The 223,996-nt window shown below is 38.9% G+C and overlaps 3 protein-coding genes and 1 pseudogene across 3 annotated transcripts; 1 reads left to right on the forward strand and 3 right to left on the reverse strand.

Moving 5' to 3' along the window:
- Nucleotides 1-33,316: 33,316 nt before the first annotated feature.
- LOC129718972 (probable serine/threonine-protein kinase dyrk1) lies at nucleotides 33,317-181,689 on the reverse strand. The gene is made up of 2 exons (XM_055670259.1): nucleotides 181,609-181,689; nucleotides 33,317-42,767 (listed from the first exon to the last, which is right to left on the reverse strand). The coding sequence occupies exon 2, from the start codon at nucleotides 37,684-37,686 to the stop codon at nucleotides 36,520-36,522; it is 1,167 nt and encodes a 388-aa protein (XP_055526234.1). The 5' UTR covers nucleotides 37,687-42,767; nucleotides 181,609-181,689; the 3' UTR covers nucleotides 33,317-36,519.
- On the forward strand, nucleotides 47,977-49,518 carry LOC129717082 (uncharacterized; annotated as a pseudogene).
- On the reverse strand, nucleotides 96,392-98,817 carry LOC129718973 (uncharacterized). The gene is made up of 2 exons (XM_055670260.1): nucleotides 98,090-98,817; nucleotides 96,392-97,068 (listed from the first exon to the last, which is right to left on the reverse strand). Exons 1-2 carry the CDS (start codon nucleotides 98,789-98,791, stop codon nucleotides 97,051-97,053), a joined length of 720 nt encoding a protein of 239 aa, XP_055526235.1. The 5' UTR covers nucleotides 98,792-98,817; the 3' UTR covers nucleotides 96,392-97,050.
- LOC129718975 (ubiquitin-conjugating enzyme E2 L3-like) lies at nucleotides 109,053-110,109 on the reverse strand. The gene has a single exon (XM_055670261.1). It carries the CDS (start codon nucleotides 110,097-110,099, stop codon nucleotides 109,638-109,640), a length of 462 nt encoding a protein of 153 aa, XP_055526236.1. The 5' UTR covers nucleotides 110,100-110,109; the 3' UTR covers nucleotides 109,053-109,637.
- Nucleotides 181,690-223,996: the final 42,307 nt, after the last annotated feature.

The raw sequence follows: 223,996 nt of genomic DNA on the forward strand, positions 1-223,996 counted from the left end.
TCCATGTACCGTACATGGGCAAAATGTCATCTTAACAGTTGCCGGGTCTTGGTAAATTTTGCCGAGAATGGCACCACTGAGTGCTCGGTTAAAAACCTTCATTAATCCACCTAGTGGTGGGACTCTGCCTTTTTCACTCGAACTTATTATTTGTTTAAATAGATTTACACGAACACTTCAATTTACAGAAAAAATTATACCTTTTTAATTCATGCTGGATTTTAATATTCACTCTAAATAACGAATTTCTGGTTGCCAAAAGCACAACCTACCAAACATTTTACACATAACATTGACACATATGAACATAGTTTTTTTTATTACAGGTGGAGGGGAAATTTGCAACCAAACCCCTGAGGTGACCAACCTCAGGGAGTGTGGGGTTGGTTTGAATCGATGACCGGACCCACTTAAACCCCTCCTGTCTCCAGCCCATCATACTTCCCGGGACGACTGCTAAGTATTGCTTCGGGGAGCGGCTTTTATGCTTTGTGCAACTATAAGTCTCTTGACTAATTAGCTAACTAACCTGGAGACTGGCAGTTAGCTAAAACTGGCGTGTTGGTGGTCAACCTGTCGCCTGCTTTGCAACTCTAGGACTATTCGAGAAGCGGCTGCACAAACCGCCCTCCAGATGTTCGAGTTTTCACACATCCTCTGAACTAGGTTGTCCGCAGTAGTGTCTGGCCCGCTCATCACCATCATGTCGCTCCGCGCACGCGCAAAATGAGGACATACGAAGAAGACATGCTCAGCAGTCTCTCCCGCATCCAGGCCCTCGGGGCACATGGGGGACTCCGCAAGCCCGAATCTGTACTGCCTGCAACCATGACTTGACAAAATCTGTATCAGGTGGAAGTTCACTTCACCATGGCGTCTTCCGACCCACCTGGATACAACCGGAATAAATCGGTGCATCGATCTACCTTTCGTAAAGTTGGACCATTCCTGCAGCCATCTAATCATCGATAGTGATATTCTGGTACCTCGTATGCCCCTTGTGTCACGTTGGTCGAATCATTCTACGTCCTCCTTAATGGCTATGCTGATAGGCATCATGCCGGACAGGACACAGATTGCATCGTAAGACACTCTACGGAACGCACTCGCAACCCTCAGGCACATGAGCCTGTAGGTGTTTTCCAGTTTGCCACGATAAATGTTATACCTAGCGCTATGGACACCTCCATACCTAAGTATGGGCGAAACCACGCTGGCAAGAAGTTTACGCTTGCTGCAGCGGTGAATGGCTGAGCTATTCGACATCATTCGTTATAGTGCTGCAATAGCCGTTAAAGCCCACTAGCAAGCATAGTTGACGTGACTCTTATATGTGAGCTTATCGTCAACCATAACCCCCAAGAGGTTCAAAGATCGCTTTGATGTGATGGTGCAGTCGCGACTCTGACCACCGCTTGTTGCTCTGACTTGCGGTTATTCACAACCGCGACCTCCGTCTTATGGTGCGCTAACTCCAGTTTCCTGGAGTGCATCCAGTCTTCGACCTTGCGTATACAGTGCGCGGCCGTCAACTCGACCTTTTCGATCGACTCGCCGTAGACCTCTAGCGTCATGTCGTCTGCAAAGCCGACGATCACAACTCCTACAGGGAACTTGAGTTTCTACACCCCGTCATACATTCCACAACACCGGGCCCAGGATAGAACCTTGCGGAACTTCTGCGGTATTTGGGACGCATCTCTGACCCTCCTCCGTGTTGTAAACAAGTACTCGGTTCTAGAAGTAGTTTTCCAGCGACACCGTACAGCAGTACAGCGACACCGATACATGGATGCTTTTGAGCGCGAGCGCTATGGAGTCCCAACTGGCGATATTGGACGCATTCTTCACGTCAAGGGTGACGATTGCGCAAAAGCGTATGCCCCAACTCTTGCGCTGGAGTGCTACCTCTGCCGTCTTGGTGACTGAGTGGATAGCATCCAGCGTGGACTTGCCCTTCCGAAAACCGAACTGGTTACTTGCCAGACCGTTTACCTCGCCAGTCTGTTGAGGATAATCCTCTCAAGCACCTTGCCCGCAGTGTCCAGCAGGCAGATAGGCCTGTATGCCGATGGGTTTCTTGGCGGTTTACCGGCTTTCAGCAGTAAGACCAAACTCTGTCTTCCACCTGTCCGGGAAGAGGCAGTCATCCAGGCACCTCTGCATGACTGCCTGAAACAGCCTGGGGGTCGTTTTAATCGCCAGTCCGATTGCCAGGTTGAGGATTCCATCCGGTCCCGGTGCCTTGCTTACCTTTAGGGAGTTGGCGATCACGATGAGTTCCTCATTCGTAACCCTAACCTCTCCCTCAATCTAGACACGGCTGTCGTCGCTCACGGATTGGTTGTTCGGCAGGTTGGCCGATCATCCCTGGTATGTGTCTGAGATACTGGAACGTCGGACGTGAGACTCGACTGCCGGAGGCCAACGACTATGCTCGTCACGTGGAAAGTGGTCTTACGGCCCTATAGGCGTTACCCCACGGGTTCGTAATGGCACTCGCGCACAACCTATCGAATCAGGCCCTTTTGATTGCCTTAATCGCACTCTTTAGCGCCGATCTTGCAGAACCGAATGCTGCGCGGAGCTCAACCCTCTGTTCGTCTGTTCGCGCACGTTGCATCCTCCGTCTTGCACGGAGGCTCGCACTGCGGAGGTCCGCTATCGCATCGGTCCACCAGTAAGTTTGACGGGTCCTAGGCATGGTGGCGTCGCATAGCATAGATAGTACGGCAACTAGTTGGTCAGCAGTCGGGCGGAGCCAACTGCCTCTATTGCACTCTCTTCCTATTGTCTCTTCGAATACATCGGCTTCGAAATGCGATGTCTTCCAGCCGCGCACGGTGTGAGTGTTGGTTCAACCCGTCAATCGCCACCTCGTGTTGTTTTCTACACTATAGAAAAACGACTGGTGATCGCTATTGGTGTAGCCATTGTCTACCCTACAGTTCGTGATCAGTCCTGAGCTGGAGAACGTCACATCGACAATCGACTCCGCACCATTGCTGCTAAATGTACATATGGTCCCAACGTTGGCCAGAACCAAGTTGAGCTTTGCCTAAGCCTCCAACAGGATCTGACCCCTCTGGTTCGTAGTACGACTTCCCCAGCCCAAGCGCTGAAATCATCCATCACCACCAACGGCGTTAGGCCCGTTAGCTCCATGGATAGCTGGTCGACCAGCTGAGTGAACCTTTCGGTAGACCAACGCGGCAGAGCATGGACACTGCAGTAGAACACTCCGTTCACCTTGGCAACCGCGTACCCTTCGTTTAAGGTGGAAACAACCTCCTGAATCGGAAACCTGCTTGTCGTCCATACGGCCGCCATACCGGACTTATCAACAACCCAGTTACCGTTTCCGGGAGGAATGCGGTAGGGGTCCTATACGATGGCAATGTCCGACAGCGACTCAGTGACTGCTTGGTATAGTAGCTACTGAGCCGCATAGCAGTGGTTCAGGTTCAGTTGCGTTACCCTTATGCCCGTAGTTTCGCAGCCGGTTTACAAGCTGGGCACCTGGGGCCTCCCATAAAGTGTTTGGCGTCCCGTTTCCCGGAACACACCATGCACTTGGGAGATTCCCCGCAATCCTTCACTTTATGGCCTGCACCACCGCAACGTCCGCATAAGTGGCTCCTGTTGGGCCCCTTGCAGGTCCAGGACATATGTTCAGTCTCGAAGCACTGGAAGCAAACGTCCGGTTGTTGGAGTATACCCAGAGGTCATACTGACCAGCCAACCCCTAGCTTGCCTTCCTTAAGTGCCAGGTTTGCATCTGCCGATGCTATCCAGGAGGTGGCCGCCTGGGTCCCTGCTGGACCCTTTCGGAGGCGGATTGACGCAGTGGTCACCTCCACCCCACACTTCTCCTTGAGGACTTGTGCAACGTCACACCCCTCTGTGATTTCATCCAGGTCTTTAAGCTGGAGAGTCACCTCCGAGGTGAGTGCCCGAATCTGCACTTCTTTGCTAAGCACCTGCTCGGCTACCGCCTTGTAGGAAGTGCCCTTGTTCTTCGCATCCTTTCGGAGCTCAAGAATTATCTCGCCAGTGTGAGATCGACGGATGGTCCGCACATCCGCCCTCTAAATCCTTGAGCTGAGTTTTACTCCTCATTTTCTTCAAGACTTCTGCACACTTAGACTCATCAATCTTGAGTATGAGAGCGTCCCCCCTGCTCCGCGCTTTTTTGATATTTGGCGAACGTTTTGTCGCCGCTGGCGATTTTTACCCTCCTTGCGCCCTTTGCCTACTACGGTAACCCATGGATTTCACGCAGTCGCCGCTCCGGTCGATGTTCCGGTATTTGAGCCTATTGGTGTGCTAGATCGTGAGACTAGCTCCACCAACCGCTTCTTCACATTATCGGGGGCCGCTTCCCCCGGGGACTGCCTCGTTTGCTTACTGACCTGCCCCGTAGAGCAGACCGCGGCGAATGAGGGCATGAGGGCATCAGTCTGAACCTGCTTAGATTCAGCTGCCCTCCTGGTCCTCGCCCCCTTTACGGAGGCTTCAATCCGAGCCACAAGTTCGGCGTGCTCCGTTTGAGCTTCGTCGATGGTAGCCCGAAGCAGGAGGCGGCCTGCTTCTGATCCCTGGACATATTGCTTCTATTCGCCGCGAACTCGATAATAGCATCGAGCTGTTCGGAAAGCTCTGCCACCCTAGGCCGCTTGTCCCTGCTCTTTCGATGGCCTTGACTAGCAAGGGATCATCGACCGTTCTATCCGTCGTAGAAAGTGGCGTGTTAGCCTTTCCGCCACCGGGTTTCACTGCATCCGTCTCCGCCTTTTTCTGCGGAGACCGCTGTATGCCACCTCGCACGATGGGATTTTGTAGTCCCTCCACACTCGTCGCTTGTTTATTATTGGAACTCATTTTTGTTTATTGAGTCCTTCTTCCAGCCGCTATCCTTGTTCATAATGGAGTAGTCGCCTATGTGGTCCCATGGTGGGCTATGCCGAAGCAGTGAGGTCCTGGCTAAGGTAGGCCGCCTATAGCGCCTTATGAGCAATGCTCATGTCACGCCCGACCGGCGTTAGTCAGGAAAGGGAATCTTATCCTAACACCAATTCTCACCACCTGATCCTTCTCCTGCCTTATTCCCACCAGGCAATGGACGCGGAACGTACTGGAAGGTCTGCCATGTTTTACGGGACGGAGACCCCTGCACCGGTTTTAATCTCGCCGTTTCAAACCGTTGTCACATGACCTTACTAAGGGAGCTTAGCGCAGGTGTCAGCCCAGAATCGTGGTACGAAGAACGAGATCCGACTTAAATCTAGTTGCCGTAATTGAGAACTTACTGAAATCGGTCCCAATGGGCGAAGTAGCGCAGTTTGAATGGTGGGAGCGGCACTACTCGCTCCGTCGGAGATGCTTTTGCGAGTAGTCTACTGCCCAGTGTTCGACCCTCACCACCCCTAGGCAATCTACCGCTGCTGGTCCGGGACTGTCGGGTACTGTCAGTCGTCACGCACATATTGCATGACCTTGGCGGTTGCCACGCGCCTACCCGTGGTGGCATACAGCTCTGCCTATAAAAATAACTTTACTCATATATAGTTTCATTTTAGATTCCATCATTTATAGTAGGAAAATGTTTTTTATGAACAACAGCCTAAAAGGACCAAATATCATCCAATATGAGTGTTTGTGGAACGGTTCAAATTCAACTTCCGGCGCCATTCTGACATTTTTCTAATAGGTTTCTGGAAACAGCATAAAAAGGACAAACATTACTTATTGTGAGTTTTTCAGGAACCGGGATAATACAAAGAGGCCAGAAGTCTATGGAGTTGACTTTCATTTCAAATCCGATTTTCCGACTTTGTAAAATACAATCCAATAAAGGTATATGTACTTACTTTTTGGGTTCTGGAATATTGATGTTGTATTTGACGTATTAAATGTGAAATTTAACGTAATATTTGTGCTAAATAAATAGCCAAAATAAAAAATGACCCCAAATTTCGAACAGTTTGAACACGAGCAATACCGGGAACGTTCAAATAGTACTTTTTTTTGAGCGAATGACCACGTATCGGTATTTTTGTCGATACGTCACACAGTGCGTTGAATTTATGGGAACGAGAGACAAAAAGTAAAACATTCCGAGTTGTGCTCTCGTCGTGTTCGGTCGCAATTTTATTTTCATCTCGATAGTGCCGACCAGTAATTCGCCTTCAAGGTCACCGTGCATTGTATTGCGTGTGCACTGCTGCTCGTTGCCGTCGTCTATTGAAGACAAAGGAACGCATCATCGCCTTTTGCCACCGTACGCCACAGACTGTGCATTGTGTCGCTACTGCGAGAGATCCAGTACCCGGCGCACTGCTGTTTGGCTGTATTGGTGCTGCTGTGTGGCTGGAACGGCTGCAACTTTTGCTACCGGACTCTTGTGTGAAGTACTGGAGATTGGCATCGCCCGTGCGCTGATTGTGGTGGAGTGCGGCTGCAGAAGCTAAGTAGTTTTTTTTTCTTGGTTATTTTCTACAATATTGTTTACTGATTGGCATTTTGCGTGTGTGGCTCACGCGTCCAACCTGGACGACGAACGCGGGGATGAAAACCCGCTCGTTCCACCGCCTAGCCCTCCCGGATACAAAGTTCCAAGGGTTAAAACTGGAGCCCCGCAGGAAGCTACCCATCGGCTTAAGCAGTATCCGGAGGGCAAAGCTGGTATTGAGGCTGTATTTTTCCGGCCGAAAGTAAAAGCATTAAACACAATGCAAATCTGTAGAGATCTGGTACGGTTTACAGCCGTGACTGAAATTACCAAAGTACGCCCGCATAAGCTGCGTGTTTTGGTGTCCGACCTCAAGCAAGCAAACTAGATTGCTGCTTGTGAGCTCTTCACGCGGGAGTACCACGTGTACATTCCAGCTCGCGTAGTTGAGATTGACGGTGTGGTCAGCTAATCGAGTCTGACCGTCGAGGACCTGTTGAAGGCTGGAGAAGGCATCTTCAAGGATTCCAGCCTTAAACCAGTCAAGATACTTGAATGTAAGCAATAAGATTCAGTATCGCTCGACAAGGGTGTCAAAAACTTACACCCCATCACACTCTTTTCGCGTGACTTTCGCCGGGTCTGCTCTGCCGAGCTATGTGCTCGTGGACAAGGTGCGACTACCCGTGCGCTTGTTTGTACCGCGGGTAATGAATTGCCTAAAGTGCAAACAGTTGGGCCATACGGCCTCCCACTGTGGCAGTAAAGCACGTTGTGGCAAGTGCGGAGAGCAACATGCGGATGACGCCTGTATTTAAAAAGCTGAAAAAAGCCTTTATTGTGGGCAGACTCCGCATGACCTATCTGCATGTCCCGCGTACAAACAGCGCCAAGAGAAGATAAAGCGGTCTCTGAAAGAGCGCTTTAAGCGCACTTTCGCAGAAATGCTCAAAGAGGCCGCTGCCACCAAACCTTCTGAAGTTAATGATACTAAGCAACAAAAAAGTGCTGTAGAAAATCCGAAGCAAACTCCTCCGGGATTGGCAAAACTGAATTCAAGTAAGGAGTTTCTGGCATTGCCAGGAACATCAAAAAACCCAACTGTTCCTTCTTTCTCGTCCAAGATTCAGCCAGAATCTGGACTGCTGAAGTTTTCAGATATTGTGGACTGGATTTTTGAAAATTTCAACATAACTGATCCTCTTAAAAGTCTTCTGCTGGCATTTCTACCAACAGTTAAAACGTTTTTGAAGCAGTTGACTGCTAAATGGCCCCTCCTTGCAGCAATCGTATCCTTAGATGGCTAATTCATCGGCTGAGATGAAATATTCTATCTCTATTTTACAGTGGAATTGTAGAAGTATCATCCCCAAAATTGATTCATTTAAAGTTTTGATTAATAAGCAATAAGCATATATGCGATGCATTTTTCCTCTGTGAAACTTGGCTCACTTCAAATGTAGATCTTAACTTCCATGATTTTAATATAATTCGCCTTGACCGAGACACCCCTTACGTAGGGATTAAAAAGTGCTATTCTTTCTATCGTATTAACCTCCCCTCGGTCCCAGGCGTCGAAGCTGTCGCATGTCAAATGACAATGCAAGGTAACGAGCTTTGTATTGCCTCAATATATATTCCACCCAGAGCACAGGTTGGGCAACGGCTGCTCTTTGATTTAATAGAACTTCTTCCCTCGCCACGTTCGATTTTGGGAGACTTCAAATCTCATGGTGTGGCTTGGGGTTCCCCTTCTAATGATAACCGTTCCTCTTTGATCTATAACCTCTGCGACGACTTCGACATGACAATATTAAACAACGGGGACATGACACGCGTTCCGAAACCTCCAGCGCACCCCAGTCTTTATGTTCAACATCGCTACGGTTGGATTGCATATTGAAGGTAGTCCTTGATCCCTACGGTAGCGATAATTTGCCGATTAAAAATTCAATTGATAGTGGTTCAACTCGCACGCGATCAGTTGATATTCCGTATGACCTCACACGGAATATCGATTGGAAGTTATACGAGGAAATGATTTCAGAAGCTGTCGAGTCGATTCAACATCATCCACCACTTGAAGAATACAACCTCCTCGCGGGCTTGGTTCTCGACACCGCGTTGCAAGTCCAAACGATGAAATATCCCGGCGTGACGATCAAAGAACGGCCTCCCACTCCGTGGTGGTACAAAGAGTGCTCCGATGTCTACACGGAAAAATCCGACGCGTTTAAGGCCTTCTTTCGGGTGGAACGTAAACCCGACGACTTTAAGCGGTATTTGGAGCTTGAGACCTGGTTTAAAAGCTTGCTCGGACAAAGAAACGCGGATATTGGCGTCGGTTCGTGAACGAAACGACGAGGGAGACATCGATGAGCACTCTTTGGAACACAGCCCTAAGAATGCGAAATTGTATAACGGTCAACGAAAGCGAGGAGTCTCCAAGCCGGTGGATATTTGATTTTGCCAGGAAAGTATGTCCGGACTCTGTTCCTGCGCAAAACTTTGTTCGCGATACGTCTCCGCGCCACGACGCGATAGAATCACCTTATACGATGGCTGAATTTTCAGTTGCCCTCCTGTCCCGTAACAATAACGCACCTGGGTTAGATAGAATCAAATTCAACTTGTTGAAGAATCTACCCGGCACTGCCAAGAAGCGCTTATTGAATTTATTCAATAAGTTCCTGGAGCAGAATATTGTACCACAGGATTGGCGGCAAGTGAAGGTGATCGCCATCCCAAAACCGGGGAAACCAGCTTCTGATCACAACTCTTATAGGCCGATTGCAATGCTATCCTGTATCCGGAAATTGATGGAAAAAATGATACTCCGTCGTTTAGACCATTGGGTCGAATCAAATGGTCTACTATCAGATACTCAATTCGGCTTCCGCCGTGCCAAAGGAACGAATGATTGTCTTGCGTTTCTTTCTACAGATGTTCAGCTAGCATATGCTCGCAAAGAACAAATGGCATCTGTGTTCTTGGACATTAAATGGGCTTTCGATTCCGTTTCTATTGACATTCTATCGGGCAAACTACACCGACAAGGATTTTCTCCAATTTTAAACAACTTTTTGCATAATTTGTTGTCCGAAAAGCATATGCATTTTACGCATGGTGATTTGGCAACTATTCGCATTAGCTACATGGGTCTTCCCCAGGGCTCATGCTTAAGCCCCCTCCTTTACAATTTTTATGTGAATGACGCATGTCTGGCAAATTTATGCACGATACCTAGAAGTTGTCTTGCAGACGACAGCGTGGTTTCTGTTACAGGAGCCAAAGCTGCCGAATTGCAAGGACCATTGCAAGATACCGTGGACAATTTGTCTGCTTGGGCTTTACAGCTAGGTATCGAATTCTCTCCGGAGAAGACTGGGATAGTAGTTTTTTCTAGGAAGCGCGAGCCTGCTCAGCTCCACTTACAGGTAATGGGTGAAACGATTTCTCAGGTTTTGGTATATAAGAATTAGGGTGGGGAAAGATGATCGATTTTCCAGAACCAAGTTTTTTGGTTCCTTTTGGGATCCCGAACAACCCTAAACTTACCTGAAGTCGATTGGTCTTGTCTCCGCTTGGCGCATTGCATTTCAAATTTGTATGAAAATTTATATGGGAAAACCTACTTTTTTGCATTTACCTTTCTGGAGAGCTCAATAATGCTCTAATAATGCACTACATTATGTTAAAGTATAGTATTTTAGATGCCTAACAACTTTGTAGAAGACACAAAGGAGCTAGGATGTCCCTAACAAGAGCTATAGCTGTTCAAAGTTGAGTATGTCGATTTAAATGCAGAAAATCTTCTTTTCTGCCAACATTACCAATGTACCGGCGTCAGTAGGATTCCCATCAAAAGTAACCTGTCGTAACGAGTTTATACACTCAGCTGGATCAAGTAAACAAATTTAGGTCAATATTCTAGGCGTAGATATAATCTACAACGTGTTTCAGTGATAACTTCTGATGGAAATCTGACTGACGCCGGTATACTGGCAGTGTTGGCAGAAAAAATGGTTTGCAACATAAATTCCGACATACTCAACTTTGAACAGCTCTAGTATTTTTTTGGCTCACCCTAGCTCTTTAGTGTCTTCGGCCAAGTTGTTAGGCATCAAAAAACCTACCATTTGAAGTCATAAAAGCTGTGGTTTGGGCCATTTTGAGCCCTTTAGAATGGAAATTGCAAAAAAGTTGGTTTTTCCATACAAATCTCCATATAAATTTAAAATGCAATGCGCCAAGCGGAGACAAAACCAATCGACTTGCAATAAATTCAGGATTGTTTGGGGCCCCAAACAGAACAAAAAAAAATTGGTTCTGGCTTTCTGCTATCAAATTTCGTTTTTTCCAAATAACGATTCCCCACCCTAATAAATATCTTGGTGTCTGGTTCGATTCGAAAGGCACCTGGGGATGTCACGTTCGGTATTTGATGAGAAAATGTCAACAGCGAGTAAATTTTCTCCGGACAATTACTGGATCATGGTGGGGCGCCCACCCTGGAGACCTTATAAGGCTTTACCAAACAACCATATTGTCGGTGCTTGAGTACGGGTATTTCTGCTTCCGCTCCGCAACACCCATTCAATCAAACTGGAACGATTGCAGTATCGTTGTTTGCGTATTGCCTTAGGTTGCATGCATTCGATCCATACGATGAGTCTGGAAGTTTTGGCGGGCGTTCTCCTGTAACGGCCCCCACGCGTCCCGTAGATGCCTACAGGGTTCCGTCACATTAGCTGACATACTTAGAACCACGAAGAGAGGCCGGTTTTCTACCGCATTCTTTTCGACGTTGGCACGGTCAGAGCTTGCTTACTGTTGAAGCCAAGTCCTCAGCTTGGCTTGGGTGACGAAAACCGACACCCGTAAGCAAATTAAATTAAAACAAACAAAGCCCGCAGTTGGATACTTGATGGGTCGGTAACTCGTCGACGCGCGAGAAGTGAGTTACTGAAAATGTTTGTAAATAAGATAGAGTGACGAGAGCACGGCGCACCACTCTCAGTAGATTTAGATTAAGTGTTCTAAAATAGAGACAGGCCGAGAAAAGGCCATTAGGGTAGTAAGGATAGGTAGTGATTTCGCGAGGGGAAATTGTCTCTCGCGAAATACACTCTAGGGTTAGCCGTAAGTTCACATGTATGCCAAAAATCAATCTTAAAGTAAATGAGATTCCGTATGGTCCGCGCCGTGCGTACAGAAATTGCGCGTCGGTTTATCTTTTAACTTCCGAAGATATCACAATTCCTGGTAGGGTAACCCGGGGTTGCCCTACATATTGGTGACAGCGGTTCAGGAAACGAACCCGGCAAAGACATTAGTTAATCACAGTAATTTCGTCGCGGATTATGCTCGGGTGTGATATAGTTTTGCTTCGAGTGACTTGGTATTACTTTTATTAGTGGAAATACAGTCTTCCATCCACAGCAGCTTGCTGAAGTGGCAAAGAAACAATAACGAAACACGGAAATATCAGGCGGTGAACGAGTCAACGAAGAATTTAATGTTTAGTGCTTTGATTATAAAGAGAATAGGCAACAGCTGAAAGGACCGTTGCCTTGTTATCAGTTTGTGCACCAAAAAAATCGCTTACTGTTTTGCCCAAATGCGGCCGGTGATTGTTGCGAGTGTAAAGTGTTAGTGTAAAAAGCAGTTTTGTAAAAGCTACAGAGCCAGTGAATTATCACACTCTATGAGGAAAAAACGTCACCAGGTGAAGCCTGTTGCGTCCGGCGTGCTTTTCAAATAACCTTTAACGGATAACGGGGAGATTGTATGGACAGCAGCCTAGAAGAGGCACGAGTGTAGTGAAATATAAAGAAGTTGGGTAAGAAGGCATAAAAAAGAAAAAAAGGAAAAAAATCGTCTATGGTGTAATCCAAGCCTCGTAATTGGCTGTTTAATATAACTCAGCTGAGCTACGAATGAAGGAGACGAACTTTCAGGATGAGGACAATGATAGGGTGAGTAATCTTCATTTTTATTTATTTTGCCTCGTAATGATACTATAATTATCCATATATAACACAGAAGTTAGTTTTGCGGTGAGTTTAATCCGTCGCAAGAATTTACAGAAAATTTAAAACTTAGTATAACGATAAGTGCGCCCGATGGTGAAGGCTGTCGGGTCGTGTAGACAAAAATAAAATTAAAGGTCTGCCGATCGGAGGAAGTAATGCTATATGCTTGCGGAAGCATGGTTAATCGCGTAGTCAATCCTAAGTGTTTTCAGGAGGAACGGTCTGGATGTACAATGATCAACTAGAGAGTTTTCTTTTCGTTGTTTTACATTTCCTCTTATGATACAAAAAAAGAATAGGTAAAAAAAAGTTTGAAAAAGCCCAGAAAAAAGCAACGAAAACGAGTTATTGTAAAGAAAAAGAAAAAATATGAAAATAATGAAGTACTAAAAAAATAATAATAATAAATAAAAACCTAAATTAATCCACCTAGCGGTCAGACCCAGCCTTTCTCATTCAAACTTTTATTCGTTTAAATAGATTTACATGAACGCTTCAATCTAATAAATGTATATTCACTCTTTAGATTCTAAAATATTGATGTTGTAATCTATACATATAAATATGAAGTCCGGTCTGTCTGTCTGTCTGATCCATATAGGCTCGAAAACTACCGAACCGATCGACGTGAAAATTTGTATGTAGGAATTTTTGATGCCGATAAAGGTTCCTATGATAGTTTGAAACCCCTCCCTCTTCTGGAATAAAGGGGTCCTATACAAATGAAACATACATTTCTGCACAACTCAAGAGCAAACCAAGCAAATGAAACCGAATTTGGCATGTGGTAATAAAAATATCTATAATAGTTGAACGCCCCTCTCTTTTCTAGAAGGGAGGGGTTTCATACAAATGAAATACAAATTTCTGCACATCTCAAGAACTAATAAACTAAATTGAACCAAATTTGGCAGGTAAATGTTTTTAGTAGAAAAAAATATGTCCATAATATTTTGACACCCCTCCTTCTTTTGAAAGGAAGGGGTGCTATACAAATGAAACACAAATTTCTGCACATCTCGAGAACTAACCGAGTAAATGGACGTATTAAATCGTAAATTTGGCATGTGAATGTTTTTAGGGGTAACAAATTTGTTCCATAATCGACCTCAGGCAACATTTTGGATGGCAACTTCCGGTTTCTGGAAAACAGCCAAAAATGGCCAATTTCCACCCAATATAATAATATCCGGATCTAGAATGATACACAGGAGCGAAAATCGATCGAGATTGTCTTCAAATGCCATTATGAAATTCAAAATGGCGACTTCCGGTTTCGGAAAAACAGCGGCAAACGACCAAATACCACCCAATATGGGTATTTGGCAACTTCCGGTTTCTGGAAAACGGCCTGAAATGGACGATTCCCATTAAATATGAGTATCTCCGGAATCAGAAAGATGGACAGAAGCTAAAAATTGATCACAGACACAATCTTGAATTTTAACATGGTGACTTCCGGTGTCTGTCAAATAGCCGGAAATGACCAAATACCATTCAATATGAATGTTTACTGAACCAGAATTACGCCCAGATGACAGAAATTGATTTCACAGGCAAAATGACGACTTTCGGTTTCTAAAAAACAGCCCAAAGTGATCAAATACCACCCAATATGAAAATCTCCGGAGCCAGAATGTTGCAAGAAGCTAAAAATTGACCCCAGACACCATTATCAATTGTAGGATGGCAACTTCTGGTTTCTGGAAAACAGCCAAAGATGGCTGATTCCCGTCTATCATGAGTATCTCCGGATCTAGAATGATACACAGCAGCTGAAATCGACCAAAGACCCCATTTTGGATTCTAGGTTAACGACATCCGGTTCCAATATACGGTTGCAATATGGGTGTTTCTTCGACCAGAATGACGCTCAGAGGCCAGAAATTATCTTAAATACCATTTTGAAATCCATCGGTTTGTGAAAAACAGCTTAAAATAAACAAATACTATCCAATATGAGTATCTCTGGAACCAGAATGATGCAAGGAGCTAACAATTGACCTCAGGCATCATTTTGAATTGCTAAATGGCAACTCCTAGGAAACAGTAGCAAATGACCGAAAAATACTCAATATGAATATTTCCGTTATCGAGATAATGCATAGAAACCAAACATTGACCCTGGATACCATTTTGAATTTAAAGACGACCACTTTTGGTTTCTGGAAAACAACCAAAATAACTAAATACCTCCCGATATGGGTATTTCCGGTGTTAGATTGATGCCAGAAAATCTGCTGAAAATGGCCGAATACCACCCAATATGAATATATTCAGAATTAAGGCGATGTACAGAAGCCAAAAGTCGAGGATGTTGTCATTTTGATAAAACCGATCATTTTATACGATTTGTTATTCGACTTTGATTATATCTTATGATTGATTCGACGTGCATTTGCAGATTTAAAACACATAGCAAAGAATCAATGAATTTGGAAAGTTCAAATTGTAAGATACCACATTTAAATTATGTTGAGGCCACATATACTGATCAAAGCAGGTATAGTTTTCAATAGTCTTTGAATTTCTTTTCTTTCCATAACTTTTGAGCCACATATCAAATTGTTATGAAGTTTGTTTTTAGTAAGTTTGAGAGATGACTCGTTCGTATGGCACTAGTTATGTTCAAATAAGTCACGTAATTTTTGAGATAATAGACTTTCGTTGTTTTATTGACAGTTTAATACATAACGGTAGCTTAAGTTCGATTATAACCAAATGAAATGGGAACGTATAGGGCAGCCAAAATTTGAACCACGTGTTCAATCATAATTCATCAGTTAACCCTTAACTAGCCCGCTCATCTGATGATAATATTGATCAAATCGGTTTTGTAGTTTCTGAGATAATGAAGTTTCATGGTTTTCACATCTCGGTACATTACAGACGAAGTTACAGTTCGATTAAAGTAAAATTCAATAGGGTGTTATGCGGAGTGAGATCAAACAGTCTTCAAAACACGTTTTATTAAAAACTTTTGAACCACAATTTCAATCTTTTTGAAATTCAAAAGTTAGGGGTTTTTCAGGTAGCCCGTTCATTTGAAACCAATTCTGTTCAAATCGGTATTGTAGTTTTCGAGATAATGATGTTTCATGATTTTTACATTTTGATATATAACCTCTAAACTAAAAATCCGATCACAATGAAATCTAATAGGGTCTTATGGGACATCAAGACCTTTCATTTGCAATTGATTTCATGAAAATCGGTCCAGCCATCTCTGAAAAAAGTGAGTGAGAATAAAAATCTGCACATACACACACATACACACACACACATACATACAGAAAATGCTCAGCTCGTCGAGCTGAGTCGAGTGATATATGCCATTCGGCCCTTTGGAGCATTTTTATACTTTCGGTTTTGCAAGTGATTGCTATACCTACCTAGGAGAATAGCAAAAAGAGTATTTTTCCAAAAATAATATACGTTAAATAAAAAAAAAACCTAAATTAATCCACCTAGCGGTCAGACTCAGCCTTTCTCATTCAAACTTATTTTTTGTAAAAATAGATTTACTTGAATGCTTAAATCCAATAAAGGTATATTTACTCTTTGGGTTCTAAAATATTGACGTTTTAATTGAAGTATAAAATAAGAAATTTGACGTAATGTTAGTGCTTAAGAAATAGCGAAATAAAATGACTCCTAATTTCGAACAATTTCATCACGAGCGATACCGGGAACGTTCAAATAGTACGACACCACATTTAAATCATGTTGAGGCCATATATATTGTTCAAAGCAGGTATAGTGTTGAATAGTCTTTGAATTTCTTTTCTTTCCAAAACTTTTGAACAGCATATCAAATTGTTATGAAGTTTATTATTTGTAAGTTTGAGAGATGACTCGTTTGTATGACACTAGTTATGCTCAAATAAGTCGTGTAATACTTGAGATAATAGACTTTCGTTGTTTTAACAATTTAATACATAACGGTTGCTTAAGTTTGATTACAATCAAATGAAAAGGGAACGTATAGGACAGCCAAACTTTGACACCACGTGTTCAATCATAATTCATCAGTTAACCCTCAACTAGCCCGTCCATCTGATATCAATATTGTTCAAGTCGGTTGTGTAGTTTCTAAGATAATGAAATAAAATTCAATAGGGTGTTATGAGGCAACTAGACCTTTCATTTGACATTAATTTTGTGGAAATCGGTTCAACCATCTTTGAGGAAAGTGAGTGAGTTCAAGTAGTCTTCGGAATATGTTTCTTTTCATGGCTGGATTTCACATTTTTAAACATAACAGGCAAAATAATAATCCGTTTGCAAAAAAAATCAATAAGGTCTTATGGGGCAACAAGACGTTCCATATGACACTGATTTTATGAAAATCGGTCCAGCCATCTCTGAGAAACATAAGTGAGATTAAATAGTCTACAGAACATGTTTCTTTCCATAACTTCTGAACCACTTGTTCAATCTTCATAAAATTCAAAAGTTAAGGGTTTTTTAGGAAGCCCGTTAATTTGAAACCAATTTTGTTAAAATCGGTTGTGTAGTTCCTGAGATATTGATGTTTCGTGATTTTTTCATTTTGATACATAACCTCTAAACTAGAAATCAGATTACAATAAAATTCAATAGGGTCTTATAGGGCAACTAGACCTCTCATTAATTTCATTGAAATCAGTTCAGCCATCTCTGAGATAATCGAGTGAGATTGGGAGAGCGTTCACACACACACACACACACACACACACACACACACACACACACACACACACACACACACACAAACACACACACACACACACACACACACACACACAAACACACATATATATATATATATATATATATATATATATATATATATATATATATATATATATATATATATATATATATATATATATATATATATATATATATATATATATATATATACAGAAAATGCTCAGCTCGTCGAACTGAGTCGAGTGATATACGACATTCGGCCCTTTTGAGCACTTTTATACCTTTAGTTTTTGCAGTGATTGCTATATCTTTCTAGGAGAAAGGCAATAGGAGAAAGGCAAAAAGTGAAGCGATAGAAATGACTTTTTATTTCAACTTCAATCCTGAGCAAGGCCGCAAACATTGAAATAGTACAATATCAAATTTAAATGATGTTGAGGCCACATATTTTGATCGTAGCTATAGTTTTAAACAGTCTGCGGGTTACGTTTCTTTCTATTTATAACTTCCAAACCACATGTTCAAACTTTATAAAATTGATTGTTTAAGGGTTTGAAAGCCCATTAATTTGAATACAACTTTGTTCATAGCTTCTGAGATATTTTCACATTCTGACGCAGCGCCAAAACTAAAAGTTTGATTACAATGAAATTCAATAGCAACCTTAGCGGCAAATAGACCCTTCATTTGACACCAAGATAGAAAGAATCAGTCAGACCATCTCTGAGAAAAGTGAGTGCGAAAAAAAGGTGCACATACACACGTACACACCCACACACAAACATATACACCTATACATGCATATATGCAGAAAATGCTCGATTCGTCGAACTGAGTTGAGTAGTATAAGACATTTGGTCATTTGGATCACTTTTCTTCCTTTTAATTAGCCAGTGATCGTTAGGAGAAAGTCAATATGTTTTCTTTCATTATGTGATTTCACATTTTTATAAAAACCGACAAAATTACAATCCGATTACAATGAAATTCAATAGCAACCTATGGCGCAACTAGACCTTTCATTTGCAATTAATTTCATGAAAATCGGTCCAGCCATCTCTGAGAAAAGTGATTGAGAAAAAAAAGTTGCACATACACACACACACACACACACACACACACACACACACACACACACACATACACACACACACATACATACATACAGAAAATGCTCAGTTCGTCGAAAGGGGTCGAGTGGTATATGACATTCGGCCATTGGGACCACTTTTATACGTTTGGTTTTTCCAGTGATTGCTATACCTTTCTAGGAGAAAGGCAAAAAGAAAGGATAAATCGCTGGAATAAAAAAAAAATGAGAGAATAATAATGCAAAAAAAAGAGTATCGACATTGAAAGTTACACGGGCACTTTGAAAAAAAAAATATTAATATGTCACCTTGGTATCGAGGAATGGGACAAGAAGAAAAGTAGAAACAAATTACGAGGTTTGTTAAACGAGGCATGTAAGTAGTAAGTTTTTCTTTTCAGGAAGAGAAGATACAGTAAGTGTGCGCATCGGCGTTTTTTTTTCCCCGGCGGTTCTCCACTTTGGTTTGTCTAGAGTTCTACCTTGGTTGGATTTTTGTTGATTACATTGTTGTGGCGCTTCATAAAGCACAATTTTGCGTCACTAGGAGCGCTAGGTAATTTCGTCCGAACGAGTGCGCGCTAGCGCATTTAATTTAAACGATATTTCGCCCCGCGCTCAGTGGTATAATTTAAAGATCTACACACGGAAGGCAAAATTTAGCTACCACACACTGGCTGGCACACCGGAGGCATCGATCGAGTAGCATTCCAGAGAGTGAGTACTGATGTACGATCAGGTGTCGCAGTTTTCGGTTGCGCGAGAATTTTCGCGAGAACGTTAGCACGCGCCCGCAAATAACTTGAACGATTACGATTATGACTAATTCGTTTTTAATGTGCTCTCTTCCGCGTTTTAATGGCTGCGATTATGACGTATGCTAATTCGCAGTAGGGCATTTGTACGTGCATAGGTGTTAGTCACCTGTTGTACATATTATAACGCAGTGCACAGAAGATCGCCAGAACCCCGTATAAGAGCGGGAGAGCGAATAGCGCGCTCGTGAGATATCAATAAGTACGGGTTAACTTCAGACAGTTGTACTAATTTGGTTTTATTAAACTGTCTCTTTTCTTTCCACGGCTCGTTATTGTCTGGGGGATGACGGCACGTATGTACATTAAGGCAGGTTTTTAGGTATTGTGATCAGCTGTGCAAATTCACGGCCAAGGCTACGGCGCATGGCAAGCGGGTTGAATTTAAGCCTACGAGGTTAAAATATGATTTCATGAATAAGGAATGGCACCTTACGCCGTCTGATGTAAACATTTACAACTTTTGATTAGTTGTAAAATGGGTTCAATTACACTAAATAAAATTGATTATTTCTATAGTCATTTGATTACTATCAAAACCTAAAATTATTTATTTAATTAATAGAAATAAACGTTGAAGTGTCAGCGCCAAATGGTTCACACCTTGACATTCAAATTCTTGAATAGAGGTTCAATAAAATTGAACCCGATCGCTCTCGGGTATCACATCTGGTTAATAGAAGCGATAGTGATACATAGGAAAAAGAGAAAGAAGGCCACATGAGCCTTTACAGTTGTCTTTACGGACGTATATTTTTTACAGTGCTATTAGTTTCTTATAATATTTTAAAGCAATATAGAATCCTTATTAGTAATGCTTGGAAATAACTTACAATAATTGTAATTATTATTTGAAAGAAACTTTAGAATCTTTCTATCAGGAAGAGTAATATTTATTGTAAAATGGAGTACACGTTCCCAGAAAGAGATGCCATGCAGTTCATCCCAGAATATGATGGATCGGTAGACGAACTAGAAGCGTTCATTTACCATATTGAGCATTTTGCCTTGAAAATACCTGAGGGAGTGCCACACACTTCTCTGATTTATATAATTATATTGAAATTGAAAGGCAAAGCAGCTGCCGCGATATACAAAGTAAGAGCAGATACTTGGCAACAGGTCAAGCAGAATCTTTACAAGGAATTTGGAGAAAATATATCTATAGGAGCGGTAACTATTCAGGTAGAAACATTGAGGCAGGGAGTGTATGAGACCTTCCCTGAATACAAAAGAAGAGTAATTAAATTAAGAGACAAATCGACTCCTACGAGAACAAACGTGGGAAGTCTTGTATGATAGTGAGTCTCCGGTTACATTGCATAGCAGGGCTGCACGACAGCTTATTGAAAGAAGCCGCCGGAGGTCGAGAAATGCTGAATTTAGAAAAGCTGCTTGATTACTTAGAAGATTATGAACAGGAGATCAAACATATCCCCGATATTGAGAACCGGTGGCGTGGCTTAGAATTGCTCGAGAAAACAGCACGCCGCGCCCAAGCATTGTATCAGAAGCAGAAATATTTTCTCAATCAACAACACGGGTACGAGTTATAGAAAAAGGTGGTTCAAAAGAGTTGAGCATATTAGTCGCAGGACTAGAAATTATGAAAGATATAGCGGGAATCGGCCCAGTTATAACAATCACGACGCTCCTAGGAATTAGCGTAATCAGGAGAACTATGCCAGAAACAGGCAGCACAATTATTATGGTCAGAGCGGATCAATGCACGGACGGTCCGATCACTCGTGCGACCGCAGACACCGAAATATTTTGAGTATAAGACATACTGGAAGGGGGGATACAAATTACCCAAAACAAGTTATAAAAGATCCATTTGCACAAGAGTACTTCAGCGATGACTTCGCAGAATTGTGTCAGAACGTCGACTGGCGTATGTGCACTAAAATGCAAAGACTTAGCTTTGCCAGGGACTTGTGATAAGCACGAAGAGTCCCTGTAAGTGCAGGGAATTAAAACATCCGCACTGATTCTACTTTGGAAATCGAATGTTTTATTAATTAACTTCAAACTTAATTCTACCCTACCAAAAAGAGTCGGAGAGAAACAATTCTCTTGTCCGATTCTTCGTCCTGTCCTTGTTAATCCTAACACTTTTAATTAGTTAGTTATGCATTTGTATCTTCCGTCTCGCTCAATTTACTCGCGGACAGGCGTCACTTACTCAATCGAAAATCGTTCGGTATTCATTATTATTATTATTATTTTAGGTTATTTGCCATGTGGCCGTCATCGTTTCGTTCTCATCGGAAACGGAGCGTCGCATTTCGACTTCGAATGCTATAGAAAAAAAAAATAATAAAGTACCGTTCTCTTGAAATTAGTAGAATTGCTGAGTGCTTTAAGAAATGTCCGATTCTTCGTCCTGTCCTTGTTAATCCTAACACTTTTAATTAGTTAGTTATGCATTTGTATCTTCCGTCTCGCTCAATTTACTCGCGGACAGGCGTCACTTACTCAATCGAAAATCGTTCGGTATTCATTATTATTATTATTATTTTAGGTTATTTGCCATGTGGCCGTCATCGTTTCGTTCTCATCGGAAACGGAGCGTCGCATTTCGACTTCGAATGCTATAGAAAAAAAAAATAATAAAGTACCGTTCTCTTGAAATTAGTAGAATTGCTGAGTGCTTTAAGAAATGCTTATTAATCATACATGCGCGGCTATTATTTCAGAACCTGTCTGTGAGAACGTAATGTCGCGATTTATTCCTAATTCAAGAAACATGCATGGACAAGAATATTCCTGTCCATGGGAATGTAATGCAAGAGTTTATGAGGATCAAAAATGCTTATTATTTTTTGGAAGGCCTGTTCATCTCCTCCCACTCAAAGAGCCGTGAGTCATCTAGAAGAGATGACTTACGTCGGTCTGCTGCTGGCATATGTATAATACAAAATTTAAAAGGAATGAATTCGCCATCCTTCCTGGTTTCCCATCATATCGTCGTTTGTGGAGTTCGTGAAAATGCTTGCAGGGTCTCGTCGTCGAATCGATGCATCGAGCCGGGGTGCCGGAGAAATTAAACGGGAGGGGCGTGTCTGGCCTACAAGGTTCTCATCAGCTGGTGGTAGAATCGTCTTATTGCTCCTGGTGGTGAAATCGTCTTATTGCGCCTGGTAGTGGAGTCGTCTTATTTGCGCCTGGTAGTGGAGTCGTCTTATTTGCTCCTTATATCGTCAAAACCGCACGTCACCGTGTTTCGTCGAATGATCTTCACGAGTGCACTCTTGTCCTCGTATGTTATGAACTTTGTTGGCTGGCGGACTTCTCTCCAAAGTGTATTGGCTATATAATCGTATTACGCCCGCCGAAAAAACATTCTCCTAAACCAAGTGGCAGAAATCGTTTCTTGATTGCCACAGGTTTCGTTATATGGTGATAGTCAGCTGGTTTGACGTGGCCGGGGTTGCAAATAACTTGCTTGTAGAATAACTAGCTTCCATTCATGCGCGCATCTTGATTAGCAGCGCGAAAGGAAAAAACATTGTCGTTAAAACGATGCTAAACTGTGTAACGATGTTTTGCATCGTTGGGTTTTTAGTGATTGCGGCCCATGTTTTGATAGGTATGTGCTCGCATTTCACTCATTAGGATTTGCCTCAAAATTTGGTGTATATCTAGCCCGACCGTGGGCTGTGTTAATTTTGGCCATGTCGTGGTTGACTTCCTTCTCGTCACAATTCGCTTCCTCGATGTGCGTCATCCATCTCGGTATTGGCCATCCTTCTCTTCTCGTCATGCTGTTTAAACCGTTCAGCCGTCGACACCCGACCGTCCAACAACCCGTACCCGACTCCTCGTTCTTTGTGATATATGAGAGTTTTATAGGGAACCCTCTCGGCTGCTTCCTGGATAACTCGCTCCGTCTCGATTATTGAATTCAGAATGGTATCACTTCTTAATTTCTACTCCTACTAAGCAAGCGGTTATATTTTTTTTTTGTGTTAATTCTTTTTTTTTGTTGTGGACCAACTTGCTGTTTAATATTAATTGCACTCGCGAACGGGCTTTTACGTTCTATTATTTCTCTTAATCTTCTACTTAAACACTATGCCCGTTTTTCTTTTTCTTCGATTAACATAATTTTCCATTTCCTACTAAAGTGTACATTTTTTCTATTATATCGGATGCTATTGGTTAATTAACGTTTACATTATTCATTCTCAACGAATTTTTACTTCACAATTCATTTTTTTTCTTTTTTTTTATACTCGAACTCAATCCGATTTACAAACAATTCTTTTTCTAATTCTCGTGCGGAGTACATTCCGCTATCAAAAAAACTTATCTTATCTCTTTTTCTTTGTTAATTTTTGTTGCCCATCGTGGCTCTTTCCTTTTTATTTAAACATTTCTTTTTTCCTCATTGCGATTATTCTTTTCTGTTATCGGATTCACAACTATTTTATCCGATTTACAAACAATTCTTTAGGCCACTTCAATTATGTCAAACTCCTTTACTGGATGATTTGCAAATTCTCTTTAGTTATACTGCTGTCTCGGTCCGTGTGTATGCTTGTCATACTTACATTCTACTTACACATCTCTCATTATGCAGTTTGCTGCATATACCTCTCCCCCTTCCGTTCGAAGGTATGACCACCTGTCCTAGGGATTCTGAAAGATAAGAAGGTTAGATATAGAAGGAAAGTCTCACACACTTAATCATCCTGGGTCGGTTATCCCCTGTTATTCTTACACTCAGTTTGCATTCTCGTCAATCATTCAGGGTAACCATCCCGTTGTAACCAAACACACAATCCTAACTATTAATAGAATGGTAGAATCTACTAGCGTTAGTCGTCCTCTCGTCCAGGAAGTTCAACATTTTTTTCCAAAACGTCTTTCTTAGTTAGATTTGGCGCTAGTCATCTTATATCTTTATTTAATCAGTCCCCGTGCTTATGAGACCTTCTGTTCACTGTATGTTTTTCCCATATTCAAACTTGCTTTTTAAATTTTATTAAAAAAAATTTATGCTTGAATTTCCCGCACCCCTTTTTTGCAAAAACTTTTTTATTCTAATAAATGTCACTCCTATTGTCATTCGTCAACACGTTTTTTCTTCATTTTTAATAAGCCCACAATTGTCTTTTTCTTTCTTTCGTTTCCCTTATTGAGCCCTCTTGATTTTTTTCTTCTATTATTTACCACCCGTTTAGTTAGCTCAATAAAGGCTGCATTTTTTTCATTCATGGCAACTTTCTCGTCTTTCCGCACGCTATTCCATTTTTTACTCAACTTTCCGTCGAATTTATGCCTTTCGACTCTTGTCAATAAACGTTTATTCATCTTTTTCGGCGACTTTTTTGTATTTCTTCACGCCTTCATATTTTATGTCTTCGTTCAATAACCTTCGATTTTGGTCCAAAGCTTGCTTAGTTATCGATCGGCTCTGTCAAATAATTCCTATTTTTTTCGTTAATTTTACCGTCAGTCGTTATTTTTTTCTTTTGCTAAATGTCTATTTTTCTTTTCTAACGTCTCAGGAAATTTGCTTTAAAAACGAAAGTTTTTCCAGTCGCAATATCGTCGTAGCGATGTCAACTCATTCCAATATGTTTATTTTTATTTTCACTTTGTTATGATACCGAGCCGTATGGGCCTTTTCGGAGCTTTGTTACTTTCCTTGCTGTTACTTATTATTTTGTGTAATGAAAAGTGTCGTCCTTTTTCCGCTGCGATGGTGGCTTTTGCTCTAGTCGTCTTGGAGTCTTTAATATTTTCATTTTCCCAAATCACCTTACTAACTGGTGTATTTATTTCCTGGGACATTCCCAATTTTTCCATCACTATTTTGTGAGGCTCTGTTTCCCTTTTAACGCTTTTTCCCCGCTTACTGTGATCGCTACCCTCAAGGTCTTGTTTGTTCATTTTAAATATGTCCTGTTTAGTTGTACTTGCACGGTCATTAATTCTTGGCCGTGATACTTTTTCTCTCTCTTCCGTTCGTTCATTTGTTTAATTTTCTATCGTTGTTCTGCGTGCGCAGCATGAAATTCTCGCTTTGTATAGGCACAGGATTATAATCAAAGTTGTAGTGATCCCTATCACTACCGGTATACTTGTCCACGGATTTTCCAATGTGGCATAAATCAGATTCTTTAAACCGTAGCCTTTGGTTTTAATGTCTTTTACATCAACCCCGAGGTCAAATAAGGTTTTTTGATTTATATAGGAATATACTTTTTCAATTCCATTCCAAATTGGGACTTCTCTTAAGTCCACTGAAGCGGAATACGTACCGAGTGGTTAGACACTATTACTGCTGGATGTGATATGTCCTTTGATTAACTGCACTACATCTGCTCGATTTTAATTACTTTTAATCTATCAGTTAAGTTGAAAAAATATTAAATCACTTAAACACTAAACCGAAACTTAAACAACGGGCATCACTTCTGCCTCGCGGAATAAAACTTAAGCGTTAACACCTAAACGAACCGCGGACTATCTATAACGACGTAGGCACCTGCCTCACGAGGGGTATCACTATAACGACCTCGGACTTCCTTGAAGTCCCAGCTTAAGTCTTCGCCGCTACTCCGGTCACTCCGAATTTTTCCCGCGGCGTCGTCTTCTCACGAGAGCGGGCCGCTCTTCCGTCTCTTTCCTCGCGAACGTGCCCGTGCACGGCTGATGCAATCGTTGTTGACTTTTTCGTAAATCCGCTCGGTTGCATGTTTTGATTAAACATCCGCGAATTGGAGTTTTTTGCTGTAAATATAAACTTAAAACATTCGAACTTGCGTTCGATTTAATAACTGAGGTATTGTTTTTGCCTCCATAATCAAAACAATACCTTCTTTGATTATGATCCACTTTTCATATTTTCATAACATGAGTGGTGGATGGAATTTCAAGTTTCAACACTTGCGATGTTGAAACAAATTGACAAGAGAAATGATTTCATCATCTTGTCCATGCATATTAATGACAAGTTTTTCCAAAGATGTTTTTTCCATTTAGGATTTTTCTTAATCCTTCTTTGGAAGAGAATGGAAATTAATTGTAACCGCCTAAAATCAGGTCGGCTCATAAAACCCCCACTGATCGAGTTTTTAATTAATGCAATTCATTAAAAACATGATGAAAGTATTTGGCATGGGTTACAAAAAAAAAAAATTTGAAGGAACCTGATTTTTGGATAATTTGGAAATGAAAGATCTTTTGCCTCTGTACCCTACTACTCTATTCCCTAGCTACTACTGTTCTATCCATACTATTCCGTACTCCTTCTCCTTCTCCTTTCCTGAGAGCCGTCCGCCCCCTTTCGTTCGCTCCTCTATCCACTCCTGTCTATCCTCCTTCCTTGGTATTATCCGTCCCATTAACACGAAGAATATTTGTTGTTTCAGGATCTTTCTTGGTTGACCTAAGTCCTGAATTCTGTTGAGATATATCCTAGATGTTACAGCTTTTAATCTTTATGCTCGGATATAACACCGATCATTTGTTGCACGTAGTCCTAAGACTTGATCTGGTGTTTCTCTACACTTATAATCCTGCCGATAAATTTGGGATTCTTCCTGTTCCCTGAAGACATAAACCCGTTTTCATCGATCCTGCTCTTCAGGTCTATCCCATTGCAAGTGGTGTAAAGTGTGTGTATATAATGACTTATCCGGCTTCTCCTAGCTGATAGAATAGTCTTATCTCCTTAAACATCTTTCTTGATTGATGATGAAAGACTGCTTTTCTCTTCCGTTTTATTCAACTGCTATATTAATTTCTGATTCAGTCAAATATATATTTACTGAATCCGTTCTAGATTCATCTCTCTCCATCCGTCTTTTATCTCCGCCGTCCGTTCGGTGAGTACTGATCCTTTTATCGTTCTCCTACTGTCTGACCCTAGTCTTAGTTCCTAACTTTATATCCCTATCTTTACGCTCTGAATATTTTAAATTGTATGTTACTTTACTTTTAATTTTAGTGTATTTTATTTATATTATAATAATTTTTTTTTTTTTTTTTTTTTTTTTTTTTTTTTTTTTTTTTTTTTTTTTTTTTCAAATGATTAATTAATGTAATAAACTTTAAATAAAATTTTTTTTTTTTTTTTTTCTATTCTCTACTCTCTCCTATTGTCAACTTCTTCCCAATTTGATACCTTTTTCATGTTTTCCCATTTAAGCATATATGTCTTTAATATTTATTAATAATGAAAACAATTTTAATTTTAATATTTCCATTTTCTTACTCAAAATATAGAGTCAAGAAAAATATTTTTCTCACAAATATATAATTTTGAGAATTCATGATAATTCACCCCTCTTGTCAATAATTAAGCCAAAAAATCTTATACCAAATTAAAAGTAAAAATATTGGAAATATGAAAAAAAAAAAAAAAAAAAAGGTCTACAGCAATGCAAGTATTTAATACCGAAAAGGATAACCCAAAATTACACTTGCATTACCGTATAGCAGCAATCTACACTCACCATACCATCATTCTGTTTTACCTTCCTTCTATTCACCATTCTGGTTTATCTTCCTTCTCGTCTTCTGTGGATCGCCTGGTAAATTGCTGTTGACCTAAAACCCCCCCTGATTTGAGGTTTTAGGCAGGATTAATCTGTAAATATACTCATTTTGTTTTCTATTAAATAATTGTATAATAAAATGTAGAATAATCCCAAAAATAATTATGTACTATTAAAATTAAACTCTATCATACTACATAGTTATATATCTAAAAAAAAATATGCTGACAGATGTGTGTAAATCCATAATTTTTTTTTTTTTTCACACGTCTTTTACTCGGAGCCCAATCGTGTTATTTGTGACACAATAATTTGTGCATTCATGTTTTCTGTCTGTGTTCAGACTCCTTTTCCAAAAGTCCTTTCCTTGAAGGCACAAATAGTTCTCTATTGACTTTGGTAATTGGAAAAGTTTGACATTTTCTTTGAAATGTATTGAACACATTCCTTTACAGATTGTGTATTTGCACAATTCCTGTAAGGTAATTGGTTTAGACTCTAAACCACCTAAATATTCCATTTTTACCTCACTTCTGCCCCAAACTGTTGAAATTATTGGGTATAGTGTCTTATTTTGGAGACCCTCGAAGGCTTCTCCAAAGTATTGGCCATTGGCTAAAAAGCTCAGTGTGCCTTTATCCATATCCAGTATCACTTTAATAGTCTCGAACTTTATTTTGAATTTTTCAAAAGATTTTCGTTCTCTACCATTTTGTTTTTTCGGGTACGTGTCAATGATTGAATCATGAAGCGTCATGCCCCTGTTTATGTCAAAGCCCCAAGAATTGCTATCTAGTCCTAATAGACTTTGATAACCCATGCATTGTAAGGTTGCATCAGACGTTGCTATTCCAACGTATGCATGTGTCCCCCTCTGTTCACTAGGCCATGTTATTTCCCATACATGGAGACCTTTTGTGAACCCAACTTTACCTCTTATGCAATCAGTATTGTTTCTTGCATAAGTTCGATGGGCTGTGAGACCATTAGTTTCTACAAATATGTTTTCAGAACAGTCTTCCTTATTCCAGGAATGTCTTATCTGTTCTTCCAGAGATACTGTTGGTCTTTCCAACAAAATTTTTAATCTTTGTGGTATCTCATAATTTTCGTGTCTTTTCGGTCTTTCCATATTTGTAATTTGAGGCGTTACCCTATGTTTTAGTCCTCTTCGTTTGTTTAAATGTTTCTTGGCATACATTTTACGTAGTGTCAAAAGTATTTGTTGACTACTACAAACAGGATTTAAATTCTTATTTTTTTTTTTTCTATATATATTTACCTCAATTTCCTAGGCTATAGGCCTGTTCGTATCTCATTTGCTCTGTCTGCAAAAAGAAATGAGTAAAATAAATTCTTAATACATTGCTGTATATAATATAATTAACAATTCGTATACTCAATAACTACCATTCTGGGTCACTACTCCCTTGTTATTTCATTCAAATCACAGTCATTCTAGGTAGTGTTCCCTTGTCCAATAATTCACTATCCATTCAAACATAAAAAATCGTAAAAAAAAAATTCAGTTTATCGACAATGTTCAATTTTACTATTGTCGAACGGTAAGTACGATCTCATTTAACATTTCCCATGGGATACTGATTGTAACGAGGGAAACTTTTATCCGCTCTAGGTCAATATTTCATTTCTTCTATTTTCATTTGAAAGGCCCTTCTTTCAAATAATGTGGGGTCTCTTCCGATTTAATTAATCAAAGTTTTACTCTTTCGCGTTATTTATGGGAGGTATGTTTCCTCTTCCCCTTTTAATTCTTTTATAGTGCTCATCTATTTGACATTATTACGTGCAGACATTTTTGACAATCTTTGACAAGACATTTACTTATCCTGGATTTCCAGCTCTTCGGTTCATTCAAATGCTTTTTTGTTGCTATTGGCGAACGCATTATGTTATAATTAGCTGTAGGTTGTCGCTCTGTATCAACTTTTTCTACCACCGAATTCTGACTGGTGGTCTTCTAGTTTGTGTTTTTATAATTGTCTTATTTTCTGATATCCCCTGGATATCGCTTTCATTTGTTATTCCTGTTGAGGTTTGAAATATATCTGGTTCCATATATTCTTCTTCTAATTTTTGAATTGCTGGTAAATTCGCTTGTGGATTTAATTCACGCATGAGCATGATTTCTCCATTATGTTCTAAATTTGGATTGGTGAAAATATCTTTCCTCCTTTTAAGCATCTCAGCGTCTGAATTCGGTTCCCGTGGGTCGATCAATGGCCCTAAATGGGTAATCTTTTGTCCTCTCAACGGTATCTTTGGAGGTGATGAACGAGGTTTTTTCAGAATTGAAACCTTTGGATTCCTTTGTTTAAAAGGTTTCGACTTCCTTTCCTTGGAATATGAAGAGACGTACTTTTTGTTTTGTGGGCAAGAAATCTGCCCTTTAAAGCAACAAATAAAAAGTACTATCAACGTTGCCAACATAATTATTGCTCCAGTCCCTATACTAGCTATAGTCCAGCCTGATGAAAGTGGAGAATAAATTAAATTTTCTAGGAAGGGTCTTTGCTTTTTGAGAACTTCAACATCGATTCCTAAATCAAAAAGCTTCTTTCGATCATAGAATGAAACTTTAGAGAAATTTCCACTCAATGTTGGGATCAAATGCATTGTACTTTCTTCCCACGTAAAATTCATTATTTTGTAGTTCATTGTGTTTACTAATGCTTTGTTATCCGATACTGTAGTATCTGAATACCAAATTTTTGTGTTATTTGTTTGAATCCTCATGTTTGGGGTTAGCCTCATTCGACCTGTACCCCTAACAATCAATTTTGTTTTATTTTCTCCATGGAAAATATTTACTTCAACTTCTTGTGGGGTTACATACTCCCAAACATTTGACTCCTCGGTTTCAAACCAAGCGTCGTGATTGACTCTCAGAAGTTTAATCTTACAATTTTCTGTTGAATTTCTGAATCTGAGATTCAATAGGCACTCGTTTTCTGAAGTTAAATTTTCCTCCTTCAGTTTTAATTCACAAATTCTAAAATTCATGTATATTTTGCAGTTTTCGTATTGAGTTTCCGTTAATAGGAATCCCCAATAGTTATCAATTTCCTCAATTATTATATTCCGATCCAAATTAATGGTCATGATAATAGTTCCATTTATTTGTGGAATAAAACTTCCCTTAAATGCTTTGAATTTCCTCTTTGAAACTAACGGTATCTTCAGGTCAATTGACAACATTTGGTTGTTCTCCGTTTTAAAGGATACATCCGTTATTCTCAAAATCTCTGACAATATTCCGCTATTTTGTCTTCTTGGAAATTCGAGGCCCCCTTTGATCTTACTTTCAGCCTCTTTTAATATTTGCAACAAAATTGCTGGCTCTAGTAATTGAATAAACCATGTTATACTATTGTCTTTATTAAGCAAGACTTGTAGTATAATATTCTGTTGTTTATTTAAGTCATTTATTAAAGATTGAATTCTAAATCCAATTTCAATTAATTCCGACTCAAGTTGTAGTGCCTTTTTATATGTACTAGCGAAACTTAAGTCGTCTTGGACCAGTTTCCCTAATGTGTTGAACGTATTCATCACGTTTTTCATCTTATCATCTATATGCAACATTGAGCTGTCTACAAATTTGTACATAGCATCAATTGTCGCAGTTTGATGATCTAGTGATAAGACCAAGGATTCCTCGTTCCTTCTTAATTTGTCCAGATTTATATCCACCCGAATTCTATCATCAGAATCCATACCTCCAATGGCTGTTATAAAACCACGAGTTCTTCGGGATGGAAAAAATTCTTTTATGAACTTATTCATATCCATGCTTTTGTTGAATGCCATTTCTAAATCACTCAGCATGACATTACAATGTGTATTTTTTATTATTTTTTGTAATAATACACAAGTATAATTATAATCTGCCTTAGATTTTAATAAGGCCTTCCCTCCTTCTTCTAATCCTAATACCGGGAATCTTACCTTCAACACGTATGTGCCCATTCTTATCAACGGCTCGTGTTGTTCCTCTAAAATGAATCCACCATTCGTTAACCAGAATAGGTTAACGAGAAGAAAAATGCTCCTGTAATCGAGGAGAAAAGAAAATATTTTGATATTGGCTGATTTTTTTTTTTTTTTTTTTTTTTTTTTTTTTTTTTTGTTTGCAAAAAGCCTGACCAATTCTGGTCAGGGATCATAGGCCATTAGACGTAGACATTTATTCATTGAGAGACATTTTTATGTAATAGACTTAAATATTATGTACGTAATAATAATTTTTTTTTTTTTTTTTGATAATATACTAATATTTTTGTAAAACTTTCTTTGTTAATCTTTATGTTAACAAATGTAATATCACATCCTTTATTGATTAATAATTCGTCTTTCGTTGTGGGTTTTACCCCTTTTTTTTTTTTTTTTTCTGTGTTTGTTATTTCCACTTCGTTCGCAAAAATCAGTAGGGCTGACGATCAGTCGCCGAGCTGTACCGTGATGAATCACAATCCGGACGGTACCAATATCCGGACACCTTCATCAATACTTCTCAATTAGATGGTAATTTATGCAATTTATGAGATGCAATGTTATACAGGAGCTTTTTTTTATATGTGAAAGATCGTTCAAACATCATAAATACCATAGTAAGCCGTGAGATAAAATTTAGATAAATCGAAACATAAACGCACTGTCAAACGGCGTCCTTTTCCTATTTGCACTGTCCGGATTTACAACCAAAATGTTGATGTGTTTTAAATCCGGACACCCCAAAAATAAAACGAAGAGGTAGTGAACTTTGAGTGTTTTTATGCTTCATTCAATGTTTTTTTTTTTTTTTTTTTTTTTTTTTTTTTTTTTTTCATTTCATTCTTTTAATTATGGTATTTTCTTAGGCGATTATTGTGGATCTTCTCTAGTTTGTTGCCGTTTTTGATTACCGTGGTTTGCTCACTGGGCAAATCTACGATTTCATAAGGGCCTCTCCAATAGCTCTGGAGTTTCTGCCCTACTCCCATGGGGTTGGCATGTACTAAGACCAGATCTCCCCACATAGGTTGCCAATCGTTTGCTTTTCTGTCATAGAGCTCTTTGCGCTTTTCTTTTGACAGAATTAGGTTTTCTTTAGCTTTTGAGTGAATGTTTTTGAAAACAGACCTCATCTCTTTTGAGTAGCTTTCGTAATTTAGACCATTTTCCCTTTGGTTATATATGGATGCTGGTAATCTAGCTAATCGTCCATATACAAGTTCGAACGGAGAGTACTTTGTCGAAGAGTTAATCGTCGTGTTGTACTCGAACGTAAAGTATGGCAGATGTTGGTCCCATACATGTGGGTTGCCTACTACGTACTGACGCAGGTATGTTTTTAATTCACGATTTGATCTCTCAACTAAATTGGCTTGAGGATGATACGCGCTTGTGTTGATTTTCTTTATTTTCAAAATTTTACAAATATGTTTGAACACCTCACTCATAAAATTTGAACCTTGATCTGATACTAATTCAGCAGGTGTTCCAAATTTACAAATGTAATGTTCTATAAATGTCCTGGCGACTGTTTCTGATTCTTGATTCTCCATTGGTGCTACTACCAAGAATCTGGTTAGGTCGTCTTGCATGACAAGTCCATATTTATTACCAAAATCGGATTCTGGTAAGACAACTATGTCTATAAAAACCTTCTCAAATGGTTCTGATGACGTAGTTGTTATCTTCATTGGGATTTTGTTATGGCTCCAAATCTTGTTCTTCTGACATGAGTCACATTGTTTTACATAATTCTCAATGTCTCTTCTCATGTTAGGCCATACAAAAAGTGTGCCTATTCGTTGATGCATTCGTTTTGCTCCTACGTGTCCACCAAGAGGCGCATCGTGGAATTCATGCAAAACTGTTTGAATTTCGTCCTTGTTTACTATAGTTCGTTCACTGTCTGCGTTGTATAAAATGATGTTGATATCCAATTTCCACGCAATATATTTTACTATTTGTAAAATCTGATATTGCTTTATCTTTCTAAACGAGATCATGTGAATTGTCTTTGCGTTTAGAATGAAATCCGGGCAGTTATTGAAATATGTTAACATTAAATCAATAAAATTGTCAAAATTCATTAGGGAGTTGTTCTTCCCTTCGAGTAATATTCCTGCTACCTTATTTGAAGGATGTGTCAAAAGGTTATCTTTGACCCAATCTTTGATACCGTGAGGGTAATCATATAAAGATGTTAACTCATTGAAAGCAGTTTTGCTATTTAGGATGACAAATCTTGCGTCGCATGATTTTTCATCTTTAATAGTTTTTGTAATAACCACTTTTGATTCATCAATCAATTCCTGTTTCAGAGCGATTTTGAAGTCCTCCGCTGATAGATATGTTGCGTCTTTTAAGGCGTCATTTGTGTCGTTTAAGGTAACTTTTTCGTTGTCCGAAATGTCAGAGTTTAATATCTTGGAGATTTCATCTTCAGGGACATCATCGGAATTCTCATCATCATTTATGAGTAAATCCTGTTGTCGTTTTTGTTGACGAGTCAACACAGCGACCGTATTTTCGTTAGTGTCGTTGGCCTTTTCAACATTTTCATGTTGAAGTCTTGACAAAAAGTCGGCTACTATATTTTCTCGTCCTTGTTTATATCGTATGTCCATTTCCAGACCTTGCAATTTCAATCTCAACCTAGTTAAGGTGTGAGATGTTTCTTTCAGATTCCACAGAGAAACTAAAGGTCTGTGATCTGTATAAACGATGAATTTTTGATTATATATATAGTGCTTGAATCGATTTACTGCCCAAACAATGGCAAGTAATTCCTTCTCGATTACGTGATACCTTATTTCGGCCCCTACTAAGCCTCTACTAGCGTAGGCTATGGGTCGATTTGGTGTTTTTTCATTTGAGAGGACTGCTCCAATTGCGTAGTCACTCGCATCCGTAGTTAACACAAAGGTATCGTTATACTTTGGTCTTACCAAAAGAGTATCCGATGTTAGAAAATTTCTCAATTTCTCAAATGCACTTTGGCATTCGTCTGACCATTTGAAACGAACATTTTTCTTTAATAAATCATTCAAAGGTTTTCGAGTTTCCGCTATTTTTGGGATGAATTTTCCATAAAAATTCACTGTTCCCAAGAATGAGCGCACTCCTTTTACTGTCTTTGGAACTGGCATATCCCTTACAGCTTCAATATTATCTTTCATAGGACGTATACCGTGTTCGTCAATAGTGTGTCCTAAATAATTTATCTTTGTTTTTAATATTTGACATTTTGAGGTTTCCACTTTCAAGTTATGTCTTCTCAGAGCTCTCAACACTCTGATCAGATTTTCGTTGTGTTCTTTTATGCTTCTTCCGTATATTAAAATGTCGTCAAGATAGACCCGAGCCCTTATGTCTGGCAATTCATATAGCACTGAGTTCATTAATTTTTGAAAAGTTGATGGGCTATTTCTTAGTCCCATGGGCATTCTCGTATATTCATAATGTCCATTCGGGGTTGAGAATGCTGTTTTCGCCGCATCTCTTGGATCAATCGGAACTTGATAAAATCCTGATTTCAAATCCAATGTAGAAAAATATTTACTATCCCCTATAGTATCTAACATCTCATCTATTAGGGGAATGGGGTAAACAAATGGTTTAGTAACCAAATTGAGAGCTCTAAAGTCTACTACAATTCTGTACTTTTTGTTCCCTTCCGCATCTAAATCCTTCTTAGGTATGCACAAAACTGGTGCATTCCATGGACTTTTGCTAGGCCTTATTATGCCTTGGCGATGCATTTCGTCTATTTCTTCATTAATTTGTTTTTTTGTAGATTCTGGGAATCTATACTGCCTCTTATTTATAGGGACATTGGTTGTTGTCTCTATCTCGTGCATTGCTGCATCTGTGATAGTCAACTTATCCCCTTTCAGGAAGAATATATCACTATATTCTGCCATTATATTTTCCATTTCAAAAAATGTATTTTTTTCGAGATGTTGGAGTTTCAGGCTATCCAAAACCTTTTTCACTCTTTCTCCTCCTCTTGCTTGTGTAATTCCTTTGTTCTCCAATAAGCTATAATCTTGATTGGAATCCAAATCTTCCATTTTAAATTCGTTATCGGGTTCTGTAATTGGTTCCTCTTCGTCCGCGGAAGATATTTCGAAGTAATCTTCATCTCCATTGTCGGCAGAGCCTATTTCAGGTTTTAAACTATTAAAGTAGCTTGAATTATTTTCTCCATGATCATCTGAACTTTCTAAATATTCACTGGTGTAATCATCTTCGAAGTATTCATCTTCAGATTCACTGTTAGATAATATAGCTTCATCCTGATAATTTGCTATGAATATTTGTTCGGGTTTTCTAGAATTATTATTGGTAATCTTCGATACTTTAATATCAACCTTGTCTTTATCTTCAATTGATTTCTTTGGAATGTTCAATTTGAAGATAACATATTTAAAGTTACCTCCAATCGAATCAATATGGCTTTTCATGAATTTTGCTCCAAGTATTGCTGGAATTGATAATTCGTCAATCACGTAGAATTTTGTCGGGATTACATGTTCTAATATCTTTAGGTTTATCCAAGTAGAGCCAATGGAATTCAATGCTTCACTATTGGTCACTCCCTTGATTTCTGATCTGTCGGATTTATCTATATATACAGCACCGACTTTTCTAGCTCTTCTTAATGATATTATATTTGGTTGAGCACCTGTATCTAGTAGATAATCAGTATACTCATTCGATCTTTCGAGTGTATTTAGTATTAGACTAAACCTCTGATCGTGGGTCTCTTTTATTGGAAACTTAATTTCTGTTGTTTTATTTATAGTCTCTTTGTTTTTTAGTTTTTGTGTTCTTGGTTTTGATGATGTAAAAAGGCAGCTTTTAAATTGGGATTCCGTCAACCTTTGGTTTATTGAATCCCTCCTTTTTAGTTTTTTGACCCATCTCTTCTGTAATCCCTGTTATTACCATATTGGCCTTGGTGGTTCCTAGGTTGGTTTCCCTGAAAGGGTCTTCCTTCGTAGGAATTTCTACCATTGTTTCTGTTGTTATTATTGGTATCATTGTTTCGGTCATTATTCCTATAATTTGAATTATGACCGTTTTGATAATTACCGCGGTTATCATTTCTGTTAAAGCCATTATTTTGGCCATTTCCTCGGTAATCGTTATTCTGTGGTCTAAAATCGGTATTGTTCCCCCGGAAACTATTACTGTTCCTGTAATTGGAATGGTTATTATCATTTCTTTGATAATTATTATTATTCCTGTTTCCGTGGTAATTACTACCATTATTTTGGTAGTTTGTATTATTACCATTATTTCTGTAATTATTGCTACTACCATTGTTTTGGTAGTTGTTCTGGTAACTTTGATTTTGATTATTTGCCTGAGGATTGTGTCCTCTGTTCTGGTAATTGTTATTATTGTTTCTTCTGAAGTTGTTATTTAAATAAGCAACTCCTTGAGTGTTATTGTTCATGTTGTTATAATTTTTTCTGTGAGGAGAATTTGGTGAGTTCTCCGGTTTCGTCCTTCTGTGGATATCCTGGAGTTCTTCTTCCTCCTCACATTCTTTTTGTAGCCATTCGAGCAAGTCCATAAAGGATTTATCTCGTTGAGACTTTCCTGCCGAAATCAAAGTGTGATTTCTCAGGCCCCCTAGGAAGTGTTTCCTTAGGTGTGTTGACACATATGAATCATTTCCCTCCTGTCCTGGGATATCTCTCACACTTTCGTAAATTTTTGTGGCTCGTGTTTTATACTCCTCAAATGATTCTGAATAACCCTGGTGTAGGGTTTCGATTTCTTTGAAGATTGCCCCGATGTTCTTTTCAGGCTGGAAAAGTTTTTCCATTTTTAATCTAACTTCGGGCCATTTCTCGGCCCTTATATCATTGAGCCGTTTGAGTGCATCCCCTCTGAGCTTTGTGTACACCACATTCAATAATGGGGTGTGACTAGCTGCTGCCGGGATGTCTGTTGCAAAATAATCAACTTGTAGTAGGAAGGGATCTAGTTCTTCCGCCTTTCCACTGAATATTGGAATGATCGCAGCTGCATCGATCATCATTTTTGTTGTTTCTGCTGGCATTTTGGTTTTTTTCTTCTTTAGTAATCTATTGAAGAAAAAACTATCTTTGTAATATTTATTTTTAAGCCTCTCTAAAGTTTCAATGAAACTTGTGTTATCGAAATCAAAATCCTCTGTATGGTTTTTATTTTCCGGATTTGTTTCGCTTTCCAGACTAATATGATCTGGAAATTTGAAGCGGCTTGAAGCGTCTTCTTGTAATATAAATGAAGACGATATCGGATAGTCCTCTCCTGATGCCTTTTTTTCCCTCTCTATCTATCTGATTCTTGTCTTGTAGAAAGCTCTTTACTTCACCCGATATATTAAATGATGAAGTAAAGGGTAACGCTTCCCAAATTTGCGAATCCTCGAGGGATATCGAGTGGTTTAATCCTTGTGTAGGAATTACCACTTCGATATAATAGTCTGAGTTTCGTCTTTGCCTCTTATTTTCTTTTTCTGGGATTATCGAAGTTCCCTCTAATATTCTAATGGATTGCTCTACTTTGGTTTTTACAAACTCAAAGTCATCTGTGAGCTTGTTCCAATCTTTGTCCTTTAGTCTTTTATCATATTTAAGGACTAAAGATTCGAATTCTTCTAGGTGATCCCTCAGGAGTTCTTTTTTCGTTAGAATTCCTTGAAGTGATCTTGCCCTATTTTTGCTTTTGAGTAGATTTTTATATTCCCGTTCAACGTATTCCTTGATCTCCTCTAATCTGGTCATTGAATCCTGCTTCCAGCAGCATATTATTTGACCTTAAAAAGAGAAAGGAGATATTTGTAGGGATACCGAGAGTTTTTTCCAATTTTTAGATTGTTTGGGTCTTTTTGCTCTATTCTCCCCTTTTCATACTTATGGGATTAAGTAATTTTAATGTATTTGTGGTACTAAATTTAGTCCAGTATCGGCTGAACGTGCTAACTGCCTTCAATCGTGCATGTCTTTATATGTCTTGGTATTGGGTATAGAACCTTTTTGTTCTATGTGTAGTCTTTTCATACCACGGCTTTGTTTAAATTGTGTGCGACGTGCTTCGCTTCGTTCGAATTGTGTTCCCCTTGCGGCTCTGCGTGAATTGCTTAGTATGCAATTCTTAAGTCGTTTTGGTCGCTACTCCTGGAGTACCACTTTCATAGTGAGTGTTGCATGATGGGCTTTGCTCCGATGAGTATGTGTCAAATTTGTAATTTTATTGCTAATATTTTATTATCTTTTCTAGTGGAATTCCCCTATTATTATTATTTATAAACCCGTCGGGGCTCTAGACGAACTAAACAACACCAATAGTCTTGCAATTTCTTCTATCTGTTCTCAAATTATGCATTTGTGAAGAAACATTTCCCTTTAATATATAAAGATAATTATATTATTTTTTTTTTTTTTTTTTCTTTCCCTCTAAGCGTAGTTCCTAATTATGCCTTGACCACTCTTTATTGCCGTTTGTGTTTCAACCGTGAAAATTAATTTTGGACTTTTATTTTTTCATTACTGGCTCAATGTGCCATTTGTTTGACGGTCAAGGTCTCGCGTAGCTACTAAGCTTTGCAATTATTGACGTAGGTCATGATGAAGCTTTAGTTTTCTTCTTCCCACTTTTGTTCGCAATAATCGCATACTCATATGCGTTCCGCGATTATTGCTGTATCGGAGACGTGATTAATCCTATACAATTTGGCGATGCCTGTCATCAGTGGATTAATATTTGTGTCATCATCTATCTTGTCATCTTGTCACTTGTCATCTTTTGTGATATTTAGCTGTAAAAGTTAAATTCATGTAATGATGTGAAATAACAAAAATTTGATCATGTATTAGTAAACTAAAAGAGAGAGAGAAAAAAAAAACGTTCCTGTTTCGAACCTTAGATCCTCTGATCTTTGGTTTCGCTGTTTACTTTGAGTCCAGTTGTGAGGAACTCGAATGAAAAGGTATTTTATTGATGTTATTTTATGTGATCAACTCACGTGTTTGACCCACTGTGAGTTGATATATTTTTAGGTTTCCATTCCAATTGGAAAATTTTCGATGGACTTGATTCACTGGTATGTGTGAAACCGTGTCAATCGACTAATAAAAATGCAATTATGCATTATTGATTGTCGTCATTCTTAATTTGTTTCGGTATGGGCAGTACGGGTCGGTACCCCTGGTTTTTTTAGTTTGATTTGTTCATTAAATTAAAAAAAAATTCTGAGGTTATCTTAGTGGCGTGTGACTAGCCACGGATTAGAATGTAGTGTCGTAGTAGTGGAATATTCTGTGCCAGAAAGTGGAATATTCTGTGCCAGAATAGTGTGGTGAACAGTCCGCTATGGCGGTGAGGTTGGATGGGTAAGTAATTGTATTTTTCTATGATTGTGAACCAAGAATAGAATTAGGGTCTTCCAACTAGGGCCTTAAAGCGGGAGGTTAATTTATTTGTGCTGGTTACCACTTGGGTTGATCTTACCTTATTTTCATTTTTTTTGTAGGTTGAATCCTGTTGCTGGTTCCAGTGCCCTGTGAGCTGCTCCCTGTCCGTGGGATCTATTGCGATTGGATTTCGAAAACTTGAATTCGCGTAACACTGGTCAACAGTCGATCTCGGATTGTTATTATTGTTCCTCTAACACTTTCACTGTTTCTTCTTCTAATCCTTTTTATTTGTTCTTTTAGGTTTCGACCATCTTCGAGGAGGAGCCCTTAGAAATATTGGACTTGCACGTTTCGTGGCATTCACTTTCGTTGATTTGGGTCTGTTTTTCCGATACGTCAAAGTCACTTAAGCACGTAAGTTTTTTCTACTTTTTCACTACTGGCCCAGCCAGAAAACGGCGCACCTGAGCCTATCTTTTCAGGCTCTTTTGCGCTGTCACCAATGAAGCGGAATACGTACCGAGTGGTTAGACACTATTACTGCTGGATGTGATATGTCCTTTGATTAACTGCACTACATCTGCTCGATTTTAATTACTTTTAATCTATCAGTTAAGTTGAAAAAATATTAAATCACTTAAACACTAAACCGAAACTTAAACAACGGGCATCACTTCTGCCTCGCGGAATAAAACTTAAGCGTTAACACCTAAACGAACCGCGGACTATCTATAACGACGTAGGCACCTGCCTCACGAGGGGTATCACTATAACGACCTCGGACTTCCTTGAAGTCCCAGCTTAAGTCTTCGCCGCTACTCCGGTCACTCCGAATTTTTCCCGCGGCGTCGTCTTCTCACGAGAGCGGGCCGCTCTTCCGTCTCTTTCCTCGCGAACGTGCCCGTGCACGGCTGATGCAATCGTTGTTGACTTTTTCGTAAATCCGCTCGGTTGCATGTTTTGATTAAACATCCGCGAATTGGAGTTTTTTGCTGTAAATATAAACTTAAAACATTCGAACTTGCGTTCGATTTAATAACTGAGGTATTGTTTTTGCCTCCATAATCAAAACAATACCTTCTTTGATTATGATCCACTTTTCATATTTTCATAACATGAGTGGTGGATGGAATTTCAAGTTTCAACACTTGCGATGTTGAAACAAATTGACAAGAGAAATGATTTCATCATCTTGTCCATGCATATTAATGACAAGTTTTTCCAAAGATGTTTTTTCCATTTAGGATTTTTCTTAATCCTTCTTTGGAAGAGAATGGAAATTAATTGTAACCGCCTAAAATCAGGTCGGCTCACCACGTCCTGTGTTTCTATTCTGTTTATGTTGTCTGGTAGTAATGTAACGTTTGTGTCCCATTCATAATTTGTCTCGTAGTATTCTAGTCGTATAAAATCAGTGTGTACTACCATATGCGGGGTCAATCTTATAATGCCCGCACCGTCTACGGTTTGCTGTGTCATGTTTCCGTTTATTTCAATGGTAATGTTTGTTTTCATTGGTGCAAGGTATTTCCAATTATTTCTAGATCTTGTCGCGAACCACATAGTGTGGTTAGTCACCACTGCTTTTGCTTGGCACCGCACCGTATTTTTCTCTAAAATAATTCCAGTCGCACATTTTTGGGCCCTTTTCAAATTTTCCTGGGCCGTGCTAATGTCACATATTGTGACGCCTTTTAATTTAGTACATTTAGTGTATTCGTCGCTTGTTAGAGTGTACCCCCAATCACTCTCATATTTAAACATGACTATATTTTCCTCTATATGTCTAATGAGGACTGTAAAATTTGTCAATTGAGGCATAATTGCAACTCGGCGTGTTTCGAAATATTCTGTTCCTACAAGCGGTGCGTAGAACTTAAAATTTATTCGTTCTTTGTCTATAAGCTCATGCTCATAATTGATATTGTTCAGCATATCAATCGTAATTCGTCCGTCTTTGTCATGCGGAAATGATAATCCTCCGTCTATAGTGGTTTCTAATAATTTTAACTTGTCTATTAGAGCGCCCGGTGGAACTAGACCTCTCAAAATATTATTTGCTGATGTATGCTGTGTTAAAGCCGCAACGAGTGTATCTAACTTTTTCTCCTGCTTGCTGCTGAGACTATTTAACCATAAACCCATTTCTAATAGTCTGGTTTCTAGGTTGATAATATTTTCGGTATTTTGGGTGAAGTTTGCGTACTTGACCACTTCAAATTTTAATTTTTCAACTTTATTCTTCATGGCCATCAAATGTGTATCCATGTTCAAAACCGAAGTATTCACAAAATTATATGTGCTTTGCAGCACGTTTGCCTGGTGGATTAAACCGTTTTTTGATTTTTTTTCGTTGCCTTTAAGTTGGTCCATGTCATAGTCTAATCTAGTTCTGTCATTTGAGTCCATTGCTCCCAACGCCGACCATATGCTGCGTTTTCGCTCTCTAATATTAAAATATGTTTTTATAAAATTACCCTTATTGTAAATTTCTTCCAACGTTCCTCGGAGATGCTGGGTCGCTCGCATGCACTTAATAGAGGTTATTTTCTCCTCCAGTTCCTTGCACGTCGTACGGAACTTTTGTTCTGCATCTTTCAGGAAGCTTTCTTCTTTATTGATAGTGTTGAGAGATAAAGTTATCTCTATCGTGTATTTGCCTCTTACAATTAGGGTGTTGGGTAGTCTATCGATCTCGACTTCCAGATTGGCCATAATTGGTCCTATCAATACGAGCCCCCTGTAAATCAATTTGATAGAAAGAAAGGATTTTTCTATCGTAAATAGCTCTCGTTCATGTGCCTACATTTAGTTCATTTTTGTGTTTATGTAAGCGATATATTTGTGGTCTTTAAATTACTATCTTTTACTACTGACATAGTAAACAACTGTTACGTGCGCGTTTTGCAAGGTCGGATTGCATATATTTTCTTGAACAGAATCGCAAGGAAAAGTGAATAAAAAAAAATAGTGGCGTTATATTTCCGTGTGTCGTCGCTGTCGCGGAGTTCCAATTTAGTTTCCCTCTTTATCTTTTCTTCGCTCTAATTTCAATGCATGCATTTTTCATAGAATGCATGCTACTATTAACTACTACAACGAAACAAAGTTTTAAGTTTTAGCCGTGCAATTGTGGTCCGTTTAATTACTCGGTGCAAAATCTAATCATTCTGTTTTTTTAGCTTCAATCGGGTAAGCTCGACCACTTGTGGGTCAGATCTTTTATTTAATTGATGTTTTCTTAATTATTTTTTTTTTAATTACTGTTGTTTTTTTCTTCTTTATAGGAAAGATTTCTTGTGTTCCAACAATCATGTGCATTCCGGTAATCGAAGATGGTCTGCCGGCGCGTGTGCGTCCCGAATTTCTCGTGCGACCGGCTCCCTTAGTGGATCGTTTAGGTGTATTTGAAGAAGAACCGCTCCACATAAGCACTGAGGAAGACTGTACGTCACAGTCGAAATATATATTTGCGGACTGAATTTCAATATTTATTTCCAAAAAATTTAGTAGAGTATAACGGAAACCGATAACTATTTCTTTGATTGAAGAACCGCTCGCCGACGAAGAGTGGCAACCTTGGGGGATGTGGGAACGAGAACCGGAACTGGATGAAGACCGTCCGGAGTATGTTGAGCCCACGGTTTATGCCGTGGAGCTCATTCGCCCTATCCCACAACCGTTCCTGCCGATCTCGGAGTGGCTGCGGATGCAGCCGTATTTCTACCGCTTTCCGGAGGAGTGGATTTCGGAGCCAAACACCCCAACCGATCAATCGGGCATGACGGCCACCATCGGATTTCTCGGGCGGCTGGTGAGATACCTCTTTTCGGGGTATCTCGATTTTCGCCCGTTCCTTACGGAAATTCATCATTGGAGCCTCCGGCGGTGGGCTCTGACGGGAGTGTCCGGTCCCGTGACACGCGAGGACCTCCAGTTCCTGGACATCCGCCTAGGTTGGGAGGTTCGAATAACCAACCTGCGTGAGCCGCCTCGTGGTTTGCGCCGTGTATGGCGCTTCTTATTCCGAAACTGGATAAGCGATATCATTGCTGTGGAGGGGGGGTCTCTTTTTGAAGTGCGGCAAACACTCTATCGCCGCTAGTGTTTACAAGAAAATCATGTGTGCAGAAAGTTTCGAATGAAATGGTGACTCCCTTTTTTTGTTTGAATTCGTTTTCATCTGTGTAAATATACAAAAAAGAAAGAATCTTTCTTTTATTTTCGTCGTTTCTTCGATCGTGGCGATTTTTATTTTCATGCTTGCCAGCGGGTTTGTTGCAGATTTGTGTGGCGCTCCCGGGTGATAAAAATTGATTCATATTACCACTGTCACCGATAGTTAAGAACCTCTTTTTAATTAAATATGGAATTCAATTAAATTCATCTTGCCGGTTGGATTTTTTTTCCTATTGAAAATTTGTTAAAAGAGAATTTTCTTTACGATTAATGTAATTGTCATCATTGTCACATTTAAGTCAGTCGATTCGTCCACTTTATACATCGTTGACAAAATTCTTTGGTCAACGTCATATGAGTTGATTTTCGCGTTTGCGCTTGCAATAAAAAAAAAATAGTGTCAAGCGCCCTATGATACTCTGCTGATAGGCGCTCATCGCTTGCGTGTGCGCATCAAATTTCTGTCTTTGTTTTGTTCTCGGCAATGAACTCTAATGGAATCTAATCCTAAACGATGTAAATAAATTCAATGTTGCATCTCGAGTAACTTCAACTCGATATGCATGTTTGACCGACTAAGAATTAATATTATTTTGCAACGTCTGTTCGCGGGCCCGCGCATGATGATATTGCAACTTTTCACTTGCCAGCGGGTTTGCCGCTGAATTGTATGGCGCCCCCAGAGAGGCAAATTAAATTGCGCTCGCTTCTGCTTATCTTGTTCTATTTAAAATTAATGATTATACTTCGCTACAATTTATTCTTTACATAAAAAAAATCTATAAAATAATTCTTTATAAAATTATTATCTCTTTTTTTTTTAAAATCGTTCTTATAGAGTTAAGTCGTTTTTTTTCTTTTCAAACTTCTGTCGGCGTCGTTTATTTACTGTATATCGTATCACGCTGTGGTGCGTTTTTTTTAAACTCATGTCGTCCGACGAAACATGTTGTCAAATCTATAGTCGGCTGTTATTTCTCTAAAAAAAATACAAATGCAAATTCGTGAATTTAGTCATAGTAACGCTTTAATCGGTTATTATGAACTTTCTCAAGGCGATTGCCGTTTTTTATTACTGTGGTCATTTCGCTTGGAATTTCGACCACTTCATAAGGTCCTCTCCACATATTTTGGAGCTTTTGACCTGGACCAGTCGAAACATGTTTTACTAACACAAGATCTCCCCACATAGGTTTGAAGTCGTTGGAAGTCTTGTCGTAGATTAGCTTGCGACCTTCTTTACTTTTGATTAAATTGGCCTTCGCATTCGCATGCAGGTCATAAAAGATCTTTTCCATCTCTTCAGCATACGTTTTGTAGTTAATGTCATCTAGGTTTTTTCGTTTGTATATGGAGGTCGGTATGCGTGCCGCACGTCCATATAATAGGTGGAATGGAGTATAGCCCGTGGATGAATTCACGGTTGTGTTATACTCGAACATAAAAAATGGGAGAAATTGATCCCATGTGTTAGGCTTTCCGCCGACAAACTGTCTTAAATATGTTTTCAGTTCGCGATTTGATCTTTCTACTAAATTAGCCTGTGGGTGGTACGGACTAGTTGTAATCTTTTTAATCTTCAAAATTTTGCACACGTCTTTCATTAGTGCGCTTACAAAATTTGGGCCGTTGTCTGTAACTAGTTCTAACGGCGCACCAAATTTACATATATAATTTTTGACAAAAGTTTCCGCTACTGTATAGCTCTCTTGATTTTGCATTGGTGCAACAACTAAGTATCTAGTCAAGTCATCTTGCATGACTAGACCATATCGGTTTCCATTATCGGATTCGGGTAACACCACGATATCCATATATAATTTTTCAAATGGCTCTGACGCAGTCGTAGTGATCTGCATCGGAATCTTGTTTGCTCTGCAAATTTTATTCTTTTGGCAGGAGTCGCACTGCCGGACATAATTCTCAATATCGCGCCTCATATTAGGCCAAGTAAATAATGTGCCAATTCTTTGGCGCATACGCCGTGCTCCAATATGTCCTCCTAAAGGCGCGTCGTGAAATTCTGTCAAAATCGTTTCTACCTGATCCGGCGCTACTAGTGTACGCTCGCTATCAGCATTGTATATAATAATTTGCTTTTCTAGCTTACTTACCAGAAATTGAATCATTTGGAGAATCTCTTGTTGTTTTATTTTTCTAAAAGAAATTAAATGAATAACCCCGGCAGCTTTCACGGCCGTGGGGCTTTTGTTGAAGCTTTCCAAAAATAATGAAAAGAATTTTCGGCAGTCGATTAATGAATTTCCGCTACCGTCTAAAATGAAACCGCCTACATTCTTATCTTTTAAATTTAGTATCCCATCTTCTACATTTTCTTTCAGTCCATGTGACAGCTGATACAGTGTCTTAAGTTCTCTGTATGCTGTTCGACTGTTTAAAATGACGATGCGAGCTTCGATATTGCTCCCGTCCAATATTCTTTTCGAGACTTCCACTGTCTCGCTTGGTATCAGGTCATTGGATAATGCTTGTGAAAAATTCTCATATGAAATGTCAACGAGCCGTTGCTCATCCTCATCTTCTACGACATCTGCAATGTCTATGGCACTCAAATCTTTAATTGTGCCATTCAAATCATCTAATGTGGTTTTTTGCTGTTCTAATAGGCGCTTCTGTTGACGCGTAATCATAGCCAGTGGTTAAAATTATCAATTGAGTTTCATAACAATGAAACTCTGCAACTTTTGCGCGTAGTTGATACAGGTTGCCATGACCATCAGTTTCACTACCTGATATACGACATAAACAAAACTGTTCATCGTTACTCGGCGTCTTAAAGTGAACATACAATATGAGAGATAATAAAACGGAAGATTTTCGGATCGGTTCATCCATCAATTCAAACGTAGCAACCGGGAAAGTGAAACTCAAAGATAAAAAAATCAATTTCGCTTGGCGGTGCTGACTTTTTTCGAAGTGTTTTCAAAAAATATTTATTTCATTTCTAAAAAAAAACCTAAAATGAGTACCGATAGTGAAAGCTTTTCTTGTGATAATGGTGACATCAGAACACGGAAGCGTAGTGCAGGTGTGTTTACTGTTTGCAAGTTTGGAAAAGTGCTTTAACATCAAAACCCGTGTTTTAGGAAAGCGTACGTTACAGGACATTGCGTTACCGTTCATTGCACGTGATGGAAATGCTGGGCGATGTCAAATTGATGTCGAAAGCGGATGCAACCATTTCCAAGCGGTTTTGGACGTCGGGAATTTTATACGTCATTTCCGTACTAAGCATCCTTTCGAAGCGTTTAAACACGGCTTACTCAAGGAAGATAAAATTCCCCAAAAGAAACCACGAGTCATCACGAAGAGACAGGTCGCTGTAGATAAGCAGCTGTTTATGGAATCTATAATAAAGGTTGTGACTCTTCACCACTTACCATTGTCATGCGTGGAATGGGAGGGGTTCAAAGAGTTGTTTGACGCTTTGGCAGACGCGGTTGGAGCCAAAATTAATCGCAATAATTTAAAGCACCACATCAGCGACATCGCTAAGGAAATCCGCGCTGCTATAGCGAAAGAAATAGAAGGAAAACTCATCTCAGTAAAAGTGGATTCTGCATCTCGATATAACCGGAGCATTTTGGGAATAAACATTCAGTATGCTCTAGACGGCCGAGTGGTTATTCGGACTATTGGTAAGTACACCAAAAGAATACTTTTCCAACCAATGACGTGAGCTATGGGGTAGGAAGTTTGTGTTATACAGTTAATACATGGTGTACTAGTTAATAACGTATTTTGTAGGCATGATTGAAATCAAAGAGAGACAAACGGCTACATTTTTCAAAAAGACAATTTTAGAAGTTTTAACTTCATATAGCGTATCTATTGAGCAGATTTTTTCGGTTACGGTGGATAACGGTGCAAACATGATTGCAGCCGTGAAGCAACTGAAAATTGAACTCAATAGCATTATTTCTGAGACGGAAGCGGTCGGTTTTGAAATTCCCGATGACTACGAGGAGGAAGATCAAAATAATGAAATAGCAGAAAGTTTGACAGAAGAGTTGAAAGAACAATTGAATTTGATCCGTTGCTCGGTGCACACCTTACAATTGGCTATATTGGATGTGGTTAAAAAGACGAACAAATCAGTTGTAGAAATCACTGCGGTCGCGAAAAAATGCAGACATGCCAAATACAAAACGCACTTCGAATTCCACAACGTTACGATTCCACCAGTATGGTGTCAAACCCGATGGGGAGGCATATTCTAAATGATGGAAAACTTCCAACGGCAAAAGCAAGTTTTTCAGAAACTAGCCACTGAGTTTCCAGAATTAGGTGAATTGAAAATAAATATTGCTTTTGCATCATGGAATAAAACTCAATTAAATGTTTGGTAACTTCAGATGTCTCGGCCGCGAACTGGTTATTCATTGAAGATTATGTTCAAGCCTTCAAGCCTTTGTTTGTTTGCACTAAACGAATGCAAGATAAGCACGTATCGTTGTCGGATTTTTATTTGACTTAGTTGAAGACAATTAAAGAGCTCAAAAGCACTCCGTTCAACCCTTTCATACCAAAATTAATCGAATCGATTCAAAAGCGACTGGAAAGCTTGAAAAAGTCTCGTGCATTCCAAATGGCTTTATACTTGGATCCTCGTCTAAATTTCCTCCATTCGAAGCTATTTAACGACGAAGAGAAGTTACTTATACAGGTAAAAACGTTTCTCAGTTTGTAAAATATCTTATATCCAAGTAAGAGAATGATTACAAATAGTATTTCATATCACTTTTGTAGAACAGTATTATGGACACATGGAATCGAATTTGCAAACTCCGACCTTCTTTCAACTCTACTGAAACCGAAAAATGTGATACTAGCGACAACAATAATTTTCATGAGTTTCTAACAGATTTTTTGGGTAGTACATCCTACGATGATATATCACAGAAGCTTACTTTTATACAACAGCTCAAAGTTCAAGATGCAGAGCCTGGCTTGAACTATACTGAAGATGTTTGGGAGTATTGGATTAAGCAAAGAATAAGCCATCCTGAGTTGTTTGAAGTGGCGATGGTAATTTTGGCAACCCCGTCTAACCAAGTGTCTGTGGAACGAGCTTTCTCCGCTCTAGCATTAGTGCTTTCCTCTCACTCTTGGAAAAGAAACGCTAGAAAACATTCTTCTGGCGAAACTGAATCGGGAGGTGTTCGAACAGATCCTACAAACGCACGGTTGGAAAGACAATGTTGTAACTGAGTAAGTGCTAATAAACAATCTTAATTGTTTGAGAAATCACTAATTTTCTCCACTCTTCCTGTTTTTTATTTTTCAGATAATCTGTCCAAACCAGTCTACCGTTCCATGTTATGTTTGTTTCTATGAAAAAGAATTTCTAAATTATATAAAAATTTTGCAATGTCCTCTAGTGAATAGCACCACAAGTATATTTACACCTGACACACATTACTAAAATAATAATCAGAACGACTTCACTGATAAACAAAATGTTATTTGCTGTAAATATCGAAAGAAAATTGTCCAAGTCCAAATATTGAAAGGCAGCCTGAATATTTTTGAATACCAATGGTGTTCAATAAATTGAGTTACATTCAAACTTGTAATTGTAATATATGGTAAAACTAAAATAAGAAATATCATTTATAAAAACGTAATGACTTAGTTGATGAATTTCGATAAATATTATAAATTATAATGGTATGATCGCTGCTGTGCTTATATATGTTTAGATCTGAATGTTTATCTAGAAGTTGCCATTGCCTATTGCATCTGAGTTCAACGCAATTATTCAGTACAAGTAACGAACAGTAGTATTCAATTTCAGTTCCGTGAAGGTGAAAATGATTTTCAGTTTCGACATCATACAAACGACAATGAACTTTGACTAAGGAATGAATACCAACAAATGTGTTCATCGAAAATCAATAATATGATCTGTCTAGAGACCGTTGTCATGCAACAATTTATGTTTGTGTATAGAAGAGATATTTGACGTAAAGGTTGCCTTGATATCAGTCTGTTTGAGTTTCTAGGTGGTGATTTTTCTCAGCACTGATCATAGCTATTTGCCTCCGGGGTGCACTTTCTTGCCCCTGGCATGTCCCGTCAGACAGTCTTGATAGAAAATCCGCGACTATATTCTCGCTTCCTTGTTTGTATCTGATGCTGCATTGCAAACCTTGCAGCTTCAGTCTCAGTCTTGTTAGCGTTGGAGACGCCTCTTCAAGCCTCCAAATCGCTATAAGTGGTCGATGATCCGTGTAAACGATAAACTTTTGACCAAAAATGTAGTGTCTGAAATATTCTACAGCCCATACAATTGCCAGTAGTTCTTTTTCTATAATATGATACCTTGTTTCTGCACCTACAAGTGCCCGACTCGCGAATGCGATCGGCCGGTGCATGGATTTTTCATTCGACAAGACGGCACCAATAGCATAATCGCTAGCGTCCGTCGTAATAACAAAAGTGTCCTTATAATCTGGCCGGACTAAAACAGGTTCTGTTATCAGCGCGTTTCTTAGGAACTCGAACGCTTCCTGGCATTCCTTTCCCCACGCAAATTTAGCGTCTTTCTTCAACAAATCATTGAGCGGTTTGCGTTTTTCCGCGATGTTGGGGATAAATTTCCCGTAAAAATTTACTGTGCCCAAGAACGATCTTATACCTTTTACGTTAGTGGGCGGCTTAAGGCTCTGTATGGCCTGTATATTTGCATTTGTGGGCTTAATGCCGTTTTCACTAATGACATGACCCAAATATTCTATTTCTCTCTTTAGAAATTGGCATTTCGATGGTTCAATTTTCAAATTATGTTTACGCAATGCTTGCAGTATCTTACGCAGATTAACATTGTGATCGGCGATTGTGTCGCCAAAAACTATAATATCATCGAGGTAGACAAATGCTTTTACATCCCCGATCTCAAACAAAACAGTATTCATTAGCTTTTGAAAAGTTGAAGGACTGTTCTTCAACCCCATTGGCATTCGCGTAAATTCAAAATGGCCTTTTGGCGTAGAAAAAGCCGTTTTTGCCGCATCACGGCGGTCTATTGGGACTTGATAAAAGCCCGATTTTAAATCGATGGAAGAAAAATATTGCGCTTTCCCCACATTATCCAATATCTCGTTGATAAGCGGTATCGGATATACAAAAGGTTTAGTCACCTCATTCAAAGCTCTAAAATCAACCACGATGCGATACTTTTTGTTGCCGTCGGCATCTGGTTTTTTTGGTACGCATAGAACCGGTGCATTCCAAGGACTTGTGCTAGGTTTTATTATGCCTTGCGCCTTCATTTCTTCGATTTCTTTATTTATGTGCCTTTTCGTAGCCTCAGGAAATCGGTATTGCCGCTTATTAATTGGAATCTCAGATGATGTTTCAATCCTATGTGTCGCGGCGTCAGTAATAGTTAGCCCGTCGCCCTCAAAAAAGAAAACATTTGCATAATTTTCCACAATTGTTTTGATTATTTCGAATTCTGAGTCAGATAAATGGGCTAAGTCTAACACCTGTCGTAATTTTCTGATACGTTCCATGCCTCTTGACTCCAGTGTCAACTTGTGCTCCAATAGGTCACAATCGAGCCTTGAGTCTAGGTTTACTTCGCGCATTAGTATGTTCTCTGAATTTAATACATTGTCTTCTGGTATTTCGTCACGGCGGGTGAGGTGCTCTTCACAACTCATGTCGTTTGATTCAATTGATTTCTCTCCGTCTATAGTGAAAATGTCTCGCAATTCATTTTGTACTAGCACCCTATTTCGAGCTGCTAAATAAACATGCCGGCTAAGGACTTCTTCCTTTGGCACGCTCGATGGGCTCATATCGTCTGGACCTGTATTTCCATACTTTTTGAAAACGATGTAATCGAAATTATTTCCTACTTGTAGGGTATGCTTCTTCAAAAATTCAACGCCGATTATTCCGTCAGATGGCAAATCATTTAATATGTGAAATTCGGTCGGGATTAGAAAATCTCCGACGATTAAATCTAGGATGACGGTTCCTAAAGTCTTTACGACTTCACGTCCGATACCCTCAAAAGTATTAGTGTTTCGCGTGTTAATTGATACATTGAATCGTCTTACTACATGTGCACTTAACATATTCGCACATGCGCCCGTATCTAGGATAAAATTTAATGTTTGCTGCACATTTTGCCGTGCCAGCAATGTAATCATAAGGTGTCGGCTGACATCAAAATAAATTCGTTGACCCAAAAAGACACTATTGTCTCGTATGTGGTTACACGCTGTCTCCCAGTCGGAAATTTCTATGTTGCTGGGTTCATTGGTACATCTCCGCCAGTCAACATTTTCGCATATTTCTGCAAAATCATCATTAAAATATTCTTTCGCGAATGGATCCATGATACCATGACTTTGTAGTCCGGTGTCAATCTTATTAAAATTACTTATTCCTAATGCTCTTTGGAGCGCTCGGTTTGCATTGCTGACGAGGCCCCCACTATTTAGTTTTTTGGTTGCTGATGTTGATTATAATATTGGCCTGACTGATTATAACCGCCATTGTAGCCGTGACTGTTAGTATGGTAATTATTGCTACCAGATGTTCCTGCTCTGGGACCATTCACATTGTTGCTATTATTATGTTCCCGATTTGATGCGTACCCTGGCTCGTATCGCCAATCCTGTGACGCGCGATTGTTAACTATCCCGTTCTACGGTGGCGACCCGCGTGTGTTGCGGTTCCACCCATTATTTTGTCTTTGATTGTCTCGAGAATAGTTGTTGTTTCTCTGATTATTTTGGTCGTAATTGTCATACCTCGGGCTGTCTCTATTTTGATTTCTGTTATTTCTATTTGCCGGTGGCGGTCCTGGATAATTTTCTGAATTATGTCTCCAAGAACGCTCATTATTTTCAACATTTTGTCGCCCACCGTTATCGCGAGCATTTGTTGCGTAATTAGCCCCTTGATAATTTTCGCGGCGAAAATTATTGTCTCGCCGTTGATTGTTATTGTTCTGGCTATTGAAATTGTTTTGATAAGGTCTATTACCATTCGAATTTTCTCTTTGGCGAGCGTTATTGTTCGGCGGGCTAGATTGCAACCGTCTTCCTTGCGCGCCTTGCTGCCGCTCGAGTAAATCGAGACCACGCATTCTGTTTTCTATGTCAGCGAGCTGCTCACATTCCTCGCACTGTTCTTCTAAAAATTCCATAAGTCCATCCAAGCTCAAATTTCGCTTGCCACGGGCCATCTGTTTCAAGTGATTATTTCTTAAACCTCCTATGAAGTGCAATCGGAGACTTTTTTCCATGACGGAGTTACCTCCACCGTCTTCATATACATCTAATAATTCTATTATATCTGAAGCGCGTCTTTTGTATGAGTTAAATTCTTCGTTTGGCTCCTGTCGTAACGTCTCAATTTGCTTTATCACAACTTCTATCGCCTGCACAGTCCCGAATTCTTTTATCAGATTTCGCTTGACTGCTGGCCAGGTTACTGCCCTAATTCGTGGCAATGCTGCTGCAGCCTTGCCTTTTAATTTTAATAAAACTACATATATTAATGCAGTCTGAGGTTCATTCTCGGGAATCTCGTCTGCGAAATGTTGAACGTGGTAGAGGAACGCCTCTAGCTCGTCCTTAGACCCATTAAATTCGGGGATGCATTGCAATGCATCGGCTTTTGGAAATTCATAAGCCATATCGTCTGGGATGTTTTCGCCAAATTTGAGTTTTCTAAGTGTCTCCTCAAATTCTCGACTCGCTTCTAGAAAGCTTTGTTTTAGTACTTGTAATTGTTCCTGAGCTGCTGTCTCGTTTGGGTCCTCGTCACTGCTATCTGACCCGCTGTCAAAATTTCCTAAACTATTTCTTACGTAAATTAATCTTTGCTGTTCTCTAGAGATCTCTGCCTCCTCTGTCTCGCCAAATCGTGTTGACGATAGCACTTGGTTGGTGCGTGAACTGCTTACCGAACTTGGTGCTCTTAATTCTGCGTTAATGAAAGCTGACGGTACGGTTCTTTGAATCCGTGATTGATTAAGGGTGAGAAAATCAGTATCAGTGACTGAATTTGATCTCCTTTGCAATCCTTTGTAAAATCGGTTCCTACGCACGGCGTCAAATGCCGGTTCAGTAAACCTAATCTCACGTCCGCGCAATTGAATCACTCGGTCGGTCATTAATAATGTTATGGTTAATAGCGCATCTGTTTGCTATTATAGTTGTTATTGTAAAAAAAAAAGAAAATGAAACAAAATCACTCGGGAAAATTTCCTATGCCCCTTTGCCTTGCGGACCTGATTCACCAATATGAACGAAGTTCAATACACTCGAACGAGCGGAAACCCACTCAAAATGATATAGTATCCGTGCAATTAAAAGAAAATGCATATGAAAGCGAAATAACATTCGAACAAACGTTCTGGTATCCTTAAAAAAATTAAGAAAGAAAAACAAAATGCATCTAGAATTTAAAATTTTTTCCTCAATATTCAGGTTTTTGTTTAATTTGATTTATCGGTTATTTAGATTTGTTTTAGTATTCGCGCCTATCTGTGATATTTTAGCAGGTCGCTTACGGATGGTCCCGGCTTGCCGCTGTGCTATTAGTACGGTTTATAAGATTCGACACTAACTGCAAGCGGTGTCATTTTATTTTAAAAAAAGCAGTATAATATAATGTCAAAAAAAAGGGTTAGTACTAAATGCAAGCAATTAGTTTTTTAAAAGCAAGCTGAACAATCATGAAAAAAATGAAAACTGCCGAAAAATCAATACTGCTGCCGCTGGCCAACCGCTGTTAGCAAACCAAAAACCAAGAAAAATTGAATCTGCCGTGCGGTTTAAATAAAATTATTTAATATTAGTGTTTCAAATGTTCCATAAATAATCTGAAAATCATGAAAAACATTCACGGCCGTACAACGTTACAACAGCTGACACTGCATAAACGTAGGTACACTTGCACTTGCCGTACGGCGGGTGTTTTGTTGGTTTAGTTTATTCACCGCTACCGTTGGTGAAAAATAACACCTTCGCTCGCGGCGCTGGTACCGCGCTGCGAGGAATAATTCTACGAGATATGCCAACAAACACTCGTCGGAATGTTCGCGCGTAAGATTTCTCTTACATGCCACGGACAAGAAGGCTGCTAGTGATAAATTCAAGCCAAGAAAAAGCAAAACGTTTAAAGTACTCACCAAATTAGCTGCGTCATCTTTTTGTCACTTAGGAATGTCACTCAGTTTATAATTTTTTTATTTGTTTGTTCGTTAAGAAACCACTGATCACTATTATTCAAACACAGAACACTCAACGCGCACACATAATAACAATTGATTAAATAACTGATTGTTGATTGAATAATTGAAATAACTAATTGTTGAACAACTGATAATAAACGTAATTGGCTCCGTAAAACATTAATTTGTATTGTGCCGTGTCAAATAAATGTTATGTGAACTGAGATTAACTTCAGAGAGTGGTTACATCCCACTTCTGACACCATAAAATGCAAAGACTTAGCTTTGCCAGGGACTTGTGATAAGCACGAAGAGTCCCTGTAAGTGCAGGGAATTAAAACATCCGCACTGATTCTACTTTGGAAATCGAATGTTTTATTAATTAACTTCAAACTTAATTCTACCCTACCAAAAAGAGTCGGAGAGAAACAATTCTCTTGTCCGATTCTTTGTCCTGTCCTTGTTAATCCTAACACTTTTAATTAGTTAGTTATGGATTTGTATCTTCCGTCTCGCTCAATTTACTCGCGGACAGGCGTCACTTACTCAATCGAAAATCGTTCTGTATTCATTATTATTATTATTATTTTAGGTTATTTGCCATGTGGCCGTCATCGTTTCGTTCTCATCGGAAACGGAGCGTCGCATTTCGACTTCGAATGCTATAGAAAAAAAAAAAAAAATAAAGTATCGTTCTCTTGAAATTAGTAAAATTGCTGAGTGCTTTAAGAAATGCTTATTAATCATACATGCGCGGCTATTATTTCAGAACCTGTCTGTGAGAACGGAATGTCGCGATTTATTCCTAATTCAAGAAACATGCATGGACAAGAATATTCCTGTCCATGGGAATGTAATGCAAGAGTTTATGAGAATCAAAAATGCTTATTAATTTCTTGGAAGGCCTGTTCATGCACAGATGAACCCAGCAACATAGAAATAGCCGATTGGAGGACCGCATGCAATCACATAAGAGACAACAGTGCTTGTGTGGCTAAGCGCGTCTATTACGATGTCAGAGGGTACTTAATGGTAACGCTTCTGGCTAAGCAGAATGTCCAATTTACGTTAAACTTAATCTTAGATACAGGTGCATGTACGAATATAATTAATGCACGCATTGTAAACCTTTTGAATGTACCGGTAAATCCACAGAATGTAACTATTTTTGGAGGATCGGCCGCAACATTGTGCGAACCTCAGGTAAAATTACGTTGGATTTAATAGTCGGAAACTTCCTAATCCCGACACAATTTCATATATTAGAAAATTTGCCAAGTGACGGAATAATCGGAGCAGAGTTTTGAAAGAAGCATACGCTTCAAATTGGGAATAATTTTGATTACATCGTGTTCAAGAAACACGGCAATAGAAATCCGGACGACTTGAGTCCGTGGAGCATACCCAAAGAGGAAGTCCTTAGTCGACATGTTTATATGGCAGCCAGAAATAGAGTCATTGTGCAGAACGAGTTGCGAGATACTAGCAACACAGCTCGCAATGAGGCTGACGTAGACAAAAAACGAAATAAATAGGGAGCACCAAACATATCAGAATGAAGAGCCGGAGAACAATTTCCTTGACTCGTAAAATATTATTATGCCCGAGTTAGACATAGACTCGAGGCTTGACTATGACCTGTTGGAGCACAAGCTGACACCAGAGTCAAAAGGTATTGCAAGAATTGAAAAACTACGGCAAGTGTTAAATTTGGCCCACTTGCCTGATATGGAATTTAAGACAGTAAAGAATATAGTTGAAAGCTTTTCTGACATTTTCTTTTTCGAAGGCGACAGATTAACTATTACCGACGCCGCAGTACATACAATCGAGACGTCATCGGAAGTCCCGATCAACAAAAGACAGTATAGATTTCCCGAAGCTACAAAAAGGCAAATTAATAGAGAAATCGATGAAATAAGGGCGCAGGGTTTTATAAAACCCATTACGAGTCCCTGGAATGCGCCGGTATTATGTGTACCAAAGAAACCGGATAAAAGATACAGAATTGTGGTAGACTTCAGGTCGTTAAACGAAGTCACAAAACCGTTTGTATACCCAATAGCTCTTATAAATGAGATATTGGATAATGTAGGAGAGGCGAAATACTTCTTTTCAATTGATTTGAAATCAGGTTTTTATCAAGTTCCGATCGATCGCCGAGATGCGACTAAGACAGCATTTTCAACACCAAAAGGTCATTTCGAATTCACACGAATGCCAATGGGATTAAAAAACAGTCCTTCAACCTTTTAGAAATTGATGAATACCGTTTTGTTTGAGATCGGGGATGTGAAAGCATTTGTTTACCTCTATGATATTATAGTTTTCGGTGACACTATCGCCGACCACAATGACAACTTGCGCAAGGTAATACAAGCTTTGCGTAGACATAATCTAAAAATTGAACCAGCGAAATGCCTGCTTCTAAAGAGAGAGATAGAATATTTGGGACATGTCGTTAGTGAAAAGGGCATTAAGTCCACTAATGCAAATATGCAGGCCAAAAATCAAACAACGGGAGATTTTACAAATGATTCAATTTATAGCGGGTAAGCTAAAGAAGCAAATTATACTATATAATGCTGATAGCGAGCGTACGTTGGTTGCGCCGGATCAGATAGAAACAATTTTGAAAGAATTTCACGATGCACCCTTAGGAGGGCATGTTGGAGCGCTACGAATGCGCCAGAGGATTGGCACACTTTTTACGTGGGCCACTATGAAACGAGATATTGGGAATTATGTGCGGCAGTGTGAGTCCTGCCAGAAGAACAAAATTTGTAAGTCCAATAGGATTCCAATGCAGATTACGCCAACTGCTTCGGAACCATTTGATAAACTTTATATGGATATAGTTGTGTTACACGAGTCTGACAGCGGGAACAAATATGGATTAGTCATGCAAGATGATTTGACTAGATACTTGATCGCGGCACCAATGCCGAATCAAGAGAGCTACACAGTAGCTAAGACTTTTGTGGAAAACTATATATGCAAATTTGGGATACCGTTAGAATGAGTTACGGATAATGGTGCAAATTTTGTGAGCACACTCATGAAAGATGTGTGCAAGATTTTGAAGATCAAGAAAATTACCACTAGCCCATATCACCCACAGGCTAACTTGGTGGAGAGATCAAATCGTGAGCTAAAAAGTTATAGTAGCAAGCACCTAAAGCTGTATGAAAAAGTATACTGAAATAAAATGGCGTGAAGAAATATGAAAAGTCCCCGAAATTATGGAAAGCCTTTGATGGACAAGTGTCAAAAGGGCGTGACGTTTACTTGGGGAAAGACGTGGTTGGTTTTGTAGACAAAAAATGACCTATCGTGTGGGAACACGGAAAACAGAAGTAAATAATACACATGGAACGTTTTTATATAAAATGCGAATTTAGCATGGGATAAATGGACAGAGTACAGATGACCTCGTTAGTGCGAGACAGACGTACGAAAAAATGGCCAATGGCCCGATAAAAGACGAACGGGAAATAACAATGAGGACGATTGGAAGGAGTTAAAAGAATTTAGAACAGCATTTGTTTTTTTTGTAAAATGCAAATGTTACCATGAGAAAAATATATAGTGAATATGAGAACGGGGTTCGATTAATTAAAAATGGCTAATGGCCCAATGAGAGAAGAAAACCGATTAATGAAGTATTGGAGATGACCTAAATAACGAACGACAATAAAACTAGTAGAGACTTTGGACAAGAAGGCTAAACCTTCCAGACGAGGGGACTACTGGCGTTAAAAGATTCCACCTATCTATTGTTAGTTAAGATCGGGCGAGTGGAAACAACGGGAGTGACTACCCGGAACGATTGAGATGAATGCGTATCAGGTGAACAGACAAGGGAGTAGTCAACCCAGTATGAATGGAAGTGCGAAATTTTTCTTTTATTTCCTAACCGTCTTATCTTCCAGGAATCTCTAAAGCGGGCGGTCGCACCTTCGGTCGGAAGGGGGAGAGGATTATGCAGGCAACTGCATACCAAGGCGAAGTGTAAGTAATGTAAGTAGCAAGGGACGATTTAAGAATTGAAAGATTACAGATTTTAGAAGAGATACAAAAGATAAAAAAAAATAAAACAGACGAGAAAGTGAAAGAGACATTGTCATTGCAAATAGAAGATGATATGAGGTGTTAAGAAGACGCCATGAATTAGACGAACATTGTATATGAAGACAGAGAAAAAAATTTAAAGAAAAAAAAATAATAACGCGATTGTTCACAATGAAAAGATTTATTTATGAAGCGAAAGATAAAAGAGGAAAAAAAAAGACTTGACCGACGCAGTATATTCAACGAAAACATGATGAAACAAAGATGAAGCGATGAAAGAATGATCTATTATGTGGAAACAGACTTATTTTATGTAAATCGAAAAAGTTTCAAGGAAATGAAAGAAGATATTCAACAAAAAAAGAAATAATAGCAATGAGATTAAAAAAGTATGTAACCAGGGCAGAGTATTTTTGCGATTTTATAAAAGTTATTTGAAGAACGATTGTAAGAGAAAAAAAAGGTAATAAGGGGCCACAAGACAAGTTAAACTGATATTTAAACGTGGAAAGTATAAGGGCTGTTAAAGATAAATCGGATTGATATGCGTCAAAATGATTTTTTAATTTGGGAAAACATCATATATGAAAGTTAAAATAAATAATGAAATAAAAGAAAGAATGCACATTTGAATATTATTTTTGTAAAATCAGATAAATCAAATACACACAAAAATATTGTACACTTTAGTAGGGGAAGAGAATCGAAGGTATGTTAACCGAAAGAAAAAGAATACGGGCATATACTGTAAGTAGAAGCGTAGAACAGAAAATAAAATGTAAGAAGCCCGTACGCGAGTGAACCATAAGTTTAGACAGCAAGTGGAAAAAAGTAAGAAAACAAAAAAGGAATTGATGAATTATTAGCAAAAAAAATATATGCACCACTTGCTCAGCAGGGTTGGCATTTAAGATTTAAGATGAGCAATAACATACAACCCGAAGTAAGCAGCAAAACCGAGATAACGAAGACGTGTTCCAGATCGTTGAAGACGACTACGATGCAGCCCAAGAAGGACCTGGGAGGTAGCCGAGTGCGGGGAGTTGAACGGAGGGGTGTTTACGGCCGGCGGGTACCCAGGAGTGGCCACGAACAGATGATTACGAGGCTGGCAAAGAAACGGATGATTACGACACCAGCGAAGGAAGTTTTCGCTGTGAACTGAAAAAAGGATGGAGCAAGGCAAATCGATCCATGGATAATAAAATATGAGACAAGTAGTGGGGCAAGACACGCTCCCTACCCCAACAAAGAAAGAAATAAATATGGGCCAAGTCGAAGAAAGGCCACAATAGACCCAGGAGAACTTCGTTAGAATGGTTCTACCCAATGCATATGAATACAAATGCATATAGCGCAGTTCTACACAAGCGCATAGCAGTACGCGGTAAATTGACATCGTCGTAGAACAAAACAAAACTCAGTCAAAGCACACGAATCAGCTGTTGACGAGCAGTCCATTGGCACTCAAACTTATTGCCAACTGGATTAAAACTAATAACTACGATTACTCATAGCGCAGCAAGTGCTACCAGCAAGTGCTACAAATAATCCGGCGCGCAGAGGTGCGCCAAAGAAGAATGAGAACCGTCAAAGGTGTTAACTAAGGCGATGTGATGACGTCGTCGCGTGATCCAGATAGGCGTCCACTACCGGCCGAGGGGGTCTCCACCGACCGGACACACTTCACCCGTCTCACTCCACCCGCAAGATTTTCGCAACACAGTACGAGTAGCAGAGCAGCGGATATCTTCAAGGTGCAGCGCAGCAGGCGAGCGAACGTTTTGGTATTTTATTATGAACAATTGTGACGCCCGATAATGTTAATTCATGTGAAACCGAACACCACTCATATATGTATGTAAAAGTAGCCAACCCGCGATACTTACTGGTAGAGCTCGACGCTTCACGGGAGCTCTATCATCGGAGGCGGGGCAGATGTAACGGCCCCCACGCGTCCCGTAGATGCCTACAGGGTTCCTTCACATTAGGTGACATACTTAGAACCCCGAAGAGAGGCCGGTTTTCTACCGCATTTTTTTCGACGTTGGCACGGCCAACGAACTTTTCGAAAGTAGGTCAGAGCTTGCTTACTGTTGAAGCCAAGTCCTCAGCTTGGCTTGGGTGACGAAAACCGACACCCGCAAGCAAATTAAATTATAACAAACAAAGCCCGCGGTTGGATACATGATGGGTCGGTAACTCGTCGACGCGCGAGAAGTGAGTTACTGAAAATGTTTGTAAACAAGATAGAGTGACGAGCGTACGGCGCACCACTCTCAGTAGATTTAGATTAAGTGTTCTAAAATAGAGACAGGCCGAGAAAAGGCCATTAGGGTAATAAGGATAGGTAGTGATTTCGCGAGGGGAAATTGTCTCTCGCGCAATACACTCTAGGGTTAGCCGTAAGTTCACATGTAAGCCAAAAATCAATCTTGAAGTAATTGAGATTCCGTACGGTCCGCGCCGTGCGTACAGGAATTGCGCGTCGGTTTATCTTTTCCCGTAGATGCCTACAGGGTTCCGTCACCTTAGGTGACATACTTAGAACCCCGAAAAGAGGCCGGTTTCCTACCGCATTCTTTTCGACGTTGGCGCAGCCTTCAGCTGTGCGCGAAAGTAGGTCAGAGCTTGCTTACTGTTGAAGCCAAGTCTTTTGCTTGGCTTTGGTGACGAAAACCGATACCCGTAAGCAAATTATATTAAAACAAACCAAAGTCCGGGGTTGGTTACTTGATGGGTCGGTAACTCATCGACGCGCGAGAAGTGAGTTACCGAAAAATCTTTGTAAACAAGGTAGAGTGACGAGCGCACGGCGCACCACTCTCAGTAGAATTTAGATTAAGTGTTCTAAAATAGAGACAGGCCGAGAAAAGGCCATTAGGGTAATAAGGATAGGTAGTGATTTCGCGAGGGGAAATTGTCTCTCGCGGAATACTTCATCTTTACGGACAGTCTCAGTTCCATTGAGGCTCTCCGATCGATGAAGGATGTAAGGCACTCTCCGTATTTCCTGGGGAAAATACGGGAACATCTGAGTGCTTTATCCGAAAAATCTTCTCAGATTACCTTAGTGTGGGTCCCTTCTCATTGTTCCATTCCGAACTATGAGAAAGCGGACACTTCGGCTAAGGTGGGCGCAACAAACGATGATATTTTTAAAATTTTCTCGTCAGAATACGCTTGTCAACTGGCAGGCCTCGTGGGATAAGGGAGAGCTTGGGAGGTGGTTACACAGCATCATCCCCAAGGTTTCCACCAAACCTTGGTTTCGGGGGTTGGATGTAGGACGAGATTCGCATGATGTCTCGGATTATGTCCAACCACTACGGGTTAGATGCACATCTCCTGCGTATCGGGCTGGCGAGCAGTAATCATTGCGTTTGTGGATCGGGGAAACAAGACATTGAACAGTTGGTTTGGGTGTGTGCTGAATTCCGCGGTGCCAGATCTCTACTTTTGGATACCCTCAGGGCCCGAGGAATACAGCCCTATGTGCCAGTTCGTGATATCCTCGCTCAGCGAAACTTGCCATACATGCTACTTGTTTACAGCTATTTGAAGAGCATCAAGGTGCCCATTTAACAGCGAAACGAATCTCGGATAAAAAAAAACCATGTTAGTTTTAGTAATAGATTTAGTTCCAGCTCGTAGTCGGCAGCGAGGATAAAAAATTTGCCTTTAGCTTATAAGATATTTAGACCATTAGACTTAATTGGCTCCGTAAAACATTAATTTGTATTGTGCCGTGTCAAATAAATGTTGTGTGAACAAAAAAAAAGTAAAACAGTCATTCTAGTATTTGTTTTCAATTGGTGTGTCACAAAATGTGTTTACTATCGATGAGAGCTACTATTTGCGAAATTGGCGAATATCAAATACGTAATCGCATAAATGTCTCAAACGCCATTTTTTGTACAGAAACATGAAATGATAATTTTTCAAGAATATTATCCATTTCGAGATAAAAGGCTTGAAAATAATTCAAATAATTTCTGAGCGATAAAATAGTGAACTAAACGCCATCACATTCAGTATTCATTATTGTTTTCATTTATTTCCTTTTTAATAATGTTTATGTACGGTTTACTGCTGCAAAACATGTAGACATCGTTAATCTAGGAATCTTTCATGTGTTTTACGTATAAATAACGTGTTATACATGAAAATAAGGGACAGATGTACGATAAATGGCTTACTCTTGGTTTTAGAGGTATCATTCGAAAACGCGGATTCCGGTTGAAAGAGCAAACTTGAGCAATGACAATCACTTCCTAATAGCGAATTTCTTTAGTCAACGACGTCAGGGCAAATCTGCCGAGCAATAAATGAAATGGCATCGCAATTTACGAAGCAATTAAAAAAGAGATGCCAGATAATTGTTTACGAACTAAGCACTTGCGGTGGTGGGTTGAAGCTGACAAATTTTACAGTGCGCTTCGGGCAGCACGCCAGGTCAAAACTGGGTCAAAATTGAAAGTATCTTTTTTCTCTAAGCATAAAGAAGCATGACCAAGAAGCCTTTAACTACCAAATGCGCTACGTTATGTCTCAATAACGACATTTAGAATGTAGTAGTTACATGCCTCTACCGTTGCCATTTGGGTTTCAACTTGAAAAGATATAGAGTATATTGAAAAATTAATTTGAAAACTAAGAAGTTTTTTGAAAATATAACGTGTCTTTTGGATAGTTGAAACCACTCCACAGTAGATGCGTATCGTATGGGTGAACTTACGAGGTTGATAATATCATAACAGTATGTCTCAAACATATAAAAAACATATCAGCATATAGAGTTGGTTCAATAAGAAATCCACTTTTTTGATTTTTGTCTATGGTACGTTGCACTGTGCGTCATTTTTGGGCTTGATGCAGATTTTTGGAACTTGAAAAGTCATCGGAAAAACTTTTAAAGCACACGTTCAATCATTATAATATTCATTAGTTGGTAGGTAGGTGAACCAAGATTCACGAAAAAAAAATGTGACAGCTCTCATTATTTTTTTAACCGAGCACTCAGTGGTGCCGTTCTCGGCAAAAATTGCCGAGACCCGGCAATAAATTTTGAGTGTGTAACAAATCTCGAGCAGGTAATTATTCTTCATATAAAAATCGAAGGACAACGATAAACATTTTTTAAACATCACGTTTTGTTTTTAGCACAACTTCGCTTCATTTTTTCATTTAGTTTCTTTAGTTATTTGATTAATTCACCCATATAACACGATTTTTCAATGCGTAGATTCAGAGTAATCCCAAATGATCGACTTGCCCCGCTCTACCCTATCTTCTTCCCAACCCAAATACCACCTTAAGGCAAATAATTGTTCCGCGACATTAAGATTCACCTGATGTTATTCCACGCAGTACGCAAGTATTATTTGGATTCATCGGTACTGCGTGTTCGATGGTGCTTAGCTCTATTAACGAAATAGCTGCTCCTGAGTCTACTAGGACGAGCATGGTCGGTTTGACACACTCGTTCTTACGCTGATGAAATTTGCGGCAGCTACAATTATTGTGTATGCTGCCCTACTGCCTCTAAAAAAGTTTGACTTTGCGAAGACATTGCTTGTTGCCCTAGGTCTTGCGCATACTGTGCTGTATTGACCGAAGCATTTTGATTGCTTTCCTGATTGTCAGCAAAATAAATTCTGTTGACTTGTCGATTGTAGTGCAAGTGGTCGCGACTGCTTCATCGCGTGCCACGATAGTTACCGTTAACTGGTTGCTGTTTGTTAACCCGCATAAAGCGTTGATTACACAGTACAACGAAAAATGACTTTTTTTCTGCCTTGGTTTCTATATATAATTTTTTTGTGTATTTTGATGCAAAACCAAATATTCCCGAGTTTGAACATATTTCAACTTAAGGGGCAACAACAGCGCCATTTTGAAGTTTTGAGAAATCGAAAAATTTTCATGTTTTTGGACGCCATTTTGTTTTAAGACCAAATATCAAAATTCCATGAGTTTGTCCACATATTAGCATCTTCTTACCCATCTTTGAAAAAACAGATCTTAAATCGGACAAAAACTGAGCTCAAAACGGTGATTCTACGAAACCTGGTTTGGTATGGTTTTAATATATTTCACAGAGCAAAATAGTATCGATTATGTATGAGCATTGATGGTAATGCGCTAATATCTAGAAATGGTAGTCAAATTATATCTTATATTGAGTAAAAAAGTCTAAGAAATCGATTGGTAGGTGTCTGATCTACGTAAAATGTCAGCAACATGTCGATTTTACCCCAATTCCCCTACAATATTAAATTAGGTTTATCCCGACGTTAAATTAACTTATTTGAAATCTGTTTAATGTAATATCAAGAGTGTAAGCGATACTCAAAGATACAACAGCAATTTGGCATCACATGATCCTCCTTCTTTTGCGGGGAGGGGGTTGCATTTTTGGCCAGGACCGGTCAAAACACAAAAATGTCGCTTCGGCTACGAGGCAGAATCATCGCGTCCTTGATAAAGTCAAATGTGACCCCCTCCCCGGAAAAAGGCGAGGATCATGTGATGCCAAATTGTTATTGTATCTTTGAGTATCGCTTACACTCTTGATATTACATTGAACAGATTTCAAATAAGTTAATTTAACGTCGAGATTAGCCTAATTTAATATTGTAGGGGAATTGGTGTAAAATCGACATAAGTCCGTCTAAAAATTAACTTGGTTAATAGCATTTATCTTCGCGATCAGTTGGTCAGATGTGACTTTACTTTTATCAGTTCAATAATTTGGTCAATTTACCTGTCAAAATTATAGTTATGCAAGGCACTGCTATCACCGTCTTTAAAAATTTTTTTTCCGTCTACGAGACTGATAGCTTCTCTCTGTCCTCGTCGTAAGGTGTTAAAATTGACGCAGCCAGTTTGGCGTGGAATTGTAGTGCGGCAACCGCCATGACTACTTGTTTGTTTCTCGATTTTTCTTCGACGTTGTAGTCCTTAGTGATTTTCTTTTCTATTATTGTCTTTATGACATGAAAAGCATCTCGTGACGCTTTGATGAAAAAAATTAACTGCACCGGTTGATTTTCTGCTTCTGTCTGTATGAGTTTTTCTTCTAATTCTTGGAACAACTAAGTTGCGAAGTAAAGCTTTGCCAAAAGAGTATCCTTCTTGAACGTAACATTGACTTTGTGAGGTTTTGTGCGAGTTTTGCTAAGGTTGCAAAATTCTCCTCTATTCGTTTGCATCATTTGGCAATAAAAGTGTCGTGAGTTATATTTGTTTCAATTGAACATGAAGTTTGCTTTATTATACTCTTACTATACTATACTAGCTCTTCGGCTCACATATATCTTTGCTATTGGCATCTACACGATGCGAGAGTTTTTTTCTATTCAACGACTTGAAAGTTTGATAGTTAACCAACTAAAAAATGTCTTGTCTGAACGAAAATTATTCAAATTTTGGTATACAACATTTCCTGTTCTAATTTATTTACATTTGCTATATAATATTTGTTTTCAATTCACTATCTTATATCATAGCATGCATGTCTCACTTCCGTTCTCCGGGTTGATACGAGGGCTTCAGCGGTGTTCACAAGATGATTACGTCGATTCACTCCTGTTTTACTGGTTGATAGGAGGGCTTCGGCGGTGTTCACAAGATGATTTTTTTTTTCTTTATCTATAATGTATTTGACACAGCACAAAAACAAATTAATGTTTAACGGCGTCAATTATATATGGTAGCTTACTTTCTAAAGTATCTTAATAACTAAAAGCAACTTTTTTATCCTCGCTGCCGACTACGAGCTGAAACTAAATCTAACTTGAAGCTAGAATGTTTTGCATTAAAAGTACTGGTTTGTTGTTTGATGGTTTTCCATTGCCATAGGTAAGCAGCATATTATATAGGTTCCGCTGCTGGGCCAAGATATTACGTACTGGCATATTGGGTTGTCTCCCTCGGGCCCTGAGAGTATCGTGCGGGTCTGGTTGCTGTTTCCGGATCCGGGGTCTTAACGTGTTCTTGTCGTTTGGTTGGATGTAGGCGGAAGGGAATAGGACTAAACTGGGGCGTGGATGGATTTCAGGAAAACGTTTATATGGGACATGTAGGATAGGTCACGGCTTGCCAAGACATCACGAACAGGAACAGCTGGCTGTCTACCCTCGGCCTGAAGGGAAACTATTTATTTAGACCTGGCGTCACGGTGTACAGGGCATAACCAAACAACGTGCTCTATGTCATGATAACCTTCACCACAGGCACAGATACCACTTTCCCCGAGCCCAACACGACGGAGATGCGCGTCAAATCTATAGTGATTGGACATAAGCCGGGACATCACGCGAATGAAATCCCGGCCTACATCCAACCCCTTGAACCACGGGCTCGTCGATACCTTGGGGATAATGGAATGTAACCACATCCCCAATTCCCCTCTGGTCCAAGAACTTTGCCAACTGATGATCGTATTCTGACGTACAAATGCGAAAAATTCATTAAAGGCAATTGATCTTTCATAAATATCACCGTTTGTTGCGTCCACCTTAGCCAAAGAGTCCGCATTCTCATTGCCCGGTATCGAACAGTGAGAAGGGACCCACGCTAAGGTAATCTGAAATGATTTTTCTGATAAAGCACTCAGATGTTCCCGTATGTTCCCCAGGAAATACGGAGAGTGCTTAACCTCTTTCATCGATCGGAGAGCCTCAATGGAACTGAGACTATCCGTAAAGATGAAATAATGTTCCGTGGGCATTTTTTCAATAATCCCTAGGGTTTACTGAATTGCAGCCGATTCTGCGACGTAAACAGAAGCAGGATTATCGAGCTTATGGGAGACGGTTAAATTGTTGTTGAAGATACCAAAGCCAGTGGATCCATCGACAAGTGAGTCGTCAGTGTAGAACATATTGTCGCAGTTGATGTTTCGATATTTATTGGAAAAAAATTTGGGGATCTGCTGCACGCGTAAATGATCCGGGATTCCACGAGTTTTTTCTATCATGGATTCATCGAAAAACACAGTAGAATCAGAAGTATTTAATAAGTTTTTTTTTCTTCATCTATAGTTTATTTGACACGGCACAAATGCAACTCAATGTTTAACGGCGCCAATTATATCTGGTAGCTCACTTTCTAAAGTATCTTAATAACTAAAAGCAAATTTTTCATCCTCGCTGCCGGCTACGAGCTGAAACTAAATCTAACTTAAAGCTAGAATATTTTGCATTGAAAGCACAGGTTTGCTGTTTGATGATTTTCATTGCCATAGGTAAGCAGCATATTAAATTTGTTTCGCTGCTGGGCCAAGATATTACGGACTGGCATATTGGGTTGTTTCCATCGGGCCTTGAGAGTATCGTGCGGGTATGATTGCTGTTTCCGGATCCGGGGTCTCAACGTGTTCTTGTCGTTTGGTTGGATGTAGGCGGAAGGGGATAGGACTAAACTGGGGCGTGGATGGATTTCAGGAAAACGTATATTAGGGACATGTAGGATAGGTCACGGCTCGCCAAGACATCACGAACAGGAACAGCCGGCTGCCTACCTTCGGCCTGCAGGGAAGCTATTAATCTAGACCTGGCGTCACGGTGTACAGGGCATGACCAAACAACGTGCTCTATGTCGTGATAACCTTCACCACAGGCACAGATACCACTTTCCCCGAGCCCAACACGACGGAGATGCGCGTCAAATCTATAGTGATTGGACATAAGCCGGGACATCACGCAAATGAAATCCCGACCTACATCCAACCCCTTGAACCACGGGTTCGTCGACACCTTGGGGATTATGGAATGTAACCACCTTCCCAGTTCCCCCTTGGTCCAAGAATTTTGCAAACTGATGATCGTATTCTGACGTACAAATGCGAAAAATTCATTAAAGGCAATTGGTCTTTCATAAATATCACCGTTTGTTGCGCCCACCTTAGCCAAAGAGTCCGCTTCCTCATTACCCGGTATCGAGCAGTGAGAAGGGACCCACGCTAAGGTAATCTGAGTAGATTTTTCGGATAAAGCACTCAGATGTTCCCGTATGTTCCCCAGGAAATACGGAGAGTGCTTAACATCTTTCATCGATCGGAGAGCCTCAATGGAACTGAGACTGTCCGTAAAGATGAAATAATGGTCCGTGGGTATTTTTCCGATAATCCCTAGGGTGTACTGAATTGCAGCTAATTCTGCGACGTAAACAGAAGCAGGATTATCGAGCTTATGGGAGACGGTTAAATTGTTATTGAAGATACCGAAGCCAGTGGACCCATCAAGAAGTGATCCGTCAGTGTAGTACATATTGTCGCAGTTGATGTTTCGATATTTATTGGAAAATTTTTTAGGGATCTGCTGCACGCGTAAATGATCCGGGATTCCACGAGTTTCTTCTATCATGGATGTATCGAAAAACACAGTAGAATCAGAAGTATTTGATAAGTCGACACGATTTGGAATATTCGAAGAAGGGTTAATATTTTGTGACATGTGATTGAAATATAATGTCATAAAACGGGTTTGAGAATTAAGTTCGATTAACCTTTCAAAATTTTTAATCACGGGACGGTTCAAGACCTCACATTTGATTAGAATACGAGAAGACAAGCTCCAGAAGCGGTTTTTCAATGGTAGTACTCCATCTAAGATCTCCAAACTCATCGTATGGGTCGACTGCATGCAACCCAAGGCGATACGCAAACAACGATATTGTATTCGCTCCAGTTCGATCAAATGTGTGTTTGCTGCGGAGCGGAAGCAGAAACACCCGTACTCAATAACAGACAGTATCGTTGTTTGGTAAAGCCTTATAAGGTCTCCTGGGTGGGCTCCCCACCATTGTCCGGTTATTGTACGAAGAAAATTCACTCTTTGTTGACATTTTTTCATCAGATACCTCACGTGACAACCCCAGGTGCCTTTAGAGTCGAACCAGACACCAAGATATTTGTGTACCAAAACCTGAGAAATCGTTTTACCCATTAATTGTGTTTGAAGCTGAGCAGGTTCATGCTTCCTAGAAAAAACTACTATCTCAGTCTTCTCCGGAGAGAATTCGATACCTAGCTGTAAAGCCCAAGCAGACAAATTGTCCAAGGTATCTTGCAATGGTCCTTGCAAATCGGCAGCTTTGGCTCCTGTAACGAAGATTACACTGTCGTCTGCAAGTTGTCTTATCGTGCATGAATTTGCCAGACATTCGTCGATGTCATTTACATAAAAGTTGTAAAGAAGGGGGCTTAAACATGAGCCCTGGGGAAGACCCATGTAGCTAATGCGAAAAGTTGCCAAATCGCCGTGCGTAAAATGCATGTGCTTTTCGGACAACAAATTGTGCAAAAAATTGTTCAAAATTGGAGAAAATCCTTGTCGGTGAAGTTTACCCGGAAGAATGTCAATAGAAACGGAATCAAAAGCCCCCTTAATGTCCAAGAACGCAGACGCCATTTGTTCTTTGCGAGCATACGCCAGCTGAATATCTATTGAAAGCAACGAAAGACAATCATTCGTCCCTTTGGCGCGGCGGAAGCCAAATTGAGTATCTGATAGTAGACCATTTGATTCGACCCAATGGTCTAAACGACGGAGTATCATTTTTTCCATCAATTTCCGGATACAGGATAGCATTGCAGTTGTGATCAGAAGCTGGTTTCCCTGGTTTTTGGATGGCGATCACCTTCACTTGCCTCCAATCCTGCGGTACAATGTTTTGCTCCAGGAACTTATTGAACAAGTTCAACAAGCGCCTCTTGGCATTGCCGGGTAGATTCTTCAACAAGTTGAATTTGATTCTATCTAACCCAGGCGCGTTGTTGTTACAGGACAGGAGGGCAACTGAAAATTCTGCCATCGTAAAAGGTGATTCTATCGCGTCGTGACCCGGAGACGTCTCACGAACAAAGTTTTGCGCAGGAACAGAGTCCGGACATACTTTCCTGGCAAAATCAAATATCCACCGACTTGAAGACTCCTCGCTTTCGTTGACCGTTACGCGATTCCGTATTCTTCGGGCTGTGTTCCAAAGAGTGCTCATCGATGTCTCCCTCGACGTCTCGTTCACGAACCAACGCCAATATCCACGTTTCTTTGCTTTAGTCAGGCTTTAAGCTTGGTATTAAGCTCCGAATACCGTATATAGTCGTCGGGTATAAATCCCTTCTGGAAGGCCAAAAACGCGTCGGATCTTTGCGTGTAGACATCGGAGCACTCTTGGTCCCACCACGGAGTGGGAGGCCGTTCTTTGATCGTTACGCCGGGATATTTCTTCGTTTGGGCTTGCAACGCGACGTCGAGAATCAAGCCCGCGAGGAGGTTGTATTCTTCAAGTGGTGGATGATGTTGAATCGACTCGACCGCTTTTGAAATCATTTCCTCGTATAACTTCCAATCGACATTCCGTGTGAGGTCATACGGAATGTCAATTGGTCGCATGCGAGTTGACCCGTTTGTAATTGAAATAAGAATAGGCAGATGGTCGCTACCGTGAGGATCGAGGATTGCCTTCCATGTGCAATCCAACCGTAGCGACGTCGAACATAAGGATAGATCCAAAGCGCTTGGGCGCGCTGGAGGTTTCGGGATACGTGTCATTTCACCGTTGTTTAAAATAGTCATGTCGAAGTCATCGCAAAGGTTATAGATTAAAGAGGAGCGGTTATCATTGTAAAGGGAACCCCAAGCCACGCCATGAGAGTTGAAGTCTCCCAAAATCAAACGTGGCGAGGGAAGAAGTTCTATTAAATCAAAGAGCAGCCGTTGCCCAACCTGTGCTCTGGGAGGAATATATATTGAGGCAATACAAAGCTCTTTACCTTGTATTGTCATTTGACATGCGACAACTTCGATGCCTGGAATCGAGGGGAGGTTAATACGATAGAAAGAATAGCACTTTTTAATCCCTAAAAGTACTCCTCCATATGGGGTGTCTCGATCAAGGCGAATAATATTAAAATCATGGAAGTTGAGATCAATATTTGAAGTAAGCCAAGTTTCACAAAGGGAAAATGCATCGCATTTGTTTTTATTTATCAAAACTTTAAACGAATCAATTTTTGGTAAAATACTTCTACAATTCCACTATAAGACAGAGATAGAATCCTTCATATACGCAGTTGAATTAGGCATCGAAGGATACAATCGCTGCAAGGAGAGGCCATTGGGCAGTCAACTGCTTCAAAAATGATTTAACTGTTGGGAGGAATGCTGTAAGAAAAAAATTAATTGGATCGGGTACATTGAAATTTTCAAAAATCCAGTCCACAATGTCAGAAAATTTCACTAATCCAGAGTTTGTTTCATCAACTGGATGTGTAAAAGGAACAACTGGGGTTTTAGATGTTCCTGGCAGTGCTGGGAACTCCTTCTGGGACTTTAAATTTGCAAGCCCAGGAGGAGTTTGCTTCGGTTTTTCCGCAGCACTGTTTGGTTTGTTCGTACTTTTCATTACACTTTGGGAAATCTTAGGACCTTTACGGGGAAGTTTAGGAGAAGAAACATTTTTCCTCTTCCTAGACTCCCCAGGATTGGCATAAGATGTTCCCGCTGATGAATCGTCAGAATCGGTTTCATCAGAGGACAACAGATCAAAGGGGTTCGATGTTATGGTAGAAGTGGTCACGGTCTTCTTCAGCATCTCAGCATAAGAACGCTTTGAACGCTCCTTAAGTGACCGCTTGATTTTATCTCTGCGCTGCATGTACACCGGGCATGTGGAGAGCTCATGCTTGTTTTCCCAACAGTGAATACATTTTTCAGCATTAACACTGCAAGAATCTTCCATTCCTTACATCGTGCCTTATCGCAGCAGTAGGCGGCTGTGTGGCCTAACTGCCTTTTTTTTTCTTCATCTATAATTTATTTGACACGGCACAAATACAATTTACTGTTTAACGGCGCCAATTATATCTGGTAGCTTACTTTCTAAAGTATCTTAATAACTAAAAGCAAATTTTTTATCCTCGCTGCCGACTACGAGCTGAAACTAAATCTAACTTGAAGCTAGAATGTTTTGCATTAAAAGCACTGATTTGTTGTTTGATGGTTTTCCATCGCCATAGGTAAGCAGCATATTAAATTTGTTCCGCTGCTGGGCCAAGATATTACGGACTGGCATATTGGGTTGTCTCCCTCGGGACCTGAGAGTATCGTGCGGGTCTAGTTGCTGTTTCCGGATCCGGGGTCTTAACGTGTTCTTGTCGTTTGGTTGGATGTAGGCGGAAGGGAATAGGATTAAACTGGGGCATGAATGGATTTCAGTAAAACGTCTATAAGGGACATGTAGGATAGGTCACGGCTCGCCAAGACATCACGAACAGGTACAGCCGGCTGCCTACTTTCGGCCTGCAGGGAAGCTATTAATTTAGACCTGGCGTCACGGTGTACAGGGCATGACCAAACCACATGCTTTATGTCGTGATAACCCTCACCACAGGCACAGATACCACTACCCCCGAGCCCAACACGACGGAGATGCGCGTCAAATCTATAGTGATTGGACATAAGCCGGGACATCACGCAAATGAAATCCCGACCTACATCCAACCCCTTGAACCACGGGTTCATCGATACTTTGGGGATTATGGAATGTAACCACCTTCCCAATTCCCCTCTGGTCCAAGCATTTTGCCAACTGATGATCGTATTCTGACGTACAAATGCAAAAAATTCATTAAAGGCAATTGGTCTTTCATAAATATCACCATTTGTTGCGCCCACCTTAGCCAAAGAGTCCGCTTTCTCATTGCCCGGTATCGAGCAGTGAGAAGGGACCCACGCTAAGGTAATCTGAGTAGATTTTTCGGATAAAGCACTCAGATGTTCCCGTATTTTCCCCAGGAAATACGGAGAGTGCTTAACATCTTTCATCGATCGGAGAGCCTCAATGGAACTGAGACTGTCCGTAAAGATGAAATAATGTTCCGTGGGCATTTTTTCGATAATCCCTAGGGTGTACTTAATTGCAGCCAACTCTGCGACGTAAACAGAAGCAGGATTATCGAGCTTATGGGAGACGGTTAAATTGTTATTGAAAATACCGAAGCCAGTGGACCCATCAAGAAGTGATCCGTCAGTGTAGAACATATTGTTGCAGTTGATGTTTCGATATTTATTGGAAAAAATTTTGGGGATCTGCTGCACGCGTAAATGATCCGGGATTCCACGAGTTTCTTCTATCATGGATGTATCGAAAAACACATTAGAATCAGAAGTATTTGATAAGTCGACACGATTTGGAATATTCGAAGAAGGGTTAATATTTTGGGACATGTGATGGAAATACAATGTCATAAAACGGGTTTGAGAATTAAGTTCGATTAACCTTTCAAAATTTTCAATCACGGGACGGTTCAAGACCTCACATTTGATTAGAATACGAGAAGATAGGCTCCAGAAGCGGTTTTTCAATGGTAGTACTCCAGCTAAGATCTCCAAACTCATCGTATGGGTCGACTGCATGCAACCTAAGGCGATACGCAAACAACGATATTGTATTCGCTCCAGTTTGATCAGATGTGTGTTTGCTGCAGAGCGGAAGCAGAAACACCCGTACTCAATGACAGACAATATCGTTGTTTGGTAAAGCCTTATAAGGTCTCCTGGGTGGGCTCCCCACCATTGTCCGGTTATTGTACGAAGAAAATTCACTCTTTGTTGACATTTTTTCATCAGATACCTCACGTGACAACCCCAGGTGCCTTTAGAGTCGAACCAGACACCAAGATATTTGTGTACCAAAACCTGAGAAATCGTTTTACCCATTAATTGTGTTTGAAGCTGAGCAGGTTCATGCTTCCTAGAAAAAAAACTACTATCTCAGTCTTCTCCGGAGAGAATTCGATACCTAGCTGTAAAGCCCAAGCAGACAAATTGTCCAAGGTATCTTGCAATGGTCCTTGCAAATCGGCAGCTTTGGCTCCTGTAACAGAGATAACACTGTCGTCTGCAAGTTGTCTTATCGTGCATGAATTTGCCAGACAATCGTCGATGTCATTTACATAACAGTTGTAAAGAAGGGGGCTTAAACATGAGCCCTGGGGAAGACCCATGCAGCTAATGCGAAAAGTTGCCAAATCGCCGTGCGTAAAATGCATGTGCTTTTCGGACAACAAATTGTGCAAAAAATTGTTTAAAATTGGAGAAAATCCTTGTCGGTGAAGTTTGCCCGGAAGAATGTCAATAGAAACGGAATCAAAAGCCCCCTTAATGTCCAAGAACGCAGACGCCATTTGTTCTTTGCGAGCATACGCCAGCTGAATATCTGTTGAAAGCAGCGCAAGACAATCATTCGTCCCTATGACACGGCGGAAGCCAAATTGAGTATCCGATAGTAGGCCATTTGATTCGACCCAATGGTCTAAACGACGGAGTATCATTTTTTCCATCAATTTCCGGATACAGGATAGCATTGCAATCGGCCTATAAGAGTTGTGATCAGAAGCTGGTTTCCCTGGTTTTTGGATGGCGATCACCTTCACTTGCCTCCAATCCTGCGGTACAATGTTTTGCTCCAGGAACTTATTGAACAAGTTCAACAAGCGCCTCTTGGCATTGCCGGGTAGATTCTTCAGCAAGTTGAATTTGATTCTATCTAACCCAGGCGCGTTATTGTTACAGGACAGGAGGGCAACTGAAAATTCTGCCATCGTAAAAGGTGATTCTATCGCGTCGTGGCCCGGAGACGCATCACGAACAATATTTTGCTCAGGAACAGAGTCCGGACATACTTTCCTGGCAAAATCAAATATCCACCTACTTGAAGACTCCTCGCTTTCGTTGACCGTTACGCGATTCCGCATTCTTCGGGCTGTGTTCCAAAGAGTGCTCATCGATGTCTCCCTCGACGTCTCGTTCACGAACCGACGCCAATATCCACGTTTCTTTGCTTTAGCCAAGCTTTTAAGCTTGGTATCAAGCTCCGAATACCGTGAATAGTCGCCAGGTATACCTCCCTTCTGGTAGGCCAACAACGCGTCGGATCTTTGCGTGTAGACATCGGAGCACTCTTAGGATATTTCTTCGTTTGGGCTTGCAACGCGGCGTCGAGAATCAAGCCCGCGAGGAGGTTGTATTCTTCAAGTGGTGGATGATGTTGAATCGAATCGACCGCTTTTGAAATCATTTCCTCGTATAACTTCCAATCGACATTCCGTGTGAGGTCATACGGAATGTCAACTGGTCGCATGCGAGTTGCCCCGTTATTAATTGAAATAAGAATAGGCAAATGGTCGCTACCGTGAGGATCGAGGATTACCTTCCATGTGCAATCCAACCGTAGCGACGTCGAACATAAGGATAGATCCAAAGCGCTTGGGCGCGCTGGAGGTTTCGGGATACGTGTCATTTCGCCGTTGTTTAAAATAGTCATGTCGAAGTCATCGCAAAGATTATAGATTAAAGTGGAGCGGTTATCATTGTAAGGGGAACCCCAAGCCACGCCATGAGCGTTGAAGTCTCCCAAAATCAAACGTGGCGAGGGAAGAAGTTCTATTAAATCAAAGAGCAGCCGTTGCCCAACCTGTGCTCTGGGAGGAATATATATTGAGGCAATACAAAGCTCTTTACCTTTTATTGTCATTTGACATGCGACAACTTCGATGCCTGGAATCGAGGGGAGGTTAATACGATAGAAAGAATAGCACTTTTTAATCCCTAAAAGTACTCCTCCATATGGGGTGTCTCGATCAAGGCGAATAATATTAAAATCATGGAAGTTGAGATCAATATTTGAAGTAAGCCAAGTTTCACAAAGGGAAAATGCATCGCATTTGTTTTTATTTATCAAAACTTTAAACGAATCAATTTTTGGTAAAATACTTCTACAATTCCACTGTAAGACAGAGATAGAATCCTTCATATACGCAGTTGAATTAGGCATCGAAGGATACAATCGCTGCAAGGAGGGGCCATTGGGCAGTCAACTGCTTCAAAAATGATCTAACTGTTGGGAGGAATGCCGTAAGAAAAATTTTAATTGGATCGGATACATTGAAATTTTCAAAAATCCAGTCCACAATGTCAGAAAATTTCACTAATCCAGAGTTTGTTTCATCAACTGGATGTGTAAAAGGAACAACTGGGGTTTTAGATGTTCCTGGCAGTGCTGGGAACTCCTTCTGGGACTTTAAATTTGCAAGCCCAGGAGGAGTTTGCTTCGGTTTTTCCGCAGCACTGTTTGGTTTGTTCGTACTTTTCATTACACTTTGGGAAATCTTAGGACCTTTACGGGGAAGTTTAGGAGAAGAAACATTTTTCCTCTTCCTAGACTCCCCAGGATTGGCATAAGATGTTCCCGCTGATGAATCGTCAGAATCGGTTTCATCAGAGGACAACAGATCAAAGGGGTTCGATGTTATGGTAGAAGTGGTCACGGTCTTCTTCAGCATCTCAGCATAAGAACGCTTTGAACGCTCCTTAAGTGACCGCTTGATTTTATCTCTGCGCTGCATGTACACCGGGCATGTGGAGAGCTCATGCTTGTTTTCCCAACAGTGAATACATTTTTCAGCATTAACACTGCAAGAATCTTCCATTCCTTACATCGTGCCTTATCGCAGCAGTAGGCGGCTGTGTGGCCTAACTGCCTTTTTTTTTCTTCATCTATAATTTATTTGACACGGCACAAATACAATTTACTGTTTAACGGCGCCAATTATATCTGGTAGCTTACTTTCTAAAGTATCTTAATAACTAAAAGCAAATTTTTTATCCTCGCTGCCGACTACGAGCTGAAACTAAATCTAACTTGAAGCTAGAATGTTTTGCATTAAAAGCACTGATTTGTTGTTTGATGGTTTTCCATCGCCATAGGTAAGCAGCATATTAAATTTGTTCCGCTGCTGGGCCAAGATATTACGGACTGGCATATTGGGTTGTCTCCCTCGGGACCTGAGAGTATCGTGCGGGTCTAGTTGCTGTTTCCGGATCCGGGGTCTTAACGTGTTCTTGTCGTTTGGTTGGATGTAGGCGGAAGGGAATAGGATTAAACTGGGGCATGAATGGATTTCAGTAAAACGTCTATAAGGGACATGTAGGATAGGTCACGGCTCGCCAAGACATCACGAACAGGTACAGCCGGCTGCCTACTTTCGGCCTGCAGGGAAGCTATTAATTTAGACCTGGCGTCACGGTGTACAGGGCATGACCAAACCACATGCTTTATGTCGTGATAACCCTCACCACAGGCACAGATACCACTTTTCCCGAGCCCAACACGACGGAGATGCGCGTCAAATCTATAGTGATTGGACATAAGCCGGGACATCACGCAAATGAAATCCCGACCTACATCCAACCCCTTGAACCACGGGTTCGTCGATACTTTGGGGATTATGGAATGTAACCACCTTCCCAATTCCCCTCTGGTCCAAGCATTTTGCCAACTGATGATCGTATTCTGACGTACAAATGCAAAAAATTCATTAAAGGCAATTGGTCTTTCATAAATATCACCATTTGTTGCGCCCACCTTAGCCAAAGAGTCCGCTTTCTCATTGCCCGGTATCGAGCAGTGAGAAGGGACCCACGCTAAGGTAATCTGAGTAGATTTTTCGGATAAAGCACTCAGATGTTCCCGTATTTTCCCCAGGAAATACGGAGAGTGCTTAACATCTTTCATCGATCGGAGAGCCTCAATGGAACTGAGACTGTCCGTAAAGATGAAATAATGGTCCGTGGGCATTTTTTCGATAATCCCTAGGGTGTACTTAATTGCAGCCAATTCTGCGACGTAAACAGAAGCAGGATTATCGAGCTTATGGGAGACGGTTAAATTGTTATTGAAAATACCGAAGTTGATGTTTCGATATTTATTGGAAAAAATTTTGGGGATCTGCTGCACGCGTAAATGATCCGGGATTCCACGAGTTTCTTCTATCATGGATGTATCGAAAAACACAGTAGAATCAGAAGTATTTGATAAGTCGACACGATTTGGAATATTCGAAGAAGGGTTAATATTTTGGGACATGTGATGGAAATACAATGTCATAAAACGGGTTTGAGAATTAAGTTCGATTAACCTTTCAAAATTTTCAATCACGGGACGGTTCAAGACCTCACATTTGATTAGAATACGAGAAGATAGGCTCCAGAAGCGGTTTTTCAATGGTAGTACTCCAGCTAAGATCTCCAAACTCATCGTATGGGTCGACTGCATGCAACCTAAGGCGATACGCAAACAACGATATTGTATTCGCTCCAGTTTGATCAGATGTGTGTTTGCTGCAGAGCGGAAGCAGAAACACCCGTACTCAATGACAGACAATATCGTTGTTTGGTAAAGCCTTATAAGGTCTCCTGGGTGGGCTCCCCACCATTGTCCGGTTATTGTACGAAGAAAATTCACTCTTTGTTGACATTTTTTCATCAGATACCTCACGTGACAACCCCAGGTGCCTTTAGAGTCGAACCAGACACCAAGATATTTGTGTACCAAAACCTGAGAAATCGTTTTACCCATTAATTGTGTTTGAAGCTGAGCAGGTTCATGCTTCCTAGAAAAAAACTACTATCTCAGTCTTCTCCGGAGAGAATTCGATACCTAGCTGTAAAGCCCAAGCAGACAAATTGTCCAAGGTATCTTGCAATGGTCCTTGCAAATCGGCAGCTTTGGCTCCTGTAACAGAGATTACACTGTCGTCTGCAAGTTGTCTTATCGTGCATGAATTTGCCAGACAATCGTCGATGTCATTTACATAACAGTTGTAAAGAAGGGGGCTTAAACATGAGCCCTGGGGAAGACCCATGCAGCTAATGCGAAAAGTTGCCAAATCGCCGTGCGTAAAATGCATGTGCTTTTCGGATAACAAATTGTGCAAAAAATTGTTTAAAATTGGAGAAAATCCTTGTCGGTGAAGTTTGCCCGGAAGAATGTCAATAGAAACGGAATCAAAAGCCCCCTTAATGTCCAAGAACGCAGACGCCATTTGTTCTTTGCGAGCATACGCCAGCTGAATATCTGTTGAAAGCAGCGCAAGACAATCATTCGTCCCTTTGGCGCGGCGGAAGCCAAATTGAGTATCTGATAGTAGACCATTTGATTCGACCCAATGGTCTAAACGACGGAGTATCATTTTTTCCATCAATTTCCGGATACAGGATAGCATTGCAGTTGTGATCAGAAGCTGGTTTCCCTGGTTTTTGGATGGCGATCACCTTCACTTGCCTCCAATCCTGCGGTACAATGTTTTGCTCCAGGAACTTATTGAACAAGTTCAACAAGCGCCTCTTGGCATTGCCGGGTAGATTCTTCAGCAAGTTGAATTTGATTCTATCTAACCCAGGCGCGTTATTGTTACAGGACAGGAGGGCAACTGAAAATTCTGCCATCGTAAAAGGTGATTCTATCGCGTCGTGGCCCGGAGACGCATCACGAACAATATTTTGCTCAGGAACAGAGTCCGGACATACTTTCCTGGCAAAATCAAATATCCACCTACTTGAAGACTCCTCGCTTTCGTTGACCGTTACGCGATTCCGCATTCTTCGGGCTGTGTTCCAAAGAGTGCTCATCGATGTCTCCCTCGACGTCTCGTTCACGAACCGACGCCAATATCCACGTTTCTTTGCTTTAGCCAAGCTTTTAAGCTTGGTATCAAGCTCCGAATACCGTAAATAGTCGCCAGGTATACCTCCCTTCTGGTAGGCCAACAACGCGTCGGATCTTTGCGTGTAGACATCGGAGCACTCTTGGGATATTTCTTCGTTTGGGCTTGCAACGCGGCGTCGAGAATCAAGCCCGCGAGGAGGTTGTATTCTTCAAGTGGTGGATGATGTTGAATCGAATCGACCGCTTTTGAAATCATTTCCTCGTATAACTTCCTACGACATTCCGTGTGAGGTCATACGGAATGTCAACTGGTCGCATGCGAGTTGCCCCGTTATTAATTGAAATAAGAATAGGCAAATGGTCGCTACCGTGAGGATCGAGGATTACCTTCCATGTGCAATCCAACCGTAGCGACGTCGAACATAAGGATAGATCCAAAGCGCTTGGGCGCGCTGGAGGTTTCGGGATACGTGTCATTTCGCCGTTGTTTAAAATAGTCATGTCGAAGTCATCGCAAAGATTATAGATTAAAGAGGAGCGGTTATCATTGTAAGGGGAACCCCAAGCCACGCCATGAGCGTTGAAGTCTCCCAAAATCAAACGTGGCGAGGGAAGAAGTTCTATTAAATCAAAGAGCAGCCGTTGCCCAACCTGTGCTCTGGGAGGAATATATATTGAGGCAATACAAAGCTCTTTACCTTGTATTGTCATTTGACATGCGACAACTTCGATGCCTGGAATCGAGGGGAGGTTAATACGATAGAAAGAATAGCACTTTTTAATCCCTAAAAGTACTCCTCCATATGGGGTGTCTCGATCAAGGCGAATAATATTAAAATCATGGAAGTTGAGATCAATATTTGAAGTAAGCCAAGTTTCACAAAGGGAAAATGCATCGCATTTGTTTTTATTTATCAAAACTTTAAACGAATCAATTTTTGGTAAAATACTTCTACAATTCCACTGTAAGACAGAGATAGAATCCTTCATATACGCAGTTGAATTAGGCATCGAAGGATACAATCGCTGCAAGGAGGGGCCATTGGGCAGTCAACTGCTTCAAAAATGATCTAACTGTTGGGAGAAATGCTGTAAGAAAAATTTTAATTGGATCGGGTACATTGAAAGTTTCAAAAATCCAGTCCACAATGTCAGAAAATTTCACTAATCCAGAGTTTGTTTCATCAACTGGATGTGCAAAAGGAACAACTGGGGTTTTAGATGTTCCTGGCAGTGCTGGGAACTCCTTCTGGGACTTTGAATTTGCAAGCCCAGGAGGAGTTTGCTTCGGTTTTTCCGCAGCACTGTTTGGTTTGCTTGTAACTTTCATTTCACTTTAAGAAGTCTTAGGACCTTTTCTGGGAAGTTTAGGAGAGGAAATATTTTTCCTCTTTCTAGACTCCCCAGGATTGGCGTAAGATGTTCCCGCTGGTGAATCGTCAGAATCGGTTTCATCAGAGGACAACAGATCATAAGGGTTTGATGTGATGGGAGAAGTGGTAACGGTCTTCTTCAGCATCTCAGCGTAAGAACGCTTCGAACGCTCTTTGAGAGACCTCTTTATTTTATTCCTGCGCTGCATGTACACCGCACATGTCGAGAGCTTATGCTGACTCTCCCCACAGTAAATGCATTTTTCAGTATTTTTACTGCAGGAATCATCCGCATGATTCTCCCCACACTTGCCACAACGTGCCTTATTGCAGCAGTAGGCGGCGGTGTGGCCTAACTGCTTACAATTCAGGCAGCTCATGACGCGAGGCACATATAATCGCACAGGGAGACGAACCCGGTGGATCGAGACGTGGCTTGGTAGCGCTGACCTGGCGAACGTAACTCGAAACGAGTCTGACGGGGTGTATACTGTTTTGCCACCGATGATCGATGCTGACCGCAATTGCTTGCAGTCGAGCACCTTTACATCGGGACAGGGTTTGTTCCTAAAGCACCCTCTGGCACTTTTCTGTATACACTCGACGGACAGACTCGAATCGGTTATGACACCGTCGATCTCCACGTCTCGTGCGGGTATGTAAACGCGATACTCGCGTGTGAAGAGCTCAGAGCAAGCTATATCGTTGGCCTCTTTCAGGTTACTGACCACGACACGGAGCTTGTTAGGCCGGACCTTGGAAATTTCGGTCACGCCCTTGTACTCCTTCGTCAGGTCTTTTGAAATCTGCAAGAGGTTCAACTGTTTCGATTTCGGTCCCGCCTTTGGCCGAAAATAGACAGTATAGCTGCCCTGGGCTGGGTAAAGCCTGGGGCGAGGGGGGACTGAAGAATGAACAGGAGAGGGGGTAACAGAAGGGTCAGGGTCAGAGGGGTTCGGGGATTGTGGCGCGGGAGGCGAGGGATCTACATCCATCCCGCTAAGTCTAGCGCACTAGCGCCGACAAGAGCACGTACCTTTTTACTTCTCCCTTCCAGTAAGGTTGGTTGTCCGATCGTTCGAAGTTGCAGCCGTTACAGCCAGCAGCACCAATACAGCAGCACCAAACAGCCACCAGCAGCGAGCCAGGTGTGAGATCACTCCACACAGCGATACAACTCACTGTCAACTGATGGCTTCTTCTTTTTCCTCTTTTGTGTCTCGTCCACTGCTGTAGCACAATTCAGCCAGCAGCCAAATCGGCTTACGCACCAGCTGGTAGTCACGATGCGAAACAGTTGCACAAAGGCGCGACCTTGAACTCGGATTTATTTCACTCGACCAGGCAAACAATGCCAAAACTTGTTCACACGTCTTTTGTTTTATATTCTATCGGAGCGATCACCGATCACACGTCCGATACTGATGCGTGTTCGGCACAGAATGGCCTAACTGCTTGCAATTGGTGCAATTCATAACACGGGGTACATACAATCGCACAGGCAGACGAACCCGGTCGATCGAGACGTGGCTAGGGAGTGCAGATCCGGCAAACGTAACGCGAAACGAGTCTGACGGAGTGTAAACTTTTTTACCGCCGACGAGAGACATGGACCGCAATTGCTTACAATCCAAAATCTTCGCCTGTGTTTCGGTATTTTTGAAGCAACCGGTTGCGCTTTTTAGGATACACTCGACAGACAGACTCGAATCGTGCGGGTATGTAAACGCGATACTCGCGTGTGAAGAGCTCAGAGCAAGCGATAGCATTGGCCTGTGTCAGATCACTGACCACGACACGGAGCTTGTTAGGTCGGACCTTGGAAATTTCGGTCACGGCCTTGTACCCCTTCGTCAGGTCTTTAGAAATTTGCAGTATGTTTAATCGCTTTGAATTCACTCCTGCCTTTGGACGAAAATAAACAGTATAGCTGCCCTGTTGAGATCCGTCCGGGTATAGCCTGGGGCGAGGGGGGACTGGAAAATGAACAGGGGAGGGGGTAACAGAAGGGTCAGGGTCAGGGGGGCTCGGGGATGGTGGCATGGGAGGCGAGGGATCTATATCCCTTGATCACTGACATTGTTACAGACGAATCTCCCAAGGTTGCTGTGATCACTCTGCTAGAGAGCATTGCGTGTATCCAGCTCCTCGAAGTGTGGTCGATTCCCTTATTGGAGAGAGCCGTATTAATTGATGCAAAGGGCGTGTTATCGAAGGCCCCTTCAATATCAAGAAAGGCACATAGCGCCGTCTCCTGATAACTCAGGGATTTTTCAATCAACGTCACTAAGCTGTGAAGAGCAGTTTCTGTTGACTTGCCGCTTTGATAGTCATGTTGGTTCCTATTCAGCGGGGGACTTGAAGAAACTCATCACGGATATATTTATCCATTATTTTGAGGAGTGATGAAGTCAGACTTATGGGCTTATGGGTCTGAAAGTCTTAGGTAGGGTTTTATCCTTTCTTCCAACTTTGGGGATAAACAATACCTTCAACTTCAGCCAGTGATCCGGAATATGTCCCAGTATAAAGAGGCTCTGAAGAGGTTTATGAGTTTCGGACATGATAGCTAAGGCCGATTTTTGGACCTGGAGACTTCATAGGGTCGAGTGAGCTTAGAGCCCAACCTATTGAAGCCTCCGTGAACAGTCGGCGGGCCAGCAGGATGGACTCCCGAGACGCCATATGTCCCGTGAGTTGTCCCGCCGCGACCCATCATTATTCAGTTCTTCAGTCTCTGTCGATCCGGGAAAGTGGGTGTTCGTGAGAACCTTCAACGTTTCCTTGGTAGTGACAGTGAGTATGGTCTTTGGACATCGCCTTTTGGAGCCGCGTAGCTTCCGGCAGAGTTTGGATTCTTTCACAGAAACTAACTCTGGATTTTCGTTAAGCCTTGCGTAGCTCGGCGTTGTACTTAGTGAGGGACGCTCTGTAGTCGTCCCAGTTAGATGTGACTTTTGCCCTGTTGAACAACCGCCTAGTTTCCCGACGAAGGTCACTGAGTTGATCATTCTACCAGGGTATATCACGGCATACTGACCGCTGTGTTAGTGGACAGTTTGCATTAAAAGCATCCATGATTCTGTTTTGTAGATCATTTGCTGCCGAATTCAGGTCAACTGAATTTCGAATGTTGCTGTGACTGAAAGTGCGTGAATCGATTAGGTGTTCGTTAAAGGATTCCCAACCTGTATTCTTAGGATTTCTGAACAGCTCTCTTTTCAGAGGGCTCTATATTAAAAACAATGTGTCTGTGGTCCGACAAACTAGGTTCATCGGAGACATGCCAATTTTTAATCCTTCCAAAAATAGAGGCGCTACACAGAGTGAGATCAAGGACCTCCTGTCTGATAGCGTTGATGGAGGTGGGGTTATTCCCTACATTACATACATTGACATCGTTAGAAGTAAGGTGTTCAAGTAGGTACTCACCCCTGAAGTTGGTATCGGAGCTGCCCCAGATCGTGTGGTGGGTGTTGGCATCACAGCCGATCAGAAACGGCTTGTTGATGGCCTTGCAGTACCGCACGAGCGCAGCAACCTCGGGTGGCGGTATATCACCTTAGTCGCCCGGGAAGTAGGCCGACGCGACAACCATCTCCTGCTTCCCTCTGGTTGTCGGTACTTTACCCGTCACAGCAACGACATCGCGTTGGATAAATTCTGTAATAGGTAAATTTTAGTTCTCTATTTAACAGTCCTTGGTTTGGACTGCGTGTCGCAGTAGATTAACCTACCGTTAGGAGCGTTAAGTCCGAGAACTTTGGCTGATGGCTGCCAACAGCGGTTTGGCTGGTTGATGGAAGTTGCTCTTCCACACTGTTCAGCTTCGGTTGTAGCAGTCTATTGGCAACAGAAGGTCGTCGCGCACTCTGTGGCGGTTTTTGTCTCCGGGGGTGCGACTGTTCGGTGGTTGATGCTTCACACTCTTGCGAGTCTTAGGAACCGTCCGAGCAGCTGCGGGGTTGCGTTGTTTGGGTGGTGACAGGGCACTAACGGGGGAGCATCCTGCGCGTACCTTCCCAGCCGCAGGGTTGCGTTTGGGTGGTTGTGGGGCACTCCTGGAGGAGTTTCCCACGCGAACCTTTAGCCCATTCGCAGGATCGCTTTGCCTGGGTGGTGGCAGGGTACTCCCGGAGGAGTTACCTGCACGTACCTTCCCTGACATTGGGACGGAGTCTTTTCTGTCTGTGACGTTCGGCCTTCCGCTTACCTTTCGGAAGCGTGCTTTGCCGAAACCGTAGTGCAGTTCATGGTTTCCATTTTCTATGAGTTTTGCCGATTCTTCGTCGATATCCAGAACTAGCTCGACCAAGGTCTTTACCAATTTTTCCAAACCACATAGCAAATAGCTTTAAATTCACCTTTCCATTGATGGAAGAAAATGGTCCACACTTGAAAAAACTAAATAAGTGCATAGCCCGGTTCAAGAAAGCTATTCTGCATGTTGAAATTCAACACACTTACTTCAAAGTATCGTCACTGGAAAAACATAAAGCCGATTTAGAAACGAAGATCCACTCCTCGAATGTCACTGCACAAATATTAACTTCCTTCTTTGATAGCCAAAACAAGTTTTACGGAAGGAACGTCAGAGGAAAATGCAAAACAACAAAAAAGAAGTTTCAGAACATATTACAGAAAAAATTAAAAGCGTCTAACGTAACAACTTCAAAACCCAACTCGAAAGCACTACACAACGGTACACGGTGTGTCCGAAGTGCAGGATTATCATACTTTAATGTACCTCGGATTTTCTTTCACCAAACGTTAGTTTTGGTCCTAACCTTTCAAAATCAGCTGGTTTTAAAAAAATCCATCGGGGGAAATTTGAAAAAAAATTGATTTGAGTTTTTAGTGTTTTCAACCTAAATTTTTCGATTTGATTGGTGATCTATACAAATTTAACCGGATCGCTTGCAATAATTTATCATTATTACAGTCCCCCCACAATTATGGATCACTTAAAAAGATGTATGAATTCAAAAAAAAAATAAAAAAAATTCTGGCCAATTATATTGTGTATAAGTATTCTATAAATGTTTTCAGTCACAGAAATATGTAATCTTTCACTTGATTGAGTATTTGTTTCCAAGTTTTATAAATATTTCTCAGAAAATATATTTATTTTATTACAACTCATCAAATACAAAATTATGGATCACTTTTCAGAGCGGTCCCAATTATGAAACAATTTGCATCATATTAAATAATTTTCGGCAATGAATTTGTTTAGTGAACCTTATTCAAATTATGTAATATGAAGAATTGCCATATTTCATATCTCACATGGCCTGGTCACATTTTATGTGACTTTCGAGGTTGCAGTAAGAATGAGAGTCCAAGTATGTCGCTCCCGAAGGTAGCGATGAACCGTTCCGTATGGTACATCATAACTTTTTGCCGCTTCACGTAGCTTTCCCGTCCCACGTGCTTTGAGAACAGTATTTTCCAAAGACTCAACACTGTTTAGCTTCCGTTTAGAGCCCAATAGAAGTTAATAGGATGTTTTAACTGGTTAAAATCATATTTGAATCGAAGTGATTCATAACTGTGAGAAACTACCTTGTCTTGGTCCCTATCATGAAACATTTAGAAAATAACTTATTTTTATAGAAAAACCGCTATCAACTGTCAACATTTTGGTCAGTCGAAAAGAACTCACCATGATGTTTGTGTATTAGCTATTTTTGCTCAAGAATTAGCTATTATATCACATAGAAACCTTATGAATGAGGAGTGCGCTACTTACGCTGATTGAGAAAAACGATAAATATTTTGATAGATGGTAGATTACAATATTTTACGCTTATAAAAAACGTATCTATCTTGGGATAAAAACGATGTTTTCTGTGTTCAAAGGTAGCAAATATGGCGAATATGGTATGTTTAACTGCAAAAATGCGACATGCCTTCAAACAGTTTTTTTAACTGAGTCAAATAACATAGAACACAAAAGTGATCCGTAATTGTGGGAGATCCATAATTGTTGGGGGAGTGTATACATGATTAAATACGTTAAAGATTGTAAATTGTTTTTAATCTGTCTGATTTCATATTTTTGTTACAAAAGTTAGTAAAAACTCAAATGTTTTATTCCTGGTTTAATTTTTCTAGGTGGTTAAAACATACTATAGTATATAATATAGCAGCATCCGCAAAGAACTTTGGGATAGATTCCACTATCTTTGTCGCATTCGAGAATGAAGCACTGTTTATGTTTTTTTTCAGCGTATTATGTATCAATTTAGGTTGTTTCACTTTTTTGAAACACAAAAATTATATTTTAGGCCGATTTTGTTCATGTGTTTTCTGCATTTTGTACAATCTTCCGAAAACAACTAGACGAGCCGTCGTTTGTTTTAACATTGTCGAAATGATTTGTTAATATCACTGTTTTACATGTGTTGATTTACAATCACTGATTTTTTCACATGCACCTTAGCAACCAAAGTTACTTTGCAGTGAGTGAATAACAAATGCATATCAACCACTAGTATATAAATGTGTTCGGGTTTTTTCGTAATGTTTTTTCCAATACCTGTGTATATATCTCATTTTTTCTTCAACATGTAATCTAAAAATCTACTAGGAATGTTATTTTAAGTTTAAGATAGTGATAAAGTTTTTTATTTTGAACGTTATCAGTGTATTCAACTTATAAATTAGTATAATTCAAAAAAAAAAATACATAAAAAATTTAAATCAATTTTATTTAATTTTTCCCCGATGGATTTTTTTATAACCGGTTGATTTTGAAAGGTATGGACCCAAACTAACTTTTAGTGAAAGAAAATCCGAGGCACATTAAAGTATGATAATCCGGCATTTCGGACACACCGTGCGGTACAGACAAACAAATTCCGCCCGAAATGGAAATACTCCTTAGTTTAGGACCAAGTTTCGCCATCCCATCATCAACGATACAAAAAATATCATTTTTCCACCTCGTAGCAGAAATAGAAAACATAAATAGAAAAACACACTACAATGCACTGGACAAACTACTAGCAGAAAAGACAGCCACCACCACTGACACTGATTACACGGATACACAAATAGCCCCACTGAAGGAGAAAACCGCACTAATGAATCACAGCATAACGTTAAACCATCGTTTCGACTTAAACCACACCAAAATCCTAGATAGACACAAGAAACAACAGTCGCTACCGTACTTAGAAGTATGCCATATTATGACAACCGAAAACAGCATAAACAAATGCACAGACACACAGGGACTCAATTCGATATATGCAGGAGAAATACACACACTTCAAAACACAGCCAAATGAAACTGTTATACATTCACCTATAAAACGTCAAATCACCTAACATAGTTGCCAGACACCAACACAGTGTACAGATAGAAAAGCAAACGATAAACCAACGCTAAAAGAGAACGCTAAAACCAAATTTAACCGTACTGACTAGTGATGGGAAATATCGCCCAAAACAAACATCGATAACAATCGATAATTTCAGGGCTTTTATCGATTTTATCGATAAGTATCGATAATTTGACAGCTAACGTTTGCGGTAGAAAAAATGGACTTTTTTCAGATGGTGATGGTGATGTCTTAGAGATAATTGAGTTGGATAAATTTCCCATGAAAGGTAATCATGTTAGCTTTCTCGCAAAAAAAAATGAGATCTTGCGCTTCAAGTTTGCCCAGAAATTCTCGATGGGAAGCAGCTGGGGGACATTGGGCGAATTCGCCGACTTCGGTACCACATCGATATTCAGCCGCTCCATCTCTTCCAACGATCGCTTCGAGTAGTTGGCCGATGTCAAATCTGGCCAGAACACCGTGTCTTCGCGCTTATGGTATCTCTTGATGAACGACGCAACTTCTGTCAGGCACTTCGTACTATAAATTTCTCCGTTTACGGCCAGCCCGGAACGAAAGAAAAGCAACTTTGACATCCCTTTCTCGCTGATTGTCAACCACAGCCGCACCTTCTTGGGGAACTTGGTCTGTGAAAAAAACTTTACCTCGGTGCTCAGTTCCTTCGTGGGGGAGGTAAAATACGAAGAGCCCTGCTAGTCGTTGCCATCCAGGGTGAGATAGGTCTAGTCGTCCATCACCACTGCCACGTCGCGTTTCGCCGGGAAAATCGACTTGACTATCTTATTCAACCGCTGTCGCTGCGTCATCGCCTGCAGCTCCGAGACCAGTGGACGAGTGGACGAGACTGCCGCTTCCTGACATGTATGTCCATGTTCTCCAGATACTTTTTCACTGTTTCAGCGCATGCACCAACCTCCCGGCCAAGTGCACGTAGCAATTTAGCCGCTTTTCCCTCGGTCGTCCTCTTCAGCATCCTTTGAAGCTTCTTGTCGCTCAGGGTCGTTGACCGTCCGGAACCGGGCTTTCTTTCGATGCTCTGATCGTTGTCCAATAGTGTCAAGATGTTGTAGATGTCAGAATAGCATTCCCGGCGTCCACAAAGTGCCGCACGATGTCCGTTTTTGACGCGGCGGGGTACCGTTCTTTGAACGCGCACACTTCTGAACGAAGTAGCTTCACTTTTTTCACTATCACAGTTAAGTTTGACTGATAAATCTGTCAATTTTTTTTTAAGTCATGGGTTACTATGATTGATGATGCATGAGTAGTTTCGTCAGTGCGATTAAAGGTAAACCCATGAAAAAGCGGCAATTTTTATCCATTTTTTCATTGCAAACGTTATTTAACAAATGCAATTCTGCTATGTAAATCTGTTAATAACAGAGACAGTGATGGCCCAAACAGGATGGATACGTTTACGTTGCGTTGACGTTAATTTGACAGTAAATGTATGGGCTAACTGTCAAATTGCCGCAAACGCAGCCGCAACGTATCCATTGTGTTAAGACCTTGAATGACAAATCTTACGATACTGAGAATGAAAATTCAAACAACCGGACGAGTTTAGCAGTTTGTTTTGGAAAGTCTTCGGGTTTCACGCCGGGAGTGCTTTCTACGGAGTAGTTTCAAGCCGAAGTTCGTTTTGAAGGTTGTATAATCAGGGAAATAATCGAAGCAGGCAAAATTCTGTCAATTTTCAAATGGCCAAAACTTTACGAAAAATGAATCAATTTTGACAAAACAGGTTTCATTTTACTGGAAAACTGTCCTAGTTTTCTAGTATTACTTGAGAACTGGACGTGGCCAAGGGTCACTGGAAATGTTTCAGATTTCCGAAGTGCGTGCCAAAGTTTACATTTTTGCAACGCGTAGAACTTTTTCTGACATTCTGTTTCACTCAGGTTTATATGTTGTCAATAAATCAGAATTTATCTCGAGTTCAATGGTAGCCATAGATTGAAAATTAGCCAAGGAATCATCGAGGTATGAATTTATTAAGTATGGGTGTTGATTTTGGCGGTTTTTTCCCTGTTGGGTACTAATTTTCTTTGAGCTTGCAGCACTCTAGCAGAATTCAATCGAACATTGTGGGTGTGTAGGTCTTATTAAACCAAGCAACTTTGCAAACTTGCGTTTGAAAATTTATCTGGATTAACATTTAAAAAGGTCAGATTATTTTCACGCGGATTTTCTCTAAAAGGGTTATTTATGCAGTTTTTCAAATTAAAGTGGTTTTTTACACGAATTTTAGAATTAAAGCGGTTTATCAAGAGGATTTTTGATTTAACATGGTTATTTTCACGAGGCATGTATCCCCCGCGTAAGAAAACCTAACTGTATTTGAACCTTTTTCTTATGAATGAATTTATCTTAGTAAAAATTATCTGAACTTTCCTTCAAAAATATAAAAAATGATTTTAGGATCCTACTCTGAAAAAAATATAATTTAAAAAACGAAAAATGATTTTAGATAATATCGTTGATCTCAGATTCTTTTAAATGAAGTATTTTAGATGGACAATTTAGTTGCCTAAAACGTTCTATGCGTTGCTAAAATGTACACTTTGACACACACTCTTGAAATACGAAACATTTTCGGTGTAGGTTGGTCACGCCAAGTTCCCAAGTAATACTAGGAAACTAGGATAGTTTTCCAGTGAAATGAAACCGGTCATCAAAATTGATTCATTTTTCGCAAAGTTCTGGCAATTTAAAATTTGAGAGAGTTTTATTTATCTCAATTATTTTGTCTACCCGCTGTAAAAATCAGCACACTTTTTTTGGCGCAACAATTTTGTTGATTTGGATTTTTAGTGGAACTAAAAATTGTTTGTTGGCTAACAGATACTTTAAACTTAAACAGTTCCCAGTTAAACTAAACAATTACCAGAGAGTTACCAAAAGACTACCGCTATGCATGTCCATCATATTAAAAGAGTTGGCAAGCCAAAGAAAATGCATTTTATTACAATTTCGTATCATTGCTTTTTATGAGATGGTGCAAAAAGTTTAGATATTTTTTTGAAGTTCTCCAGTACTATGTTGTCGAGTTCATTTGTTCTTAGGAAACTAAAAACTATAAATACCTTTTTAGTTACCTTTTTTTCTCAGAAACTCAGTGAAACCCCGAGGCGAACCTTCACACCACCCCCAACAATGCTAAATCTTGTCGAATAGCAGCACCCAACAAATACCTAGCGGCAAAAGCAACTCCTGGGGTAGGGTAGGTGAGGTCTCCTTCTTTTGGGTCTCCTCCAGTAACCAGCCGCACTGACTTGTCCTCACCCTTATAATATCGATAATTATCGTTAACGTCAAAAAATTAACGATAATATCGATGTCCCGCATTTATCGATATTATCGATAAGTATCGATAAGTTTCCCATCACTAGTACTGACCCGTTTTTCCGCCCGGCAACAAATAAATAGTTAAAACAGACATAGTGAAAATATAGTTACAACCAACTAAAGTGAGTAGTGCTAAAATAACAATCCAAACAAGCTTGATTACGAATATATCTTGACAATAGTTAGAATTGACGCCATTTTAGTAAGGTAAAACAAATTAGGACAAATGATTACTACATGCAGTCATACATATAACAACAAACGATATAGCCTCTGTAAGTCAAACACAACATGCAATTTATGTATAGGAGATAACAAATATTTGATGTAAAACATTCCTGAATCCTTGAAAAAGATTAAATAAATCTTGGAAACGTCGGATAGTTGAAGCGAAACATCGTTTAGCTGCTCTAAATAGACTGCATAGCCGAAAATCTTCCCCTGAGTTGAACGTCACAGTCGATAAGCACCCACATAATGAAAAAAATATAGTTTTTTTTTTTAATAGGGGGGAGTTTGTTATGATTTATTTATGTACTAAAATATCTATTCAGAATTAATATTGTGTGTTCTACCACAAATGGTGACATTTCAACACTTTTATATATATTTGTACGCTTTTTTTAAGTTATTGAATGTTATCAGCTTTCGTAGTTATGTCAATGTAATTGTAGAAAAATTATTAAACCTACTTGTCAAGGAGAAGAAAAAAAAGGAAACTTAAAATAAACTTAAAACTATTTTACTGACTTAATTGAGGATTGCAACGATTTTTGTCGGAATTTGTTGATAATTTGGCTTGACATATTTTCTAATGTTTCTACATTAGTGAGCCTATGTAGCTCGTTCGTGCTTAACCAGGGAGGACGCTTCAAAATCATTTTCAAAAGTTTATTCTGAATCCTTCGAAGTGTCTTCTTCCTGGTTGCACAACAACTTGACCGGATGGGAACTGCATATAACATTGCTGGCCTAAAAATTTGTTTGTAATTTAACAGTTTATTCTTGTGACAAAGTCTAGAATTTCTGTTGATAAAAGGATACAAACATTTTATATATTTATTGCACTTTGCTTGGATATTCTCAATGTGCTCCTTGAAAGTAAGATTCTTATCATAAATTAGCCCTGATGATGATGATGATGATGGTCCCGCCACATACCCCTACAAAGGTTTGAGCTGGACGATTTATCTATAGATAATTAATGTGATCACATTTTAATCAGTTATACAAAACAAAAAAAAACGAACTGATTTTACCTCCAGATATAAACTTCTTCAAAAACTGTATACTTGATTCATAGAGCACACAAAACTAGTACAGGGTTTTCATGACTTTCAGCCAGACCAACCACAACTATTTCATGATTTTCTCTAAGCATTCAAATAACAATTTTAATTTGCTAAAAGAAATCATTTATATCTGAAAACCGCGCGCGAGGCTCAAGCGTTTGTAGTCTCTTTCTATTATTTTTAAAGCTACAACAACAATAATGAAAGAAAAAAAATCCATCATCAACACCGTGACGAACACAGTAGTTTTGTTGTTATAAATTTAGAAAAGTCCAATTTAATATAAACATATAAATAAAATTTTACAACACAATCAGATTCGTTCGTATAAAACTTCGTCATTTACAAGCTTCAATAAAACAATCAATATATGAATAGAAACCAAAACAAATAGTTCATCTAAAATAAATCCGTTTGTTAAAACTTCGTCATTTAAGATCCGGTGAACTCTACATCATTTTGAAAAACTTAGTATCGTTTTATACAATAGAAACTTTCACGTGTGAAATACATTGTCTCTTGAACTCCGCAAGTGTTGGTGCACGTTTAACATGTCTTGGCATCGAATTGAAAAAATTTATACCTTTATAAAACAATGAATTTTGTGAAGCTCTCGTTAGAAAGAAAGGTGTTCTTATTTCATCCGCGGTTCTAGTGTTATATCTATGAAAATCTCTTCCTCTTTCAATTCGATCACTCAAATATTGAGGTAGCAAACCATTAATTATTTTAAAAATGAACACCATAGACAAATAAACAACTCGCTGCTTCACAGATAGCCATTGCAAAGCGTCCAACATGAAAACAGAGGAAGTTAATCTATCACAATTTAAAATCAAACGCATTATTCTATTCTGCAAACGCTGTAACCTCAATAGTTGTGTGTTATTGGCTAAGTATAAAAAAGTAGGGCAAAAATCCAAATGTGGAGAGATGATTGACTTGTATAGCTGTATTTTACTACTAATCGTTAATTCGTTTTTCAGACGGCATAGAATTCCATACTTTTTGGCAATTTTCTTGATGACATTGTCAATGTGAGCGTTGAACTTTAGATTGTCATCAATAATCACGCCAAGATATTTAATCTCCCGAACGCGACCAATTGCCTCATCATCAATCAAAACAGAGACATCATCATTTACAACGGTGCGCGAGAAAATCATAAATTTAGTTTTATCAATATTCAATTTCAATTGCTTATACTTCAACCATCTGCTTAGAGAACGTAAATCTTCGTTCAAGTGTGAAACGGCTTCTTCTACGTTCTTAGCTGCAATGAATAATACGGTGTCATCGGCAAAAAGATTAATATCACAAAAACGTAAAACTCGTCGCATGTCATTTATATACATAATGAACAAAAGGGGCCCTAATACACTTCCCTGTGGAACTCCAAGATCATTCTCCACGGGACTAGAAACAGAATCATTAAAAACAGTCCGTTGAGTTCTGTCAGACAAGTAGCTTTCAAACCATCTGAATGCAGTACTCGAAATTCCAAAGCGCTTGATTGTGTTCAACAATAAGGGCCTAGAAATTGTCTCAAAAGCGCGTTTTAGATCCAAAAAAAAAACAGCAAATATTGTGTCTCTATTTTCTAAGTTATCTTTCCATTTTGCTAGTACTAAGTTTAACGCGGTTTCACATGAGTGGCCTTCCCGGTAGCCTGATTGTTCCGGAATTAGCAACGAGTTACTATTTAAATATTCTAGAAGCTGGCCCTTAACAACTAGTTCTAATATCTTTTCTAATGTGTGTAACATGTTGATGGGACGAAACTCTTCGGCTTTAATCGTTCCAGCAACCTTTTGAATCGGAACAACCAACGATTCTTTCCACACCAAAGGCACGTGCCCTGTTTGCAACGATTCATTAATGAGATCCAGCAAAGTGTGACCAATGACATTGAAGCAATCTTGAATAACTCTAGCATTTACATTATCTACTCCAGCCGTTTTACCTAATGAAAAACAAATTTTTCTCAGTTCTTCTAACGTGATTGAGTGAAAACCATCAAATGTACAACTACTGTTAATCGGCTGTTTTATTTCGTCGGGTTCCTCGACCAATTCAATGGATTGATTGATCAATGAAACACTATTGACAAAATAATCATTAAATCTAGATGCAATAATTTGTTCTGAATGTTCTAATGTGCCTTCAAAAGTTATGGACCGCGGTTTACAATTACTAGGTTTCAACAAAGATTTCAAAATTTTCCATAACTCTTTGCTGTTATTTTGATGTTGAACAATCTTTCTCTGGATATATTCACAACGCTTCTTTTTAATCGCTTGTGAATATTTATTACGCGCGAACGTGTACTCAATCCAATGATTCTGATTGTTTGATCTACAAAACTTTTTGTACAGTTTATCTCTCTTGCGCTTTAGGCGCAAAAGATCCAAACTATACCAGCTGTTCGAGTTTTTCAGCGAAACAAATTTATGTTCAACTAATTGATTCGTACACGTCTTCAAAATGTTAGTAAGAACAGCTGCAGATTCATCTAAACTACCGGTCGCGATTGGAAAACCCAAGCTTCTCTCAACAAGGTTCGAAACAGCCTGTTTCGAATATTTTCTCCAGCATTTCAATTTTATTGAATCATTATTATTATTCAAGTTTTCTAGAACATTAATTACTAATGTCTCATGATCGGTTATTTTCATATCAGAATTCGTAACTGAACGAATCGAATCAAAATTGCAATAAACATGGTCAATCAAAGTTCTACTCCGCTGGGAAATACGCGTTTATTCATCTACACTTTGTTTCAAATTGAAAGACTCAACTAAACGCTTCAAATGATTCGAATTTGCATCATCTCGCCAGTTAATATTAAAATCGCCCGTCACTATATTTATTTTACCCAAATCAAGAAATTCATCAAGCCAGTTTTCCAATATTTCAAGAAAACGGCGGTCACTAGCATTAGGAGAATGATACAAAACACCATAATTGCCCACCTTCATGCCACCAACTACTGTAATGCCCAAGAACCAGTTACCATCCTTAGCTTCGTTGTGACAAAGCTGGAATTGAACTGATTCTCTGACATAAATAGCAACACCGCCAGTTTGCCTAGAATGTGATAAACAAGCAGCAACATTGTATCCCGGAATACTATATTGTTCAAATGCTTCATCATCGACAATGTGAGTCTCTGATAAAAACACCAAAAGTGGACGTTTATCTTCAACAATCCGACGTAATGCATCGTAGTTTGTTGTCAACCCCGCAATATTAAAATACAAAAAATCAAACTTATTCACATTCTCGTTGGAAATTGTTTGCTATTTATTGAAACGCAAGCTGCTTTTCTTTTGCTCGAATAGTCTTTTATAAATTAAACACTCTGAACTAAAAGCGGCATGGTTGACGTCCAAATTAGTTTTACGCTCTTTATTCGTTTTTACACAATTGACGCATTTTAATACAGTAGATGTACACTCAGATGTCTTATGGTTTTGGCTACACCTAGAGCATGCATCACAATTTTTGCAATTCATGCTCTTGTGTCCAAATTCTCCACATTTGAAGCATCTTAGCACATTTATCGCGGGCAATACTAAGCACCGATCAAACTCTACATTTACTTGCTTAACAGATAACAAACTATTATACGTTTCTAAATCAACTTCTATTACCGCGCTATACTTGTTATAGGTGAAGCGTGGATTTTCGTACATATTAACTACTTTTACCTCATTGATTGTGATGCAATCATTTTGACTCTTTAAATAGTCAATGAAAACATCAGGAGAAAGATTCTCACTCATGCCCACTACTTTCAATCTAGGCACCGACGTGGGAACAACAGCACTGTATTTTTCACCCAGATTGCTTTGAATGCCATTTTTCACTAAATCAATATTTTCGCCAACGGCGCATTCGACAATAATGGAACCATCTTTACCGTTCCTGAAATTACTAACTTTGTGTGTTTTAGGATCTAAGTTAGTTTTCAAAAACTTCCGAGTTTCCTTGCAAGGTTGTTTGGACTCTTTCGGTTTAATCACAATAACCGGACGAGTCTTAGGTTTAACCGGTTTAAATCCGATATTAGTATTACTTTTGTTACTTGAGTTAGATTTATTGTTTTTACCGCGACTTTTAACAACTTGCGCAAAAGTTGCACCGTCGTCAAAAACATCGTCATTATTTTCGTATTCGATTCTACGCTTTTTGCCGATTTGGTCCGATTCAGAAGGAATCGTCCCAATCCGCGCGCGAGCATTATTAATAGCAGCTATATTCTGATTTGTATTCAATTGCAAAACCGAATGATTCAATTTTTCAAATTTCTCACATAATAATTTTTCAAGAGACTCCTTTACATTTGATCTCAACTGTTCCATACCGATATTTATCGCGCTGTTTATCTGGGTCGCAATTTGATCCCGCATTTGAATGACCGAGTCAGAGAGAGAAGATAATTTCTGCATCTCTCCTTCGATACGCTTCATGTCCGGAGTCAAATGTTGCCCACCACAACACTGGTTTGATAAACACTCATCACACTTGAAGCAAAGATTATCGTTGTCTGTAATCATCTTTGCCGTCGCCTTGGTGAGCCCGGTGCACTTGTAGTGAAACAAACGTGCACAGTTAAAGCCCACACATTTCAACGGCAAATCTGATAATACAATTGCCGAACTACAGCCGGAGCAAATCATGACACAATACAGGTTAAACGCGGGACGCTACACCAACAAGCATGCAGAGAAGAGAGACAGAGGCAAGGAAAAAAAACGATCGCCACCACCGCTGCTGTGAAAGCGCCGGGGGGGATTTTATTTTATCAAACTTTAACGCGAACTTGCTGCTTAAAGCAACTGTTCTTGTACTTAGCCTTGTGTAGATTCACTACCGAAACACGTTAGAATATATCTATCGTGAATCACTTCACTATTTCACTCGCAAATTAACAATTTTATATCACCACACAATAACACGACTACTGTGTTCGCCATCAAAAAGCTAGTGATGAGCAAGCCCTAAGTATCTAACTTGATCAGACCAATTTAAGACCACACCGTTCATCTTAATAACGTGTTTATTTAAAGAGTTTTCGGGAAGTCTTTTGATGAGAATATAGAAAATCCCATCATCTCCTGGTGCTTTCATGTTTTTGAATTTTTTGAGAATAGTTCGCACCTCATTCAAGTTTGTTTCCAATACCTCTTCAGAAAGAAATTCTTGGGTGATCTGATCATACTTTTGGTTTACTTCATTTTCAATAGGACTTACTACGTTCAAATTGGAGATATGAACACTCTCAAACTGCTGAGCTAGTTTTTGAGATTTTTGTTCATTCGTTAGAAAAATGCAATCACCATCTTTAAGGACTGGAATAAGCTTCGAAGGTTTCTTAAGGACCTTCGAAAGCTTCTAGAAAGGTTTTGAATAAGGTTTTAGTTGTTTAATTTCTCTCATGAAATTCTCATTTCGCAAGACAGTGAATCTATGTTTAATTTCCTTTTGTAATTCTTGAAAAATAATTTTCAAAGCAGGATCACGAAATCTTTGGTATTGACGTCTCCGTATGTTCTTCAAACGTATAAGAAGTTGAAGTTCACTGTCAGTAATTGGTGCATTAAATTTCACTCGAGCCTTAGGAACTGATAAATTCCGGGCATTGAGTATTAAGCTGCTAAAATTTTCTAATGCTCTGACAATGTCAGCACTATTTTGTAAAATAATATCATCATTCAAATTTTCTTCGATTGTAGAACGATATCCATCCCAATTAGTCTTGTGATAATTTAACACAGATCTAGTGGGATTCAAAACAGTTTCATGGGAAATAGAAAATGTTATGGGAAGATGATCAGAATCAAAGTCAGCAGTTAATAAATCACTGCATGAATGACTTTGATTTGTTAGTACCAAATCAATTGTAGATGGATTTCTAATAGAAGAATAACATGTAGGACCATTTGGAAATAAAACTGAATAAAATCCAGCCGAGCAATCATTAAACAATATTTTTCCATTGGAATTGCTTTGAGCATTATTCCAAGATCGATGTTTCGCATTAAAATCACCGATGATTAAAAATTTAGATGTATTCCTTGTGAGTTTTTGCAAATCTCCCTTGAAATAATATTTTCGCTCACCAGTGCATTGAAAAGGCAAATACACTGCGGCTATAAATAAAATGCCAATACTTGTTTAAATTTCAATTCCCAAACTCTCGATAACTTTGGTTTCAAGATGGGTTTTTTTTCCTGTATGGACTTCCTCACTGCGACCAGAATCGTAAATCTATTGTGAGATATGCCCGGGTGTCTGCTGTATCCCGCACTTCTGTTAATAGCAATACCTCTATTGAGAAGTGGCATGCTTATTATTATTGTTCATCAGTGCTTGCGTGTAATGTGCTACTCTTCCTTACACGCTCACTGTTCTACTCGTTCCTTTTGCCAAATATCACCATTTATAATTCCCTGGAGAAGTTTCGTCGTGCGTCCTTCTGGCCAGTTTTATTGATAAGAGGGACTTATTTTTTGTTAAGAGGAAGTCACGCAAAGGTATTTGTAGATTTCAGCGTAAAGGAAGGGTAACTGGTGGGGAGCCTGAGAATAAACCCATGCTTAAAGCCCTTTTTGACATCGGATGGCCTGGTTCTACTAAGATTCGAACCCACGACCATCCGCTTGACAAAGCGGACTCTGTATCCTTGCGGCTACGCAGCTCCCCTTGCCAACTTCAAGATGGGGTAAAACACGATGTTTTATTCGACGGTGGATAACTATTGCAACTCCACTACCGGCAACATCAATTCTATCAAACCTATGAACTATATAATTTGGGTTCTTTTTTAGTTTAATATTTGGCTTTAAAAGCGTTTCAGTCACAACTGCAATATGCACATCGTGGACTGTTAAAAAATTGAAAAATTCATCCTCTTTCGCTTTTAAAGAGCGAGCATTCCAATTTAGAAAATTTACTGCATAATTTGAAATCATTGCTGAATTTCAATTTCATAACAATATTAGTTGTAAATTTCATACCTACTTGAACAGCCTCATACATCGAGTTACAGTTCAACAAAGCGGACATTAACTGCAGCATGGATTGTTGTAGGTAATCAATCTTTTCGGGTGTTGGAATACCTAGATCAATACTGGCTGACTGAAAGGCCACTGGCATATGAACAGCCTGGTGTTGCCTGAACAGGATTGTTTTTCTGAAATTTGTTATCTGAATTTAAATTATTACCTACAGACACACCTGCTAATGAAAGTGCTGGTGGTGCTTGAACAGTATTGAAAGTCTTTTGATTACCCACATTGACAACAGGTTGTTTAGAATTCCTACGTTGTCAATTTACACATTTGAAACTATTAGTGGTCTCTTTCACGGGGCAGATATCTTTCGTGTGACTAGTGTCACCACAAATCATACATTTTGCAGCCATATGGCAGTTTCGAGTTCCATGACCATAGGCTTGACAATTCCGACATTGCGTAAGATTATGGATTCCTCCATGTCTCTTGAAATTTTCCCATTTTATTCGCTCGTTAAATAAAACACGTGCTTTTTCCAAACAATTCAAATTATGTACTTTGGTACGATCAAAATGTACCAAGTAATTTTCCTGGTGTATTCAAGTTTGATTAATTTTGGCATTTGCCTTTCGTTTCATCGAAATTACCTGGTTGGGGGCAAAACCAAGTGATTCTGACAAACAATCTTTAATTTCCTCAATAGTTTGGTCATTTGTAAGACCTTTCAAAACTGCCTTAAACGGTCTCTCGTTTTTGGCATCTAAAGAATAAAATTTATACATCTTTTCAGTCAAATACTGTAAAAGATGTTTATGGCCATCAGAAGATTCAGCCAAAATATGAATTTCGTCTTGGCGGCCAATTTGGAAATTAACTTTTACATCCGACAGAAATGATGGAAGTTCTGATCGAAATGCTTTAAGGGGTTATATACCTTTTTAGTTTTCAAAAAACCGAAAAATTTTTTATTGTATTACCTTCAAATACAGAACTTTATCTTCAAATACAGAACTCTTGAGAACATCTTCACAAATTTTCATAAAGATCTGAGCAATAGGAAGAAAGTTAGAGCGATTTGCAGCGCGCCTCGCCACGGCCGCATAAGCTTAACTTGAAACTTTACACGCGATTATCTCGGAATAGTGATTTCCGAAAAATGACTTTGCCGTGATCCTGATTGCGGGAAAACAACTGAACCGATTTCCTTCATCTTTTTTTTTAAATTTTCGTTGTTAAATTCGCCGGTCCTTGAACGATCGCTTTTCGAAACATACAGTTACATTTTGCCGCAAAAAAATTAATTTTTAATGCAATTTTTAGCGCTCAAAACGTGCATTTTTTGAAAAAAAAAATGTTCCCATTTGCACTGAAAACAAAATACTCATAAGAGCGATCGTTCAAGAACCCGGCACACTTCTAAACTAATGAAATAATATAAGTTTTTTGATTTCGGTTGACCCGCTGAGTCTCTATGAGGATCACCGCAAGCCTCTGCAAAAAAATAGCGTTTCGGGGAAACGGCCATTATTCCAGTAATAATTGGTATATCTCAAAATCAAACGTATTTTGTTGTTGTTGATAAACTGTACTTTCAGAAAAATACCCCTCTGATGCAATGAAAATGGTGCTATGCACTTAAAAATAGATTCAAACTTCCCTCATTTTTCTCGACCAAAAAGGTATATAACCCCTTAAAATTTGCTACAAAAACCACAATAGGTGGAACTTTAACCTTCTTCATAACGGCTTTATGCTCAGTATGAGAAGTTTGAACTGCTTGATCCCCAACGGAAGAAAGAATATCATACCTGTTAGTCGAAATTTCAGCGTCACTTGAAGGAGATGCCTCACGTTTCCTTGAAACCGCATCAAAGCGAGCTTTTTTATTTCTTCCAGGCATAACTGAAAAACTTCACTACACTTTCACTTCACTATAGAATTTAAGTAGAAATATCTCAAACCAAATTTACTCACTAAACACTCGTTAACGTTAAAAACAAATTTATTACTTTGCGTTTCAACAGGTAGTCTTTTAGAAAGATTGCCTGTTGAAAGCGAAAAACAAAATATAGTTAAAAAAAAATATACATCGCATGTGTCGAGAGCTCATGCTGATTTTCCCCACAGTGAATGCATTTTTCAGCATTTTTACTGCAGGAATCATCCGCATGATTCTCCCCACACTTGCCACAACGTGCTTTATTGCAGCAGTAGGCGACGGTGTGGCCTAGCTGCATACAATTCAGGCAGTTCATGACGCGGGGCACATAGAGCCGCACAGGGAGACGAACCCGGTGGATCGAGACGTGGCTAGGCAATGCAGACCCGGCGAACGTAACTCGAATCGAGTCTGACGGAGTGTACACTTTTGTGCCGCCGACGAGAGATACAGACCACAATTGCTTGCAGTCCAAAATCTTTATTTTTACATCGGTGCACAAAGAATTTTTTAAGCAGCCGAAGCCGCTTTGCAAAATACACTCGACGACCAGACTCGAATCGGTTATGACACCGTCGATCTTCACGTCTCGTGCGGGTATATACACGCGATACTCGCTTGTGAAAAGCTCAGAACAAGCTATAGCGTTGGCCTGTTCCAGGTTACTGACCACGACACGGAGCTTGTTAGGTCTGACCTTGGATATTTCGGTCACGGCCTTGTACCTTTTCGTCAGGTCTTTGGAAATCTGCATTATATTTAACGGCTTTGATTTCGCTCCTGCCTTTGGCCGAAAGAAAACAGTATAACTGCTCTGAGATCTGTCCGGGTAGAGCCTGGGGCGAGGGGTGGCTGCATCAGCAACCGAGAGGGATTGAGTGGGAAGGACATGATAGGGAGGGTTCGAAGAAGAGGATGAGGGATCTACATCCATTGCGCTAAGCTAGCGCGCTAGCTTTATAGACAAGAATCACGAACCTTCTTCTTTTTTTTAATAAACTTCGTTGAATTTGAAAGAATAACTAACCGGCGGAACGTAAAATAATAAACTTCGTTGAACTTGAAAGAATAACTAACCGGCGGAACGTTGGGGTTTCTTTTCGTAGCGGTGACGGAGTTGACGAATGTCAAAACCGTTCGCGATAGTAAAAACCTCTTTATGTTTAAAGCTATTCCGGTGAGAGGAACTGGAGTAGACCAGTCGCTGCGGAATGCTCATTGATTAATTCATTATCTTTATTAAAAATCATTTGCTTTTATAGGCAAATGCAATTGCCAAAATAATTAATTCTATGTGTGTATTTACATGTGTTGCTAGTTTAGGCCCCTACTGTAAAACAGCTGGAGAGACGAGCGTTAAAATTGCAACGCTGCATTTTGCCTGCTGTATGAATCAGGCACCCAGCGTTGCGGTACAAGGCCTGGTAGCGAGTGTGCTGTAACGCTTTGGCATAAGGCTTTCAGTAAGTAACGGAACTTACTTGCGCGGGTCAGTGGTTTGATTCGAATTTGTTTTGTTTATGGTTTACGGTGCCGTACCAAAGAGTTGGTATACGACACCATCCCTCTTTACGAGCGTAATTTTATGATAAATGAAATTGCTCTAAAAAATAATTTAGACGTCTGTCTCCAGTTGTTTCTCACAAACTTTGATAAGTTTGTTAAATGTTAATAATATTCTTTTTTTTGTAGTTTATGAAATAACATTTTTTTTTGTATAGTAATACTTCTTAATATGTATATTTTTTGGTTCTATTGAAACTATCTAAGGGGCCATCCACATACCATGTGGACAGATTTTCAACGATTTTGATTGATGTTCGTTGACAAATGATCTCAGATATTAGTTCTGTGATTTCTTTCCAATGAACCAATTGTCTGTGGATGATAAGCTGTGCTAAATTTTTGTCTGACTTTTAACATTTTGCATATTTGTTTCAAAGTTTCATTGTTGTATTCTGTTCCTTGATCTGATCGTAAGATTGAAAATGTTCCGAACGTAAGTAAAAAATCGTCAACTAAGGCTTTGGCTATTACGTTAGCTTCTTTTGTAGGTACAGGGATTAGTACGACATATTTAGTTAAGTCGCATCGTATGCTAACGGCATATCTTTTGTTATTATTGCTTTTTGGTAGTGGTCCAATGGTGTCTATTGAAATAATTTCGAGTGGGTGTGAAGGTGTGGTTGTTATTATTTCTTTTTCCTTAGTGTGTTCTATGACTTTGTTTCGTTTGCATAATTCGCAGGCCTTTACGAATTTTGCAATCGAACGTTTCATATTATTCCACGTGTATATTTCTCTTATTTTGAGGTACAGTCGGTGCTAACCGATGTGTCCTCCTGTAGGCGTATTATGAAAATCGTGTAAAATTTTCCGTATCATTTCTTGTTTTGTCACCTGTATTGGTGGCTTATATAAAATAATTTGAATCGAGCACACTTGTGTGTTCGCAATAATTTTAAAGTTTTCAATTGATATATTTTTGAATATTTCGTCGTTTGTCGACAGCGCTATATTATTTTGGTTGTACCCTTTTGCAATTTGTTCTGATTCTAGAAGAGCAGAGCCGAGTGACTGACTTCCATTCATATTTTGGAGCACTTGTGCTACTATTTTGTTATTTATTTTCAATGTAAATATTATTTCATCTTTGATTATTTTCGTTTCTAATTTAAATAAATTCTTTTTTTTTCCGACGGATTTTTTTTTTCTTCATCTATAGTTTATTTGACACGGCACAAATACAATTCAATGTTTAACGGCGCCAATTATATCTGGTAGCTTACTTTCTAAAGTATCTTAATAACTAAAAGCAAATTTTTTATCCTCGCTGCCGACTACGAGCTGAAACTAAATCTAACTTAAAGCTAGAATATTTTGCATTAAAAGCACAGGTTTGCTGTTTGATGGTTTTCATTGCCATAGGTAAGCAGCATATTAAATTTGTTCCGCTGCTGGGCCAAGATATTACGGACTGGCATATTGGGTTGTTTCCATCGGGCCTTGAGAGTATCGTGCCGGTCTGATTGCTGTTTCCGGATCCGGGGTCTTAACGTGTTCTTGTCGTTTGGTTGGATGTAGGCGGAAGGGGATAGGACTAAACTGGGGCGTGGAAGGATTTCAGGAAAACGTATATAAGGGACATGTAGGATAGGTCACGGCTCGCCAAGACATCACGAACAGGAACAGCCTTCTGCCTACCTTCGGCCTGCAGGGAAGCTATTAATCTAGACCTGGCGTCACGGTGTACAGGGCATGACCAAACAACGTGCTCTATGTCGTGATAACCTTCACCACAGGCACAGATACCACTCTCCCCGAGCCCAACACGACGGAGATGCGCGTCAAATCTATAGTGATTGGACATAAGCCGGGACATCACGCAAATGAAATCTCGACCTACATCCAACCCCTTGAACCACGGGTTCGTCGATACCTTGGGGATTATGGAATGTAACCACCTTCCCAGTTCCCCCTTGGTCCAAGAATTTTGCCAACTGATGATCGTATTCTGACGTACAAATGCGAAAAATTCATTAAAGGCAATTGGTCTTACATAAATATCACCGTTTGTTGCGCCCACCTTAGCCAAAGAGTCCGCTTTCTCATTACCCGGTATCGAGCAGTGAGAAGGGACCCACGCTAAGGTAATCTGAGTAGATTTTTCGGATAAAGCACTCAGATGTTCCCGTATTTTCCCCAGGAAATACGGAGAGTGCTTAACATCTTTCATCGATCGGAGAGCCTCAATGGAACTGAGACTGTCCGTAAAGATGAAATAATGGTCCGTGGGCATTTTTTCGATAATCCCTAGGGTGTACTGAATTGCAGCTAATTCTGCGACGTAAACAGAAGCAGGATTATCGAGCTTATGGGAGACGGTTAAATTGTTATTGAAGATACCGAAGCCAGTGGACCCATCAAGAAGTGATCCGTCAGTGTAGAACATATTGTCGCAGTTGATGTTTCGATATTTATTGGAAAAATTTTTGGGGATCTGCTGCACGCGTAAATGATCCGGGATTCCACGAGTTTCTTCTATCATGGATGTATCGAAAAACACAGTAGAATCAGAAGTATTTGATAAGTCGACACGATTTGGAATATTCGAAGAAGGGTTAATATTTTGGGACATGTGATTGAAATACAATGTCATAAAACGGGTTTGAGAATTAAGTTCGATTAACCTTTCAAAATTTTCAATCACGGGACGGCTCAAGACCTCACATTTGATTAGAATACAAGAAGACAGGCTCCAGAAGCGGTTTTTCAATGGTAGTACTCCAGCTAAGATCTCCAAACTCATCGTATGGGTCGACTGCATGCAACCCAAGGCGATACGCAAACAACGATATTGTATTCGCTCCAGTTCGATCAAATGTGTGTTTAATGCGGAGCGGAAGCAGAAACACCCGTACTCAATAACAGACAGTATCGTTGTTTGGTAAAGCCTTATAAGGTCTCCTGGGTGGGCTCCCCACCATTGTCCGGTTATTGTACGAAGAAAATTCACTCTTTGTTGACATTTTTTCATCAGATACCTAACGTGACAACCCCAGGTGCCTTTAGAGTCGAACCAGACACCAAGATATTTGTGTACCAAAACCTGAGAAATCGTTTTACCCATTAATTGTGTTTGAAGCTGAGCAGGTTCATGCTTCCTAGAAAAAACTACTATCTCAGTCTTCTCCGGAGAGAATTCGATACCTAGCTGTAAAGCGCAAGCAGACAAATTGTCCAAAGTATCTTGCAATGGTCCTTGCAAATCGGCAGCTTTGGCTCCTGTAACAGAGATTACACTGTCGTCTGCAAGTTGTCTTATCGTGCATGAATTTGCCAGACATTCGTCGATGTCATTTACATAAAAGTTGTAAAGAAGGGGGCATGAGCCCTGGGGAAGACCCATGTAGCTTATGCGAAAAGTTGCCAAATCGCCGTGCGTAAAATGCATGTGCTTTTCGGACAACAAATTGTGCAAAAAATTGTTCAAAATTGGAGAAAATCCTTGTCGATGAAGTTTACCCGAAAGAATGTCAATAGAAACGGAATCAAAAGCCCCCTTAATGTCCAAGAACGCAGACGCCATTTGTTCTTTGCGAGCATACGCCAGCTGAATATCTGTTGAAAGCAACGCAAGACAATCATTCGTCCCTTTGGCACGGCGGAAGCCAAATTGAGTATTTGATAGTAGACCATTTGATTCGACCCAATGGTCTCAACGACGGAGTATCATTTTTTTCATCAATTTCCGGATACAGGATAGCATTGCAATCGGCCTATAAGAGTTGTGATCAGAAGCTGGTTTCCCTGGTTTTTGGATGGCGATCACCTTCACTTGCCTCCAATCCTGCGGTACAATGTTTTGCTCCAGGAACTTATTGAACAAGTTCAACAAGCACCTCTTGGCATTGCCGGGTAGATTCTTCAACAAGTTGAATTTGATTCTATCTAACCCAGGCGCGTTATTGTTACAGGACAGGAGGGCAACTGAAAATTCTGCCATCGTAAAAGGTGATTCTATCGCGTCGTGGCCCGGAGACGCATCGCATTTCCGACGGATTGTTAGTTATGTATGTTGAGAGGTGATCAGTCTCTCTTGGTACATAAGTTTGTTCCGTATTATTTTCGTCAATCATTCGGGTCATGGACCTTGTATTCACCTTGAAAATATTTGTTCGTTTTAGCTCATCAGAAGATGTTACTATTTGTTAATTCGTTTTTATTGAACATATTCTTCTTTGTCTAATTATAGTTAGAACGCAGTTTGCTTTCACAGACGTGTTACATAGTACATATTGTTTAGATCTAAATTAAATGCATTACACACTTTCTTTCTCTTCATTCCAATGCGATTTTAATGTTGTTACATTAGTTCTTATAATGTAGGTTGCTTTTTAGTTATTTTACTTTGTTAAAGCAGGTTGCATATATGATATATGAATTCGAGTTCTATGGAAGGGAAAAGCGGTTCAAAGCTCAACAACAACTTGCTTAACCTGGCAAAGCTAAAGAACGATTTTGAAATGATTCGGCGCACTCGGAAAACTACAATAAGTGTTATGAATAAGAGCATTGTTTTATGCTAAACAAATAAAAGAAAATTGCTTGAACTATTAGTTTTTATTATAATTAGATGTGTTTTCCGTGTCGGATTTTTAACTCCAGCTTTGATTTAAATTAGAAATTTATAAAAAGGAAAAATACTAGGATGAATTTAAGTAAGTATACACATTTGCATGTGAATTGTGATTTGGATTTTTGCAGGGCGCTGAGAAGACAGATGAATGCTCGTTTCACTTATTCCGGCCGTTTCTCACTATGCTTCCTGGTATACTCCTCCGCATTCTTTGTAAATTTTTTACGGTCTTTCAAATACTCTTCCGCTAAATCTGCTCTCAAGGGGTGCTCCGGCTCTGGATCGTTGACCAGTGCTATGAGAGCTTGAATGACTTGATCAGTCTTTGTTGCCGGTTTCCAATTTTCTGCGCTTATGATAGGCAGACACACTTGACCTTTCTCGTCAATATTTGGATGATATATTTTTGTTTTGAACGAGATTTTTGGAGGTTTAAAAGGGTATTCCGCAGGAAACGTAATCTCGATTCGGAATGCTCCCTTGTTATACGGAGCATTTTCCGGGACAATTAATCCAGACCATAGTAAAAGGTTTCCCTCATCTACCACTATGTCCCGAAAAGATTTGAGACCAGATGCGCGTATGTCGGACAGCTCCTTTTGAAGTCTTCTTGTAGCTGCCATTTTGGACGTAACTCGACAAATTTCTCGACAAAGCGACAAAATTCTCGACAAAGCGTCTGGTCCGACGTTTTCCTTTCCTGGTATATATTCTACCGTAAAATCGTATTCCTCCAAATCAAGCCTTATTCTAGTTAATTTGGAAGATGGATTTTTCATTCCGAAAAGATAGACTAAAGGTCTGTGATCTGTGCGAACTGAAAATTTCCTTCCGTACAAATATGGCTTAAGGTAATCAATGACCCAATGTATAGCCGTTAATTCTTTCAAAATTACCGGTTTATTTTTTTCTCCGGGTGTAAATGTTTTACTTGCGAATACAATTGGTAAACTTCCATGTTCGGTATGTTGTGAAAGAACGGCGCCACAGCCTATGTCTGAGGCGTCCGTGACTGAAATAATTTTTTTCGTAAAATCGGGGTATTGTAGTAACATGGGTGAAATTAGGACATTTTTCAAAGTGTTAAATGCTTGTTGACAGCCCTCTGTCCAAACAAAAGTTGCATTCTTTTTTAGAAGTTGGTTGAGCGGATGTGCTATAATAGCAAAATTCGGGATGAATTTTCTGTAGTAGTTGCAAAATGCTACAAATCGTCTTACTTCATCCGCATTTGTAGGTATTGGATATTTTATCATCGCGCTAAATTTTGAATCATCAGGTAGCATACCTTGATCTGTTATTTTGTGTCCAAGATAGTTACCGATACGATATCCCTTTTGATCGTATTGTTTCTTTTTCTCTGGGCAGCTGGCCAATTTATGACCTTCTTTCTTGCACCGAGAACACCGGATTTTCTTCGGTTGCTTCACTCCGGAAAATGCGGCAGTCTCACTGTTCGATGAAATCTTCTCTGGATCAACACACTTTTGTTTCGTTTCTTCGTAGAGCAATCGACATTTGACAAATTCCATTGTCAAATTTTCCTCTGGCATCATCTCAATAGCGGTGACAACTGTAGAATACGACGGACCAAGAGTCAGCAACAAATGACATACTGCACTCAGCTCTTCCCTTTGTGCACCGGTACCACGATATTCACGCAGCAGTTTATCGAAACGTAGAAAGTGTTCGTGCAGTTGTCCGCTTTCGAAACGCATGCTCAACGATTTCTGCAACAAATGCATCCGGCTGGCGATGCTCTTCCTTTCGAAAATGCGTTTTAATGCATCCCATACTTGCTTCGGTGTAGCTTTTTATTGGACATATTCCAGCTGAGAGTCGTGAATGCGCGGAATCAGAAATGACTTGCATTTTCGCTTCTTTTTAATCCGTTGTTCGCACTTCTTTTTCCTCTCGTGACGCTGTGGAACAGTTTCGCCTTCAGGCTCTAAAAGCTCGACTAAATCACCAATTTCCGACTGGACACATCCCCACAGCTCGTGCTCTTCCAAAAGCACCTATATACGGAATTTCCACGCGGCGTAATTTGTTCCATCGAATAAAGCAACAAGAAAACGATTACTTTCCACTTCTTCCATTTTCGCAACAACTGTACTATTTTACGCATCAAAACGTCCTGGGCTGATAACCTAATGAGATTTCGGATCGCCCGGAGAAGAAAAACGAACTATCTTTAATTTAGGTTAATAGATAAAGAAAACACGTTGTATTCCAGTTTAGGTACACGTTTCGAATGAAAAAGAAAAGAAAATATCAGAGAGGTGACGTTTGTACTCTACGCAGTGTCGTACATCAGAAGGGGCAAACCGAGCAGTGGTTGCCATCTCAACACCCCCGCTTAACCACAGCAAGGTCCAATTCCTAGCGCCGATCGTTGCTTCTTGAACGCAGCATCATTTAACCCACTGTGGAAAAACGAAAAGTTTTACACAGCAATTGAATATTCTTTATTTTTACATGAATATCAAAGACCCAACGACTGCGAGTATGAGGAAGTCCTTGCAGTGTCAATTGGCAAAAAATTTTTAGAGATGAAGGAAATGTCGAATCATCTGTTAGCGTCTTTTACGAAATTCTGTACAACATTATCTCTCAAGAGGTTCCATTGAAGAAAAAACGAAAAATTTAAAAAAACGCAAACAAAAAGCCCACAAAATTTTCAAAAAACACAATAGCAGTGAAAATCTAGCAATTTACTTGGAAATATGTGACCAACTGAACTTTGCAATCAGTAATGCATTTGAAGAATTCAATGAAAAAACTGAGCTAGAAATTAAGTCTTGTCCAAAGAACTTCTTCAATTACGTCAGAACAAAACTGAAATCAGACAATTTTTCATCAATAATGCAACTCGATGAACATGTTGGTGACAACTCGGAGAAAAATTGCATTCTCTTTGCAAAATTTTTCCAGGAAATCTATACCACATTTTCCGAAGAAAATCGCGACCGCTATTATTTTGCATTTTAACCAGAAAATCCAAGAAACGTTGGTGTCAACCAACTTCAAGTACAGGATGTTTTGCAGGGTTTAAAAAATTTAGACCCTTCCAAAGGACCTGGACCTGACGAAATTCCTCCAGCACTCATGAGAAATCTTTCGAAGGAACTTACATCTCCTTTGTTCTGGCTGTTCAATATGTCGTTGAAAACTGGAGTCTTCCCAAATATATGCAACAGCTCACTTTTGGTGCCTGTTTTCAAATCTGGGCGGAAATCTGACATACGTAATTATCGTGGAATCGCTATTATCTCTTGCATTCCAAATTCTTTGAGGCAATTGTCAATGAAAAAATATTTGCTCAAGTCAAAAATCGAATAACAGACAAACAACACGGCTTCTTCAAACTACATCCACAAATTTACTTGAATTCGTAGATTACTGATTGAATGCAATGGATAATGGGAACCATGTTGAAGCTCTCTATACAGACTTTAGCAAAGCATTTGATCGTATTGACATACCAATGCTACTTTTTAAACTGCAAAAATTGGAATTGAGTCTGGTCTCCTGAAGTGGCTTGAATCATATTTAACAAACAGGCAACAAATAATAAAATTTAATGGAAAAAAGTCAAATCCCATTCGAGTTACTTCAGGTGTTCCCCAAGGCTCCCACTCAGGACCACTTCTTTTGATTTTGTACGTAAACGACATTTCCTTCACCCTCAAAAATATCAAAGTTTTAATATATGCCTACGACATGAAGCTGTTTTTGGAAATAAAAAATCAAGAAGACATCAATGTATTTCAGAATGAAATCCACACATTTTACATCTGGTGTAAGAAAAGCCTACTTGAATTAATTGTGAAAAAATGCAATGTAATACCCTTTAGCAGAAAAATAACAACGTCCAAAATTGTATTGCATTGCATTAGGGAATCAGAATGTGAAAAAATGTGATAAAGTTAGTGATTTAGGAATAATCTTAGATTCTAAACTTAATTTCATCGACCACTATAACACTATCATACACAAGGCAAACAACATGTTAAGGTTTATCAAACGCTTCTGCTACAATTTTCAAGACCCGTACACTATCAAAACTTTGTATATTGTCTATGTGAGGTCAATACTGGAATACTGTAGCATTGTGTGGTCTCCTTGTCCTGGCATACATGAAGAAAGAATAGAATCAGTACAAAAGCAATTACTACTATATGCTCTTCGTAAGTTAGGTTGCACTTCACATCGTCTTCCGTCATATGAAGCACGTTGCATGTTGATTGACATTAAAAGAACGGCGAGAGTACGCGATGGCTTCATTTGTAAACGATATCGTTTCGCAGAACGTTGACTCAGCAGTACTACTTTCTAAATAGAACTTTTATGCACCCATTCGACAACTTCGACACCGTAGTTTATTTGCTCTTTACCATCATCGTACGGAATACCCAAAAAATCGACCTATAAATAGTGTGATGAATTCTTATAATTAACACTGCGAAGCCATTGACTTTACAATGTCCCGGTATAAACTGAAACAGTATTTCAAGTCCTTGAGGCTGAGGACACAAAATTAATTTGTTTTGTGTTTGTGTATAGTTTAGAAAATAATGTAACCAGTCTACATATATGAATAACGAAATAAATAAATAAATAAATAAATGCAAAAACATAATTATGCAGCGACACGTCCATAGATGCGACCTGAAACGCTAGGCAAAAAATAAATTTCAAATCCAAATTTCTGTATATATTTAATTATTTTTCAGTTTTATTTTCAAATAGTACAGAGAGAATGACTTGCGTTTTTCCGCGGACATGGTTGTCAATATTTCCCCAATCTATGATTATCAGAATTTTGTAGTTGAACAAGTAGGTTTAAAGACAACGAGTCGCTCGAGTATTAGTCAGAAAACAATGAAAATACCGGTTTTTTACCGGTTGTACCGGTTTTTATTTTTATGAATACCGAAATATCGGTTTTTCGAAAAGTCGGTAATATCGACCACCCTAGAGGCAACATTTTGACGGCAACTTATAAACATTTAAGCATCAGAAGCATTACAATATAATTTAGAAACTTATCGTTCGCGCTCCGACTGGACGGTTACGTACATTTTGCCTAGTTTTATGCTCTTGATTTATGATTTGTCTAGCTTTTGAACAATTATTGAAACACGGAATATTTTTTTTTTATTTATGTTGAAATATCGTCGGTCAGCATTCCGGATCGTTATGGCACAAGTTCAAAAATATAAAACCAATCATGATTACTTTGGCGTTTCGAGGATAAATAGGGAATTTTATGTTGTAAATAGTGTTAATGCACTTTTTTCTAATATTTGGGCTTTGGATTCATAAATGTTGCCATGTTTTTGAATTTCATAGGACTACTCTTGCGCGTCAATGAGGACAAGGCCAGTGTATATCGTCGTTATACTGGAGACGGCTGTCGTGGTATAAAAAGATAATGATTGTGAATGTAAATGATATACTTCGGGATACACTCGCAATTCAAATATTATTTCGATTCGTTTCGTTATATGAGCCATTGAGAACAAAAGTGGTGCATGTGCCATGAGGTAAATATTTCAGGAGACGCTATAAACGAAAACACTCTAATAGTAAATTATTTTCAACATTTTTTTCCAACATAACTGCACTAAATCATTGCTGGAAAGGTTTCAAAAGAAGGTACATGAAAGTATAACGAGTTCTGGTTGAGAAACTTACCCAATCTTCAATGGAAAAACATGTACCACTTCTGTTCTATGGGAAAAATAATGACAACCAGAAAACGTTGAGGCAAAAGTGGTACATGTCTAGTGTGAGCATGAAGGATGCATTATAGCTCTCCAATCTTAGGACATAGAACATTCATGTCTTCAGCAGAGTTGTCCAAGTGATTGAGTACTATAGAATGATGATCTGTTTGTTAAGGAATTCTGTCTCTTCGTGGCGCTAGTGTATATGTATTTGTTAACAGCATACGAGTGGATACTGAAATAGGTAAAATGTTTTCTGTTAAAAAATAGTCACGGGTAAACAAGCGCCACGTACTGAGAAAATTCAAAAGCAGACAGATCAATATTCAATCACTTAACAATTTTAACGGTAAAAAAAAACCCACTTCGTTTAAAAAATCTTTGTGAAAAATTAAAAAAAAAAACACCCCACTGCATTTTTGCTACGAACCATGCACACGTGTGCCTGGCACCAACAGCATCTTCTGTTGTTGGTCTGGTAGAATCACTTCTGATAATTACTAGACAATCTACACAAACTTGTGTGTAGTCCCAACAACAGATTTAGTGTTTGTCGGTTGAGTACGGTCGAAAAAAAAAACAAATTAACAAAAATAAAATATGATATGACGCATTCCTCCCAAGTAAATACCACAAATTTGTGAGTGGTACGAACGGCCTTTCGGATGTACGTCGGTATAAATCAGAACCACATTTTAAAGCATAACATTTAGCAGAGCACTGAAATATTCCACTCACTGGGAGTGGCCCAAACAGCATTTGTACGCTGGTTGGAATGGGTTCAAAATCGGGAAGTTGAGCAGCCCTGTGCTCTATTGAAGTAAACCACACACACTCGCGCGTGGTCCCTACAGCATTACTAATGTCTGCTAGTGCAAACCGCTACCAAATATAAATAAACCAAATTTGCATTTCTAATCAGCCGACCGAACGGAGAATAAACCGGTAATATTCCAAAAGCGACGAGTAAATGTATGATCGCATCACTTATCAAGGTGAATCCTGATCCGACTTACCCTTCCCAACTAACAAAACCTCCCTCCCGTGACCTTTGTGGAGATGCAGAGGTAAACACGGTCTCCAAATAGCAAGGGTCACACTAACATACCTACCCTCTTCCTACCTGATTGCAAGGACGTGGCCGGCGTCGTTATTGATCCTTTAAGGGGGGACCCTACTCTAGAAGGTCGAAAAATCATGAATTTGAATCATGAATGAAGTGTTTGGCTATTTTGGCTATTGATTAAGGTATATTTGAAGATGTATTTTCCATGTCGTGAATGTAAATATAGTGAGTATTATACTGTTGGCAGCTGGGAACGTGGATGCTCTCTCTAAATCAGTACCTAACTGGTGGTAAGTTTTTCTCAGCTTCTAGTAGACCGATCGGGCTGAATTTTTTTTTCAGTATATAGAAACATATTATCTATCTTGTTACGTAGCCGTTTTTGAAAATTCCAAAAATTGCCAAAATGGCGGCCATTTTAGTAAAAAAATTGTTATTTTCATGAAAAATCACTATTTAAAAAATCATAAAACATTGAAAAACTCAGATATCAAAAAACGGCTACGTAACAAGTTAGATAATCCATTTTTACATGTTAAAAAAAAATTCAGCAAAATCGGTTCAGTAGATGCTGAGAAAAACTTACCACCAGTTGAAAAAACATGGTTTCGAGAAAAACACTGCCAATAGCGTAATACTCACTATATTTGCACCCACGGTACACAAAATACATCTTCAAATATACCTTAATCCATAGCCGAAATGCCCGAAAACCTCACCTTTCTCTAAACATCCGAAAAAAATATCACGAAAATTCATTATTTTTCAACTTTCCAGAGTAGGGTCCCCCCTTAAAGTATTGAGTCACTAAAACTTGTACAATGAGAATGTTCGGTGACTCCCAGCCCCATTCAGTTGATTCACTGTGCAATTTTACTGATTCGGATCAATCACGGAGTGCAACCATTGATATGTGCAGTCAGTCAAGCTAAGCTAAGCTAAGAGCGGTTGATTGGATCGGTGTGACATTTTTGGCAAAGTTGTAGATGATAATTTTGTCCTTACCAAGAAGTTTACACTGAAAAAAAATTTAAAAAATGATTTTTTGACAATTTTTTAATTTTTTATTGTTCAATTGTCATTAAAAAGAAATCAATGTGTGTGTAGTTTTCGAAGAAATAACCCAAATCAATCCACCCAGCGGTGAGACCCAGCCTTTCTCATTCGAACTTATTATTTGTTAACCCTCTAGTGCCCAGTGCTGCCTCTAGACGGTCTTCAGTTACACCTCTAAATCTTCAATCAATACTTAAAAAATGTTTATAATGATTTTTAGTGTTTTTTTTTTTAAATCTGTCTGAAAGTTAACTTGGGCATTAGAGGGTTAAAACAGATTTACACCAATACACCTTGATCATTTCTGCTGGATTTGTTATTCATTCTAAACAACAAATTTTGGGTAGCCAACAGCACAATTATACCGAACATTCAAAATATAACATTCACACACATATGAACATACATTATCGATTTGTACTCATATACTGCGTATAAATATTTAGATTGTTTATGTTCCTTATACATTAATTTGAATGATCTTATCAGTGAAAATGAAACTCTTTAACGCAGTTAATATTACTGATCGTTTCTGAGGGGCATCCAATGAATGGGCAAATACCAATCAATATGGGTTCTTGAAACCAGTGGCCAGAATCCGACCTCAAACCCCATTTTTAATCCAGATGACCACTTCTGGTTGCCTGATAATAATAAAATCATAAAATCCATCACAAAATTTCCGAACTGCCTGATCTGGGTATTTTGATGGTGAAGATGGCGACAGTTTCCGATCAACAGCCTAAACTGACAAATATCACCCAATACGATTTGGGGAAGCGGTATGATACCCTTGGCCAGAAATCATCTTCAGAGGCCATTTGAAATTACTAGACAGTAGCTTGCGGTTCATGGAAACCAATCTAAAAGAGACAAACATTACCCAATGTGTTTGAACGAATAATTGGAGCATATTATTTGAAATTTGACGTAATATTTGTACTAAATAAATAGTTATTCTATCATAATGACTCCTAATTACGAAGTTTGATCAAAGCAGCTAGTTTTAAACAGCCTTTGGGTTTTGATTCATTGTAAGTTTGAGGAACAACCTGTTCGTTTGACACCTATTTTCTTTAAATAAGTCGTGCAATCTTTGAGAGAATAAATTTTCAATATTTTTTTTTACAATTTAACACATAATGGTTAAAATTAAAGTCCGAATACACTGGTCAACACATATGTGGCCCCGAAGGTAAAACTGAGAAAAAATGAAAAATTATAGCTTTAAAACCATTTTTGTGATTTTTTTCTTTCTAGGGTAACTATTGTGAGCTTTAGAGCAGCATTTTTTTCGATTTTGTCAACCAGTATTATAATCAAATGGAATGGGTTCGAATAAAGCAACTAAACCTTTTATTTAAAACAAAGATTGTTAAAATCAGTCATGCCATCTTTGGCAAAATGAGTAAATTTAAAAAAAACTTTCTGAACACGTTTGTTTTCATAACTTTCGAACTACATGTTCAATCATTATAAAATTCGTTATTTAGGGGTTTGGTAGACAGTCCGTTCATTTGATACCTATTTTCTGCAAATCGGTTATATAATTTCTGGAATGATGGAGTTTCATAACATAACAGTTTCATAACATTTACATTTCGATACATAACAGACAAAATTACAGTCCGATTATAATAAAATTCAATAAGGTCTTATCAGGCAACTAGACTTTTCTATTGCAACCTATTCTGTGAAAACCGGTCCATCCATCTCTGATAAAAGTGGTTGAGTTCAAGCAGTCTTAGAAACATGTTTCTTGTCATAGCCCGATTTCCCATTATTATACATAACGGACAAAGTTAAAGTCCAATAACAATAAAATTCAATAGGGTCTTATGGGGCAACAAGACCTTCCATATGACACTTATTTTGTGAAAATTGGTCCAGCCATCTCAGAGAAAAGTGAGTGAGTTTAAACAGTGTTTGAAACACGTTTCTTTGCATAACGTTTGAACTACATGTCCAATCATTATAAAATTGTTTTACAAATAGTTCAAAAAGCAAGCCCGTTGTTTTGATACTAATTTTGTTCAAATCGGTTGTGTAGTTTCTGAGATAATAAAGTTTTGTGATTTTTACATTTTGATACATAACCTCGAAACTAAAAATCCGATTACAATAAAATTCAACAGGCTCTTATGGGACAACTAGACCTTTCATTTGCAATGAATTCCATGGAAATCGGCTGAGAAAATCAAGTGAGATTGGGAGAGCGTAACATACACACACACACATACACACACATACACATACACACACATACACATACACACACATACAGAAAATGCTCAGCTCATCGAACTGCGTCGATTGATATACGAGATAAGACCCTTTGAAGCACTTTTATACCTTTGGATTTTTCAGTGATTGCTATATCTTTCTAGGAGAAAGGCAATATCTAACAATGTTGAAATTAAAAAAAATAGATCTTAGTAAATGGACAAAAAATTCACAAGCCCTCGCCGGCTCTGACTCTTCTATAAATTAGTATTTTTAGGAACTTAATCGTTTGATATTATGTCGGTCAGGATTATTTAGAGAATATCGAAGATACAAAATGAATAAAAATAACTAATAACCGTGGCTAACTAATAACCGTAGCAACGCTCTGCTCCACATAAACTCTTCTTCTTCTTCTTAGATTTGATTTTGGTATCCTGAGGGACAGTTGTCTCGTATTAGCCATTACAGCCACATAAACTCTACGGTACTGTTGTTTTCACCAGCATGTTTTCTTTCAAGACATCAGTTTCTATTACGCTCTAACAGCAGGGGTGGCATTGTGCAGCTCGATTCGAACGATTTTCGCTATTTTCGAGCACGTCACATACTACCAGTTTTGCTTTAAGCTCAAAAGGAGCTGTCATTGTCATTTGTCCTTCGGCTTATCTAACCCGCAATGTCGAAAAAAATACGAAAAAACGAAACAAAGCGCCCACCAGCGATCATATAGTTTTTGTTTGAGTTACTCGAAACGAAATTCGCAATGCCACCCCAGGTTTATAAATTGTTCAAGAAAAACTATTTTTACCGCTTTACAATTAAAAAATTGTATTACAAAATTGTTCAACATTTTATCTATCCAACAACATATTGGTTATTGTTATCCATCGTGTGATAAAGCTTTTATTATCGTTTTAAATCCGACGCAACATTTGCCAGTTTCATTTCCAATTTTACAGAATGCATACCAGTATAGGAAACAAATACGTAAGCCCACGTCAAAATAATAATAGCACAAAATTATATCTTTAGCTCATAAGAACATCTGTGCAAAATCAAAATGACATTTTAAAAATAATGAGTTGAAAAACATTTTGTGTTCTATTATGTCTTCGGTAAAGATATAGATAGTATTTTTTAAGAAAAAAAAACAGAATCCGGAAGGAAAAACGATCAAAAATGGTTAAAATGTTATTATAAATTGTTTAGAGTATCGAACATAACAGTTTCACAACATTTACATTTCGATACATAACAGACAAAATTACAGTCCAGCCTTTCTCATTCGAACTTATTATTTGTTAACCCTCTAGTGCCCAGTGCTGCCTCTAGACGGTCTTCAGTTACACCTCTAAATCTTCAATCAATACTTAAAAAATGTTTATAATGGTTTTTAGTGTTTTTTTTTTAAATCTGTCTGAAAGTTAAATTGGGCATTAGAGGGTTAAAACAGATTTACACCAATACACCTTGATCATTTCTGCTGGATTTGTTATTCATTCTAAACAACAAATTTTGGGTAGCCAACAGCACAATTATACCGAACATTCAAAATATAACATTCACACACATATGAACATACATTATCGATTTGTACTCATATACTGCGTATAAATATTTAGATTGTTTATGTTCCTTATACATTAATTTGAATGATCTTATCAGTGAAAATGAAACTCTTTAACGCAGTTAATATTACTGATCGTTTCTGAGGGGCATCCAATGAATGGGCAAATACCAATCAATATGGGTTCTTGAAACCAGTGGCCAGAATCCGACCTCAAACCCCATTTTTAATCCAGATGACCACTTCTGGTTGCCTGATAATAATAAAATCATAAAATCCATCACAAAATTTCCGAACTGCCTGATCTGGGTATTTTGATGGTGAAGATGGCGACAGTTTCCGATCAACAGCCTAAACTGACAAATATCACCCAATACGATTTGGGGAAGCGGTATGATACCCTTGGCCAGAAATCATCTTCAGAGGCCATTTGAAATTACTAGACAGTAGCTTGCGGTTCATGGAAACCAATCTAAAAGAGACAAACATTACCCAATGTGTTTGAACGAATAATTGGAGCATATTATTTGAAATTTGACGTAATATTTGTACTAAATAAATAGTTATTCTATCATAATGACTCCTAATTACGAAGTTTGATCAAAGCAGCTAGTTTTAAACAGCCTTTGGGTTTTGATTCATTGTAAGTTTGAGGAACAACCTGTTCGTTTGACACCTATTTTCTTTAAATAAGTCGTGCAATCTTTGAGAGAATAAATTTTCAATATTTTTTTTTACAATTTAACACATAATGGTTAAAATTAAAGTCCGAATACACTGGTCAACACATATGTGGCCCCGAAGGTAAAACTGAGAAAAAATGAAAAATTATAGCTTTAAAACCATTTTTGTGATTTTTTTCTTTCTAGGGTAACTATTGTGAGCTTTAGAGCAGCATTTTTTTCGATTTTGTCAACCAGTATTATAATCAAATGGAATGGGTTCGAATAAAGCAACTAAACCTTTTATTTAAAACAAAGATTGTTAAAATCAGTCATGCCATCTTTGGCAAAATGAGTAAATTTAAAAAAAACTTTCTGAACACGTTTGTTTTCATAACTTTCGAACTACATGTTCAATCATTATAAAATTCGTTATTTAGGGGTTTGGTAGACAGTCCGTTCATTTGATACCTATTTTCTGCAAATCGGTTATATAATTTCTGGAATGATGGAGTTTCATAACATAACAGTTTCATAACATTTACATTTCGATACATAACAGACAAAATTACAGTCCGATTATAATAAAATTCAATAAGGTCTTATCAGGCAACTAGACTTTTCTATTGCAACTTATTCTGTGAAAACCGGTCCATCCATCTCTGATAAAAGTGGTTGAGTTCAAGCAGTCTTAGAAACATGTTTCTTGTCATAGCCCGATTTCCCATTATTATACATAACGGACAAAGTTAAAGTCCAATAACAATAAAATTCAATAGGGTCTTATGGGGCAACAAGACCTTCCATATGACACTTATTTTGTGAAAATTGGTCCAGCCATCTCAGAGAAAAGTGAGTGAGTTTAAACAGTGTTTGAAACACGTTTCTTTGCATAACGTTTGAACTACATGTCCAATCATTATAAAATTGTTTTACAAATAGTTCAAAAAGCAAGCCCGTTGTTTTGATACTAATTTTGTTCAAATCGGTTGTGTAGTTTCTGAGATAATAAAGTTTTGTGATTTTTACATTTTGATACATAACCTCGAAACTAAAAATCCGATTACAATAAAATTCAACAGGCTCTTATGGGACAACTAGACCTTTCATTTGCAATGAATTCCATGGAAATCGGCTGAGAAAATCAAGTGAGATTGGGAGAGCGTAACATACACACACACATACACACACATACACATACACACACACATACAGAAAATGCTCAGCTCATCGAACTGCGTCGATTGATATACGAGATAAGACCCTTTGAAGCACTTTTATACCTTTGGATTTTTCAGTGATTGCTATATCTTTCTAGGAGAAAGGCAATATCTAACAATGTTGAAATTAAAAAAAATAGATCTTAGTGAATGGACAAAAACTTCACAAGCCCTCGCCGGCTCTTACTCATCTATAAATTAGTATTTTTAGGAACTTACTCGTTTGATATTATGTCGGTCAGGATTATTTAGAGAATATCGAAGATACAAAATGAATAAAAATAACTAATAACCGTGGCTAACTAATAACCGTAGCGACGCTCTGCTCCACATAAACTCTTCTTCTTCTTCTTCTTCTTAGATTTGATTTTGGTATCCTGAGGGACAGTTGTCTCGTATTAGCCATTACAGCCACATAAACTCTACGGTACTGTTGTTTTCACCAGCATGTTTTCTTTCAAGACGTCAGTTTCTATTACGCTCTAACAGCAGGGGTGGCATTGTGCAGCTCGATTCGAACGATTTTCGATATTTTCGAGCACGTCACATACTACCAGTTTTGCTTTAAGCTCAAAAGGAGCTGTCATTGTCATTTGTCCTTCGGCTTATCTAACCCGCAATGTCGAAAAAAATACGAAAAAACGAAACAAAGCGCCCACCAGCGATCATATAGTTTTTGTTTGAGTTACTCGAAACGAAATTCGCAATGCCACCCCAGGTTTATAAATTGTTCAAGAAAAACTATTTTTACCGCTTTACAATTAAAAAATTGTATTACAAAATTGTTCAACATTTTATCTATCCAACAACATATTGGTTATTGTTATCCATCGTGTGATAAAGCTTTTATTATCGTTTTAAATCCGACGCAACATTTGCCAGTTTCATTTCCAATTTTACAGAATGCATACCAGTATAGAAAACAAATACGTAAGCCCACGTCAAAATAATAATAGCACAAAATTATATCTTTAGCTCATAAGAACATCTGTGCAAAATCAAAATGACATTTTAAAAATAATGAGTTGAAAAACATTTTGTGTTCTATTATGTCTTCGGTAAAGATATAGATAGTATTTTTTAAGAAAAAAAAACAGAATCCGGAAGGAAAAACGATCAAAAATGGTTAAAATGTTATTATAAATTGTTTAGAGTATCGAACATAACAGTTTCACAACATTTACATTTCGATACATAACAGACAAAATTACAGTCCGATTATAATAAAATTCAATAAGGTCTTATCAGGCAACTAGACTTTTCTATTGCAACTTATTCTGTGAAAATCGGTCCATCCATCTCTGATAAAAGTGGTTGAGTTCAAGCAGTCTTAGAAACATGTTTCTTGTCATAGCCCGATTTCCCATTATTAAACATAACGGACAAAGTTAAAGTCCAATAACAATAAAATTCAATAGGGTCTTATGGGGCAACAAGACCTTCCATATGACACTAATTTTGTGAAAATTGGTCCAGCCATCTCAGAGAAAAGTGAGTGAGTTTAAACAGTGTTTGAAACACGTTTCTTTGCATAACGTTTGAACTACACGTCCAATCATTATAAAATTGTTTTACAAATAGTTCAAAAAGCAAGCCCGTTGTTTTGATACTAATTTTGTTCAAATCGGTTGTGTAGTTTCTGAGATAATAAAGTTTTGTGATTTTTACATTTTGATACATAACCTCGAAACTAAAAATCCGATTACAATAAAATTCAACAGGCTCTTATGGGACAACTAGACCTTTCATTTGCAATGAATTCCATGGAAATCGGCTGAGAAAATCAAGTGAGATTGGGAGAGCGTAACACACACACACACACACACACACACACACACACACTCACATACACACACACATACAGAAAATGCTCAGCTCATCGAGCTGCGTCGATTGATATACGAGATAAGACCCTTTGAAGCACTTTTATACCTTTGGATTTTTCAGTGATTGCTATATCTTTCTAGGAGAAAGGCAATATCTAACAATGTTGAAATTAAAAAAAATAGATCTTAGTGAATGGACAAAAACTTCACAAGCCCTCGCCGGCTCTTACTCATCTATAAATTAGTATTTTTAGGAACTTACTCGTTTGATATTATGTCGGTCAGGATTATTTAGAGAATATCGAAGATACAAAATGAATAAAAATAACTAATAACCGTGGCTAACTTATAACCGTAGCGACGCTCTGCTCCACATAAACTCTTCTTCTTCTTCTTCTTAGATTTGATTTTGGTATCCTGAGGGACAGTTGTCTCGTATTAGCCATTACAGCCACATAAACTCTACGGTACTGTTGTTTTCACCAGCATGTTTTCTTTCAAGACATCAGTTTCTATTACGCTCTAACAGCAGGGGTGGCATTGTGCAGCTCGATTCGAACGATTTTCGCTATTTTCGAGCACGTCACATACTACCAGTTTTGCTTTAAGCTCAAAAGGAGCTGTCATTGTCATTTGTCCTTCGGCTTATCTAACCCGCAATGTCGAAAAAAATACGAAAAAACGAAACAAAGCGCCCACCAGCGATCATATAGTTTTTGTTTGAGTTACTCGAAACGAAATTCGCAATGCCACCCCAGGTTTATAAATTGTTCAAGAAAAACTATTTTTACCGCTTTACAATTAAAAAATTGTATTACAAAATTGTTCAACATTTTATCTATCCAACAACATATTGGTTATTGTTATCCATCGTGTGATAAAGCTTTTATTATCGTTTTAAATCCGACGCAACATTTGCCAGTTTCATTTCCAATTTTACAGAATGCATACCAGTATAGAAAACAAATACGTAAGCCCACGTCAAAATAATAATAGCACAAAATTATATCTTTAGCTCATAAGAACATCTGTGCAAAATCAAAATGACATTTTAAAAATAATGAGTTGAAAAACATTTTGTGTTCTATTATGTCTTCGGTAAAGATATAGATAGTATTTTTTAAGAAAAAAAAACAGAATCCGGAAGGAAAAACGATCAAAAATGGTTAAAATGTTATTATAAATTGTTTAGAGTATCGAACATAACAGTTTCACAACATTTACATTTCGATACATAACAGACAAAATTACAGTCCAGCCTTTCTCATTCGAACTTATTATTTGTTAACCCTCTAGTGCCCAGTGCTGCCTCTAGACGGTCTTCAGTAACACCTCTAAATCTTCAATCAATACTTAAAAAATGTTTATAATGGTTTTTAGTGTTTTTTTTAAATCTGTCTGAAAGTTAAATTGGGCATTAGAGGGTTAAAACAGATTTACACCAATACACCTTGATCATTTCTGCTGGATTTGTTATTCATTCTAAACAACAAATTTTGGGTAGCCAACAGCACAATTATACCGAACATTCAAAATATAACATTCACACACATATGAACATACATTATCGATTTGTACTCATATACTGCGTATAAATATTTAGATTGTTTATGTTCCTTATACATTAATTTGAATGATCTTATCAGTGAAAATGAAACTCTTTAACGCAGTTAATATTACTGATCGTTTCTGAGGGGCATCCAATGAATGGGCAAATACCAATCAATATGGGTTCTTGAAACCAGTGGCCAGAATCCGACCTCAAACCCCATTTTTAATCCAGATGACCACTTCTGGTTGCCTGATAATAATAAAATCATAAAATCCATCACAAAATTTCCGAACTGCCTGATCTGGGTATTTTGATGGTGAAGATGGCGACAGTTTCCGATCAACAGCCTAAACTGACAAATATCACCCAATACGATTTGGGGAAGCGGTATGATACCCTTGGCCAGAAATCATCTTCAGAGGCCATTTGAAATTACTAGACAGTAGCTTGCGGTTCATGGAAACCAATCTAAAAGAGACAAACATTACCCAATGTGTTTGAACGAATAATTGGAGCATATTATTTGAAATTTGACGTAATATTTGTACTAAATAAATAGTTATTCTATCATAATGACTCCTAATTACGAAGTTTGATCAAAGCAGCTAGTTTTAAACAGCCTTTGGGTTTTGATTCATTGTAAGTTTGAGGAACAACCTGTTCGTTTGACACCTATTTTCTTTAAATAAGTCGTGCAATCTTTGAGAGAATAAATTTTCAATATTTTTTTTTACAATTTAACACATAATGGTTAAAATTAAAGTCCGAATACACTGGTCAACACATATGTGGCCCCGAAGGTAAAACTGAGAAAAAATGAAAAATTATAGCTTTAAAACCATTTTTGTGATTTTTTTCTTTCTAGGGTAACTATTGTGAGCTTTAGAGCAGCATTTTTTTTCGATTTTGTCAACCAGTATTATAATCAAATGGAATGGGTTCGAATAAAGCAACTAAACCTTTTATTTAAAACAAAGATTGTTAAAATCAGTCATGCCATCTTTGGCAAAATGAGTAAATTTAAAAAAAACTTTCTGAACACGTTTGTTTTCATAACTTTCGAACTACATGTTCAATCATTATAAAATTCGTTATTTAGGGGTTTGGTAGACAGTCCGTTCATTTGATACCTATTTTGTGCAAATCGGTTATATAATTTCTGGAATGATGGAGTTTCATAACATAACAGTTTCATAACATTTACATTTCGATACATAACAGACAAAATTACAGTCCGATTATAATAAAATTCAATAAGGTCTTATCAGGCAACTAGACTTTTCTATTGCAACTCATTCTGTGAAAACCGGTCCATCCATCTCTGATAAAAGTGGTTGAGTTCAAGCAGTCTTAGAAACATGTTTCTTGTCATAGCCCGATTTCCCATTATTATACATAACGGACAAAGTTAAAGTCCAATAACAATAAAATTCAATAGGGTCTTATGGGGCAACAAGACCTTCCATATGACACTTATTTTGTGAAAATTGGTCCAGCCATCTCAGAGAAAAGTGAGTGAGTTTAAACAGTGTTTGAAACACGTTTCTTTGCATAACGTTTGAACTACATGTCCAATCATTATAAAATTGTTTTACAAATAGTTCAAAAAGCAAGCCCGTTGTTTTGATACTAATTTTGTTCAAATCGGTTGTGTAGTTTCTGAGATAATAAAGTTTTGTGATTTTTACATTTTGATACATAACCTCGAAACTAAAAATCCGATTACAATAAAATTCAACAGGCTCTTATGGGACAACTAGACCTTTCATTTGCAATGAATTCCATGGAAATCGGCTGAGAAAATCAAGTGAGATTGGGAGAGCGTAACATACACACACACACATACACACACATACACATACACACACATACACATACACACACATACAGAAAATGCTCAGCTCATCGAACTGCGTCGATTGATATACGAGATAAGACCCTTTGAAGCACTTTTATACCTTTGGATTTTTCAGTGATTGCTATATCTTTCTAGGAGAAAGGCAATATCTAACAATGTTGAAATTAAAAAAAATAGATCTTAGTAAATGGACAAAAAATTCACAAGCCCTCGCCGGCTCTGACTCTTCTATAAATTAGTATTTTTAGGAACTTAATCGTTTGATATTATGTCGGTCAGGATTATTTAGAGAATATCGAAGATACAAAATGAATAAAAATAACTAATAACCGTGGCTAACTAATAACCGTAGCAACGCTCTGCTCCACATAAACTCTTCTTCTTCTTCTTAGATTTGATTTTGGTATCCTGAGGGACAGTTGTCTCGTATTAGCCATTACAGCCACATAAACTCTACGGTACTGTTGTTTTCACCAGCATGTTTTCTTTCAAGACATCAGTTTCTATTACGCTCTAACAGCAGGGGTGGCATTGTGCAGCTCGATTCGAACGATTTTCGCTATTTTCGAGCACGTCACATACTACCAGTTTTGCTTTAAGCTCAAAAGGAGCTGTCATTGTCATTTGTCCTTCGGCTTATCTAACCCGCAATGTCGAAAAAAATACGAAAAAACGAAACAAAGCGCCCACCAGCGATCATATAGTTTTTGTTTGAGTTACTCGAAACGAAATTCGCAATGCCACCCCAGGTTTATAAATTGTTCAAGAAAACCTATTTTTACCGCTTTACAATTAAAAAATTGTATTACAAAATTGTTCAACATTTTATCTATCCAACAACATATTGGTTATTGTTATCCATCGTGTGATAAAGCTTTTATTATCGTTTTAAATCCGACGCAACATTTGCCAGTTTCATTTCCAATTTTACAGAATGCATACCAGTATAGAAAACAAATACGTAAGCCCACGTCAAAATAATAATAGCACAAAATTATATCTTTAGCTCATAAGAACATCTGTGCAAAATCAAAATGACATTTTAAAAATAATGAGTTGAAAAACATTTTGTGTTCTATTATGTCTTCGGTAAAGATATAGATAGTATTTTTTAAGAAAAAAAAACAGAATCCGGAAGGAAAAACGATCAAAAATGGTTAAAATGTTATTATAAATTGTTTAGAGTATCGAACGTCTTGGTCAGGTTTTTGCATAAAACTGCTGCCGAAAAGCTGCCAAAGGGAACTCATTAATTTATGTTTTACTTTGTTTTGCTGTGCAAAGCATAAATAATACTGACTGTCGAACTTGTTTACTACAATCGCATTATCACTGACAATCTTTATAATTTTGGGTAAAGTAAAATCCTCAAATCCGTAACGGTTTGGCAAAACCGTGAACAAAACCTGAACTTTTACGATTTTTATTGATGGTCTAAAGGTAAAAAATAATAATTTTAATAATTCATAATCATGAATCAAATTCCAACTTATCAGAGTGATGAATCCAATTCAAAGTTTATGAACTTTATCCTAAGTTTAATGATTTTTTATTGTATTTTCATGAAATAAATTACTGACTTTATAAACCAAAACACGAATTTATAAATAATGTCAAATTTCATTCGTGGAACGCTTAGTCACATGGATTATATTTTCATTTTCGTGATCATGACAATAAGATTTATTGAACCAAAACGAGGTTTCATAAGTTAAATGTACAATCTCGTAAATCGGATCGCCGAATCATGATTTCATGAAACAAAGCAAGGTTTTATAAATCGAACACCCGATTTCATGAGTCAAATGCAATTTGTCATGACTCGCAACTCTTGATTTCATTAATCGAAACCATGGTACCATGAGCCAAAGCGAGATTTCATAAATCGAACGCCAGATTTCATGAGTCAAATGCTCAAAGTCAAATTGCATGACTCGTGACTCATGATTTCACGAGTCTAGCTCACGATTTCATGGGTTAGAATCATGGTTTCAGAAGCCAAAGCAAGGATTCATAGATCAAACACCCGCTTCCATGAGTCAAATGCTATATTCAATGACTCGCAACTCATGATTTCATAAATCAAAATCATGGTTCCATGTGCCAAAGCGAGATTTCATGAATCGAACACCCGATTTCATGAGTCAAATGCTATATTTCATGACTCGCTACTCATGATTTCATAAGACAGAATCATGAGTTCCATGAGTCAAGGGGAGATTTCATAAATTGAACGCCCGATTTCATGAGTCAAATGCTAAATTTCATGACCCATAAATCATGGTTCCATGCCAATTCGCTCATGATTTCAGCAAATCAGTAACGCACGGGGTGCGTTACGAACAATTGGCTCATGAATTCATGAGTCTTAACTCATGGTGTATATTCATACCATCCAAATCATGAAATCATGAGTCATTTTGCCCGTTTTCGAGATTATATGTTTACTCGTGTGGTAGCCGTAGACCTTCCTTTGTAAAAACCATGTTGGTTACACGTTATTTGATTCTTTACCTGATTAAATATTTGTTGGTTTACGATAGCTTCAAAAAGTTTGGGAATACCTATATGATATTATTGCAATGCCACGATAATTTTTGATGTCAGATCTCTTACCTGACTTGAAAATCGGCATTAGAAAAGATTTTTTCCAGACTGATGGAAAGTGTCCGGACGCACAGTGGGGCAAATTGGTCCGATAGTGCGACAAAACCTCGTAACTCCTTAACAGTTGTTTCCACAGTGTTCATGTCTTCGGCAATGTTATTCACTATGAAAACATCTTTTTGAAAAATGTATTCAGGCAGCTTTTTTCTACAGATGGCGCTGACATCTTTCTTCTGAATAAATGGCGCTAGCCATTTTGTTTCTTTGGGAAAGTTGTTTATATCATCAATTGACATAGAGTTGTCGAACATATTGCAACTGTAGGACAGACCGTTAACGAGATAAAAAATTTTTTCATTATTCATAAACCCAAAATTTCAGTAATTAATTATAACTGGGACTTAAGCAGTGGAAAGGGAGGCAGTTTCGGACGGGGGCAGTTTCGGACAGAGTTTAAGAAGAACAAATGGTGCAATTTTCAACCAAACAAAAAAAAAATTGTAGGTTGGCAGCCCTTCCACCAACAGCTACTACATATTTTGACAGCTCTTGGTTGTTTATTTCATACGAAAACAAAACAGTGTCACTTTTCATATATGTTTTCAACCGTTTGAGCTTGAAGTTGTAAGGATTTCTCTAATTTCTTTGTGAGTGATTTAGAAATTCAAGTACACTACCTTAATTCGTAACTAATCTGTAATGAAAAGACGTGATAACAACGAGCAAACAAATATCTTATTTATTAGATAAAATTCAAATTTGTCTACGGATGGTGGTGGGGCACATTCGGACATCGTTCATGGGGCACATTCGGACACTTACCAAGTTTGTATTTGATTGTTTGTTGTGGTGCGGATGTTATTATCGTCCGAACATTGTTTGTTTAGGATGCAGTCGTGTAAAAGTAGGTCTGCATACATGGCGAGACGTGTTTATGCCCAATCCGTCAGTCCTTTTCTTATCTTCATGCGCAGACAGATAAGCATACGTAGATGGGTAGGTATAGAAATAAGATAGGTTAGAAATAAGGATTTAAGAAATAAAAGACGGCTGGAAAGTCACTCGTAGTTCACCAGTACAAGAGAAAAGTGTTCATTTTTCAATAGGAAAGACAGGGCTCAACATTTTGGTGTCAGAAGTAAACCGTAACTAGAAACTAAATTAAGTAAAAATCTAATTGAATGAATTATAACTTTACTCCCATTAGGAGAATTAAAAAAATGATTTCACCAAAGGTGTTATATTTTGAAAAAAAACTGAGTTCAGAAAAGTCTGAACCCAAGTTAGAAGTTAGCTCAAAAAAGTCAGAAATTTTGAAGTTAGAGTGCAAACAAACATTTAATGGCAAATCCGCAAGCCTCAATTCATTTATAGCGATTTTAGACGCGCTGCATAAAAATTAAAAGATTGCTACACCCGCGGATGAATTGATATTCGTTGCGACAATTATTCATTGTAAATTGTCGGACGAAGTTAAGGAAAAATTGACTAGTATCGAGTTGAAGTCATGGGCACAGTTAAAACAAATTTTGTTAGAAAAGTTCAAAACAGATCCAACACAAATCCATATCATGCTCACGGAACTGTCAAGCTTCGCCATTAATCAGGACGAATGTTCAACCGATTTTGCAAATAGATTGTTGTGCAAAATAAGGGAAATTAAATTGACGTGTGGAGCAGGGTCAGAAGTACTGTTGAACTTGCTGAGGCTAATGCGGTAGAAAAATTATGAGGTTATTGTTCTCCACATGGGAACTTAATATATCGTTTGGGAACACCGCAAACTCTCGAAGAAGCAAAAACTATTCTGCTTCATAAAGGTTTGGGATCATTCAAACCAGCCTATAATTTCGAAAGCATTGATTCAATAGCTAGAAGAGAAATGAGCGGTGCACCTACTAGGAATTCTTTTCAGTAACAAAATTACGGACAGCGTAATTTTTACCAAATTTTTTCAGGAATAATTCTCATCAAAATTTTCCGTACAGAAATAATGAAAATCCTCAAAATTTCAATGGAGATTTTCGACAAAATAAAAATGTTCAATATTCTACAAATCGACAAAATTTTAATCCGGGAACTAGCTACCAAAACGGGAATAACTTTTATAGACCAAACCCCTCAAATTGCAACAATAATCGCTAACAAAATTTTAATCGAGATCAAAATTTCAATAATTACTCGAATAATAGATTTAACAATAGGGTAAGGAACGGCTTAAGCAGTAGCGCCTATTCTAATCAGTCGAAGAAAACAGGCCTCAAATTCCTGCATTTTGATCAATATCGACAGTTTCAATGATGAGAACAAAAACTTTGATTATCTAGCTGTCTTAAGAATATAAGAAATACCGTTAATCAAAAAGAAATCTCTGAACAATCAACAATCGAAACAAATCGACCTATATTGCAGCCATTCAGCAGCCATTCATTCAGACAGAGAAAAAGATAGAGAACAGATGTATATACTTCTGTTTGAATTTCACCCAACACATTTCGAGTATTTCGTCTCAATACACAAGCGGTTTCTAAAGCTGCTTAGAATATGTTCCCTACCCTAATTCGAATTAGAATACTAATTATCATAATCGTAGAAATGATACAAATCACACTAGACACATAGATGCTTCATCAATCAATAATGTTAACCCTGCTTCTATACAAAATCAAGGGATCCGTTCAATTAACGAAGATTGGCAGTTTAATGCACAAAAAACGAACATTGATCAATGTTCCCTTCTGCGCCATTGATAGTAAGAATTTTTATAGTCAGGAGAAAAATATAAATTTGTATACCATCAATATGTTTAAAAGTGCTCCAAAGTATATTGATTTTAAGAGTTCTTTAAATAACAAGCATATAAAATTAATGATTGATACAGGAGCAAATATTAGTTTATTAAAAGTTGATGCAGTAAAAGATTTTAAAAATATTAACACTGCTGAAAAAATTCTTTTACGTGGAATTACCAATAAGTTCGTTCAGGAGTGACAGATTTTATACATTGTTCTTCTTCTAGTAAGTCTAATAAATTAAAATTTCATATTGTTGAAAACGATATTAGTTTACCAGATGTAGATGGAATTATTGGTATTGATTTATTGAACGCTCTAGAATGCGTCGTTGATTCACATAGAAACATTTTATTTTTTCACTACAATGGCGAAAGTTCGATATTTTTATTAAAGATTTATTTAATAATGTAAATATCGAAATATCGAAATGGTTAACAGCAAAAGAGCGTATAAATGCTTATCACAGAATGTAGGACGTTCTGGAGTGCATCATAGCGGTGATGTTTCTAATACCTGGCTAGTATTATCATCAAACACTGTTAGACAACCTCAAGAATATTCCTGTAATTCTCATCAAGAAACGGTTCCAATGGTAGAAACTTATCCGGGGAAGTCTTCTGCTGATTTGCAACCGGATTAAATTGAACATACTAATGACAGTGCATCCTTCATTCCTACAGGTGAAGGGGTTCCTGTTAAAATTGGTATGAATAATAAAGAAAAAGAGCATCGGAATTTAGTAATACCAGCTTTCTGTGAAAAAAAAAGTGGAATCTTGAATTCTAAATAATTAATAAATTAATTAATAATTTAAAAGAAGAAATGGAATACGTAATATTTTCGAATAACATTTTACCAGGAGTATATATCGGTAGTACCGTCATCGTCATGTATATCGAGAGGAAGTTACCATACAAGCTGAGCAAATGATCAAATATGGTATTATTGAACCTATTAGTCCATATGATAGTCCTTTGTTAGTGGTTCCAAAGAAGAGTATTAATGGTAACGAAAAATATAGAGTTGTAGTAGATTTTAGAAAAATTAATGAAAAAACCATTCCTGATATATATCCTTTACCAAATATTATTGATATAATTGAGCAATTAGGAAATTCCGTGTATTTTTAGACTCTAGATATGGCATTAGGTTATCTACAAATTCTAATGAATAAAGATGATGAAAAAAAAACTAGTTTTAGTACATCATATGGCAAATACCAATACGTTCGTATGCCTTTTGGATTAATGAATGCATCTAGCACATTCATGCGACTCATGAATACAATTTTCACTGGACTTCAAGATATACATCGTTTTGTTTACCTTGATGATATAATCGTTTATGGGTCTTCTTTAGAAGAACATAGATTCAAAGTCATTTTCAGGAATGGCTAACTATTATCGTCAATTCATTCCAAATTTTGCAAAAATATCATTACCTTTATATAATTTGCATAAAAAAGATGTGAAATTTATATGGGATTCAAGATGCTCAGATGCATTTAATACATTGAAAATGAAATTGATAAGCCCACCAATTTTGCAATATCCTGATTATAAAAAAACTTACAAAATCACAACATATGCTTCAAAATATGCCCTAGGTGCAGTATCATCTCAGGGAGAAGATTTGGATTTATCAATAGCTTTTGCAAGTACAGCCTTAAGCAATGTTGAAATAAATTATTCTACGATTGAAAAAGAATTGTTGGCGATAATATTTGGCGTAAGAAAATTTAGAACACATGTTTTAGGTCAAAAATTTTTCATCAGCACTGGCCACAAACCATAAGTATATTTATTTAACCTCAAGGATCCATGTTCTAGGTTAATGAGATGGAGACTTGAGCTTATGGAGTATGATTATGAAATCTGTTACAAAGCAGGTGGAACAAACGAAGTAGCAGATTGTTTAAGCAGGAATCCATATCCTGATGCTTCCAACGAAAATATTCCAGAAAAGATTTTGTACTGGATAGATGCAGGCATTCATATTACCAACTGCTCAGAAATAAATATAATACAAGACATATCTGCCGCTGTCAATATTACAACACGAAGTTCAGTAAAAAGCAAATACCTAGAGTATGAAAGAGAGAGAGAGAGTGGCAGTCAAGGAATCTTAAAAAAATTATAATGCAAGTATCTGATATTCCTAAAGATTTTCTTGTTATGCAAATTGATCAAATTAGTGATCCCGTCTTCCGGGGTGAGATTGTGCCAAAAAATGATGCTATTTTGTTCTCAAGCTTGCAACGCACACATTTAAGCAAAGAACTCGATCCAAAATACACCAATGCATTCTAGAATGTTTTGTTAACAACAACAACAAATATGGTTAAGTTACAATAAACTATAATTTTGCTTAAAATACATGAACTTTGGCTCAATCTCACCCCTTCTATGGGGTGAGATTGTGCCAAAAACGAAAAGTTGAATTTAATACCTGATAAATGAACAGTAGTGTGTCTACGAACAATCCACATGACTAACATGATAAAACAGTAAGTATAGGGACGACCATAAACAACGAAGACCATTAAGGGGCTTTAGGGGGTTGATCAGAAACTATGTTTCATATTAATAATAGAAAAATGTATGGCTCGATAAAATTGATACATAGAGTAATTAGTTATGAGCAAAATCATTTCAAATTGCCTGTAAATACGCGAAAATTTAATCGATCATTTTTGATTTGAATGAAACTTTGCACACGTATTTGGCTTAGCAAACTGAGCATTTTTCACAGGTGGAGAGATTTTTTACACCCATGAGTTACATTTTAAAAGGGCGTATGCCTTTTGGCATCGGTATTATTCGCAGCATTGAAGCCCAGAAACCGTTGGTTGTATAGAAAAACTGTCTGAAGTGAGTTGTAGCGAATCGAAAATGCATCATAAAAAAATATCTACTGTACAAAGAAATTTTTTTTGACCAAAAAAATTAAAAATAAATATTAAATTTCAATTTAAAAAAAAAGAGTTGAATTTTTTTTTATTTTTTTTTTAAAGAAACTTGACGTTAATGCGCAACTTAATTTTTTTATGGTAGATTATTTTTTTCATGAAAATTCTAATTCAAACATTTTTCAAAATATTTGTATTCTGATGATTTTAAAAAATGCAAAGAGTCATTTTGAATCAAAAAGCTCTTGGTAGTAAACATTCTAAAGGCATTGGTTCTCGAGTTATTTTAAATTTAAGCTCGAAAAATTATAATTATTTAGTAAAATACACGTTTTTCTTAACTTGTCCATGGTTCTCCAGCAAAAACCATACATTCATTGAAATGCTTGATCAAAAATATACGATTCATTCTTTGACAACAATACGAATGGGCGAACGGTTCTCAAGAAAAGAGTTAAATGTTCTAAGTGATATAAATATATATAAGAATCAAATATTTTATTAAGAATCAAATATATTCGAGTTTTATTATCTTAGGAACATATTTTTTATGACATAGATTCCACCTTATATTTTATATACATCATAAGTAAATGATTCGTCATATTTTGAAAACAGCTTCAATTGTATCTTATTTTCTGAAATCGAAACAAAAGAGTAATACTTTTGTGTGGCAGCTTTTATTATAGATTTTTTGAAAATATTGCTCCATTCTGTTACTCCTTGTTCATATTCTTCATATGATACCCAACTAAATGACATTTTTGATGAATTTTCATTACTTTTCTGATTAGACCAATCATACAATTCTTTTGCGCTTGTAATGGGATGTTCATATTCGTTAGCTAAACTTGCATTTCCTGCCATTCGTTCTAATATGCCACCAATTGCATCGCATGGGCCTTTACCATGAGAAGTCGCAAAAAATGCCACTCTGCATCGATGTTATATTTTGTTTTGAACTTGCAAAGTTTTTTCTATTTTTATATTGTGAGGCAGCTCCATCAGACATTAATATCGCTTTTTTCAACTCTATTGTTGTTTTCAAAAAACTCTTTAATTTGGCAACGAACACCTGAACCGCAACAGTACCATGATGGAGTACTACCGATATTATGATGAAGCTGATATTCTTAAGTGTTCCAGATTCTGAATAGTAAACAACGAAGGGATGAATGGTGGCTTGACTATCATTCCAATAACAACAAGAATCACAAATTGATAAAGACGTATTAAAATGAGCTTGACTGTTCAATATTTCTAATTTTGCAATAACGTTTTCGTTTAATTTGCTTAACCTTGGTGAGCACCGATGATCAGGAAAGGGTTTACAGAATTTGGGCTTGGTGTATTCCATTTTCACTTTATTCATCTTCACAAAATGCAAACTCTTACTAACACATCTGGAGTAGTGCAATCGTATTCATATACGAAAACAGATGTTTTAGATTCGATAAGTAAGATTTACTGGCAACTCAAACGTGATTCACAATATTTCTCTCTCGCTGTAATTTTCTCTTATCGTGCTATCGCGCTTATCAGATTAGGTCAAATAAGGATAGGTGGGCACCGCTAACCGAAAATTTAGCGACGCTAATCGCTAAGTCGCTAACCGGAAAATTTAGCTCGATAATCGCTGAACGCTAAACGCTAAACCCACATTAGCGGAACTTTCGCTAATCGCTAATCGCTAACTTTTTAATATGTAAATTGTTATATCGCTATATTCATTGCTCGTGTTTTGTAAGATTTGGACCACTTTGATCTGTTTTGGTTAAACAAACGAAAACAATTACTTTTTAAAGCTATTTACAGTAAGAGGTTCACGAAACGGTATTCATATTTGATTTTGTAAAAACAAGAATAACAAAAGTTATCTAGCTTGCATTGAAAATAGATACTCTTAGGAATGTTTTCATAAAAATTCAATTATTATCTGAATCGAAAAAGAACCAAAGTTGTCGTGCCGAAAGTTCAATCTAGACCTTGTGCTTGTTCTTCAAAATGCTCCTGTGACTTGTACGATAACTGGAACTCCATTCTAAGGCAAAAAAAACTGACAAAAGTAACTTTCGTTTGTTCATCTTTCGAAGCAATTAACGTACGCCATCAGCAATTCACAGTTTTACTAAATATTTCTATTGTCGCTTCTCTACAAAATTTAGCGAATTAGCGATTAGCGTTTCGAAGGCCAAAATTTTTGGCGACGCTAACAGTTTCGCTAACCAGCTCAAAAATTAGCGAAATCGCTAAATCGCTAACTGAATTTTAGCGTCGCTAATTAGCGAATTAGCGAATTAGCGGAATGGTGCCCACCACTGAGGATAGCAAACAACATTCGATCGTGCGAGATCGGGTGCTGAATTCACCACTAGTGGCATATAATGCCGCACCCCACTTGTACCAGGGTCAGTTCTTATTCGATCGTTAAGCAATATTACTGGACCGCGCTGAAGAGTCGAGAATATATTCGAAGTATATAATTAATAAAGAGAAGTTCTTAAGTTACAAATAAAGTGATTTTCTGTGCCGAATTGTGATATACATCTTACTACGGATGTGTCCGAAGACCGCGTTACGAGTTTAGTGCTCTGTCGGTAATCTGAAGAGTTAGGCTAGTGGCCTCCAGTGAGACTATCGAAGTGTCAAGGTACGCCCAATCAGGAAAATTTGGTCCTTCGAGCCGGATCCGTTCCGGATTGCCTGGTTGGACGAATACCTAAAAATTAAGTGAACGATTTCGAAAGACTCTGAAAGTGATAGAAGTGTGAGCGGCACGTGGCCGGTAACAACCCATTGTGCTCGAGCAACAAAAGCTATTGTGTGCTGGACATCATTGCTCTGTGGCTACAAATCGCCATCGCTGTTTGCTGCCCGCGTGGGAAACACGTTTAGATGAAATCGACTGCTGGTGGAGTTGCTGCGTTGTAAGGAGTTACGACTGCTGCTCGTTCGTCAATCTGCTAAGAAGTATTCTGATGTTATACAGCTATCCATTGCATGAGTTGCCATTAAATTTTGGTTTGGGTTGAGTGGATACTGTGCGAAATAAAAATTGATATTTTCAAACGCATGAGCGTCTTTCTTTCATTGGGAGTTTGAAGGTTGGTTTGAGTGTGAGTCCCTTGATTGGCGGAATGTCTGGCTTTGTCGGTTATTTCGAAATTTGTGGGTCCACTGCTGCTGTCAATCCCCCTATTGGTTTCTTGTCAATCGCGAGCGTGAATCTCCGGTTATTCGAGTCGGTCGAGTCAACCAGCAAATATAAGCTAAAAGTTCTGCTTTTATACTTAATCGAGTGAAAGCAAGTGAAAGTGAACTCTAATAAACTAAACACAGTTTCGTTTCTAACATTCGTTTTCTGTGACATTGATCAGAATTACTGCAAACTGGTGATCTAGTGAAGTGAAGTGTAAAATGGATGATGTGAAGGAGCTGAAGAAGCAGGAGCGGCAGCTGCGACAAAGACGATAGCAAAGTTTGCCCAAGCGTTCCGCAAGGAATTGCATGAGAAGCAAATTGAGGTTCGATTGGAGACCCTAGAAAATGCAATGCGGAAATTCTATGCTGTCCGTCGTAAGATCGAATTGAGTATCGACGAGGAAGATGCAAAGATAGACACAAAGGAACCTGCTGATCAACGGAATGAGCGCTTGCAAGCTTTGGCAATTCAGCGTGAGGAAGAGTATGAGGAAGCGATTCGACTTGTTGAAGAAGAATACTTCGAAGTCAAGGCCACGCTTATTGCTCTGCGGCCCAAGACGGAGGTTCTGTTCAGACGTTCTGTTCCCGAAGCTGAACATGCGGCAGTTCAACCAGTCATGTCGAAGGTTAAGCTGCCTGATATCAAGCTCCCATTATTTACTGGCAAGACAAAGGATTGGGTTACATTTCGAGACACGTTCCGGAGTTTAATACACAACAATCTTCAGCTTGACGATGTCGACAAATTCACTTATTTGCGGTCCTTAGTTGCTAATGACGCGTTTCGAGAAATCAGTTCTATTGAGCTTACCGCTGACAACTACGAAGTGGCTTGGCGACAGTTGGAGAAAAGGTTTGAAAATAAAAAGCTTATTGTAAAAGCGCACTTGGATGCCATTTTCGCCATTGAACCAATGCGGAAGAAAATTTGGATGCCCTTAATCACTTGATCAACGAATTTGATATGAATTTGCAGATGCTAACCAAAATTGGAGAAAACCCTGCTGATTGGTTAACAATTCTTGCTCATATGGTTTGCTCGCGTCTAGATATGGTAACGCTGCGTCAATGGGAAACCCACCACAACTCGAAAGAGGTACCGAAGTATGAAGTCCTTATAGAGTTCCTCCGTGATCAATGTGCATTTTTGCAATCGATTGTGCCAGTTAATCCAAACATAGACGACTCACGACGGCCACGCCTGTCTGCTACGCATGCAGCTGTAGAGATAGCCAAAGGTGCTTGTTTTGTGGAGACTCCTACCACCTAGTGTTCCGATGTGATAAATTTAGAGCCATGTCAGTGTCGCAAAGAATGAAAGATGTCAACGAGAAACGGCTTTGCCGAAATTGTTTAAACCCAGGTCATTTCGCTGAAGGGTGTTCCAGAGGCTCCTGCAATCGGTGCGGCAACCACACCATACTCTTTTGCATCACGAAGACAGGATAAACGTTATGAAACCAGCAAACAATTCCGCTTCGCAAACGCAAGGTAAACAACAGACCATAGGGCCTCAACCAGTACGAACACAGCAGAAACCACAAGGTCAGACACAAAACACAACACCTCAAACAATTTCCCAACAAAAACCTTCAACCTCATATCCCGTAACACGCACAGATTATCAAACCATTCAAGCGAAACCCATTACAGACCAACATACGACAGCTACTCTCAAAACCGTCGTTCAATCAGCTCCACGACAAGCACTCATGTCCACAGCGATTGTTCGTGTTGCTGATCAGTATGAAAATTTTCCGTTTGCTAGAACATTGTTAGATTCCTGTTCAGAACTTTGCTATATGACTAACAATTTCGCGAAAAGGTTGAAATTCCGAGAGTCACCTACCTTTCTGAAGGCACAAGGTATTGGTAACGGCAGAATTACGTCAAACAAGTACGTTAATGCCAACATTCAACCGCGCCTTCCTTCGATATCGTCATTTGCTGAGAATATACAGTTCTACGTGCTACCACGGATTACAAGAACGCTGCCGATTAGCCCAGTCGAAATCAATTTCAGCCATCAGTCTAGCGACCTTGTACTAGCTGATCCATCGTATGGTAAACCGGGACCGATTGATATGATAATTGGTGCTGAAGTATATTATGACTTGCTCGAAGCAGGCAAAAAGAGGTTAAGCGAAAGTGGCCCAACATTGCAAGTAACTGTTTTTGGGTGGGTGATCTCCGGACGAGTATCCGATCAGGCTCCCAGTCCATTAACGGCTACCTACGTTAGTTCCACTGTGGATCTCCAAGAGTTAATCGCTAGGTTTTGGGAGTTAGAGGCCTGCAAGGTCAGCAGCACTCACTCACTTGAAGAGACTGCATGCGAAGAACTGTTTGAGCGCACAACCATCCGCGATGCTGAAGGGAAATTTGTAGTAACACTGCCAAAACGGAAGTTAGAGATTGTGAAGCTAGGAGAATCGAAAAGCATTGCGCAAAAGCGGTTTGCTAGTTTGGAGAGAAAACTCGACGCTTATCCAGAATTGAAGGCGATGTATGTTGAATTCATCCGTGAATACCTGCTATTGGGACATATGAAAGAAGTGGACGATGAACTATGCCAGGGGCCTGTATACTATTTGCCTCACCATGCAGTAATAAAGCCGGAGAGTACAACGACGAAGCTCCGTGTAGTTTTTGACGGTTCTTGTCGCACGTCAACTAGTGTCTCTCTGAACGATGCGCTGATGGTAGGGCCAGTCGTTCAGGACGACTTGTTCTCGATTATTTCCCGTTTCCGCTTCCATCGCTTCGCTCTCGTTACCGATGTGGCCAAAATGTACCGAATGGTACAAGTTCAACCGCCAGATCAACATCTACAAAGGATTTTATGGAGAGCTTCTGCAGATCAACCTTTGAAATCATATCAACTCACCACTGTCACATACGGAACTGCTAGTGCGCCGTATCTCGCTACAAAATGTCTTACGAAGCTGGGAGAACATTGCCAATCGTCACATCCACTCGCCTCCCGGGTAATTCGGAAGGACTTTTATGTCGATGACATGCTATCGGGAGCTGACAGTATCAAGGAAGCAAATCAGCTGATTGAAGAGGTGACGGAAGTAACAAATTCTGCTGGATTCACTCTCAGGAAGTGGAACTCAAATGCTACTAAATTACTGGCGAATCTTCCGAAGCACCTACGTGATGATCCATCCGCTCTGGAATTCAACTCCTCTGATTCCACGGTTAAGACGTTGGGGCTACGATGGGACACGTGTGCGGATAGTTTTTGTTTCACTTTTCCGCAGTGGAGGTCCACCGCATCAGAGCTCGTCCTATTGGTAGCGTGGCTATTGCGCTTCAGGCATAATTCTCAAGTCTGTCACCGACAACAGAGAAGATTGGGAAATCTTACGTACGGAGAGATTGAGCAAGCCACACTTGCACTAGTGCGCTTGTCCCAGCAGAAATGATATTCAGCTGAGCTACGATGCTTGGAAAAGCATGGCCATGTTCAAGAAGGTTCTTCACTTCGAAGCCTGTATCCGCAAATGTTAAATAACAATGTGATGTGTGTCGGCGGGCGACTATCCCACGCGTCCGTTCCAGAGTCTAGAAAGCATCCATTCATTTTACACCACCATCATCCATTAGCTACGTTAGCCATGCGGCACTACCATTTACGTTTGTTTCACGCCGGACAACAGTTGTTAGTTGCATCTGTCCGAGAAAGATTTTGGCCAACTGCCATTCACAGCTTAGCCAGGAGAATCATCCATGAGTGTGTCGACTGCTTCAAGAACAAACCAAGGATCTTAGAACAGCTTATGGCTGATCTCCCACCAGAACGAGTAACACCGTCATCGCCATTCTTAAAAGTTGGAGTAGACTATTGTGGCCCATTCATGATCAGCTATCCTAACCGTCGTGCCAGGCCAGTGAAATGCTATGTGGCAATATTAGCCTGTCTAACTGTGAAGGCAGTCCATTTAAAACTCGTAACTGACCTGACTACTGAGGCGTTTCTTGCAGCGCTGAAACGGTTTGTCGCTCGACGCGGAAAACCTCAACTTATAATGTGCGACAACGCTACTACATTTGCTGGTGCCAAGAGAGAGTTGGCCGAGCTTTACCATTTGTTTCGTAGCCAGCAATTTCAAGATTCAATCACAAAGCAAGCAGTAAAGGACGATATTGATTTTCGGTTCATTCCTCCTCGCTCACCAAACTTTGGTGGACTTTGGGAGGCGCAAGTGAAGTCATTTAAGAATCACTTTCGAAAAACCATCGGACTGAGAACTCTTAACATCGATGAAATGCAAACAGCACTTGCATAGATCGAGGCAGTGTTAAACTCGCGTCCAATGACACCGGTTAGCAGCGATCCTAATGACTTCGAGGCACTTACGCCTGGGCACTTCTTAGTGCATCGTCCACTCACCGCAATTCCAGAGCCTGATCTACAAGAAATCCCTATTAACCGACTGTCAATAAGGCAACGAGCCCAGAGTGTAACACAGCAACTGTGGAAAAAATGGAGCACACAGTATTTATCTGATCTTCACAATCGCACCAAGTGGACTAAAAAACCACTCAAATGGAAGTTAGCACGTGTAACCAAAATCTTCGCCGGTACAGATGGCAACATCAGGGTGGTCACTGTACGTACCAAGGACGGTTGTTTCGACAGGGGAATATCGAAAATTTGCGTTCTCCCAATCGGAGACAACATCCAGCAATCAACAGCAGACGGCCAATAAACCCGCTGCTGCAACGGTGCGGAGGCCTCATCAATGAGCGCCTCCGCAGCCCAGTTAAGTTTTTGTTTAATTTTATACTCCAAAAAGCTCAAAGAATCTTTATACCCCATAGGCCATTCTGTCCGGCATTCCGGGTCAGAATTCATCGTTACAGTCAACTGCACTCCGCCACCCATGATTCCACCGTCGTTCAAGATGCACGTACTCGTCTCGTGTCTGCATGATGCATGTCAGTTATAGTAGAAGTCTACTGGAAGGGTCCAGTGTATTATGGTTTGGGAGCAAGCATGCATTTCGGCGCAAAGGGCGTCTGCGTTGAGGGTCACCGCTAGGTTTAAGAGGTCAACTAATCACATCGTATTAGTATAGAGTTACGCATCACGTTTTTTCTCCTGGAGGGCAACCATGGCATCATCTCCAGCTGGCCTCGATCAGTTCATTGACGTTGGGTTTGATCAACTTGTCACGTCGATTGGCATCATCGCGACCACAGGCAAAGTTCAACAACCACCGCATTGAAGGCACTCTCCTATACATCACACAGGCATCATCATCGCAAATATACAGGCGCCGTTGAAGCCCTGTGTGGTAAGTTGTTCCGGTTTTACAAAAAATCTCGTCTGTATACTACATCCGTTTTATTCCGAGGAAACAACCAACCAATACACACACCTGGTTATCATGCACAACGAGCTACACGACGAAATGAAGGAAGTCATTCATACAGCACGATCCAGTCATCCGAGTTCATCAATTGAAGTCCAGCATAGAAGTACACAACACCACACCAACCACGAAGAGGTTTCATCTAGATTCATCGCAAGCATCACTATCCGAAATCGTTCCCGGTAGAAGGCAACAAATTTCGTACCACCCAAAAGAAAAGCTGGAGGCGCATCGAGAGGGCTCGGTGTCGACAAGCAATGGAGTAGCAGAAACAACAAAGTAAAAATTCAAATCAAACACAAATTGTTCAAGTATTATTAGCATCTAAGTATAAGTCAGAAAACTAATTGTCATTTAAAGTAAAAGAGCAAACGTAATTGAAACCCGGCTGGTTTCAAGGCGGCCGGCATGTTTATGATTCAATAAGTAAGATTTACTGGCAACTCAAACGTGATCCACAATATTTCTCTCTCGCTGTAATTTTCTCTTACCGTGCTATCGCGCTTATCAGATTAGGTTTAATAAGGATAGCAAACAACATTCGATCGTGCGAGATCGGGTGCTGAATTCACCACTAGTGGCATATAATGCCGTACCCCACTTGTACCAGGGTCAGTTCTTATTCAATCGTTAAGCAATATTACTGGACCGCGCTGAAGAGTCGAGAATTCGAATTATATAATTAATTATATAAATTATAAAATTATATAAAAGTATATAATTAATAAAGAGAAGTTCTTAAGATACAAATAAAGTGATTTTCTGTGCCGAATTGTGATATACATCTTACTACGGATGTGTCCGAAGACCGCGTTGCAAGTTTAGTGCTCTGTCGGTAATCTGAAGACTTAGGCTAGTGGCCTCCAGTGAGACTATCGAAGTGTCAAGGTACGCCCAATCAGGAACAACATATATTATAGGTAACCCAGGTTGCGTGCTTTACAAACAGTTATTAATAGTAAACAAGTAGGTAGTGTTGCACGACAAACATATTTTTGCCTTTCTCCTAGAAAGGTATAGCAATCACTTGCAAAACCGAAAGTATAAAAGTGCTCCAAAGGGCCAAATGGCATATATCACTCGACTCACCTCGACGAGCTGAGCATTTTCTGTATGTGTGTGTGTGTGTGTATGTGTGAGTGTATGTGCAGATTTTTATTCTCACTCACTTTCTCAGAGATAGCTGGACCGATTTTCATGAAATTAATTGCAAATGAAAGGTCTTGTTGTCCCATAAGACCCTATTAAATTTTATTGTAATAGAATTTCTAGTTCAGAGGTTATGTATCAAAATGTAAAAATCATGAAACATCACAATCTCAAAAACTACACAACCGATTTGAACACAATTGGTTTCAAATGAACGGGCTACCTGAAATACCCTTAACTTTTGAGTTTTATAAAGATTGAACTTGTGGTTCAAAAGTTATAACGAGAAACGTGTTCTGAAGACTGTTTAATCTCACTCATGTTTCTCAGAGATGGCCAGACCGATTTTCATAGAATCAGTGTCAAATGGAAGGTCTAGTTGCCCCATAAAACCGTATTGATTTGTTTTGCAATCGGACTATTACTTTGCCTGTTATGTTTAAAAATTTGAATTACAGCTATGAAGAGGAACATATTCCAAAGACTACTTAAACTCACTCACTTTTCTCAGTGATGGCTGAATTTTACTGTAATCGAACTGTAACTTCGTCTGTGATGTACTGGAATGTGAAAATCACGAAACTTCATTATCTCAGAAACTACACAACCGATTTGATCAATATTATTATCAGATGAGCGGACTAGTTAAGCGTTAACTGATGAATTATGATTGAACATGTTGTTTCAAAATTTGGCTGCCTTATACGTTCCCATTTTATTTGATTATGATCGAACTTAAGCAACCGTTATGTATTAAATTGCTAATAAAACAACGAAAGTCTATTATCTCAAAGATTACATGACTTATTTGAACATAACTTGTGTCATACGAACGAGTCATCTCTCATACTTACAAATAACAAACTTCATAACAATTTGATATGTGGCTCAAATGTTATGGAAAGAAAAAAATTCAAAGGCTATTTAAAACTATACTCGCTTTGATCGATATATGTGGCTTCGACATTAATTTTATGTGGTGTTGTACTATTTGAACGTTCCAAATTCATTGATTCCTTGCGATGTGTTTAAAGTCTGCAAATGCACGACGAATCGGGCATAGGACATAATCAAAGTCAAATAACAAATCGTTTAAAATAATTGGTTTTATCGAAATGACAACATCCTTGGCTTTTGGCTTTTGGCTTCTGTACATCGCCTTAATTCTGAATATATTCATATTGGGTGGTATTCGGTCATTTTCAGCAGATTTGGCATCAATATGACACCGGAAGTACCCATTTTGGGAGGTATTTAGTTCGCGAGATGTGCAGAAATTTGTACAGAAACATGTGCGTCCAGAAGAGACAGGGGCGTCGAACCATTATGGACATATCTGTTACCTCTAAAAACATTCTCATACCAAATTTGGTTGTATTTTCTTGATTGGTTCTTGAGCTGTGCGAAATTTGTGTTTCATTTGCATGGGACCCCTCTCTCATAGAAAAGGGAGGGGTGTCAAACCATTGTGCACATATTTGTTACCTCTAAAAATATTCACCTGCCAAATTTGGTTCCATTCAGTTGGTTGGTTCTCAGGATGTGCACAAATTTGTGTTTCATTTGTATGGCACTCCTCCCTTCCAAAAAAGGAGGGGTGTCAAAACATTATGGATATATTTTACCACTTAAAACATTTACCTGCCAAATTTGGTTCCATTTAGTTGATTAGTTCTCGAGATGTGCAGAAATTTGTGTTTCATTTGTATGGGACCCCTCCCTTACAGAAGAAGGAGGGGTCTCAAACTATTATAGGAACCTTTATCGGCACCAAAAACCCCTACATACAAATTTTCACGTCGATCGGTTCGGTAGTTTTCAAGCCTATATGAATCAGACAGCCAGACAGACAGACATACCGGACTGCATTTTTATATGTATAGATTACAACATCAATTTTTTAGAGCCTTAAGAGTGAATATACATTTATTGGATTGAAGCGTTCGTGTAAATCTATTTTCACAAATAATAAGTTTGAATGAGAAAGGCTGGGTCTGACCGCTAGGTGGATTAATTTAGGTTTTTATAAAACATTCGGCAAGGGGGAACGTGTAGGTAGGCTAAGGTTTAGCGCTTGAGTTATTTATCCAATCGTTTTGTTGTTAAAGAATGAATTGTATATTTTTGATCAAGCATTCCAATGAACGTATGGATTTTGCTGGAGAACCACGGACAAAGAAAAACGTGTATTTTCCGAAATATTAATAATTTTTCGAGCTTAAATTTAAAATAACTCGAAAACCGATGCCTTTAGAATGAACCAAGAGCTTTTTGATTCAAAATGACTCTTTGCATCATTTAAAATCATCAGAATACAAATATTTCGAAAAATGTTTAAATTAGAATTTTTATGAAAAATTGCGTATTAACGTCAAGTTTCTTTAAAATAAAAATAAAAAAAATTCAACTCTTTTTTTGAAATTGAAATTTAATGTTTATTTTTAATTTTTTTTTTTGGTCAAAAAAAATTTTTTTTGTGCAGTGTATATTTTTTTATGGTGCATTTTAATTTCCCTACAGCTCATTCTCAGACAGTTTTTCTATACAACCAACGGTTTCTGGGCTACATTGCTTCGAATAAAACCTATGCCAAAAGGCATACGCCCTTTAAGAATGTAACTCATGGGTGTAAAAAAACCCTCCATCTGTGAAAAATGCTCAGTTTGCTAAGCCAAATACGTGTGCAAAGTTTCAAATCAAACAAATCAAAAATGGTCGATATTCGACCATAGGTCATTTGGCGCGATCTAGCTCTATTTGGAGCGATTATCATCGCTAGATCCACATATATTGTTATAATTGTTTTGCTTGTAAATTATTCTATCCCTATTTCTGTAGTTATAATATTCATTTCTTCCAAGACGACTGTTACTATAATCAGCGTCTGTGTAATTTATTGTGAAAATATTTCTGTTACTGTCATATTGTCTATGCGCAGCATCGCGCTGTTTTTCGACCCATTCTAGGCCCTGTATTCTTTTTTCTATTTCCGAGATATGATTACGCTCATGGTAGTAATCCTCTAAGTCATCTAGCAGCTCTTCTAACTTCAATGCTCGTTTACCCTGAGCAGCTTCTTTCAATGCGGTGTAACACAAACCCGCCATAAAATGTAATCGAAGACTAACTATCATGCATGACTTCGTACAATTAGTTTCGTAGGAGTCGATTTGCTCCTTAATTTTCAATATCCTCTTTTTATAATCAGGAAAGGTCTCATTCGCTTCCTGTTTCAAAGTTTCTACTTGATTTATAACTGCCTCGATGCGTATAATAACCCCAAATTCCTTTGATAAATTCTGCTTAACCTGTGGCCAAGCGTTTGCGTTAATTCTATGTATTGCGGCAACAGCTCTGCCATTTAGTTTTAATAGAATAACATAAACCAGTGGAGCGTGTCATACTTCTTCTGGTATCTCCCGAGCAGTTCGTCTAGCGATCCATCAAATTCTGGGATGCACTGCATGGCATCTGCTTTTGGAAACGTGTACTCCATTATGAGTATAAAATTTTATATATATTTCTTAAAAAACAATCAAAGATACTGCGGAATAAATACTATATGACTATGAAAGGCTTATGTAGCCTTCTTCCTCTTTTTCCTAGGTATCACAAACGATTCTGTTGACCAGATGTGATAACGTAGCGTGACCGACTCTAATTTCTTCGTCGCGCCATCAACAAATCTGGACCAAGGTTCGAACCATTTGGTGTCAAAGCTTCAACGTTTATCTTTATCAATTAAATAAATAATTTTAGGTTTTCATAATAATTAAATGATTATAAAAAAACCTAAATTAATCCACCTAGCGGTCAGCCCCAGCCTTTCTCATTCAATGTTTTATTTGTAAAAATAGATTTACATGAACGCTTCAATCCAATAAATGTATATTTACTCTTTAGGTTCCAAAATATTGATGTTGTAATCTTTACATATAAAAATGCAGTCAAGTCTGTCTGTCTGTCTGATCCATATAGACCCGAAAACTACCGAACCGATCGACGTGAAAATTTCTATGTAGGGGTTTTTGGTGCCGATAAAGGTTCCTATGATAGTTTGAGACCCCTCCCTCTTCTGGAAGGGAGGGGTCCCATAAAAATTAAACATAAAAATTCTGCACAACTCAAGAACAAACCAAGCAAATGAAACCGAATTTGGCATGTGGATGTTTTAAGGGGTAACTAATATGTCCATAATAGTTGGATGAAACACAAATTTGTGCACATCTCGAGTACTAATCAATCAAATGGAACAAAATTTGGCAGGTAAATGTTTTGAGTGGTAACAAATATGTACATAATGGTTTGAAACCCGACTCCCTCTTCTATAAGGGAGGGATCCCATGAAAATGAAACACAAATTTCGCACAGCTCAAGAACCAATCAAGAAAATACAACCAAATTCGGTATGTGAATGTTTTTAGAGGTAACAAATATGTCAATAATGGTTTGACGCCCCTCCCTCTTCTGGAAGTACATGTTTCTTAACAAATTTTTGCACATCTCGCGAACTAATCAACTAAATGGAACCATATTAGCAGGTGAATGTTTTTAGTGGTAACAAATATGTTCCATAATTGACCTCAGACAACATTTTGGATTGTAAGATGGCAATATCCGGTTTCTGGAAAACAACCGAAAATGGCCGATTTCCACCCAATATAATTATATCCGGATCTAGAATAATACACAGGAGCTAAATTCGACCACAGATAGCATTTTAAATTCATTCTGTGCCGAACACGCATAAGTATCGGACGTGTTTGGTGATCGCTCCGATAGAATATAAAACAAAAGACGTGTGAACAAGTGTTGGCATTATTTGCCTGGTCGAGTGAAAAAAAACCGGGTTCAAGGTCGCTCGCCTTTGTGCAACTGTTTCGCATCGTGACTGCCAGCTGGTGCGTAAGCTGATTTGGCTGCTGGCTGAATTGTGCTACAGCAGTGGACGAGACACAAAAGAGGAAAAAGAAGAAGCCATCAGTTGACCGTTGAGTTGTATCGCTGTGTGGAGTGATCTCACACCTGGCTCACTGCTGGTGGCTGTTTGGTGCTGCTGTATTAGTGCTGCTGGCTGTAACGGCTGCAACTTCGAACGATCGGACAACCAACCTTACTGGAAGGGAGAAGTAAAAAGGTACGTGTTCTTGTCGGCGCTAGTGCGCTAGACTTAGCGCGATGGATGTAGATCCCTCGCCTCCCGCGCCACCATCCTCGAACCCCTCTGACGCTGACCCTTCTGATACCCCCTCCCCTGTTCATTCTTCAGTCCCCCCTCGCCCCAGGCTTTACCCAGACGGAGCCCAGGGCAGCTATACTGTCTATTTTTGGCCAAAGGCGGGACCGAAATCGAAACAGTTGAACCTCTTGCAGATTTCTAAAGACCTGACGAAGGAGTACAAGGGCGTGCCCGAAATATCCAAGGTCCGGCCTAACAAGCTCCGTGTCGTGGTCAGTAACCTGAAAGAGGCCAACGATATAGCTTGCTCTGAGCTCTTCACACGCGAGTATCGCGTTCACATACCCGCACGAGACGTGGAGATCGACGGTGTCATAACCGATTCGAGTCTGTCCGTCGAGTGTATATTGGAAAGTGCCAAAGGGTGCTTTAAGAACAACACATGTCCCGATGTAAAGGTGCTCGGCTGCAAGCAACTGCGGTCAGCATCGATCATCGGTGGCAAAACAGTATACACTCCGTCAGACTCGTTTCGAGTTACGTTCGCCGGGTCAGCACTACCAAGCCACGTCTCGATCCACCGGGTTCGTCTCCCTGTGCGATTATATGTGCCTCGCGTCATGAACCGCCTGAATTGTAAGCAGTTAGGCCACACCGCCGTCTACTGCTGCAATAAGGCACGTTGTGGCAAGTGTGGGGAGAATCATGCGGACGATTCCTGCAGTAAAAATGCTGAAAAATGCATTCACTGTGGGGAGAGTCAACATGAGCTCTCGACATGTGCAGTGTACATGCAGCGCAGGGATAAAATAAAGATGTCTCTCAAGACCGTTACCGAAGAAGACCGTTACCACTTCTCCCATTACATCAAACCCTTTTGATCTGTTGTCCTCTGATGAAACCGATTCTGACGATTCATCAGCGGGAACATCTTACGCCAATCCTGGGGAGTCTAGAAAGAGGAAAAATATTTCCTCTCCCAAACTTCCAGAAAAGGTCCTATGATTTCTCAAAGTGAAATGAAAGTTACAAACAAACCAAACAGTACTGCGGAACAATCGAAGCAAACTCCTCCTGGGCTTGCAAATTTAAAGTCCCAGAAGGAATTCCCAGCACTGCCAGGAACATCTAAAACCCCAGTTGTTCCTTTTGCACTCCCAGTTGATGAAACAAACTTTGGATTAGTGAAATTTTCTGACATTGTGGACTGGATTTTTGAAACTTTCAATGTACCCGATCCAATTAAAATTTTTCTTACAGCATTCTTCCCAACAGTTAGATCATTTTTGAAGCAGTTGACTGCCCAATGGCCCCTCCTTGCAGCGATTGTATCCTTCGATGCCTAATTCATCTGCGTATACGAAGGATTCTATCTCTGTCTTACAGTGGAATTGTAGAAGTATTCTACCAAAAATGGATTCGTTTAAAGTTTTAAAAAATAGAAACAAATGCGATGCATTTTCCCTTTGTGAAACTTGGCTTACTTCAAATATTGATCTCAACTTCCATGATTTTAATATTATTCGTCTTGATCGAGACACCCCATATGGAGGAGTACTTTTAGGGATTAAAAAGTGCTATTCTTTCTATCGTATTAACCTCCCCTCGATTCCAGGCATCGAAGTTGTCGCATGTCAAATGACAATACAAGGTAAAAAGCTTTGTATTGCCTCAATATATATATCCCTCCCAGAGCACAGATTGAGCAGCGGCTGCTCTTCGATTTAAAAGAACTTTTTCCCTCGCCACGTTTGATTTTGGGAGACTTCAACTCTCATGGCGTGGCTTGGGGTTCCCCTTACAATGATAACCGCTCCTCTTAATTCTATAACCTTTGCGATGACTTCGACATGACTATTTTAAACAACGGTGAAATGACACGTATCCCGAAACCTCCAGCGCGCCCAAGCGCTTTGTATCTATCCTTATGGTCGACGTCACTACGGTTGGATTGCACATGGAAGGTAATCCTCGATCCTCACGGTAGCAACCATTTGCCTATTCTTATTTCAATTAATAACGGGGCAACTCGCATGCGACCAATTGACATTCCGTATGACCTCACACGGAATGTCGATTGGAAGTTATACGAGGAAATGATTTCAAAAGCGGTCGATTCGATTCAACATCATCCACTACTTGAAGAATACAACCTCCTCGCGGGCTTGATTCTCGACGCCACGTTGCAAGCCCAAACGACGAAATATCCCGGCGGAACGATCAAAGAACGGCCTCCCACTTCGTGATGGGACCATGAGTGCTCCGATGTCTACACGCAAAGATCCGACGCGTTTTTGGCCTTCCAGAAGGGAGGTATACCTGGCGACTGTTTACGGTATTCGGAGCTTGATACCAAGCTTAAAAGCTTAGCTAAAGCAAAGAAACGCGAATATTGGCGTCGGTTCGTGAACGAGACGTCGAGGGAGACATCGATGAGCACTCTTTGGAACACAGCCCGAAGAATGCGGAATCGCGTAACGGTCAACGAAAGCGAGGAGTCTTCGAGTAGGTGGATATTTGATTTTGCCAGGAAAGTATGTCCGGACTCTGTTCCTGAGCAAAATATTGTTCGCGATGCGTCTCCGGGCCACGACGCGATAGAATCACCTTTTACGATGGCAGAATTTTCAGTTGCCCTCCTGTCCTGTAACAATAACGCGCCTGGGTTAGATAGAATCAAATTCAACTTGTTGAAGAATCTACCCGGCAATGCCAAGAGGCGCTTGTTGAACTTGTTCAATAAGTTCCTGGAGCAAAACATTGTACCGCAGGATTGGAGGCAAGTGAAGGTGATCGCCATCCAAAAACCAGGGAAACCAGCTTCTGATCACAACTCTTATAGGCCGATTGCAACGTATCCTGTATCCGGAAATTGATGGAAAAAATGATACTCCGTCGTTTAGACCATTGGGTCGAATCAAATGGTCTACTATCAGAAACTCAATTTGGCTTCCGCCGTGCCAAAGGGACGAATGATTGTCTTGCGTTGCTTTCAACAGATATTCAGCTGGCGTATGCTCGCAAAGAACAAATGGCGTCTGCGTTCTTGGACATTAAAGGGGCTTTTGATTCCGTTTCTATTGACATTCTTTCGGGTAAATATGTTCTACACTGACGGATCACTTCTTGATGGGTTCACTGGCTCCGGTATCTTCAATAACAATTTAACAGTCTCCCATAAGCTCGATAATCCTGCTTCTGTTTACGTCGCAGAATTAGCTGCAATTCAGTACACCCTAGGGATTATCAAAAAAAAAGCCCACGGACCATTATTTCATCTTTACGGACAGTGTCAGTTCCATTGAGGCTCTCCGATCGATGAAAGATGTTAAGCACTCTTCGTATTTCCTGGGGAAAATACGGGAACATCTGAGTGCTTTATCCGAAAAATCGTTTCAGATTACCTTAGCGTGGGTCCCTTCTCACTGCTCGATACCGGGCAATGAGAAAGCGGACTCTTTGGCTAAGGTGGGCGCAACAAACGGTGATATTTATGAAAGACCAATTGCCTTTAATGAATTTTTTGCACTTCACTTGTACGTCAGAATACGATCATCAGTTGGCAAAATGCTTGGACCAGAGGGGAATTGGGAAGGTGGGTACATTCCATAATCCCCAAAGTATCGACGAACCCGTGGTTCAAGGGGTTGGATGTAGGTCGGGATTTCATTTGCGTGATGTCCCGGCTTATGTCCAATCACTATAGATTTGACGCGCATCTCCGTCATGTTGGGCTCGGGGAAAGTGGTATCTGTGCCTGTGGTGAAGGTTATCACGACATAGAACATGTGGTTTGGTCATGCCCTGTACACCGTGACGCCAGGTCTACATTAATAGCTTCCCTGCAGGCCGAAAGTAGGCAGCCGGCTGATCCTGTTCGTGATGTCTTGGCGAGCCGTGACCTATCCTACATGTCCCTTATATACGTTTTCCTGAAATCCAGCCATGCCCCAGTTTAATCCTATTCCTTTCCGCCTACATCCAACCAAACGACAAGAACACGTTAAGACCCCGGATCCAGAAACAGCAACTAGACCCACACGATACTCTCAGGCCCCGAGGGAGACAACCCAATATGCCAGTCCGTAATATCTTGGCCCAGCAGCGGAACATATTTAATATGCTGCTTACCTATGGCGATGGAAAACCATCAAACAACAAATCAGTGCTTTTATGCAAAATATTCTAGCTTTAAGTTAGATTTAGTTTCAGCTCGTAGTCGGCAGCGAGGATAAAAAATTTGCTTTTAGTTATTAAGATACTTTAGAAAGTAAGCTACCAGATATAATTGGCGCCGTTGAACATTAAATTGTATTTGTTCCGTGTCAAATAAATTATAGATGAAGAAAAAAAAAAACCTAAATTAATCCACCTAGCGGTCAGACCCAGCCTTTCTCATTAAAACTTTTATCTGTAAAAATAGATTTACATGAACGCTTCAATCCAATAAATGTATATTCACTCTTTAGGTTCTAAAATATTGAAGCTGTCATCTATACATATAAAAATGTAGTCCGGTCTGTCTGTCTGTTTGATCCACATAGGCTCGAAAACTACCGAACCGATCGGCGTGAAAATTTGTATGTAGGGGTTTTTGGTCCCGATAAAGGTTCCTATGATAGTTTGAGACCCCTCCCTCTTCTAGAAAAAAGGGGTCCAATACAAATGAAACATACATTTCTGCACAACTCAAGAAAAAAACCAAGCAAATGAAACCGAATTTGGCACGTGGATGTTTTAAAGGGTAATAAATATGTCCATAATGGTTCGACGCCCCTCCCTCTTATGGAAGTACATGTTTCTGCACAAATTTCTGCACATCTCGCGAACTAATCAACTAAATGTAACCATATTTGGCAGGTGAATGTTTTTAGTGGTAACAAATATGTTCCATAATCGACCTCAGGCAACATTTTGGATTGTAAGATGGCAACTTCCGGTTTCTGGAAAATAGCCAAAAATGGACGATTTCCACCCAAAATAATAATATCCGGATAAAGAAAGATACGCAGAAGCTAAATTCGACCACAGATACCATTTTGAATTCTAAGATGGCGACTTCCGGTTTCGGAAAAACAGCGGCAATATGGGTATTTTCGGAATCGTAATGATGCACTGGAGCCACAAATCGACTTCAGACACCATTATGAATTGTAGGATGGCAACTTGTGGTTTCAGGAAAAAAGCCAAAAATGGCCGATTTCCGTCTAACATGAGTATCTCCGGATCTAGAATGATACATAGCAGCTGAAATCGACCACAGACCCCATTTTGGATTCTAGGTTGGCGACTTCCGGTTCTTGCGAAACAGCGGAAAATGATCGAATTACACCCAACACGGGTGTTTCTTCAACCAGAATGACGCTCAGAGGCCAGAAATTATCTTAAATACCATTTAAAAATCCAAGATGGCGACTTCTGGTTTGTGAAAAACAGCCTAATATAACCAAATACAATCCAATATGAGTATCTCTGGAACCAGAATGATGCAATGAGCTAACAATTGACCTCAGGAACCATGGTGTCAGGTGTCAGATTCATGCCAGAAAATTTGCTGAAAATACCGAAATCCACCCAATATGAATATATTCAGAATTAAGGCGATGTACAGAAGCCAAAAATCGAGGATGTTGTCATTTCGATAAAACCAATCATTTCAAACGATTTGTCTTTTGACTTTGATCATATCCTATGGCCGATTCGTCGTGCATTTGCAGACTTTAAACACATCGCAAGGAATCATTGAATTTGGAACGTTAAAATAGTACAAAACCACATTAAATTATGTTGAGACCACATATATCAATCAAAGCAGGTATAGTTAGCCTGTGAATTTCTTTTCTTCCCATAACTTTTAAGCCACATATCAAATTGTTATGAAGTTTGTTATTTGTAAGTATGAGAGATTACTCGTTCGTATGACACTAGTTATGTTCAAATAAGTCATGTAATCTTTGAGATAATAGACTTTCGTTGTTTTATTAACAATTTATTACATAACGGTGGCTTAAGTTCAATTATAATCAAATTAAATGAGAACGTATAGGGCAGCCAAACTTTGAAACCACGTGTTCAATCATAATTCATCAGTTAACCCTTAACTAGCCCGCTCATCTGATAATAATATTGATCAAATCGGTTGTGTAGTTTCTGAGACAATGAAGTTTCATGATTTTCACATTTTAGTATTTTACAGACGAAGTTATAGACCGATTACAGTAAAATTCAATAGGGTGTTATGAGGTAGCTAGACTTATTAGTTGACACTAATTTTGTGGAAATCGGGTCAGCCGTCTCCGAGAAAAGTGAGTGAGTTTAAGTAGTCTTCGGAATATGTTCCTTTTCATAGCTGGATTTCACATTTTTAAACATTACAGGCAAAGTAATAGTCAGATTGCAAAACAAATAAATAAGGTCTTATGGGGCAACTGGACCTTCCATTTGACACTGATTTTATGAAAATCGATCCAGCCATCTCTGAGAAACATGAGTGAGATTAAACAGGCTTCAAAACACGTTTCTCGTTATAAGTTTTGAATCACAAGTTCAGTCTTCATGAAATTCAAAAGTTAGGGGTATTTCAGGTAGCCCGTTCATTTGAAATCAATTTTGTTCAAATCGGTTGTGTAGTTTTTGAGATAATAATGTTTCATGATTTTTACATTTTGATACATAACCTCTAAACCAAAAATCCGATTACAATGAAATTTATTAGGGTCTTATGGGACAAAAAGACCTTTCATTTGCAATTAATTTCATGAAAATCGGCCCAGCCATCTCTGAGGAAAGTGAGTGAGAATAAAATCTGCACATACACACACACATACACACACACACACATACAGAAAATGCTCTGCTCGTTGAGCTGAGTCGAGTGATATATGCCATTCGGCCCTTTGGAGAATATTTATACTTCCGGTTTTGCAAGTGTTTGCTATACCTTTCTAGGAGAAAGGCAAAAAAAAAGCATTTTAAAATCTAAGATGGCGACTTCCGGTTTCTGAAAACAGCAGAAAATGGCCAAATACCACCCAATATGAGTTTTTCTTTAACCAGTATGCCATTCAAAATCCAGAAATTGTCTCCAAATGCCATTATGAAATCCAAAATGGCGACTTCCGGTGTCGAAAACACAGCGGCGAATGACCAAATACCACTCAATATGGGTATTTCCGGAACCGTAATGATATACTGGAGCCACAAATCGACTTCAGACAACATTTTGAATTGTAAGATGGCAACTTCCGGTTTCTTGAAAACAGCCTGAAATGGACGATTCCCATTGAATATTAGTATTTCTGGAACCAGAAAGGTGCACATAAGCTGAAAATTGATCACAGACACAATCTTGAATTTTAAGATGGTGACTTCCGGTGTCCTGCAAACAGCCGGAAATGACCAAATACCATTCAATATGAATGTTTTTGGAACCAGAATTACGCCCAGATGACAGAAATTGATTTCACAGGCAATTTTAAAGTCCAAAATGACGACTTTCGGCTTTTGAAAAACAGTCCAAAGTGACCAAATATTATCCAATATGAGTTTTTCTTTAACCAGTATCCTAAATACCATTTTGAAATCCAAGATGGAGACTAGCGGTTTGTAAAAAACAGCCTAAAATAAACATATACTATCCAATATGAGTATCTCTGGAACCAGAATGATGCAAGGAGCTAACAATTGACCTCAGGCACCATTTTGAATTGCTAAATGGCAACTTATAGGCAACAGTCGGAAATGACCGAATAATACTCAATATGGATATTTCCGTAAACGTGATGATGCATAGAAACCAAACATTGACCCTGGACACTATTTTGAATTTGAAGACGACCGCCGTTAGTTTCTGGAAAACAACCAAAATAACTAAATACCTCCCAATATGGGTATTTCCGGTGTCAGATTGATAAATATAAATAGTACGATACCACATTTAAATTATGTTGAGGCCACATATATCGATCAAAGCAGGTATAGTTTTAAATAGTCTTTGAATTTCTCTTCTTTCCATAGCTTTTGAGCCACATATCAAATTGTTATGAAGTTTGTTATTTGAAAGTTTGAGAGATGACTCGTTCGTATGACACTAGTTATGTTCAAATAAGTAATGTAATCTTTGAAATAATAGACTTTCGTTGTTTTAATAACAATTTAATACATATCGGTTGCTTAAGTTCGATTATAATCAAATGAAATGGGAACGTGTAGAGCAGTCAAAATTTGAAACCACGTGTTCAATCATAATTCATCAGTTAACCCTTAACTAGCCCGCTCATCTGATAATAATAATCAAATCGGTTGTGTAGTTTCTGAGATAATGAAGTTTCGTGATTTTCACAAGTCGGCACATTACAAATGATGTTACAGTTCGATTACAGTAAAATTCAATAGGGTCTTCTGAGGCAGCTAGGCCATTCATTTGACAGTAATTTTGTGGAAATCGGGTCGGCCATCTCTGAGAAAAGTGAGTGAGTCCAAGTAGTCTTCGGAATATGTTCCTTTGCATAGCTGGATTTCACTTTTTTAAACATAACAGACAAAGTAATAGTCCGACTGCAAAACAAATCAATAGGGTCTTATGTGGCAACTAGACCTTCCATTTGACACTGATTTTATAAAAATCGGTACAGCCATCTGTGAGAAACATGAGTGAGATTAAACAGTCTTCAGAACACGTTTCTTTTTATAACTTTTGAACCACAAGTTCAATCTCTATGAAATTCAAAACTTGAGGGTTTTCTAGGTAGCCCGTTCATTTGAGATCAATTTTGTTCAAATCGGTTGTGTAGTTTCTGAGATATTGATGTTTCATGATTTTCACATTTTTAAACATAACCTCTACACTAAAAATCCGATTACAATAAAATTCAATAGGGTTTTCTGGGGCAACAAGACATTTGCAACATTTGCAATTAATTTCATGAAAATCGGTCCAGCCATCTTTGAGAAAAGTGAGTGAGAATAAAAATCTGCACATACCCACACACTCACACACACATACACACACACATACAGAAAATGCTCTGCTCGTCGAGCTGAGTCGAGTGATATATGCCATTCGGCCCTTTGGAGCACTTTTATACTTTCGGTTTTGCAAGTGATTGCTATACCTTTCTAGGAGAAAGGCAAAAAGCATTTTTATTTAGTGTAATTAAACTAATCAAAGATTGTAAATGTTTACATTAGTTGGCGTAAAGTGCCATTCCTCATTCATGAAATGATATTCTAACGTAAACTTTCAACATTAGATATCGGATCTTTCATCATCGCTGCGCGCGTTGCGCTTATTGATGTATCCATATTTTTACCCTTTTAGCATTTCACCGTTACTGGTGAGCCACCAGGTTCTCCTTGCTTATGGTAGCAAAACGTTCTACCATCGGCCATTAAAATAGATGCTTACAAAATATGACCTTGGCCTTTGTTGTGTATATTTTACTTTTTTTTTACTCCATGTCACCTTGACTTTGGAACCGCAGGCTTGACCAACAAACGTCGTTGGGTATTGTTGATACCCGCGAGTGCCCCCCGACTTGGTGAGCGCTGCAACTTTATGTGCTAAAGAGAGGAAAACAAAACAAGACCCTCGCGTAGTTGAATACTGCTACTAGTGCGTGTCTCTCTCACTCAGTTAGTTTGCCCCCCGGTTTGCCGCTTCAATTAGTACGTTGGGCAAGTGAACGAGAATCGCTTGTGTGCACTTTGTCGTGCCGAGAGCTTTATTGCTTGCTGTTTGAAAAGATAAAATCACCCGCACAGCAGCGGCTCAAATTGATTGTTATACGAACTGGCCTTTCGACCCAAGTAGTCTTGATAGAACCAGTAAATCAAAATAATTATGAACCAATGAGGAACCTCGTTGTAATTATGGGGAAAAATCTGACACGATATATTCCACCTAATGTAGTGTCCGAGGTCACTTGTGCTTCTTAATGTGTGTCTTTCCGTCGTTCTCTTCTATCGTCACTAGCTCCTGAATGGCTTATACTTGACTGAATTTTATCGCTCCTTTTGTAAATCCATAAATTTTCCTGAGTTGAACGATATATTACGTGTTCATTGGACAGCCATTCAATTTGAATATTGCATGTCTCGTGAAAAAAAAAAAAAAAAAAAAACAATATATATTCTCCCGTTTGAAATTTCCGCTGCTTCTGATGTACCACGATTATTATTAATAATTATGTGCGATATTATTTAAACCCCAATTTTTTCTTACTATGTGTTTCTGGAGGAATTACACCCGCTTTTTAAGTAAAAAAAAAACCTCAACTCTAGCTTTTGCAATGTGCTGGGTGTCAAAAAGGAAAAGACTCACTCACCCGAGAATCCTTGTAACAGAGCCGGTCATCGTCGTTGACATCTCATCTTTAATTCCCACTATATAACTTCGGCACCTTCTTAACACGGTAATTCACAGTTGTCTGGCTGATTGTTCCAATTTGATTGTTAATAAGTCACTTACTGCCTGTGTTTCTATTTTTTCTTGTGTTTTTTTTAATTGCACAAATTTAAACTGCTTTTATAACTGTCTTCTAATGTACGATCTCACTCACTTCACCGCTGTTTAGCTAATTAATATTAAATCGCAAATTGCGGGTTTTTTTTCATTTTTAATTTTTTTCACACCTCCGTGATCCTTTTCGAGGGGTCACGTGACACTACGACGGTTTATAAGTTCTGTAAATTCTCATAACTTTGATTACTACTTTTTTTAGCTTTTTACTGCATATACACAAACTATCACTCGTTCTTGCTACTGGCCTATCAAACTTAATGGCATAAGTTCTTCTTTACGCTGTCACCAAATAATGTAGGTATATCCTACCAGGGACTTCTTCTTCTAGGTATCCCTGTACGCGCAATTGGCGCGGAATTAATACAACAGATTAGAGCTGATGATAATTAACTTTTATTTTGTACATCACTGCTTAAATATACCCTGCAGGTAACTCAAAGTGAGAGGCTTTCTCCACTCTCTGTTTACCATTTACCTTAAGCTCTTAACTTATAATCTAGTACCGCATGTACGATAGAACGCATGCGAGAGCATCAAAACCGTTGAACCGGCGACTTCTGTTTTTGTTTATAACAATTTGAGTTTACATGACTGTGGCACAGCAGAATGCTGCGCGGAGTTCTATGCCACCTATTGCATAATCTGTTGATACATTCTTACCTAGCATATTGACAGAGCCGTTCGCGGTCTTCTGTCAAGGGAACCAAATGTTTCGCCAACGTTTGCTTAGCAGAACCGTTCGCGGTCTTTCTTCAAGATCTTTCCTGCTTTTTTTACAAATGATCTTGTTTCAGGGGGACAACGACAGACGGTCGTGTCCCGGTTTTACACTACCTGTTTTTCATTTCATTCAACAGAAGGCTTACCTTCTTCCGGACTAAGCTAAAATGTACCGTATGACAAAATCCCGCGTGACGGAACATAAGGTATTTTCTGCGCCGGGTGTGACGTCACATTTATATTAATTTTCACAGGGAGTGAAAACGAGACAAATGGAGATGAAATAAATAACTAACAATAAACATTGCTGTTATGTGTTCATTTTACTCACGTCGAATGACTGATGGATGCACCTATCAACAACTAAATATACCTAAGAAGTGTTCTCACTGTTTTTGAACGTATTGCGAGTTATCTGTTCCATAAATTCACAAATTATCGTTCATTAATCAAGTAGTTGGTGCATTTTTGTATAGAAAACCCCAGAAACATACATACATAAAACATCACTCTACTCATTCATTTATGAATTGTCAAGTATCAAAGTTTAACTAGCTTATAGTACAAGGTCTAAGCTTTAAAAAAAGTATTTGATGATGTGCATCGGTTTGCCCCTTTCTCCCCTATATGCATTTAAAACTGAGAAATTATTTAATGAAAAAACCCTCTAACTTAGTATAGAGCGATTGTAGCAACATGCTGTCTTCGAAAAAAAAATTGTGTTTTTATGTTGGTCATATTTGTCTAGAACATTATATTCTTGAAAAAAACAATATTTTAAAAGTTATGCTAGAAAAACTAGTAGAAATCATAGTCATAGAAATTTAATATCTTCTGTAAAGTTTCATATTTTGAAAAGTTCTACAACTTTGCTAAAGAAATTATTCATGTATCTTCGCTGTATCAAAAGTTATTTTTTTTATTTTTATGATAGTAGGCCATGATCAAAAAATTTTCTTATCAACATTTCCGTTATATTTTTGTGAACAATTCTTTTGAACATTGTCTTTGGCTAACATCAACCGTTTAAGCACAAATGAATTAAGTTCGTCAAATTGCTATGAACGTTGCGATACCATTAAACATCGATACTTAGGATCGATACCTGTAACAAAAGCATGTACTGATATTCCGATTGTATCGAGGCTAATGTATCGATACCGGATTGTATCGTTGTGCGATACCAGTTCATTCAATTAAACCATTTATATAGACCACTTTACGAGACGTTTCTGAACTCAATCTATGAATGAAATTTTGACAGAAAGCTCTGAACCGCTGACATAACGCACGTAAAAGCAACATCATTAACAGCAGAATACATGACACCTGCCAGTTCGTAAAATGGTCTATAAATCTACTGAATCTAGAAACACAAGCTTCTGCAGAAACTTAGTCGAAAGTTGATAACGCTTTTCCTTAATAATTGATCCTGTTTTCGAAAAGAGCCGCTTGCATGGCTCTGTAGATTTCACCTTCGGATCTGCATGACCGTAGAAAAGGATCGTTCCCGTAGGTTAATCTAAATAAATTTCTGTTAAATTGGCATTGCCGATGAGATGGCATGCATGCATACGATGCATCAAAATGGCACAGGAAACAGCGAGTTTTCTGCTTCGTTCGTTCTTCTTTACAGGGTTGTTTTGAGTCTTTTCGATACTGAGAGGTGTGTATCGATATTGATGAAGTATCGCTGGTAAAACATCGATACCAAATATCCGAGTATCGGAAGCAGAAGGATCGATTCTGTATTAGTATCGGTGGTATCGCAACGTCCCTACAAATTGCCTTTTCTGACCACTGTGCATTGGTTTGGGGACTGGTGTAATTCTGGATTTATCATGGAAAAAATCCCAGAAGTCGTTTACACAAAACAAGAAGTGGAAATCACAACTTACGTGAACCTCACTGAGATCAAGATCGATATCTCAATTTTGGACAAAATGATCAGTGTCTCCATGGAGTCATGTCAGAAGTTAAAGGTTCTGGTATCATGTCAGAAGTTAAAGAAAATGGCAAGTATACAACATCAACGAGAAGAAATGGTAGGTTTCGAGTTGTTATTCAAGGAGGGTAAACGTAATAAGCGAAAAATTTCACTGTTAGGCGTACTTGGGAAGGTAGCGAAAACTTTGATAGGTACTTTGGATGAAGACGATGGTCAATATTACGAAGAGCAGTTTAGAAAAATTAAAAACAATGAAGATTTTATTGTCAATAGAGTACAAAAACAATCTTTATTATTGAATTCATTGTTTGAGATTTTTAATAAAACTATTCCTAGTTCGGAAATGTTCGAGAAATTTCAGGACCATTTCAAAGATTTCTCAACATTCGTGTCAAAATATCATCATAATATAAATGATAACATTTATAAAACAAACAGCGAATTAAGTTTTCGAGAATGTTTCTCATTGACTAATTTAATGAATCAAAGAGTTCTAGGGAAAGTTAGACAGATTACCAATCTACTTATAGCAGAACGAGAAAATCCATCCATCTATTCTTAATTCCGTCTGAAGTTTTAATCGAAAAATTACAGAAAATTTCTACAGTTTTGCCAAAAGGATCTAAGTTTCCACTCCCTCTGGACTCCTTAAATATTTTCGAATGTTATCGCATGTCGAAAGGATCGAGGTTTAAATACAAAGAATATATTATTTTTGTCGCTCACATCCCAATAATACACGATATTACCTTTCACGCGTTCAAGCTAACCGCAATTCCCGTTCGTTTAGCTGATAACAAATTCACAATTTTTAAATTTAAAAACGAAATTCTGGTTACTGATAATGAAATGGAAAAGCATACTATTTTACCTAGTACAACAATAAACTTTTGTCAGCATTTGAGAAACATTATGTTGTGCCCACATTTGTTCAGCATGAGTTCGAAACCATCTTGTGAATTGTTACTTTCAAAACATTCTAAAAACTTTGCAACATTATGTAAAAAAAACAATATTTCAGTTGGAAGGAACAGTTTTTATTAAGGTGTTTAAACTAAATTGTTTTTCCGTTTCTCCGATTCCGGAAATAGCACATTTAAATTGTAATAGTAAAAATTATCCGATCACTCTTGCAAATACTTCTATAATTACAATTAATGCAGATTGCAAATTAATGACGGATCATTTATATTTAATACCCGAAATAGAGGCTGTGTCAAATGTAGAGGTGATGCATAAGTGGATGTTAAATTTTACCGAAATTCACATCAATTTCACACAAATGATCAATTCACCCGATTTCAAACTACCTGTTGTAGAAAGTAGAGTAATTTATCCCCATCAAAACAGTAAGTTAGCTACCTTAGGCAAAAGCATTCAACAGCTTGAAGATGAGAAAATAATTCTGAACCAAATAGAAATTAGGGATACAGAGTATAAAATCATGAAAATCGTTTTTGGAATTATTATGCTTCTATTGGTTTTATACATAATTGTTAAAATATATTTCAAGTGCTGTAAGGTAACAAACAACAAACGAAATGTTAAAGAAGTTAATAACATGGAACTTGTTCCTTTTGAACGTTCAACAATAATATTGTAAAACTACACATAAGGAAAAGTAAATATAATAAATTCAATTAATCCGAGAGATAGGCGCAGGGGATAGTAACAGGACCAAGGAGGGTGGAAACGACCAACAATCCAACTATAACATCATCAAAATAAATGCAGTATGGACTGCGTTTTTGCTAATACTTTGTTCGGAAGTCTTAATCTGATCCAAGGAAGAAGAACCAAATCTAATTAACAGGAACCGAAGAAAATTGGTTAACTAGGGAAGCCGATATTCTTAAAAGGTGTTACCCCGCAAACTACAAATCGTTCAGTTTCGTACGGAAATCATCGTAAATATATCTCTCTAAGTCCGCAAAGCCTCATGAGCGGCGAAAGTAACAACGCAAGTCGTTTTCAAATGGGCAGCAATAGCAGCAGCATGATTCAGGATGACTGAATGCTGTTAAATTTAACACGTATTCGAATCATTTTACTACCGTAAAAAGCTCAATGAGTTCTGCATCAAAATAAACAAATATTGGTGCGAATCCCAGAACAACAAACCGCACTATATTAACACCAGTAGATTTCATCTTATGCGTTAATAAATGAAAAGGTATATGACCTGTTGCCGCCAAACCAGAAATATCGTAATGACGAATATGTAATGTGAAGTTATTAACTAAGATCCTTTGTCTCATCCATGCCCAGCCTATTTCAATGCTATGTCAACTATAAATGAGACATTATTCATCAACAAAACATTCAGCGTTCAGCTTGTTATAATAAAACTCTCAAACGGAAGAGATCAAGTCAGCTCCAATATCAGTGGTAGTATTCGGACAGCACTTTCCGCTTCAATGTTATTTGCAGTATCCAGCCATCCAGCCATCTCTAGGGACGTTGCGATACCACCGATACTAATACAGAATCGATCCTTCTGCTTCCGATACTCGGATATTTGGTATCGATGTTTTACCAGCGATACTTCATCAATATCGATACACACCTCTCAGTATCGAAAAGACTCAAAACAACCCTGTAAAGAAGAACGAACGAAGCAGAAAACTCGCTGTTTCCTGTGCCATTTTGATGCATCGTATGCATGCATGCCATCTCATCGGCAATGCCAATTTAACAGAAATTTCTATAGATTAACCTACGGGAACGATCCTTTTCTACGGTCATGCAGATCCGAAGGTGAAATCTACAGAGCCATGCAAGCGGCTCTTTTCAAAAACAGGATCAATTATCAAGGAAAAGCGTAATCGACTTTCGACTAAGTTTCTGCAGAAGCTTGTGTTTCTAGATTCAGTAGATTTATAGACCATTTTACGAACTGACAGGTGTTACGTATTCTGCTGTTAATGATGTTGCTTTTACGTGCGTTATGTCAGCGGTTCAGAGCTTTCTGTCAAAATTTCATTCATAGATTGAGTTCAGAAACGTCTCGTAAAGTGGTCTATATAAATGGTTTAATTGAATGAACTGGTATCGCACAACGATACAATCCGGTATCGATACATTAGCCTCGATACAATCGGAATATCAGTACATGCTTTTGATACAAGTATCGATCCTAAGTATCGATGTTTAATGGTATCGCAACGTCCCTAGCCATCTCTGCGAACTCCAAGAACAAATTCATCATGAATTGTCAGCATGACGTGTACTACGGGACAATAGCATTATCTTCACGCCGAAGTGTTTTCGACAACAGCAACAGCAATATTATACCCCAGGTAGCCTCCGTCTACTTGTCATAGAAACATTATTTAGATTTCCTATGTTAACTAAACAACTAAATTTGGCGATGTGCCACACTTTTTCGTAGGGGATAGTGATGTTGTGGTGCGGATGTTATTATCGTCCGAACATTGTTTATTCAGGATGCAGTCGTGTAAAAGTAGGTCTGCATACATGGCGAGACGTGTTTATGCCCAAGGCAGATAAGCATACGTAGATGAGTAGGTATAGAAATAAGATAGGTTAGCAACAAGGATTTAAGAAGTAAAAGACGGCTGGAAAGTCAGTCGTAGTTCACCAGTACAAGAGAAAAGTGTTCATCTTTTAAAAGAAAAGATAGGGCTCAACATTAACAAAAATCGATTTAGATTGATTCTCAGTCCTAAAAATGGTTCGGAATTACGAAAGGCAAACCGATAGAGCAAGCATCAACGAAAATGAGGTGGGAAGAGTTCCTAACGGAACAATGTCTTTGAGACACGCTTCTGATACCTGTCTGAAAAAAACTAAAAAACGGAAAAATCAGAGAGCTTCTCGTCTAAAAACTCAGATCAACAAGTATTTACGAACGTGGAAGAAACATTTCTAGAGAAATATTTGATCGAAAGTTCCCATATGAATTATGGATTGACGTACCGTATACCAAGGCGACTGGAAAATTGTTTCTCAATGCTCTGGAACAGTTGAATAAAGTTCCAGGGAGCAGCGTAAGTGAACCCATTTGCTGTTATTTGACAATCGCGAATGCCATTGCACTTTGAACCAATCAAATATTGCCGAGAAAATGGCATAGTTCTTGTATCCTTTTCTTCTCATAGCCAGTTTGCTAGGTTTTTATTGTACTAATTAAATTTGAAATAAAAGGATGAGTTTCGAGATTGGTGAAGCAGCTGATCTCAGTCTCTGCTTAGAGTTGCAAAACACAAAATTTTCAATAATCTAGAAAAGTTTTTCAACACTGTCCGAATGTGCCCCAGGACTGTCCGAAATTACCCCACACACGGGGCACATTCGGACAAAAAAGCAATTTTGAAACATTCAAATCGAAATTGCATCAACGCACACTACTAACACGCTTATATGATACTCCGATGTCCAAGTAACAGCCGGGATGAATTCAGATTTTTTTAAAAGTTAACAATAAAATATTGAAAATCAATATAGAAAAAGTGTCCGAAACTGCCCTTTCCTAGGGACGTTGCGATACCACCGATACTAATACAGAATCGATCCTTCTGCTTCCGATACTCGGATATTTGGTGTCGATGTTTTACCAGCGATACTTCATCAATATCGATACACACCTCTCAGTATCGAAAAGACTCAAAACAACCCTGTAAAGAAGAACGAACGAAGCAGAAAACTCGCTGTTTCCTGTGCCATTTTGATGCATCGTATGCATGCATGCCATCTCATCGGCAATGCCAATGTACGATAGAACGCATGCGAGAGCATCAAAACCGTTGAACCGGCGACTTCTGTTTTTGTTTATTACAATTTGAGTTTACATGACTGTGGCACAGCAGAATGCTGCGCGGAGTTCTACGCCACCTATTGCATAATCTGTTGATACATTCTTACCTAGCATATTAACAGAGCCGTTCGCGGTCTTCTGCCAAGGAAACCAAATGTTTCGCCAACGTTTGCTTAGCAGAACCGTTCGCGGTCTTTCTTCAAGATCTTTCCTGCTTTTTTTTACAAATGATCTTGTTTCAGGGGAACAACGACAGACGGTCGTGTCCCGGTTTTACACTACCTGTTTTTCATTCCATTCAACAGAAGGCTTACCTTCTTCCGGACTAAGCTGAAACGTACCGTATGACAAAATCCCGCGTGACGGAACATAAGGTATTTTCTGCGCCGGGTGTGACGTCACATTTATATTAATTTTCACAGGGAGTGAAAACGAGACAAATGGAGATGAAATAAATAATTAACAATAAACATTGCTGTTATGTGTTCATTTTACTCACGTCGAATGACTGATGGATGCACCTATCAACAACTAAATATACCTAAGAAGTGTTCTCACTGTTTTTGAACGTATTGCGAGTTATCTGTTTCATAAATTCACAAATTATCGTTCATTAATCAAGTAGTTGGTGCATTTTTGTATAGAAAACCCCAGAAACATACATACATAAAACATCACTCTACTCATTCATTTATGAATTGTCAAGTAACAAAGTTTAACTAGCTTATAGTACAAGGTCTAAGCTTTCAAAAAAGTATTTGATGATGTGCATCGGTTTGCCTCTTTCTCCCCTGTACGCATTTAAAACTGAGAAATTATTTAATGAAAAAACGCTCTAACTTGGTACAGAGCGATTGTAGCAACATGCTGTCTTCGAAAGAAAACTGTGTTTTTATGTTGGTCATATTTGTCTAGAACATTATATTCTTGAAAAAACAATATTTTAAAAGTTATGCTAGAAAAACTAATAGAAATCATAGTCATAGAAATTTAATATCTTCTGTAAAGTTTCATATTTTGAAAAGTTCTACAATTTTGCTAAAGAAATTATTCATGTATCTTCGTTGTATCGAAAGCTAAATTTTTTATTTTTATGATAGTAGGCCATGATCAAAAAATTTTCTTATCAACATTTCCGTTATATTTTTGTGAACAATTCTTTTGAACATTGTCTTTGGCTAACATCAACCGTTTAGGCACAAATGAATTAAGTTCGTCAAATTGCCTTTTCTGACCACTGTGCATTGGTTTGGGGACTGGTGTATGAGCAGACGTTTTTGGACAATTCCGGATTTATCTTGGAAAAAATCCCAGAAGTCGTTTACACAAAACAAGAAGTGGAAATCACAACTTACGTGAACCTCACTGAGATCAAGATCGATATCTCAATTTTGGACAAAATGATCAGTGTCTCCATGGAGTCATGTCAGAAGTTAAATGTTCTGGTGTCATGTCAGAAGTTGAAGAAAATGGCAAGTATACAACATCAACGAGAAGAAATGGTACGATACGAGTTGTTATTCAAGGAGGGTGAACGTTATAAGCGAAAAATTCCACTGTTAGGCGTACTTGGGAAGGTAACGAAAACTTTGATAGGTACTTTGGATGAAGACGATTGTCAATATTACGAAGAGCAGTTTAGAAAAATTAAAAACAATGAAGATTTTATTGTCAATAGAGTACAAAAACAATCTTTATTATTGAATTCGTTGTTTGAGATTTTTAATAAAACTATTCCTAGTTCGGAAATGTTCGAGAAATTTCAGGACCATTTCAAAGATTTCTCAACATACGTGTCAAAATATCATCATAATATAGATAATAACATTTATAAAACAAACAGCGAACTAAGTTTTCGAGAATGTTTCTCATTGACTAATTTAATGAATCAAAGAGTTCTAGGGAAAGTTAGACAGATTACCAACCTACTTATAGCAGAACGAGAAAATCCATCCATCCATTCTTAATTCAGTCTGAAGTTTTAATCGAAAAATTACAGAAAATTTCTACAGTTTTGCCAACAGGATCTAAGTTTCCACTCCCTCTGGACTCCTTAAATATTTTCGAATGTTATCGCATGTCGAAAGGATCGAGGTTTAAATACAAAGAATATATTATTTTTGTCGCTCACATCCCAATAATACACGATATTACCTTTCACGCGTTCAAGCTAACCGCAATTCCCGTTCGTTTAGCTGATAACAAATTCACAATTTTTAAATTTAAAAACGAAATTCTGGTTTCTGATAATGAAATGGAAAAGCATACTATTTTACCTAGTACAACAATAAACTTTTGTCAGCATTTGAGAAACATTATGTTGTGCCCACATTTGTTCAGCATGAGTTCGAAACCATCTTGTGAATTGTTACTTTCAAAACATTCTAAAAACTTTGCAACATTATGTAAAAAAAAACAATATTTCAGTTGGAAGGAACAGTTTTTATTAAGGTGTTTAAACTAAATTGTTTTTCCGTTTCTCCGATTCCGGAAATAGCACATTTAAATTGTAATAGTAAAAATTATCCGATCACTCTTGCAAATACTTCTATAATTACAATTAATGCAGATTGCAAATTAATGACGGATCATTTATATTTAATACCCGAAATAGAGGCTGTGTCAAATGTAGAGGTGATGCATAAGTGGATGTTAAATTTTACCGAAATTCACATCAATTTCACACAAATGATCAATTCACCCGATTTCAAACTACCTGTTGTAGAAAGTAGAGTAATTTATCCCCATCAAAACAGTAAGTTAGCTACCTTAGGCAAAAGCATTCAACAGCTTGAAGATGAGAAAATAATTCTGAACCAAATAGAAATTAGGGATACAGAGTATAAAATCATGAAAATCGTTTTTGGAATTATTATGCTTCTATTGGTTATATACATAATTGTTAAAATATATTTCAAGTGCTGTAAGGTAACAAACAACAAACGAAATGTTAAAGAAGTTAATAACATGGAACTTGTTCCTTTTGAACGTTCAACAATAATATTGTAAAACTACACATAAGGAAAAGTAAATATAATAAATTCAATTAATCCGAGAGATAGGCGCAGGGGATAGTAACAGGACCAAGGAGGGTGGAAACGACCAACAATCCAACTATAACATCATCAAAATAAATGCAGTATGGACTGCGTTTTTGCTAATACTTTGTTCGGAAGTCTTAATCTGACCCAAGGAAGAAGAACCCAATCTAATTAACAGGAACCGAAGAAAATTGGTTAACTAGGGAAGCTGATATTCTTAAAAGGTGTTACCCCGCAAACTACAAATCGTTCAGTTTCTTACGGAAATCATCGTAAATATATCTCTCTAAGTCCGCAAAGCCTCATGAGCGGCGAAAGTAACAACGCAAACTGTTTTCAATTGGGCAGCAATAGCAGCAGCATGATTCAGGATGACTGAATGCTGAATGCTGAAACCGCACTATATTAACACCAGTAGATTTCACCTTATTCGTTAATTAATAAAAAAGGTATATGACCTGATGCCGCCAAACCAGAAATAACGTAATGACGGATATGTAATGTGAAGTTATTAACTAAGATCCTTTGTCACATCCATGCCCAGCCTATTTCAATGCTATTTCAACTATAAATGGGACATTATTCATCAACAAAACATTCAGCGTTCAGCTTGTTATAATAAAACTCTCAAACGGAAGAGATCAAGTCAGCTCCAATATCAGTGGTAGTCAAGGATGGAAAAAATCGTATCGCATAACAATCATTTGGGTATCATTTCTGAACTTGCTATTCATAAGCTTTCAATCCCAGCAAACCATCGCTATTAAAAGTTACACATTCTCACGCATGCAAGAGACAACTCATAGCAAAGAAATATATGGTAGCTTTCTTTGATGATTTTGTTTCAGTATTGCCTACTTTAGGTGGAGCGAGAAACATGTAGCGAGTGTTTCACGAAAGAATCGTAAACGATTGCAATCGAGCGATCGTAGCGATTCTTTCAAATGTTGGTTGCTTGCAGGCGTAATTCGGCTACTCCACATCGTGCTTTCACCGTGATACACCGCGATGATTCTTAGTGATTTCAAATATCACATGCTAATGCACCATACTACCATTTCCGTAAGCATTGATGATACCTAGTTGCTCCGGTAAGCAAACAGTTGAACGCAATCTAACGTTCATTTGGATTCATAATTTTGTATCACTGGCGATAGTATCTCAAAGCTTCTCGCGATACCGTTGAATCAAGGGAACTTGGATACAATAAATACTATCGTGTTTGAATCATTAAGTCTCCTTCTATGGTATTCGGAATTTTAAAAGCGAAAAACAATCAGCAGCGTTTCTATGGAAAACTTGTACGCGAGTGGAAACAATTGAACGATACCTGATGAATCAAAGAACACATTTGCATGAAATATTGCTAGTGAGTGAAAATTTCCATGCTTGGTGGTAGTATTCGGACAGCACTTTCCGCTTCAATGTTATTTGCAGTATCCAGCCATCCATCCATCTCTGCGAACTCCAAGAACAAATTCATCATGAATTGTCAGCATGACGTGTACTACGGGACAACAGCATTATCTTTACGCCGAAGTGTTTTTCGACAACAGCAACAGCAATACTATACCCCAGGTAGCCTCCGTCTACTTGTCATAGAAACATTATTTAGATTTCCCATGTTAACTAAACAACTAAATTTGGCGATGTGCCACACTTTTTCGTAGGGGATAGTGATGTTGTGGTGCGGATGTTATTATCGTCCGAACATTGTTTATTCAGGATGCAGTCGTGTAAAAGTAGGTCTGCATACATGGCGAGACGTGTTTATGCCCAATCCGTCAGTCCTTTTCTTATCTTCATGCGCAGGCAGATAAGCATACGTAGATGAGTTGGTATAGAAATAAGATAGGTTAGCAATAAGGATTTAAGAAGTAAAAGACGGCTGGAAAGTCAGTCGTAGTTCACCAGTACAAGAGAAAAGTGTTCATCTTTCAAAAGAAAAGAAAGGGCTCAACATGTTGTTTATTAACAAAAATCGATTTAGATTGATTCTCAGTCCTGAAAATGGTTCGGAACTACGAAAGGCAAACCGATAGAGCAAGCATCAACGAAAATGAGCTGGGAAGAGTTCCTAACGGAACAATGTCTTTGAGACACGCTTCTGATACCTGTCTGAAAAAAACTAAAAAACGGAAAAATCAGAGAGCTTCTCGTCTAAAAACTCAGATCAACAAGTATTTGCGAACGTGGAAGAAACATTTCTAAAAAAATATTTGATCGAAAGTTCCCATATGAATTATGGATTGACGTACCGTATACCAAGGCGACTGGAAAATTGTTTCTCAATGCTCTGGAACACTTTAATAAAGTTCTTGAATAAAGTCCAGGAAGCAGCGTAAGTGAACCCATTTGCTGTTGTTTGACAATCACGAATGCCATTGCACTTTGAACCAATCAAATATTGCCGAGAAAATGGCATAGTTCTTGTAGCCTTTTCTTCTCATAGCCAGTTTGCTAGGTTTTTATTGTATTGATTAAATTTGAAATAAAAGGATGAGTTTCGAGATTGGAAGCATCTGATCTCAGTCTCTGCTTAGAGTTGCAAAACACAAAATTTTCAATAATCTAGAAAAGTTTTTCAACACTGTCCGAATGTGCCCCAGGACTGTCCGAAATTACCCCACACACGGGGCACATTCGGACAAAAAAGCAATTTTGAAACATTCAAATCGAAATTGCATTAACGCACACTACTAACACGCTTATATGATACTCCGATGTCCAAGTAACAGCCAGGATGAATTCAGATTTTTTTAAAAGTTAACAAAAAAATATTGAAAATCAAGATAGAAAAAGTGTCCAAAACTGCCCTTTCCTAGGGACGTTGCGATACCACCGATACTAATACAGAATCGATCCTTCTGCTTCCGATACTCGGATATTTGGTATCGATGTTTTACCAGCGATACTTCATCAATATCGATACACACCTCTCAGTATCGAAAAGACTCAAAACAACCCTGTAAAGAAGAACGAACGAAGCAGAAAACTTGCTGTTTCCTGTGCTATTTTGATGCATCGTATGCATGCATGCCATCTCATCGGCAATGCCAATTTAACAGAAATTTCTATAGATTAACCTACGGGAACGATCCTTTTCTACGGTCATGCAGATCCGAAGGGGAAATCTACAGAGCCATGCAAGCGGCTCTTTTCGAAAACAGGATCAATTATTAAGGAAAAGCGTAATCGACTTTCGACTAAGTTTCTGCAGAAGCTTGTGTCTCTAGATTCAGTAGATTTATAGACCATTTTACGAACTGACAGGTGTCACGTATTCTGCTGTTAATGATGTTGCTTTTACGTGCGTTATGTCAGCGGTTCAGAGCTTTCTGTCAAAATTGCATTCATAGATTGAGTTCAGAAACGTCTCGTAAAGTGGTCTATATAAATGGTTTAATTGAATGAACTGGTATCGCACAACGATACAATCCGGTATCGATACATTAGCCTCGATACAATCGGAATATCAGTACATGCTTTTGATACAGGTATCGATCCTAAGTATCGATGTTTAATGGTATCGCAACGTCCCTAGCTATGTCATTGGCCTGCTTCAGGTCACTGACTGTGACACGGAGCTTGTTTGGCCTTACTTTGGGAATTTCAGTAACATTCTTGTAGTGTGACGTCAGATCATTCGCAATTTGTAAGATGTTGAGCGATTTTGATTTTAATCCTGCTTTTGGCCGAAAGTAGACTAAAAAAGAACTGCGCCCCGCTCCGTCTGGATAAAGCCTGGGGCGCGGGGGACTGAAGATTGAACAAGGGAGGGGGTAACAGAAGGGTCAGGGTCAGGGGAGTTCGGAGATGGTGGCGCGGGAGGCGAGGGATCTACATCCATCGCGCTAAATCTAGCGCACTAGCGCCGACAAGAACACGTACCTCTCTACTTCTTCCTTCCAGCAGTGGTTGTCCGATCCTTCGAAGCTGCAGCCGTTACAGCCAGCAGCACCAATACAGCCACCAGCAGCGAGCCGGGTGTGAGATCACTCTACACAGCGACACAACGCAACTGGCAACTGTTGGCCTTGAACACGAATTATCTATTCACTGTTCACAGGTCAAAACTGCAGCCGGTATTTTTTAATTAATACAGCCAATGTAGCGAGCCGGGTACAAAATCGTAGCAACACAACCCACTATCTAGTTTGGCCTTGAGCGCGAATTATATACTCTTTTGTTTTGCTATTTGTACACACAGACCGGAGTGTAATGGAACGACCACTTTGCACGTCCGTTTCTGCCGAGTATTCGACGCGGAATGAAACCGCACTAGTAGACTAGTTTAGTTGGTAGATTATTATAAAATAAGTTTACAGTCTGTGCGATATTTTTGTCGAAGATGGTTATGTTAAATAAATAAATAAATAAATAAATTCATATATTTTATTTATATATTAATCATTAATTATTGTTCAAAGCGCTCTAATGGCTCAGCAAATAAAAATTCACTGTTAGATAAAAACCTAAATTAATCCACCTAGCGGTCAGACCCAGCCTTTCTCATTCAAACTCATTATTTGTAAAAATAGATTTGCATGAACGCTTCAATCCAATAAATGTATATTAACTCTTTAGGTTCTAAAAAATTGATGTTGTAATGTATACATATAAAAATGCAGTCCGATCTGTCTGTCTGTCTGATCCATATAAACTCGGAAACTACCGAACCGATCGACGTGAAAATTTGTACGTAGGGGTTTTTGGTGCCGATGAAGGTTCTTATGACAGTTTGAGATTCCTCCCTCTTCTGGAAGGGATGGGTCCCATACAAATGAAACATAAATTTCTGCACAACTCAAGAACAAACCAAGCAAAAGAAACCGAATTTGGCATGTGGATGTTTGAAGGGATAACAAATATGTCCATATTAGTTGGACGCCTCTTCCTTTTCTGGAAGGGAGGGGTTCCAAACTAATGAAACTCAAATTTCTGCACATCTCGAAGACTAATCAACTAAAGGGAACCAAATTTGGCAGGTGAATGTTTTTAGAGGTAACAAATATATAATGATTTGACACCCCTACCTTTCCTATAAGGGAGGGGTCCCATACAAATGAAACACAAATTTCGCATATCTCAAGAACCAATCAAGAAAAAACCGCCAAATTTGGTATGTGAATGTTTTTGGAGGTAACAAATATGTCCATAAAAGTTCGACGCCCCTCCCTCTTCTGGAAGCACATGTTTCTGCACAAATTTCTGTACATCTCGCGAAATAATCGACTAAATGGAACCATATTTGGTAGGTGAATGTTTTCAGTGGTAACTAATATGTTCCATAATCGACCTCAGGCAACATTTTGGATTGTAAGATTGCAACATCCGGTTTCTGGAAAACAGCCAAAAATGACCAATTTCCACCCAATATAATAATATCCGGAGCTAGAATGATACACAGGAGATTCTAAGATGGTGACTTACGGTTTCTGAAAAACAGCTGAAAATGACCAAATACCACCCAATATGAGTGTTTTTTTTAACCAGTATGACGTTCAAAATCCAGAAATTGTCTCCAAATGCCATTAAGAAATCCAAAATGGCGACTTCCAAATACCACCCAATATGGATATTTCCGGAATCGTAAGATGCACTGGAGCCACAAATCGACTTTAGACAACATTTTGAATTGTAAAATGGCAACTTCCGGTTTCTGGAAAACAGCCAAAAATGCCAGATATCCGTCTAACATAAATATCTCCGGATCTGGAATGATACACAGCAGCTGAAATCAATCACAGACCCTATTTTAGATTCTAGGTAAGCGACTTCCGGTTCTTGGGAAACAGCCGAAAATAACCAAATACCATCCAATATGAGTATCTCTGGAACCAGAATGATGCAATGAGCTAACAATTGACCTCAGGCACCATTTTGAATTGCTAAATGGCAACTTCTAAGAAACAGTCGAAAAAGACCGAAAAATACTCAACATGGATATTTCCGTTATCGAGATGATGCATGGAAAGCAAACATTGACCCTGGACACCATTTTGAATTTAAAGACGACCACTTTTGGTTTCTGGAAAACATCCAAAATAACTAAATACCTCCCAATAAGGGTATTTCCGGTGTCAGATTGATGCCAGAAAATCTGCTGAAAATGACCGAATAACACCCAATATGAATATATTCAGAATTTAGGCGATGTACCGAAGCCAAAAGTCAAGGATGTTGTCATTTGAACAAAAACAATCATTTCAAACGATTTGTTATTTGACTTTGATCATATCATATGGCCGATTCGTCGTGCATTTGCAGATTTCAAACACATCGCAAGAAATCAATAAATTCGGAACGTTCAAATTGTACGACACCACCTTTAAATTATGTTGAGGCCGCATATCTCGATCAAAGCAGGTATAGTTTTAGTCTTTAAATTTCTTTTCTCTCGATAACTTCTGAGCCACATATCTAATCGTTGTTTAGATGAAGAAAAAAAATTATTATGAAGTTTGTTATTTGTATGTTTGAGAGATGACTCGTACGTATGACACTAGTTATGTAAATAAGTCATGTAATCTTTGAGATAATAGACTTTCGTTGTTTTATTAAAAATTTAATACATAACGGTTGCTTAATCAAATCAAATCTAATCAAATGAAGTGGAAACGTATAGAGCAGTCAAAATTTGAAACCACGTGTTCTATCATAATACATCAGTTAACCCTTAACTATCCCGCTCATCTGATAATAATATTGATCAGATCGGTTGTGTAGTTTCTGAGATAATGAAGTTTCGTGATTTTCACATTTCGGTACATTGCAGACGAAGTAACAGCTCGATTACAGTAAAATTCAATAGAGTGTTGTGAGGCAGCTAGACTTATCATTTGACACTAATTTTGTGGAAATCGGATCAGCCATCTCTGAGAAAAGTGAGTGAGTTCAAGTAGTCTTCGGAATATGTTCCTCTTCATAGCTGGATTTCACATTTTTGAACATAAAATGCAAAGAAATAGTCCGATTGCAAACAAATCAAAAGGGTCTTCAGGACAACTAGACCTTCCATTTGACACTGATTTTATGAGAATCGGTCCAGCCATCTCCGAGAAACATGAGTGAGATTAAACAGTCTTCAGAACACGTTTCTTTTGATTATTTTTGAACCACAAGTTCAATCTTTATAAAATTCAAAATTTAAAGGTTTTTCAGGTAGCCCATTCATATAGAATCAATTTTGTTCAAATCGGTTGAGTGGTTTTAGAGGTAATGATGTTTCGTGATTTTTACCTTTCATTTGCAATTAATTTCAGGAAAATCGGTCCAGCCATCTCTGAGAAAAGTGAGTGAGAATAAAAATCTGCACATACACTCACACACACACACACACACAATGGAATGGTCCAACTCCACGAAAGGTAGATGGACGCACCGACTTATTCCGGTGGTATCCGGGTGGGTCGGGAAACGCCATGGAGAAGTCAACTTCCACCTGACACAGATTCTGTCGGGTCATGGTTACTTCAGGCAGTACCTATACAGGTTCGGGCATGCGGAGTCCCCCATGTGCCCCGAGTGCCTGGATGCGGAAGAGACTGCTGAGCATGTCTTCTTCGTATGTCCTCGTTTTGCGCGTGCGCGAAGCGACATGATGGTTATGAGCGGGCCAGACACTACTCCGGACAACCTAGTTCATAGGACTCGAACATCTGGAGGGCGGTTTGTGCAGCCGCCTCTCAAATAGTCCTAGAGTTGCAAAGCAGGCGACAGGTTGACCACCAACACGCCAGTGTTAGCTAACGGCCAGTCTCCAGGTTAGTTAGCTAATTAGCTAAGAGACTTATAGAGGCAGGAGTTTGCTTTAAGCATAAAAGCCGCTCCCCGAAGCAATACTTAGCGGTCGTCCCGGGGAGTATTATGGGCTGGAGACAGGAGGGGTTTTAGTGGGTTCGGTCACTGATTCAAACCAACCCCACACTCCCTGAGGTTGGTCACCTTGGGTTTGGTTGCAAATTTCCCCTCCACCTGAAAAAAAAAACACACACACATACAGAAAATGCTCAGCTCATCGAGCTGAGTCGAGTGATATATGCCATTCGGCCCTTAAGAGCACTTTTATATCTTCGGTTTTGCAAGTGATTGCTATACCTTTCGAGGAGAAAGGCAAGGCAAAAATGTAGAAAAATATCGTAGTCCTACAACATGCGGTCGTGTCTTTGATACCACCCTCCTACTTCTTTTTAGCGAAATGTACACACTCAAAATAATTTTCACGTCATAATTACCGGAAAAGTTATGTGAATATTTTCCACTGTCATTTTCACGTAGATTCTAAGTGATGGTCATTTGAGCTCATCATGATTTGGTGAAATGATTTATCCTATGAATCTTAAACAGTAGACATAAGCATTTTATGTGACTTTCACGTAGAATTCAACTACCGGTAAAATGGAAAGCATTTGATTATCTGCTAGCTACTACGATTGATACAACGTAAAATATCCAAATTTTGTTTCCCCAATTCTTAAGAGACGGCAAATAGTTTTTAGAAATTATAGAAATATGTTGCTTGATAAATCGCACGGCCATGCAAATCACCGATTCGTAAATGAAACGACATAAAAACGGTCAAGTATTACGACTTTTGCCGGCGATAACTATTGTAAGCTGCAACTGTTTATGTATAGGAAACTCTTCGACCTTTGAACTAAATCTGTGTGAAACCTGTAAGCTCAAGGCTCGATGTCAAATTCGTACGGTTTTTCGAAAGCTCACTTATTGGCAAGCCGTCGAGAAATTCTATTTTGTCGGAGACTGAGTTAGACAACAGCTTCGCCATTTTGATTTCTGTGTATTTTCACATAAAGAGTCCACGCGATACTTCTTCTATGACATTCTGTTTGACGTTGCCAAGTTCAAGTAGATACTACGTGATAAAACATCGTATGCATATGTTTTTCACGTAGATGTTATGTTTGTCACATAAATCATGCAAAATGACAGAAAATGAATAAGTACAGGAAATTTCACGTAACAATAATGTGAAAAATATTTTGAGTGTAACTTGTGCTTAGCTACTCCATTAATGGGGCATTTTTCCTAACGGAAACTGAGCAAAACGAAAATATAACTGTGGCTATTGCCACCAAAATAAACACTAAATGAATATAATTTTACTTACCAGTAGCGCATATTATTTACGGCACATCCAAAAACCCAGTTTTCCGAAATCATATTTGTTACTTCGCATGTTAAGTGCTGAAAAAAAAGCCGTGACGAAATCAAATAATTAGTGCAATCATTAAGTATGGTATGGAACATTGAAATAATAAAACATGTTACTTTATTAAATAAGCATATTTTCCTTCGAGTTAGTTAGTTTACTCATACTAACATGTATCCTCAATTAAAGAATTTTATAATAGGTGTCAAAGAAATGATCATGTTGAATTATTCAAACAGGACTACACGACACAGGAAAAATGTGTAACGTCGCGAATAGTAGGGAAACGATGAGAAATCCACCAGAAGTCAAAGGTTTCCAACTGTTGCTCCGCGGCGTCCCAGATCTTTTGCTAGGTGGATCATTTTTTCAAACCCAAATAATTGGCGGAGGATTCTTAAATTAAAGTGAAGAACTTGTACAAGAAATGTTCGTAAAATGCATGGCACAATGAAATCAGGTGTTATCATAAAAAAAATCCTTTAAATTTCAGTCTCTCAGCACGAAAGTCTCAGAAAGTCGATTATTTTCATTTTTTTATTGCCTTTCTCCTAGAAAGGAATGGCAATCACTGAAAAATCTAAAGGTATAAAAGTGCTCCAAAGACCGGATGTCGTATACCACTCGACTAAGTTCGACGAGCTGAGCATTTTCTGTATGTGTTTGCGTGTGTATGTGTTTGAGTGTATGTGTGTGTATGTCTGTGTGTGTGTGAGTGTGTGTGTGTGAGAGAGTGTGTGTGTGTGTGTAACGCTCACACAATCTCACTCGATTTTCTCAGAGTCGGATGGACCGATTTTCGAAAAAATAATTGCAAATTAAAGGTCTAGTTGCCACAAAAGGCCCTTTTGAATTTCATCGTAATCGAATTTTTAGTTTAGAGGTTATGTACCAAAACGTGAAAATCACGAAACATCATTATCTCAGAAACTACACAGACGATTTGAACAAAACTGGTTCCAAATAAACGGGCCTCCTAAAAAACATTAAACTTTTGAATATTATTGAGATTGGATATGTGGTTTACAAGTTATGAAAAGAAACGTGTTCTGGAGACTCTTTAATCTCACTCACGTTTCTCAGAAATTGCTGGACCGATTTTCATTAAATGAGTATCAAATGGAAGGTCTAGTTGCTCATTAGACCCTATTGATTTGTTTTGCAATCGGACTGTTGCTTTGCCTGTTATGTTTAAAAATTCAACAATGAAAAGAAACATGTTCCGAACACTACTTAAACTCACTGACTTTTCTCAGAGATGGCTGACCCGATTTTCACAAAATCAGTGTCAAATGAAAGGTCTAGCTGCCTCATAACACCCTATCGAATTTCATTGTAATCGGACTGTGAATGTGTCTGTAATGTGCAAAATGTGGAAATCACGAAACTTTATTATTTCAGAAACTACACAACCGATTTGAACAATGTTGATATCGAATGAAAGGGCTAGTTAAGGGTTAACTGATGAATTTTATAATATTAGCACACGTGGTTCAAAAATTGTGAAAAGAAACGTGGTCCGATGACTTTTCAAATTCACTCGTTTTCTCAAAGGTGGCTGGATAAATTTCAACAATCTTGTTGTCAAATGAAAGGTTTGGCTGCCCAATAGGTACCCATTTTATTTGATTATAATCGGAACTTTATTTAAACCTTTGTTTATTACATTGAAGAAACAAGGAAAGTTTATTATCTCAAAGATTATACGACTTATTTGAACATAGCTACAGGCTGTCTCTCGAACTTACAAGTAACAAATTTAATAACATAATGATACGTGGTTTTAATGTTATGCAAAGAAACGAAATTGATCGATCAAAATATGTGGCCTCGGCATAATTCAAACATGGTATTGTACTAGCCAAAAGTAGTTATTTAGATTTAAAATTATGTTTGAGGTCGGACTCTGGCTTCTGTGTAACCCATATTGAATGGTGCACGAATGCACCTCAGAATCAAAGGGAATATTATTAATAAGAGCAACTGCGTTGAAGAACTTTATATTTATATACAAGATCATTTTAATAAATTTTAAAGGAAAGTCAGAAAACGAATGTCTAACGAAAAATTAATTATGTCGTGTAGTTATTTATGTAGTCAAACGTAAAGAAGAATTTTGATCATTGTTTATTTATAAGCTTACCTTTAACCCTAGGCGTAAACGTTCAAAAGCTATGCAAAGAAAAGTTAGTTCTCACTCTCTCATTTTTTCTCAGAGACGACTGAACCACTTTTCACAAAATTAGTGTCCAATAAAAGTTATAGTTGCATTGTAATTGGACCATAACTTCGTCCGAAATTTATAAACATGTGAAAACACGTTATAAAAGAGAAACACTTACTTTTCTTATATATGGCCGAACTGATTTTCACGAAATCAGTCGCAAATGAAAGGTCTAGTGGCCCCATTGGATGTTATTGAATTTCATTGTCACCGTTGGCGAATGTTTGGACCAAAGACGGAATATAGTTCCCACATGCGAACCATTAGCCTTCCAGCTACCGAACCCCTATCTCCTCGTTGGTGTCAACCGGGATACGAGTAACTAGTAAGAAGCTCAGGTAACCAATCCCGGTGGGACTACCGGTCGTATGCTGGCAGGGGAAGCGGGCTTCCTTCCTCGGAAGGAAGTTTCTTGGACAGGTAACGCCACCACAAGCGCCCTAAGTGACGCACCCTCAAGCGTTATATCCAATTCCTGGTTGTGCGTCGTGACTCAAAACAGTAGCACTACGTCGGTCCTCCTGCGAGAAAGTGGAGCTGGTCGTGAGCCTTGCAAGCCCGCACCGCGAAAAACAAAAGCAACGAACGCTATAACAGAAAAATTTATACCAGAATCATCGGCAAAGACCCAGGCGACGAAAACGGACTAACGATTGGATGCCGGTCTCTGAATTTCCTAGGAAGTAACCGTATACATTCCGAAGAATTGAAAAACCGCAAGTTCAACATCGTAGCGCTGCAGGGTGTATGTTGGAAAGGGACGACGGTGCGTACGCATAGGGATGGACACACCAGCTACCAGAGTTATGGTGACACACATCAGCTAGGCACAGCATTTATAGTGATGGGTGAGATGCAGAAGCGGATAATCGGGTGGTGGCCGGTTGACCTCAGAATGTCAAGGGCCGATTCTTTAACATTAACGTGCACAGCCCTCGGAAGTACTGACGACGACAAAGACGAATTCTACGCGCAGTTGGAACGTGAATACGATCGCTGCATAAAACATGGTAATAAAGTAAAACAACGCTCAGGTCAGTCAGGAGGAGGAATTTATGCCGGTAATTGAACGATTCACACCAGCTGACAAATGAAAATGGCCTAAGACCACTTGACTTCGCCGCCTCCAAGAACATGGCCATACGTAGCACCGTTCTAATAGATGGTCGGCACTTTTCAGACATTATCGACGTCAAAACAAATCGGGACGCCAACATCGGCTCGGCCCACTACCTAGTGATGGTAAAGATACGCCAAAAACTATCCGTTGTGAACAAAATACGGTACCGTTCCCCGCCAAGGTACAATCTCGTGCGGCTGAAGCAACCCGAAGTCGCCGAAAACTACGCGCTTTCTCTCGAAGCTGCACTGCCAGATAAGGACGAGCTGGAAGAAGCCCCTCTAGAGGCCTGCTGGAATACCGTCAAGTCAGCCATCAGCAGTGTAGCGGAGAACGTCCTAGGTCGCGAAATACCGAGTCAACGCACAGTGGCCGGAAGCCGGTCAAAACTTAAATTCTAATTTTAATTGTTCTACTGTATTCCAAATATCAAGACAATTGGATCAAATTTGGATTTTTGAAAGCACTTGAAACGTTGTTGAGTCAACATGATTTCAATAATTTTTCTCGCTCTGAAATACCATATTGAAGTTTACTTCAACTTGCAAATACTCACTTAATTCTTATCCGAACACAATGTGTGGTAAATTCTTTCTTTAGTCCGGTTTCCAAGCCGGACTCGAAAATGTCATCACTTATCAACTATACACGATGAGTGTTGTTAGTCGAATGAATCGCACTTAGTGATTAGTTTATTGCACACGTCGGTTGCGATACCCTTTTGTGCTGTCATAGCAGGTGGTCGCACCGTCGTTTCGTGCTGATGTTTACGTGTATTCTAAATTATGCATGGAATAAGTCCATCACACCACCCCTCTTAGGGGAAAAATTTGAATTTTTTGAATTCAAATTTATTTAAAGCTTATATTTTTTCTACCTATGTTATATCTTTATTGTTAAAGTTGAACTTTATTTTTAATTATTTCTAACTAGCCGATACCCGGCCCGCGTTGCTGTGCCATCAAGTAAACGACGGCAACCGTATGTATGTATGTATGTATGTATGTATGTATGACCTTCTAGATTCCACTGTCTGGCAGTGATAGGGTGAAAAAAGACAATGCTGTTGATTCTTGTTTCTGCATCTGTCTTGTTTTCGGAACCTAGAAGGTGTTAGCTCTACCGACCTTCCAAAGACCCTTTGCAGAATGACTGAGTACTTGCAGCGCATTCCGGAGTCAATTTCCATTCGGTAAGCCCCGCCTCAAAATAATATTAGAATCTTTTAGATTTTATTATTATTCTCAGACTTTCAATTCATTTGACATATCAATATCAAAAAAATTGACCCGTATTTAATATATATAAGGTAACTGACGGCTTCGTCAGGTGATATGCATTGTGGGCAGGATTCAATTTGCCAAGCCTCAGAAGTTGCCTCAGAAACTCAATTTGTGTTAACTTACCTTGAACCTTGAAGTTTTTTTTTTTTTCGCATGAATGAAACCACTCCATTAAAACTCAAAAAAAAATTTTTTTTTTTTTGACAAAATTTAAACTGCCACTTTCACACATCTAGATATTTTTCCCGGCCGAAGAAAACTTCCACGAAACACATCTTTGCCGCTAGCGATATTTGGTTACGATTTTCTCGTGAATTAAAACTTGTTACTGAAACTCTGCGGAAAAAAATACCGCGCACACAATTTCAACGATGAAATCAAAATCTCTCTGTATCTGTTTTCTCACATAAAGTAAAACTAGAAACAAGCATCAACATATCACTTTACAATACAGACAAGACAAAACGTATACTTAGCTTTCATCTCTGCATTTTCCAGTTGTTTTCATCGTTTTTGGACTTTTCTTTAAATAGAAGTACAGTGGCAACATGCATGTATGCCTTCACACACTCGTTTAATCCATACAACATTTCATTCGTTGAAAAGAGATAGCACATAAACACTGTAAACGGCGATGCATGGTTTTGATCTTATTGGCAAATTTTCACTTCAAGTTTAACTAGATACAAGCCAAATATAATTTGCACTATGCCAATGAATAAATCCCTAATGAGCATCCAATCACTATAAAACTATGTGGAACAGCTGCTCGAAAAACACTCTCCTTATTGTATGTAATAACACCACACACTCCACACTTTCAAACCGTCGCCAAGACAGCGATAGAAAAAAAGAACAATTTTCACAATTAAATTCACTTTTTTTTGTGGAACTTCACACTTTTCGCACTCAGCACATTTCAATAGAACACCTGTATATGTGTTTAACAATTCTTTAGGTGTAAAATAACCGAAAATCACCAAACAATGTGATGATTTCAAAGCAGGAACCAGCTGGCCAATCTTGATCACGGCCTCGCACAACCATCCGCGAACTTTTCCAAGAAAAAACAATTTTAAATTTAGAAAATAAACTCACTCCGCGATTACATCTATAACGAACATGCACAACTAAATTAAACAATTTTGCTTCCGATATAACATGCGAGCGAAAAATTTTTGCGTCCGATTTCGGTCATGGCTTGCTTCGACCTCTTAAAGCTAAATATTAAATCTAGATTTAGTTAAACTAAACCCTAATCTAAACCTAAACCTAATTTCTTAAATTTATCATAATTACTTACACTACAGTATAACTAAAATTAATTAAATGAATCACCCTAAAGATACGATACGATTATAACGAAACACATCCCAGACAACCAGAAGTCGCAAAAGATTGCGCGGATTACCTCATATTAAGTTCTATGGCACCTCACTATCGTCCAGCTGTATGAGCAACCAAGTGTTTCATCGCATATGGCTTTGTGTTGCGACTTCTTGCGATGAGTGCAACACACTCACACAGCAATGAGCATGAGCATGACTGGCCGCCCGCGGCCGCCACTCCGCCATTGCCAGATCAGCTGCAATTACACCGAGAACCAATGGATGATGCTTGGGACCAGACTTCCTGAAATCTCGCTCGTACAAAAAAGAGACAATGCGCTTTGCGCTACAAGTCTCGTTTCTCATTCAGTTGTTTTGTGCTGTGCGCCACATGCGAGCGAGAGAACTTGCAATACGTACGAGCCATGTCTCGTCGCATGGAATTTCTTTTGCGACGTACACTAAGATATCTCGTCTCTCAACGTAACGAGCGCGGTGCATGGGCGTTGCGCACACGAGACAGCTTGCGCGCAAATTCTCGTGAGCTCGTCTCGCGAGCTAGTTTCACACATTGCTTTGCGCTGATGGCACAAGGAAGAAATTGATTTTGCCCAGAGGGATGAAGGCAGGAGATTTTATGTGATTTATTATTTACGGTGTTATAGGAGCTTGCGTCAGAGCACCGTTTGATTAATTCGACTTTTGTTAACAATAATGAAGAACGTTGTGTTACCATATTTATATATTATTATTTTCTTTGCGAACGGTATAAAAATGCATGGTATTTTTAACTGAAACAAATATATTAGATGCAGAGTGTTATGTTGGTTAACGTGGAGATGCTGCGAGTTTCTGTCGTCGTTTAAGATGTCATTGACTATTATATAATAAAAACCATTCCATAGAAAATCATATTCAGTTTTGTACTTATAAGATTAGATGTGATTTTTAATTCGAGTACAAGCCTTTCGGGAGTTAAAAATAACAGAACCACTAAACTAATATAATCAATTTTATATTTTTCAATACATGTTGGGGGTAAAGGTGTTGGAGAGAATTTTCAAATAAGGTATAGATATTGCAAATCAGATATATGATTCTAAAGCCACTTAACTCTAGTGCGACTATATATACTCGTATTTATAGCAATCTGATCTTTTTTTGCTGTTAGGGGAATATTACCTTGTGCAACGATGTGAACTTTTGTAATAATCTTAGTAACATTGTTTTATGAAATTTTCCAACTAATGCACTTCCAGAAGGGTCTAAGGGCTCATACTGTATCGAAGACACAAATCTTTGAGTAACTGTGGGAGACGCGTTGCTCGAGTCATGTCGCTGATACATGATGCTTTCGATTCCGGAGACGAAAATGCTATTCAATGCTACGGTGTTATATTATCTAGTAAATATATGTTTTATAATGTGCAACATGGAATTTATGAATGAATTTCAACCATTTCAACGTTCGATTCGTCAAAAGCGGAGTGTTAATCCTAGAAAGATAATCTGCGTCAATTTGAGTCCTGAGTTTTATCATGCCAAATGTCCTATCATCATCGAATATCTACCTTTTTTTATTTGGCTGAATCTCAGCACACGTACCTGACTTAACAAACTGAATATTTTTCGCGCGCGGGCAATTTTTTCAGACTCAAGAGAAATTTTTTAAAAGAACATAAGCATTTTGGTATATGTTTGATTCAAAGCATTGTAGCTCAGAATCCTTCAGTGGTACAAAATAAACTGTCTGAGAATGAATTGCAGGGAACTAATAATGCTTACAAAAAAAAATATACCGCAAAAAAACCTTTTTGGTCAAAATAAATTATAAACAAACACCTTATCTTAATTGACAAACAAAAATTAAGAGTTAATTTTTTTCTTATTTTCTTTTCGAAGAAATCCGAAGTTATAACAAAATTTTTGGTTTAAATTTCAGGATGGTGGAATGAAATGTAAATATTTTTATTGAAGGTAAAGTTTTATAAAAAAATCAAATTAAACATTTTGCAAACCATTCATGCTCTCATGATTTTGGGTGGAGGCGGGCATCGCACTTTTTGGACTAAAATGTCTATCTAAATAACTTATTTTGAGAAAAAAAGAACTGAGAAATCCGATTTTGTAACCCTTTCCCGTTCACATGATTTAAAAATACTTTTTGGTTGAATTAACCCAAAAGTATTTTTAAATCATGTGAACGGGAACCCAAAATACTTTGTAGACCAATTAAAGTGAGTGTAAAATATTGCATTTTGAAGAAAAAAGTTAAATTTGAAATGGTGCTTAAGAGCATCTTTAAGCACAGCAGGGACTTTTTTATTCATGACTCAAAATTTTATCCCTAATATTTAACTATTTGAAGTATTTATCAAAAATGATTTGAAAACGGAAGAAAACCAGATGTAATTTTCCAAGAAAAAAATAATGTTTATGATTTTAAGAGGTTTTAGTAAACATTTTCAATCAAAAAGTTCGACTAGCTTTTGTTGTCAAAGCATTTGTTTATAAGGTTTAGCAGAATGAACAAAATCTTAGAACATCTTAGAATCGTCGAAACATTACAGAAAAAGTTATGGACAAAAAACTAAATTTGAGGGGTGTTTTCCTTTCATTCAGTACTCGGTTGGATACAACTAGAAACAATTGAACTCCAATGAGTAATACATTTCTTTTGACAAACTTTCAAATGCATACAGTCTGGTTTGCTACTATCTGCAACCTTCGCAGAAATATGGACTCAAAATATGGTTATTTTCAGCAAACAAAAACTAGAAATATCTTTACAACAAATAAAAATAGCAAACCAATATATTCTACAAAAATGCAAGGTTTACCAGAATGAACAAAATTTTAGAACATTTTGAATTGCCTCGACGATTACAGAAAAAGTTATGGCCGAAAAATAATTTTGAGGAGTGTTCCTCGTAAAACTATGCTTCGTCATATCAGACGTACAGTTAGAAGATTACAGTGTTCAGCAATTCTTTTTCTTATATATTTTCCTACAACTTTGCTGAAGAAAGCAATCTGGTATTTTGAAAATTAGAAAAAATAGTTTTTATATCTAACTACTAGGGGGATTGATAAAAAAACCGAAAATGCCAAAAGAAAGGCCTTGTTATATGGAATAAACTTGCTGAAGACACTGGGTACATACAATCAATATTTCACAGTCGAATCTAAAACGATCACGGTTTTTCGAGTTTAGACCACTGTGGGTTGCTTTGAAAAAAATTTACTATTTAACTTTATTTTTTGCTAACCAAGATCTAGTGTTCATTGACAATTCACCCTGGCCCAAAAAGTTTAAAAAAATACACAGTTTGCCAAGTCAAACACGAGTGCAAAGTTCCATTTAAATCGAATAAAATTGACTTTCCCTAACAGAACAGCACAAAATAAGTATTACTTTGAGCCTGGTACACGAGAAAGTCTCACGAGCTCTGGCGCACGAGCTGTATCATGTATGTACAGTACAGGCGTCTCGCTCAATTCGTAGTGCGACGAAACATCGCTTGCGCATCGCAATCCGAACCGAAAGAGAAGCGAAAGAGCAAACTGCAAATCGCATGTGACGTTGTCTCGTCTCGTCGCACGTACATGGAAATTCTACGAGCGAGAGAAAGATTTCTCTCGTCGCTTGAGAAAAAAACACGTGCACAGGAAGTCTGCTTGGGACCAACATTCATCCTCAATGTGTAAAAACTGGTGATCTTAATCTTTATATTAGGCAACACCAACGCCGGCCGCATCCGAATGCAGGTCAAAGAAGGAGTGTGTACAGGAACACGTTGACATGACACTCGCTTTATTGGAAGCCGAGAACACCTCTGCACAGCCACGAGAATTCATTGGACTGTTGGAGAGAAGGGTAAGGTTTACAGCAGGTCTCGTTTTGGTAAACGATGCGCTGATTTCTAGTACCGGGCTCATAACATCAAACATCGCGCGTACGAGTTCATTACATCTTTTACGGAAATCACAACGCGATCCGAACTCATTCCGGTTGATGACATAACACCGCAGAAATAAAGCGCACGCGAGGAAGTAAACGATGGCAACCGTATACCTCTAAAATGTACTTTATTTCAAACAAATATTAACACAACCATGCTATATCTATAGGGCTGTATGTATTATACCAAAAATCTGTTTTACTGTATCTTGTTTCTTCAATGTTCCAATTTCAATCAAAACTCTAACAAATACATTCGGGAAATTAGCAATAGGTAAAATTGTTAGAAATTCGACGGAACGTTCTGATAATAAGTTTATTATATTAGAAAGATATAGCTGAAGCATTGTCCTAATCATTAATCAAGCAACACATGAAATAGGCCCAGGTGCCAAATGTGAACAAATTGAAATCGGTTATTCTGATTCAAAATATAATTTATTATTTCTGGTGAGTGACTGTCACTCAAAAACCGCAAGTTTCTTTTGATCGCGAAAAGAGGCAGTTTGCTTGGTGTAATTTACGCAGATCTTCAATAAAAAGTAGCGAAGAGTGTGTCCTATAGTGCTTACGGTAGAAGTGCATTAAAGTTTTTGATCGAAGGAATAAAATAGTGCCAAATATTGTTTTTTTTAGAAGAAACGTTAGAGCGGCATTGTACCGCCATTGTGTGATTAAAGGCTTCCATCATACATGGCCTGTGAGTGTAAGTGCCTGTGGCAATACAAAGAGCGGCCACATGTGCTATAGTTAGATCACATTCGAGATACCAATAGACGGTATGTCCAGGCCTCACCTACACTATTGCGCGCGCATTGAAAAGAGTCTGGATTTATAGGGTGAATGAATATTTAGTTCATGGGAAAAATGCTTGCGTGCGCGCTTTTTTTGATATACATACAGTGAATTAGTTATTAATAGAATAAAAAAAATAAAATAATAAGCTTAGTGATATTTGATAAGCAGCTAGTGACGAAGAGGGGATAACGGGCTCCTAAGTGATTCGCTAGAGTTATTACGCTCACCATCTCCGACGGTAAATCCGCTAGAAGTGTACCAAGTGTTTGATTCGGATGAAAAGGATGATGGTGTTAATGTTACCATCAGAGCGCTGTTGCCGCCCGCAGTGGTAGTGAAAGAAGAAAAACTTGATCCAATCCAAAACAAGAGTGAAATACCAGACGAAATTATGGATGTTGACTTAGTTAAGACGGTTCGTCACAGACTGTGCGGTTCAGTGTGCAGACGAAGCTAAGAAAGCTAATGGATGGCGGAATGGATTACGCTGCGGCCCGGGAGCAGGCTAAACTTCCTTTAGCCAGTACCCCAAAAAGGCAGAGGAATGCTGATCACGACCGTTCCAAGAACAGCGAAGAAAAGCCGGTCCCTAAAAAGATTGTGATTACCCACATCAACAGGTAAATTTGAATGTTGTAAACAACTCGATAGCAACAAATATTCGGAGTGTTGAGCAAACACTGAAGCCGGTGAATCTCACAACACTGTGGGCCCTCACCGTGCAAATGTGCTTCAGGGACTAGAACGTGAAGCCTTTCCAGCAGCCACGTTTAGTGACATTGCCAATAGGGTAAGGGTCGGTGTTTTGTCCAAAAATTACCCTGCATTTAAAATGTCAACTAATTACCTTGAAGTGGTCAAGAAGCCCTCTTGTTGAAAGCTGTATAACAAAGACGGGGAGTATTCAAGCCCAAATTTCTCTGTTGTCGGTTTAAGCCAGGGTATTTAGTGCTAACGTTCCAAGACAATAAAACAGCAGTTTGGGTTAAGGAAAAACTACCAACTTTAACACTCTGGGAAGAAGCTAGTTTAATAGTAGTGGACGAAGACAAAATCCCACGTCCTTACGTGCTGATCGCCTTTCTTCCCAAAAGTGCCAAATATGGCAATCATATGATTATGTCTCTAATCGAGAGTCAGAACGAAAATCTCTCGACTGATGCGTGGAGAATTTTAAACCGCCATGTGAAGGGCGATCACGTCGAACTTTCCCTTACCGCTGATGATTCTTCGCAGCGCAAATTAGAGCAAAGAATTTTTTTTTTAATCACAGATATGGGCAGATTCAAATGAAAAAGAAGCGCCCTGTTCAATCAAACTCATCAGCTCAAGAAAATCAAAGAGACGTGTTCGAAGATGCAGCAATGGATTCCAATGAAGTTCATCTACAACTATCCGGAACTAGTGGCCTCGGAAACCAAGGCGATAACAGGTCAGAGAAGACCAATCAGATGCCCTATAGTGAAAAAGGTAGTTTCGCGGGGAGTAGTGGTTCAACCGCCAAGGGCAACTTGCTGTACAGTGGGGCAACTTCATACAAAGGCTGGCCAAGCAAAAAAAGTGTCGATAAATGCGACAAAAAGTTGGTATTTACATAATTTCGGGGCGCTGAACACGAATCTGACATCCATTTTTTGTTTGGAGCCGTTTATAAAGCACGAAATCCAATTTTAATGTTTTTTGGCACTTTTTTTCTTACGTTTTTTAATAGAATTATATGATCTTTGACCACAAGTAGTGCCACTTGGCGTCCTTCCCTTTGTAAAAAAAATTACGTAATGCATGGACGAACCCTCGAATTAAACAAGTTTTGCCTTAATATATGTTTTTGTATTAAATTAAAACAATATAAGTAATACAAACTAATTACAAATTGAAAAAAAATCATCATCATCATCATCATCATCTTCCGCTGTGATTGCTGAAATCTCCTGTTGAATTGTTTCTAGAAAATTTGAAATTCATTATACTTTTTTTCTGTATGGGCTTCCTCACTGCGACCAGAATCGTAGATCTATTGTGAGATATGCCCGGGTGTCTACTGTATCCCGCACTTCTGTTAATAGCAATACCTCTATTGAGAAGTGGCATGCTTATTATTATTATTCATCAGTGCTTGTGTGTAATGTGCTACTCTTCCTTACACGCTTACTGTTCTACTATACCGATACTCATTCCTCTTGCCAAATATCACCAATTATAATTCCCTGGAGAAGTTTCGTCGTGCGTCCTTTTGGCCAGTTTTATTGATAAGAGGGACTTATTTTTTGTTAAGAGGAAGTCACTCAAAGGTATTTGTAGATTTCAGCGTAAAGGAAGGGAGGGTGGGGAGCCTGAGAATAAACCCATGCTTAAGTCCTTTTTGACATCGGATGGACTGATTCTACTAAGATTCGAACCCACGACCATCCGCTTGACAAAGCGGACTCTGTAACCATGCGGCTACGCAGCTCCCCCATTCATTATACTTATCAGCAGGGATGTTCTCATACAGCAAACTGTGTATTTTTGTATGCAAACAAGTGCGAAGCAAAAGCAATCTGCAAACGGGTTATTGGGTACCGGAGTTTGATGGTATGAATTTGCTGCTAGGATTTGACACTTCAATCAGTTTAGCGAATTGATGATCATAAATTGAAAAGGGCTGAATGTTTTCAATATTGTTTTAAATATGCACAAAGTGATTAATTGATTTGACATAATTAAGATTTCATAAATATTTGTTCACTGTTTTCTTTTTTAACACGTATTTTTATAATTTTTTATTGAATAATTTTGTGATTTTTGCACAAATTTATATTTTATCCTTACGGATTGAGTTCTATATCAAAAATTATCATTGATGGGGTATCATGGTTATGATAAAAATAATCTCGGATGAAATTTAAACTTAAAAAACCTAAATTAATCCACCTGGCGGTCAGACCCAGCCTTTCTCATTAAAACTTATTATTTGTAAAAATAGATTTACATAAACGCTACAATCCAATAAATGTATATTCACTCTTTAGGTTCTAAAAAATTGATGTTGTAATCTATACATTTAAAAATGCAGTCCGGTCTGTCTGCCTGTCTGTCTGTCTGATCCATATAGGCTCGAAAACTACCGAACTGATCAACGTGAATATTTGTATGTAGGGGTTTTTGGTGCCGATAAAGGTTCCTATGATAGTTTGAGACCCCTCCCTCTTCTGGAAGGGAGAGGTCCCATACAAATGAAACATAAATTTCTGCACAACTCAAAAACAAACCAAGCAAATGAAACCGAATTTGGCATGTGGATGTTTTAAAGGGTAACAAATGTGTCCATAATAGTTGGCCGCCCCTCCCTCTTCTGGAAGGGAGGGGTTTCATACAAATGAAACACAAATTTTTGCACATCTCTAGAACTAACCAACTAAATGGAACCAAATTTGGCTGGTGAATGTTTTTAGAGGTAACAAATATGTGCTTAATGGTTTGACACCCCTTTCTTTTCTCTAAGGAAGGGGTCCCATACAAATGAAACACAAATTTCGCACAGCTCAAGAACCAATCAAGAAAATACAACCAAATTTGGTATGTGAATGTTTTTAGAAGTAAAAAATATGTCCATAATGGTTCGACGCCCCTTCCTCTTCTGGAATCACATGTTTCTGTACAAGTTTCTGCACATCTCGCGAACTAATCAACTAAATTGAGCCATATTTGGTAGGTGAATGTTTTTAGTGGTGACAAATATGTTCCATAATCGAGGCAACATTTTGGATTGTAAGATAGCAACATCCGGTTTCTGGAAAACAGCCAAATATGACCGATTTCCACCCAATATAAAAATATCCTGATCTAGAATGATACACAGGAGCTCAAATCGACCACAGATACCATTTTGAATTCTAAGATGACGACTTCCGGTTCCTGAAAACCAGCTGAAAATGACCAAATACCACCCAATATGAGTATTTCTCTAACCAGTATGACGTTCAGATTCCAGAAATTGTCTGCATATGCCATTATGAAACCCAAAATAGCGACTTCCGGTTTCGGAAAAACAGCGGCACAGCGGACCAAATACCACCCAATATGGATATTTCCGGAACCGTAATGTGGCACTAGAGCCACAAATCGACTTCAGATAACATTTTGAATTGTAAGATGCCAACTTCCGGTTTCTGGTAAACGGCCTGAAATGGACGATTCCCATTAAATATGAGTATTTCCGGAACCATAAAGATGGACAGAAGCTAAAATTTGATCACAGACACAATCTTGAATTTTAAGATGGTGATTTCCGGTGTCTGGCAAACAGCCGGAAATGACCAAATAGGAATGTTTTCGGAACCAGAATAACGCCCAGATGACAAAAATTGATTTCACAGGCAATTTTTAAGAATAAAACGACGACTTTCGGTCTCTGAAAAACAACCCAAGGCGACCAAATACCACCCAATATGAGTATCTCCGAAGCCAGAATGTTGCAAGAAGCTAAAAATTGACCTCAGATACCATTATGAATTTTAGGATGGCATTTTCTGGTTTCTGTAAAACAACCAAAAATGGCCGATTTCCGTCTAACATGAGTATCTCCGGATCTAGAATTGATACACAGCCGTTGAAATAAACCACAGACCCCATTTTAGATTCTAGGTTAGCGACTTCCGGTTCCTGGGAAACAGCCGAAAATGATCGAATAACACCCAATATTGGTGTTTCTTCAACCAGAATGACGCTCAGAGGCCAGAAATTGTCTTAAGAACCATTTTGAAATCTAAGATGGCGACTTCCGGTTTGTGAAAAACAGCCTAAAATAACCAAATACCATCCAATATGAGTATCTCTGGAACCAGATTGATGCAATGAGCTAACAATTGACCTCAGGCACCGTTTCAAATTGCTTAATGGCAACTTCTAGGAAACAGTCGAAAATGACCGAATAATACTCAATATGGATATATCCGTAATCGAAATGATGCATAGAAACCAAACATTGACCCTGGACACAATTTCGAAGTTAAAGACGATCACTTCTAGTTTCTGGAAAACAACCAAAATAACTAAATACCTCCCAATATGAGTATTCCCGATGTCAGATTGATGCCAGAAAATCTGCTGAAAATGACCGAATACCACCCAATATGAATATATTCAGCATTAATGCGATGTACACACTTAGATATTATCACCGAGTACGGTAAAATGAATTACCGAGATTTCAACAGCGGAGATCTCGGTAATAATCTCGGTAAACATCAAAATACCGACATTCTGTAAAATCAACAATTGACAACTTGTCAAACTTTAACGAGATTCTCGGTAATATTTCACCGGGACTCGGAAATTTCAACTGTCGAATTATTACGAAAATTTCGGTAAAATTTACTGATGTACGCAATTTGCGATTTCTCAGATAAATCCAGGAAATGATGAAAACGTTTAATTATCCGTATAATTTCATTAACTATTTTGTCAAATTATTCAACTTATTATTTGGTAGAAACAGGAGAGTTGTGTTGCTTCCTGGAAATAAAACAACATCCATCATTGCAACTACCATCCTGCGAAGCTAGTCGTTAATCTACAAAATTGAGTAAGGAAAGAATTAATTGTTTTCTTTTAGTGTTATTTTTGCAATAAACACAAACAAGATCTGAGAAATAATATTGTATACTTACTCAACATTTTAGATTAATCTGAATATTACAGATTTAGAAAATCTATAACTATATATTTCTGAATGTTACAGATTTCTCCGGAATGGTAATTAACCGCGAAACCTGTTCTTTTTACATCTAAACCGAAACACGAACAAAACTGATAGAGAAGCTTTCGTTATTTTGACAGTTCTATTTTTCGGAATCTCGGTAAGAGCTTTTTTGGATCAACGAGATCTCGGTTAAATGATGTCCAACTTCCGAGATTCGGTATTTTAGTTTACTGAACTCGGAAATTTGCTGTTATACGGATTTTTCGGCAAACAAATTTACGGTATTCCGGTAGGCAGTGTGTGGTGTTATTACATACAATAAAGAGAGTGTTTTTCGAGCAGCTGCTCCACATAGTTTTATAGTGATTGAATGCTCATTAGGGATTTATTCATTGGCATAGTGCAAATTATATTTGGCTTGTATCTAATTAAACTTGAAGTGAAAATTTGCCAATAAGATCAAACCCATGCATCGCCGTTTACAGTGTTTATGTGCTATCTCTTTTCAACGAATGAAATGTTGTATGGATTAAACGAGTGTGTGAAGGCATACAAGCATGTTGCCACTGTACTTCCATTTAAAGAAAAGTCCAAAAACGATGAAAACAACTGGAAAATGAAGAGATAAAAGCTAAGTATACGTTTTGTCTTGTCTGTATTTTAAAGTGATATTTTGATGCTTGTTTCTAGTTTTACTTTATGTGAGAAAACAGATACAGAGAGATTTTGATTTCATCGTTCAAATTGTGTGCGCGGTATTTTTTTCCGCAGAGTTTCAGTAACAAGTTTTTTTTTTTGTCCACAAAGTATTAGTGTGGTTTGTGGAGTTTGGAGTATGTGTTTCTCAGGAATCATATGCTTTGATTTTTTTATTGTTTTAGCTTTTGACCAGTTGTTTTACATAATTTGTTATATTTATGACTAGTTCGGCACTTTGTCAATAAATTTAAAAATATATTCAGGCTTATATGTATATTTGCTTTTATTAAATTGTTGAGGCTTTGGATGCATGGAACATTGCCAATTTTCATATTTATTAGGCGTATTAGGCGTACATTGTTGAGAGATAATCGACGTAAACGCCGAGTTTCTGCGCGTATGTGTCGGCCGGGGGGATTAAAGCGGTTGTTCGTAACGCTTCGGTGTAAACGCGTATTCAGCCCGGGCGAGTTTTGCTGATATATGGACTTCCGGCGTGTGGTGATTTCGCGAAGTGAACCCAGATATTTCATCATATCTTTCTCATCTCCATCAACGTTAAGTCAGAGACTGCTCGCGCGTTGCATTTAAATTATTACAACGGAAATCGAAGTAGATTTCGTTCAGTCGATAAATATCATTTCAACCCCCGCGTCGGTACCTTCCATGAGGTCGTATTATCTACAGATGGAACAACGCGCAATAGTTTTAGGTATAAAGAGCATAACCTTACGAGGAGATATACGGTAATTTTAAGTTGTCTCGGTTTAGTCAAAAATCCTGTATCCTCGCGTACGTTTTATTGTTGCGGTGTTACATTGTCAAACTAAATAAGTTCGAATCACATTATAAATATAGTGGCGGATGTAATAAACTTGTAGACGCGGCACTTGTTCTGAAGAACCCGACATTAGCGCATTAGCGCATCGTTTACCAAAACGAACCCTGCTGTATACCTTCCCCTTTATCCAACATCCCAGTGATTTCTCGTGGAAGTGCAGAGGTGTTCTCGGCTTCCAATAAAGCGAGTATCACGTCAACATATTCCTATACAAACTCCTTCTTTGACCTGCATTCGGATGCGGCCGGCGCTGGTATTGCCTAATATAAAGATTTAGGTCACCTGTTTTTACACATTGAGGATGCATGTTGGTCCCAAACATCATCTGTTGGTTCTTTGTGTAATTACAGCTAATCTGGCAATAACGGAGTAGCAACCGCGGGCGGTCAATCATGCTCATGCTCATGCTCAAACAAATTTACGGTATTCCGGTAAACACATCCGGTTTCCGATTTCTCAGTAATTTTGTTACGGAACAACGGTAAACGAAAATGTTTTCAAGTAGTTCGGTATTTTACTTTACCGAGAAAACATTATGCAGTTGAGTGTGTACAGAAGCCAAAAATCGAGGATGTTGTCATTTCGATAAAACCAATCATTTTAAACGATTTGTTATTTGACTTTGATTATATCCTATGGCCGATTCGTCGTGCATTTGCAGATCTTAAACACATCGCAAGGAATCAATGAATTTGGAACGTTCAAACAGTACGATACCACATTTAAATTATGTTGAGGCCACATATATCGATCAAAGCAGGTATAGTTTTCAATAGTCTTTAAATTTCTTTTCTTTCCATAACATTTGAGCCACATATCAAATTGTTATGAAGTTTGTTATTTGTAAGTTTGAGAGATGACTCTTTCGTATGACACTAGTTATGTTCAAATAAGTCATGTTATCTTTGAAATATAGACTGTTCCGAAAATTATAAATACATCTTCTTTCTTAAATAAAACAAAAAGTACAGGATTTTTTGGGTCATTTTATTCTGAAACATAGATAATAAGTGTTTTCTTTCCAGTTTCAATTCAAGTTGGGATTATTTTTCGTAGGATACGCGAGTTCTCTAACTTTTCTCTTAACACTACTCATAAGCTTTTGCACAGTGTGTTCTCCGACCATTTTTACCACTTTAAGCCAATCTTTTTTAAATTTTTCAACAGTGTCCGCTGGTTTGACATATTTCCTCAGCTTTGCCTTGGTCAAAGCCCAAAAAGTTTCAATAGGGCGAATTTCAGGGCAGTTTAGAGGATTCATCTCCTTTGGGACACATGTGACATTATTTGCTTTATACCACCCTAGTGCATCCTTAGAGTAATGGCAGGAAGCAAGATCGGTCCAAAAGATTGGAGGATTGTTATGCTGCTTAACCATGGGTAACAACCTTTTCTGCAAACACTCTTTCACGTAAATTTTACTATTCATTGTGTCATTCGTAATGAATGGACGAGATATTTTCCCACATTCACAAATGGCCTGCCAAACCATTACCTTCTTGCCGAATTTTTCGGTGTAAATGGCTTTCACTGGTCCAGGGACATCCTTTTCCTTCGGTGATATATAAAATTGCGGTCCTGGCAGAGTCTTTTAGTCCAGTTTTATGTAGGTTTCGTCATCCATGATAACACAGCCCATTTTTTGGTCAGAAGTTTGTCATAAAGCTTCCGAGCTCTCGGTTTTACAGATTCAGCTTGTTTTGGATATCGTTTTGGCTGCTTCTGCTTCCGACGGGTCTGCAGACCCATTCTTGGCACGCATAACGTTACTCGCCGAGGTTCCAAGCTTTCTCGCCACATCTCGAACTGATACTGAAGGATGCCGCTTGTAGTATTCCTTAACTTTTTTGTCCATTGTAGGATCAACAGGCCCGGGTTTTCTACCACGTCTTGGGGCATCAGTAAATGTGCACTCTTCACAATACTTCCGCAATGCGGTTTGAACTGCTCCGACACTTATACCTTCTTCTCTGGCTAATTTTCTTATAGAAAGACCACTCACGGTGCCCCATTTGTGCACAATTCGCTTTCATTGCTCGGGAGAAAGGCCACGCATTTTCAAAATTTCGCACTAAATATTAGAAAAAATGACAGCATCTGTTTCTTTTGGATGTAAACAACAGGACGCAGCCAACGTTTGGTTGAATACTGCACGTTATTTGAAATGACGGTTGATCGTAAGTGAATTTATCATTATCGGAACGGTCTATAATAGACTTTCGTTGTTTTATTAACAATTTAATACATAACGGTGGCTTAAGTTCAATTATAATCAAATGAAATGGGAACGTATAGGGCAGCCAAACTTTGAAACCACATGTTCAATCATAATTCATCAGTTAACCCTTAACTAGCCCGCTCATCTGATATTAATATTGATCAAATCGGTTGTGTAGTTTCTGAGATAATGAAGTTTCGTGATTTTCACAATTTGGTACATTACAGACGAAGTTACAGTCCGATTAAAGTAAAATTCAATAGGGTGTTACGAGGCAGCTAGACTTATTAGTTGACACTAATTATTAGTTGACAGTGGAAATCGGGTCAGCCATCTCTGAGAAAAGTGAGTGAGTCCAAGTAGTCTTCGGAATATGTTCCTTTTCATAGCTGGATTTCACATTTTTAAACATAACAGGCAAAGTAATAGTCCGATTGCAAAACAAATCAATAGGGTCTTATGGGGCAACTAGACCTTCCATTTGACACTGATTTTATGAAAATCGGTCCAGCCATCTCTGAGAAACATGAGTGAGATTAAACAGCCTTCAGAACACGTTTCTTTTGATTACTTTTGAACCACATGTCCAATCTTTTTAAAATTCAAAAGTTAAGGGTATTTTAGGGAGCCCGTTGATTTAGAACCAATTTTGTTCAAATTGGTTGTGTAGTTTTCGAGATAATGATGTTTCATGATTTTTACATTTTGATACATAACCTCTATACTAAAAATCCGATTACAATGAAATTTAATAGGGTCTTATGGGACAACGAGACCTTTCACTTGTAATTAATTTCATGAGAATCGGTCCAGCCATCTCTGAGAAAAGTGAGTGAGAATAAAAATCTGCACATACACACACACACACACACACTCACACACACACACACACACACACACACACACACACATACAGAAAATGCTCAGCTCGTCGAGCTGAGTCGAGTGATATATGCCATTCGGCCCTTTGGAGCACTTTTATACTTTCGGTTTTGCAAGTGATTGCTATACCTTTCTAGGAGAAAGGCAAAAATACAAAATTAAAAAATCTGCCATCGCTTTTTTCACTAAAGTGGCAATTTGCACAATTTTGCGCTACAGCGGACGATTTGAATATAGTCACAACCATGGCAAACTGCGCGCAACTAAACTTTCTTTACTCTACAACAAAAAAATCATGTTTAAAAAAATTTTTGTCAGGCCTACTATGACCAAATTTTACAATATCTGATTAAAGGGGTTTGTTTTGCACAATATTTACAACAAAATTTCCTTTGACGTCAAAAAAATCCAAGCTATCACTAAAGCTTCAAAGCGTTTCAAACTTTCATGTATTTTTTTTCAAAAAAATGTCAAAAACCTAAATTAATCCACCTAGCGGTCGGACCCAGCCTTTCCCATTCAAATTTTTATTTGTAAAAATAGATTTACATGAACGCTTCAATCCAATAAATGTATATTCGCTCTTTAGGTTCTTAAATATTGATGTTGTAATCTATACATATAAAAATGCAGTCCGGTCTGTTAGTCTGTCTGTCTGATCCATATAGGCTCGAAAACTACCAAACCGATCGACGTGAAAATTTGTATGTAGGGGTTTTTGGATCCCATACAAATAAAAGATAAATTTCTGCACAACTCAAGAACAAACAAAGCAAATTAAACCTAATTTTGCATGTGGATGTTTTAGAGATAACGAATATGTCCATAATAGTTGGACGCCCCTCCCTCTTTTGGAAAGCAGGGGTTCCATACAAATGAAAAACAAATTTCTGTACATCTCGAGAACTAATCAACTAAATGGAACCAAATTTAGCAGGTAAAAGTTTTTAGTGGTAACAAATATGCCCACAATGTTTTGACACCCCTCTTTCCCAGACGAATGAAACACAAATTCCTGCACATTTCGAGAACTAACCGAGTAAGGGGAACCAAATTTAACATGCGAATGTTTTTAGGGAAAACAAATATGTAACGGAACCCACGCGTCCCGTAGATACCTACCGGGGTCCGTCACATTTGGTGACATAATTAGAACCCCGAAAAGAAGCCGGTTTCCTACCGCATTCTGTTCGACGTTGGCACAGCCTTCAGCTGTGCGCGAAAGTAGGTCAGAGCTTGCTTAATGTTGAAGCCAAGTCTTCCGCTTGGCTTGGGTGACGAAAACCGCCACCCGTAAGCAAATTAAATAAACAAAAAAAGGCCCGCGATTGGATACTTGATGGGTCAGTAACTCGTCGACGCGCGAGGAGTGAGTTACCGAATTGTTTGTAAACGAGATAGAGTGGCGAGCGCACGGGTCACCACTCTCAGTAGACTTAGATTAAGTGTTCTAAAATAGAGACAGGTCGAGAAAAGGGTAATAAGAATAGGTAGTGATTTCGCGAGGGGAAATTGTCTCTCGCAAAATACACTCTAGAGTTAGCAGTAAGTTCGCATGTGAACCTCCAATTCATCATCAAGTAAATGAGATTCCGTACGGTCCGCGCCGTACGTATGGGAATTTTGTGTCGCGATTTATCCGTCGTAGTATCACAATTCCTGGTAGGGCGACAGGAGTTGCCCTACAAATATGTCCATTATTGTTCGACACCCCTCCCTTTTCTGGAAAGGAGGGGTTCCATACAAATGAAAAACAAATTTCTGCACATCTCGAGAGCTAACCAACTAAATGGAACCAAATTTGGTAGGTGAATGTTTTCAGAGGTAACAAATATGTTCCATAATCGACCTCAGGCAACATTTTAGATTGCAAGATAGCAAATGTTGGTTTTTGAAAAACAGCCAAAAATGGCCAACACAGGAGCCTAAATCGATCTCAGATACCATTTTGAATTCTACGATGGCGACTTCCGGTATTGGGTGTTATTCGATTATTTTCGGCTGTTTGCCAGGAATATGTGCTTCTAGAAGAGGACGGGGCGTCGAACCATTACGGACATATTTGTTACCTCTAAAAACGTTCAACCAGTATGACGCTCAGAGGCCAGAAATTCTCTTGAAACCCAAGACGGCGACTTCCGGTTTGTGAAAAACAACCTAAAATAACCAAATACCATTCAATATGAGTATCTCTGGATCCAGAATGATGCAATGAGCTAACAATTGACCTCAAGCACCATTTCGAATTGCTAAATGGCAACTTCTTGGAAACGGTCGAAAATTACCGAATAATACTCAACATGGATATTTCCGTAATCGAGATGATGCATATAAAACCAAACATTGACCCTGGACGCCATTTTGAATTTAAAGACGACCGCTTTTAGTTTTTGGAAAACAATCAAAATAACTACATACCTAAATTTAGTAAAGCGGGCAATGTATGTAGTTTCGCGGGAATGCGAAGATGAACGGGAATAGAAGGTGTGACTAGAATTAGAAAATTTTTTCCCTCGTCCAGACGGGACTCGAACCCACAATCTCCGTTGTCTCCGGCAAGGTGTTTTGGCCAATTAAACTACTGGGTAAGGGAAACTCTTCCTGAGACCAATGTCGAATCACCCTCTACTATTGTGTTCCCGCGTCTCAGCACGCCGCGATGAAACTGCACACACTGCCCTGTGGAAGTTTATTTCTGTCAACTGAGAGAGTGGTCTCTTTACGCACACTATGTATAATGACTTATTATATCTACAGCGGCGCAAGCGATGAGACACGTCAGTTGGTGGCCAACTCCCATGGAAGGCGTATCACGGAAGAGCTCCGTTGTGCTAATTTTACTTCACAAACACCAATGTCCTACTATTTTTGATTTCGTTCCACTGTGCAACGGTAGCTTTTAATATTTCGTTTGGCCGCGCATAATGAAATTTGCTCTCCGCTGTGCCCTCCAGCAGCTGTGCCAGCTAAATACCTTTTTTATAACTCGAAGTACCGTGGAATGGGGTGAAATTGATCAGTGGGATGAAATTGATCACCTGAAAATTCGTGATAAAAATACTAATCAAAAGATATTGCTCTTACAACACTAGGCAATGTTAACGTGTCCCTAAACGCAATTTTTGCATGATTCACAAACCTGTCAAAGTTAACCCTTGCATGCCCGGTGCAATTTTCCGTATTTTCGAAAAATTCTTCTAACTCAGTCGAAACTTAATTAAATTTGATCAAACAAGTTTCCACATAACAAAAAAAAGTACTGAATTTACTTAAAGCAATCTTAGTTAGAAATTAATTACGTTAAATTTGGAGAAGTGAGTAAAGTTTTATAAAAGCTCAAAAAATGTAATTCTCATCAATGATTATTCCATACCATTAAAGAAATACTGATGAATTCGCAGTAAACTACAAAGATTTTAATTTCAGAGCTAGTTTTTGAGCTTTTGCAACAAACCGAATTGAAATCGGTCTAACGACGATCAAATAAGAACAAATTTAGCAACATGCAGCTCGTGAACCAAAATAAACAAATTTTAACCTGAAATATAGCTATTTTCGTTCTCAAAATAGCTGTAAATAATATTTTTAGTACAGAAATCATCATTTATCTTTAGTATATCGAAAAAAACACATTGCCAAAAGAATGTATGGATTTCATTGGTGATCAAATTCACCCTAATTTACCTCATAGTACCTTATAGAATTACCGAATTTATTTCATGAAGTAGACGATAGAAATTTCACCAATAGTCATAGAGGTTAACTGGAGCACATACCAGTACTTGTTTTAAAATTATACTGTTTCGGGAAAAATGTACATGAAGCTAGTTAATTGGAAATTGTTATAAAAATTGATCAATTTCACCCCGTTCCATGGTATATTTACTTATATTTTTATATGGTTGCATATGGTTTACATAACAACTGTTTAGCCTTTTAAGGCTCTGCATCTTCAGGTTTGCTGGTTACTTATTTCTATAGATTTACATTATTCGTGTAGAATTTCACAGTTCTTCCTTTATAGGACTTGTTTTTAATTGAAAAATAAATTTTTTATAACCTACTTAACTACAAATAACTACCTTAAAATTAACTTAAAACTAAGGTACCAGCTCACGAATGATCTGGTGAGGTGACCTGGCGCAGGACTCTCTGAACCTAGTCAACGATGTTGTTCTCCGTTCCTCCAGCACCTGATGACCAGCCAGGCGATGGATCTCAAAGTTTCGTATCCTCGGAGGGGTGTTTAGGATCATACGTAATATTTTATTCTGAACAATCTGAAGTTTAAGATAGTGGGTTTTTGCGCAGCCCTCCCAGACAGGCAAAGCGTACTCTATGACCGGTAAAATTATTTGCTTGTGAACGGCAAGCTTGTTGGCGAGGGAAAGAGTGGATTTTCTATTAATAAGAGGATAGAGGGATTTTGTCAGTATGTTGCACTTGGTAACAGTTTTCTCTACGTGTGAACGAAATAGAAGCTTTTGGTCCAGGGAGAGACCAAGATAGACAACCTCACTCGACCATTCGATGGGAGTTTTATTGATATGGAGTCTCACATTGGCAGGTGGAACAAGCCGAGTTGATTTTGAATGCGGGAATATAATAGCCTGGGTCTTAGCTGCATTGATGCAGATCTTCCAGCTGTTGAAATAGTCGGACAAAACATCCAGACCCTCTTGTAGTCTACGCGTCAAAGCTCTAATCACTCGACCTTTGTAGATAATGGCAGTGTCGTCTGCAAACATAGACAGGCTGCCACCACCCGGAAAGGGAGGAGCATCTGAGGTAAATATGTTGAACAGGATGGGACCAAGATGGCAAGATGAATGAATTTGGTAGGTGAATGTTTTCAGAGGTAACAAATATGTTCCATAATCGACCTCAGGCAACATTTTAGATTGCAAGATAGCAAATGTTGGTTTTTGAAAAACAGCCAAAAATGGCCAACACAGGAGCCTAAATCGATCTCAGATACCATTTTGAATTCTACGATGGCGACTTCCGGTATTGGGTGTTATTCGATTATTTTCGGCTGTTTGCCAGGAATATGTGCTTCTAGAAGAGGACGGGGCGTCGAACCATTACGGACATATTTGTTACCTCTAAAAACGTTCAACCAGTATGACGCTCAGAGGCCAGAAATTCTCTTGAAACCCAAGACGGCGACTTCCGGTTTGTGAAAAACAACCTAAAATAACCAAATACCATTCAATATGAGTATCTCTGGATCCAGAATGATGCAATGAGCTAACAATTGACCTCAAGCACCATTTCGAATTGCTAAATGGCAACTTCTTGGAAACGGTCGAAAATTACCGAATAATACTCAACATGGATATTTCCGTAATCGAGATGATGCATATAAAACCAAACATTGACCCTGGACGCCATTTTGAATTTAAAGACGACCGCTTTTAGTTTTTGGAAAACAATCAAAATAACTACATACCTAAATTTAGTAAAGCGGGCAATGTATGTAGTTTCGCGGGAATGCGAAGATGAACGGGAATAGAAGGTGTGACTAGAATTAGAAAATTTTTTCCCTCGTCCAGACGGGACTCGAACCCACAATCTCCGTTGTCTCCGGCAAGGTGTTTTGGCCAATTAAACTACTGGGTAAGGGTAACTCTTCCTGAGACCAATGTCGAATCACCCTCTACTATTGTGTTCCCGCGTCTCAGCACGCCGCGATGAAACTGCACACACTGCCCTGTGGAAGTTTATTTCTGTCAACTGAGAGAGTGGTCTCATTTAATCAATAATAAATTATTTCACTCGAGTCTAACTTTCTGGACAGGCTTCTTGGTCGAAGAAAACGATGACGACGTTGGAAGTCTAAACAGAACGTGAACATTGTGGTACATCATGCAAGGCGGAGTGTGGCAAATCCCCCAGAAAAGCAACTGGCTGGATGTGTTCATTTCCGAATTGGCCTGGAAAAACTTTGGCTTTCGAATTAGTGAATGAGTATAAGGAAGACAAGTTGGCAACCTCAAACTGCTTTCTTCGTTATCGCCCTTCCAATTGCTCTACCGTACTGTACTGTTGGTGTACTACTGGTCTATTGTATCTCGTCGAAGGTCGATCTCATCAACATAAGACTAAAGAACAGAGCTATATAATCAGGCGGCAAAGAAGAAACCTTGCCTTCCGTTTTAATTCCATAATTAATGCTGCTGTATCATCAGCAAGAAGGCTGCTCTAAGGATGAGGCTGTGGCTGCTCGCTTTTGAGGTCGACAGAGAACAACTTCCCTTTCCTGTTTTGGTCCCATCTGGGGTGACAAATCTTAGTTTCGGGCATCACAAAGTGCATATGTTCTGGTCACACAAGCCATCTCTTCACCGTTGGTAGTAGGCCCGAGACTTTTATGTGATGGACCAATGGGGTGGATTGGTTCTGCCGAAAAAAGTTTCTGTTGAGCGGCCAAAGCACAAAGGATTTGGCCAACTCTCGAACATTTATTGACGATGTAGTTCATGTGAGCCAACCAAGTTGCAAGGAAAGCCAAGTGTACTTTGTCGAGGGCAAATAAGTTCAAACATGAATAAAATGTTAGAGGATGGTATTTGCTCTTTTCCACTCGGTCGCATGAACTGCACACATTGCAGGGGGAGGCGTGTTGGAGGGATTGTGGAAATAGTCAACCGAAACGTCTATACAGAGTAGGGCCCAAGAGAGTGTTTGTACCTGTGTGTTAGTCTTGAGGCTAACTCGATTTGAGTAGGTGGGAAACGTCGAGAAGAACAATGAATTTCCAGAAATGACAAATATGAAAATCGAATTTCGTTTGTCAGCAGACAGTCGTGGCTCGACACATTTTTCATTTTTAATTGAAATTAGAAGACACCTATTGATTTATCATTAGTTTTCTAAACAATAATCAAAGAACCTTGTTCTGTGTAGAACGGCACACTTTTTTATACAGTTTGGTTTGACATGATTTACTGATGTTTCGCCGCCGGATTTCGTACAATATATAGCTGAAAAATGCTATATTGAAACTTACATTATTGTTACTGGATGTATTTTTAAGAAAAATATACAGTTTTTGACGTTTGTAATTCAAATCACTATTTTATGATATTGTGTTGTTTATTTGACGCAGACAAATACATCTTTACTTTTTATTTTCAATACCTACGTTAAATCGTTATCTCGACTGTACTTAAATGAATATGAAATTTTAACACGGTCACTTGGTTGCAGAAATATATAAAGCTCAGCTAAGGGATACCCGTTTTTGCATCGAAGAACGGTGAGATCATAATCAAATGAAATAAAATATCATGATTTTATTCAAATAACATTAGAGCATTATACAATACTAACGTTTTATAATGTTTTAAAGTTGATCATGTGTCGTGAGTCTTCCTCCTTACAATTCTATTGAAACAAAACCGTGTGTAAAAACTATAACTTTAATTGGACCAGCAAAAAGCAAAGTCCAGGTGCTACATTCCCATTCGGGATTCGACCTTCTGTTTATTTGATACAGGCGTCGGAGTCAAACCTTATAACCCTGTTAACTCTAACTGTTTCCCACAGATGGAATATGAGCATAGGACAACTAGCATCGTACCTTGAGGTGAACTAAAAGTTAAAATTTAGCCAGTAAAATAAATGTTTACGTCAGATAAATGATTATTGAAGAATTTGTCATGAATCGAATCGAATAACCCTTTGTTACCTCACCCTGCTTGACTCGTGATACAGAAAATCCCTTGCGGGGAGAGGTCTCTCAGGTGCGTATTTGTTCATCTGCTGTAGTATTGATGGGCAATCAATTTGTCCAGATAAAAGTAAAGCAACGAACAAAGGCCATTGTGACTCTGGGTACTGAATCAAAATTCTATGTTAAAAGTTTTTAAATTACGAGTACATTGCAATAACGCGGGTGGGTTTCGGTTGAATTTTAAATTTGATCCCACATTGGCAGGTGGAACAAGCCGAGTTGATTTTGAATGCGGGAATATAATAGCCTGGGTCTTAGCTGCATTGATGCAGATCTTCCAGCTGTTGAAATAGTCGGACAAAACATCCAGACCCTCTTGTAGTCTACGCGTCAAAGCTCTAATCACTCGACCTTTGTAGATAATGGCAGTGTCGTCTGCAAACATAGACAGGCTGCCACCACCCGGAAAGGGAGGAGCATCTGAGGTAAATATGTTGAACAGGATGGGACCAAGATGGCTACCCTGTGGGACCCCAGCATCTACGTCAAACGAATCAGAGGGAATGTTGTTGAGGAAGACCAGGAATGATCTATTCGACAGATAATTCTTGATGATCTTCACGAGGAAGATCGGGAAGTTGAATCGCTGCAGCTTAAACACCAGGCCATCATGTCAGACATTATCGAACGCTTTTTCAATGTCCAACAATGCCAAAGCAGATGTTCTACTGACGGACTTGTTCCGCCTCAGGATCTGAGTAACTCTAGTCAGTTGGTGAACGGTGGAGTGGCCCTGTCTAAACCCGAACAGTTCTGGGAGGAAGATGTTATTCTGGTTTACGAATTCTAGTAAGCGACTAAGAATCAATTTTTCGAACAACTTCGAGATGCACGATAATAGGCTGATGGGACGATAGTTTTTAGCGTTGGTAGGGTCCTTACCGGGTTTGTGGATGGGGATCACTTTAGCTAGCTTCCAGCAAGACGGAAAATAGCTGAGCTCCAGACACTTATTAAAGATCGCTGCCAGGTGTTCGAGAAATTTTCGACTCAAGTTTTTCAACTCAAGGTTGAGGACCTCATCGACGCGGGCGGCCTTCATGTTCTTGGTACGCTTGATGGCAGCCAACACCTCATCAGCAGATGTTTTAGATTCACCGGGAATGACTGAGGGAAGATCGGTGACTCTAGTTATTACTTCCTGGACGGCATGCTCGTGGGGGCTAACCATGGCATGACCCAAATTTCGAGAGCTGAAGAATGCTGACCAAGTGCATTGGCTTTTTCAGATGCTGTTAGAAGGAAATGGCCGAGGATTGGTATTGGGGGTGATTCAGGGAGAAATTCGTTTTGGTTTTCAAAATTTTGGTAAGTCTCCAGAACGGCTTTTCACGGACTGGGAGGGAGCGAAGATGTTGAGAAAAATGTTTGTTTCTTAGATCCACCAACCTGATGATTTTGTTAAGACGGTTGACATTGGTCTTCAGGTGAGGCAGGCCAGAGCGCTGGTACTGTCGTCTAATAGTATTACGAAATTGGATATATCGTTTGGTTGTGTTGTCTAGGTTCAGAGAGTTACTCACCAGACTGGAAGCCGGCACATGTAGATCCCGAGCCTGGAATAACGCCTCATCGATGGACTGAAGACACTGATCGATGTTTTCTGAGGACTCGAGCTGGACGCAGTAGTCTATTGGGTTGTCCACACATCGCTGGAACCACGCCCAATCGACTCGATGGTAGTTACGCCGAGAGACTTGGAATCGGTTAGCAGAGGATCCAACTTCGACTTCCACTGGGAAGTGGTCCAAGCTGAGTTCTTGGTGTACAACCGGGTTGGTGATGTTGCCCATATTGGAGATGAAGAGGTCGATGGTTGCGTGTACTCCGGATCTGCTAAACGGGGTGGGAGCGGCCGGACCTAGGATGTTTTAGTGGCCTACTTGTAGGTCGTTGAAGAGGATCAGGCCGTTTTGGTTGCGTCGACTGTTGCCCCAGGCTTGGTGTTTGATGATGTCGCTTCTTAGGTTCGTTACCGTCCCGTCTTTTACGTTGACTTGCTTGGGACAGTAGGCTGCGATGATGATAATAGGACCGACTCCAGTGGTTACTTCCAATCCCACGGCCTCGATGACTTTGAGTTGAAAACTCGGTAGCAGATGACAGCTTATTTCACGCCGGAAAGCAATAGCCACACCTCCTTCAGAACAATATGCTCGATCCAGCCGTACAAATCGGAAATCGGGAAGGAAGATGTTCACCTCAGGTTTGAGATGCGTCTCCGTGATGATTGCAATGTCTATTTTGTGTACGTTGAGGAAGTCAACAAGCTCGTAATTCTTGTTCCTGATGGAGCAAGCGTTCCAGTTACCAATCTTGATGATTTCACGGTCCATATTTGGAAGCGATCATCGCCACAGACTGCAGTTGTTCAGCTCTACTTTTGCAAGTGCGAAAAGTGTTGATGCATTCCACGACCAGTGTAACGTATTGCTCCATGGTGAGCATGGGTTCGCTGTCAGTTGTGCCAGTTGCAGCTTGGGAGAAAGTCATTGCGGACGAGTTCCCTTGGTGGGGGTAAACGGCTACCGGATCTCGTTGCTGGTTTGGTGGTTGGATTCCGCGGTAGCGGGGCGAGCAAAGGTATGGGTTTGCCGGGAGCCAATGGCAGGGAACTCCTTTGTGTTGTTTGGGGGCAACTTTCGGCGACCTGGTTGATTGTTGGTGGAGGCCCGCTTACGAATCTCGATGAACTCTGCGCGTTTCGGGCAAGTTCTACTGGTTGCTTAGTGGGCAGCCCCACAGTTGGCGCACACCGGATCGGTGGTCTCCATCAGCTGGCAGGCGTCGGGGTCGTGCGTTTGGCCACACTTGATGCAACTATACGTCATATGGAAATGCAACTATACGTCATATGGAAATGCAACTATACTTCATATGGAAATTTTTAGTCCCGTGTCCAAACAGCTGGCAGATAGAGCATTGAGTGACGTCACGATGCACTGGTTTGCGGACAGCGATTCTGTTGTTGGCCAAAAGCTTCTAGCCGCGGGATCAGGCGTATTGTCAGGCCGAGGCCGTTTCCCCGTACTGGAACTGGTTTTTGATTTACCCATTCACCGTAGCGTTGGTTTCCAACGCGAACACACAAACTTACGAACTAACGTACAAGGCGAACGGAGCGAAAATAAACTACTGTACTGCTCAACACGCTAGCAAAAAATGATGATAGCAAAATATCCTGCAGCGTACGATGGCAACTGTTGCTGCCGTATGCAAAATAAAGGTAACATGCTCCGCAGTGCCTCGTTTCTCAAGGTCGCGTACATCTAACAGCTATACTCCACTCGCTATTGTGTGACAAACTAGACTGAAGCTGAATTTTCTACACGCAGTCTTTTGTATCGAGATCAGAGTAGATTTTTGCCATTAGGGCTAGGCCAAGCAGCTTAGAGTCAGACAAACAAACCAAAACACCTTCAATACTACTGAGTGATTTTCATAAGCATCAAAAGAAAGTTTTTGCTTTCCCGATGCGAAAATCACTCTGGTTCTTAGATTTACTAATTTTCATTACTAATATTTGACTGATAACGATGTTCGAGCAGTGCAGTTTAGCAGTGAAAATTCTTGAAATGAGGGTTATATCTTGCTGTGATAAACTATTCATAGGCAACACTACCGTTTATCTTTGGTGCGCCTTGGTCGTTACTATAAAATTGATTATTGAGAAATAAATGAACATTTTATACTGGTAGTAGTTTTAAAATTGTAACACCTCTTATCTTCAAACATTTATAGTTCTGAAAAGAACTGATTCCATAATCTTCAGCTCGAAATGTGTACTACAGAACACTGATGACCGCCCCACCACCGGTAGCATTGAATATTTTGTTGGCCGTGCATGAAATTTGCTCTCCGCTGTTCCCCTCAAAATATCATGCAGTGTGCGATGGTGCCTGTTGCTGCCGTATGCAAAATAAAACCGAACCGATTCCATAATCTTCACGTGTGCGACAGAACGTTGATGATCGCACCAACGGTAGCTTTGAACCTTTTACTTGGCCGCGCATAATAAAATTTGCTCTCCGCTGTGCCCTCCAGTAGCTGTGCCAGCAAAATATCCTGCAGCGTACGATGGTAACTGTTGCTGCCGTATGCAAAATAAAGGAAACATGCTCCGCAGTGCCTGGAAGTTGGCTCGTATGCAGCTCTCGTTTCTCAATGTCGCGTACATCTAACAGCTATACTCCACTCATTATTGTGTGACAAACTAGGCTAAGGCTGAATTTTCTTCACGCAGTCTTTTGTATCGAGATCAGAGTAGATTTTTGCTATTAGGGCGTGGCCACGCAGCTTAGAGAAAGACAAATAAACCGAAACACTTTTTTTTTCTTCATCTATAATTCATTTGACACGGCACAAATACAATTCAATGTTTAACGGCGCCAATTATATCTGGTAGCTTACTTTCTAAAGTATCTTAATAACTAAAAGCAAATTTTTTATCCTTGCTGCCGACTACGAGCTTAAACAAAATCTAACTTAAAGCTAGAATGTTTTGCATTAAAAGTACTGGTTTGTTGTTTGATGGTTTTCCATTGCCATAGGTAAGCAGCATATTAAATATGTTCCGCTGCTGGGCCAAGATATTACGGACTGGCATATTGGGTTGTCTCCCTCGGGCCTTGAGAGTATCGTACGGGTCTGATTGCTGTTTCTGGATCCGGGGTCTTAACGTGTTCTTGTCGTTTGGTTGTATGTAGACGGAAGGGGATAGGACTAAACTGGGGCGTGGATGGATTTCAGGAAAACGTATATAAGGGACATGTAGGATAGGTCACGGCTCGCCAAGACATCACGAACAGGAACAGCCGGCTGTCTACCCCCGGCCTGAAGGGAAACTATTTATTTAGACCTGGCGTCACGGTGTACAGGTCATGACCAAACAACGTGCTCTAGGTCGTGATAACCTTCACCACAGGCACAGATACCACTTTCCCCGAACCCAACACGACGGAGATGCGCGTCAAATCTATAGTGATTGGACATAAGCCGGGACATCACGCAAATGAAATCCCGACCAACATCCAACCCCTTGAACCACGGATTGGTCGATACCATGGGGAATATGGAATGTAACCTCCTTCCCAATTATCCTCTGGTCCAAGATGATCGTACTCTGACGTACAAATGCGAAAAATTCATTAAAGGCAATTGGTCTTTCATAAATTCCACTGTTTGTTGCGCCCACCTTAGCCAAAGAGTCCGCTTTACCCGGTATCGAGCAGTGAGAAGGGACCCACGCTTAGGTAATCTGATACGATTTTTCGGATAAAGCACTCAGATGTTCCCGCATTTTCCCCGGGAAATACGGAGAGTGCTTAACACATTTCTTCGATCGGAGAGCCTCAATGGAACTGAGACTGTCCGTAAAGATGAAATGATAGTCCGTGGGCATTTTTTCGATAATCCCTAGGGTGTACTGAATTGCAGCTAATTCTGCGACAAAAGCAGGACTATCGAGCTTATGGGAGACGGTTAAATTGTTATTGAAAATACCGAAGCCAGTGGACCCATCAAGAAGTGATCCGTCAGTGCAGAACATATTGTCGCAGTTGATATTTCGATATTTATTGGAACAAAATTTTGGGGATCTGCTGCACGCGTAAATGATCCGTGATTCCACGAGTTTCTTCTATCATGGATGTATCGAAAAACACAGTAGAATCAGAAGTATTTGATAAGTTGACACGATTTGGAATATTCGAAGAAGGGTTAATATTTTGGGACATGTGATTGAAATACAATGTCATAAAACGGGTTTGAGAATTAAGTACGATTAACCTTTCAAAATTTTCAATCACGGGACAGTTCAAGACCTCACAATTGATAAGAATTCGAGAAGACAGGCTCCAGAAGCGGTTTTTCAATGGTAGTACTCCAGCTAAGACCTCCAGACTCATCGTATGGGTCGATTGCATGCAACCTAAGGCGATACGCAAACAACGATATTGTATTTGCTCCAGTTTGATCAAATGTGTGTTTGCTGCGGAGCGGAAGCAGAAACGCCCGTACTCAATAACAGAAAATATTGTTGTTTGGTAAAGCCTTATAAGGTCTCCTGGATGGGCTCCCCACCATCGTCCGGTTATGGTACGGAGAAAATTCACTCTTTGTTGACATTTTTTCATCAGGTACCTCACGTGACAACCCCAGGTGCCTTTAGAGTCGAACCAGACACCAAGATATTTGTGTACTAAAACCTGAGAAATCGTTTCACCCATTAATTGTGTTTGAAGCTGAGCAGGTTCATGCTTCCTAGAAAAAAACTACTATCTCAGTCTTCTCCTGAGAGAATTCGATACCTAGCTGTAAAGCCCAAGCAGACAAATTGTCCATGGTATCTTGCGAAGGTCCCTGCAAATCGGCAGCTTTGGCGCCTGTAACAAAGATTACACTGTCGTTTGCAAGTTGTCTTATCGTGCATGAATTTGCCAGACATTCGTCGATGTCATTTACATAAAAGTTGTAAAGAAGGGGGCCGAAACACAAACCCTGGGAAAGACTCTATAGCTAATGCGAAAAGTTGCCAAATCGCTGGCGTAAAATGCATGTGCTTTTCGTACAATGAATTGTGGAAAAAATTGTTCAAAATTGGAGAAAATCCTTGTCGGTGAAGTTTACCCGAAAGAATGTCAATAGAAACGGAATCAAAAGCCCCCTTAGTGTCCAAAAACGCAGACGCCATTTGTTCTTGCTGAATACCTGTAGAAAGCAACGCAAGACAATCATTCGTCCCTTTGGCACGGCGGAAGCCAAATTGAGTATCTGATAGTAGACCATGTGATTCGACCCAATGGTCTAAACGACGGAGTATCATTTTTCAATCAATTTCCGGATACAGGATAGCATTGCAATCGGCCTATAAGAGTTGTGATCAGAAGCTGGTTTCCCTGGTTTTTGGATGGAGATCACCTTCACTTGCCTCCAATCCTGCGGTACAATGTTTTGCTCCAGGAACTTATTGAACAAGTTCAACAAGCGCCTCTTGGCATTGCCGGGTAGATTCTTCAACAAGTTGAATTTGATTCTATCTAACCCAGGCGCGTTATTGTTACAGGACAGGTAGGCAACTGAAAATTCTGCCATCGTAAAAGGTGATTCTATCGCGTCGTGGCCCGGAGACGCATCGCGGACAACGTATTGCTCAGGAACAGAGTCCGGATGTATACTTTGCTGGCAAAATCAAATATCCACCGACTTGAAGACTCTTCGCTTTCGTTAACCGTTACGCGATTCCGCATTCTTCGGGCTGTGTTCCAAAGAGTGCTCATCGATGTCTCCCTCGACGTCTCGTTCACGAACCGACGCCAATATCCGCCTTTATTTGCTTGAGCCAAGCTTTTAAGCTTGGTATCAAGCTCCGAATACAGTTAACAATCTGTAAGACCAAAAACGCGTCGGATCTTTGCGTGTAGACATCGGAGCACTCTTTGTTCCTCCACGGAGTGGAAGGCCGTTCTTTGATCGTTACGCCGGGATATTCCTTCGTTTGGGCTTGCAACGTGGCATCGAGAATCAAGCCCGCGAGGAGGTTGTATCCTTCAAGTGGTGGATAATGTTTAATCGACTCGACAGCTTTTGAAATCATTTCCTCGTATAACTTCCAATTGACATTCCGTGTGAGGTCATACGGAATGTCAATTGGTCGCATGCGAGTTGACCCGTTAGTAATTGAAATAAGAATAGGCAAATGGTCGCTACCGTGAGGATCGAGGATTACCTTCCATGTGCAATCCAACCGTAGCGACGTTGAACATAAGGATAGATCCAAAGCGCTTGGGCGCGCTGGAGGTTTCGGGATACGTGTCATTTCACCGTTGTTTAAAATAGTCATGTCGAAATCATCGCAAAAGTTATAGAATAAAGAGGAGCGGTTATCATTGTAAGGGGAACCCCAAGCCACACCATGAGAGTTTAAGTCTCCCAAAATCAAACGTGGCGAGGGAAGAAGTTCTATTAAATCAAAGAGCAGGCGTTGCCCAACCTGTGCTCTGGGAGGAATATATATTGAGGCAATACAAAGCTCTTTACCTTGCATTGTCATTTGACATGCGACAACTTCGATGCCTGGAATCGAGGGGAGGTTGATACGATAGAAAGAATAGCACCTTTTAATCCCTAATAGTACTCCTCCATATGGGGTGTCTCGATCTAGGCGAATAATATTAAAATCATGGAAGTTGAGATCAATATTTGAAGTAAGCCAAGTTTCACAAAGGGAAAATGCATCGCATTTGTTTTTATTTATCAAAACTATAAATGAATCCATTTTTGGTAAAATACTTCCACAATTCCACTGTAAGACAGAGATAGAATCCTTCATATACGCAGTTTAATTAGGCATCGAAGGATACAATCGCTGCAAAGAGGGCCTTTGGGCAGTCAACTGCTTCAAAAATGATCTAACTGTTGGGAGGAATGCTGTAAGAAAAATTTTAATTGGATCGGGTACATTGAAAGTTTCAAAAATCCAGTCCACAATGTCAGAAAATTTCACTAATCCAAAGTTTGTTTCATCAACTAAATGTGCAAAAGGAACAACTGGGGTTTTAGATGTTTCTGACAGTGCTGGAAACTCCTTCTGGGACTTTAAATTTGTGAGCCCAGGAGGAGTTTGCTTCGGTTTTTCCGCAGCATTTTTAGGTTTGTTTGTACCATTCATTTCACTTTGAGAAATCTTAGGACCTTTTCTAGGAAGTTTAGGAAAGGAAATATTTTTTCTCTTTCTAGATTCCCAGGATTGGCATAAGATGTTCCCGCTGGTGAATCGTCAGAATCGGTTTCATCAGAGGAAAGGGTTTGATGTAATGGGGGAAGTGGTAACGGTCTTCTTCAGCATGTCAGCGTAAGAACGCTTCGAACGCCTGCGCTGCATGTACACCGCACATGTCGAGAGCTCATGCTGACTCTCCCCACAGTGAATGCATATTTCAGCATTTTTACTGTAGAAATCATCCGGCGACGGTGTGGCCTAACTGCTTACAATTCAGGCAGTTCATGACGCGAGGCACATATAATCGCACAGGGAGACGAACCCGGTGGATCGAGACGTGGCTTGGTAGTGCTGACCCGGCGAACGTAACTCGAAACGAGTCTGACGGAGTGAATACTTTTTTGCCACCTATGAATGGATAGGACAGCGATTATAGTAAAAAAACTAAGTTTGTCCCAATTACCGAGTTCATAAGTAAAGACATAGTTGCGATCGAGTGGAGAAGCCAACGAGAAGTATGCATTGCTCCAGCTGACTTTCCTGGAGACACAGATGACATTCCTCCTCTGCTGATTGAAAAATTTATAAACTATTGTGAAAAAATAAACGCCCAATTTATAATGGGGTGTGATGCAAATGCGCATCACACACTGTGGGGTAGCTCAGATATCAATTAAAGAGGCGAAAATCTGCTGAACTACATTTCGTCCAAAAATATTGACATATGTTATAAAGGAAATTCGCCCACATTTATATGATATACATATATATATATTTATATATATATATATATATATATATATATATATATATATATATATATATATATATATATATATATATATATATATATATTATATATATATATATATATATATATATATATATATATATATATATATATATAATATATATATATATATATATATATATATATATATATATACATATATATATATATATATATATATATATATATATATATATATATATATATATATATATATATATATATATATATATATATATATAATATATATATATATATATATATATATATATATATATATATATATATATATATATATATATATATATATATACATATATATATATATATATATATATATATATATATATATATATATATATATATATATATATATATATATATATATATATATATATATATATATATAGTTATATTATATATATATATATATATATATATATCTATATATATATATATATATATATATATATATATATATAGTTGATTCCTCTCGATCTTATAGATTGATCGGCTTCCATTTGGCACGGTTTTGGCTGGAAAGCCGGCCTTGGGGCGAAAAACATTTTGAGTGTTTGTGGGTTGCTGCCTAAACTGGTAGTTTTGGAAGTAGGGTTTCGGTTGGTAAGGGTTTTGTTGTTGCGGAAAATTTGATTGGTATGGATTTTGGAATTTCTGTTGGTATGGCTGTTGGGCGAATTTCGGTTGTTGTGGAAATCTTTGTAGTGAGAATTTTGGTTGTTGTAGAAATTTTTGTTGATATGGTGGTTGTTGGAATCTCGGCTGATATAATTGGTGAGGGGGTTTTTGCTGATAGGGTGGTTGTGGGAATTTTGGGAATGGTATTGGTTGCATAAATGGTTTTGGTGGTAAAAGTGGGTACTTGTTTTGAGGGGGTTCAATTGGTATAGGTGGTGGACGGTGTGTATTCCTCCCGTACGTAATATTATTTCCATCTAGACAGATTCTTAATGCGTCTTTCAGATTTTTCGGCGATTGTGCCCGATTTATGTGGCCTGGAGGATCCATCAGTTTTCCCAGAAAAACTTTCAACCCTAATTCTTAATTAAACGTTTTCTTAGCTTTTCTAACATCCGGGTTTTGCTCGTTTAAATTGAGAAGGTTAATTAATAAGGATAGATAGTATGATATATTTCCGTATAATTCTTCAGCAGTGTCAACTTGTTTTATTTTTAGAAGATCTTTTGTGCGAGACGATTCATCTCTCTTATCGCCAAATGTGTGATGAGAGTGCTTTTAATCTCCTCCCAGTTTATTTCAGTGCCACACAGTTCCAAAACTGCATCATCAGCATCTCCAGTTATTTTTCCACGAACATCTTGCATCCAGACATCATAAGTGGGTGTATTCTCCACTTGTCTGAACGCCGGTATAATATTGTCGATTGCTTTAATAAAACTATTTAGTTTCACAACGTCACCTGTGAAGCTGGGAGTGTCTCTGAGTAGGTATCTGTGGTGTTTGCATCGACTTTAAAATCAGATCGATACGAGAAGTAGAACTCTCGCTCGGATCTCTAGGGTGTTCTCTAGTATGAAGTTGCAGATCGGAGATCTGTTCTTCTTTTTCGCTAAGCTGCAACAGAAGTTGTTGTAGCTGCATGGTTTGCTCTGTTATTAGAGCTTTTAGCATTTCATTCTCGGCAGCGACGAGAGATCTCGTGTTGCCGTCGTATTGAGCCATTTTGTTGAATATTATACGTTTTGATTAGATTATTCGAAGATTTAAAATTCTTTAACACTTTTTGAGGATGATAATTGATATTCACTTCTTAATAAACTAGACTTCACTAAACTTCACTAGGTTATTTAAAGTTATTGGTACACTATATTTTTATTTATTTGCTTGTATTTTTTTTATGTTAGTTTGTTTGCTTTTTGTGATATTCAGAGACTCGCTTACGACGGGTGCGGGCTTGTCTCTCTAAATTAGTAGTGTTTAAATGATTTGGAATCGGAGAGAGCTTTTGTTTGTTTCAAGAAAGCTTTTCTCTGCCCGATTATTTTTAGTTAACCCGTAAAGACCCGGGACGAAACTTGTTTTTCGAAAATACTCGTGCTCAGCACTGGAACGGCCGATTTGGGAAAACTTGGAATTTTATTTAAGGGGAATAGTTGCTCTAAGTTTTGGTGAAGGTGCCACCCCTCTGGACCCCTCCCCGTTTTTGTGAGACGCAAATATATCTCTGTTTTTTTTTTAATTTTTCAAACAGATTGAGCAGATACTGGGAATTTTCATATGTATCAATTGTTCCATGTATCAAATCATGTCAGGTGGATGAAATATGTTATGTAAGAGTGAATTTTGGAGTTTCCGAATTATTTCAGTACAAATTCACAAAACTACATATTTTTATAAAAAATCAAACAACAAAACCGTTCTTCAAATTTTAAGCTCTACATTTTTGCGGTGAGATCTCCTGAATCCATACGCGATGAAAAATTTATTTTAGCATGCAAACATTTTGAGAAAAACCAGTTTAAATTCACCAAAGTACGTATTTTAATGGAAACCTGATTTTCCCAGCTAAGGTTCCAACTTAGCTTTTCAATTTTTAAGCTCTATATTTTCAGAGTGACGTCTCCTGAATCCAAAGATGGTGAAAGATTTTTAGCATGCACAAATTTGGAGAAAATCAAGTTTTCATAAGAACTCGTAATTTAGTGAATTTAAACTCGTTTTTCTCTAAATCTGTGCATACTAGAATAAATTTTTCAGAATCTTTGGATTCAAAAGACGTTACTCTCGAAATATAGAACTTGAAAATTGAAGAGCCAAGTTAAAACCTACTGTGGGAGACTGAGAAAATCAGGTTTCCGTGAAAATACGTACTGTAGTGAATTTAAACTCGTTGCTCTCAAAATATTTGCATGCTAAAATAAATATTTCATCGCATATTGATTCAGGAGACCTTACTTCAAAAATGTAGAGCTTAAAATTTGAAGAACGATTTTCTTATTTGAATTTTTATGAAAATACGTAGTTTTGTGATTTTGTACTGAAATAATTTAGAAACTCCAAAATTCACTCTTACTTACCATATTTTATCCACCTGACATGATTTGATTCATGGAGCAATTGATACGTATGAAAATTACCAGTGTTTGCTCGATCTGTTTGAAAAATTAGAAAGAAAAAAAACACAGACATATTTGCGTCTCACGAAAATGGGGAGGGGTCCAGAGAGGTGGCATCTTTACCAAAACTTAGAGCAACTATTCCCCTTAAATAAAATTCCAAGTTTTCCCAAATCGGCCGCTCCAGTGCTGAGCACGAGTATTTTCGAAAAACAAGTTTCGTCCCGGGTCTTTACGGGTTAACTAAAAATAATCGGGCGGAGAAAAGCATTCTTGAAACAAACAAAAGCTCTCTCCGGTTCCAAATCATTTAAACACTACTAATTTAGAGAGACAAGCCCGCACCCGTCGTAAGCGAGTCTCTATTCAAGAAGGCGAAACTTTTGAGCCCTACCGCTAAACAAAATTCGAAAGTTGATTTTTATATATATATATATATATATATATATATATATATATATATATATATATATATATATATATATATATATATATATATATATATATACATTTTTTTGTTTTGTTTCAGGTGAAGGGGAAATTTGCATCCAAACCCCTGAGGAGGGGTCAGATTTTGTTGGAAGCTTTGGCAAAGCTCAACCTAAATCTGGCCAACGTTGGAACTAGGTGTACATTCAGAAAAGGTGCGGAGTCGATCATCGACGTGACGCACAGATGCACAGAGAGTAGAGCGCCGTGTAGCATTCGGATCTGCAAGATCGGCCGGTAAAAGTGCGATAAAGGCGAGCAAGAGGGCCTGCTTCGATAGGCTATGCGCGAGTGCCAATAAGAATCCGTGGAACAACGCCTACAGAGTCGTAATGGCGAAGACCAAAGGCGTGTTGGCGCCTGCAGAGCGATCACCAGCGATGCTGGAGCGTATCATCGAGGGACTCTTTCCACGCCACGAGCCAAATCCTTGGCCTCCGGTTGCTGAGTCTCACGTCCGACGTTCCAGTATCTC

Source organism: Wyeomyia smithii, chromosome 1 (genome assembly GCF_029784165.1).
Source record: "Wyeomyia smithii strain HCP4-BCI-WySm-NY-G18 chromosome 1, ASM2978416v1, whole genome shotgun sequence".
NCBI lineage: Eukaryota > Metazoa > Arthropoda > Insecta > Diptera > Culicidae > Wyeomyia > Wyeomyia smithii.

Coding starts and splice junctions, on each gene's coding strand:
- LOC129718973 (XM_055670260.1), bottom strand. CDS start 98,791: ATGCGGGATCAAATTGCGACCCAGATAAACAGCGCGATAAATATCGGT.
- LOC129718975 (XM_055670261.1), bottom strand. CDS start 110,099: ATGGCAGCTACAAGAAGACTTCAAAAGGAGCTGTCCGACATACGCGCA.
- LOC129718972 (XM_055670259.1), bottom strand. CDS start 37,686: ATGCCAGCAGAAACAACAAAAATGATGATCGATGCAGCTGCGATCATT.